Source organism: Aquila chrysaetos, chromosome 8 (assembly GCF_900496995.4).
Source record: "Aquila chrysaetos chrysaetos chromosome 8, bAquChr1.4, whole genome shotgun sequence".
Classification (NCBI taxonomy): Eukaryota; Metazoa; Chordata; class Aves; order Accipitriformes; family Accipitridae; genus Aquila; species Aquila chrysaetos.
This window is the reverse complement of record NC_044011.1, coordinates 43113737-43325904: the sequence shown is the minus strand read 5'-3', so window position 1 is coordinate 43325904 and position 212168 is coordinate 43113737. Positions and strand designations below refer to the sequence as shown.

Genomic DNA, 212168 nt, shown 5'->3' with positions numbered 1-212168 from the left:
TGCTGCTTTGCTGTACAGGACTGCTAGAAAATTCATGTCTGTTCTTAAATCCAACATACTGTGTTGCTCTGACTGGGCTGGTGGGATTTCTGCTTGAAATTCCTAGCAAAACACTACAAGGGTTTAGCAGCACCAAACCAGCTAAAGTTGATTCCAGCTGAGCCTTGCTTCCTAAATAGCGTGCTTTGTAATGTGAGCATTTAAATGATGCCAAATGAGCTTTGAAGATAGCATCTCGCAGGTAACAAATGGTAGCTCATGTTGCTGTGGGAATTATGGTTAGTCCAGAGAATCTGCTGGGTAGACAACTGCTGGGGGTAAATACCTTTGCATCTAGCATTTCTATGTTTATTTGGTTTTCATTTATGGCCTCAGATTTTGCACCTTCATATTAAAACTCTTTCTTCAGTTTAAAAATAAACTTCACAATGTGGGAGTGGAAGGAAACTCAATTACAGTCTGGGCAAGAAATTGAGTGTCATTATGAATGCAAACTACATTGTGCTTTCTGGTGCTGTTACCTGGAATTAGATGGATTGAGTGATTATGGGGTGTACAGTGCTGCCAAAAAATATCTGCTCCCAGGGCATCTTTCACACTGGTGGGTCTGGACTAGTTTTTCAGTCATTGCAAAATAATGTTTTGGAAAAAGTTCATGAACTGACCTGGTTAAAGCAAGCGTAATAGGGCGTGACTTAGGAGAGGGTGTTTTTCCTCTGTGAAAATCTCTAGTATCAGAAGAAATTAATGCAGCCAGCTTAACAATGTCTGAGAGTTTTTGTCAGAGGATGAGGCTGGAACAAATCACTGGGGCCTCTCTAAATCGGGATGCCCTAAACTGTGTAATGCTAAACAAATTTCTGAGACTGTGTCAAGGCCCAAGAGTGGCACCGTAATCATACTCTGTAAGCGTAATGTTGTCTTTCTCCTTGTGGCTTACATACGTGTTTACGTGAGTTTATTTTGCTACATGACACATCTGCAGTAAGGCCCTTGAGAATTTGTTACCCTCATGAGTAGCCAGCCCAGAGTTCTTTGTGTGGTGGTGCACCAGCAGTAATCTCTTGAAATACAAGAATAAAGGGACTGTGAGTTGGGTGTGTCTTTCTAGCATCACTGTGATCATTTCTATTTTCAGTAAGTGTTGACACTGTAGTGGGAACAGCAGTTGTCTGCAAATGTTTGCAGGAGAAGATTAATTTCTGCGTTTTCCTTCCTCTTCTAGTGGAGATACGCATGGGCCTGCAGTGTCATGCTGTCTGCTGAAGGGGTTCCTTGCACTAGAGGCGGTGCCGCCGGAAAAGGTAATAAGAACGGTTTTCACTGTATAATTTGGCTACAGTTTTTGTTTCAAAATGCAAACCCTGCCTAGGAGTTAATGACAGTGAACACACTCTCCCCGCCTCATAGGAATACAAGTCTTGACTGTGTATCCCTCCGGTCGTCACTGAAATGTCAACATCGCAAGCTCTCTCAAACAATTCTTCAGCTCTTGCATTGTATTATGTGGTTAAAAATGTAATACTGAGAATTTTCTAGTTGCTAGTCATTTTGAGAGGGGATGAGTATCCTATGAGGCCTACAAAACTGCTTTACAGAGAAGGGAATGTGCTCGACATATAGTCGTCACTGGAAAGTCTACATACTACACTTAGATATTACGTGTGTGTCTTCTGTTGCTGCCAAAATCAGTTTTGTGTTTGAGCATAAGGAAAAATTCAGACCTGCCACACATAAGAACTTTAGCTCTTACACAGTTATGGTAAGAGGTAGGTATTATTATTTGTTACCATCTTGAAGCTTGACTCACCCCAAGACAAATTGCTCATAACTCTGACTTGTTCGAAATCTGTGTGTTAGGAAGTATAATATAAAATCCCACTGTCTAACTCTAGTATGAAGACTTGTTATGAGTAAATTTTTGATCAACATACTAACAAGACCACGAGACAGACCTGACGGAGAAACTAGTACAATTTGCCTACCTAAATAGCTTTTTACATACTGCATTGCACAGCAGTTTTTGCCATCCTTAAATTCTCCCTTTCTCCTTTACTGCGGAGTAGCACTTTGCCTTAAGCCAGCTCTCCCTTTTCATCTTGCTTGCCTCTTGACCAGAATGCAGGAGTTGTCTAGTAACATAGCAGGTGAAAGGGGAAAGGTGTTTGGGTTTTTTGGAGGTAGGAGGGGGGGAGATGGCGAGAGCTAGTTTGAACTAGAGAAAACTGTGCAAAGAAGCTGTTGTTAAAAGAAGCAAAAGGAGGTAAAGGAAAGCTGTGAAGTTTAGCGTAATCAGTAGGGACATCTGACCTGTCTAGTCTGGCTGAGGCTGGAGCAAGAAAGCAGAGTTTTGTGTTAAAGAAAGATTTCTCAGTTTATGAGCTAGTAAATTAACTCTTGGCATGCTTGCAACATAGTTGTAGGCACAAAAGAAACAGCCTGCTTTGAAGGTGTATTAACTTACAGTTCAAAATATGCTTCTCTCCTTCGCGTTATTGCTACTTACTTGACTGAGGCACAGCAATGTTCATTCCTGTTGAGGCTGCAGAACTCACTAAAGGAATTTACAAGAAAGAACTGAGTGGAGGAATTAAATTTTCTTTTTGTTTTAGTATTTAGCACAGGAGCATTTCTCATGGTCCATGCCTATGGTTCCTACATGTTTTCTCACCCCTCAAATGATGATAATAATAATAATAATAATAATATTAACGATGGTGTGCATGTAGTAGTAAGAAACCTACACAAGGCTGAAGGCTCCTTAAGTTAAAGACCGTGCAAGACTAAATGAAAAAGCAGTACATAGACCTGATGAGGAAAGTAAATTATTTTCCTTCCCAGCCTGCCAGCTCAGTTTTTTAGATTGCGGATTACAGTGTGTGTATTCTGCCCAGGTTTGGAATGTAACTGAACCTCTATAACACTTTTGATTTGGGAGGCACTAGAACATGAAGATGCCATGCCATGCTGTGGTGAGTATCTTTAACCTGCTCACAAATGGGTTACAAGACAGATTAAATGGAATAAATGATGCAGCAGTAAGTGTAAGAATTGATGTGTGATATTGCCACTTAATAGCCTATTATGAGATTGGAGGGGGATGCCTGTGTGTGTATTTGAGTAGCTTCAGCTTGCAACTGGATTGTACCACCTTCTTTGCACTTTTCCTTGTGAATAGTCTTAACTTTGTTTGATGGGTACAGCAACGTTCTCTGAGTTTGTTGGGTTAAATGAGGCCTGTGTTTGAGGACAGTTCCACATTCGCTTGCATCAGATACCATAACCTCATGCCTTAGTTAGATGTCAACAAAGGATGGTCATACTGGACCGGGAGGTCCTACCCGCTGTTTCCCGCATGTGCTGTTATGCAATGACCTGTCTTGTCCTATGCAGTAATTCCCAGACTTACTAGTTCTAACAGACATTATGCATGCCAGTGAGCAAATGTAGGATTCATTCCTTCCACGCCTATGGCCTGTTTGTCCATTTTGCCTTAATGGTTTTGAGATCTTTTGTAATACTGGAAAATCTCTTCGATTTAGAAACAGTGAATCTGTTTTTAGGTGTTCATGGGCTTTGCCCTTCTTGGAAATGATGCTAATCTTCTGATTTCTTAACTTGTCTTTTCAGTTGCTTTACACACCTCTGATTTGGACTTTCTGCTCAGGCATTGATACAGTAAAACAGATGGCAAAGTACATCTTGTCCTCTCAAAGAAAATGTTGGTGCAATGGAGTCACAGGCAGCCAAACTATGGAGCTGTTAGGTTGCATACTGCTCTTAGCCTCTGAAGAGGGCTTTGAACTAAAGCAACATTTGAAATGCAAAGGAGCGTTTGTTGGCAACTCATGTTAAAAGCAAAACTGACCCTAGAGGTACCAGAGCAGACTATTTCAGAGTCATTGCTGGTTTTCAGGTTTTTGCTCCAGACCATCCACTGCCTTTTTCCCCACCCCCCCACCCCCCCCCCGTTACTGATCATCTAGGTGGCTTTTTTTCCCTAAAATGATTATACATGTGGGAAATGTGATGCCGCAATTCCTCCCCACTCACTTTTACACAGAGGGGACAGGGAGACATACATTTGCTAGTTTTCCAGATATTACTATACTATGACAGAATTCTTTTGCTCTTCTCTCAGGAGCATATGTTGATGCTAAAATGGATGCATCGCATCCATCTTAAATTTTCTTCTCAAAACTTTTTTTTTTTTCTGTCTACTGTTGAGTTTTTTCCAGCTTGCATTACTTCGTTTCCTCCTGATTTCTTCGTTTGACTCTTCTTCAAGCCAAGGACATCTATGTGTCAAAGTTCTCTCTGGTACTGGGGAGGATACATTTGTCACACAAAGCCTGAATGGTTTGTGATACGGCAAAAGAATAATGTTCCTAGAAAAATAATGAAGAAGCTGGATTAGCTTCCAGTGTTACAGTTATCACACTGTCACTTGGCTCTGAAATCCTGGAAAATTCCTCTTCTGTAGCTCTGTGGTTTTGTCAGTCTCTTTTGCTGTGTTGCAAGATTCTGAGATTCTGTGTATACAATTTCATAAGTATGTTTTTGTTTTGCATTAGCAGCAAAATGATATGTTGACTGTGAACGTAGTCAGAGGTGCTGAGGTACTCCAAGTGACAAAGGGAGGGCCAGAAACAAAACTGCAGTCAGGCTGGCAGTGTTTAGAGATAGTACTCTCCTATTCTTCCAGACTGATGTGTTTATGAGGTGGTAAGTATCAGGAGTTAGAGCACAACAAGAGAAATTTCTTTTTGTACAAATTTCTTGTAGATCTGGTCTTTGACCAGTGGGAGAAAACAGACTCTTTAGATGGTTTTACAGAGCAGCCATTGCATTTCTCAGTGCTTTTAGAATTTTGTATATTCTGTGAGTGAACAGCCTCTCCAGTTATCTTTCCCACAAGTTTTTTCAAGAAAATGTATTTTGTTTTCGAAGTAAACCAAACACAGCTGTATTCTTTCCTGGTTCTGTGCAGTAACCGCCCCCACATTGTGCAAAAACTGCCCCCACCCCCCCCACCCCTTCTTCCCTCTTCTGTCTATGTTTGAACATGTCGTTTTGGTTAAGGACTGCCAATCTATAGACAATTGAAAGTGGGTTATGTTGCTCACCTATATAGCTTCTCCTCATATTTTTCCTGTCTTTTAAGCAGAGGACCAATCAGTCCTGACTACTGACAGATGACAAGGTGTTGAAACAAGTCAGCTTGGCACCTCACGTACTTGTTGGTGTGTTACAGGGTTGCATTACCAAGTTATAAGCAGCACATATATCTGGAATTTGGACTCACCCATTGTTTACGTGCTTATTCTTTGTTGCTCTTCCTCCTTCCTTTATACCTTTATAATTCCTCTCCTTCATGTCTATATGTGAAAAACACTGATATCCGGTGTAATTGATACTCAGTATAATACCCATCCAGGTATTAAGGAGAGGAGTTATGAGAAGGAAGGCTCACAAAATGCAAAGTAGTTTCTAGTACATAAGAGTGTGGACTTTTGGGAACAGGCGGTCTTTAGGCTGGAGAACGCTCTTCTTTTTCCCCTCCCTCAGTTCTTCTCTTGATTTTTTTTCTTGCTGGCAATCCTTCTCGCCATTTGCTGCAACAGGAGTTCTCTTTCTGCCCCTGTTCTCTAAAGCTTGTCTAGACTTGCATTTAAATGTGAAATAATAACATACATTATTTATCATTTGCTTTAAAATTCGTAAAGCCTTTGTCTAAACAAGATGTGGTAGCTACTGGTTCTTGCTGAAACGACCATATTAAAGACCTGGTTTCAAATAGAACTTTAACTGCACCTATCTAATGCATACTGAGGTCTATTTTGCCATAGAAATTGTGGCCTTTGGAAAGTGAGTATTGGATTTGGTATCTCAAAGTGTTCAAATCGACTGGTTGTGTCTTGGTTTTCAAGATGTGTTTATCAAAACTGAACAGGTATTTGAAATATGTTAGTCTGTTAATGGGGGCAGAAAAAGCAGGTGTGCACTTCTTTCCTCTTTGACCTGGCACAAGTTAGGTCCTTTCCTGTTCCACTCAGTTTCTCTAAGTCTTTATAAGAAAATAAGATGGAGAACTGTTTTCTGGAAAAAGTTTTATTATCAAATTATTCCTATACAGCATTTCTACCCTTGGTAAGGTAATACAGATCTATGCGTGTACTCGCTTGGAATTCAGTTCCACCAAAAAAAGAAAATCGGCAAAACCAACACTTTCAGTGCAAATTAATGCCTTAGATTATATGGATTTTCTGTCCTCATTTTTTTTTTTCCTTTATACGTGTTTTCCTCTTGGAGTGCTCTCCAAGTTCATCTTTGAATGAGGGACGATTGTGCTTGTTACAAAAATAGGTAGCATTTCAATTTCTAGACAAGTGTCAGCTTTACAGTACAGTGGGAGGTAACTTATCAACCTCTAAAGTCCTTATTTCTTCATTAAATTCATGAAATTTCTTCACCCCCTCTTGAGGCGAACCCATGCTTGATATTGCACAGACAGGACATCAAAGCAGCAGCAGAGGCTGTGTCAGGTGGGGAAGAAGCTCTCCACAAGGAGGAAGGCGACCAGTGATAATGATTGTTTCAATAATACATGTTCTTGTCCCACCAGCCTGCAGTAGGAGAGAGGCGGGGAAGTCAGTTATTTTTTCCTCAGAAAGGAAAAGTAATCATTGGGAACAAATGGTCCATTTTTAAGCAGTCCACCTGTCGGCAGCAGCTAAGGTAGGTGTATGAGTGAAAGGGTAGGAAAGGACACCTTATGTTAAAACACTGAACTAGAAAAATCTACTTACTTCCTGGGTATCTCCTGATAAACAGCTTGCGGACTTCATCATAGACCCATATCAATATGGCGAATGGTACAGCCACAAACCAATACTGAAACCTGGGAGTGGGAGAAGAGGTTCTCATTCAGAAGCATCTAACCACTCAGCTGAATTTCGGGGGTCTCTGTCTATGCTATTTGGCGTCACTAAAAGAGAATCTGGCTGCTTTTTTTTTTTTTTTTTTTTTTTTTTCCCCTTAATTTAAGCACTCAGTTAGAAATAAGATGATGTGCATGTAAGCCTCCCAATCTTAAGTAGTTACTGAATTCATTTATTCCAGATACTATTCAGAAGGAAATGTTGCCTGGTGGTATTACAGTCTCTGAAGATGGTAGAAAAATGGAACGTTTCTGACAGTGATCTATTTAAAATAAAAGTTGCTTGCATAAAATTAAGTAAAGTGCTATCTAATCTCACCAAAATATTGGGGATCCTGGAAAAATTATTAAAATGTTTGTTCTACACAAGTAGGATTCTGGATTCTCAGTAGTAAATCTAGTAGAAAAAGTAGTGCTTTTTTTTTTTGCAGAAACTATGAAAATAATGCCCTTTTTGGTCAAGAAGTTGTCCACCCTGTTCTTCACAATGAATATTGTTAAATATTTATCCTTGAATTGTGCTGCATGGGCATCCTGCTCCCATTTGTCTGTTTCTGGCAGAATGGTAAGTCCATGTCTGTTTATACATGGAGGGCAAGAGAAGTAAGCTAGCATCAAAACTCACCTCAGCGGTGTGAAGTTCAGGGCTGTAACATGTCCAAGACCATAGGTAAGAATCAGAGCAATTCCTATCTGGGAAAATATACCTACCCAGATGACTTTGTTCCTACAAGAAAACCAAAGAGAAAGGGTTACGTGCCTCTGTCCATGTATAAAAACCTGATGCCACAGCATAATGCAAAGGCTGTGCCACTTTCAGAGTTGTGGTTGTGCTCTGGTAGCTGGCTTGAATGATCTGCCTCAGCTGATGAGCACTGCAGAGACAGTAGCATGAGACGAGTGGTAGACTCCGTAGCACTGTCTTGCATTGCATATGCCTGTGTCTTTCCTGGTAGCATTCCTGATCTACCTAGATTAAAGCAAGCTTTAGGTAGACATGCAGCGCGCATTAGTCATGTTTTCTAGTTGCACTGTGAATGTGCGCATTGTGACTCAAATGTAAACGTAAGAAGGAAATATACGTAAGTGTAGGCTCTGTACCTGCAGATAAAGAAAGGAAAACAGTTTGCTTTCCTATCAGAAATACTCTAAATGCCAGCATTTAAGTGTGGCCGCCATCCCAATAGATACTTTTAACTCCCTGGCTTCCATGGGATTGAAGGGTGCAGAGGGGAGCCAGCACTATCTTAGAGAGTTTGACCAGCTCATACCTCCTCAGTGGCTAGAGTTATCTCTGATAAGTCCAAATGCACTATCTATTGATAACTACATAAAGAATTGAAGAAAATAATCTAGAGAGGAAACTCCCTCTTTTTTGTGGTAAACACTTTGATGAAGGGAGAGTTAGTTTTAAGCTGATGCGTTTTCAGAGTAACAAATACAACGTCTTTCTTGAAAGAAAACACGTATCATGAAGTAGGAAAGGGGGTGGGGGGAGGTGTAATAAAATGTTGGAGATTTGTGATTGCTTGAAGCCAGATTTAGTCTTTGTTCAAAGACTGAATGTGAGTGGGCTAAATCACTGAGCTAACCTTTTTCTAAAATTAGGAGTAGGCGAACTTATCCTCTTATATGTCAGGTGAAGAATCTGCAAAATTTACCTGAAAAGACCCTGCTGGAAAATGGAATTTCTTCGTGTTTTCCTGATGATCAAATCAGCAACTTGCTGAATTGTGATGCTGACAAAGAAGGCAGTGTAGCCAGTCCACTGTAGGTACATCCTCTGGTATTTAGTCTGCAAAGCGAAGGAAAAATCCAATAGTGTTATATCAGACTCTCATATCTTGTGCAAGCGACTGCAAACCTTGATAGCAGGATTTCAGTTACTAAGGTGTAAATGCAGACTTATTCCAGATTTAGATACATAATGATCAGAGTTTGGCCACTTGTTCTAGTCCGCTAGTTACTGTGGATGAGTCATGAGACTGAGGCACGAGCCTGGTGTAAGGAGGTATTTATATTGATTTATTAATGGTTTCTGTGTCTTGTGATTTCTGCAGAATGAATGAGGGGGAATGAAGAGTGAAAGGGGGAGGGAGAGTCTGCGAAGTACTTCACAGTAGTGCTGTTCAGAAGCAGGCAGGGCTGAGAGATTATGATGGGTCTAAACATGAAGTCCAGAGAAGAAGGTGCATCTCTAGAGGCTTTGAATCAGAAGGCGGCAAACTGTAGAAGAATGAATGAAAGAATGGACTCTGAGTGAAAGAGTTAGGTGGCAGGAAGCTCTAAAGAGTCTATCCTGAGGAACCGTTAGATGAAAATGAATCATTTTTGTGTTTAAATCTCTCTCTCATTCCCTAATCCTTTATTTTGGAGGAGAGTATAGAATTTTTAAGAAACTGTTGGGTGAGAGACAGTGCAAGGATGTTTCAGTGCTTTTTTACCCATTCCTGTCCATATGAATCCTCAAAGTCATTAATGGCATTGTTTTCCCAGTCCACTCGCACACCAAGCAGTGTGGAAGGTAAGAAACCTTGTTCAGCATACACAGTAAAATAGGTTACAAAGGCTCCCACTGACTGCATGATACCTGCAAAATCAAAGAGGTAGGAATGAGGAATAAGCAAAATTTAGGAGCACTGGGGAATGTGCTGGATATCAATGTTGATCTCTCTCATATGGCATGGAACTTGCCATGAGTCTAAAGGTAGTTCTAGAGCTCTTAGTGCTCTAAGGTTCTTGACCTCTGTAGATTAAAAGCCTGTTGTATTGTTGAATGATGAGCAACAGAAGGGAGTTAGTAAGTTTGCCTAGGAAGGCAGAGGAAGGAGTTGAGTTTCAGCTCCCCCTTTTCTAAAAAATGAATCAACTTGACTCTGTCTTGGTTTGCTGATACAAGATAGCGTTTCAGAGAACAGGCCAACCTACCAATCTGCAGATAGGAGTATACAGCGAGCTGCTCATTCACCAGCCTGTCTTTCCTTTTGTTACGAGGTCTCCTGTTCATAATGTCGCTTTCAGCTTTTTCGTAGGCTAATGCGACAGAGGGGATCTACAACAGAAATAAACCATTAGAGCCTTGGTGGCAACATTTGTCTGCTTTTCAGATGCTTCTCAGAAAAGTTCCGGTTCTCAAGTGGTTCTATTGATATACCCTGCCTTTTCAGTATACACAGAGCAAATGAAAGAAGGATCTGTGTAGCATTCTCTTGACATGTATAAAAGATTTGAGGGAAGTCTGAAACTGTTTCATAGGTCTGATGATTATATGACAATCCAAAGGGCTAGAGAATACTGAAAACTTTAAAGGGTCTTTCAGATCCCTTGGACTGGGCTCTGATGAAATGTCTGGTATTCATCCCTGTAGTAACTGCAGCAATCTGTATGATCTCGTGATTGAAACACACTGTTGTTTTGCACACTGCTGAGTTTTGCTTGTCAGCGTGGATCAGAAGTCTTTTCTTTCTGCTCCCCCTCTGCAGGTTTTTTTTTCTACTCTTCTTTCTCTATACCTGGCTGCTTTTAATCTAGCCCTCTACTCTTTTGCTAGCTTGCTATTCAGCTGCAGGGTAAGGCAACTAAATCTTCCAGTGTCCTGAGTGTCCCTTTGCACCCAGCCCCTCTCACTTGTGATGATATTTCAGCAGAAAATAACTCAGAAGATGCCAACTTACAATGTCTGTGCCCAGGTCAATGAACAGAATGGTGATAGTGCCAATGGGCATTGGAATGCTGGCAATAATGTAGATGAGGAAGGGACAGAGCTCAGCGATATTCTTAGTCAGGGTGTAGGCAATGGTTTTCTTTAGGTTGTCAAAGATCAGGCGGCCTGGGGGAAAAAGAAGGAAACACTTCTGTAAAAGCTAATTGTCGACAGTGTTTTCCAGAAGAAAGTTCAATTTTTAACTAAATGAAGTGAAAACATTTACTGCTTATGTCTGCTTTTCTCATCTGTTTCCTCATGCGTTTGGGGCTTTTTTTTTTAAACTAACCTACCTTCCCTTAGAGCCTTCTGAAAATTCAAGTGAAAATAAAAGGAAAATTCAAGGGAAAATAAAAGATCTCTTTCAATGAGAAAGATTGAGGAAAAAGTCCCGTTCCACAATACACTGTAGTTTTAATGGAAACCACAAGCTCTTTATGGTGAAAGAAGAGTGGAATGTGTGTTACTGTCATAGGTGGAGTACAGCGACGGTGATGTGTGAGCAAGTAATAGAGTGAAAATGCAGAGAAAACAGTTTGTATCTTTGTGGGCTCAGAACTGCATAGGAAAAAGATGGGAATTACTTTTGCCTAGAGCTCGAACAAGCAGCAATAGCAGACCGATGCTATGTGTGAGAGAGGGGGATGATTTTCTTATTGTCTGTTTGTCACGTGTATATAAATGGAACTGATTCCTATTTTTTCCAAATAGCAAAATCACATTTTCAAATCCAGAAAGAAAAAAGGAGGGAAAGGATCAGGAGAACACACCAGTGCTGTGTGGCTGTCAGCAGCTTTCAGCTAAGAAAGTGGATAGCAACATTACTTTTACCTTCCTCCACTCCTGTGACAATAGAAGCAAAGTTATCGTCCAGCAGTACCATATCAGCTGCGTTTTTAGCTGCGTCAGAACCAGCAATACCCATAGCAATTCCAATATCCGCTTTTTTAAGAGCGGGGGAGTCATTGACTCCATCTCCAGTCACGGCAACAACTGCTCCCTGGAACACACAAAAGATTCAGATGTGGGTTTTTTGAGGAGATGGTGCTATCTTCCTCTAAGGACAGTCTGCTCTCGGCACACTCCCTGTGTTTAAATCTCTAGAAGAAAGATGCTGATACAACGTTCTGAATCGTCTTTGTACCCGCATAAAACACGGCTAGTGATTAGAAAGACGCTAGGTAGGATTAATGCAGCAACCTCACACTTTTGTGATAGATGTCTGTATCCGAGCTTTGTCATCTAGACTCCCTTCATAGTAGAGAGAAACAGGAAATTCAGGGATACGATTTACTACATTCTAAAGAGTAGGCATCTAAATTAGATGCACTTAAAATGCTATTAATCTGATCATTTCTTTCTGTGGAATAGAAGGGGGCTTAAAAATTTAGACATCTGTCTACATGTGTATGGTCTATCCCTGTCTGAGCAGACCCAGGCTCATCTCTGGCACAACATGTTCTGTCCTTGTCTTTTTCTTCTTCTTCTTCTTCTTCTTTCTTCTTCTTCTTTCTTCTTCTTTCTTTTTTTTCCTTTTTTTTTTTTTCTGAGGTGCTTGTAGAATCAGTCAGTTCTCATTTTAATTGTAAATTATGTAAGTCTTCAGTTAGAGATCATTCTTACCCTTATCCCAACAACTTCTGGTCATTGCCAGTCTATGCTAGAATTGAGCTAATTATCCAAAAGATGGAAAACTCTGATTATTCAACTCAGTTTCTTTATTATCTTCCAGTGAAACCATCTACTGCAGCTAAAGGTCCTGTTCTAGTTGATGCAAAAGTTCATGGCTTGATAGCAATACAGAGTGTTCCGAGTGGGAAAAAGCCTGACAAACTGATTAATACAAATACTGAATGTCCTGTCCCTGTGGGGATTTAGCATAGTGTCACTACCTATAAATAATGTCATGTACAGAAGGGCTTATAAGCTCTAAGTACTAAACATAGCATGTAGACTGACTGGCTTGAGTTGAGGCAGGGAGGGTGTTCCTTTTCATCCTCTAAAGAGCCAAATCTACTGGGAGTGTGGGTGTCTAAGCAGTGCAGAACACATTTACCCCCCGTCTACCAAAGGCCATTCAGAAAGAAAATGAGAGAGATGAAACTGAAAGATTTTATCTTTGCCCCTCCCCCCCCCCCCCTTTTTTTTTTCACTCTCCTGAAAGCATTTCAGGCTTAAACCCAAAGAGCTGATAATGCTGATTGGAAAGCTTAGCTCTGGCGTAATTACAAAAATAAAATAATGTCTTGTGCCACATCACCTCTGCAAAGTTCAGGCACAGCAGTAGTGTGGCTTTCAATTCACAGCATCTACTTGGAAGATGTCAAGGCTGAAGGGAGATTCTTTTGATGACAATCTGCATCTTTTTTGAGAGCTCTATACATGTCACTTATTTCTCTTCTGCCTCTTGTGCTGGCTGTACTCCATGCTCCTTTACATAATATTGCCCATGGATGGGACAAACTCTCTTTAAATCCTGCTTTCTGTGGGTTGTTTTACAGTCTTTGAAAGTAATACAGATAAGGCTTGCTCCTACATAAATCATGCTATGACGTTTTGTGGGATTCATACCTTCACTTCTAAACATTCCTGTGGGCGGGAAGTGCATAGGTCTAAATGGCCACAAGAGATAAGATGAGAGGATGTGGTAACATGTTGCTTTTATCTGGGTTTAAAGAATTCCTGAGGGAAGGCTCCTTCCCAAACAGTGTACAGTCTTTGCCCAGGAGGCTTTATGTGCAGCACAGCAGCAGCATCTCAGAGTTATATGCAAAAGACAGACCCTCGGTACAGCTCCAAGTTAATCAAACTTAGGAAAAGCTCATTTTTTCAATATGAGTTCAGAGTCTGTAACAGGAATTTGAGTAGCTTGGATGCTGTCCTGACAGTGTTTGTGGCAACCTGTTAGATAATGTTCTTGCACAGTGGAAAGAGCACAAACAGAGCTTAGAGAGCATTGGAAACTGGCTCCCACCCTCTCACCTCGAGGACGATATCTGTGGAAAGCTACTGCCTCGTGAATGCCCTATAGCCATATCTGCGTGTAACTTTTTACACCTCTTACTCACCTGCCTTTGGCAGCCTTCAACTATGATCAGTTTCTGTTGGGGTGATGTCCGAGCAAAGACTATCTCTGAGTGGTTACACAAGATTTCATCCAGCTGCTGCAAGCTCATATCCTTCAGCTCCATCCCATTAACTACTGCTGCTGTAGCTTCTCTGTAAGAGCCATAGGAAAGCTGGGTAAATTTTCAAATCAAAAGGCTTAGATAAAAATAGTGCACTCGTAGAATGTATGTGGCTTGATAGTAAGGAAAGCAGCAAATTGAGTTAATTTCAGAAGCATTAGTTGTTAATCAGCAGGTGTTGAATGAAAGCCACTGTACAAATCCAGAGTGAATTACAGTTACCTAGATACAGAGGGGAGTAATTGAAGCTTCCTCCTGAGCAGACATAACAGCAGAAAATGCATTTTAAAGAGGACTCTGAGTGGGAGGGTGGGACAGTGGAGGAGGAAGACCTCTTTTCTGTAAAGAGCTTTTATCTTTGTCTTACGAGGTTTTTCTTTTTGCATTTAATGGGTGAAAGAGGAATTTGGACTGATGGTCCTTAGGTCGTGCGATTCTGAATTTTGCTTTTCGTATATCTGTGTTTTGTCAAATGGGCAGTGACAGCAAAGTCCAACATGATCTGCAAAGTATAATTTGCTAGGACTTTTTTCAAGGGCCAGTGAAGATGAGAGCCACTGATCTAGACGTATAGTTATTGAGGTAGAGATGATATGTCGAATGGATGCAATGGCTGGGAACGTATCAAGAAACAGAAAAGCAAAAAGCACCCATGACGTAGAAACGGGCTATAAAAGCATTGTGGAGGGAGAAGGTATAGCTTTCAGAAAATGAACTCATAGGTATCCCCTGTATTCTGTTTGCTCTTACCGTCTATTGACTTGCTCAACAGGAACGTTGAGGCGCTTAGCAATATCTTCCACAGTCTCGCTGGTGGCTGAAATGATGCCTACGCTCTTGGCAATGGCCTTAGCTGTGATTGGATGATCGCCAGTGACCATGATAACCTGAGGAAGGGACAAGCACTCAGTGTGACAAATGTATATGCAATGGCTGGAGTGAGATAAGGTGAAATATGTATTGTTGTAGACCAGGAAGCAGTTTAGAATCTGAACTTGGAAAGCTGTGCTATGTACATAACAATGACAGATAATTACTATTGATTACTTAGTTCTATATTGACATCTGATCTCTACCTCTTGTTATTGGCCCTATTTTATCAGGGCTGTAAAGGAAGAACTTGGCACAGGCAGCAAGGTTAGAATAATGCAGAATAAAGAAGCCTTTATGTAAGAATTTATATTATGTATACTCAAAGGAGAGAGTTTGTTAGATTATTGCATCTTAAAATGGATCTTTGTGACTGAGGTGTCCTGACAGATAAGACACAGTTGTTTCTTGTTTTTCTGGAAGAAGAGTTGCCAGTTGCCAGATCTGTCTTCAGACTACAGAAAATTTCATCAGGGTTGGGACTTGGGATTCATCTCATCTGAGATCGTTAATTCCAAATACCATTTTTCCTTTATTTAGCTAGATTGCCCCTCTGCCTAAGCTGAAGGTTTACTTGTGGGTCCCCGGGAGTGAAATTAGGAGAATTACTGCTTCAGATTCAACTTGAACAGTTTTGAGATTAGCAATGCCTATGCATAAAAGTTTGTAACAGGTGTAGCCCTGTGTCCTAATGCCTTTTCAAGAATTGTTTCTGTTACCTTACTCTGTTTACAAGCAAGTAATTCTAGCTGGCATGGTTTCTATATTCTAGAAACGGATCTGATAAGACAGTGTCTGAGTTTCTCCAAATTTGGATTTCCAGTTTAGGGGTTCCATGTGCTTCCTATAGTCTGATACCCACTTAAATTAAACTGTTTTGCCTCTCAGGGCCTTCAAGTAGTTTCTTTAAGTTACACTTGTAGAATGGTATTAAGGAGCGTTTAGGGTTTTGGTAGCTGTTGCTAGAAAGATACTTAATGACAGTGTGGTGGAAGATCTTAAAAGCTGTATCATCATGAGTATTTCTGTAGAATCACTGTTTTTTTCATTGTAAAATCCCTACCTTGATCCCAGCACTGCGGCATTTTGAGACGGCATCTGGCACTGTGGACCGAGGTGGGTCAATCATAGATAAGAGCCCAACAAAGCACAGGTTGGAGGTTGGGAAGTTCATGGAATCTGTGTCAAATGGGTAGGTGTCTGGAAACTCATTTTCAGGCAGGTACAAATGACAGAAACCTGGAAAGAAACTTAGGTTGATGTGACATACAGGAAGTAGTGGGAGAAAGAGGAGAGCTTGCTGTGTAGCATCAGGCTTTGCTCTTGTCCATAGAACTCCAGTGCACTAAGCATTAGCTTTTTATGGAGGTTTTTTTAACCTGCCATTGTAACCTTCACATCAAAGTTCATGTAGAGTTGGTGCTTCACGTGGCAAAGCTAGCGATACTGCCAGCAGGGAAGAGTGTTTTCCTTTGTGGACTACTTAAAGGTTTTTTTGGCTGCTCAGTGTGGCAGATCAACATCAGTATAGAGCAGTAAGGGCATCCCTGTCACAGGGAGCTTACAGCACATCAGTGTGGTTTTAACACTCTGCTTAGGTGCCTGTACACTTTCCTTTTTTAACTCTACTGCAAGAGGAATGAAGTCCATCCGCAGTGGATTGTACCAAGATTTAAACCCCCATTTTAAACCACAGTTGTCTGATAGTCCCTCTAGTTGGACTCACCCAGCACTCTCTCTCCCATGCCCCCCAGCTCCATGTATGCTGTTTGGAAAGCTTCTGCCTTTTCGCTGTCCAGTGGTTCTTCCTTGCCGTTGATCATGATGGTGCTACATCTCTCTAAAATCCTCTCTGGGGCACCTTTCATCACCAGCAGAAAGCGTTTGTCCTTGGGATCGTCAGTCTCATGAATGGAAAGCTGTGTGCCACAAATATGAATACGTGATCTTCGCTTGCGTCTAGTTTTGGTCACTTTGCATAGAAGTAACGTTTCCTCTTTTCCACGAGGGTATCGTACATTCCATCAAACAGAATGAACCCTACTTATTATAGCTTAAATTTCCTCTGTCATTGAATTACCCCATTAAGACTTCCAGGTCACCGATAGTTGCGTTAGACCCAGTGATAGAAACGGTTTAAGCTGGAAACAATCTGGCATAATTACCAAAAATGAAACACACCTGGAATTTGTTGGTAGAGTTGAAAGGAATTTCAGCTACTTTTTTGTTCCGCGCTCTAATATTCATGACGTCGCCCAAAATGACTTCTGCAAATTTCAGCAGAGCTGTTTCAGAGGCATCACCTACCACAACTCTCTGTATGCACAAAAGAACAAACAGCTTATAGCACGTATACTTCTGCACTTCCATCAGGAGAGCTTGCGTGATTCTATAACATGTTGTAGGATTAAGCAGCAATGAATCTACGTTGCTCTGTTCAAGTTGTCAAGGGAAATTATTACAGTAAAAACTTGGGACAACTGTTTTGCACTTGCTGCTACAACTAAGCTGCAGCACAGAGATGAAATTAGGGTTTGATTCTGCGAAAGTGCAAGATTTGTGATCGCTTTCAGGTTTGTGTGGCAGCTTTATAATGCAGTTCTAGGGTAGCAGCAGGCATGTACAGGTGAGCGAACTGATGCACAAAATCCAATGACTTTGAGGAAGGCGCTGATGGAGTAAACAGTAGAAATCAGGGGTTTGTTCTGGTAGTCTAGTCACCAGAATTTACTACCTTCAGCGGTTGTGTGTAAAGACATTAATTAAGGTATGTTTACCTTTTCTGTTTTGCTATATTAAATTAATAGTCTAGTAATTACTAGTGTAGCAATTCTTGCTACTTGAATTGCCTTTTTCCTTATAGGGACAGTTGCTCTTGGCTGTGTGGGTTTTCTTCCCCGTCTTAAACTTTTTGCGAGCGTATAGCAGTAATACTACTGTAAATAGTAACTTAGAAGATTGGCATGGTAAAGTGGAGGCGATCACTAACCCAAACAGAACAGCGCGTATGTATTGTTCTTTCAGAGGAAGAGAAATAAGCTGATGCGTAATAGGCAGTACCTTCATTATTGGGAGATTCTCCTGTCCTGGTCTGAATTCCGCCCGGTTGCAGAGAGTTACAATTTTTGATAACGCTGTCCAGGATGGAGAACTTTGATCAAAAGGCTGGGCTGAGAGGAAGCAAAATACACATTGCATCCTTTAGCATATTACGTGACAGAAATAGAAGCTTAAGTTTGAAACAACAGGATTGAATTACTTGCGGAAGAAAACTGTTCTTTTGAGAGGTTATGTTACGGAAAAACAATTTGATGCAAACCTTTAAATCTGTCAGTCAGCAGTTCTGGCAAAGTTGCTTAGATTATGTTTCTTTGTTTATTTCCCTACTAAATTTACAGACAGCAAAAGGATTTGGATTAGAACCTCCTCCAGACTTCCTTTCTGTGAGTGGAGTTCAAATATTAATTCTTTTTTTCACATCTCTACATGACTAAGAAGGGACTTTGCTGTTGCACACTGCACTTCCGTGTGGAAGGAAGACATGTCTGTTTTAGCTATCAAAAGACGTTCCCATTGACATCAGTTTGACAGCTGGTGGGTATGAAATGTCACAGGTTTGATCCAAGTAGTTGCCCCTTCCCAGATCCCCCCATTGCCGTATTTACTTGTTTGATCTTCACTGGTGTCAGCTGAGTAGATCTGATTATCAAACCAGAGGTGAGCAACAGTCATCCTGTTTTGTGTGAGGGTCCCTGTCTTGTCAGAACAGATGATGGAGGTAGAACCAAGTGTTTCTACAGCTTCCAAGTTCTTCACCAAGCAGTTCTTCTTTGCCATCCGCTTGGCTGTCAGAGACAGACTCACCTGGCAGAAGTAAAGAAGTTCAGCTCACTGTTAGTGAGGTAGAGTTACAGAATGATGCAATGAGGCACTTTGTGTCAATTTTTTTTGTTTGGGGGGGGGGGGGGGTTGGAAGAGAACATTTTTTTAAACATTATCTTTAGGTTGACTGCAGTGCTTTTTTTTTTTTTTTCTTTTTTAATAACATTATTAAGGTCAGAGGTTTGGCTGTAACTAGCACAAGTACATTTGCCGCTGAGAGGAACCTGCTTGCCTGCTGATAAAAATAAGAATGTCATATCAGTTAAGAGGCTGGTTTAGATGGAAGAACCTACAGTGCGGGGGGGAGCGCCTAATCACCAGCTTAATGAATCCTGAAATTATTCTTTTCATTATTGCAGTACTGCTGTTTGTTCGTTTTTGGTGTACTTCAGAGCTAACAGTGTTTAGCAGGTATGCTGCTTCCCAGCCAGAGATTTTAGTGATGCCTTCTTTGTGTGAGTTAGTGGAATTTTCATGTGACTTTTAGAGTACAATATCCTCATTTCCATATAGGAACAGGTTGTGGGGAAATGAGTCACATCATTCTACTGGTTAGCAAATGAGGGAGAACGGTACTTGAAGAACATTATTTCAAACTGGTTTGTTGTGCTGCAGCCTTTAAGACTAATGGCTCAGTTATGCCAGAATTCTCAAACGAAAATGTTTATCCTTTCAGTTTCATGGAAAAAACCACCCTTATTTCAAACTCAGCTCAGCCAAGTTACTTAAAAGATAATCTGTTCTTCACTGCTTAGTGTTGCACTGTAATGAACTTAGGAGTGATGAATAGTGGTAATGACCGAAGAGCTACAGTGGCAACCAGTGAATTCAAACGTAGACTTACCGTTACTGTGGCTAGCAGTCCCTCTGGCACATTTGCCACAATGATACCAATTAGAAAGATGATGGAGTCCAGAATCTTGTATCGCATAGAAACAGATATAATGAAGAAGAGAACACCAATGGAAATGGCCACTCCTGCCACCAGGTAGACGAAATGTTCTATCTCAATAGCAATGGGTGTTTTCTCGTTTCCTACTCCCGATGCGAGAGAGGCAATCCGCCCGATGACAGTGCGATCCCCAGTGTTGATTACAATGCCAGTAGCAGTGCCTGCAAAGAAGTAAAAGACTATCAGCTCTAGGAGAGACTAGTCCTGTCTTCTGTGCCCAGTACTGATTGACGAAGACCCTTCTCAGCCTTAATGTGACTGAGATTTCACACCAGAATGCAATTCTTCCCCTTAGAAATCTTACAGCTCTGTTGGTGAAGAGAAAGAAACATGTAAGTGATTTTCACTAATTAGTCTTTTTTTGCTTGTATTGCAGTAGGAATGAGATGTTATCCTGGGCATTGTACAGTCTTGTAGCTGATAGTCTGTCAGGTATGACAGACATAACCTTTAGTGCTGAGAGTAAGAACAACACCTTTATGTGTGCAGAGCCCTTACACAGAAGCATCCACAAGTACTCAGAGGCATCTGCAACTTGACATTCCTGAAGATAATGATGGAAAGACCACAAGGAAACCGCAGTTAATTGATTGTTGCACCCATAACCAGGCTAGGTGTTAAAACAAATGTCTCATTGGTTGATACTAAGTATGACCAGCCCAGTGCTTAAGGCTTTATTTTGGTGTGCTTGGGACAATAATTTCCTGTGAGCAATTAAACCTTTCCGGAATTCCTTGAAGCAGAATTGCTTAAAATGAGTTAGCAGTATTATGCAGCACACTGTAGAGGTGCCATTTCTGGAGGCCCTTTGCTCTGCCTGTACGCACCTTCCACACAGGTGGTGGAGTAGAACGCAATGTTCCTGGTCTCCAAGGGGTTCTCATGGGTGAAGTCACAGGAACGAGGCTGTGGTTCTGATTCCCCTGTGAGTGAAGAATTGTCCACCTTTAATGAAATGGAGACATGCCCATATTAAAGTTAGTAATATGCAGTTATGTCTAGCCCAGAAGGCAAGGTGGCAGCACGTTTAATAATTGGTGACAGGGCCATAATCTCTCGGTGCCTTTTCTCTGAGAGAGTTGCTGTTGTCACTGAGAGAATCTCTAATGTTGAGTTTGGTCAACGTTGTGTGTGTGTCTATCGGTGGGATTTTAGGTAGCAGCCTGAAAGAAAACATGGTTTGAAGATCTGCCTCCAGGTCTTTGGAAACACTTAATACTGTATTGGTATTTCTGCCTCTGTCCTGGCAAAGAGCATTGCTAGAACATGGTATGGACCTAATGGCTTCTTTTGATGTTCAGGGAGTGGAGATGTTAGTCCTGGGTGAGCTGAGCATCATAGTGTAGCTTCTGCACTCTATGATTTAATTAGATCATGTCTAATTAAAGCTCTAATAACTTGGGTGAGCAGAAATTCTTTATATGCAATAAAAGTCTCTAAACCATGTTTTTCCGCTTTCCCCGCTTCAAAGTACTGTTTACCTTACAACCCTGAGCAAAGATCAGACGAATGTCTGCTGGGATCCTGTCTCCACCCTTTATTTCCACGATGTCTCCAACCACCAGCTGGTCTGCTGGCAGTTCCTTCTTCTCTGCGTCTCTGATGACAAGAGCTTGCTGAAAGACGTAAGTGTGACAAAAATTAGCTTTGTGCCATCCTCTAAACCTCGTACCAAGAGGTACGTTCAAGTTGGGCTTGTTGTGCTTTTGTCATTTCAAGGTGCGGTATTAAAATTAACTTTTACCTCAAGTGAAATGCATTGGTTATTCTCACCTGTGGAATCATTTTACTGAAGCTGGCCATGATGTTTGTGCTTTTAGCTTCTTGATAGTAAGCGAAGATACCAGTGAGGATGACAACCAGTGCCAGGACTACTCCAAGGTAGAGCTAATCAATAAAAGATATAATTCAGTTAATTTAAGACAAGTGTTCAGCAATTTCTCTGCTAGAATAAATCACAGTTCTATATTGTTTCAGGAGACTCTTAAAATGAGGTATTGGTCAGGTTAAAAGACAGTTTAAGAAAAGAACTTTCAAGTTTTGCCCTGCTAATGATCAAGTAAAGCTTTTTGAGTATGAAAAGGGCTTTTAATAGCAAGTTTCCCATCTCTCTAAAAGCCTTCTCCAAACTATACCTGACACAAACCTGAACAAATTATATTCCTAGCAGAGTGTAACTCATAAGGGAATCGGAGTCAAAGACTCCGGAGTCCTTTGTGGACTTTAGTATTGCTCTTACGAGTACTCGAGTATTATAATTATGGAGTGGTTATAAAACTTTTGGATAGACACTCTTGGACAGAAGTGGTATGTCAGGTATTTGAGCATTTATCAGAAATGTTCAGTAGTAGAGGGAGAGTCCTGAAAGAATAAAAAGCCTCCTTGTAGTTACTGAGTAACTGTGAAGTAGTATTTAAATTACTTAGATTGTCAAAAGGTCAAATACTTAATTTGTGGTTATTCAACTACTTACATTGTCAAAGGGTGATTCAGATCCCTGGGCAAGCTGAATGCCAAATGAAATCCAGGAGAAGACAGCTCCTATCCATAAGAGGATGGAAAACCCTCCCACCATCTGTTTGAGGAACTTAACAATTTCAGGGGTGGCTTTGGGAGGAGTGAGTGAGTTGGGACCATCCCGAGCCAAAATCTCTGCTGCTCTTGCACTAGAGAGACCCTGCAAAAGTAAATGACATGTTTAAAATGAAGTCACAGAAAAACAGATTTTTATCTCAACTCGGAACAAAATTCACACACTGTTTTTTCCTTAAATGTTGTTTGTGTCACCGATCAGCTGCAGTAACCTGCATCCTTGATTTCCAAACTTTCTGATTTCAGAGTGGATACTATTAGTTATCTGCTATGAAGAAACAGGTATTTTGTTACTGGAGCATTGAATTTGGGGCCGTGTCCATTGGGAGTTTTCATTCTGTCGGTTATCTGTCAAGTATACCTGTACTAAGTGTTGGGAAAGCTGGGGAAAAACAGACATCAGTTCTTTTGCTGCTGTTTCTGCATTTCCACAAGACGTTTGTAGTTTATGGGTTTCCTGAAATTCTAGTCTATACTCTGGCCACGTTGCAATGCTTTGATATTCGAATGTTAGGTGTCAAAGGGACTTGGGTGTAAAGTTTCTCAAAGCTAGTGTTTCCTTCAAGATAAAATCATTTCCAGCACACTTTCTTGCTCTAAATTGTTACAGACACTGCTGGTGAAAAATGAATTGTAGTGAAATCAAAATACCAGGTAAAAACCTTAGAAAAACTGGGGTCTTGGTACGAACTTTGAGGTCACATTTTGTGCAGGCGTTTTGATTTCAAAACAGATCAGACTTCTTCAGACTTGAGAGAAACTCCAGTTTAAAGCCAGGTCAGGGCTGCACGTTAACTTGCTGGCTTAGGCTTTATTGGGAGTTAGTGCATCATACTCGTGCATGCATGCATCACATACATCTATGTATGAGTCTGTTGATTTGAATGCTTTCCTACTGCTTCTAGGAAGCTTTGGGTAAGCCAGAGGCAAAGTAAGGCAACTGATTCCGGCAGTTTTTTAATGATGCCCTACGGACTTACTTTGTTGATGCTTGTACCATACTTTTCCTCCAGTTCTGAAGTGCTGAGTTTGTGGTCCTCCTGGATTCCAAAAGAGAAAATGATAGTGAGCAGAATGTCAGACTGTTGGAATTCTTATTTCGGGATCTAGAGAATGTTCAAAATGCCTGGATCTCGGACCATGGATCCAGTTGCTAGTATGACATCCCACTTTCATGAATAGACAATATGCAATTTGCATATTGATAAGCAAAATATCTTCCACTGGAAGATGGTATTTTCTTTTGATTTTGAGAGTACTTTTGTAAATAGCTCCCTCCTCCAGCAAATCTGTCACAAGAACAGAGTGGTCTTTTCATGTTAATACTGTTTGCCACAAAAGCCTGTGCTGCTTTTAAAGAGTTCCTCTTTATGTGCTGCAGGACTCAGGCATTCAGTACCATAGGCGATATGTTAATAGAAGAAAGCGTGGTGTCAGAATATGTGTGACAACAATCTTTACACTTGATTGACAAGGTAGGGTATGTGAAATTATTTGCCCCGGTCTTGTAGGAAGAAGCAGCAGGTTCTAACCACAGTTAAAAAGGGTATGGGAGAGGGAAATCTGAAAGCTCTTCTCCTTTCCCTACAGTAACACCTCTGTGATATCTTTGACCTAATTATATCTTGTGCCGAACTGAGATTTAGAAGCCAAGAATTTGAGAGATCTCACAATTGTTTTCGCAGAATGATTCATTGGTACTTGGATGAGTCAATTAACTTGTCTGTGCTTTGGTTTCTCTTTAGAAACATGAGAGTAATGTTACATCCCCTGGTGGCAAAGATCAGATACACTGAGAATTATTTAGCTAGTACTGGGTAGATCTTGGAAACACGATGGGTAAGCTGATGGCTCATTTTGGGGTTTCCTTACCTTTGAAATACCATCTAGCCCATAAACAGCCTCTCCTTTGAGCTGCTCTCAAAGCAATTGAGAAAAGAGGTCAGTATAATTAGCTTCATTTTTCAGATTGGGAAACTGAAACATGTAGAGAGGAAGCAACTTTTCCAAGATCAGCCAGCAGGTCACTAGCAAGCTAGAAGTAAAATACAGGTTTCTTGAGCTTAGTGCACTGTCCTTGAAGTACAGTGCAGTTAGTTTGGGGAAGAAAACCTGTGCTTAAAGCTGAGGCATTCTTTTAGATCTACTAGAAATCTCTGGAGCAAAATGTTGTGCTTCTACCTTTCCCTCTGTTTCCTGGCTGACTGTGCAAGTGGCGGTTCACAGGAAATACTGATTACGGTTATTCCATCTGGGGAATAACTCCTCTTGGGGTAGATAACGTTCTGTATCATTGGTGGCTTAATTAAGCCAGAATCATTCTTTCATTATAGGTACGAATCCTGCACAACTTTTTTCTGGCACACTTCAGGAGCGTGAGGAAGCAAATCCTTCCCTGTGTTAGGATTTTCAGTGCAGCATGTCTTCTGTTAAAATGATAGTGCATCGGCATTTCACTCCCCTTCACCGGACTTCATTCAGACAGTGGGTAGAGGCTGTCCTGCTGGCTGTAATGGGAGCTTAGCAGCACTCACCAGGTCCAGTTCTTTCTTAAGGTCTTCTGCCTTCTTTTTTTTATTGTTGCCTTTTAAGTCTTTGTACTTCTCCTCTTCATCTCCAATCTCTGTTTTTTCCAGATCTTTTGTCCCATAGATCTCAACCGAGTAAACATCGGACTTTTTCTGTAAAAGAAATAAGGTTTTGGCATTGCTGTGAACATCTGCTGGGACTTGAAGGAAGCAGTAAAAAAATGCCACAAACAAGTCAAACTCTGACAAATCTACTTTTTTTAGACAAGATACAAATTGTTACTGTCTCTTTCTCCTGGCATCTTAGAGTGCTAGTTCCTGTCTTACCCTGAGATCTCTCCAGCGTGTGTTACAGTAATCATGGTCAGGTCTTCAGCAGATGTAAATTATAGTGATTCCTTTAGAGATGTGCAACGCTTTTAGTAGTTGGTCTAATACAAAGTGTAGGAATACTGCCCTGGATCTCAGCACTGCTAGTGAAAAACATTAAGTCATTTATCATCTCCAAGAAGAGATCGGTGTAAAAGCAAAAGATTTTTAAAAGGAAAGGGGAGGGGAAAAAATATTAATTGATAGCTTGGCTGTTCCTGGAGCTTTTTAGATACATGACTTCAAGATTTTTTTTTCTTTTTTAATTAAAATTGACATTTACACATTTATATTTATGCATTTACACTTGATCACGTAGCGAGAAATGGAGGCAAACACCATACTGGCAGCCAAGGAGAAGCAAGTCTGTCTTTCCACATAGAGCTCAGAACTGGCAGGGAGTTAGCAAACTCTTCACTCTTTTTTGCCTGTCTAGTGTCAGGTACAGGAAACTGTTAATGTAGGGAAGCTGCCAAACCTCCGACAATGTTTTGCTTTTATTGATAACTTGGGGGTTCTGCTGTTTCCTAACTTTAAGTTAATACTGTAGTCTGAAGGGCAAACTTCCTGTGTTGCTAATTTACCAGCTTCTATAATCATAACGTTCCAGATACTAATTATCTTGTAAACTACGTGCCATGCCTTGGAAGAGCTATTGGTTGACCCCATTTCACAGGCTTCCTTACAGATTAACCATCAGAGCTTTATGAGAGTCATACTGGATCTTATCTGATGGTGTGCTTTACTAGTGGGCCAGATGAACTTGTTGGCTGCTGCTGCTGTCTGTCTGATGAGTACATACATGCTCTGCAGGGCATTTGTCAGTGTTTGGCCTCCTGCAGAGGTAATATTTCAGATGAGTTGAGAGTAGAGATCTTAATTACATACAGACTAAACCAGAGAGCTCAAGTAATGGAAACAAGGGGAAAAAAAAAAGGAAAAAAAAAAAAAAAAAAAGGATTGGGACATTTTATTACTTAATACTTTTCTGAACTCCAAAGTGGCATCTTATCCTCAGATGCCCTTTAATTAGAGGAATGTTGAAGTCTTGACATTGTATCTTGACGAAGGGAAAAGCTAAGAGCTGGCGAGTAGTTTGGGGGGAGCTAAAAGTCTGAAATCCTTTTCCTAAAGCACTTGAATTTCCTTGGTGATACATATCCCAGATAAAGGACATGTCTGTTACAAGAAGTTCTATTTTTTTCTACCTTGCCAAAGATGCACAATCTGGTTTATTGGGATTTTTCCTTCACTTCCCTCCTTCTCCTCCTCCTCCTGTCTTTAACTATCCCACCCAAAAATCTGTTCAGCTTTTCAAATCCCCAAAAAGTAGAGAGACAAGGAGAGAAAGAAAACTGCTATCTGTTGTGAGAACTTAGCAGATGGAGGAGAATAATGAAGAAGATTAATGAAGTTAGTAAAATCTATTGGTCACTTCTATGATCATCTATGTTTACCCTTTAACCTGCAAATTTTCATAAAATCTCAGATTTTGGTATTTGCAAAAGGCATAGTGTTCATGAAAGTGTTGATTATGAAGCTGGCCAGTCCTAGAAGTCTTCCCTATCCAACCTGATCTCTTTACTTTTTAGGATTAGAGGTGCGTACCTATCTACATAGTGAAAATTTTAGTGATTACACTGGATGCCCAACAGTGTCTAGTATTAGTTCCATTTTTCACTTAGCTCGTATTTATAATCTATATATGCATATTAAAACTTAAATTAATGCTTGATCTTAAGAAGAAACACGTACATCAGCAATTCCACGAACGGTGTACTCACCTTTACCATCTTGGTGAGTTTATTCTTTTCCTGATGGAGTGAAACAGCCAAGCTAAAGTCTCTGGACAAAAAGCAAAAGCCCAACTGGAGAATGAAGTGGCTCAGAGCAGTTTTGGCTGTTGGAGTGCCAAAGCTCACAGAGGTAGTTCCCTCTCGGCTGGCAAGCAGACATTAGCTGGAACCCTGCTTGCACTTCGGCATCCTTCAGGCAGGATGAGTTTGTTGTCCAAAGCCTGTGGAGAAAGAGGACTGTTTGCTAGTGCTTTATAAATCAGCATCTTGTGCTGCTACTCCACCCCTCCCCTTCCAGGTCCAGCCCATCTTCTGTTTCACCTGTAGTAGGTGGAAAAATACCACAGTAATGGGCATGTGGGTTTCAGGTCAGATAGTTTCTAATTATTCCTTTGTAGTGTTTGCTCACAACTAGGGAACAGGTGTATTACTCATCTTGCTGGAAGCAAAGAGTTTCCTTCAGAGACTTTCCAGCACTCAACTCCCCTTACGATTTCTAGCTGTTGTGGGGCAACGTACAGTGGGGTAGAGGAAGTCTGTGCACATTTTGTCTTGCCCGTTTACATGATGTTCTGTTTGCCTGCCTAGGGTCCCTAAAAGTCAGATTCCTGCCCTGTTAGCTTGGACTTCACTTTCAATTCTTGCATTGCATTTGTTGTGTTTCTAACCTTCAATTCCTGGTGCATTTTCAGCAAAAGCACTTAGCTGAACATCCAAAAAACTAAGTCAAATGTGGTGAAAGATTTTTCTAAACTTTAACATTATTGGGGGGAAGACCATATTTCATCTGTCTGACAGAACTGGTCTCACTGAACAATATAGCATTTCAGCAGTTGGTCTTCTACATTATATAATTCGTGAGCTTCAAATTGCATCATTTGAGGTGCTGTGAGGTACCAGAGTCACTAGCAGATGACTCAAATTGTGGTGAGAGATACAACATGTTAAAGGAGATAACTAATGTTGAGCGTTTCAAGCCATATGTATAAGCTCTTACTGTAGGGGAGACAACCAAGAAACATCCTTTACTACTTCAACAGGAGCACGAATAAATTCATGTTCAAATCACAGACAGATTTTGAGCGATTCAAGTATCATAGCTCTTAAACTACCCCTATATTAAAAAGCGAAGCTGTTTCCACTTCTCATTTTATGTGTATTGGTCTTTTTCCGTGACATTCTTTAATCTTAGAATGGTATGCAAGATACAGAAGTGTATCTGGAAAGGTTTCACGTTCAGTTTCTGCTCTTGGTTGTATTGAGAACTGCCTTGTGTCCTGGGGCTTGAATTTAAACCTTTTTGTATGTATATAAGTATTGGAGATTTCACACTATGTGTCATATGCAAGAGCAGTAATATATTGACTGTATGTTTCCAGTGAATCTGCCTGTGTCACGTGTTACCCATTACTTTCTGTTGCTGGAAAGGATACTAGAGCAAGACGATCAAGAGGTACAGTGAGCTGTACTCGACATGAAACTAGACTGCTGAGGCTGGAAGTGGGGGGATATGTGAAAGGAAACATGGACTTGGAAATAGGGAAATGCCTTCCAGGAACGCAGTTGCATTGTCCATCAGATCTGTTGGTAGAGACAGTGGGCTGCAAAATGTGAAAACAGGGCTGGCGTACCTTATCTTGTTCATTTACAGTTTTTAACTGAGAACTGAGATTTCTAATCCAGTGGCAAGGAATAGCTGGTAGATGGAAAACAGGAATGTGTATCCTTGTATCCTGCTATTCACAGATTTGTAAAAACAACTACCTGTACTTTTTAGTTATGGTTTGTGATTTAGAATGTTAGCTGGGTCATTTGGGCAGTTCTTGCGTTTGTCTTCTATAAATCATGGCTACTATTGCCTGGGGAGAAATGTTAGAAATGCAAATTAGAAAGTGTTTGGCAACAAAGTACCCCATACACCTTGGTTTACATGCAATATTTACACTGACGCATCTGTCTTCTTAGGGGTATGTTTTGTAGCAAATTAATTAAACTGGGAAAGCCCTATAGACAGTAACATAGCTTAATATTTACAAAGTATTGAGCCGGGTTCACTGCTGACAAACAATGTGTATTGAGCTGCCAAGTTCAAAGTGCAAAATTGATGGTTAAAAAGTTCTGTGGCAGAAATTTCATTAATTTTGTCCACTGGACAGATTGTTTTCCTGTGACTTACAAGGTAAAGATAAGCTGCAGTTCTGGACAAGTGCTTGTACACAACTGAATCCTGCCCACAAGTGAAGCACTTGTGCCTTGGTTTGGCAAGACACGGCGTGTATAGAGAGGAATATACTTGAGTCTGTGCCAGAGAGCTGTAATTGTCACATGTGTTTCCAGTGTGTCTCAACATCTATAGCTGAGCCCTGTTTAGAAGGTAACATGAATGAATATTGTTCTGATTTCTTAATATCAGTCTAGAAAAATAATGTGCCCCTTCTGAATCCTATTCTAAGTTCCTATGTCTGTATGCAAGGCCTGTAAAAAGACAGCCAGGAGAATGCTTTGCTGTTATTTAACACACAGAGACCACATTTCTTAACTTGTAGTGCGTGAAGACTGCAGGTTGCTGATACGTGTGCTTGGATTCTCCAATTCATTCAGGTTGTGGAGCAAAGGTGTAAATTTTTGTAAGGGCTTTTGGAGTAAGGAGAACATAATGCATTTGCCTGCAATTTGCCTGTTGAACTTTGCTGTAGTTATTTACAGGCCTCCTGTCTTGTATGAAGTGGGGCCTGCATTAGCAAAAATGGCAGCATGCAGCTTTAGAAGTACCTGAAGACACAGGAGTGGGTGGTAGGTCTATACTTAAATTTGCTTTTACAAGGCATGGTGCAGGCTTGCTGTCTTTCCTCGGGGAGAGCCCAGCAGAGGGAGCACAGCAGCCTCTGTGCTCAGCACTTTCCTTGTTCATTCATTGCTTTCACACCAGCAAAAATAAGATTCCAGAGAACAGAGTGTGTGTCTGTCCTGGTGTCCTAGCACAGGCCTGCCTCCAGTGACAGAGAAGTGTTTTGGTTTTTTTTCCTTCAAGGCCGAGAGTAAAACAAAACCTGAACTTCAATTGGTAGTTTTGTGGTGCTGAAATCATCTTTCAAAGGTGGGATAGAACTGCGGATGAGCTAGGCATCTACTGGCAGGTATGTACATAAGCTGTGTGATTTCCTTGTCCTTTAAGTAGCCTTTAAAACACGGCTTTGCAGCCAGCTATTGCCAGTAGCAGGTAACCTGTTAGGAAGGCAAGTACAAGGGGCTGAGAATGTACTCTGGGTCCATCCATTAGCAAAGGTAGGAAGTTTTGAGGATTCCTTGTTTCCTTATTCAGTGGAGAGGAGAAACTCCTCTCTCAGCAGAGGGAAAAGCTAGTGCTAAGTCTTACCTATTTTTCCTTCTTAATTTAACCCAAAGATGTTAAACTGCAATTCACAGGCCATAAGTGATGAACTTGTATAGAGCTCTCAGGAGCCAAATTAAAACAAAAGCTTAGGCGGTATTTTGACGCTGATAATTTAGACATTGGTTGTAAACCTCTCCTTGTCTGAGTGCCTACAGCATTCATCTTCCTGTGATGGGGAATTGCACATTCTGTTTTACATAGTACTGTACAGAGTTCATGGAAAGGTATATTTCTGTGCTTTTTTTCTAATTTTCCTTTCTTGTTAATCAAAGATGAGTAGGAAATTGTGAGGAGCAATAGGCTTAATTCCCAGCTTTTAAGATGGCATTTTAAATAGTGAACTATAGTGTGCCTCACTATAAATACTATGCTGACTTGATATCCCTAGGGACTTGGCACAGCCACCACAGCTGTGGTCTGTTTCAGGGAAAGTTTTATCTCAATTTTACAACAGGATTTGGCCTACCCTCACCCTTTTGAAGCTAATATACTGCTGAGGTGAGTTTTGTATATCCACAAAGAGATAGCACAGATGAAATGTATCATTTCATATATATATTTCAATATATCATTTATTTCTTCACATCAGCTGAAGAAGAGCTAGTTAGGCGTGGGGAAGTGACTGGTCTTTTCATCTCTGGTCCATGTTTACAGAGTTTCTACTTAGATTTCTACAACAGTACAGTCATTTGTGTTCTGTCACTTTCTGATATGGAGAACTGCTCATTCAAAACATTTTAACATGGGTCATCAAGAAGCTGTGTTTGTCTCTCATATATCTAAAGTAATCCTGGGTTACTTGAAGTAGCGAGCTACAGAAGTGTGTCTGTCAGAGCATACTATCAACTGCTGTGCTAGCTGCTCCCTGCCTAAAGAAAGTTCAAGAAGATAAGTAGTAAAAATTGCACGTTTCTTGTGAAAGTGAGGGGATGAGGGGGGTGAGGGGATAGTACTTAAAAGCAATTTTCTGTTGAAATTTTCTGTCTCTGAGAAAGAAGATAGAAGCCACAAGTGAGTCACAGTATCTAGGACTTTCTTATCCTTCTTGATATTTTATCTTCCTGCTTCCTAGTGCTATTAATATGAACCATTACTGAATTCATATTGAATGTGGTATAAAAACAGTAGGGAAAATTGATCTTCTTCCTCTTTGCAACTTCCTGGGGCTGTGCAAAGGTCTGGAAGTTGGTGTGGATACACAGTATAACTTTCTTCTTCGAACGTGGTGATATTTTCAACATTTCATTTGCAGTCATAAATGATTTATAGGAATTTGTAAATTCTAGTCTTTCTTTCAAAAACCTGCTGTCTTGATACTTTCATCATTCTCAGGCAAAACAATATATTTTTCTTTTTAAAATGTTATCTGATGTGCTTGTTAATGTGCCAAACCTTGCATCTAAACTTGCAGAGCCCACCTGTAGTTTGCAGTCTGAATCTATTCCTCTAGAACAACACACCCAACCTCATTCCTGACAGATACAACAGCCTGTCAAGTGGCAGAGGCAAGCTAACTCTTCAGGATGAAGATGGGATGAAAAAGGGACAGTTAAAAGAGGGATGCGAGTATGGGCCGACGTGTAGCTAAAGCTGGACACATGGGAAGAGAAAATGGATAGTAATGTAGAGGTATGTTTACCCCAAAGCACCTATGCAAATGTAGGCAAGGAAGCTTTGGAGTAGACTCGCTTGTAAAATACATGGTATGTATACTGTATGTTTGTAAGTAATGCTCTCTAGAAACAGCAGTCTGTGGTCACCAAAGGTTTCCATATACAGCCTCTGGAAGGGTGTTCTCCATTATTTGTCAAAAGTCACTTTGAATGGGCAAGAATTGTTTCCTAATTTCATGTGGAAACAAAGTAAGTGTTATTTGGCAAGGATGCCCTTTTGCTTAGAAAATTTTGGTCCTATGGCTTTCGGGTGGTTTTTTTTTTTTTAAGATGAAAAGCAGGTCATTGCACTAATGTGACTGCACAAGTAATTGATAACTGATACAACGGGACAAGATGTTGACTGGCAAGATAATTCTCATTGGAAGATGGCTGAGGTGCCACAGCCAGATGTTTACTGTCTGGATGACCTCTATTGGAAAGTGATTAAAAATGAGTCAGTTGGTTGAATGTGGGTCGTTCAAACAGATGATCCTTTTTTTTACCTTGTGATGTCCTTGCATTGCTGCCATGTCACCCGAGAGTTCTGCTAACTGAAAATGACAGTTTGTGAGCACAGAAGTGGTGAGTGTTTCAGCTGAGAATGCCAAGATGCTGGCTCACAGCTTGCAACAGCTGCTAGCAGAGCAAGTCAGGATCTTTAGTCACAGCTTGCAAAGCCGAAGGCTGAGACTGACAAAGTGATGGCTCATGGCTTACAAGAGCTGACAGCCAGCAACCATTGCTCTGATACAGATTGACCTCTCTGTTTGGTATTCCCATCTGTAACAATGCTAGCAGATTTGCAGGCAGGAAGAGAAGTTTAAATGGCCAACAGTTGAAAAGGATATTGAAAACTGTGGGCTTCAGTGGCTTAGTGGACGAAAAGAATAAACCATGTTTAAAAATGACTGGTTTTAAACTATTTTTTCATTTTGCCTTTGTGTTTTTGCATTCCCAGAAAAGTGGGTGGATTGTATAGAGCTGCTACCAGAGCAGGCAAGGTGGTAAACATCTGTTGAAGCGTTTAATAGAGAATGCTGTGTCCCCCTCTTCCTCCATTTTTCTTTTATTTCACTTACATGCAATATCGTTGTGGTGGAATTCTGTTGGCTGCTTTAAAAGGTGGGGAGGGAGGGAGAGCATTCTCTACTCAATTCGTCATACCTTCTGAGATATTTCAGATAATCTGTATGTATTTTGTTTTTCATTTGTATTTCCTTCTGAAACTCTGTCCTCTACCAATAATGGTCACGTTTGTGTCCTTGAGTAAAATTCAGAGAAGGCTTTCTGGGGTGAGAGAGAGAAAATGGTCTTGAAATAGTTCAGGGTGTTACACAACTGGGATGCTTGAGCTGTGATATGAAGTTGCAAACAGCATTTTACCTGTGGAATTTGAAAATCACATGGGTTTGTACGCAGCCCAGAGCAGTGTGAAATCTTACCCGTACAGTCCTTGCACTCAGCCTTGTACGGAAAATATTTAGGGTCAAGAAAAACTTGTTTCATATTTGTCAAAGTCACGTGAAGGGGCTTGGCCCAGTCTCCGTGCCCTTACCACCAGTGCCTCTGCTTTGGTCCCACAGCATCCTTTGTACGTGTAACCCAGTGTCTGACTTCAGGGTCACACAGGCAGTCTGAGGTGTTGCAGGTGGGAGATGAGCAACTTGAAAGGTAAAGTGCAGAACTAGAGAAAGTGCCGGTGCCGTGATGTAGGGCCTTTGCGTGACAAGCGTAAGAAATTCAGTGCCAATTCTCACCAGTTTCTAAAAGGCCAGCTATTTTGGTTGCGCACTGCTAACGTAAGTTACTTGCGCTTCTGTTGTGATACAGAAAATCTCGATGAAAAAATTCCCTGCCACTTAGCTCCGTCTAGAGAAAGAGGAAGTTTTACGTGCTGTAGGTCTGTACGTGTGGAGTGGTGGCCTTGAAGGGAGCAATGGCCGTAAAGAGAGGAAGGAGCCTTTGCGCTCTCTTCAGAGCCTTCCACGAAGCTGGCCTGAGTGAGGCACTCTGCCTCTGCCTGCACCGTTGCCGTCACCTCCCCATACACCAACGCTGAGCGTGTCCCTGTACGTGGGCAGAGTTTCACCTTGCGCTTTCAGTCTTGGGGCACTTAATGCTGTAGGAAAATCCAGCCTTACCTTTCACCTACTTTCCTCTTGGGAAAATGCCCTTGACTTTGATTTACACTGGATATTGTTTGACTGCTGCTGAGAACCAGTCCAACCGCTCGTTCAATGCAAATTAGAATAAAATCAGTTAAGAAAGAAATATAGGAAGTTATAGGATTGGGGCTTGGCTAGCAATGAATTCACTCGTTTTCACAGTCTGTTTGACTTTGGAAGTGGCTCGGGATAGCATGGTTAATGTTTTGAAAAGCTATTCTATCCACAAAGAATGCAAAGTTTTGTTAGACGCTAGATGCACTTAAGTGTTTTGTAGTCTTTTTTTAGTGAGGCATTTGTATTTAACAGTTCTGAAATGTTATCTCAAATAGAAAATGTTAGTTGAGTATAGATTTTTCCCTGTATATTTTTCCCTGTTTCCTCTATAAGTTTTATAAGTTGTGTCTGTGGTATCTGTTTTTGCTGTGCTTAGCTTGAGGAAGGTCTCAGGGCTGGGTCTTTTTAGTATCATACTTAAGAGCATTTGTGAAAATGCCCCTAGTTAGTGAGTAGTAACACCTATGTGCTAGGGTTGAAATTTTTCATCAGTAGATCTACTAATAATTGGCCAAGGAGGTCAGGAGCATCACCTCCACTTTACAGATGGAGAAACTGAGTCATGGAGAGGCGGTGACTTGTACAAGATCAACCAGTGAATCTGGGGTCCTAGCTGAGTATCGTGTCAACTTGGTATGGTGTCACAGCCCCCTGCTAAGTGTTTTTGCCTAGTCTGTTTTCTGGCTGCCACCTCAAGCACTGATGGAATAGGGTGGACTCACAGCATTATTATGTGGAGTAGAGAGGACCACTGATTGCTGGGAGTATCGGGGCTTTTACAGCTGGCAGTCCCCACAATCGGAATGCTTCCATAGTAAAATCAATAGCAGTAGTAGGGTCCCATTGAAAGGATGAGACCTGAGTTTTCTGCTCACTTGATTCGTGTGTGTTTCCCTTCCCCAATATATAATTTCCTTGATAGCTGCAAAACGTAATAAGATCTCGTAGTACAAAATTGCCTGGGATGGGATACAGCTCATCTAATTTAACTCTGAGGCTACACTAGTCACTCGGGTTGTCTTCATAGCCAAAAGGAAGAAAGAAGCACCTCCAGACAGCAGTTCGTCTCATTTGTGTTAGGCGTATACGAGATAATAATTACCCTGTAGAGGCATGCTGTTCTCTGCCTGAATAAAGGAGCAGCGTTGAAGAATACTTCAGATGAAATACCTAGCTTTTAGGGGAGATTAATTCTGTCCTTAGGAACAAATGCATATAGATGAGTCCAGATGACATGGTTTAAATATTAAAACAAGCATTTCCTAAGCTTGCACTGCTTGGATTTGGCTTTTGTGTACAGATATGTCTGAACTAGTCACAGATGTGAGTGTGCATAGTCCTTGGGCTCCCTTTTAACACATTTTGCTAGGAGTTGAGCTTCAGTCAGTTACATGGATTTGCCACGGAGAAATATTTGCTGTTAATGCTGATTTTTTACCAAAAGAGGATCTTGCAAGTCCCATCAAGTTTTGCTTTAAGAGTCAATTTTCAACATGTCTGGGGGTGAGATGATGTGCAAAAAAGCTAACTATGAACGAAAGGCTCCCTATGTCACCAAGTCCGTGTTCGCTTATCCAAATTTTTGTGATGAGTAAGTAGGTGGTGACTGAGGTCTGTCGTGAATTACAAGCAGGTAAGCACAATTTTAGCGCAAGCAAGCAAATGAGCCAAAATAGAACACAGTTACAGGAGATGCTCTGAATTTAATAAAGCAAAGGACTGTGAAGTGCAACATATGCTTATGTTCTTGATAAGCCTGTGAAAAGATGGACAAAGCAGGGGATAACTGGGACATCCTGTCAAATGAGCTTTATTACTTCTTCCTTGCTGCCGTGTGGCCTGCCTGCAGAGCTGTCCTTGCAGCACAAGTATCCCGGGCATGCGAACTGTTGAACCTGAGCTTCATGCTTTGGAAGTCAATTTTGATTTATTGTGGTACTCTTATTCCAGGCACTTTCCAGGACAGTGTGAGGGAGATGGGGGTGTCAGAGCATAACTATACCCTGTAACAGGAGGCAGGCAGGGCAGAGATCGCTGGACTGCTGGCAAATGAGCTAACTCCAGAGCTGGAAGCAGCATAATCACATCAGCACCGTGCTTGTGTTAATAAGCTCTGCTGCATCATGGCAGTAATTGGTATTTGCATAGCGCTTTGCAAATACGAAAGCATTGCTTAAATGCAAATGATAAATAGGTTGGCTTCCAGCCTGCCTGTACAGCTTGCCCTCTCAGCTAATTAGGCAGTTAGGCACTTGATATGAATGTAAAAGAAAGGATTGAATCAAATATGGTTTTTACAGTTTGGTTCTGACTAGACGGGCTTATTTCTCTTCAAATGTGTAGATGGGCTATGAAACCATCTGAGCTTAGAGAACTGTTAGTGAAGGAATGTGCAGCATTTTGGGATTTTGATTCCACGAGGTGCCCTAAAAGCCATGGAAACAGCCACACTCTGGTTTATTTAGTGTGAGCCGTTGTGTGATGAGATTTACTGCGCTTAGCGCCATAATGTTAACTTTACTTGGAAGTTTTCATCCTTCTTGGTGTCGATGTGAATTTAAATTTGGGATTGTGTGTAGTTTAGTTACTGGCTCGGGGTTTTATTGGACGCTAGCCATGTGCTTTTTAGCAATAGTAAACTCCATCTTTGTCTTTTCGCTTTAATTGTTTTAAATTGTAGTGCAATTTGGGCAGGCAGCACAGTATACACAGATAATGTATTCAGGATGACTAGAAAAGTTCCAAAACGTGTATTCTTCCTCTCTCCTATGGAAACTGTAATCATGGCAACTTAAAATACATTAATTAGTATTTTCTTCCTTGGCAGTGAAGTCGGATACTTTGATATTTCACATGCACGTGATAATACTTCCTTTTTAGATATTTCAGAACCCTGAAAATGTACACCGCTTGGCAAAACGGGGCTTTGTATTCATAGCGTGTAGGAGTTTAAGCTACTGCATCATTTGGCAATAGCTTACTCTAACATAATGTATTTTAAGATTAATAATTTCAGAAGTTTCTGAGCATCCGTTCAAGAGAGCAGCTCCTTGAAACAATGTCTATTTTTATTGGGTTGTTGCACAAAATCAGCATTGTATTCAAATATTACTGTCTTGCAGTATCGCCATAAAGTGTATTATTCAGCTGCTGAAGTGATACTGCAAAGTGAGTATCATTTTATCACAAAGTGAATGCATGTGAAACCAAACATCAGAAGGGAGGAATTATACGCTATGCTAGTAGGAAGCAAAGACTAAAATACAATAGTGAAACAGTTTTGTAAAGGCCACCAAAGTTCAGAAGGGGAAAATAGCATCATAAAGAAAATCAGTTTTAATAAATTACCAGTCCTGTGGGAATTGTCTTGTACTCTGAAAAGTAGTTCCTTCTCACCAGAATGATTAATGGACTGATTCTGCCAAAGATAGCATGTTTAAGCAAAACGTAAGCACTAAAAATGAAAGCTTAGTATTTTTGCAGATGCCCGTTGTGAAATTGGGTTCTCTAAGGAAGAGGCAAAAATTAGAATACTTGCAAAGGAAGCTGGACCAATGAAATAAAGGAGTTTAATTTTGATCCATCAGAGGAAACTGAAAGCACATCAGAAATATATACTACCCCCAGGTAAGTTCCTTGCTTATGCCCTCTCCCCCCAAATCATCTCGGCTGCCTTAGTCACTTGACTGTGGAATTAAAATTAGGAGCCTTAGCCACTGTAGGTTTTCCCTCTAAGCAGAGATTTGACCTACTGGACTCAGTCTCCTGCTCTGAATTGCCCTGTCAGTTTTTGTCTTTCTCCATGGGCTCTATGAAACCTAGTACACCAACAAGAAAAGTTTCTCTCTCATGGTGGCTTGAAGGTGCTGCTGGTCAGTACCCATTTCCCATTCCTTCTGACAAAAATACTGTCTTTGGACACATCCCTGTTTGCTATCAGCTGCCTCACGTGCTTCCATGACAACTTGCTGTATGATTGTGCACATTGCAAAAAAAACTTTAATCTAGTATAACATCTAGTTTGCCAGCTGGAAATTATTTGCCTTACCCAATATTTGGACATACTGTTTGCCAGTTAAAAATTCTGAAGGCCAGTTCCCCTTCGGCATATGTTGGAGCAGCACTGCTAAAACGTTCAGTGTATGAGAGAGGAAAGCCAGGCGTGTGTCCAGAGTTTCTGGGTGAAGCAACCCAATTCCCATTAGCTTTGCTGTAGGTAGTGCTTTTAAGTCACAGAGATGCTTTTCAGCACTCCAGCCTCCTGCAGGATGTGTCAGTGATGGCCTTTTGATTTACGCAAGCCCTACTACCCAGGAAGAGAAAGTTGTAAATCAGTACTTGAGAAGTATGAAATGAATTAATCCCTTTTCTGTTGAAGCAGGTGGCACGTAAAGGTCTATCAGTTATATTGTTCTGGATAAACATGCGACTTACATATGCTTGTCTTCCTCACGGAGATGAGTTAGAGGCTAAAGAGTTTCAGTCCAGTGAGGAACTGAGTATCTATTTTAAGTTGCTATACATTCTTGATTTCTCCTGAGAGGGAGAGAGCAGGGACTGAACATCTTACCTGATATTACTGATATCTCAAATGATGATCTGTGGGATGGAGAGCATCAGGAGAGTAAAAATCACAAGCCTAGACTGCAGCAAGCCAACCGGATAACGGCTAAACATTGCCCAGTTGCTGGGGGTAGATAGGCTCCGCTTCCACTGCGGCTGGCACTGTTCCCATCCCTTTGGCGTTCTCTGTACTGCACTCCTGATGTCGTTGCTCTTTCCATATTTCTAGCCTATTAAACACTCTTTAGCTGGAGGCTTTGCTTTGTAAAGTGCTCTGTTCATTTAATGCAATATATATTGGTCTAGCAGTAGTTATTTACAATCTGAAGGTAGGTTCTGAATCTTTGAAACTGCCCATCGTGTGATTTGTTTGTCAAAACCGTGGAAGTACTGGCTGTGTAAAACGTGTTGCTTGTATATCTGCCTTGGACATGTGAGTGCTGTGACCATACAGAGTCTATTAGGTGGACAGAGATCCTTTTGCAGTCATAGTAAGCATGAGATCCATTTTTCCTGGATTTTTCCTTTAAGAAAAAACCTGGCTGTAATACTAGCATATTGGGCAGGAGAAGGAGCTTTCACTTTGGGACGTCACATCATTGGTTGCGATTTAATTCCTTTGGTTTTGTGAGAGTGTGGGGTGTTGTTGCATTAGAAAGCATGTTTATGGAGATAATCCACTTATCAGGCCAAGAACACATTCTCTCTCTACTAGACAACAAATGAGTTCTTTCCTTACCGAGAGAGATAATAAGGGATATCCTAACCCAGAGGAACAGGGGAGGGCATGGCATGAAGCTGACAAGATCAGAAACAAAAGTTGAAGCCGAAGATGAAAAATACATTTATTGAAGAATGGCTGCAAAATACAAGTGATCTACTGCAGCAACTCATTCATCAAGGGAATTTGGCCTTGCCTCACTGTAATCTAAATTGAATCTAATTTAGATTCCAAGCAAGGGATGGGAATCCTTTCCTGAACCAAAACAAGCCTTGCCACCTCCTACCTTTTCATTACTCATTCCTTAATTTGTTTGGGTTTGTTATGTAGGACACTCAGGAAGAATAGCTTAAAGCTGTGTGTGCCTGTGCTAAATCTGATGTTATAATCAGTGCTTTGCTGTACATTGGGTTGATTTTTGATGCAGTTATAGCACCCAGAGCTGGTAATGTGCCTCTGCCTGGGGCCCCCAGGAACTTAGGCGTGAACATCTTTCTCTTCGTTCCCGACCGCTGAAACACTTGCACTGCTGTTTGACTTAGGCTGGGAGAGTCCACTACAGCCTTGGGCTGGGCTCAAGCAGTTTCTCTGTTTTTTTATTCTAAAAATCAGCTCTGCTCATGCCTACATACATGATCAAAACTGTCCTGGAACAAGAGACTGGAAGATAGTTTTCTTCATTTTTGAGATGTCATGCTTGCTGACCTACTTTTCGTTTTTGCATTCTAAGCTGATAAACAGCAAAGCTTGGCCTCCTAGTCTGTGCATGTCTGGGAAGACTAAATGGCATAATTCCTTCCCTGAGGCTTGTCAGGACTCCCAGCACCCGAACCGAGGTTCAGACTGTGCTCAGGGCCATGGCAGCAAACAGTCTTTATTCAGTACTCTATTGCTGATTCCCTCTTAAAATGTGCGCTGTATTTTTTCTGAGACTATTTCCTGAGGAGTGAAAGGAGATAAGATTTGGGCATTGATTCCAGCAGAGACTTCTGTAACATAGGGCATGTCAGGACGCTGCCTTGGAGTATGTCCCAAACCATCATGCTACCTCATAATTTTCGAACTCCCTGCCTGATTCTTTGACATGTGCTCCTCGGTGTCTCGCCTCCCTTGCTCCCGGAAACCCATCCCAGTTCTGAGGTGTTTGCTTCCCTATGAATACTCTGCTGCCTTACAGAAATCTCCTGTGATCCTGTGGGTGCGTGCTCCATAGTCTGGTGACTCTCTCGGTGCCATAAATCTTGTCATACCTACATATATAGTTCCTATACAACTCATTTGTCTCCTGCTGATTCTGAACAACATGCCTAGGTCTGAACAAAATGGTGGGTTGAGCAGCTTGTTACGCCCCAAGGGTAAAGAGGTTAGTTGCAAGTTCAGGACGTGGACAAAACCTGCCTGCAAGCAGGGGATTTGGGGAATGGGAAAATTGAGTGGCTAAACAGGGATGGTAAGGGTGGCTTTGAAGAACTTTGGAGGGAAAGAGAATCAAATGATGGACTGGGGAGGGTTATCAGGATGCCTCTTGAGAATTTGCTGGCAGAAAAAGCAAGTTATTAATTTCCCTGCAGAATTGAAGGTATGAAAAGGGTTAAACATTTACACTGAACCAGAGCATATGTAGTTTATATATCTGAGGTCCTAACTGACAGCAAGTTTTCTGCCATCTCTATCTTAATGCTTATCAGGACTGCGCACCCTATTTTAGTATTGTTTGTCAGTTTGTACTTTCCGGCCTCCTTATGGAAAGTATTCTAAGCCACGTGAGATAGGTGGGTGATAAAATGCTTAGTAGCAGCCAGCTGGTAATGGGAGTAAGGATTGTAGGAATGCTGCTTCCTTCCCACTTCCGAGAACTGCACCAAAAAACAAGAACCTCTATCCCATGCGAACTGCACTCTAGACCGCTTCAGGCAAGGGCTGGGAAGCTTTGTTCTGGTTGCAGTAGGAAATTCCAGTCGAAACCAAGACTGGGTTGGCCTCATTAGAGCAGGACACAGGTGGCAAAACATCTCCTTTCCCAAGATTCCTTTCTCGTTGCTGAGGTGAGTATTGGGATCTGCTATTTAATGCATCCAGCCGCTTTTTGTGATCCAATAATTGTGCTATCTTCTCCTACAACCTGCTTTACTGATGCCTTGTACTGTCTTCTGATTTTTCTCTCTGAAGTTTTCTCTCGGCTGCTGCTCAGCACTTATGATGCAGTTTAGCACATGCATATCTGATGATACTACCATTTGATTACATTCTGAGCTGAAAAGAATTTGCAGTTTGGTTTTCAGGGAGATTTTTTGGGAATGTAGAGACACCCTGTGAGATACTAGTTGGTGGAATCAAAACTGACTGATGTTTTTTCAAATTCTTAATAATTACATTGGGGGGAGACAGCATAAATTTTTATTATTTTTTTAAGAAAGTGTTTTAAAAAATAATTTTAAAGCAGCTGGAAATAAGAAATTAGCAACTGACAGTCTTAACATGCAGCTGATGAGCTTTTCTGCCTGCTCTGATAAATGGCAGGTAGTGCTTTCCATTGCTAAGCCGGGGTTCTGCTCGAGTAGACTGGGCCAGAGAAGGTTGCTGTCTGAGACTGTGCGGGCTCTTCGAAGTGTAAGCTCTTTCATTTTCTGTGATTGTGTTTCCATGTGACTAGGAAATGCCGCTACTCTTAGCGTAAGTAGATCCCTTTGGTGACAATGCCAATACTCAGATCAAAACTAGAACAAGTCAAGGAGATGGCTCTGTCTCGCAGTGGGGCGTTTGTCTGTGTTGTATTTTCCAAATGTAATCAGAAGACTTGAACCTTCCAAGCCAGTGTTTTGGCTTTGAGACTAAAATAACACACAAGAAAATCTATATGCTGCTGGAAATGTTCCTGACTGCATTAGATCTTCCCTATCAATCTAAGCCTGCGTTTGGAATTGTGCCACGGATTCCCAGACCTGTGTTCAGTGTTGCTCTGTTTCATGCTTGTTTTGAGTGTCGGGTAAGGGATGTCTATCAAGCTGGCTGATGACTATTTTCACCAGAAAACAGTAAATTAGAAGAACATGGAGTCAGTTTCTAGAGAACTGGAGCTATTTGCATAATTAATAATTGCAAATCATTAAATGCAAATGACTTAATGCCCTAAGAAGGAAACAAGTATGGGAAGAGGAAGAAAAAAACATGAAGCATTTCATTCTGAGACATCACCAAGAGGAAAGGTGATTTTTTATTTTTTTTTTTTTTACTGGATTTCAGTCAGTGAAGGACCATCTGAAGTTAAAAAGATAAAGGCAAAGGCTCGCAGTACTTTAAAGTACTAAAGCGCTTCCTGGTTGCGTGTTGGCACCCATATGTTCCAAGAGCGTGACACAAGATGGGGAAAAGAAGAGACTGTAAAGCTTTGCCAAGAAAGGGAAATGAGGTGAGAAGGTTTTGCTGAGCAAGATGCATAAGGGAAGGAGAAAGACTGCTGTTGCTAAACAAGCCCACGTGCGATCATGGGACAGCAATGAAGGTATGGGGGTCAGTGATGGGGCGGAGGCTCTGTAACCTGGTCATTAAAACAGGAAACAGGAAGTTAAGGGCCCTCACCTCAACCCCAGGTTTAATCCGTGGCCTTGAGCAAATCACTTCACCTTGATCTACCTCTGTTTCCACTCTTCCTCATGGGAGGAAGGATTTGACACCTCGTGGGTTCAGATGTTAAAAGACTTTATTGGTTTATGGATGGACATGTATGCAGCACCCACTGAAATCAGAAGTAGGTGCAGAACTGACCCTACTTGTCTATATTGTCTTTCAAATTCTACATTTACAGACCCCACAGTAGTTGGGCAAAGAAAATCATGCTTAACGCTCTGTTACAATTTAGGAGCACCCTGGCATTTTAGAGAAAGCACGTTTCTTTCTAAATTGAAATAAGCTTCCAGCTTTTGTTGAGGATGTGTGAAATTTCATTTCTGCCTCAGAAATAGCTTCGTGCTTGTGCCTTCAGTACATTGCACTGATGTGCTTTATTTCTTCATTTGTTAGAGAAACAACCAGTGTTGATACTTATTTGTGTGTTGTTGCTCTTAGATGCTGGGAAAGGGTGGTAATGTCTGTAGTATGTGAGAAAAAAACTATTTATAGAACAAACATCTCCTTTGTTAGGAAATGTCATGCCGTGTATGGTTTACATCAGGATGGGTGTAGGAGGAGGAAAGACTATTGTCAAAGCACGGGGAGTTGCCCTCTGTAGTGAGCAATCCAAACCCCACTGAGCACCTTGCACTGTGGCTGTCCAGGAGCTTGGAGTAGCTGCAGAGGGAGAACAGTTATATGCAGGAGATGAGAACATAATCCTTGCCAGGCAAATGGAGTACGTTTAAGTGCAGCTGACTGAGAACATCTGTCAGGGCTGTTTTATAGTGCACAGCTTGGTTTTTCATATAATGAAATTTCTGGCATAAAGCTTATGTATTTTATAGAAAAAGTTGATTTTGTCTCTCCCCAAAAGGCTTTGTTCAGAGACACTTTTGACAAAAAGTGGACACGCCGTCATTGCTTGCTCACTATGCGTGAGGGTTCAGAGTGATCTCTGCTTCCCTCAGCCTCCCAGCTGTTGCTCTCCTGATCCTGTACAGAAAAGCCCGTAAACAGACTTGGTAATATAAAACGTCTTGGGGTTTTAGAATGAAAACTGTACTTCCAAAAATGTTTTTAATCAAGGATTGTTTATGTTGCATGACAAAAGTATTAACTAGCTGCTCTAGATGTACTGTGAGCATCCTGAGTGCATGAGTGATCAGAATTTAGTAACTCGGGTACTGTTAGGGGCTAGTGGCTGTGTGTAGCGCCACTGGAATGGAAATGATCATGCCACTGCTTAGTGGGTCACACAAGTAGCCTTTCACCTCATTTTTACTGGGCATTTGTGACCACGCAGATGGCTTCCAACATAACTACTTTTATAGAGAGGAACATACATGCGTCTCTTTAAGTGGAATATATGTGCATAGTGTTCTTTCATATAGTGTTCTCTGTCTGATATGATCAGTGTGACTCCTTATCAAAAATCAGTTCCTATCGCTGGATAATTGTACCTCGACAAGGATCCCACGATGCCGAATCTATACAAATATGAAAGAAAAAGAAATTATAGTCTAAGTGGTTTCCTGTTTTGATTATTCGAATGTATGCATAAGAATAACAAGAAGGAAAATGTTATGTAAGTTGCAGATAAAACTTAGTTCTCTTCAGAACAGCAAGCTTCTCTCTCAAGTATGAGTAATAACAAATACTTTTTTTTTTTTTTTTAATAGGAAGTGGTACTCATAATAACGGCCTTCTGGAAGCATTGTGCCAACGTTCTGTATTTCTGCATGTGTGAGAGTGATCGGGGAGTGTACATCACTTGTTCTTGAGTTGGACAGCCCCATCTCCAGCACTAGAAGGAAACCGTTTCTGTTTCCAAAGTTAAGTACCGTCCAAAAAGTTGGGTTTGGTTTTGTGTAGTTTTGATGGTGGGCAGGTGATAATGGCACCTGACCCTTAGGACCAAGAATGCTCTAGAACTTGATTCATCCTCCATACGTTGCTGGCAGTTGGCACTAATTTTTAGTCCTTGTCAAAACAGAGACTGGAGCTGATGACCTAGTTTCAGCTGACCTTGAAATAAGCAACCTCTGTGACGTTCAAGCAATTACATCACTCAGGTAGCCGGCTATCCTGTCTGCTGGCTGCGGAGCTAAGGGTGCTTTTGTTATGCTCTGTTCAAGGGCTCCTGGTGGAATTGAATTATTCCCTGTGCCTTCTAGCTTATCCAATCTCACAGACTTTTTTTGATTTCTTATTTATCTTTAGATCTGTACCTGATATCAACATCTACAGATTCATTCTTCTCAAAGCACTGGGTTTTTTAATTTTGGCCAAAGCCAGTGTTTTATATAGTCTGTAGTTCCTTGTTAAAAGTAGTGACTTGCTGTAATTGGTTACTGCATGCAATACAGTCTATTTTTGTGTAGTGTCCTCTCTGCTCAATGTAAACCACCTGATCTTTAGAGGCACCATGGAGCAAAGACTAAGTCCCCATCAACTGGGCAGCGAGAGGGGACAAGGGCAGGTAAAGCTTGCAGGTAATGGTACACGAGTTGGCAAGGCAGAGGCAAAGCAGAATGTAAAGGCTTCTGTGGGAGGGGCAGGAGCTGGGCAGGGCAAAGTGGGCAGTAAGAGGTGAAGCAGGAGGAGTGAGGGAGAGGAGGAAGGCAAGGCAAGCATGTGGAGTGGAGCAGAGTCGCTACTGTATTCCAGGGTTCAGTCTGCAGAGGAATTTCTGCATCCCTCTTGCTTTTATCATGTCACAGAAATCTAGTTCTAAAGCCGGGATAGAGATTGTGCATCGCTTAAGTCCTTTATGGCCAAATGCTTTTAGAATTTGACAGGCACCAACAGAAGAGCTATTCTGTTGCAGGGATTTCGTGGTTTTGCTAAATCCAGAACTTCAGATCTTTGAGGTGAAAGGGGAGTATTTGCACTTGCACGCAAAGCGTTAAGTATTGCAGCTGATTCAGTTAGCATGTGTGACTTTTAATGTAGGTGTGTACCCCCATTTTTTTTAAGAGAATTGATGTACTTCTGGAGAGTTTCACAGTAACTGGGGAAAAGGTGTAAGCGATGCAGGCACATCACCTATTTGTGGATAAATTAAAGAGAGTTTTCATAGAGAAATTATTTTAATCAGTCACCAGTTGGGACGCTGAAGAACTCACGGTCATTAAATCATGGGACAGAAAGGCTACGCTGAGCTCTTAGTCCAGCATTTGTAAAGCATCTTGTCTGTGATGGGGGCTCTCTGAGGTGAATAATTAACAGTAATAACATCAGATGACAAGTGGATGCAGCTAGCAAGATAAGGAGAACGCAGAAACAGTGACACGGTTTCTCTAGCTGTAGGATCTGTATTGCCTGAAAAACGTCTCCGAATGGAGGAGCTTGGCTTTACCTCCGGCGCTGCAGAGGGCACAGCGCTATCTGCCGGATCGGCAGGAACGGTGCCGTTGGTCTCCAGGATTGCACAGCACAGGGCGTATTTTACCTCCTGCCCCCAGCATACGTACACACACACACACACACATCTGCGTGCACATATGTGTTTCTCTCTCTCCCCTTCCCGCCTGCCCGCCCCCCCCCCCCCCCCCCGCCCCGGGATTTCTCCATGTAATCTCTCCTTTCCTGTACAGTTTTCTGTCTCTGGATGGAAACCTACGATTACTCTAAATTTGTTTGGTTTTTTTCTGGTTGTTTCTTTGTTTAAAGTTCATAAAACAGCTATTAAAAGTAAGCAAACTGCAGCAGAATACCTAGCCAGGAGAAGGTGCCTGATTAGATGCTGAAGTGCTAGCAAGGAATTCCCTTTGAAAAATGGTGGGTTTGAAGGAGAAAGTGACATTTTACAGATTCAAAGCTCTGTGTAACTTCCGCTGTTTTACACAGCACCTTTGAACTTGACCGGGGAGATGTTCCTCACTGTCAGAAGACAAAAGACCTTTCAATTCTGTCACACTGAAGCTGGAAAAACTGCTTCTCCTTTCTTTTGTGTGATGTCTAATGCATTACATACGTGCTTGTCATTTTAGATGAAAGACAATGACAATTGTGCTACTATGAGGAGAAGGTTGGAAACCCACAGGTGGAAGGTGCAGAACATAGCCAAAGACCAAAAAAAAAATTATCTTTCACAATGGGAGACTTGATTCTGCAAGACGATAAGTATATCCGGCCAAACATCTCCAGTACAGAAAGAGTCTCTTGGAATCCTTCGTATTTCCTGGACTCTTGTGAAAACAAGCCACATTTGAGAAGTAGCCCAGAGCTGTCTTCTAGGGGACTTGGAAATGAACTTAAAGGTGTGTGCCTGTGTTTATTGACAGCTGGGAGGAGATTCAGCCTTGTTCACCGTTTAAGGAGAAAAGCAGCAGCTAGCACTTCAATCCAGCCAAGGTAAGACAGTAACACTTGCTGAATGAGCTTTTCTTTACAAAAACGCAACCATTGCATGGTGCTAAAATAATTGATGCGTTTGTGTATTTTACTAGCAGTAAGAATTCAGAAATTAAATGAGCAAATGTGAATGAATATGTGCGGCAATCTGACACGCTAATGGATTTTCATCCACTGCTAAAGTGAATGAGCTGAGGAGAGGCCTAAAAGCATATCTGTGAAAGGTGCCACCTCATTAGACTCCAGAGTGGTAAAACAGCACTTTAGTTACAGCACACAAAGGCTTGCCTGTATGCATATGCACTACTTGATTTTATTGGCATTGAGTCCCAGAAAACAATACCCCAAAAGTACCTGGACTGACACCAGGGCTTAGAATTTCCAGGATGTATACAATAACACACCTCTATATATGGCCTCTATTACAGGTCTGAAAAAATGTGTTTATTTAGTTGCTGACCACAAAGTGTTAGCAACGTGCAGGAATGTAGCTCAGTGCATTTCTTGGACACAGAGGGGAGACTTTTCAACCCAGCCTTCAGAGCGCACCTGCTGCTCAAAGGGATCCAAGTCCCCAGACCCTGCCAGTCCTCTGTGCATGCGCAGGCTTTGGCTTATGCAAGGCTGTTTTGCGTTTGAGGAAGTATTTCTCTGTCAGGGAGCACTGCTATCGAAAGCATTAAAGGCTCACAAACGGCTCGAGCAGTCTGCTTGCCAGGACAGTTACTTCTTGTTCACAGAAGGGAGGACTTTCTAATATCCAGTCCTTCTCTTTCTTAGTCCTGAAAGGAAAACAACTCTCAGAGCCAAGGATAAATAGAGGCATGTTGAATGGCCTGTTTTTTCTCTGGGAGATAAGGGTGGCAAAGGGACTGTGCCTTGCGGATTCTCAGCGAAAGCAGAAAGGGAGAGCAGCTGGCATTAAAGGGTCAGAATATTGCCCATCCAGAACAGAGGCCTTGGAAATCAGTAGGACTCCTCCACAGGCGTGAAGGAAGCTAAGCCAAGCTCAGGTAGCAGCAGTAAATGAAGAACATGCACTATCTGTATATAGCGGAAAGAGGTCCCGCAGCATGTATGTGACAGAAAACAGAGCAGTTGTTCAGTACGGAGTATAGCTTTCAGGAATCATCGGGGTATGCACGTGGGGCACCCCACTCCGTTACATTGCATGGGGAAATAGATCTGGCAGAAAATGATGCAGTGCAAATGCAGGCAGGTATTTGTTTAGAGAGAGCATGTAAGATAGCACAGTCGCTCTGGGTACCTGCATCTTAAGAGCATTAATGGGGGCCTACCTTCTCGAATATTGGGGGGAGTGAGAAGGGAAGGCAACTGGGGCCGGGGGCAGCTGAACGCTGCAAACCTAGTCCCCAGCACTGGGAACTGTGCATCAGCTGGAAATGTAGGTCTACAGATGGAAAGATGTGTCAAGAGTATAGCTGGAGTTGTCTGTAGCGTAGAGTATACGATGGGGATCCAGATGTTGGCAGGTACATGGAGAAGGCACTTTAAAACTTGAGTGTGAAAAAGAGAAAACTGAATGAGCTTTTATAACCCTTCAGGCACCCTGTAAAGGCAACTAGAGAAGTCTTCCCTTGCTACAGATTTCAGTAGAATGATTTTTAATGTGCGTGGGAAGGATGCCTACATCTATTAAATTCAATGTTTTTAAATTGGTATACATTATCCTGTAAGACTTTTCTGCAAACCGTTAGTGGTTTCATACCGGCTAGAGGCTGCTCTGTGGGAGCCAGCGTAAAGGGGGCTCTCTTCGGTTTTGTGCTGTTTCTCCCAGCAGTTGTGCATCAGGGGATTGCAGCACTGTTATTTGGTTGTTGCCCAGCTCTGGTGGCCTTGAGGTTGGGATGGTTGTCTAGGAGCGGTTGATCCCAGTGGTGTGTATGTGTTGGCTCCTGACAGTCAGGAGGGGCTGTGGAAGGAACAAGCTTTGCTGATGTTTAGCTGCACAATAAAGAGGACATTTGCACTGAAGCAAACTGATGTGATTGCGGATGGCAGAGGAAGCTGCCGAGATGGCTGTCACAGGGAGGCCAGACACACAGGTTTTGTGTTCGCACTCCCATAGCCTGGCTCAGGGACCATAAGAGTGAGGGATTAGTGGGGGCAGGGTGCTGAAATTATTTTTATCTTCTCATCTTGTTGTGCCTGTGCAAAAGTGTCAGTCTTTTTTCTTTTTTTCCTTTTTTTCCTTTTTTTTTTTCCCTCTGTGAAGCATTAACTGGGTGGGTTGCCATAGCAACCCCCGCATGATAAGTTGGGCTGCTTCTTGCAGCATTCAAGATTTCTCTCTTTCAACATTCAGTCCCCTTCACCATTTCCCCTGGAGTGCCAAAATGGCTGATGGCTTTGTGGTGCTGAGCATCCTGCGCCCGAAGGGTTATGCCTGTCCTCCAGCCTGTTTGCTGGAGGCATCAGGGCTCTGTTGGGGCAAGAAGGAGCCGCTGTGCATCCTTGTGTTGGGTGGGGTTTGAAGAATGTGTGCTCTCCATCTCTTTCGCAGCACACCAGGGCTGAAAATTGAAACAGGCTTCCAAGGTGGCATCCCGTTTATTTGCAAGTTTTCCTGAAAAGGGCTGGGTGGTGTTTGTTGCCTGTTCAAAACAGTCACATGGAGACATTGGAGTGGTTCCCAGCTAAGCCTAGAGTATAGCAAGAATAAAAGTATCTTATCATTTCATTCTAAAATCATACAGTATCCCTGAATAAGTCCAGAGAATATTTTCTTTAAAAAAAAAAAAAAAAAAATAAAAAAAACCACACAAAAAAACCCCCCACAGGTTCTGGCAGTTTAATAAACGGGACTGACTACAAGTACTTATTTCAAATCACCTTTGCTTTTGTCTGTAGTACATGAAGCATGCTCTAGGTGAAGAATAAACTTTTCCAGAGCTGGGGGAAGAGGGTGTGATCTCCATTTGCTTCCCTGGCCTGTGGCTTTTTGTGTTACCATCCAGCCAAATCCAAGCCCAGTTTCACCAGAGATTTTCTTCATCTCTGGACCCCATTTCCCTTCTTTAAATAGCAGCTAGAACACCAGTCTAGCATGAAATGCTTGAGGTCTGTACATGAGGGATTCTGAGGGACTACTCATTACTTTTTTAGGATGTTTGTTTGTCACTAATTTAAATTGGTTGGCAGGTGAGTTCTGGAGTGCCTGGGGTTAGAGGAGAAAAAGGCTTCTGTTTCTACCTGGGGGAGCACCAAGGCACCTGGCAGCAGGGCTGTGCTAAGGCAGGAGTAGAAAGGGTTGAAGGGTCAGTCAGTGGCTGCCGACTGAATCAGCATTGTAGAGCTGCTGCTGTTTCCTCTTAATCCTCTCAGACCCTCTCTCCCACGCCTGGCAGGATTCTCTATAATAGATGTAATTAGAGCAGCCATAGCACAAACAGTACAGCTCTGCTGATCCGTGTTCTGTGTTTTCTGGCAGTGCACCTGGCTTCCTGAGAACAGATGTGATTTCCACTGTACTTCATGAAACAGGTGGTTGTCAAATGAGATAGCCGGGGACATTGTCCAGTAGTTCCTGTATCTATAAAAAAACCCACCATCAGCACTCATCGGCCATGCACGGGCTGGATTGTAACAGAAGAGTTCGGAGCAAGTCCTGTGGCTTAGCACGCCCTTCCCTTTGTTGAGTTGTTGTGAATATAGCAAGGGGCAACGGGAGAAAAGCAAATGGCTTACTGTAGGAGGTTACATCCTTCCATCATCTCTGGGCATCGTGGCTGCCATTTTGCCTTCCGGTGGAGAAAAGTCAGATTTTAAGATTTGGATATTCATGATGGATGGCTTCAAAGGGGGAATCAGCAGCGTGTTGCTGGCATCTGCAGGCCACCGACTCGCAAGCTGTTGGTCTCCATAGTCACGCCCGGCTCCTGGAGATACGTACGTTAAACAGGTCTTTTCTTTGAGTAGTTTGCTGGTAGGAGCGCACAGTAACCCAAAGAAGCCCAGGAGTGGAGGGGGGCAGCGAGTGAAACCTGACGGCCAGCACGTAGGGACTGTTGTGGCTTTGGTCAGGTCCTGCCGTAGTACTTCAGGGCTGCAAAGGTTTCAGGGGTCGCAGCCAGACTTGGGCTGGAACAGGGCAGAGTAACCTGTCCAGTCAGTAAAATGAAGCAGAACAAGGAATTGGGAAGATTTCCTTAGCTAGGAATTACTCGGAGTTGTCACAGTAGGCTATAAAGGGTGACATGGAGGCAGTGGCTCTGCGTGTGGTTATTGGCAGATGATGAATGCAGCTTGATGATACAAACATGATCAGATGATGTCTAGGAAAAGTGTTGGCTGCCTTTGTTCTGTGCCTGCTTCGCTTAATCAGTGTGGACCAGACTGCGTGTGTGCCCCCTTAGCACCAAGCCCCCGGTGCCAGGCCGTGCCGGGAGGCCACAGAGCCATGGTAGTGACCACCGCCAGCAGCGTTGTGCCCAGCTGAGAGTCCGTGGGCAGCTGAAGGGCTCAAAGCTGATCCTTTCTGATGGCCGCAAATTTCCCTGTTCGGGTGGGTCTCGCCGTCTGCGCTCTGAGTTTTGGCACTGCACGTTGCTCACGTGCCGTTCTCCGATGGGGTCGGTCAGGTTTAATTCGGTAGATTGTGCCGTTTATTGAGCTGCCATCAGAGCAGATGCTTTAAAAAGAAGGAGCGCATTTAGCAAGCGCTTCATTTTTCCCTCTCTGTCCACTGTGACCTTCAAAGTTGGAGAAGCCCTTCGGGGCACAGTGGCCCCAGTCCAAGCAGAGAAAGCCCAGCGTGCTGCTGGCATTAAACTCCTGGGAATCGGACTAGAACACGAGGAGAGAGGATTTCCCAGCATTTCCAACCGTGACCTTCGGAGAGCTGTGCGAACGTTAGTATTAAACCGATCAGAGGCGGAGGCCTTTCCGTGACCCCGCATGGATAACTCTCCCCCCGCTCCCCCCCCTTCCCCGCCTCGGCTTTGTTTCAGGGGCCGGACGAAGGATGCCGACTCTCCGGCCCCTCCAGCCAAGCTGCCCCCTCCGGGAAGGAAGGATGCCCCGGAGCTTACCCCGAAGGGGCCGAGGAGCCCGGCTAGCCGCTGCCACGGCGGGGACAGCCGAGCCCCCGGGCTCCTTCGCCGCCACCGGGAGGGAGGGAGGGAGGGAGGGCCGGAGGGAGGGAGGAAGGAGCCCGGCGAGCCCGGGGCCGGGGCGGGGGGGAGGCGCCCGCGCATGCCTGCCGCCGGCCGTGCCCCCCGCCCGGGCTAGGCTGGGCTCCGCGCAGCCGTTGCCGGCCGCGGCGGGCAGGGAGGCTGCGCCCCCGCGCAGCGATGCGCTCTCCCCCCGGTCGGAGCGGAGAACAAAGGAGCGCCGCCCGCCGCCCGCCGCCAGCCCCGGGCCGAGCCGCGCCGTTCCCCGCGGCCACCTGCTGCTCCGCGCCCCGGCGGAGCCCGGCGCCTCCCTGCGCGGAGCGGCGGCCGCGGTAGCGGGGCGGGGGGGACCGGGGCGGCGGAGCTGTCCGGGGCGGCGGGGCCCTGTCCGTGGTGCTGCCGCCGGGAAGCCAGCCCAGCCCTCGCGTGGATCCCGTGCCGCGGGGGAAAGGGCACCCTCGGATCCGAGTCAGCCCCGCAGCTGCCGCGCCCGCCCCCGGCTCCGGAGCGACGGGCGCGGCGCGGCCCCGAGGCATCCTGTTGCGCCGGGTCCAAGGCGAGGAGGGGAGAAAAGCGCCGTCTTCCGACAGAGCCTCTTCCCCGGGCGGAGGTTCCCTCCTGGCTCGGAACAATGGCTGCGCTGCCAAGGCTGGTTTGTGCGTCTTCGGTCGCGTTGGTGGTCTGGGGTAGGTGCTTCCGTTCCGTCTTGCCTTCAGCCAGGTTCTCCGCCAAATCTGGTGCTCGCCTCTTTGCAGGGTGCTTCTTCAAAGCACCGCTTTTCCTAGCGAGGCTCCCTTAATGTTATTGTGAAGAACAGCCTTCGAAGTGGCTTTTTTTGTTTGCAAGAGGAGAAGGAAATGATATTCGCGCGGAGTTAGTATCGATGTAACGGAGTTAATACGAGCAGAGAAAATACATTACCGCTAAGTAGACTTACGGCACAAAGCGTGTGCTTTAATACGCATGCAAGTTTTTTGATGTTTCCTGTTCGCTGCTCTTCTGACATTTGCAATGTAATTTAACATTTAGGCGTCTCGGGGAGGATGTGCAAACCGTTGAGCAGCGCATGTTAGTGATAGTCTTCCGTTCAGTCTGTATAACCTGGAGTAAATCATTTTATTGCGATTACGGTTTTTCTTCTGCAACCAAGAAAAGGTTGGTTAGTTTTGCCAATACGGCTACGTTTCATGTGCACGTATACCTACAGCTCTGTGTGGGGATGCGTGTTGGCGTGTACGTATCTGACTTAACCGGAGTAAAGCATGATCCCATAGCTTCTTCCTTATTGCTCCCAAAAAGCTGGTGCTACCCATGGAGCCGGTAGTACGGGAGAATTGGAATCTGGCTATTTCCAGGATCGGTCCCGGGGTAATACAGTGCTCCAGAGAGTGGGTTAATGGTATCTCAGAGGCTGGGGAGGAGGGAGCAGCCAGCAAAGTCAGCATCTTCAGTGAGCTAAACTCTAGGCTTTTGAGACAGGTTTGGACAGACAGAACCCAGTATTGTTTAGCCCAGGGGACAAATGTCAGCAGCAATTTAGTCTGAGATGTCGTGCTGAAGCATTCCTGTTCTTATCGAGTATTTAGCTTCACAGACAATGATTTTTGTCTTATTTGGGAGAGCAGTATTTATAGTTGCCAGTGTTAGCACAAATCCGATTGGAAGCATTTTGAACAGGAACGCATGTAAAATCAATAATTCCTCCCGCTGCCAAATTTACTCGAGTCCGAGCCCCTTGGTTCCCAGTACTGCTTATGAAACCTAGAAATAGGAAGGCTGGTGAATCCTCCCAGTTTGTTCTGAACACGTTGCCGGATTAAAACATCCAGATCTTTTAACTTAGCACAAAGAGCAAGCTGTTCCTCCACGCTTGAATTCTGGGCTTTCTCCCATACCAGACTGTAACTGCTACTGTAACAGGAGCATGCTCAGCATGCATGGGAGAGAACAAACAATGCCTCTAAAGTGGCATTAATTACTACGGGAAAAATTAAAGTTGTGGCAAAGCAGATGCTGGAGAGGTGGATCTGCATGAAGTGATCACCCTCTGTTAATTATTATGAATTATTGATATCTCGGAGAAGAAAGCTTGGTAAAATATGACATTTGAGACTTATCTGTTGTCAGAGGGTGCTAGTAATGAATCAAACTGTTTTCCATTGGGGATGATGTGATGATGAATGCTGAGATGTGGATAACCGATGCCTCTCTAATGCCATCTTATGCTTCTTCTCTGCTGCTCCTTTTCCCTAGCTGGTTTTTGTTCTGCAGTATGTGTTGAAGTTCCATCAGAGACAGAGGCTGTCCAAGGAACGCACATGAAGCTACTCTGCATCTCCTGCATGAAGAGGGAAGAGGTCACAGCCAGCACGATGGTGGAATGGTTCTACAGGCCGGAGGGTGGAAAAGATGAACCTGTATGTATGTTTGGTCGCTGAGCCCTTGTTGTCATAGGTCTTTCTGTGAAACACAGTCCAGTGAACTCATATCGGGAGAAGCCAAAAGGTATTTATGAGAGCGTAAGTTTGTCCCGCAGTAGGATCCCTAAGGAAGACCGTATAAAGGAAGGAGAAAGACCCAAATATGAACCAAAGCTTTCTGCCGCACTCTTATTCAAAGTCTATAGAAATGCCCGGCAGGCTGCTTTCATATCATGGAGGAGAGACGAGCCTAGAGTTCAGCTCCAAGCTGCAGATCTTCACTATTTCTGCAGCGTTTCCACTCGGAGGTACCACAGCACCGATTTTAAGCAGTAACTAAAGTGTCTTTTCCTTACTTAGCTGATTTCCACACTTAGGCACAGCATGAACACGTGGCAGGAAAAGCTAGAATCTATTGCTGAGTTCAAACATTTGGGGTCGTACATACACGAATGTCAGTTTCTAGCTCCATTCCTTGAATACGTAAAGTTTAGTACGTAAGGAAATCAAGAAGGGAAACAGAAGTATGGAGTGACACCTGGTACCCTTGGCCAAGTCTCCCTTCTTAGGACACTTCTGAATCCCAAAGCTGTTCTTTGAAGGTTAAATTGGGCTCCAACAAATCTGCAGGATAGGATTTACTTCTTTTTGCCTCAGAGAAAGCAGTGGTATCCTGACTGTGGGAGGATCTCTGTGAGTTGTTTTGGATCGCTGTCAGGAAAAGGTAAAATTCATTTTCAGGGTGAATCAAAATGGGAATCGTACGGACGCAGGGCAACTGGAATTCAAGAAAGAATGGTAAAATGGAGAGTAAGATAAAGGCTGAGTGCACATGTTTCTAGCTATTTTATCTGAGTACGAAGCATTAGATCGGTAGTTGCATTTCATCGCAATTGAGCAGGGCCCGGCAAGACGACAAACATTCTCCTACTGTCTGAGAACTAAAGGGACCGCGCTAAGGAGTGAGATGGGAATTCACTTTCGGTGACCTGGGTGACACATTTGCCAGTGGCAACCCAAAGAATGCTAAATGCTAACCAAGTGAGCCGGGGCGGGCAGTTTAATGATGGGGACTGTGGTCAGCCAGAAACTTGCAAGAGATTAGGCCTGCGAGAACCACCCAAGCTCTGTTCTTTTGATGCGCCGTTTTCGCACTGTCATATTTATCCTGCAACACCTCCGTTTCAGCTGAATATCCCAGGGCTTGCCAAAAATGACTGTTTGTCTTTGCTGTATTTATTCTGTGGGTCCTTCTTAAGATGATCTTACGTGTAGTGACCGAAGGCTGCAGGATCCTGGTTTTTAGTACCATTGCTGTTCTTTTGTGTCGTTGTCCGCATGTGTGTCTGCTTTTCTGTGCCTTAGTTTTTCTACCTCTGTGATGGAGACAATTCTGTTTTCTGTCTTTTGTAAAGCAGTCTGAGATTTTGAGGTAAAGGATGATAGAATGTGAGTAGCTGCTGTTACTAAGGAAGCCATAGCCCAGAACATGCATGTGCGCAGCTAGAGGATGATGACGTTGTTCCTTGCATATGGCTGTGTTGTTGTCTGAGATACAAGTCAGTTATTAATCAGAATACCCTTTCACATTTCCTCACAGATCTACAAGTACGAGAAAAAGATCCATGAATTTCCAAGCCGCTTCAGTGGTCGGTTACAGTGGAATGGCAGTAAAGACATGCAGGATGTATCCATCACTGTGCTAAATGTGACCTTGAACGATTCGGGTGTCTACACCTGTAACATCACCCGGGAGTTTGAGTTTGAGATTCACCGACCTCTCTTCACAAGCTCCAGAGTGATCCACCTCACCGTGGTGGAGGAGGGTATGAAGGATTGGCAGAGCGCGTGTTGTGCCTTAACTCACCATGGGTGTCGTCATCCAGGGATATAGCTTTTCATTGCATTGCAGGAGAGGGGAGGCTGAGCTGCCAGATAATTGTGTCTGTCTTTGCCACCAACAAACACTACACAGGGTCCAGGAGGAAAGATCTGCATTTTGCTTGCCAGCTGCAGGCTCTTTTTAGGCTCAGAGTGGTTGTGTGTGAATGTGGGAAGGTATAATGAGCTGGGCAGGCACAAGAAGCAAGCAAAGGTTTCTAGTTTCTCCGCTCAGAACCCTCGATTCTCCCCTGGCGGCTCTAGGATGCTAGAGCACAGCCTGTGCCAGGCTACCCGTAGCGTCTGCTTCCTTGCTTCCGCCCCCTCCCTCTTGGAACGACTCATTCTCCATTTTGATATCAGTCTTTTGCTTCCACCCTCTCCCAATCCCTCCTTCCCTTTGCAGTGCTCCTGAGTCTTTCTGTTCCTCTTTGTTTTGCTCAGTTCAGTGCTGAAATCCTGGCTTCTTAGAAATCAGTGGGAATTCTGCTCTTCTCTCCAGAGAGGGACAAGAGCTTTTAGCCCTCATCTTGTTGTGCTGTGTCTTCCCTTCCCTTCTTCCCCACAAGCATCTCAGTGTTTTGATCTCTTTCAAATCACCGGCGGCACAATACAGTCAAGTAACACCAGCGAGTAGGATGAGCAAAGGAAACAGAGTGTGAAGATGAGATAGGCTAACGGTGAGCAATCCGTGTGAATGTGTGGGTGGCAGAGAATGCAAGACACATGCAAGCCTGTGCGGTGTTCGATTCCGCTGGAAACACGCAGTGGGATTGCTGCTGGCATATCCTGTTGGCAGCCTCGCCTGTTCCCTCTCTTTTGTCCCCTCGCAGTGTAGTAGCACCTGGGTATCTCTGGGAAGGGGGGTTAGGAAGGATTACAAGGGCGGAAAGTGTCAGTGGGGCTGTTCTGCTCCAATAGCTGCATATAAATGATCAGAGATTATATAATTTTCTTAACAGCTGGAGAAGACTTCACCTCGGTCATCTCTGAAATTATGATGTATATTCTGCTGGTCTTCCTCACCTTATGGCTACTGATAGAAATGGTCTATTGCTACAGGAAAGTCTCTAAGGCAGAGGAGGCTGCCCAGGAAAATGCGTAAGTGTGAAATCTCTCCAGATGCGAGCTGTTCTGCGAGGGTTCTTCGGATGTCTCAGTCCAGATCAGACTGCAGGAAGACTGAGCTTTGCTATTGCACGTTTCTAGCCGATGTTTGCTATGTCTGAAATCATTGCAGCGTCTAGGAGTACCAAAAGAGACGGTGCCCTTGCACAATGCACCAGGTAGGGAGCGTGGCCACAGTGCACGGTATTGTGAAGTGGCCCGGTTTGAACTGCGCAGAGATGCTCTCCTGCAAGGCCTGCTTTCAGAGATCTGACTCACAGATGGAGTTGACACAGCAGAGATGTTCCCATTTTTATGCTGGCCCATTCCCACCTTTCTACGTACTTGGCTTGGATAAGGGTGCTCTTTGTACGCTGTAGGAAGGCTGTGTGCGTAGGATTTTACAGTAGGGAAGACTCGGTGTCTGCTCCTGATTATGTCGAAGAGAGTTTCCCACCGCAAGTTATCGTCTACAGGTGACGTTTGTTACCTTAGAGATACTTATAGGCATTCAGTGTTTCTGTAAGGGTGAATGGACCCAAACTGGTTTTTGCGCTGTAGCACTTGAGGTTATGCTTTCCTCCTTCCCTCCAACTACAGGACAGACTATCTTGCGATTCCATCAGAAAACAAGGAAAACTGTGCCGTGCCTGTGGAGGAATAGCAGAGAGGAGTCAGCGGAACAAACGGCACCAAGGTAGGCGATGAGGAAACAGTCAATCACTGCTTGTGTCTGTCAACCTTTCAGCCTTGCTATAGTGGGTTAGGTGTGCGTGGGGCTGGAGAGAAGGCGGACGGGAGACTCCTGAAGTCTGGCTGTGTTCCTTCTCTGGAGCTTCCCCAGTGACCTTAGAAGCAATATAGGTATCTTTAGGTGGTGGGTGTACTAATACTATTTTAAACCCCTAACCAACACATAGGTTTGCTTTCAGGCCATGGTGTAATTACTCCTCCTTTGCCCGTTCCTGTGGATTTGGGAATAGTCACTGTCCCCTGCAGATGGGGAGCTGTGCTCGGGAGGAATATAAGGGCACGATTTCCAAAGGAACCATCTGCTAGGAAGGACTTTGCGCGCAAAAGACCAAAATCTAATCTTGGTTTAAAAGACCAAGATCTTTTAAAGTCTTGTTCACGTCCTGTCAGTTATCATGCTAATTATATCACGATCCTCACTTCAGTAAAGTCAAATGACTCGCGCTCCAAGAGGAATTCTCTCACTTGCAGGGGCTCTGAAGACAGAAGGACCGCGTCATGCCAGCCAGGTTTGAGGGGGAGCTCTGCGCCGTCGGGAGGAAATACGGGGAAGTGTAAATTCTCTTCCGTTTGCCTTGGACTCTGTACAGCCTTGACTTTGGCCTCATGACTCCATTCTGAGCTGCCAGCCCATTTGCTAAAGGACTCTTCTTTTGAAGCATGCTGAGCAAAGGGCACAGGGGTGCGGGCAGCACGGCTCCTTCCCAAGTTTCAGTCCCATCATCACGTTAATGGCTTTGTAAATGTTAAGTGTCATTTCTTAGCTGCTGTCACCACCTTTATTTGCTAAATATGCTAGTTCTCCATTGCAGAGGTAAAGGGTATGTATTTCATGTTACTCTGACCTGCAGGACTGGGAATGCTGTCATCTTAGGGTGGTGTTCCACCATATGTTACAGCCCAAGCAGTCTTATCAGTGTTAAAATGGGAAGAATTTAGTTGGTTGTTGCTCGGTAAGTTGCTCTGGACTTCGGGCTGCCCATGCACAGGCAGAGTAGGATGAGGACTGTGATGCAGTAGAATTGTTGAAAATGCGTAGTAGGAAGGACGAGTCCCTGTGCCATGTTCACACTTGCTTCTGAAGGAGGGAACTGAGAATATAGATCCTGAAGCACTCCTACTTTGGGAGGCGGTATGACGTAAGTATAAGAATCCCCTGTACCCCCCCCCCCCCCCCTTTCACTTAGCAAGTGTCAAAATTCTTAGTTCCTTCCATTTGCCTTGCATAGCAGGTTTACTCCTCAAGTATGCAGAGACACAGGGATAGGAATAACCTGCGGAGCCACGTTCTGCAACAACAGGCAAGCCAGTAGGACAAGGTATGCAGTTCACCTGTTTCTGGGGAAACCCCCGAAAGGAAGACAGTCTGATGCAAGTAGGCAAGGAAAGTAAATAGGATGCACAGCCCTCACAGGAAAAGGACAGACAGCTTTGTAAAATGGTAGTACTTTTTGTAACTGTGATAGTCTTCTCATACTACAGTGTAGCACCACCTAGAGGAATAGATAGAAAACGCTTATTTTTTCCTAGTTAATAGTAACTCTTTTCTTGTGATAATTAGTCACTGGTTTGAATAGTCAGCATTCGTTGTAAGTGATCTGCTGCTGCACAGGAATCACGCTGTAAATTCAGTGTTTCCCATGCAAACTTACCTTTTCAATTGTAGTGGATTAAGCGGAGTAAAATTTGTTTTCTGGCCTCAAGTGTAGATCAGTTGAGCTCAACAACTAGGATTACAAGGAGGAAAAAAAGGCAGAAACATTGGCCAGGGTGGAATTGTACCTTAAGACAAAATGGGGAAAGGTTTGTATTTTTCATATAACAGATGTTGTTACATCCCTGCTGCAATGGAGCCTGTACTGCTTGCAAGACTTGACAAATTTTGCTACACTGACCGCTTTTAAATAGTTACAAAGTGCTTGTGAATCAAGGCATGCTTCCCACCTATGGAATTTCCTCTGCTTTGTTCTGCTGCTTTTTATGTGTTGCTAAAATCACAGAAATTACTCCATTTGTAAGTCAGTCCCAGGCCAGATTTCAAACTGGCAGTTGTTCAAAATTCCTTTTTTAGAGTGGGTGTCAACTTTAGTAAACTACTACAATCCAGAGCTGAGTCTGGCAACTTGAGTGCATTTTCCAGATGAAGCACACTGGTAGTCTGGGCATTGGTTCCTTAAAACTTAATACCCAAAAGGGGAAAAAGCAGCTCCTCTTCTAATTCAGCTGGATGTCTTCATTTTCCCTAGGCCAACTTGCCTGGCCTCGGGACAATTTTGGGCATAATCCTAACTCTAAACCCACAGCAACAGAGGAGGGACTAGACTGTGACTCCAGTGTTTCCGTCACTGACTGTGGCATTGATGATGCCCACAGTGATTTTTAGGTAAGGTCACGTAACCTCTCTCCCACCTCAGTCCCTGTGAAGCATTGATAACCGTCTGGTGTCATAATGTTAAGTCAAAAAAGGAGTAAACTGAGAAATTCTCAAGAGCTACCTCAGGTGGTAGAGAAGGGCCATCCTCTAGTCCTGCACCTTCTGGTATCTTACGCGCATCTTCTTAAGATGCTTTTTTTGGACATAATCTTTCACTTTTCCAGTTCCTGCAGACAGATATGACTATTGCCCTCTGTTGTTCTAGGCAGGAGAAAATGGTGTCTGAATTTTGCTCGAGATTCTCACAGAAAAAAAACCCAAAAATAACCAAAAAAGAAAGGGGGATTTTTCAAGGGTGGTCTTAAAGGCAGGCTGTGTCCTGGAAGAGATGGTCCTGGTTGGTCTCTGAAAAGACTCTCTCTGTATTTGGAAATGACAGAAGAGACTTTAGAATAGGCAGGATAATAAAAAGAACAAAGCACTCACGAGTCACGCTGTTTGTTTGATAATTTTTTTTTAATTTATACCGTACTTCCATTGTACTAGCTACTTTACATTAAGTTTTGGCTGCATAGCCTTTACAATTCCTAGGTTCTAGCAGGTAAGTTTCATTATCGTTTTATCGCATTTTGCGCACAGCGCAAAGTTTGTGACAGTTAGACAACTCCTAAAACAAAACCACGGTTCCTCCCCCACCCTAGAGTTCACGTTAGCGCTACCGGCGCAGCGGCCTTGGCCAACAGCCACCTGCTTCCCGGGATCCGGGGTGAAATCCAGAAGGGAAGCGCACGCCTACGGGTGATTGTACGACCCACTCCCATTCCTTGCTGACGCGAGGCGATCCTCGTTAATTTGCAGTTACGCACAGTAATGGGGGTTTGCAGGATCCAGGGCCTCAGGTGGGGAGAATACGCTCCAGGTTTTTAGCAGCTTTATCCAGCCCTGGAGCATGTGGTGGGAGACGAACTGCTCTGAGAAGGGTAACGTCCCAGAGGTGCCGCAGCCACACGACGCCAGTCCTGGCGGCTCTAACACTGCAACGGTTCTGCTGCTTCTCCCTCCCCCTGACCTCGTCAGGCCAAGAGCCAGGTTAGTGCTTCCGTATCTGTTAAGTGCTATTACAAGGGAGGTGGGTTTGCGAAGGTGGGGAACGACAGGCGTGTGGCACAGGCTCCACCTTTTTGCTGGATAAAGTTGCCATTTTGCAACAGCCGCTCTCCCAAATCCTAATGCCGTTGGGGCGGATTGGGCCGAAACTGAGACACGACCGAATGGCTCTAGAACCTGAGCTGCACGTTGCTTATTCCCTAACTATTCTCGGAGTTTGGGTTGGGGAAGGTGGCCGTTTAATGTTAGCAATGGAATTGGCCTAAATGAGTGAGGTAACAGAAACGGCCAGAGGAGGTACCTCCCTGAGCCATGTGCAAATATAATTCCTTCAGCAGAAGGAAGTCCTTTTCCCTACTGAAAAAAATAAAACACATTCACTTAAAGAGCATACAGACTGCGGCAAGGAAAGGCGAGCAGGGACAGCACCAGGTCAGTCCATCTATGACACAGGGAGTGATTGTCCAGCAGTGAAGGTGTGAGGGGAGAGGGAAAAGCCGTAGCAAGCACTGCAAAACGTGGGTGTGAGAGGAGGCCGTGGCACGCCACGGATCCATGCTAAGAGATAAGCCCATGCTGTCTGGCTAGATGGGGAAATAATCAGCAGTCGATCAAGACACGAGGAGCTTATTTGGCCAGTGTGCACATCTAGAAAAAGAAAGGTATTATGGCACAGAGAGACTTGAGCTGGAGAGACTGCAAAGCATAGAGATCAGAGCATGCCAGGCAGGGGGAATGGGCCAGGAAGTCAGCACGGTGGGGTCTCGGAAACTACGCTGACGCAGATGTTCTGTGAGCCACTTACCTCAGATGCTTTAGTTTAAGAGCCTCTGTTTCGAGTATTGTTTTAAGCAAGCCCCTGCCAGATATTTTAACGAGTGCCGAGACTGTCTGAAAAGACTTAAGCTAGAGTCCACATGACTGCGCCATGAAACGTATCGGTGGCAGCAAGCCTGGCAGAGATCCTGCTGGAAAGATCACTTTGGAGTTCAGCAGGTAGCGCAGAAAGCCACTGGTCTGTCAAGAGCTGTAGGAGGGCAGCAGCTGCCTTGACACACATGACAGAACTGCCTCCCCTGAGCCAGGCACCGTTGCTCTGAAGCGTTTGTTACTAACTGTGCTTTTCCGCAGACTGCGGAACCAGAAAGTCCCACCTCTAAATTAGGAAGTGGTTTGCTTCTATCCTCGTTGGGAAAAGCAGATGCTGACTGACAGAGCGCTGCCTGGTTAAAATGGCTGGTTAGTACGCATCACAGACACGCTGTAAGAACATTCTGTGCAGAAGTCCTCTCGGGAGCGCAGCATCTCCGCACCGATGCAGAGGAGTACTCGTACGTGTTTGCCACATACTATGACTGAGCCCCACTGCGGACAGAGCCTCTTCCTAGATCTGCACTAGGCTAGAGACCGGGTACACCTGGGTACTACCTTTCACAGATTGTTTTTTCATAGACACTAACTCCCATGCTGGCTTTATGCTAACTGTGCTCGTGTAAATAAACCCAAGAGGAAAGACGAGTCCTAAATGTCTTCCCACTCCTAGTAGCACAGAAAGACCCATCTAACTAGCCAGGAGCCATTCACTCCCCCAAAACGTCTGCCACTAACCTCTGTTTTGCAGCTCATTCTGCGCAAGCAGTGCTGGTCTTTTTAGGGTTGGAGACTATCATCTCCACCACTCTGTCCTAGTGCTGGATGGTGTGAAAGTTGCAGGCTGCCCTCCGTCCCCTCTATTTAGGTGCCCTGGGATTGCTCAAAGATGGTGAAAGGCAAAGCTGCCAGGAAAGGGAGAGGTATTAAGGCCACATGACCATACAAGCACTGTATTCACCAAAACCTGCATGTACGCACATCCTTCTGGTTAGCACTTCTGACATGTGGAAAGCCAAAGCGTGAGGTTTGCAAGTGTGTCTTTCACTCAGCCTTGGTGTATCGCAGGCGCCTTCCCATCGCCTTTGTATCTGCACAGAAATGACTGTAGCACATATTCAGAAGGTCTCGTTTCAAGTACCCAGACCAAAAGTGTCTCTAGCTACTATTTGGAAAACAAATTTCTACCTTCTTGTATAAAGGTAGGAAAAAGCATTGACATAGGCTACATGGTTTAGTGCTGAGGAGACAAGCAGGCTAAAAAGTCTGTCCCTATCTACATCCAGGTGAGCTTCTGAAAACTAACGGTGTCTGTCTGATAAGAACACAGATTAAGCATGCTAGGCTCTCTGAGAGGGGATATGGCAACACAGGCATCATTGTTTCACAGGTGGTTTTGCTTCAGGGCTTTAAATCCAGCAAAGCATTGTGCTTTGAAACCTTGCCTCTTTCAATACAGGGTTATATTTATAATAAAGGCATGCTGCATATCTCTTAGGTTTCCCTTTATTAGATCTAAAGCAGACAAGTGGGATCAGGTGGTCAAATGGCAGACTGCTGCTCTGGACTGGTACAGCACTCTATAAGCTGTAAGTGCATACTCTATGTCAGCAGCGTAACTGAGCTATGGTAGGGGAGATCAAAGTTATGTGACCTTTTTTCTCTTTTCCCAAAGGACTTCAGGGAGCCAGAAAGGATTTATGCAAAGTTAGTTTCAGTTCATATCAATTAATATCAATGTTTTCTGACTGAAGTGTGTCTTGGATTTCGGTTAATTGTCGAGCACCCAAAAAGCATGGTTATCCAGTTAACTTATAGCTAACTCCTATTCTTACCATTGCAGGTACCTTTCTCTCTTTCAAGTGGAATGTGCAGACCCAGCAGTGCCACTGTCTTGGGCACATGCTTCTGATCTTACCACCTGGAATAACCTGTGTCTTTTGGTCCTTTGTAGACTTTACGCACAGGTGCTGCACTAGATACGTTTGATATCTACTTTACGAATGCACAATTGCATAGCAATAGGATAGGATTGCATTGCATAGGATCCATGTCAAACACGTTAAACCCGGCTTAAAGTAATGGGTGGGCAGAATGAGTATTAGTGCTTGAGATTGTTATAGCTGCCTCTGCGTGGCCTTGCGTTAATTTAACAGAGTTTGTGCAATTCTGTCTCTAGCCCGAGGAAGCCGTGTCAGCAGGAACATCCAGAACCTAACACGACAGCAGTCTGGAAGAATGCTGCAGAGGAAGAAGGATGCACGGATGAGCAAATGGATTTCTTGCCTCCATCGCTAGCAAGAGAACGTGAAATTGGTAAGAAACCAACTTTGATTGCTAGCATTTATTTCCAACCCTCTCGGACACGTGGGTTTCTCTGCCTCTCAATGGGTTACGTCCGTCTATGTACAAAAACCCTCACAGCCAGGTGCCAGAGACCCCACGTTCCAAGTTTCTCAGGATGCGGCCTTTTTCTTTTCTGGCATGGGCAAGGTGGCAATCACAGGGCTTCCTCTCTGTCGTCTTTCTTGGTGCTTGGAACGAAATTCTAGAAAAGGGGGAGATGGGCAGCAGGGTGTTTTTCTGTGCTTAGTAATTGTGGGAGTGACTAATGGGGAAATGGGACTCTTGGCCAGTGTGGCAAGTCACAGCAGGGAGTCAGGGCCCTCCTGTCCCAAGATGAGCCACAGAATGCCCCTCCCAGGCACTAGCACCTCAGTTTCATTGTACAGTAGCCGTTTCAGCAGACTCCCTGGAAAAAAGTCAGGGAGCAGTACAGTAGTCAGCAGCATTAAATTAAATAAATAGTCATAAATACACATTATTCTGTAGTTGCTGAGGCATGTTTTTTCCAATTGTACCTTGCTTTCACACTCTTAAATGTCTTTTTGAAAACCCGTCTTCATCTACGCTCCTTCAAATGTGAGTCTTCTTCCTCGGGACATGTTGTGTTTAGCACTTGGTCATGAAAATTGTAGGTAGGTTGGAAGATATCAGCGGGTTACTTCTACATACATTACCTTTCTCTAATTAGAATGCATGAGCGGGAGCTTGTGAGGGTTTTCCTTAGACTCCACTTTGTCACCCAGCTGTGCAGATGAACGTTTCTGGTACAGAGATACAAAGACCAGTTACTCACCCTTACGTCCCCTGCTCTTTCAGCACCCATTGGAGCCAGAGACAACGGATGAGCTAGAACTGCACCGCTTGCTTACGGGGAATATACAGCTGGCTCCCTCCTGCCATTCAGAAGGTGGAAAAATCCTCCTGTTGAACAAGGTGGAGATTGAGGGCCTCACATATCACCTAATCTACCTGGCTAGGTAAGATGAGAAAGCATTTATTAAACATTCAGACAAGCATCCTGCATCCCAACCAGTCACAGAGGCGTTCGGTACACCACACAGCACAGCCTCGCTGCCCCTCTTCCTCATTTGGCTGCTCATGGGAGTCCGGAATTATCCCCCAGCACAAGCAAAAATGCATTATTGTCTTTATAATGCAGCTCTACTGCCTGACTTTCTTACAGAGCAAATGCTTCGCTATCCAGCTTATGAGAGAGACCAGTCAGATGCCTCACACCATGGATGCCTCTCCAGATCTATCCTGCCACCCACTGACGGTCCCTTTTTTATTTTAATTTCTTTCCTTTTTCAGTCCTTGTGACCCTTCCTAACTTCTCCTGGACTTTCAGAGATCTTGTTGCTATATAGTATAGATGCAGTCATGTAAATATCCAGAGTGATGGCTGTTGCTATGTAGATGCAGTCATGTAAATATCCCAGTGAAGGAAAGGAAGTTGTTCTTTTTCTCCCTAATGTTTTCCTGCAGTGTTTGTAAGACAAGGTAAGGGCTAGGTGGTACGAGCAAAATGGTCTCGCAGACCAGGGGCAGGAGCAAAATTTGCTGAGCAGGGTAGCGGGAGCCTTTGCAAATAAATACAATTTTGGTTTTCTTTTTAAGTTGGGGTACTCCCCCTGTTGCAGGAAGTCGCATAGGTAGTCGCCCTTTCAGCACTGATGTAGCTCTTCAGCACAGGGATGGCTTAATGGCAGGGGCCCAAGCACATAGAAAGCAGAGAACTACAGAAAATGTAAAGGGGACACTGTCAAAGGGAATGAAAGTGTGCTTTCTGCAGTGTGGCTCTCTTCCATCCATGTACCTTGTAGGCAGCAACTCCCCTCCCCACCAGCTCCTTGGCTATTAACACAGTATCACTAAGAGGAGGCGGCAAACTAGTGTTTGGAGAAAGCATTTCAGCTCGTCTACATTCTGTGCTTTGCTCTCTGACCCAGGCTGGCCAGCGTGACAGCAAATTGTATTTCTGCTCCAAGTAGTATAGAAGGTGACTGCCAGTGAGATCTGCTCTCTACAGACCTACAGCAATTCCTCTAGAGGCCTCCTCTCCAAATGCAGAATAATTTTCTAAGGGATTGATGGCGATTGCCAAAACCTCTCTGCCCTGAAGCCAGCAAGGTAAGAAAGGTTGACAGTGTCCCCTTTGTACGTATAGATAAATATAGTCAATCGGGGACCTTCATGCGCAGGGAGGGATGGCGGGGGGGACACTCACTCTGATGCTTCCCTTTGAAACAACAAAACCAAAACAGACAGACAGACAAACAAACAGCCAGGAATATTACAGAATAGTGGTGCACAGGCCCAGGGGAGCATGCTTAGGCATGCCCCTAAGCGCACCTCAGTGCTGGGAGAGCACAGCCCTCCCACACACGCACACACCACGCTACCACCGAGACGCTCCATTTCAGCCAGTGTTGGAGGTCAATCCTTCTCTCAATACATAGGCTTTTTTTTTCTCTTAAAATCTGTATATAATATATATATTTATATTCTGTGTATATATATATTTATATATATATATTTATATATCCTATTTACACATATTGCACACCGTCCTCTGGCCTCCTGCATTCCTGCCTGTTAGTGGAAACGTTTCCGTTTCTCCTCTGGATCTGACCCGAAGTCCCGGGACCCGATGCCATTCTGAAGATTTATTAGTGAATCCTTCATCTGCAAGACAAGAAATTTCTCCACTGTGATGCTACCCTACAGGTGAGAGCGCTTCAGGGTTTCCTTCCTCATTGGTGCCTCCTCCGTCCATGTAAAGTACCAATACCAGAATCATCTGGTTTTTGGGAACGGCGCGTCAGGGCTTGGATGTACAAATGGGGACTGAGGAGACGGGAGCCCGTGAGAGACCATTCCCCAAGATAACAGAGAAGGGGCGAGCAGAATGAGGTACAGGGTGCGTGGCTCTCTCCATAGGGGAGGACGGCTTTCATTTATGAACCCTGTTCCTAGCAGCCTGGTGTACAAGCAGCTCTTCAGGCAGCGGATACTGAAACCCCTGGCTTTGTGCTATTAAGGGCCCAGGCAGAGCATGTCCCCCGCTTCATCCGTGCAAGCTACGTATGAATCCAGGGTTGAGGTAAAAAAAGTTTGTTTTTCCAAAGTGGGATGCTAGAGACTAGACATAAGATGTGCTAATATAAGGTTTTTGGCCCTGTAGAATTCTATCCTTGACATGTGCAGACCCCTGTGAGGTGACGGAGAAGCTGCGGTATCCTGCAAATAACCCTTGGGACCTGCTGCTCACCGCTACGTCAGAAGACGGATCTAGAGGGAGGCAGCAGCGGAGGTGACGCACTTGAGGGACTACAGTGGAACCAGGTAAGGCTGATGGATGGCAAGTGGGTGGCTGGGAGGACATGGTGACCCTCTAGTCATGGCGCTAATTGGCTGTGCAGTCTCACCTGGTCTAGAAGCATCACCGAGGATTTGATGATCTCACGCCATTTTTGTAGCTCTGAGTCGTGATACTTCTGCTGAGATTCTAGTAACTGGGCCCACTCTGTCTGAGATTGGGGTAACCTGTCAGGCAGAATATGAGCAAGAGTGAATATAGGGAAACTGAAGTCAAGGGGGAGCAAAGTGGATCGGGGAGCATGTAGATTCTATCAGTTTCTGTCTAATCTTTCCACCCTAAAGGGGCAGGTTTTCTTGAGCAAAAGTGCATTTAACTGTGCTTAGTATTTTCCTAAATTGGATACCAATGTTACTCTGTCCTTAACCATGGTAATTAATTAATTAACAGCAAAGGTGCACCTTTTGCAGAAGTTGTAGTGTGGGTGGAACTGAAGGCCCATTTGCCAGGATAATTTGAGGACAGAAGCCAGCTTGCTCTCATTGCTTGGAAGACATGTATACTGTAAGATGGCACCGTGGCCGTTGATGAGGAATAATGCAATGCAACGCAATGTAATGTTGTGGGACAGGTAGCCCTGTACAGTTTCTGTGTTTTGTTTTTTCTAGACATGCTGTGTCAGTCTTTATTTAATGCAAGGCTTTCTCTTTATTGTAATAGCAGTACTGGCTCTCTTTTTAGGGCCAGGGAAGTGTAGCTATCAAGCCCCTCCAGAACAGGCTCGAGGGTGCTGAGTGGAGCAGAACCAGGGCAGATGCAAGCACTCAAGGCCCTGATGGGAGGATCCCCAGCCCTGGCTGTCCAGAGCTGCCACTCAGGGCCATGTGGTGGGCCCTGGGCAGGTGCCAGTGGTGAGCCTGGCGAGGAGGTGGAGCTTGGCTGGCCCAAGGCAAGGATAAACCTCAGTCGAGGAGAGCAGTGCAAGGAGCTTAGCGATGAGGAGCAGAGTCAAGGCAGTTAGCACTGGTGGGAAGGCACAGCAGCAGCACCCCGCTCTGCCCATTTCTCTTGAAAGGTATGGCTGTTTACTTTTGCATGCCCCCATTAAGATAGCTAAGTCATGTTACCTTCTAACATAGCTTCCCACTTACCTTTTTGGACTCGGCTGGTTTCTAACACAACTGAAAGTCTTTCCTACTTTGTCTTCTGCTTACCTCTTTAGGCTTTGCTACTTTCTAACATAGCTGAATCCCTCCTCTCAGGCTACAGTAGAGATTTTCAAGCCTCCATGTTAGTGAGAGCTCCTCTGCAGCCACAACTTCCTTCTTGTGTAAGTAAGTTCCTCCTTTCTCCTCCCTGGCAATAGTCTAACTTGTTCCCCTCTTACCTTAGCAAACAGGCAGAGTAGGGTGCTGCGCCTTCCTGCTGATGCCAACTGCTGCACTAACTGCCTTGACTCTGCTCCTTGTGTCACTCTCCTGGACTGAGGTTTATCCTTGCCTTGGGCCAGCCAAGCTCCACCTCCTCGCCAGGCTCACCACTGGCACCTGCCCAGGGCCCACCACATGGCCCTGAGTGGCAGCTCTGGACAGCCAGGGCTGGGGATCCTCCCATCAGGGCCTTGAGTGCTTGCATTGGCCCTGCTCAGCTGGCTCCACACCTGGAGATAAAACAAAGAAATGTTAATTAAGCATGACAATTGAAAAAGCAACACAGGTAAAAACATAGACCCACTCCCCATGGTCAATAACTTTCGTCTCTAACAAGTAACACTCTGCTTTCCTTGTCTGAGTGGAGAGGCTACAGCCTTGGGATTGGTACACTTAGTTTGGGGGACTGCTGACCGCCCCTGCCCACGGCAAACTTAAGCCAGAGTAGAACTAGATTATGGAAAAAAATGTCTTTGGAGCCTCAAACTGAATGCTTCTGAGCACGCCTGGCCTTTGACCCAGCAGATGGGTTGTCCACTTCCACAGCAATCATGGTTCCAACACAATGAAGTTACCTGTGCAGGGGGGTGGGGAATAGAGCTACCCATGTAATTCCAGTACATGCACATTACAAGAAGCGTACAAACAGCCTCTAAGTCCTATACTTAAATACTATAGTGCAGTGCTCCAAATAAATACCAAGACTGCCCGAGGAAGGTAAAAGCAGGCAAAATCACTTAATTTATCTATCCCTGGGAAAGTAGCAGGGCTATTACAGGGAAGATAATAATTCCCTTCCTGAATGAGGAGAAATGAGAAAGCCCATACCATGAGACAAATCATGAAAAAAAAAAAGTCATCACGACAGTAGCACATGGCTAGGCATGCTTAAAGTCAAACCCAACTTAGCAAGGGAACAACTGTAACCGCACAAAAGTACAGCCAGAAGGGGGGACATAAGGGGACGACACCACCTTAGCGAAGCGGACCCGGGCTGTTCTCAACCTCTGAAAATGGAGAAAAGACTAATGAGGCAGAACACCTAGCACACACTTACTTATGTGTGTATATAAAAAAAAAAAGCATTCACCTAAAAACGCCAGGAGGAGTTCAAAACACAAAATTGTTGTCTATGGTTATAAACAAACAACTATGGTACACTAGGTCAGCACTGTAAACGCCATCTACAAAAAGGTGCTCTGAGCACATCCTGGGAAATGCAGACTGGCAGCTCTGCCTTTGACCCTAGACAAGATGGGGGAGTCCATATAATAAAGACTGATGCCAACAATAAATTCAGTCTGGTTGGAGGCCATCACACCCTGCTTTCTGCAAAAGGAAATGGGGAAATGCTGCCATAGAGCCTAGAGCTCTATGCATCTCAGCACACACCAAGTGGACAGCATACAGAAACAGGACGTCCACAAAGCCTTGGACAAGGTTCCACACTACCTATTATTCCAGAAACTAAAAGTCAATCTGCAATCACTCTTCACTGCTCACCATCTAGTACTGCCAGGGAACGCTTAGTTCGTTAAGCAGCATGCTGTGTCCTCCTCGGGATCTCTCTCTTCCTCCCATGGTCTAACAACTTGCTGATATCTGGACCCGCACCTTTCAAAACACTTACCTAACAGTTGATTGTGTGTCACAGGCCCAAATTCTCCTCTGAGTACAAAGGGTTCTTTCTAAGACACTGCTTTTCATACAGAGGGAAGTTTAGCCATTAAAGGAGGGGAGGTGACAACCTTGGCCCAAGATTGCAAAACATTTATTAGTAGAGCATCCTCCGCTACACGGGATGCTGGGAAGAAGCAGTGGTTGCCTTAACTCGCTGTCTTCTGCTGCAACTGTTCAGCAGTTCCAGATTTGGAAATGCTGATGGCCCCACAGCTTCAGCTAACTACCTGCTTCATCTGGTTTACACAAAAGGGAAGCAATCTACATGAGAGCCCAGAGCTTTGGTGTTCTGGGAAAGCCTCTAACGTCCACAGGAAGCATGCAAGGAGAGGCAAAGACAGCAGCTGTGACGGTACCTTTCCTGTAGCCGCAAGCCCTGCCATGCTGTGAGCGTCTGCGTAGTATATTCCAACATCCAGAGTTTGTAGAACAGCATCATATTGAGAATGACCAGCAGCACCAGACTGGAAATAAAGAAAACAGTCTTCTAGGAGCGCTTCATAGCCCACTGCTTGCCAATCACACCTGGGAAAATGCCCAAGGCTTTAAGAAGGTGTCTGGGACCCAGGTCCACGCTGCATGTGAGTGGGAATTTAATCTGAGGAAGGGCCAGGTGATCAGAACCCAAAACTTCACCTCGTGGTAGAAATGTGTGAGCAAGGAGGACAGGCAGACAGAAAGACAGGATGACGGATCAGACAGAACAGGTTGGATGAGTGGATGGGCTGGATGCAGAGAAAGGGAGGGAAATGGGAGAGTAAAGAGGTAAAAAAAGAGAGAGACAGTACCTGAAACAGATCCTAATGGGAGCAGGGAAGAGAAAAGACGGAGTAGCTGCAGGTTAGAAACGGACTGACACAGAACAGGAGAAACTGGGCTGAGCAGAGAAGGCTCAACAGACAGTGCAGAAGATATACGGGAGGAGAGGAGGGAAGAAAGGAACAGTGGGAAGAGAGGCAAGAAGGACAGACAAATAACCATGTGCCTGCAATTAATGGTGAAATTCGCTCGGCAAAAGATGAGCTGTGTGCGGCTCCTGCGGACAAGCCCAAAGCGTGCCCATGCAGGGCACTGTCTGATGCAGAAATGCATGTTGCAGCCTGGGTGCATCCAGCCTTACCCACTCCCACCGCACCCAGCGATGGGAATGCCACTACAGGCCAGTGCTTTGAGCAGATACTGTACCACTCCTCCCGTCAGCCACACTCGGGGAACAGATTCCAAAATAACACACTCGTGCCTGTCTCTGAATAGTGCAGCTATTTTGCTGGAAGAATAGCCCACTATCACCCAATTCAGTCAGGCGGATGGCAACTGGCCAGAAGAGTATTCTGAAAACATTATGGAGGGCTCTCTGACCACTCTAAGATAAGCTAGTAGCCTGTAAAGAGAGACTGTCATAAAGCTTCTGTACCTTCCTACCCAAAGTTTTAATTGCATCTCACCCATCTAGACACAGAAGGTAGCACGAGACTCTCCTCTCACCGTTACGTTACTTGACGTTACCTTACTTATTTTTACAGCAACTAGCTGGGTTGCCGCTGCAAACCTCTGCAGTCTTTATCCCCCCAGGAAAAGGAAATGCAGAAAGGAGCTCAGTTTGAAAAGTAACCTCAGTCTGCAAATCTCAGCTTCTTCCCACCTGACTGAAAGGTGGGTGGAGCTTAAGAAAAGAATGAGCCCAAGTTCTGCTGTTCCTCCGGGGCTTAACAGTATGCTTCCATTTCATAGAATCACAGAATCATTTAGGTTGGAAAAGACCTTCAAGATCATCGAGTCCAACCATCAACCATGCCCACTAAACCATGTCCTGAAGTACCCTGTCCACTCGCTTTTTGAATACCTCCAGGGATGGTGACTCAACAACTTCCCTGGGCAGCCTATTCCAATATCCGGCAACCCTCTCAGTAAAAAATTTTTTCCTAATATCTAACCTAAATCTCCCTTGCCTCAACTTGAGGCCATTTCCTCTCGTCCTATCTCCAGCCACCTGACTTCCCTAAGTAATGAAAGAACGCACCGTATCTAGATTGCTCCTTTAGACCATACTGCTTCACAGCACCTGCCCAGCAACCACTGCAGCACTAACTCGTGAAAGCTACCGTCAGCCCGAGAGGCAGAGAAACAGTAAATACACCTGGGTTTAGGCATAAAGGCTGAGCCAGAGGGATACGAGGGGCCCATACCTAGCTCACTTTGAGCACACATCCAGCCAAGTCCAAGCAACTGTGAAAGGTGGTGACAGAAAAGGGACCCAAACCAAACGTAATCCTTGCTGCTGAACTAGTGAAATCGTGCTAATCTCTCTCACTTTATGTGTTTCTACCCTTATTTTGCAGAAATCGTCTCTCAACGGTCCAGCTTCTTCCTGAGATGGTATCTCTCATCAAAATCGCCACCCAGGACCAGACGTGAATAGGTTTTGCCAGACCAAAGAAGTGACAGACTTCTCACATACACTGAGCCCTGTTGTGATAGCACAGTAATTCCCAGAGAGCTTTGCGTGGTCATCTTTCATGATAACAGCTAGTTTGTTGGCAGATTACATTAAATGACTTATTTTAAATTAAAAGACCCCCCACAGTTCCTAGAAACCTCTAAACTGAGTCCCTGAAATAAAAAAGACTCTCTCTACTTGTTGGATTTCTTCTCTTTTAGGTATTGACTCCCTCTCCTTGCACACCTGCCCCTTGCCCTGCTTGCCACTGCCAAGGTTGCCTGTGTCCCAGACAGCATAGCTGACCTGCATTTAGAACTCCCAGAAACACGCAGGTCTGCAAAGCCCCTGTTTGGTTAAAACAAGGTCAAAACTGAGGGGAAAGGAGAGACTTTGATAAAATAAGATCCAGAACCTACAGAGCCAGATCAGTGGGGCCAGCTAAGTACTGGCAAAAGCTGGGATCAAGCCAGACAAAACAAGCGATGGGGCATTTGGGGGAAATTTTAATTAATTCTTTTCTGCCTGTCATTGCTTTTCTCTCCTCTGTACCGCACGAAGTTTGGGACCAGAGAGGGAAAAAGGAAAAACTGGTGTAGGGGAGCACAGAACACCAGAAACACGAAAGGACCAAAGTTGTTAAAGGCCAACTGTGAAGGAAAGCAAAAAACTCACTTACACAAAACTGATGACAAGGAGCAGCTTGGAGACACTCTGCAGGTGGAAGCCACTGGGGCTGTCCTCAGGGATGTGCCGTGTCTGAGTGGAACCTGAGGAGACAGATGTGTTTAGGCTAGGAAGTGCTGTCCAAGGGGGAGGGCAACCCTCTTCCCTCTACCTACCCCTCCATCTCACTCAAACAAGCATAACACATCCTCCCTGCCCTGGCCCCTCTTCCCTTTAACCCTCCGCGAGCAAAGCTCCGGTTTTCCTCCAGAGGTATCCAGCAATCCATCCCCAAGCGCGAGGGGTCTGCAGTTCCTTACCTGCCACATGCTTGATTCGATGTGCAACCTCCTCATCCGTGGGGGTGGTGACGGGACTCAGCACCTCCTCCAAGTGTGGCACCCGCAGATGGGCGTGCGCCCGTTTCCTCCGGCGCACGGTCGATTGCTTGCTCACTTTCTCTTTGGGGGATTGTCTGTGGACCTCAGCCAGGTACGTGCTCTCCGTTTTGGTCAGTTCACTCTCTGCAGAGACAACACAGGAAAGCATTTAATAGAAGCAGCACTGGCCTTGCAGAGATACAGACTTAAGCCCTCTAATGTCACACAGCTGCTGGGCAAAGAAGTTGGCAGAGTCTCAGAGGCCCATGCCAGAAGACACGCTACACATCCCCTACACCTTTTACCAAACTCTGACCCCAAACTGCTTGCGCTCCTGCCAGAGAGCAGGATTTGATGACCTCATTAATTCCAGCAAGTGCTATCAACGCTGTGGCGATAACTTTGTCTGGCCCCTTTTACAAGCCACTCTGAGGTCTGATCCCCAGTAGGCTGGCAGCAGGTATCACGCTGGCATGCTGCCCGCTTGCAGGGAGGCGTGCGTAAACTACGGAAGGTGCCACTGTTTTTGTGGGTCATTACCGCGGCTCCGGTCATTGCCACTCTTACCCAAATGACGGAAATAATCTTCTAGGCCGCTCCAAAAATTCTTCTCAATGAAGGATTTCACCAGCCCCCAAGGCTGTTTCCTGTAACGTAACTCTGTGGAAACCCTATGTGAAGAAAGGGAAGTCATTCTCCCCATTTTGCTTCCTGGAAGCAATATCAATTCGCAATCCTTTGTCAATGTAAATATGAGACATAATCACGCACACACTGTCTGTTATTTCTGGAATGGTCTCAGCCCTTTGTGTTTCTCAAGGAGAAACACTGCATGAAATGTCCTTCCAAAGGCAGTAGCAGGAAGGCCTCAAGTGAGTCTCCCCCAGGAGGACTCCCGAGACCTTCAGCCATGTGGCAGGCAGACATTCGGGTTACTCATTGAAGTCAAACACAAAAGCCTATAGCTTTCCTCTGCTTGTCCCCGCAAGCGCGTCTCAGAGGCACAGTCCCTGGAAGTATGTCCTGTTGCTTATCGCATGTAGTTGATTGTGTGTGGCAACTGGCCCCGTTAACCACTGCTTCCAAGAAGGGGGCAAGAGAAGTCTGTAAATCCTCTCCCTGACTCGGCTGTAACCCCTCTGCATTGGGTCTATTGTCTGCTCAATGTCACCACAGTAGGCAGCTGCCCCTACGGTAACTCCTCGTGATAGGAGTGTTCCGGCAACAGGACAAAGCAATAAGGCTAAGTTTTCCCCAACCCCTTCTAACACACCGAACAGCAGAACTCCTACCCAAAGGCGACTTTTGGTCATCAGTAAAGCTCTTTATCCCACAAGAAGTGTACCTGAGTCGGCTTTTGTTTCTGGCAACACGAGTCAACGTGTAGCGGTTAATGGTGTAGAAATAATCATGGTAGGGGACGTCGTGAGTTAGCACCTCTGCATCTATGACATAGCACTCGCTTTCTTGGCTGGCTTTGTACATTGTCTGCATAAAAGACAGCATGCAAGGCAACTATTAGTCTGGTTAGAACACGGCTTTGATAGATTGGCACCTTCACGAGCACTTTACAAAAACAGCTCTACCACAAATAGGAGACCACACCCATGCCAAAGCCCCATCTCTGCATTTTTTCCGTGAACAGCTCGCCTTTAAGGGAAGGCAATACTCGAGGAAACCAAGTGTTTCACTCAGATATTTCCCAAGGGCACATTTCAAAACGGGCGTTCAGTTCCAGCAGCTCAACCTCCAGCATTTTGTGTCAGAGATGTAATTACATCTACCGCCACGTGAGGACCAGTTCTTTGGGACCTTTGCAAGTGCTACCTCTTCTCATTAAAAGGATGTCTGTCTTGTCAGGGAGCAACCTGATCTAAAATCAGAGGTGGCCCTGCTTTGAGCAGAGGTTCTTCCTAGTGTAAATTATTCTGTGATTCTAAACACCATAAAACCATGTCAATTGCTACTTTTAAACGCTTCTGATCTGCTTCTTTCTTTGCCCCAGAACAAACCTCACAAAGGGGACAGACACAGTTAACTGCAGATCCATACGCAAAAGTGGGCCTTTTCTTACAGACTATTTCCACTTACCTCTGCAGCAAGGACACAAAAAAGTGTGCCTCGGTGACTGACCCCAAAATCAGAATAAAATAGGCCACGTCCTTGCTTGCCTGAAAGCATACTGTTCCCTTTGCCCATAATTTTGCTCACCCCTTTTCTTTCTCTTATCTTCCCTGCACACAGTCTTTGCTTCTGAAGAGCACGCCTTGCCACTGGGATTCTCCTCTCCCTGAAATGTCGTGCTCAGACACTCATCTTTTCTTGGCTCCCTCTTAGTATTCCCTCAAGCTAACCCTCAGTATTTACCTTTGGCCACTTGAACATACATACCTCTGGACATGGAAGGAGGCTTTTCCTCCCCCTCTAACTGCAGCCCCTACTAGATACAGCTAGCCTGGCTCTTCCCAGTGCATTGCAGATGCTCCCTTTTTTCACCTTTTTGAACAGGTGATCTAATTGTCCTCACCAGTAATAAAAAAGCCTGGACATCTCTATGCAGAGCTGTGAGAAGGACTGGCCAGACAGTGTATGACTTTCTTGTGCCCTGCTCATGAATAACATCTGCTGGACTGACCACAGCTCAAAAAACACCAGCACAGGTGACAAACACAGTAGTTAGAATGTGCTGGCTTGTTTACAAACTCATCTGCTTTTGCTGGAAAATTTATGGTCCTTTCCTTGCAATGCAATCCAGTGCGAGTGTCAGATTAGCTATTCACATTCGCAGTGATACTGGGTAGCAAGTTAATACAAGAAAAACGTGTAAAGGAAAATGGATAGGGAGAATGAAAACATGCAAAGCAGCATGCCCAAGACAAGAAAATAAATCACAGATCTGTTTCTACAAAGCATAACACCCCTGCTTCCCCTTTCACGTACCTGCGTCTCAGTGACAGTGGCAGTTTTGGGGGCCAGAGGGTTGGTGAGGGTAATGGTATACAGGATCACTCTGGTCTGATTGCCATTTTCTTCCTTCTTCCAGGGATGAAAGATAATATCTGAGAGGACAAAACAATATTCCATTCAAGTAATTGGAGAGGGATTGTGGGTCAGTTCCCTAAAGGCATAAGCATATAACCAAGCTCAGGACGGTATTTCCTTCCTCTTGGAGAGCTTGGCTGCAGAAGCACTACAGCTCAACTGAGTGTGAAAGAAAGGCCTCCTGTACGAAATGCGAATATTTTCCCCTCTTTCAAGTGCAGGGAAAAGGGAGAGGCTGGAGACATACCTCCTTCAGCAAAACTACAGTTACAGGAAAAGGAGGACTACAGCATGCCACGGGACACTCTCTTTGCCCTGTGAACTGCACAGTCCATCCCAGTGTCTGGTGTGGAAGCTTTTTCCCCACACTGTTAAGCCTTCACCACAGGATCAGGCCTTAGCTGATGTTAAAAAATGAAAGAGCCTGCTTCTTCCATAAACTGAGACCTGGCTCTTAGAAAATAAAACTAGATAGCCAAACAAGTCTGATTCTACCTGCTTTTGATTACTGTCAGTACAGACTACAGCTATCCCAAGGTCTGCTCAGAACATTACCCAATCCTTCTATCACCAGGCAAAGTTACACCTCCAAGGCATGTGCCGAGACCTTCCTTCTGTACAGGCTTCTGCACCTCGCACCGTCCATCAGTGACCGGGCTTTGCTACAGGCAGCTTACCAGAGAACCGGCGCTGTTCCATGAAGTCCCTCTGGAACTGGGAGTCCGTGAAAAGCAAGTCGTACAGTTTGTCCACGCTGAAGTTGAACACTTCATTCACATACTGACGGCCGTTCAGATCCTCGTAAAAGGCTTGGACTTCCCCTGTGGGGAAACAGGCCCGCGAGCCCCAGCCATGATCCTTCGTGCCAATATCAGAGGCTGTGCTTTCACAGTACCAGGACCTTAACATTTTACTTTGCAAAGAAGGAACCCAAAGGAGGTACTTCTAACCCTTTTCCTCAACTGATCCCAGGACAATAGTTGGAACGTTGGAAGGGGTAATTAACTACATAGGTAATTTTAGGGACAGCCTTCCAAACACCCCAACACGTTTGCCTTCTGTGGCCCAGGATGGGAATTCTTTCCATCTTCTGAACACTTAGGGTCCAGAAAAGGAATTCAGTATTTGCCGCTCCAGTCCCTCACTGGAAAGGACAGGAGAAGGCTGAAAACATCACCAATGGAACAGCCCTTCCCAGCATACCTTCATCATGGGTCTCTGACGAGTCACTGAGCTCAGTGGGAATGTCTTCGTTGTCGTTGAAGTCTAGGGAAGGGGAGTTCACAGGGCTGATGATCTCTATCTTCTCTCCCATGATATTTGCAATGCCAAGGTCTTTTTCCACAGGACTCTCCGCCACTGCCTCCTCCTCTTCTGGTAGCACTCCATCAAACTGCAGCAAGGAGAGAGCACAATGAGGGCAAGATCAGCACCTGGAAATTGGGGGTTATTTCTGAAAACTTTACATCTGTGGGCCAATGTTCATACCTTTGAACATTTGGCCTCGACACATCTGGAAATTAAATAATAGAGAGAGGAGGAAGGTTACCATACGGTGTTTGTAAAACACATGGACGTATTAGATCACCTCCTCTCAAAGAACCACATACAGTTCAACCTTGAGACATACACAAGGCTTTCTGTTTGTTCAGACAAGCACACAAACAATACCAGTTTTGCTCCCAAACAAGCCCTGTACAGCTAGGAAAGCCTGAGGTTATATCTAAACAAGGTCTCCTCTGCCGTAACGCTAAGAGGGCACACACTGTTTTCTAGGGAACAACCCAAGGCAGAGAAGAAATCATAACCCTTTTATCTCTAACACTCCACTTCTTTTCATCTAAAAGCATAGAAAGGAAAATGCACTTGCTGCCGAGAGTCCCCATCTACTGGCTTTTAGGACAGGCACGCTTTGCTCACTTTTTCTTGGCCAAATGCCATGCTCGCAGATATCACTGACTCGAGGACTGAGGTCAGCTGCAGTGGAAGAGGAGCTGCAGGGTTAACAGTTACCTCATACATTCAAGGACTACCAGCTGGATCCCAGAGAAAAGGATTACTGCTCCCACCGCAACAGAGGAAGAACTCTTACCGAGGCTGGCGCTTCACTGCTTCCCGTAGATGTCAATGTGCTGGCAGTGACAGATTTCTTTGGCAGCTGAGGGCTAGCTTCTGGCTTGGCCTCCATGCTGCTTTTTGAGGAGCTGTCGTTGACTTCATTCTCTTCCACGGGGATTTCTTCACAGTAGCTGAGACGCCACAGAGAACACAGGTTTTTATGTTTACCCCTCTCAGTACAGCTACAACTGGACACACAGAGCAAGTAAGAATACTTCATAGAAGTTTCCAGTCTGACCGGAAGCAGCAACGGCTCAGCGCAGGGAAGATCAAGCCCAAACTTTTCCAGTGTTTATAACAGACTGACAAGCATCAGCACTTTCTGGCCATGTAACACGCTGACTGGCCTTGTGACTGGGATGCTTTGGCATTTACAAAATTGCTCATCTAGCTCAGCAAGTAGAGAGGCAGGCATTTCAGTCCCTACCGACTTCCCTGAGGAAATGGTACGCTTTCAGGTTTTTAGACATTGCGCATTTAAGGGCAAACGTTTGGTCAGAACCCAGAATCTCTCACCAGGGACAATCAGCAGTTTGAGGTATGCAACATATCAGGACTCCTGCTCTCCTGAGGCCATCTTTTCTTCATGACAGGCAGATTTTACTCCTCCTCACTCACCCCATTGTGTTGAAGTCATCATCGGGAGGCACGTAGTCTTCATCGTCACTGGTCAGACCCAGCTCATTCCCATAACACTGGTGGACAAAGTGCCAGAGCTCCTTTGGACAGAGAGGCTAAAAGAGGGAACAGAGAACAGCATACATTTTCATCTGAGAATACTAAAATATAATGAATTTTTGGAACTACCATTGTCAGGAGTATTACATTCCTTGCCCTGAAAGAAGTGAGAGATTCTGACACAGCCCCTGGTGGGAGGCGAGAGCCTTCCGGCAGGCTTACCTCTTCTGAATTCCAGTGATGCTGCAAGGTGGATTGTTTGTGTTACTAGCAGGCTGGCCCAGCTCCACACTGGTTAAGGGCTGCGGGAGTACGAATCCCTATATTGTCAGGCCAAGCCGGCTTAGAGATTGCACCCATCAAGCAATAAGAGGCCCTTTCGCCAAGTAAGCCTTCACCGTCAGCCCAGGTTCTGCCCTAAAATCTGACTTGGGTTATTTTTCCATGCCACAGTCTCATGTTAGTTAAGACTATCAGAAAGCCAACATGAGGCTACACCCAGAGCAGCACACAAAATGAGATTTCCCGCTACTACAATGCTATGCATGTAATAATGTAAGCACAGTAAACCTGCACTTCCCTTCACACACGTTTTCCCCGCCTCTTCTGCTGCACCTCCATTTAATGTAACCCCAATGCCTTATGGGGTTTTTTTCCCCCTCCAAGTTTGTTTAAATTAAAGCTGCCTAAAGAATTACAGCTGCAGGAAAAACAATCTCAAACAGCAACTAAGAAAACATTTCCTGTTGCAGTTTAAAATCAAAAAGAGTTTGTCTCACCAGATACTATTGTGAAAAGCTTGTATGTACCTCCAGTTAGAAAGAGAAAATGAATTATCAAGACCATTCACAAAAGCCCGGCTTTTTAGGGATGCAGGTCAGTTGATCACCATATGACTGCGTTCTGAGGTTCTTAAAAAATGGGGCAGGAGAACTTGTGATTTAAGTATGTGGTAAGCAGGGATGAAAGAGGATGGATTTTTACCCATGAGAAATTTATGACCGATGACAAAGATTTCTTGGTAATGAGGGAAAACAAATCTAGTGAACTTTTTCTGAGTTGCTGGCTTGAACTTTTTCCTATAGTTACTGCACAGGATAATGCAGGAAATTTTTAATCTAGCTCTCAACAGTAGCAATCAAAAGCATGGGAAAAATACCTCTAATGAGAAACTTTTATCCAGAAAAATGTCTAACTCTGTTTCACCTTCTTCCCACGTGCACTCCAATTCACATGTCTTATCAGGAAAAATGGACTAGGTTCTTTCTCCCTCTCTCTTGCCAGGCATGGATCCTACCTACATTTGGAAAAAGAGCTCTGGAAGTGTTTTCTGTCTTTATCACTCCACCCCTCAGTTCCAATTTGCTTTGACCTTGAAACCAAGGGCACTGAATTTTGTTAGGAACTTCAAAAGGCTGATCCAATTACAGCATATGGTAGCAACACAAGCTGCCCAATGCAAAGTGATCCTTTTGCATGCTAAATACTACCCCGGTTTTCAGGAGAGGGTATTCTGGGTGCTTGATTACTTAAGCCTTCCAGTATGGTACGAACTCAAGCCAGAACATCTCAAAATGCTGGTAGCACTGTAACATCAGTTCATGAGTCTTACTCCTGCAGCGAGGCCAGAAATACTCAATGGACTGTGGAACAGATCAAATATAAGATATATGGGGCCTCTGGCGGAGCAGGTGCACATCCCTGCTTTATTTTAGAATCCAACCCACTGAGCCCTTACCCAGTGCACCCCACACCCACCATTGTTCTTGTTTGGTTTTGGGATGCCCCGAACACATGCTCTTTTTCTGTCCTTATCTTGAAATCTATGCTTCCGAAGCACAGAGTTACTAAAAGCTTTGCCTGTGCAATGAGCTATTTCTGTTGCATTTGGAACTGCTTTCTTCTGGGCTGTTTCACTTGAATTACAGACCTCAAAAAAAACTCCTTCCTGAGACGCACGCTTCCACACCTCAGCAAAGGCGAAGTGGCATCTACTGTGCGTGCAAGACATGTCTGTACATAGACAGAATTCCACGCCAAAAGAGAGAACTGCACCTGCAGTTATGTACCTGCTCTGACTAAACACATGTGCTTACTGTCCCTATGTCTTTTTATGCATATACATTAGTCACAGGTATTACGCTTCTGCATATATGCATCACCTCCCTTTCATCCCACCCCAACACTGAGGTGCTGGTCTCTGTACCTTGTCAAGGAGAGCATTCTGCCAGAGTCTGAACATCATCATGTACGTCCTGTCTCGAGCCCCAAAGGAAGTAAAAAAGTGCTGAATGGGAAGAGATGGAGACAAAAATCAGCTCAGAAAAGGCCCCCAAAAAGGGACGAAGAAGAGACAAGGCTGTTTGGATCACTTTCTAGCTACAGTTCACAGAAGGACTGAGCAAGCCATTACAGCACAGCTGCTCAGTTCTTGGGCACAGACTGAAGCTCACGGAGAGGCCGAGTGCCTCCCACCCAGGGAACGAATCTGAGCACAGAAACAGTTCTGTTAGAGATATGCTACTATATAAGCCGGATATTCTACCTGGCCCCACACCCCACATACAAGCTACGCGTGTTCCAGGCTTGGCCCAAGGTCTGCAGAAGCTCTGCACCCTGCCCTTTTCCCTTGGTGCTTCCTCCCAGGCCCCAGGTAGCACAAGCAGTCAGTTTGGAAAAATCCCGCAAAACACATATTCCCCTGCTCCTGCCAGCCATAAGGGGTGGCCCCAGAGGCAGAGGCTTCAAGGATGTACCTTTTCAGTGTCAGTGCAAACTTGGATGGCATTAGGAATGAGCCGTGCTGTTTTTTCCTTGGTCATCGAGCAGATATCCTTCAAGCGAACTGTCAGCTACAGTCAGAGCCATGCAGAAAGGGGAAGGCAGAAAAAGAACACAGGTAAAGAGAGACACTGATGAGAAAGACAACGGAAAGAGTGCTTTTAAAGCAGTGTCAGCAAATATGCTGACATAAAACACATGCTCAGTGCAGCAGTCTGACAGCCTTACCAGTGTCTCCCAACGGAAGATGTTGCTGTAAAAGCAGATCCAGTTTTCAGAGAGGTAGAGGCGGCCCTGCAGGAGAATGTCTCTTTGTAGCGCACATGAGTAATCTGTGGGTGGACAACAGATGATAATTTAGGAGCACCAACACCAGAAGACAGGACAGCCTAAAGGTGAGGATAAGCAGCAGCATCAAGAGAAGAAGCTACTCGACACAATCCTGCAGAAAGTCAAAGGCAGAGCCAGAAGGAACTGAGCCACAGCTGCTGCTCTGTCCACTAGGTTATGATTCCTCCCAAGGGCACGTCACAGACAGTCTCTCTTACTGACTGACGATCTTGCCTTATTAGCCGGTCATTCTGCAGCACCCTACGTACCATTTCCAGATTTTAATCTGTCTCTTCCTTTTCGCCTTCCAGTGCCATTGTTCATTTCTCTCCCAGTTTAAGCACCCTAAACAATTTCTATTCCTCTGCTAGGATGTGCATCTTTCAACAGGATGAGACATGGCATGAGATGACCAGTTACGTAAGATAAAAGAACAGATGCAGCACTAGGCAGTCACTAATCAGCTGCAAGGCCAAAGCCTAAATGGATATGGGAAGGGCAGTCATGCGTAAATAGGGAGCATCGGGGACGTTAGAAAAAAGGGAAGCTCAGTATGCATGTTGAGACATGCAACCCTGCCCAAATGAGGAAAGAGCTCAACCACTAACACACCGTCAGGTTTGGGGGAGCACTGCGGACGAAAACATGCTCCTCAAATCACGAGCGAACAGAGCCATAGCTGATGCAAGTCAGCATTGCTCTCCCTGAAGCAAAACAAATGAAACCCATTAGAAATGGTGAGAAGGGGTTCCGTCTGTGCACGAGAAAGACACAATGGGCTCGTTCCTTGGTGGCAATCTCTTTGAAGAAGAAAAAAGCTGCATGCACACATGCTGGATTTCCTCCCTAAACCACAGGCCAGCACAACAGAGCACTGCACCAAGGGGCTGACCTTACCTACGATGAGGCGCTCCGTGTCAGGAAGCTGTTTGAAGAGTTTCCTGAAATCTTCATTCCGCTGTTTGTATGTTGGACTCAACACCTGCAAATAACAGAGTGCCTGTTAAAGAGAGGGGCGGGCATGAGTACAGAGAAATGGGAGTGGGAAAACAGGAACACCTTGGTAAGGAGAAGGGGGATCAGATGCACTTACAAAGCATGAGGCTAGGAGCTCCCATCACAGCAGACACACAGACGGGAGGATTTGGGATTTAGTGCATTAAGTGAGAAGAAGAGGAGACTTGGAAGAGCAAGTACAGAGTAGAAGGGCTACACCCATATCTGCTAGGCAGCAAAACAGAACTGCATGGAAGCTGGGGCTGCAGGAGAAAATGCTTTTCCTGGAATCCTAGACTGTACAAGGCATGACACATGCTCTGTTTGCAACGCATCAGTTAGCCGCCAATCCCCAACTCTCCCAGGAACAGCGCAGCAACCCCAGAAAATAGGCACTTTAGTACAGCTGCAGCCTTGCCAGAGGAACTTGAATGATTGCTGTCATGAAGAGCTCAGGAATAATGCAGTCATCCCCGTTCCTCTCCCCATCGAGTGCTCCACCTGGCAGTCAGCGAACACACAACTGCCCGCTGGTATAGCGAGAACGCTTTATGTGGGCCTCAGAGGAGGCTCTCGCAGGGACTCAGCCATGTTTTGCACTTATTCTGCAGACACTTGGCCTCATGGAAGGCCTCAGAGAAAACAGTGCTATTAGCTAGAGGGAGACCAGGAGCTGGCTTCTCTCTCGTGTTTACTAAACCATAACATGACTCTGTCAGTGTTAAGACCACCTCCTACACACCATGCCCATGCTGACAGCTGCTTCCAATAGCCAGAACATCTTTTGAAGGCATAGTTGACCAAAATAGAGGCAGGTACAAATTCAGGAGGCCCGCATCTCCCATTAAATCTATCACATTCTTTCTCCCACAAATGTAGGGAAGGCAAAGCAACTTGGAATACAACCTCTTCCTATCTCCGATTCCTCTCAACAGCCCTCTCCTACCTCTTCCAGCTGCGCAATACAAATCTCCCAAAGCAGAAAGGTGGGCACACCCCAGAGCCTCCCAGCAAGGGCCCCAAAAATCAAAGCGATTACAGAAGGTAGCTCCTGTTTGAGAATGGCGTTGGTGGGGTTGCAGGGGTGGGAGGAATATGAAGTTTATTTAGCATTAGCCTTACAAAACTGTCAAGTGCTGTCAAATCCAAGCGGGAAACACAGACAACCCCCCATCCTCCAAAAGCATTCCCTCTTCCTCACACCAATTCAATGAATTAGAAACAGTATTTTTTAACATCAACTCAGCACTTCAGATATTCGCTCTAGTCCTGTGGGCCCAAAGGAAAATATATTTCTTCTGAATAAAATCTCCTAACCAGCAGATGACAGAAATACAAATTTTACTTACCAAACTTCTAGCCTGAACATCTGGAAAAGATCTTGGTCAGAGATGGGCTCCAGCAAGAGCGCAAGCCCAAGATATCCTGGGACAAGCAGACAGGATGGGAAAGGAGGGGGACTAGAGATTACAATCAGCTCTGAGCTTTGGGTTCAATGTATTACAGCAACCCAACTTAGCAGTAGAGTTTCCACGTGGAGGGGTGCTCCCTTCCCTTCCCCACAGTAAGGGATGTTCTGACCTGTCTAAAACCTGTACTACAACAGACACTTCTGCTTAGCACCAGAACTTCTGTTAGAGTAACACAGAGTTCAGTTTAGAGACACTCACAGCTGGAATTTCATCTGATCCACAGCTGACATTTTCTTGCGATAAGTCGACAAGCCCCTCCAGGTCCCACAGCAGACATGGCAGTTCTTGATCCAGCACAAGATCCCAGAGAGCCCCACACTCCAGCAAGGAATCCATAGCGTTCCCTCAACACTTGCACAGCTCCCCGTGTTCTCAGTCAAACTCCGCTTTTCCTGTTCCTGCTGTCACCGCTTCTTGTTTAGATTCAAAGTCGAAAGAGATACAGCAGCTTGGCAGAAGTTTACGTACCTTCCCCTACTTTCCTGCTTACATTCAGGTTGTCTGCCCTAGCAGTCTCTGTAGATCGGAGAGAGGATTTGTCCTCCAGAGGACTTTGAAAAAGTGGCTCATTAGGGTAAGTGTGCTGGCTGGCAACCTTTGTGCTCTTCTGCTCCGGTCTCACCAGCTTCTTGCTGTGGACATCCCTTAAAGAAGCACTGCAAAAGTGCCGACAGCCTGAGCAGTCCCAGGCAGGTCTGTGCGAGGCATCTGCAAGTCCCGACTGAGGCCTGATGCCCAGGACTGCCAGAGCCAGCAACTGAAATAGCTCCGACCGACAGGACCCCACCGGACCAGCTGTAATTCACAGATCTAGCTGCGGTTTCCAGGACTGAACAGGATGGTAAACAGCTCAGAGACTTCAGCTGCTTTTTTTTTTTTTCCTCCCCTTTGAAACCAGAAAAGCAGTTGTTCTTATTCCTTCAGTGTCTGCCTCAGGCTCTCCTTTCTGGTCCTTCTCTGCTCTGAAAGGCAGCTTCAGTCTTTGCTAACGTTTCTCATGGAAGGAGCGGGTGGGGAAGATACCAAAATGACTCGCACATGCTTTAAGTTACTGTGGCTGGGTAATTCCGCCGGCCAATGCCCTGCAGTAACCCAGGCTCAGCCCTGCCTCCCAGCAGATGTTTCCTGTAATGGAAAGTTGCTGGACAGAGCGTGCTGGGGGAGGCGTGAGGGGCGTAAGGAGAGACCAGTCTAAAGCGTATAGCTATGAGAAATCAGCCATGTGAGACCCACATAGTTAGAAATCTTAAGGGCTCCGCTACTCCTCTACATATCTCTGAGCCCTGCCAAAAAGCATGTCTTTCTAGGTTTCATTCATCACTCAGGTCATTTTGGAAATAAAGGGCAGGGGCTTCCTTCAGGCTCCAGCAAATGAACTCCCCTGCAGGTCCCAGGAAGACTGCCCGGAGCGCTGGAACTCCCTGTATTGCTCTGCCCTTAGTCCCCAGCCTCTCCATCTCTCTGCTCAAGTGTAGAAATGCACAGGTAAGCGTTCACACCACGACACCAGTGCTGCTCAGCCATGATGCTGAGTCTGTGGAAACAAGTACACTGAAGTAAAATCCTCATTCTTCCTAACAAACCGGGCACACAGATCTCAAAAAAACCAAAACCAAAAAAACACCAACCAAGCAATCAACAAAGCCTCTGCAAAGCCACTGTTTCATTCCAGGGCCAGTGACTGCAGCTTGCTCACTGACAGGAAGAACCAACAAGCGCTCTGTCTGCTCAGATGCACCACAAAAGCACTGCTGGTGCTAGACAGCACACAGGTCTCTCTCCGTTTAGCCCTGTCAGAAGGAAGCAGTACATCCATCTGCCACCCCAAGATGAGGGAATAATAAACAAAACTTCTATAGCCTGGGAAGGACAAAGAATTAGGATTACAGACAGCTGCGAGGTACCTGCATTGCTTTACTGAAATGGCCTTCTTTGCTGGAAACTGCTTATGGGATTATTTAAAAAAAAACAAAACAAAACAAAACAAAACAACCCACCAAGATGCTTCTGTCTACATACCCACCCACCTCCCTTTGCAGACATGAATGGCACAAGTGATCAGAAGAGCTAACCTGGAGGTGGAGACAGCAAACATTAACTCTACCGCAAACAGAGAGAGACAGGACAGGATGGCACTGCGAAGGGTGGAGAGAAGAGGCTCTGTGGGGGAAAATGGGGAGGAAAAGGGTGACTCCCCATGGTAAGATCTCCCTGTTAATACACAAACAAATCCTCCAACAGGAAATTCAAAGCAACTGTTGCTGGGGGACGGGACAGGGAAGTCTGACAACAGAAGAACCAAGAAAGATATAGTCCTGTACAGCACACGTCACAGAAAACAGGTAAGGAGGAGAGAAGGCAAGAGGCAGAGAGAAAAGGGGGAAGGAAAATCCTATCCAATTTGCATGACTGATGGAATTGCTCAACTCTTCAGGGAAGATTTACATTGCTTCTGGACAGAACAGGAAAACTACTGGAAAAGAACAGAACACATTCCCTGCTTGTGTGGGAGAGTTTAGACCCCACTGACAGCAGGACTGCTCTGCTGATTTATGCCAGCGAAGAAACTGGCCACCTGTCGCACAGCACTTCTTCCAAACCCAGTCTGGTCCTGGGTATTTTTCCTTTCTTTTTTTTTCCCCCCTTTAAAAGTGAATGAATAGCAGAGGAAGAAGCTTCAGAGCAATCACTGGCCATTTGGGGTGGAAAGTGGATTTGAGTTCATCATCACACGAGCTTGCACCGAAAGCTCGCTTCTAATTTAGTGCCTCTGCACAACAGTAACTGTGCCAGCCCTGGCAATCCGTATACCTAAAATCATGGAAAGTCTGAAGGGATGAAAAATACCTGAAAGACAATGAGTTAACGTTGCTCCAGAAATAGTTTGACAAAATGGTTACTGCAACTTAAAAGATGATTGCACTGATTTACAGAGAAAAAGGCTCTTTGTTCAACACCTTGCTAACTCATCATCGGGCCTGGATTTTTGCAATAAAGCCCGTTTACATGATTGCTGTTGCTGAGTCAGACTCAGGCTGCTACCCATCGGAAAGCTATTTCTGATGTTTGCCCTAAAATGATGCATGATATCTCTCTCTTTGTTTCTACAGGGAACACTTTACGCTTTCCAACAGCTGAGTTTCCCCCTCCACTCTGGCATCTATGAGGTCTCCAAGAGAGTACTGCAAGAAAAAAAAGACAGCACACCGAGACCAGGAAAGGCTGATTTCTTAGGGTATTTAGTCTTGGGATCACTTGACATTGTTCTTAAGAAGCTGCAAGCATTGCTCAAAGGTCTCTACAAAGAAAGGCCCTTCACAGCATCACAGCCCACCACGGATTCTCAACCACCTCCCAACTCCTACTGCACAGGCTTTTGCCGCAGTTTTCCCAAAGGAAAACCTAAGGCTCTCTCCTTTACGTGGCTACCTATTTGCATTTGACTGGATTTATTTTTGAGACTTTCACCTCTGGTGAGCCAAGCTGAAAGTTGCCCTGTGTGCACAGCATTTGTTTGCAGAACTGCAGGTGCAGGGCTCCTGTCCCACTCTGTGCAATCCTCAGTGCAGACTTTGCTCTCCAAAGACAAGTGGGTAGCATTGCGCTCCTGTTGATCTTTCCAGACTTACTACAAGAGCAAATGTTTCTAGCAGTATTTCAGAACACCTGAAAGAGACAATTAGTGTCTTTTCACTGTAATTTTTTTTCCCCCCACTAACCACTCTGGGGCTATGCTACACATAGGTGGAGAGGGGGTGGTTCAGGTCAGTTATAGGGAGAAACTATGGGAAGAAAAAAATTCAAGCATGGTTGCAAAAGAGAAGGCAGGTGAAAGGAACGTGCATAGATAAACACAAAGGAAAGGAGTAAGAGAGTAGGGCAGACCTTGGGATCTAAATAGTAAAATGAAAACCTCATGGACAGATATAAATCTCACCTCTTCCCTGGTGTCAACTGTGTTTGCTCTAACTTTTCAAGATCATCTTACTCTCTTTTCTGGGAGTATGCTCTGTAGATTCTCCTAATGCCTGGTGTTTACCAGCACAGGGACTACAGGAGGCAATTTACAGAAGCAAGCCTTGCTATAGAGTAGCAGCTAGAAATGCTGCAGAAAATTGGAGACGTACACCCTAATTTTAGGAACAGTCAGGGAAGTAGAAGGATCGACAGTCCAATTGAGAGAGAAGTAGGCAGAAAAAAACATGGCAGACTTGCTAGGCTCAGTGCCTCAGCTGTACACTGACCTCACGACACAAAAACCGAGAGCTCCTCCCTGCTCGGAAACAGGGCCCAAAGGAGATAGCTTCTACCCTTGGCAGCAAAATATCTCCAGTTTGTCTCTAGTTTTGATGACGTCTGCTGGGTGACAAATTTCTTCTACCAACTTGTGGAGTTCCTGCCACCCCCACAGCCAGTGCGACCTCCTGCTTCATGTCATCAGGGAAGCAAAACACCAATTTCCCACCTCTCTGAGCACATCAGGTCTACAGAGTAAGTCACATCTCTGTTTCAATAAACAAAATTACGGAGACAGTTTGGTTTTGAGGGGTTTTTTTTAATATATATATATTTTAAATTATTTTAAAAATAATAAATCAATTAACAATAATTCAACACGCAGACACGTTAAGTCCAAAGCAGACACACGCAACTGCATCCTGATGGCTAAGCATAGATGGGTGGGGCCTAAACCACAGCTGACCAACAAACTGAGTTTTACTCCGTAAGAATAACAGTTCTTCTAAACCAGAGTCTCCATATCTGCGGTTCCTCAGTAAAGGCATGAGAAACATCTCGGGGACTGCTAGTGAACTCAGCGAGCCCACTGATGGTCTGGTCTTCCACCACGAGGACAGGAACACAAAGCAAACCCCGTAAGGTTGAATATATTTATTCTCAAACTGGTGTTCTTTTCTAAATCTCATAGTGCACCTGGACCAGTTTGCATTTGTCCTCTGGAAAGCAAAGTGGAGAAAGCACACCAAGACCAAGAAAGGGCAGGTCTGACAAAGCAATCCATGACCTTGGTTCACCCCTTTTCTCCCACTTCTCAATCTGGTAGGGATGTCAATCTCAAAAAGCACTGGTAGGATCGAAAGGAGAGCACACAAGGCAAGACAAGTTGGTAACATCTTAAGGAAAAAGTAGAGAAAAAGGAATCCAGGAAAGGGAAAAGGAAGGGTTCCAACTGGCAAAGAGGGATACAGTGCTACAAGGACAAAAAGACCAGTTAAAAGCAGCAAAAACTGAAGCCATGTTAGAAAACTGGCATTCTGACCACCGATGCTCTGGGGATCTTTGAGGACCGTGTGCTCTTTGAGGCAAGGACTGTATTTTTGGTTTGTGTTTGTACAGTGCCTGGCACCCAGGGCTGCTGAACTGGCACAAAGAACAATGTGGAGGGTGTTTGCTCCGAGCATAGTGAAATTTATGTAAAATGAAAGTGGGGGAAAGCGAGTAAAGGAAATCGTAAGGCTTCGTGAACGGGTAGCCTCCACAAATTCATTTCTAGAGCTGCTCTCAGTGGGGAAAGGAACAGAATAATCAGAATGGTCCAAATGCCAGAAAAATCCTGCCTGGAAGGAGTTGGCAAAGAAGGGAAACTATATCAAGGAGATGCATTAGCAAATTTTGAATGGTAATAATACTGCCAAGCAGGATTGACTGCCTTCCTGGAGTTTGTGGCCCATCTGTATTTCCACACTGCTGCTTTTATCTGGCCAGAATGTCTCTACTAACTAGAATATGGTTTGGTTTTGTTTTGTTTTCTAAAGGAAAATAGTTGGGGGGGGGGGGGGGAACCACAAAAAATGCAGCCAGTGCTTACTCTCCGGATGTACTGTCTCTCATGCTGAAAATATATGGAGGAAAAACAAGAGAACAGAAAGATAAGATAGAGAGGACATGAAAACACAGGAGACCCACACAAGCAGACCACAGCAAAGCATCATGCAGCAGGGTATGGATCTCAGCAGCTACAGTCAGAAGCAGCTCTTGCGTAATAGCAAAAGTCACCTTTAGCCATGGCCACAGATCCACATTTTTACAGCAGCCTGATTGGGCCTATACATCTGCCCAAACTGCCTCACTCCACGTTCCTTTATCTGCCAGTTCTCCACCAGTTTGGCCTGCCGTGGTTTGTACTTCATTCTTAATGTCATTGCCTCTATGCTTCTCTCTGCTTCCGAGATCACGTCTTTTCCCATCCTTGCTACTCTCCTGGTGCTGATTATATACAGCAAGTAAGTAAATCTGCCTCTCATGCCTGTGTCAAATCTGACCGCACTGTATCGGCCAAAATCACTGGTTCTAACATCTTAGGCTGCAAGAAGGTAGGAACTGTTGCTGAACATGGAATGGCTGCTGCATTTGCCTACAAAATCATGGTACTGCTGGTATCTACTTCAGAGCGCTCAAGGGGTGGGGGTTCAACCGTGCAAAAGTGATACCGACTGCGGAAATTTGCACACCACTAGCTTTGTACCGAAAACGCTGCCACTCGTGCTTGCAGAACGAAAATAAGATCAAGGCAGAAGCAAAGGATGATTGTGTTTCTGTGAGGTCAAAAGAAAATAATTCCTCTCTCGCCCCGCACCACCCTGAGAGATGCAAAGGGTTTGCGCAGCGGCAGCTCTGTTTGTCACCACATCGAGACCAGCTCTGCTGGGAAACCTGAAGGTACAGGATGTGGAGATCATCAGAAGAGTGACTGAAAAGACAAAGCTTTTGCTCTCTCTCTCTGGCATCCCTTCCCTCAGGATGTCAGTCCTCCTTTGCCAGTTCTGAGCCATTTCCACCTCCTCTTTTTGGAAATGGTCAGTATGCCCCAGTGCCACTGCAAAGCCCCTTTGCACCTTCCCCCCCACCCAGGCACCCAGCCCATATTCACCCAGGGACAAGAGAAACTGGAGTACTTACATTATACCAACTCTGGCTTTTCTGTAAGGACAAAATAAAAGAGAAGCATTAGTTAGCACAGAGATCTTAGGATCAAAAAGAAAGATGGACAGAGAAACTAGGTCCAATCTGGTTTGTATAATTAGTGAAGTGAAAGGGGGATTAAACGGAAGATTTCAATGGATTTCACAGTGTGGTCTAAGACAGTTATTTCCAGTTACAGGAACAAAGAACAAATCCAAAAGCACGAGTCCATAATAGGAAACAATTCAGGCTAATGTGTGCATGTCCGCATGCACGCACACACACACAAACTCGCACACGCATGCTGTAATCATTTTTGCAGAACAGCAGCGCCCACTAGCAACAGAAGAGCTAATCATAATCATTGCCAGCCATTTCTTTTAGAGGCTTCATTCTTCCACGTCTGCAGGCTAGGTTGCAAAAATCACATTGCGTTGAACGGACCCTGTGCAAATAAGCCCTCAAAGAACTACAAGGAGGCAGGGACGCAATTGTACTCACAAAAGCCATTCAGGCAACACTTTCAATAGAGGGAATAGGGGTGAAGGGAGAGAAAGAGAAAGAGAAAGAAAAAGGAAGAAAAGGAAGAGAAAAGCGAGAAAAAAAAAAAAAAAAAAAAGAGGGGGAAAAAAAAAAAAAAAGAAAAAAAAAAAAAAAAAAAAAAAAAAAAAAAAAAAAAAAAAAAAAAAAACAAAAAAAAAAAAAAAAAAAAAAAAAAAAAAAAAAAAAAAAAAAAACCCCCCCCCCCCCCCCCCCCCCCCACCCCCCCCCCCCCCCCCCCCCCCCCCCCCCCCCCCCGAATTTCAGTGCACAGTGTTTTGCATCATCTGCACATGTGATTTTTTTTGTCCTTATCATGGCATTTCAGATGGTTTGAGAGGACAGGCCACATGTCACACTGGAGCGTATGAAAAAGCTAGCTCAGCTTGGAAAGTCACACTTGGCAATTTTCAGATGGAGGTGAGATTTATCTGCACAGAGGGAGGAAGAAATAAGCTTCACACTCCCACTCCAGTCAGGCTGGCTTTCCAATGTCAGGACGCTGAGCAGAACTGACAGAAAGTATAGGCATCCCCCTTTTGAGGGTGGATTTACCTCAGGGCAATGAAGCTTGGGGGCACTGTGGCCTTTCACCACTAACGGTGGTCAGCTACAGTGCATATTGCTGGCACGTTGTGTGCCAGCAGCCACACAGCCGTGCCCGTCCCCCTCTCCCAACGAGCAATGGCATGTCTACATTACACCTGGGGGAGCTGAGTCTAATAGACAAGGACAGAAGCAGTATTTCACTGCATTTCTTTCTTTGAAGTCATCTTGCTTCTGACCTTGGACTGGGAGTATTTTTCACAGCTTTATACTCAGTCTGGAATATGAAGGAAAACATCCTGGCCTCCGACTTGTGACAGAGCCTGTGGAAGTTTCACTCAGAGAGTTAAGTTCATATTCACAGAAGCACAGAAACCACCTGCACTGGGATAGTCCACAACAGGACCGGTGACGTACAGGACGTTTACCATAGGAAAGTAAGCGCAAAGGGTTAATGAGATCAGATTGGACCAGAGATTTCTATGAAGACATGGGGTTGCTTACACTGTGCTTTCCCTAGACCTCCCTGCTTTCAGTTTCCTATGCTGCCTATATGCCACTCCAGCAAACAACCTCGCTGGCATCTGGATCTCATTCACGGAGCCAACATTTACCAAAGGATCCCTTGCAACCTTGGGCCTGTTTCACTGCCCTGATCTCTAATGAAAAACCCCACAGTAACATAGTATATGTCACAGGCCAAAATACAAAAGTTGGACGTTAAAAAGTGAACGCCCCTAAGGCCTTTCCCCAAATCCTGGGGAAAGGATATGAACTGAAGAACTGAATACACAGTATGGCTCATCAACTAACCAGAGGAATTTCCTCTTACTTCCTACGCTTTTCCATACTTGGCCATACCCTCCATTCATAAAAGGTCTGGTTGAAGTCAACCTTTTCTGCAAGTAGGACATGGAAAAAGGTCTTATGCAATTCAGCCTATACTAAAAAAAAAAATCAGGGGAATTAATCTTAAACCATGTACACACCACCTCGCCCTCCCTCAGGAGCACAGCATCTAAGATGGAGCGATTTTCCTGCAGGTTTGTTTTGCCATCTGTCTGCCTTAATGAGCAAAAGGCATAACTCAGAAATTTCTGGGGAAAAAAATTCATAATCAAACTATAATTGGCATAGACAAAACAGAGACACTGCTGTCACTGTGTCTTCTAAATCAGGGTGCACGTGTTGTGGTGTCAGCACACTGCAACAGGATTTCATTCCCCTCTTCTGCGTTAACCACAGTAACTCTTTCTTTGCCCTCACATTTGAATTTCCCTAAACTGTGGCTCCTCTATAAAGAAGCTCTCCAGCTCTTCCTTTCTTAAGCTCTTCCGCACAATTATACTGACATCCAAGCCTCATCTTTTGCCTCCACCAAGTGTACTAAACATGAGGAGATTCCTTCCCCTGACCACTGTTTTGCAGGTAGAACGAACTACAGGAAGTCCAAAGAGAAGGGAGACTATCCGAGTCCTTAAATCTAGACTGAGTCCTTAAATCTATCTTCAATTTTATTTACCTTTTTTTTTTTAATTCACTGAGAGTCAGAATATAGGGGGATTTGAACTGTGAAAATCAAGAGACAGTATAATGGAGGGGAAAAAGAAAGAAAAAGGAAAAACATATTCTTACTTTGAGCAGGTTAAGTCTGTCATACTGGAAAAAGAAACCATAAGCATTAGAACTGAAAAGAGAAAATAAGTAAGTAACAGAGGAATGGAGTTGCACACAGAAGTGGAAAAGATGTAACTGATTTGCAGAGACGATGCTACAGGAGCAGCTGATACCAGAGTTCATAGTTACATGGTGGCTGTAACCAGGAAGAACTTAGGAGAACTTGAGGAAGGCAAAAAATTGGGTGTTTTCTCTAAGCCTTTAATTAATACAGTGTTGCCTCTAAATCTTCATGGGTTAATGATCTCATATTTGCATACACTGCTATGGAAGATTACAGCATTACAGTGCAGATGGGAAGCAGTGGATCACGCGTAAGAATTTCAGGCTGCTAACTTGATGCCAACAGAAGTTTCCACCTTTCAGCATCACTGGGAGCAGGATCACAACACACTCCTACACGCCGTTGCTTCCAGGGGAATGGAAACCTTTTGCCAAGTGAATGTCATGCCATATTGCTCTAGAAGTATCCTTAAGTCCATTTTACAACTGGGGAAACAGAGGCACAGAACCAGGGTGAGGGCAGAGCTCAGAACGGATTCCAGAACCCTTTCTCCTGACCTGTGTACTTCCAAAACCTAAGCTAGTCACCTGTCTTCTAAATGCCCATGGCCAAGTAACTCAAAGAAACTGATGAAATATATTCCCAAATCTCTCACCCCAGCCCAAAACGACCAGAATTTCATGACCTACTATCTAAAGGGGTATTAGACCACCCGATGGGAGAGGTAAATGAGAAGACACAGCCAAACTCTTCTCATAATCGCACACTGAAAGGACAAGGTGCAACAGTCATAAGCTGCAGTAAAGGAAATTCTGTTCAGATCGAAGGAAAAAGCCTGTTCACAACAAGAGCGGTTAAGCACTGGAGCAGGGGCCCGACGAGGCTGTGGGATCTCCAGTCTTGGAGGTTTGCAAAACGTGGCTGGCCAAGACTTTAGACCAACCTGATCTAACCACATCAGCCCTGCTTTGAGCAGGGGCTTGGACTAGAGACCTTCTGAGATCCCTTCCAACCTAAACTGTTCTACAATCTCCAGGGCCTACATCAAAATTCATGTTTTCCCCTAACCTGATATTTATCCTCAGCATTCATTATTAGCTATAGACAGTGGGAAGAATCTGAAGGATTTGCAATGGAGAGGAAATCACTTTTATCCTTGGGCAAGAGCAAAAGAGTTAAAAATATGTATTTCATTGCTGGCTGCTAGCAAAAAGGGCTTTTTGCTGAGTTCAGAAAGCAGTTACAGAAGCAGCAGTGTTTGCCAGTAAAAGCCTAAGGCTAACACAGACCTATGGGTGGTTTGGTCCATGGCACACCGGTGGACAGCATGGAAAAGCAAGCTCCAGGAAAAATTTCCTACAGATGTAGTCCAGTGCTTAAAAACTCCCGGTGAAGCGCTCCCTCTGATGGCAACACTGCAGCACGACAATTAACACAACAGACAAAAGAGGGCAAGGGACTTCAAGCAGATCTGTCAGCAACTGTATAAACACAGCATCAAACTCATGGGCTCAAGCTGTTTCATTTCATTAGCGAGACAGGTTGGAAAATCAGACCATTCTTCTTGTAGAAGACGGGTGGGGAGAGGAGAAGAGGCTGAGAAAGGAGATTTTAAAATCTTTGTCCTTAAGTTCTTTGTTTCTAACCTCTTCCTATCTTGAACAGATACCACCATCATCTGTGTGGGGAGAATCAGGGGGCTTATTACGCCTGAGATTCCTCACTTGTACCAGAGAAAGCCACCTTGTGAAGCACAGAAAAGAGATTCAGCCTTCACGGTGCTTTAGGCTCACCCTGTGCACAGACCATGCGTGAGCAGGGCAGGAGGCTGTCACGCAGGCTGGTGGAGGTCATGCCGGGATCCCCTTCTCTCTGTGCATCAGCTTCCTCGCACTGGAACTCATCTGAGGTCCGCCTCCCTCTTGTTTCTCTAATTGTCTTAAAGTTGTTGGGTTTTTTCTCTCAGAAAAGCAAGGGGCTGGCTGCAAGCACATCACAGTACCACTACGCGTACTTTTTACGCGTACATCGCTCTCTACCAATGTTCTTCCCACCAGTCCCTCTCCTAACAAACCTCTCCATAGCTTAGGCAAAGTGCCTCCAGCCTCCCATAGCCTAGCCATGACCTGTCCTGACCCACACACCTCTACTCACCAGCAATCCTTTCAGGACTCTCTGCTACTCCAGATCTGCTTTTTCCACAGAACTTCCTTCACACCTCACCTGAGACACTAGTCCCACAGTCCTCCTTTGTAGTTACCCAAGCTACAGTTACCAAGCACAAGCCAATCTGTCTAAAAAAAGACATAAAGAAGCTTCCAGCAGACACCAGCAATCACGCAAGGTCAGGCTGGCTACGAGAGGCATTATGACCAAGGAAAAACAGTAAGCCAGCACTGTAGACTCCACTAGTCTCTAAGAACTTGCCTAGAATTAAATCTATGGCATCAGCTGGGGAAAGGCCAAGGCATTGGTCTTGTGGATTATGAAGCCATCCAAGCCATTCTGGTTTTAACTTTACTTGTATACACATGGAAATGCCAACAGCCTGGCACTTTGTCCAATAAGCATCCCATCTGCGTTTCTGATTTTTACACTCTTCTGAGGGTAGCATAGAGATGTGAGATCAAATCTCAAACGAGCTTATCTCCAATTCAAGCACCCACAGAGGGATGGATCTTCCACTTATTACCTTTCAGAGCAAGCCCATGAATTCTCACAATTCATTTGGGACAGGTCTGTTCTAACAGGTTTAAGCTGGGTTCATTTGAAATCACTGATCTTTAATATTTACATCACACAGGAAAGCATGCAAGGGCAGTAAGCTGAGATCACTGGCCACAAAACTACTATTCCTCATAAAAAGCAGGCAAGAAGTTACGGAGATCAACTCTTGTTTCTGAAAGGCATAAAGTAAGAAGAGAGGAAAGAGAAGGGATTATAGTACTGTTCAGCCTACCAAAGCCAGCGGATTTCTCCCCGGCAAAGACAGCAGTTCACTTCAAGGGAGAGGGAAAGCAAACCTTAAAACAAAGGCTAAAATTACTTGGAAGTAATTGAAGGAGTGTGATGAACAGGCCAGTTCTCACACCATGTGAGCAAATATTAATGAGATCCCAGTGATATAAGTGAAACCAGCTTCTCAGCTACAGGCATCGGGCTGAGCTCTTGCTGACATTCTCACAGCCGCACCAGGAGAATGCCTTACTGGGGTCACCGCTCAGTACCACGGGGAGGGTTTCTGAGTGATAAGACAATTCTACAGCAGGGGACAGGAGAGAAAAAAGAAGGCTTACTTTGGAGAGGCGCTTGTGTGACTTAATCGGAGAGAAAGCATGCAGGAATGAAAAGAGAGAAATTATGAAAAGAAGGAAAATTACCTCGCAAATCAAGAGAAGGAAAACCCACAAACCCAACAGAAAGCATTATATCCCCCCTGCTTCCTTGTGAAAAGCACCACAAATTAAAAGTCAAGCTTTAGTAGTCACCGTGTTGGTAAAAATTGCACTCCCATGGCCTTAAATCACAGCACTTTATGGGCCAGGGCAATGAAACTCATCTCTGTAATTCCCCCTTACCAAGGACGCCATTTCCCTGACAAAGCATCCCCCAGTGTGGCTATAAACATAGCATGCCCCGCATCCTGCCTGCCTCCCATCTGCATGGCTTTCTTTTGGGGACAGACTGCTGGCACCATAATGCACGAGGGTGTCACTCGGTCCTGCCGCCCTGGCGTCATGTTTGTAGGTCACTGTGTGCACAGGAAGCAAGCCTGACCTCAAGGGCAACCTCAGAACTGACAGGTCTCAAATGATTCATCTTGAAAAAACCCTTTGCCCCCTCTTTTGAATTCACATACTCCCCCCTTAGTGGCGAGCGATCAGTTCAGGCCAGTGAATGTGGGCCAGTGAATCCTGTTTCCTCTGCTGACAGTGACCGCAAAGGGGAGTAGATGAAGACTTTTTGTGTGCGTGACACAATCCAGCAATAAATCGGGCAAAGATCTGACAACGCATTTCACACAAGCCATCAGAGTTATGGCTGTGACACCGTGAAGTTATTCAGGCTGAAATACTTTACTTCAAAAATCTGGAAAAAGAAAAGACAAGTGCTCCTGACAGCTATCTATCTTATAATACGCCATTGACATTGGGCTTATAATCAAAGGTTGTGTTTGGCTCCCAAGGCCCTTGTGTGTGTTTCACCAGGTCCCGCTGCTCACAGAAAAACCACGAGTCACCAAACCTGAAACCCTCTTCCTCAGTACAGCAAATGCAAGGTTGTTTCTAACATGGTCAAAAGACACAATACCTTTCTAGGGAGAATATCGTCTACCCTGGCCAAGACAGTCATAACACTGCACCAACAGTAGGCAATGTGCAGAGGATTGGCAAACTGATTCTGTGCAACTTGAACCTCATCTCAACACAGGGCTTAGACAGGACTGGAGAAATGCATGGGCCCTTCACAGGCTGTCTGCACAGAGGAACCTTCATTTGTTCCATGACCCTTCATGACCCAGATGATAAAAAGTAATTGCAACAGCTGGTTTTCAAGGTCTTTCTCAAAACCACAGAGCCTTGCAAGGAAACAGGGCCTTGACTGCAAAAACGTTAGCCTACATCAGCCGTTATGGAACCGCAGCATAAGCCATCAGCAACTCATGGACTCGGGTCGCTGAAAGGATGACAGAGTTGTGCTGAAGTCCGACCTACACAAATGGCTCCCAGTTAGGAGAATTTTCAGAAGTATGATGGGGGAAGAAGGAGGAAAGTTAGCCAGAGGAAAAAAGGCACAGGACAAAGCCAGTGTACCACATGAGAGAGTTCAGAACTGGGGACACGTGCACATCTGGGCCAAAGTCATTTGCTCGCTTCTCACCTTGGAGTTCTTGGCCCCACTGCGGCCTGACTGAGAGGAACAGCTACGCTGTACACCCTGCTCCGGCGTGGAAGGGGATTTATCTGACGAGTGGTCTGAGCCTTTTTCCACCATGGCGTCTCCTTGGGAGTCCTGCGGTGTCGGGGACCGGGAGCGTTTGCGCAGGATTGGGGAGCAGGCAGGCGTGCTGCGGTTTGAGTTACTGGCAGTACTGCAGAAAGAAAGAAAGAGCAGGGTTAATCTTCAGCTCAAACAGAAAGCAACTGCACGCATGCCTTGAGGTGAAGCATTACCCGCAGATTTCTCCGCTAGCACAGCGGACAAATCTGGCTTCCTGAAGCGATGCACCCAATGCCATACTTAGGACTTACGTCCCCAGTAAAATTAGGCTGTACACAGTTATCATTTACCGGTGGCAGAGGGAACTGCAACGGCCTGCCAGTGTCTTTCTCCACCCACTGTTCAATTCATCTGACCACAGGTGAATGCCTGTGAGAATGAACTCATTCTCTCCTGTTGGCTCTGAGAGTTTAAAATGATGATCTGAGCTTAGAAAACTTAAACTTGCACTCAAGAACGAGGGAGACATCAGTGTGTTCTCGATAGTCCCACTCTGTCCCTCCTTTCTTTTATTTCAGCAGGTGTAACTATTCTCAACAGGATGCACAAAAATGGAATCCTATCTTTTAGAAAACACTCCATTAAAGATCATAAAAAACAATTGGGCACTGGGAGGGGAGTCATGATGACAGACAATGCAGTCATGATTTCCTGTATCACATCATCCTTTCCCACACCAGTTAGAGTTGGGCATGAAAATGTTTTGCTACGATATAAAAGCTTTCATGATTCTTAACAAAAAAAAAAAAAAAAAAAATCCCATCTCATAACAGGGAAAAGCAAGACCTTTCAGAGTAGTTTCACGGAAATTATGAAACATTTAGGGGAAAGGAACTTCTCATCCGATATCTTCAGCAAATACCCTAACACGTAAATCAGAAAGCCAGTTACATATTTATACAGAACAGGAAAACTCAGATTTCCGCACTGTTCCTTCTCTTTTGATGCCTCTTCTTCCTGCCAGACTCTTCAAAATACCACACGCTACATCCATTTTTCCCTACGTAACTCGTTTCCTTCGGCAGTCAAATCTATTTATGACCGGCCCAAACATCTCTGAGGCCTTTCCAGCTGGTACTGTTCAACTCGGCAGCCTGCAGGTTACGGCGGAACCTGGGCTGATCCAAGGATGAACTTTGTGCTAACTCTGCCATGCTGAGTTGTTATGGTACCCTGTTATCTTCTGAGCATTAGAGAGCAGGCCACGTCTGAGCGACAGAAGAGCAGGCAACAGAAAAAAGGATGAGAGAATTAAAACTGTAAGGGACTGAATTAAAGAAGCTAGTGCAATCAAACTCTTAAGGGCTATAATTTAAGCCCAATTATATATAGCAAACCAAAGTTTGCTTCTCACAATGGGATGTACAGTGAGGTAGTTACAATGGATCCTTTCCTTTCTGAGAATCTAGAAAAGTTGAATACATGCTGTAGGTTTCATTAATTCTCAGATAAAAATCGTATCTACCTCTTACGTCTGAAGATGCCAAAAACATTTTACAAACGTTAGTCAGCAGATACAGGTAGATAATTTAATACACTCCTCCAGTGGTTACCAGTTTTAGTTTGGTTTGGTTTAGTACTAGATGAACTGGTCTCATAAATTATCCTCTATTTGTTCACCGCTTGTGTTAACACAGGAGTGATGACACTTTCCCTAAACAATTTGCAGAAAGCATGCAACAAAGTTGCTTATGCAAACATTAACAGAATCAAATTTCACACTCGTACACACAAGGAGCTTGCAATTGGCAAGAACAGGAGCACGGCACTTCACAGAAAACCCTTAGAAGATATTTTCAAGAATATAAAGTGTGAAAGTTCACATAGATAATGAACAGGCTAGAGAAAATGGGTTTGCAAAATGTTCTGTAAATAGGAAGAAAGATGGATTAAATTACAGACTCCGCTCTGTTACCTGTTTCTACCTATTAGACTGAGCGTCATATAGATATAGAATTATAAAAAGCTGCTTGTTCAAATGCCACCTGAACCCTGAGTTAGCTCCAGCGCGAATACCGGCAGAGTAATTCCCCCCCTCGGCTTGTTTCTTCACAGTTCACACCTGACAATGGCATGCGTCATCAGTGAAATACGCCAACAGCATACCATGTCCTCCCTTTCCCTGGTCAAGACACAGGAATACTGAATACTAACTACACGTACAGCACAACTGTAGCAATATTCAAGCTTTAATCCCTCCAAATCATATTTGAAACAAAACAAAAGACTGAGCAAAAGATGATCTGGACCATTCTCCCAGCAGCATTGCCTGCAACAGTTTTGGTATATCACGAAGTAAAATTATCAGGGTTCTTTCATCTTATTGAAATGTACAAAAGTACCAGGTTTCTTCACAGGCTTTCAGCTGATCCAGTTAAAATGGGCATTTCACCTTTTCTGTCTTCCTGCTAATTCTCCCGGCTAAACTCAAGATGTACACACTTTTTTAACAACCCAGCATAATTGCATCTAGTGTACCAATTGCAATCAGCAACTATGTGTACGTGCAGAAGGTGCTGTGCAAATGGTACTAAGACTTGAAGTTCATCAGCAATGCTTCCAGAGATGGAAATGGTTTCGAATTGCCATTCCTATGGTTAAGAACTCTAAATTCTAAGGCTGTATTGCTCATGCTGTGTTATTGCTTATCTGGCATTACACCAAATTTCCTAAATTTTGCCCCCAGCATGCTTGATTCAACGTAAACTGCTTTATGTGAGAGGTCCCGAGAAATACAAGGCAAGAATTTGAAGCCAATGTTCCCGAGTCACATATCACTGCACTACATCTGTTTGAACAGACATACTCCTTTTTCTTCTACAGCTCTACGAAACCCGAGTTTATCATGCACAACCTCCTTCTCATTTTCAGTTCAAGTTCATACTCACAAGTTTCACTTTGAGTTTCAGCTTCAAGCAACTCTATAAAGGCCAAGCCAAATTCAGTCAAGGTTCTGCTCGCTTTCAGGTTACAGTTATGAAGGAGCACTGCGTTTTTACTGCTTCTAAAGTAAAGCACAAAATAACCAGTTCAAAACCAGGGTACAGCTGCACCACGTGCATGTGAAACTCAGACAAAACCTGCTAAAAACTTCAGTACTCTTTTACTCAAATTGTAGTGAAATGAGAAATGAGACAAATTTTGTCTTTTGTGGACTGCAATAAATACATTAATGCTAGCTCCAGTACACACTTACTCACACACAGGCATGGAGGACACATTCTCAGCTTTCTCCACTCTTAAGCACAGGCATGCTCCAAAACTGGCTTACACCTAGCCCAGATACAGCTAAGCAGTCTGCAGCTATGGAGGCCAATTCAAGCTAATCACCCATGGTCTGACAAAGCTCCTCAGGTGGGTTTTTCAGTCATGGCTGAGTAACCCACACTGCCGCAGCTACACAGGAGCAGCAGCATCACTAACTGCCTTAAAGCTAGCGTATATACGTCTGTCCAGGCTCAGTTCACGCTACCGTAGCCATATGTTTTGGTGCCAGCTCTGCCAAGCACAACCTCAGGCAGACTCTGGCCTCCATGTTCGTTTTCCAGTCACTTAGCATCTCTGGCATGCTTTAAAAAACTAAATCCACGCGTACATTTTGTGTCAGGTATGTATGGATTACCGCCTTTGCAGAGATAGGGGAAAAAAGATAGCTTCAAGGGCACCTTCTCAGGCTGTCCCATAAGTCAGTGGCGGAGAGCTGATCAAACTCAGGAGGTCTGAATCCACCTCATACTATCTGATGACTGGGCAATGCAGAATATTTCTCACATGAAGGACTCCAGGAGTGTGCACACAACGAAGAGCACGAAGAGCCTGTTAATTCAGCCTTTCGTCTTTACCGCAGCGAGGATGGGCACAAAAACCACAACCCTGCAGCTCCGTCCCACTCGCCTCCCCCTGCCCTGAGCCCCTCAACACTCTCGCTGCTCCTGCTCAGTCCCTGAAGTTTGAATCCAACCCAAGGCACAGCCATGACGAACGCTTTCTGCAGTTGCCATAGTGACCAAGGCCTGCAATTGAACCAGGAATCAACGCCTGAAATGCCAAAACGGCTTGACCCACTTTGAAAAAAAATAATAGTAATAAATAATGCTTTACAGACCTAATTGACCAGAGCGCATTCAGGGCCTCACATACCCCTGCAGTGTAGCCTTTAGTAGATGCAACAGATTAAGTCAGGGACAGAACACAAACAAGCCCACCTAAGCAGCAGCCCCTTGCTCCTAGGTGAAACCTCTGCACGGGGTATATGAAAGCACAGAAGGCAGAGTACATCTTCTTGGTTTACGTTCATACTGTGCCTAAGAGAAACACCTCATCTTATGATTAGAGCTGCAGTAAAAACACCACGAGCAAGTAAGACACGGCTAGGAAGAGGCCAAACTCTGTTCAGTCACATGCAGGACAAGCCTCGATATCTGGAGCAGCGTAGCGAAGAACTGAGCTTTTCTTTAAGTGGTGGGAAAAGAACGAACATTTGGCAATGCACGAACAAGCTACCTGGTCACGCCCTATCCTGGACGCTCCGCAAAGCAAGGACACAAGGCAAGACGCAAAAAGGCCAAACTTCCTCCTCCAACAGCGTATTTCCTGTAAAGATCTGGACCAGCCGGTGAATAGAGACTTCAGCCAGGAGTAGCTTTTGGGAAAGGCTACAGTCTGTACTCCACAAGCTAAGCTTGGGATTCTCACAGCTATAAAGGAACCCTGAGGACTCTTTGCAATGTTCTAATGGAATATTCAGCAAGAAACCTGACTTTGTTCAAGTCTGTTAAATAAATTCTGCAAGAATGACATTCAACCAGTCCTGAATTGACATGAAAGTCTGTCCAGCCTACCAGATCTTCTGAAATAAATCACGCTGCCTGCCACTACAACACAGCCATCCCTGGGCTTCAGACAAGCACCCTGCAATGGTTCTTTCCCAAATCACGCGTGCCCAAATAGCCAGCAGCCACCCTCCAGACACAACAGCTTGCAGAAGAGCACTGTCGCAGCATCTGCGGCTGCACTGTACAATAGGGGCTTGTTGTTCTCCCCTCAGGTAGTGAGCGATACATACCGATTAAGAAGACACACCCCAAATCTATTTGAATCTGCCAGTTGCAGGATGTGAATTAGAATTTAGCCAGAAGTAATCACTGTGTTACGAAGAGTACCAAAGGGTTTGTAACAACAAGGGCAGCTCATCTGAACAAGTGGCAGCTTCAGGCACGCAGTGCTCCCCCTACCTTCGTTGTGATCACCAGCTTCTCAGACAGCAGAAACAGATCATCGACACCATTTCCTGCAGTATATTTCTAACCCCCTTGGACTTCCTCAAGAAAGTCCGGATCTGGAAAGCTAACCGGCAGCCTCCAAGTCTGCGACAGTTCTCAAAAGAACTTGCTTTACAAGAGTAAAGATGAGCTGAAGATGCTCACATCTCCCTGCGGTCCGTAGCACATACTTCCTAATAGTAAGCTCTTCAAGGCCCAAAACTGGGGTTACCGACCACATTGCAAATGTTGGGCTTAATTCTGGAAAGTGCTGAGCGCTATGTCCCCAAACCAGCAAAGAACTTAAGCACATATTTAACTCTGTATGTCTGAAGTCTATGGGCTGTGCAAACAAAGTCAAGCCTGTGCTTACATGCTTTCCTAAACAAGAGCGAAGGAGATCTCAAGCATAAAACAGAACTCTACTGATGAAGTCTTGAAAAGAGCAGAAAAAGCTACAAGGTCAAGAAGGCACCTCAAGCCCGGCTGTAGTACAAAAAGAGTTAATTCTCCTCAGAAACAGCTAGTAAGGGGGTTAATTAGACGCCCACAAAGATACTTTTCTGTGATACAGTCTGACATCAGTGGAAAAAGATGAGATTCAGAAACTCATTATGCAGTCTACCAAACAGCAAGCAGATGGTAACAACTTTTGATCATCACCAACCTACACTCACTTCAAATTGATAATCCAAGAACGAAAACCTCCATATATCCTCCAGCAATTCCCCGGGCCTACCATTGCTCTACAAGCAATAACAAAACGCTATACTTATATTGCATCTCCCCGTAAAAAAGACAAAAAAGAAAGCATTAAATTAATGCAATTACTATGCTTCAGGGGATTAGCAAATCACTGCAAGCATTAGGAGGGAATTCGCCTTCTGCCCATCTACAGCACTGCAAGGTTGGTCAAATGTATTATTAACGATGTCATTGTCTTTCTCTGAATCATCTGATACCGGTTACCACTAGAGACAGACTATCAACTCTGATAGACAAACGGTCTGACATCTTACAGAAACTCCCACTGTGCTGTGCTCGAAACAATCCCTCCACCACTCCCTTCCTACTTGGAGTTATTGCAAAAATCTCAAGAAAAAGTTGGAAAATGTTTTCGAAATAGAACAAGACAGATCTTAATAATACTGTCCAGTAATTTAGAGAGGATCGTTAATCTGCAGAGAACCCACATGTATTATAAATCATACACTAAACCCTTCCATCACTCACAAATTAATATAATTCCATTTGCTCCAAAGGAAGACAAACCACATGGAACAAAGTATGATGGAAAATACAATGAAATCTGGGAAACAATAAAGGGGAAATAATGTAAAATAAGAATTTCACATCCCTCAGAAGTCGACGGCATGTCTGTTTCAGACACAGCCCCAACATGGTCACCTGCAGGTCACTCAGTCTACGGCTGTACTTCCCAAAGAGGAACAGATAAGGGCTTTGTTTCCTCTCCTCCCCACCATAATGCCAACGGATCTTGTAATTAAAAGCAAGCACTGCAATACCTGATGCTGCCTTCAAAATCTCGGAGCCCGGATCTTGGCACAGAACAGAGCTCGCAAGTTTTGCTTAAAAAATAAATATAATAATGAACACCGTTAAGCCACCCCTGATGTGAAGAAAGGTTTGAAAACTTGACAGCTCAAAGAATAAAAAATGAAATTAAAATAAATCCAAGCACGCTTATTTTAAACCTCGTTATTTCCAAGCTAACATCAAAATCTTTCCATGGTTTGGAGACGCAATGTCGCTGTCATACATCAATCCACGTGTCTTGTTTCAAGGGAGACTGAGAAAAATGCAATATAAAACTAAAAAGCTAGCGGTAAGAGCCACGCTCATCTTTGGATGAGGACGTAAGTGTGGTACAACTTTTAGATTACGTCAAGAAGAGCACAAGCACTCTTCCTTTCTGCCCATCTCCTGCTATAACTTCAGCAAGGCTATGAGCATCCCAGGACTTTGTCCCCAGCACAGGTACCGTCCACCTGAACACATTCTAATCCTGTGGCAGGGGTTTTATAAACCACAGATTAAACGTCTAATGAAGCCTCACACCATATCTTATCAGCGACAAAGCAGGGGTGGAGAGGGATATTGTATATGCCACGAGTAGAAGACAAAGCTCGAGCTTTACATCTTCCCACTCACTCCTGCTGCTCATCAGCTTTTGTAAGTTAATGGAAGACGCTATGATCTTCAAAGCTGGGATCAAATCAGTTTCTTTTGCTCACCCCTTCACGTTTCATCCCTTTACCGTTCTGAAAACAACGACGCAACAATTTCGCATCCCCTCACCCTGATATCCTCCATGCAATCTCTCCCCTTTGCTCTAACCATGCAGCAGCACTGCCCAGCTGAAAGTTAAAAATAGAGAGGGTCAAGGGCTGCAGCCGATACTGGGAAGAGTCAGACGCCCTCGGTGCAAAAGTCACGCACAGTCCTTTGTCCTGAGGACCCGGTTTGGGCTTGCTCCCCCACATGACATATTCTCGCTTGCCTTATCCAGGTTTCTGGTTTTCAGTGGCACAAGCAGTTGGGGGCCTCCCTTGGCAGAATGTTGGGCATCCAAAGTTATTGCACTGATGTGAAGTATCTCTCTGAGATTCAGCTTGAAATTCTCTTCCATCCTACTGAGCCAAAATCACAAGCTCCATCCTAAATCTACCAGCTTCAGAAGGAGTTCTCCTGCAGATGCATGTGACTTAATGGAGCAAGGCAACAGGAACATATCCTCTTTACGGAATCAGTGATTTCCGTGATGGACAGGACAATGCTAGTCACCAGTAATCTAAGAAAAAGCAATTTTTTAGCGAATGGGGATTCATCAGGTTCTCACTGCCTATAAACACACACAGTGCAACGAGCCCTCGCTTCCTACTGCTCTCCCCTGCCAAAAAGAAAAAAAAAAAAAAAAAAAGCCACCTGTATAGACTCTGGAGGACAGCCTGAAAAAGCAGACCAAAACAAATTCTGTCCCTCCCCATCACTGCAAATACATAAACACAGAGAGGAATGCAAAGCAGAACCAAGACATCAGTGTGCATGCTCCGAGCCCTTTTAGGAGCGAGGGAGCACATGGGCAAACAAATACACCATATTTCTGCAGCAGCTCCAGCTGCCCTCCTGTGACGCATCGCCAGTTCATCCAACTTCAACCCCCTTCTGCCTCTCTCCATAGCCCCAGATGTTATGAGAGTAATAAGTGCCCCTTCGGGGGTGGGGGATGGGGGAGACAGTAGGCGTAAAGGGAAAAGGAGGAGGGGTGAGGGGAACGAAAGCTGAAAAAAAAAAAAACAATCAGATTTGCTCATCGGTTGTTTCAAACAATCGAAAAGGCTGCTTTAGCAATTCCACTGCAGGAGAGGCAGGGCGCGTGCATGGGGGAGAATAAGGAAAAAAGGAATCAGCCCGTGGAAGGGAAAAGAAACGAAGCATCTCTGCAACATGATGTCACGCTGTCTGCTTTCAAGTCCCCCAAACAGAAAGGAGCAGCAGCAGCAGCAACCAACATGGACTCCAGATTTAATCTGCCTCGAAAGCGTATGTCTCAGGCGGTAGATTTGCTCGGCGGACCTGCGCTGAGCACAGCACACGCAGCCCTTCGCCTCCGTCTTCCACACGCATCCACGCACACGCGTGCACACGCTTACAGAGACCGCAGACGGCACGTACGCGGACACACACACACACACCCCGAGGGGAGAGGAAGAGAGGCATCAGCAGAAGGAACAGGAGAGCAGCACTAACCTGGTAGCCATTAGGGACCGTAGCGCGGCGCGGAGCAGCTAGGAATTCATTCATTCATGCACTTGTGCGTGGTGGGGGGAGAGCGCGGGTGGGCCGGCGGTGAGGTGGGAGGGTGCTCACCTCCCGCACCATCTCCGAGCCCTCCCCGAGGGGAAAGAGGGAGCACGGGGGTGCTCGGGGCTCCTCACGGGCCCCCAGAGCCCCCTCTCTCAGCTCCCTCGCATGCTGCTCGGGCTCCTGCCATGGCTCTGCCTCTCTTCCCGCCCCCCCCCCCCCCCCCCCCGCTTTGTGATTACGATCGAGGTCTGCGCGCGCCTCTCCCCCACCCCACCCCCCCCCGCGCTTTCACACACGCACACGCACACACACACACACGCACACGCAGGCAGGCAGCCTGTGGGCTGCCGGCTTTCCGTAACGCAACCCCCTTAACGCCTTCGTGATTCGTGTCTGCCGGGGGGGAAAGGGGGAGCTCCTGCCTTCCCCCCCCGAGGTCCCCCCGGATTATTCCTGTCGCTTTTAGATGCTGTTTGTAAAGTTTGGGCAAAGCCTCCAGGTTAAGATCCTGCAGGTTGAAAAAAAAGTCAACATTCGTCTTCCCTGTGTAGACACTAGACCATTCACGCGTGTGGGAGAAAGTTTTGAAACCCGTAAGCTTGTCAATGCAAGAACAGTCAGGAAAATTAAACCCTAATTAACCGGTAGCGTGCATAATCTAAACTGAATTAAACACTGTGAGGACACACTCATTTAGAATTAAGGTGACCTCAACTCAATTTAGCTTACTTCATCTAGGAAGCTACGTTGGTTTCATTTTTCATGCCCATCCATGTGTAAACTGGCCCGGGATTTTTAAAGAAATGTTATCAAGCGAAGTTTACAACTCTACAGCAGCATTAGTACATGGCATTTCTTTGGGGGAAGTACACAGCGCTGTATCCCTACACACCCGCTCATGGACATCTTCACGCCAGAATAAGGAGAAGGGTTTCAGTCCCTCCACGACATAAATTACATAGGCTGAAGGATGAAAAAGAAGAGAGCAAAACAACCAACTAGCTTGCACTTCTCCTTCCAGTATTGAAACCAGACCTTGTCTGTGCAAGGAAATCATGTAGAACTGATCTGGAACAGCTTTCTGTACTCACACCCTCGATTTGAAGCACTAGTGACCACGTGTGAAAGTACTCTGGGTTATTTTAGGGCTTTAAATGTGAAATAACTTTCCAGCATAGACGAGCCTTAAAGAGTACCCAGAGAAGGTCCTGCACCGGTGTGGCTACAGTACTTTAAAAATTTACACCTTATATCACTCACTTCTGTTCCTCACCAGTCTCCTCCAGTCTACATTCACATCGCCCACCTTAGATGTTTATTTTCAGAGTTCCCTGTGTTATCAGCTGAGCCAGGCAAGCAAGTCCAGAGTATAATTTAGAGTACCTTAGTCAGGAGTCTGACTACAGCCAAATTTAGATGCTGCGAATGAGCCCCTCGGGGACTTACTGCTCCCCACTGTTAACAGAAGGAGCTGTGCATTGAATGATGTAAATACTCATCGCTCTGCCCTTTGCTTTCTTTTGTTGCATTCTACCCATTCCATACACGGGGTTGACCATTTTCTCTTCCCTTTAGAATCAGTCAGCTTTCAGTACTAACGTCCCAAAAGAGCATCCTTCCAAAAGGCTGATTATCCATCCTTCCACTGTAATCAAAATCAGTGGGAGCAGGAGGTGCTCTGCTCTTAAAAATCAATGTTCCAGCAGACTCATGCCACTACGCAATTCAAATGCTGCACGTGATTTTAAATTGAAAACGCTACCACCATACACGTCTTTTTCTGGATAGTACGACAGCGCCATCGATTTTTCCGTATTACTCAAAGAACACACATAGATGCACATGGGTTCACTGTGTATATGCCACCATTTTAACAAATGCTTTGCCCCATTAAGAGATCCCCCAGCTTGATGTCAATTTTGTGACATCCTTTTTTGTGACCAAGCTTCTTCACCTCCTCCGTTTACTGTGCTGCCATCACAAGCATCTAAAACACATCAACTTTCACTCCAAACATTAACTTGGCGCACAAAATCTACTTTCATAAAAGCAATCCCCGTTTTTATTCCTCTAATTCCATTAGCACACATTTGTTCAGGTTGTGTTCTTGAGGTTTTCTCTGCAGTCATGGGAGAAACTTTGGTTAAAATGAGAAAGCTTCTCATATCGTTACACATTCACAAGTGTTGGCGATATACAAAGAAGACCAAACAAAATGAATCGATAACACAATCACAAGAGCTGACAACAGTATTTGTCACTTCACCCAGTAACATCTGAATTTAGGCTTTAGATCTGCAAGTCCCCATAAGGATGGAGCTTTCTACCTATGTGGAAACGCACCGTCTCCAACAGGAGAAGTTGGTAAAGCTAAGTAACAACTGGCAATGAAGAGTTAGGGCCAAATCCCACACCATCTTGTCCTCACACACACTGACCTTCTGCCAACACAGAACTCTCTCTCAATTTTGCAATGCCTTCTTCTCAAGACTTTAGTCTTCAATTCATTTGACCATGTTTCACAGTGTTTATGGGTAAACCTGGTGTGTTTTGCCACTGGAGAAATCCACACGCAGTAGTCTTGTGGTCCTCACCAAAAACATTAAAGTATTTCTCCAATACAAACCTAAGCACGAACCAGAGCACAACAAAATCTCATTATCCCGTCCGAAAAACCAAGGAGATCAGCAGAGCCGCTATAACTTGCACCTTGACTTTTCATTTTCATACGTGACCATTACAAGTTTCACATGCTTACAAAAGTTTGTGAATTGGTCAATTTACAAACACGTTTAAAGAAAACGGCATGTAACATACGAACTTTCCTATTCCCTGTGTCCAATGCAACGGTACCTCCATATCCAAGGACGGTATAATTCCCACTGAAGCACTACATCTAGGACTGTATCTAGTTTCAACAGGTGAACAATGTGGATAAACTGGACAGGGTTCAGATAAGAGCAACGAACAATACAGGCAGTAGCAGTGAATCCATTCAACGCAGACTGGAGGTCTCGGAAATGACAAGCTTTAAACGATCACCTGGAACACAAGTCTGATAAATACTGCGTAACAGATGAAAGTGCAACAGTACCAAGTGCTGAAAGCTGAAGCTAGACAAATTCTGACTAGAGAGATGTATTTTTGGAAATAAACAAAACTAACCACTGTAACTAATTCCAGGCTCGATTATCCATCTGTGGCAAACAACATTACGCAAGGTTTTGTGTTTTCCTAAATACTGTTCTGTACCTCAAGCCAGAATCAATTCAGGCAAGCCTTATACCTTGCATTCGACATGACTTAGGAGAGATATCTGAATGGTCCCATTTCATTTTACAGTCTATGAATCTTTCAGTGTTTTTTTTTTTTTTTTCTCATGGCTTTCAAAGATGTATGAAAATGGTTGGAAGTGTGATTCTCAGCCTCTACAAATTTTAGCACGTTTTTTCTGAATGACTGTTAAGGTTTGAACAAGATACCATTTTTCAAGAGTCACACAAGAGCTACACTGACCCAAAGGCTCTGATGAAATTCAGTATAACGGCTACTTCAGATGTGGAACCATGGAAAACACACAAAGGCTCAAAGAGCAGGTCACGAAGTGGTAGGATAGATTCAATACAGGAGTTTAAGACCTACCCACTCTTCAGACAGTCAGGAGAGAAGATGAATCAAACGAAGTTCTGCATTCAAAAGCTCTGTAAGAGCAGTAGTAAAAATGCAAGACTTACTTAGAGAGAAAAGCTTCTTAGGCTTATCTGGGATGGCGTGCAAAAGGCAAAGTTATGGGCAATTTGAAAAATCACGCGACACCTCAAATGCTTTACAAACTTTATCAGATCTGCAAAATTCAATCCAGAACTCTCGGAAGGACAAATACTCTTGTACGTTTCTGGGTCTTTGCAGCACCATTCGTGTCACTATGAAGACAGCTTATTTCATGGTGATAATACTTCGATAATACTGCACTGAGAACAGGATCTTCAGGGGCCTTTTAAGGAAGCTCTTCTGAACCTAAAGCTACCGGTTCCTGTTTTGTTCAAGAGCTGCAGAACCCATTTTATGTCGCCTGGGTTTACTTGCACGTATGTCTCTCAGCCCTTGCCCTGGTACTGGTGTTAAAGAATCAAGACAAGCGCTAGGGCATTATTTCATGTGCAAAGGACAGCTTTAGGAGGGCTTGACTGCTGAGCTATTCATGGCATGACATGGTCACACACCACAGCCCAAATACTGTGGGACAAGTAGGACTACCAAGCCCTAGAGAAAGGTGAAAAGTCATACATTGGGAGCGCTCCCTCCAAGGATGCTCTAATTCAGAGCATGCCTATCTGTGGCAGGTTCTTCAGTGTTCATGCAGACAGCATGAGCTGTACCTTTACTGCCTGCTGGACTGAATGGCAGGGCTGGTTTCTGCTCTACTGTCTCAGACCCAGCTGTAACACAAGCAGGTTCATACATATTGCATCTCTCAGGTGAGAGGAAATGATGCACTGTCCAAGTAATTAAAGCCCGGGGCTGAGGATACATACATGGGAGACAGTCCGGTGCCTGAACATCCAGGCCTACAGAGCAACGAGGGGGTTTGAGATAAACTCTATATCCAGCTAGAGCAATCTTACCCTCCCTGTAAGCCACACCAGCAATACGGAAACAAACAGCAGCCTTTAAAAGTCTGTCTGCAAAATGTCTGGGAACAACGAGCACCTGGATTTGAGAACACGTAACGTTTCTTTCTCATTTCCCCTTCCCCAATAATTCTTTGCCCGCTTTTAATACGATCTATTTTGAAAACTTAAAGCTATTGAGACGGTTATTCCCCAACATCTCTACTTTTCTGCTGAGTTCAGAACAGAACCAGGGGACGCTTACACCCTCATAGTACTTCTGGCCTTGTCTTCAAAAAGAGCTAACAGAAATGTCAAGGAAGCGTGTCCTCAGGGAAAACTCAGTGTAGTGCTACAACCTCAAGATCTGCAAGTAGGATTAACATTAGTGGGTAACCGACGCATCTGGGTGGTAATGAATATTTTGCACATTTAATTTTTTTGCTCATACCACTGTTGGAACACAGAAGCTGCTTTTCTCCCAGACACCCTCTTTAACTATGAATGTATGGACTCTGCTTTTGAATGCACAGCATGGTACGGGGTGAGTTCTCTGACTAGGACATGCGGTCCTGTTTGCTAGCTCCTGCTCAGAGCACGGAACATTCTTCCAGGCTCCAGCATGTAAAATTGGTGCTACTCTTCAAACCCCACAGTATTCCCACCCTATTAAGCAATAAGGAGCATTGCCAAAACTCTTCCTTCTCCCTTGCAGAAAATGGGCTCCTAGACAGGTACAAGATCAAGCAAAAATCTTTTTAGAGTACACTGAACCGACAATGGCATTTTCATGAAGCAAGACACAGTGGCTGCTAAGAGCGCATGGATTCCTACAGTAGTGGGGGATGGAGGAGGCAGGCAATCATGTGCTCAAAGGCATGGGGAGGAAGAGGGGGAGGAGGAGAACAAGGAGAGAGAGAGAGAACAAAGTGTCAACGTCTTAACTGGGACACACAAAGAGCCAGTTCTTAGTAAGAACTTAATCCAGGATTAACAAGAGGTCAGCTACCTCTGCAAGGAGACTGCACTAAAAGGAGCTAATTAGCTCTCCTTAATTGCACAAAAGGAACCACACAGAATTAAAGACATTCACAAGTAGCAGATCCCACCTCACCTAGGAAACAGAGCCCTACCTGTTGTCCTCAACACCATGCTCAAACAATCAGCACATGGAAAGCCAAAAGCAGGAAAGGTGAAATGATGTTAGGAAAGAAGCTGCAGGGAGTTAGGCTCAGCATCAACAAGCGAAGTGTTGGAGTGGGAGCTGGAGCCTACATCGCACAGGACAAGCATTTTTAGCATGGCCAGTATCTTTATCTAGACAGTTTCTTCAGCAACAACTGCCATCACGTGTGGAACTGCCCAAGATCCCTACAGTAACTACAGCTATGACTTTCATAAACAGTATTATCCATGAGGATATTTAACACAGTTTTAGCCCTCTTTAATTCAATGTGATCTCCGAAAATGATGAGGAAGGACAGCACAAGGGCAACCAGTCAATTTTGCTGTGTAGGCCCAGCTCTGCCCTGCAGGTTGAGACTGACAGAATCACATCCCAACATGGGTAGGCATTGCATCCCGGTCAGGATAAATGGAGAGCACAAAGCAAATGCATCACAGATCATGGACAGGTAATAGCTCCGGCCTGGAAACCACCAGTTCGGGATGATGCAGTAGAAAAGGCTGGCTGAGCTCCCCTCCCACAAATTCTCTGTCTTGAATTTCTAATCATATATTACAAAGACACTTACATATCCTTAAGTCCCCTGCCAACTTCCACTCGCTACTAAATCCATCTCTTTTTTCCTCTGAAACCATTATATGTTCTGTTGTAGCGCACTGATGATAAGCTGGTGCATATTTCACCCCAGAAGCACTTGCGCTCCACTGACATATAATTTATACAACAGTCGGTGTACTTGAAAATGAAGATTAACAAGCACATCAATAACACTAACAGATGTCTCTGAGATCGAGCACTAATAAAAGTAACTCCCGTATTTATTTGTTTATAGCACCGTGCTGAGAGCTGGGCAGCTTGCATACAAAAAGGGCCCTCACCCTGAGGAGCTCATGGTGCAAGACTTCAACCGTGCAGTGAAAGGCATGAAGACGAGAGGCCGCACTGATTTCAAATCCTACTGCAATCAAGGGAGCCACCTTAGACCACCAGGGTCTGAGTGCATCCCAGCTGCAAGATCAGTGCCCAGGTTAAGAGAGGATGAAGAGAAAAAAGCAAAACAACAGGTTGACCAGGGGAAGACTATCATACACACAAAGAAAAATAACAACAGAAATAGGAGATCACCCATTAATTACAGGTCCCTATGGAATCATTAGAGTACTGCCTCCATTATCTATGTATCCTTCTTTGCTTATCCCTTCAGAGCAGAGTTAAATATCATGCCATTGTACTTTCAGTTCCATTGTGACAGTAGCCACCAGGGGACAAGCAGCAGCAAAATTTCACCTCAAACCCAACCCAAACAAATCACGTTCTTTGGATACCACTCCAAATATGAGAAAGCCACATCCCCCCCTGCTCCCAGTAACTGGGCAGCAATGCTCATATATGCTGTTCCTACGCAAGCTCAGCACAAAGAGAGAATTCCCTAACATCTGGATAAAGCTTCAATAGCTGCCATTGGAGAGAGCAAAATGCACGTCGGCTGTTCTGTGCCAGGGGCTGGGCTACACCCGGTCTCCTGGTACAGACATGCCCCACTCCTTCAATCCTCTCCACCACCATCGCTCCTCCGCTCCCTATTCCACACGGAACAGCTCAGACCCGTGAGTACGTTTATGAAGAGAAGGAAGAGGAAAAGGGCACTAATAGGCTCCAATCTCTTTCTTCAGCACTGGCTGGCGCAGTGTGTGCTTCTACGTCGTATAATTCAGTTACAGTTATGCCAGCTTCTCCATTGCTCCACGCTGTTCCAATCTGTTTCTCCCAACCAAAATCAGCCTCCCAAAGCCTTCCCCCAGAGCACTACCCCAATCTCTACCTTCAGACTCCTCCTGAGCCACCTCTGATTTTCAATCCCAACACCCATTCACACACATGGGATTCATCCCCACTCTCACCGATTGACTTTCTTAACCTTGCTTGACCCTTTCTTCCAGGATGGTCTCAGATTTCTGTAACCTTCCGCTGGGCTCACCCAGAAACTCACGTAACAACACTAAACAGCTACTCAGTCCAGCCCCCACTCCCAAGAAGACAGAACGTTGCTCTGTAAGAGTCTTGCTTGGCGTCTCTCCCCACACCCCCATCCCTTCCACCCCGACTTAGATTTCTCAGTCAAACCCTCCGTATCTCCGTCCCAGCCCTGCACTGCGTCAGGGCATCCTTTTTCCTGAGGAACTGCCTGACCTCACAACACACGCACAAACACAAAGGAACCTGCATCCACAGGAAGGAGTCCTCCTGCCTGCCTGGGAGATGAAAAAGGACGAGCTAAATGATTGCATCGCCACCTGTTACCACATCGCATTTCCCGGGGCGCAGCTGCGTGTCTTCCCTGCTCCTCTGCTCTCCGATTCTGAAACCACCATTTAAGCTGCGGACAGAAGCAATTCTGCTGGGGGAGAGATCATTAAACCATTCAGGAATCTTACTGCTCCGATGCATTTTATGCTCTCAAAAGTAGTTGACAAAAAGATTCCCCACTCTGATAACGGCTTGGCATGGCTGAAACAAAGCCTTCTTTGCAACTTGCTGCCCAGCTCTGGCATCTGAACTGGCTGCTGCCCACTAGAAAGAAAAGCACCCACTGTCTCTTTAAGAATGCCCTGCAGCCCACATCACTAGAGCTCGGTTAACCCTGGCTGCTCCTCGCTCCATTCACTGATGACAGCTATGAAATTTCAGGACTTCCTCTCTTCTCCGGCTCTTACCTACCTGTTCTGCTGCCTTGGTACAGCTTCTCCATGTTGTCGCACATCCCTGGCATCCCAAACATTTTTGCAGGGGCACTTAAGCAGAGCTTTATTAAATATCCCTGTACTCCCCGCTATAAAAACAACCAGGGAGTACTTCTGTGACAACAAAGGAGCAGAGCAGTCAGTGTGGACCTAAGCATCCCAATTACCTCTAAAGTCAACTTCCTTACTCCCACAAAGCACTCTTCTCTGACTACTTCGTCATTGCTACAGACATACCGACTCTTCGTCTTGCTCAGCTAGAGGGACTACGCACACTTCTCTAAACCTCATCGGACACAACACAAACCATCTACTTCCCCGACAGAACAGCAGGCAGCACAGCCAGCAACAGGCGAAATATTTGTCTTCAACACATGGGTATTTCCAAATATAAACTCTTTGAAAGGCCATCTTCTACAGAGAGGTTATAAAATGCAGAAGGTAACAATGTGACTCATACTGGAAGTGTATATAAACACACATACAAAAACCTGTGTCGCAAGAAAAACAAGAGACTGTGACTGATTCTCTTCCGGGCAAAGCATGAAGAACGCTACCCTACCCCTTTGTCCTTGATTTTGTACCTACTCCAAACAGGCTAATGGAGGAAATAGAAGGTCATGTCCAGCAATTAAAAGAATTGAGAAAGCAAGAAAGCAGCGCAGCTCAACAGTGCGCAGGGTGAACACAAAGCAAATTAGACCCGTTCTTGCAACACGATACAGGAGCAGGAAAGACTAATGTCATTCAGATTTGCATGGTGTGATCAATCATATCTCATAGAAGCTGATGAAATATTTGCTCTGTATGATCAGTTAATCTCTACCAGGAACTTTATTATAAGGGTGCCATATAACTAGAAAGATATTCTTATAGAACACAGAGTTCAAAGGAAAGCAACAAAAACATCACAATATTCATGAGGCTCACTTATGAAAAGAAACTTGAAGGGTAAACAAAGTGAAGTGGTCAACAAATATTTGAAGAACATAAAAACCAAAAAGAAAGAGAAGCCCTATTGAAAGGTTTTATAACAACTAGCAATAGGATTATATTGAGGGAAAAAACTAGGCTGAAGTCAAATCCTTGCAGTCAAGAGCATGAGAGAAGTGGTATAAACCCATTCACTTGCCATGTTTGTAAACAGCATTAGGTAACCGTTAATAAAGACAAAGCAGGGAACTGTCCCACATTGGCAGGAGCATGGATCAATGCCTCAATTCCATCAAGTTTTTTTCTGTCTCTAGTTCTGCTTTCCATAATTTTCTTAATAAGCAGCAGCCCAGCCCAAGGACTTCTTGGTTACTGCTGTTTGCTAGCAATGCAAGACTCTTCAAAAGGTTTGCATTTGGTTGGTGTTACAGGTGTTTGAGCGTTACAATCTAAAGAATTGTTGTGACTTGCTGTGGTTTTGTTCCCAAAACCTCCAAGTGAAACATATCCATGTGATTTTGAGTTCCACGTGGGAAATCCTGCAAAGCGATACCTAAATCATCTGAAGTTCTTAATCTGGGCTGTGATCCTTGAAAGAACAATTGTCCTTACGACAATTACAGCATTTCCAAATACGAGCAAGACTTAGGTTGCTTTGGGGCAATTATATGGATTCAGTTTGTGACTTTGGACAAGTCACCTATGAGAAGTGCAGGGGATATGGCTGGCCGGTTTGCATTTCTGACACTAGCTCTTACATCAATATAGTTTGCTCTCTTTAAAGAACTGTTTTAAACAACAAGAATGATTTTTTGCTCACCTAAGCCAAGCTTCCAGTAGGGAAGTTTTCTAGTACACCTCTATTAATAAACATGTTAAAAGTAAAAACGCCTTTAATCTCTGTGTGCCTCATCTGCAAACCAAGGTTAATACCACTTCCTTTCTTCTACCCTTTGTCCATCTTGACTTTTTAGGATGTAAGCTCTTCAGGACACAAACTGCCTCTGGAGGTGTGCATGAAAATCTCCTAGCACAGCAAGGCCCTTCTTTTAAGGGCCTCTCTCACTGTTAAACAACACAACCTTAGAAACAGATCCATTTCCAAAATCAGTTGTGCCATCACCTGTCTTTGAAACAGAAACTCGAAAGAATCAATGGGGAACCTATTGTTCCTGTTGGAAAGGTTGGAAAAATAATAACACGGGCATTTGAAGCAATGATGTGATTTTACTGCCTTGAACCAGCTGCTGAATTTTGCTCTGATTCTCTAAGCTCCAGCCCCTAGACACAGACCTTCTTTCATGGCCTACAGCTAAGCAACAGTTCGCCTCCCAAACCTCACTCCTAAAACGTACATCAGATTGAAGGCCACCACATGAGTACACCATTTCTTAATAGTTGACAGCTCTGAAACAAATATATTCCAGTTTTGAGGCCTGCGCAGCCACAACCCAATCTCCTCATGAGCAGAGGGCACTTCTTTCAGACCTCTATAGCTGCTTTATTTCTACTCCTACAGGGTCAGAAATACACCAAAATTATAGCTTTAACTTTCCACCAACTTTCTAAAATGCCTCTGTCTCCAGTGCAAACCCTTTAATTCACAGCACTTCATGTGTCATCGCTACACAAGTAAGAGATGAGACCTTCCAAACGATTTCTCTGGAATCCTCAGACCTTGCCATCTCTTCCTCCTGTCATTTAAACACAGGCTTGCTTGCTTAGTATTTCATTAAAGGAACGATTCTGGTTTGGGAGCGCTGTTCTTACACTAAAGTTATACAAGTCATCCTCCCTCCCTGCCCCGCGCCCTGCTAATTTGGTGTCTTATATTATGTGCATATATGGCCTTTTTTTTTCTGTTACCAAATCCTTGCTACTCCTGAATATATACCTCCTTCTTCCCCACCGAGTCTTTTTCATTCAACTAATTTTCTCCTCCATTTTCCTCCTTCCAGTTCCAAGGCCTGAAATTAGGTGTGGTCAAGCCACATTCTTCCAAACCTGGTATTCCAAGTGGTTTGAAAATGATTCAAAATATATCCCCCAAATATATATCTCCCCCTCCCACCAAAAAAAATCCCAAATTCCTCTTTCTCTGCTCCTTTGCCATACGCATAGAGCAGCTGTGACATTGTCAAATGAGAATGGTAGCGTTTTACTTCTTGTGTTAGTTGAAAAAAAAGCCAGAGCATCTATCCCCACGTCACTTGGCTGTGACCACAGAGAACATTCTGTCCAGGAAAAATGGTTACAGAGAATAAACCACTGGAAAATGTAAAGTATAATCAACAGTACAGACCTAAAGCTGGCCAAACGGAAAACTTTAGTAAAGGAGAAGCTCAGACGACATTCCACCATCTTGTATTCAGCATATGGCTCTGCAAGAGCATACAGAAGTTACAAAAGGAAAAGCTACTGATTTATGTGCAACATTTGTTTTGGTCTCTCCATTTCCTGAACTTAGGTATTTTATACTTGGATACTTTTATTGCTATTATATCTCAATTTATATAATTTACTTTCACCAGACTCAAAGTACTGAAATTAGCAGTTGCCATTCATTGCAAGTATCAGTTATAATAGTAATGACAGTCTGCCATTAAGATGCACTTTCTAACCAGGACTGAAATCAGAGGCACGCAAGAGAAGATTCATGCATAAACACAGAAGCTGCTTAATCAACCAAAGGAATACCACTAACTAGTTTAGAACAGAGAGCGAAGAAGAGTCCTGTTCCCAAGGGGAATTTCAGTTGGCAAATATGATTAAGCAAAAGAGATCCTGACCAGGACACAGCGATTCTTGCAGAATGTGCCACAAGAGCTTCGATGGCTCTTTCGGACCTTGAGCATGCCCGCTTGCTGAGCAGAGCAGCCCTGATCAAGCAGAAATTTTAAGCATGCGAGTGTTTCCATTTAGTTCAACAGAACATACACAGGGCAAATCATATGATTACAAATTATGGAACGCTATTCAACATACCCCTTCTAGCACTTGTCACATGTAAATATCAAACTGCTTCAGTGAGAGGGAGCACAAGGGGGGACGGAAGAGACAAATGGTGTGCCTCATTTTGCCGACAGGGAAACTGGAGCAGAGGCAAGATCATGATCCGACTGGTCAACGACAGATCCAGGTATAAAACTGGCCTCTTATGAATTCCAGCTCCAACAGCCAGAACCTCGCTTCTCATTTGAAGGGACCGAGCAGTTAAACAGCACACAATGGTCTCAGCTCCGCACTTCGGCTTTGAGAGAGAAAAACACTATCTGCTTAATTTTATCTACAGCCTCTTCTTGGCTGAATTTGGCTCCTTCCATGCTTTTTCCTCCTGCATATGTGAGGAAAAGAATCTCTGGAGAAGCCTCACTGCTTTCTCATTCATCTCATCTTAAGGCCCTGAGCAAGCAATGGCTGCAGAATTCCAGAACGGTTCCAAGCAGTTTGCCCTTCAGTTGACATTTATGAGGCTGCTGAAGGACGAGAGAGAGAGAGAGAGAGAGAGCGCGCAAGGTGATTTTACCATCTGATAAGCAGGAAAGGCAATTTTAGAGCAAAACAAATGATTAGGATTCAATTAGCCAAAATAACTGGCAGCCCAAGGAGAGATCTGAAGGAGAGATTCTGGGGGTTGGCAGCAAACTCTGCAAAGCGCAGCATCTTCATGGTGCAAGTCAAAGAACTCTTCTGTCTAGTTGCCCTCAGAGGGGTTTCAATAAGCACATATATATATATATTAGATAATAAAATGATGGACGTTTACCCAACTTTAAATCAAAAATTGATGCCAGAAACATACCACGTAACAAACAAAAAACACAAAGGGGTACTTGTGCCAGTCTATCATCACACAGAGCTACAGCAAACCAAATCTCAGATCAAGGGCTTCATAATGACTCAGTCAGTTTTTCTTCAAATAGTCTCCTTCCAATGTAATTTTTGGGTTTTTTTGGTCTGGGGTTGGTTTTTTTTTGTTGTTTTTTTTTTTTTGTTACTAAAATAGTCACTTCACTTGTACTTTATACCATATTACCACTGAAGGTATTAATTCAGTGTGGCAGTGTGCAGTCCAGGACAAAAACTGGTAATGAGCTGATCTTGGTTCTATTTCTGGCTCAGTTAGTGACTACAAGTACTGTGTGGCCAAGCGAACTGCATGCAAGATTTTTCCTTGACATTAGTGCACTTGGGTTAGGCTCCTAACTGCTTACTATCACTTCCCACTACTGAAAAGCTCAGATAAATTAGCACAGAACCTGCTACTAACCACTTTGTTGTACTATGAAACCATTTACAAAATAAATCTACCAATACTGCTCAAAGTTGTTCTTCAGGTCATCTTACTCAACACCATAACGTTTCTTCCTGTTCAAAGAGAAAGGTTAGAAACTGTACTTTATGGACAGAGGTTCAGTCAAAACGTTCAGAATATTCTGGATGCAGGGAGAGACGAGCGACCTATTAATACGGTTTCCTCTTCCTACCGCATCGACAGCAAATGGGAACATTCTGATTCGTAAGATCCATTTGCAGAATTTTTAAGGAGTGAAAGCCTCTTCCTTCTAAAATGTTAGAACCATATTTATATGTATGTGGGTCATCTTTGATGGTTTTTAGCGGAGGATTATCAGCACCTATTTCCTCCTTTTGAATAAAAAGCACAAAGAAGAAAGAGGTAGACGCAGAAGAATCGATGAAGACAGAGAAGAAAAGAACACTGAAATGTAACATTTTAACCTGTAACAGGAAGGTCGAACAGCACGATATGCACAACAGCACAATTATGTAACTTCAACAGAACTACTTTGCTAGCCTTTTCCAAAACATTGAGGAATAATTGATTTGGAAACTTATCTTTCATTTGCAGTGCATTAGAACAAAATTCATTTTCACTGCACACATTAGCTCTTTAAGTCTCTGCAGTATCTATATAAAATTGAAAACTATTGAAATGGCTTCATTGTTTCACTATGTAATTAAGGAGGCAAGAATCCCAAACACCCACATTTGTCACCTTTCTGTATTACAGCAAGTGCTAATTCTCTACAACTGAGGGCAGAACGCATCCCTTCTGTCCCTTTTTCACTAACCTGTTATTTTAGACTTCAAAGAAGTTGCAAGACTAGACTACAAGGACAGAGCTATGTAGGACTAGTGTGATAACTTATGAACCCCCCTCCCTCCCCTCCTACATACTGGTGGCCCTGAGACACTGACAAATCAATTAAAAGGGCAGGTGTCATTAGCCTGGTCTAGATACAAAGAACTCCTGAAGTCGCAGCCCTACAGCATGCATAACTGAAACTGTCTAATGTTAATCTTCGCTGCTCCCTGACATCAAACAACTAATTTTAGCTCTGCTGTTCTGTAACCCTACCTAGTTCCCATCCCACCCCCACAACTATATAATAGATCCTTCCTTCAGATAAGTAGGGTGTTGGAACATTGAGAGTTTTTTTTCTCACCCACAGGCACTAGCAAAAAAATGAATTACAGATTTATTTTAGGTAGAGCCTTTGGGCCTCATTTTCTCTGCAGGTTCTATATAGCAGGTTCTGTGGCTCAGAAACATTCCAGTCAACAAATCAGCATAAGCAATGCAGAAGGAACCACAAAAGGAAGGAAAATCGGATGAGCAGAGTTTTGTTCAGTATCCCATTTACGGGACATTAAGGTCAGCTACCCACTTGCTTTTGTGCCTGCAAGACTCTTCAGTCATTTGATTCTCATTTTTAATAAAAGGTCCAAATTAGTATCCATCTAGGCTGGATTATGAGCTCCCCACAACTCCTAACAAGGAAGAACGCCAACGGCAAGCAGCACTACCCAAGATTTGAGGGGAGGGAAAGCCTGCCTGCCCTGCTGTTGTAGTTTCTAGCTTTCTGCAATTTAAAGCTCAGGGCCTGGCTCATTACAGTCCCTAAGGATCTCTGAGATAACGGTGATGTAAGACTGGAAGCAAAAGTTCTCTCTCGTAATACCGTGTCACAACATGAAGACGTGTACGACGGTATTAAAATATTACACTGTGACATGAAGATGACCTATTAAACCAAGATACTAGGCCCTGTGATGAGACAAACGTATGCTGTCATATGACAGTAACAACATAGTAGGGGACTGCAGTATCATTTCTGATACCAGAATGTTGTACCAGAACAGTATGATGCTGCACTAGTACATCAGGACCTTGCATCATGATACAATACAGTTAACTTTTGATGTCATAAAGCTATGATGGTTATACATCAGCATTCTGCTTTACTGCAGCGTACTGTGACCACCTAATGACTCCACGGTATGCAGCTATGCTGTGATACGACACCAGATGGTGATGAGATCATTTTGGGCAGAATTAGGTGGCGTACTGCAAAAACGCATGACATCGTATTAGAGATCAGCACGTTGCCTTGTGCCAAAACAAGCTTGCACCGAGACTCAGAGATGGCCAGAGTTCCCCAATAAAACGCGCTACGTTATTTTGTGCAATCTAACAGCACGAAATGAACGGGTGGTCTAAAAACAGGCGAGAGCAAGTCCCCTTCCTAACAGTCAGAGTGGGCTTCTCCTGCTGACAGCATTCTGTCCCTGTACTACTGCCCTTCCTGGTACAGAAAGAAATCATGTGTCTTTCTGAGAACAGCTCCATAAGGAAATCTCCATTAACCCCAGCAGTGCCATCTAGAACTGGAATCACCAATTCTACAGCAAGAACCAAAAGATCTGTTTGTATGCCATACATTTGACATGGTTTTTTTCTTTAGACAAATACTAACCCTGTAAAGCCATTTCACTGCAAATATTGGAGGCTGCACAACCCACATTAAAGTACCCTTTAATGTTTGACAAACAGCAAAGAGCAGGGAACTCTGTATTCCATACTTAGATCTATGCTCCTCTAGAACCATGCCAATCAGTGCAGTAGTGACAAACACATAGACTTAGGTGAAACGGGACTTGAAATAACATCCTTAACTCACCCTTCTGTGCCTGGATGTTGCAGCGCAATCAAATAAATAAAACCACCTGTAAACATCCTAGAGGGAGAACAGAGTAACTACTGCAAAGATCCAAAATACTATATATTTTTATTAAATAAGACAAGTGATCAGAATATTTGACTTGTTTCTCTTTGGGATTCAGAGAAAGATGAAGGGGGGATGCTGAAGAGGTAGCTCAAGCAGGGCTTAGTTAGCACTCTTCAAGTGTTTCGGGGAGAGCCAGGGGAACCGATCAGGACCTTAACTGCACTCCCCACCAGAACACACGCACCCAGGACAGCACAGTGCCCCTAGGACCCTGCCAAGGAGCCTGAGACGGAGAAAACTCAGAGGGAAGAGCGTCACCTACTGAAACACCGCTAGCATTTCATCCAGCACATGAGTAATCTTCTTATGTCCCCCATCCAGCTCCTGTATCTAGCAGCATCGCTCGCTTAGCTCTGAAGTCTGACAAAATTAACAGACTGGCTTCAACCTTCATTGTTATAAATGCTGCGATAGGACTGGGCACGCAAAAGCTCTCCAATTACACGATTAACAAAAACGTCCGGTGTTGCTCATCGATAGGTACAGAAACGAATGCAGTGGGGTGCCATGTTATTGCAGATACACATGATCACGGCATTTATAACACATGCTTCGCTCTCCTGGTAGTACGCTAAGCTATTATGCAATTCATCAGCCCAATAGCATACCACATAAAGCAGCAAATCAGTACAAGAGTTGGGCTTTTTTTTTATTTAAAAAAAAAAGGGGGGGGGGAGAGAGAGAAAAAAATTGTGTAAGATTTTCAAATGCTAATAGCTATACCGTTTGTACAGTCTATGTTACACATGGCCGTGTACACATTGGAAAATTTCAAAGGCTCACAGTATAATTAAAGGAAAGACAAAATTAGAGAAATTAGAAAAAGAGATGACCTATTGAGTCATCCCTGGCTCTAGTCCGTCCCCTGGGGCCCAGTACAAGATGCTTCCTAGTGCTGTGCTACAGTGCATTTATTTTTTTACACAGGAAAAAAAAAAATAGCGATAATAAATAAAACAACCAATGAAAAATAACTTCACTGTTTTCTCACACTTTACAGGCAAGGATCTCAAAGCACTAAATTCATACTGATGCAAAACAGAAGACTTAAGAGAAAAGCTGTTATTTCTATGATTACTTCCTTTTTCATTACAGAGAAAAAGGATTAAAAAAAAGAAACAGGCCTGCACATTGCTCGTCATCCACTTTGCAATTTCGATCCAAAGTCACATTCCACTATTAACTATGGACCTGTTCCCATCTGATAAAGTTCCGATTAAATCAATTTCATCACAATAATTCAAAGACTATTTACTCCAACTAAGTAGTTTTAACATAGTAGAGATTTAAAATAGTTTTGATACACTCAAGACTTTATATAAATCATTGCTGGCCAAGTTTATATTAGAGCTACATATATATATATATATATATATATATATAACTGCATCCCTGTATGTTACGTACATACGCATTTACCTACCCATATAAAATGCAAACTTAACCAACAAAAATATTTACGTGCAAACATTTTAGATACCCACACAGCTTTGTTGACCGACTTTTCACCCACACAACATTTTCTTTCACTGCCCGCTTGTCCAAACCTGGAGAGTTTTCCCCTCAAACACCCAGGCACGATCAAAAAATTAAGGAGCACTTCAGTACCTTCCAGGAAGCTGTTAGTTCCCTCAACTCCCAACTCTAACACATTATTACAGAAACACGCCAGTAAGGTGCATCCCCAAAAGCAGCTACTTAAAGGACAAGCTGAGCAGGAACCACTCCACGCACATAGGATTCAAAACATTTTCTCCACCTTTCTTCGGAAAAAACCGCACATACTGATTTTCTCTGTACGCAAATAGGTACCGAGTCCAGACGCTCAGGTGTGCGGGTGCTATGTGCGTGCATACACAGATGCAAATTCATGCACAGCCATAGCGAAAGCTGGGAAGAGGAGGAGGAGGAGGAGAAGGGGTGGCGGCAGCACGGAGGAAGATGCAGCCAGACCAGAGGGAGGCTCACGGCAGCACACAGTCCTGATGCAGAGATGCCCGGACAGGAACGGCCCGTCGTCGCATCTATTCCCGCTGACTCCCCCGGCGGCTCCCTCCTCCCAGCCGCAGTCTGGCTCTGCCCCCGGCGGCCAGCACAGAGAGATGTCCCCTCGGCGGCGGTGCTGCAGCGGCCCGAGCTTTGCGGCGCAGGCACCGGCCAACTTAGCGGAGCGAATCCCTTTCCTTCGCCGGCCCCGCCGCCTCCCCCCGCCGCTGCGGCGCGCCGCGGGGCTGGGAAGGAAGAAGATTTCGGGGGTGGAGGGGGGGGGGGTGACCGCATCGCCCCCCTTCCCCAGCGCTCTGCTTACCAGGCGAGCTTGAACCCTTTCATTAGTACAGTCACGATAATCCGATGCCCGTGTCCTTGTCTACCCACTGACAGCTCCAGAGGTCCCAGGACATATTGGAGGAGACCCGGCCGGCGAGCGTCCCCCGGGGAGCGCCGAGCCCCATGCGCAGAGCCCCCCGCGCAGGGGCACGGCCGCCTCCCGCCCTCGGCCCCCCCCCAGACCCCCGCCGAGAGGCAGAGGGCTCCCCGCACTAGCAGCGCCAGGGGCTGAGCCGCCCCGCTCTCTGCTGAGCATGTGCAGCACCGGCAGGACAGCGCGTCGCGCAGCATGCCATGGCAGCCGGGCGGCCCCGCCGCGCCGCCCCCCCCGGGGCGGGGGGAGGCGGCACTCGCTCCCCGCCCGGCCTGCGGCGGGGCTCCCAGCCGCGGCCGCGGCTCCCTTCGGTGGGGAGCTCGGAAAAGGGGAGCGCGCCTTCCCGGCCTCTCGGCCCTCCCAGTGGACGGGCAGGCAGAGTACCCCCCCCCCGCCCCCGCGCTCCCTCTCGTTCTTTGCGTGGGGATTAACTAACCCGCCGCTCCGACTGCAGGCTGCGTAACAACCGCTCCAGAAAGCGAAGGGAGTGCTTAATTGAAAGGGAAATTTTCAGAGAAGCAGGAGACAAGTTCCTGCGCTGAAATGGAAGGGGGGGGGGGGGGTGTGAAGTATCTTACCCTCACGCCACCCACCGCCAGCATTCGCCCAAACAACAACAGTCAGTGGCACAGCATCACTTCTCGCAGTAGAGTCAACACCTCTTCCCCCACACCATAAAATAAAGATCTTTAGCACCACAGCACACAGAGTGCTGGGCACCCTGGGCAAGGCCTGACCAAAAGGGGGAAGAAGGGCCAGTTATTACATCACCCCCTCGTTTCCTGCAATACACTACACTTTCCCTGGGAATTCTTCTGTTTATCTTGCAGGATCTAAACATAGCCTACTGCTCCACTGCCCAGGCACACAAATTGTTAGGGAAAATGGCAGTATCTCTCAAATAACCTATAGTTTAACTATTGCTTAGTAAAGGATCACATGAAGAACTTCAAAGAGTGAAGCTTGGGAGTGTCTGAGGGTGAACACACACCCGTACTCCCCCCACCACACATCTTTGGTCTAGGGAAAGAAACAGACTCTTGCTTATGAACCTAGGAATTCAGCAACTTCAGGGGTGGTAAAGGAAAGACAGCAGTCAGTTATGTGAAAATAAAGAGATTCTACTATCCTGAAAGAGTTTTTTTATGCTATTAGTCATTCTTTTGCACCCAAACTCAAGGTCTGCACCTACCCACACCCCCCCCCCCATGCCAATAAGTGCAGCTGATGTCTCCATAGGGAATGATACAAAAATCTTGACCTTTAAAATCACCATCTCCATTCTGTTCACCTTACAGTGGAGAGGGGAGTACCAGGGGTACTAGTTCAAAGTCTTTGTTCTGGTTCACAAAGCTTTCTGTGAAATTTGCCCTTATTGCCTGAGGAAACATTGAGACCGCGATGCCTATGTCCCCTTTGAGAAGTAACAAACACATGCTTCTCCACTTGCATATTTTGCTTAATAAAGGCACCCGATCTTTTTACTCATTTGCCCAAGTCCTGAACAGATGGACAAAAGCAAAGTTCCAGTTCTGAATACAGCAGAAAGTCACTTCTGTAGGGCTTTGGTCATTCCAGGGCAAGTGAAGGGAAACAGGATCATGGCAGTGGAGGTGAAGTTTCAGAAACTGTGCAAGTAACATTGAAAAGTCTTTCTGGGGAGGTGAGTCGCAAAGGGAAAGCTCAACTCAGTGCTAACTCCCTCCAAATAGCTTCCCAAACACTTGTGATGTTCCACTGTTTGCTTCATTATTAAATACCATCATGCTTGGTGTGACTGCTGCAGAAGGAAGCAACTAGTGTGAAACTGCATCTTGCATAAAACTGTCTTCCAGTCTGTTCGTGGAGGAAAGTGATGGACAGTACCCTGCAGGAGAGCCCCCCACAAGGCCGAGAGACTTGAAACACCTGCTTTGAGAATTACTTCCAACATGAACTTTATGACATGCCTTTGTGTTTATTTCTAGACAAAAAGCATTAACTTAGCCTGAAAGCTGGGCACATGCATTTCCACATGACAAACAGCACGGGAAAAAAAACACATTCAAATCTCACCCCACATAATCCCAGATTCAGCCCTCATTAGGTCCAACCTATGTTGGATGCCTGGCTTGGACTCTGCTTTTCTCCATGAGATGCTTTGCATCTGTGGCCTGCAGGTTGTCAAGGAGGGAAGCAAATCACAATGCTGTAAAATGGGTCAGGAGACCTGCAAGCTCGGCAAATCTGGGACAGACTAATGCTGCAGAGTCACATGTTTAGAAATCAAAGCTCAGGCAAGAAAGGTATTAAGAGATAAGCAGTCACGTACTTTTTTTTTTTTTTTTTTAAATAACATGAGAGTTTGGAAACTATCAAAGGAGACAGACCACTTAGAAGAAAGTATCTGTTTAAGCATCTGGCTTGCAGGTACAGCCACCTCTGCCACAATCCAGCTGGGATCTGCTCTCTCAAATCCTCGCAGCAGGAGCCTTGGTGAAGGGACCGTGGATCACCCACCATCTTCAGAGAACCCCAAGCAGATGACCCCGCTTGTCACTGCTATTTACAGTCTCAATTCCATTCCACATTCACTTGACTGGTCCACCTGTGTCAACTAATGCTGCATGGGCAAGCCCTTTCCTTTTTCTCCATCCTTCGCACATAACCACTCCGGGGGGGGCAGGGGGGGAGATATTAAAATTTAAGTAAGGTAACAAAAGAGCATATGTAGGTATCAAGAGAGATAGGCTATGCACAGCCACCCTGTCCACCTCCGCAGTGCTAAGAATACTTAGAAGGCAAGTTGAATTCCAGATAAATTATCTACCTACTCCATCCCGAGCATCCATCCCACAAAACAGGAAAATGGGAAAACAGAAAAAAGCATAGTCAGAACCGTGGCTTGAAAGATCCAAACCCATTTCCAGCTCTGCTACAGAACTCTATTTTGAAAATGGGTAAATCCTATAATCCATGTCTTTTCACCCACCTGTGGAACTACAAGTTGTAAGGAGACATTCCTTACACGGTTGTAATAAGCATCAATGATACATCGTTTTGGATTGTATAAATGTCAATATAAGTGACAAATCTTTGATGACTACGTTTTGCATGCAAAAGACCTTTCCCAAGCCTTTGTTATTTTGGTAAAAATTCTTTATTTTTCCATAAGAAGAGTAAAAAATAGCAAAAATAGTAATAAAAGCATAAACATTGTTTTTCCTTTTAGTTTGTTTTCATGTTTCATGAAAACAAGCATAGTGATTGAAAACAGCGAAAGATTTCTGAAAGCGGGTGTCTTTTTGGCCAACATTAGCTATGACAAAATCCTGAAAACACCACAACAATATTGTCTCCTTTATGTCTCACCTACCATGGCCTCTCCTCCCTCGCCTAAGCAAAATCTCTGAATTCAACAGCAGCTCTGAAACACACAGAGGTGCCCTTCACTTCTGCCGAGAAAGGCAGTAGTCCCCAAAGTACAAACGCTTAACTAGAGCGCCAGGATCATCAAACAAGTTGAGCGCCTACAGCTTCTGTAACCCACCTCTCATCAGCCCCGGTCCTTCCTCCCTCACCCACACCTCTCCCTCTCTACAGGATGCTGCAGTTGTGCCTCTCATGGCCCTCTGTTGACTGCCACCTCTGTGCCCGTATCAAAACTGCATCTTTTGCCTCTTGCTAAACACCACCCTTCTCTACACCTGCTCCTACTTCCTTCTCCTCTCATTTCCTTCTTTATTTTCTATCCCTCCTCCATCAGCTATTTCATAACATTTTTGACTGCCTTCACATCTTTGTGTTGTGTTCTCTTCTCAGCTCCCTTTCATATCTAAAGTCATCAGATCACCTTCTTCCCTCGCCTCAACCCAAGTTTTTCATGATTTCTTCCCATACCAATCTCCTTCTTTGTACTCGTTCGTATTTGACCTATTTACAAAGCCACATGTATATTTTCACCAGTGACCGCCCTTCATACGGGATGTTAGATTAAATGTTCATAATTTTCCCTTCTAGCCATAAAATCTGTAAGTCAAAGAATTTGCTTATTGCAATAGAATTTTGATTGTTTGGGAAAGGGGTCTCCTTTTTTAATTGCAAAATATTAGCTACATCATTTGCTAAGCACAAACAGTAAATAAGAGTAAGACAAGTTTACATGGTGTCTGTTGTCCTGCCTCATCCCCTGTCCCTTCCCCCAGGCAAAATTCTCAAACTTCAAAAAGGATTAAACAAAATAATTTGGATCCTGGCCTACTGCCAGTAACATTTTGAGTACTTCTGGTCCAGAGCAAGAATACCATGAATACAGCCTCCCTTGTGGCTTCTGGTTGCTTCCACCGTCAGTCAGGATGAGGAAGTCAAACAGCACACACAAACACTAAAAACAGCAACAGAGTAAAAACCATGCAGAACTTTCTCAAACTGAAGACAGACTTGGATGTTATGAGTAGCAGAAAAAAGGAATTAGAAAAAAGAATGGATGCTTTCCTGACCTGTAACTGTCAAGGTGCCGTGAACGAAAAAAAAAAAAGTTAGGACTGTAATACACAAAACCAGAGTTACTTTTTTTCCTGACCTCCAGCTTGGAGGAAAGAAATACTAAATGGTACTGTCCGGATGAGACAGTGCTTTACATGCCCTCTGCACAGGCAAGAACATCTGTACAAAGTGACAGACAGTAATGAATTAGGTCTTGGGTGTTCTCTTGCATTCTGGTCAGATGGCAAGAAACAGGCAATTTGTACGCAGCATTTATGTTGCCTCCCTTGTCAGGGCCTGGATGAAAGCTGGAAGCACAGAGGCAACTACAGAAATTAAAAGTCATACAACAATATTTAACAATTAGCACTTTTATTCACATACCAGCTGTTTTGCATTACGCTATCATCCTTTTCCCCTTACACATACTTCTCCGAGCAATTCCAGCCTGAGCAACTGCTATCTAATAAAAGCCAAGGAAATAATCTCTAAGCAAAAGCTTTGCAGTACTGTAAAATAGGCATCTTGTCTAGCTTCACTCATCATTCCCATTACAGCTCATAAGAGGAACACATTTCCTTCAAGATGGAACAAGTAAACCAGGTGCTTAAATATCTCCCCCCACCGCACCCAAAAAGGTCTGAGGACTTCCCATGTATGTACTTGCAGTACAAGGAACAAGAACCTTTCAGGATCAGGGCAATGAAAGGCAGCTCACTGATTTATGTTCCTCACTTCCACTAGCTGATTACCTGGAAAGTGATTCATGCTTTCCCAGGAAGCATTCTAGCTTCACATTGGCCTGATTTCCACCCCCCCCCCACCCCCCCCCTTTAACAGGTTAACTACTTTTCCCATTGGCACTCAGCAGGGAGCAGGGACAAAACAATCAGGGTTAATCAGGGTTCCTACTTTTAGCAGGGCACCATATAAGCAAAGCTGCGAGGTGACAGGACACCATGTGACAATCCCAAAGCAAGGTGCCCCATAGCATACAAGGGACAAAGTTTTCTGATTCCACTAACAGTTCTGAAAAGGCTCAAGATGAGGATGAATGATTGATTACCCTGGGATTAAAACCACAGGCTACAAAATAGTATAAGCTGCAGTCCTCTATTTTTAATTCACTAAATATGGTACCATTCTTCAGCATGTCAGGAAATGCCAGTTCTTGAGATACCCTGAAAGGTGCCCCAGCAGAAAAGGAAGTGACAGTGCAACACAATGGAGAGCAGCCGTGGAAGTAACATCCTGATATTACATCCCATGGCCGCTTTTGGCATCATGTCAGACTGAGAAAACAAATCTGTTAAACCTTCTCAGTTCTTTGCTAGCCCAGGGCCCAGGCTAACCCCAGCAGAAATTAAGCAAAATGAATAGCACCCCTTGGAGGCACCAAACCAACTGTAACAGAGGTAACAGACACAAACTCAGAAAAGAAAACAGACCATGGAAAAACATTTGGGTTTCAACACAGAATAGGGGACTAAACATTAGCACTTGCCATAGTGTAAGTCCAAATAAACCTGTACACATTCCAGTAATATTTCCATCATCACTAATTTCCAAGACATATCTGGTTTAGAAGGTTCAAACTAGATTCAGTTTTTCGCTCAAGATACATTTTCCCAAAAACATATTATTTCAGGGCTTTTGATTTTTTTTTTTTTTTCAGTTTTCAGTACATTCACACTAAGATGGTGCTTTAACACTGTAGATCATGTTTTCCTTTAATTAAAACCAAGAAACTATAAAAAAACCCCAGGTACAGACAAAAAGAATTTTAAAGTGACTTTGTTGGTTTTGTCTTTGAAAATGTCTGGTTTTCAACATAGAAAAGCTGGAGTCCCTCAAAATGCCACAACAGCTGCAATTGAAATGGAGTGTCATTTTCAATTGGCTCCAATGCCACTGGCCCTTCAGCATTCTCAGTGGTAATTTTTTTTCAAGTACTACAACTGTAAGTGGGTTTGCAGTGACAAGCCGTTGAAGCTTGAGCAAACATGATAGTGAGGATGATTTCACCTTTATAAAGCAACATTTATCCAGAAGTACTTCACACCATTTATTGACAGACACTAAAAACCTCAAAACCTGCACTGACATGCAACCCAGTCCCAGGGCAAAACAGGGCAGCTGTTCACCAGTGTCACCCAGGCTTCTGGAAAACAGAATTGAAAAGTCTACAGTATTTAGAGAAGTCTATATTATTTAGCAGAAAGAAACGTGAAAAAGGAAAACTCAAACTCAACTTGAATTCTAGCCAAGACATAAGAATAAGCCCTACCATCTGTTAACACCACCACGGGGGGGGGGGGGGGGGGAGGCAGGGATAACCATGGACTTCTACCCCCAGGTAGAGCAGTCGCCTCCTGGAACACAGCATGCTATAGTGCCACGCTAGAGCATCCAGTTCAGTGCAAGCTCAAAAGAAGGAGTTTTATAACTAGTAATGCCATTTCCCACTCTTTCCAAGCTACAGCTCTTTTCAACCATGCTTAATTTCAGACCCTGCTGAGATAAAAGCACAAGATACATTTTGCAGACACATTCCCTGCACTTTAACCTTGTTCTGATGCCAAGGGAAGTCACATTAGTGGCAGGCTCATACTAGAAAACAAACCATTTGCTATGAAGACATAACCAGTGGTCCCTGCTGCGAGATACAACCAGTCAATGGTGAGGCAGCCTTGTGCTTCCCAGGTCTCACGTGGGCTTCATGCTGAAGCCATGCATGGTATACATCTCCCATTTCCACCTCACAAGCCCATCTCAATCCATCCAGTTCCATTCCTACAGATTTCCAGTCTGCCAGCCCACAGGAAAGGAAAACCTACAACCTGGTAAAAAGCAAGCAGCACAGGCAACAGAGAAACCTCACAGAAAAGGGCGGATGCATCTATAAGCTCGAATTACTTTCTCACTCGGCACTCCGCCGAGATCCTTTAAAAAAAAAAAAAAAAAAAAAAAGAAAGCAAAGAAAGAAGGCTGCCAAAAGGCATTTCTAGTCACACAACATCCCGGGGAGTGGGAATCCTGCCCCTAAAGCACCCTCTAGTGTCCCTTTCTCATACAGCAGCAAAGCAGGCTTCTGCCAGCATCCCCACTCCCTTCTTGGCTTCACGGACAAACTGCCACTGACAGTAATGCAGACTCCTGTATTTCTCTCCCACCCACGACCTTCGCCTAGAACATAAACATTTCAAGATTTTCTCAAATCTTACAAGAAAAGCAACAAACAGAGACTGTGACCACAATGTAACTTCCTCCCAGAACCTGAATCCCATCATCAACCCCTGCACTAGTACTACTCCCAGCATCAGGGAAAAGGATCAGGAGAAAGTAAATATGTTGATAGACAAAGTAAGAAGTTGCCAAGCGAAACCACTTACGCACAGTGAGGCCGGCAGCATTTCCATCCTACCTTTGCTGTCGCCATATCAGACGTCTCCATGTTTTCTGCTTGGCCTATTAGTAAACAAGAGCATTGAAGGAGAAGGGAGGGGAGAGAAAGGGAAAGTCAAAAGAGGATGAAGAACAGAAGACAAACAACTTGACAGGAGGATGAGAACAATAAGAAAATTACTTAAGAGCTAGTCCCAAGTTTTCCCTCCTGCCCCCAAAGATGGGCAGAAAAAGCATCTCAAGCAGATGGTCCCGATTTAGATACTTGACTGGAGTCTGGCACATGACCTCAGTCATTGCCACCCTCCCCCCTGCCCCAACTCCTCCCCCCCGCCACCACCCAAAGGTCTAGTAGGATGCTGAGTAACAGAGAGGACCCTCCTCCCAGCTTCCTTTTGAAGCCTGAACTTCTGCAGGGAGCAGGCAAGTCACCCATCTTCCAGACGTGCTGCTCTTTCTCCCTCTCGCTCTATGGGAAGGGAGAGTGACACAACCAACCCCCCAAATGGGTACTTAAGGAATCAGGAGAAAGGAAGAAAGCAAGTGGGTTCTGGGCAGTGCACAGGTAAAGGAGGAGTGATCAGACATGAGGAAGATGGAAGTAGGGAAGGAAGAGGCAGCTTCTGAAAGGAAAGAGTGAAAGGGGTCAGCCAGACAGGTAGAGAAGCAATGGGGCAAAATAAGCATACCAGAGACAGACCATTTAAAGAGAGAGATTTGCACGTGCAGAGAAAAAAAACGCAAGGTGGAGGCTAGTCATCTGCACCCTACTGAGAACACTCACCTCAGAGTAACACTCAGAAATGATTGGGCCTAAACTAGGAACTCTTTGGTGCACACTCTCAGCTCAGACTGAAAAATATCAAATCATCATCTAAGGTAAAATTTGTCCCAGCATCCAGAGGCATCCGTAGCTGCCGGGGCCCTGCCTGGCCGAGGCGGGCCCGGATTGGCGGAGTAGAGTGACTTCACGCCGCCCCGTTCATCACCGAGCTTCTCCCTCCCCGGTCCTGCAGGCTCCTCCTGGCCTACTTTACTACAGTAAATCAGTCTGGAGCCTATTAGCTAGCCAGCCCAGGAACCGTTGCACGCAGCTCCTCAGAGCTCTCTGGCACTAGCAAACCAGACAGACGTGAGCAATCCTGGCTGGGAGGGAGGTAGAAAAAACACTGCAGAGCTCAGTCAAATTAAGAGCCTCTGAGGGCTCGAAACATCACTGCTTGAAAGTGCTTATTCATACAACACTGCAGCACGCTGTGCTCAGGCACACAGCAGGCACCACAGTATAGTACACAAAGACAAGGGGCACCGGCAAATGATTTACAACACGCTAAACTGTTTACACACGTTGAAGGGCAGCTATGTAGTCTCTGCAAAACCATACCACTACTATTCCCTTGCGCACAGGCATACACACATGCACACACATCCCCAGAGCAGACCCACTGCGTTTTATTATACTAAGTATTTTGCAGTCCTGCCATTAGTATGCACTGGAATCTATGTAACAGATGTCACTATCATGCAGATGTGCAACGTAAACAGTAAAGAGGGCCCAGCAATCCACAGAGAAACAACATTACTTAGCACTTAAACCACCTCTAACAAGGGCCATCAGTATACAACATACACAGAGAACACTCCCACCGAGTCCTGTCTTGGCATACAGGAAACGTGTAATTCTGGTATGTGTTTCTGTCGTGATGCATTCATGCAGTCACCTGCTTATACAAGTCAAGGGTGGCACACTTCACCCTTTTACTCAGTATATTCAAAATACACCAACCTCATGCTTGTCAGGGACATAAAGCCCGTCTTATGAGCATATACATATTTCTCTATCTCCATCCCAAGCATTGCTGTGGATATAATGCAGCTTCAACATACCCGATCCAATGCCACGTAGGAAAAATACCACCACAGCACCAGAGTTAGTTACACGCACTAGGATAAGGATTGTCATCCTTATTGTGCACTAGGTGAATTTCCAAATACCTCCTATGCTATAACATTGATGACAGTAGTCCAAAAAGTAACCATAAGACATTCAGTGGTTACAGAGATAAACAAACACCAAATGCACACACTGTGGACAATCTACTCCCCAACCCCTCTTTTATGGGGCCACTGAAGTCCCTTAATGGCAGCCTACTCATTTGTGTGCATTTTGCTACAAGTATTCCCAGCAGCAGGGGGGGGGACGGGGCGGGGACCGGGACAACCCAAATCCATGAAGGACCTTCTGCAAATCCTAAGCTAGAGAACCAGTAAAGCCTGACTTAGCAATTCAGAAAAAGCTGAATTTCCATGTTGCAGTCTTTTTACATCAGAGGCTATCTGTAGTTCCAGCAGGGTGCAATAGCTCACGAACTTAAGAGCAAACAGGAAACATCTCCTGAGGAAGTCCACTTCTCGGAAGGGTACAACCCACTATGACACACTTGAGGTCTGGGTAAGAATTCAAAGCTCTATAAATAGCTACAGCAATAGTCATGTTAGCTCTGGGTTTGAGCTCATAATTACTTCCAAAAAGGTATCTTACAAATAAGAAAACATTGCTTGTTATAAGCACTACCTGCAAGTGTCACTGTCCCTTCAAACAGTCAAAAACTATCACAACTTGCAGCCGTTAGGGCATCCTCTGTATAGATGCATCATTGTGGGTTTACTAGTGCCCATCATTACAGTTCTAGCTTTCCTCTAACCAGAGTCACCTCTGAAAGATTCATGGTAACAGAAAAAATTACTTTAAGTACCCACACAGTGGAAACAAGGGGCTTAGAAGGCTCAGACAGATTAGTTCCCTAGAAAAGGTGCATGACCTGCAGGCACAGAATGCAACATGCTACCTGTGAAGCACCACTTCAGCTACAATTTGATTCTCCCATATGGCAAGAAAGGAAAGTCTGCAGGATTTGAGGGAGCAGTTAAAAAAAAAAAAAACCAAAAAAACACACCACCAAAAAAAACCCCAAACAACCAACCCTGTGCCTCTGTGAAACATGCATGCAAAACTTGTTAGTAACAGAACTAGCAGGAGGGAAACCTAGAAGCAGGTCAGGAGACATTATGGGGAGAGAAAAAGAGCTGCTACAAAGAATGCCAGAACGCAAGGAAGACATAGTTTAACTGTTATGCACCTTAGTGTACAGGTGTACAGATCCCCAGGAAAATGTGCCAGATGGATAAACTCCTGAATCCTTTCCGAAGTCAATGTTCTGCAGCTCTACAGCCTCTGCTGTCAGAGAAAATCATATGCTATCACAGCATCTGCAAGCTAGGGCACACCTCCATTTCCCGGGGTGGGGGGGGGGGGGGGGGGGAAGGGGGGGGCAGGAAAAAAAAAAAATCTCAGAAGGGACTCCCTCTTTGCTGCAGCAGCTCGGAAGTCACATGAGACTTCATTTCCAGAGAGAAAATATGCATTTCACACTCTTGGCATCATGGGAGCTGTAGTCAAACTGTACACAGAACAGAAAGTGCCCGTTAGCCATTTCTTTCTAAGCTATGTGAATACAGTGTTTGTCATGGCATGCAAGTTAGAACTTAGGGTCTTGGAAAGGACAGCAATGTAGAACAGCACCACAGCAGAAGCACTGTACCTTCAGCTACCCTGGAAGAAGAGAATGGAGAAAAGATCCCCTCCATCAAAAGGTGAAGAAAAATAATTCCCTACAGAGACTTTGGAGAAGGAAGAATACTATTGTGTAAGGAAAAAGAGGGTCAGTATCAGGAGGGTAGAAACTGGGATGATTCAGATTGCTACTGCTGCTTTCTTGAGCAAGAGGGCTGCTGCTTTCACACAGAGTCTTTTGGCTCTTTTTCCCTTCATTGTCTTGCATGTTTTGAACTCTCAGCCTTCCATTTGCTTGAGATGGCGCAATAACCTCTCCCACCCCAGAAGAGACTCATTCACTCTGAAAGGGGCAGGCTAACAACAGAATACTTCATGACTCATGGCATGCTTCATAGAGAAATTCCTCCTTGATGTGAACTTGACAGGAAATGAAAAGCCATCTTCTAGTTTTTACTTGCCTTTGCAAATAACTTGCAGCCACTGGTGAAAAGGCAGTAAGACTTCCTTACCTTGGGCAGAAGTATTATGGCTTGATCATCTCCCTTTTCATTTAGGTCAAGTTATTCTGAAATAACTCATGGCATGAAAGAAGTCACATCACACCATAGCCCAAGTCCTTAACAGAACATGATTTTCACTCAGAATAATGCTGAACATCTTGTCTTTACAAATCAGAGTACTTTACAGTGCACAACAGCCAAGACACTTTGGATCCTTTGTAACTTAGGTCTTTCAAAAGTACATCAAGCTAAATCTTTATATGGAGTCCAACAACCTTCAGTCTTTGGGCTGACACTGCCCAAGGGATAATCCATAGACACACATAGGTAGCACACCAAAGAAACAAAGCCTTCTGTAGTCATCTGGACCCATGGGGCATCTAATATAATATCCTATCCTGGGCAAAAAACTAACCTCATGTGTTTCAGATAAATGGGTGAAAACCTTGTAGCAAGAACATACAACACAATATTTTGGCTTTACAAAGAAAAACCCTAGAGAAATGGCTGCAAATTCTTATGAGGAAGAGAAAGGTCCTGGATCCTTCATTTTTGAAACCTGAGACAGAAGAAAGTAACTAAAGCAGAGGCTCCAGACCCAGGTCTTAAATACAAGCTTCCAGTTGGCAGACAGAGAAGTATTCCACATCAGCATTGAAAGCCTCCTACAGCCCAAGACACTCACTACCCCTTGCATGTTCGAGGGGTCTTCCAGTAGCAGTGGCATCAGCAACAGGGCAGAACAAAGGATGCCAGGCTGCAAATACAGAAGATGCCTGTTTTCCCACAGTGTCACATACCACAAAGCTACACTCCATTGGGGAGCCCAGAATAAAGATCCCTAGTTTCTGAGGGGACTGATGCATGGCAGGTGCTGCACAAAGCAACAGCCTGCTCAAACTCACATAAAGAAGTCAGAGTGCTTACATCTCTAAGCCTGAAGCAAAGATTCTTTTTCAGAGTAAAGAAATAACAAAATCTTACAATGCTGGAAACTTTGTTAGACTCATATCCCTCAAGCAGGCCCATATTACATATGGCCTACCATTTAAACAAGAGGAAGGGGTTAGGAAAAGAAAGCACATAACAGAGCATACTACAACCAAGGATTTGGCAGAAGGTACTTCAGAAGGAAAGGAAAACAAGCAGCAGAAAAGGCTTAAGAAAAATTATTAGGTCAAACTTGCAGGAGAACAGGGGAAAAAAAAAAAAAGCAGAGGGGCTCAAGGACTGACCTTGGCTAGTACCATTACAATGCCTGACCTTGTTATGATGCATGGTGCAGTGGGGAGACGCATGCTGCCATCTTATCACCAAAACGCACAACAAATACTCTGCAAAGGCCAAGAAAGAAATGGGTGGGAGGAAAAACAAGGAAAGAGGAGAAGGAAAAGAAATGCGGAGGTCAGTGAGCACTCACACGGTTACAGTCATCTGCAGAAATGGGGAAGTCTGTCCAAGTGCCAATGTGCTCCCCAGCACCCTGAGGAAGCGTCACTTCAGCAGCAAGGGAGCAAAACACTGTTGAATTGAAAGAGGATAGAATCCCAGCTTGTTTACACACGCACAGTAGTTTTGGGGGAAAAGTGGCACAGAGCAGTGACCTCAGAATCCACCGTGGAAAGATGTAATTCCACCACTGAGACAGTTCTAGGACCGCTTTTGCTGATATTATTGTAGCCACCGCAGTTGGCCTCAGAGGAAAGGAGCAGTGACTAGGCTGATGAGAAGGCAGAGCTATGGAGAGATCTCCAAAGAGCTTGATCTGCGCAAGAGGCACTGGTCTTCCTCTGCTCTCAGATTTCTTCCATCACAGGCAATTCAATTTTAAAGGCACAGCTGCCTTTAAGTCTCTGCCAGATATGCTGCTGCTATGAGATAAGACACAATTAAGAATCCTCTGTAGAAACAAAAAGAATTTGAGGTTAATTACCAGAATGAAATTCTCAAGGCCAGAATTAACCAGCTACCATTTTCCTTGAACTAGGCTGTCCATTACCAGGTGGAAGCTAACACAGCTTTTCCCAAGTCTCCTGAAACAGGGGGAGAATAACTGGTTGGAGCATCAACACCACCACCAGTTTTCTTCTTGGTAAAAAGCATGAGTGTTTAGCTCAGAAGGAAGCCAGAGTATGGCTTGCAGAGAGAGAGTCCATAAAAAGCATGTTCCAAGCCCAGCTTGACCCATTACAAGGAACTTTTTCTTCTCTTTGCCTTTTCTGCCAGGACTCTCTGATCCACTAGTAAATAGAGCAGCCTGTGCAGCTCAGTCTGAGCTATCAGGTCACTACAGGGGAACCTGTGTACTTTATGCTTGATGATTCAGGTGCCCCCCGTGTCTCCCACCAACAAACCTGCACCAATTAATGCTTCTTTCCAGGGACACACAGATGAGCACTTCTTACTGTGTCCAATGCTCTGCTAAATGGGGTTCATCTCAGTGTGGAAAGAAGTATGTAGAGACAGGCAAAATACAAAGTTACAGGGATCTCTTTGTAAAGTATGTAACATTTAACTACCTCTTACTTTAAGGAGCTCCTCTTTGTGGAGTGGGTTTCCAAATAGCATCTCATTTCCTATGGTCATGGAATGGAGCAAGAATTAAGAACATACTTACCATCACCACATAATTCCCCTCCTCCCCACCCCATATTGTTTGTTTATTTTGTATTACAACTCATTTTGAATGCTTGCTATTTCCCCATTTAGACAGCCAACTATAAAATGTAAAGACGCACGTATTTTCCAAGATAACCATTGCAAATACTTGCACACACCAAAGATACGTAGCACTAAAAGCATGGAAGAGGCTATGATAAAGTGTTTATGTACTGACTGTAAAGTTAGGAAAAAGCTGATTTGTCCAGGGACTCGCATTGAGAGCAATCTGTACAACGAATAGCAGCTATCTTACAAGAGTAAGAGGATGTTTCACCAAGCAGATCCAAAATAATTTGATTTCCCAGTTCAGACAAGTGCCCTTAGATTTTGGGGAAATTTTTCTGTCCCTACAGAAAAGTAAGAAGAAATATCCTGCACTCAGCAGCTGGGTTTCAGAAACAGCTGATGACTGCACTGTAAACAAGGGCCTGTAAAGGTCTCTGTAAGGGCAGAAGCACATGCATTCAAGCTGAAAAAAGCTATTCCCAGATCCCCTTCCACCACTCATATAACCTGCCAGAGTCTCAGGGGAAGCTGAGGCAGCAGCAGCATGGGTCAACAGCATTTTCTCCTCCGGCTGCAGTCTGAAGCTTAGGCAGAATGATCAGCCTCCCTCTGGGCATTCAGCTTCCCTAAGCAATCAGCTAGAAAGCCAGGGCTGTAAACAGCAATGCCAGTTCTGATTTAGACATATACTATGGTCCCAGATTCTCAAAAAATTGAAGTAGGAGAGCTTAAAAAAAAAAAAAAAAAAAGCCTTCAGTTTCTGCCCTTCAACATAGGCCAGTCCTGTCTATCAATTTATTGGCTCAACAAGTACGTTTTAACTTGCTTATCCCTGCAATACTCCTCCCTACCTAGTCACTTCAGCATTTATCTTCTTTTCTGTGCCTACTGTGTGTCAAAAAAGTCACTATAAATTAGGAGATTTTGCTCCGTCTCATCTCCAGGATTGTTAGGTAAAGCTTGAAAGCTTTGAGCTCTTATTAACAATCGAGGCAGATTAAAGCCATAGCAACTCAAGCAGATACTGCCTTGAGACACCCTTCTCACTCCACTGCCTGGTATTACAAACCCCTGTACTAAGGATGGCAAAAGAGATGCTAGGTACTCCTCACAGACACCGCCATCAGCATCTCAGTCTGCTAACTTGAGTAGTCAACAGCAGCACAAGCTGAGACACTGTATGATCCCCTCTTCAGCTGGGATGTCTGTTTGGCATCACATTTTAGTCTTTTATTGGTGATTACTAAGTGGATACACAGGCCTCATTTCTGCCTCCCAGGCAGTATTCTGAAGAGAGAAACGCCCCTTTCAGACCGGCTTTTTGGCTTCATAGGCCACAGAGAAGCTAAAGGACAAGTTCTGTTATCTGCATTCTCCCATACTATTTGTCTGCTCCATCAACTGACTGTTGGCTTAGATTTACAGTTTGAGTTCTGTGCAGATAAGGTCACCTTTTGCTTCCACTTAAATAGCACACCAGGTCCCAGACTACAAGCAGGGATCCTAGGCATTGCTGTATGCAAATAATATTAACAAAACATTTCAGTAACACATGGCAAACTAGATCTGCAGCTATTCTATCTGGGGGGAAAAGAGAGGAAGAGACCTGATTAAAGACCAAAGAAGAAACTACAGAACTCCAGAATGATATTTTGAGATGTGCTTTTTTGCTGTTCGCCCAGTGGCTTCCCTAAACATCCCCGTCCCTTCACATGGAAAAGGGATTAAAAAAAGGGGACTTGAAGAGCTGTACACCGTCCCATCACATTTTCTCTTAATATCACCTTTGTTTTACTGCACTGCATTAATCAGTCACATCACATAAGATGGAAGCAACAAACAACGTACTTCCAGAGCTTTTCTTTGCAGTGGAAGTGCCAGGCACATTCACGACATGACTCATAGGTACATCTTGGTTTCTGATGACATCTCGGTTAAAATGTTCCCAGTATGAAGAAAGGTGGGTTTCTCTGACAGGGAGACAAAGAGGTATTGCCTACATGATGCTCTTTTTGAGGAAACCCTGCACTGATTTCTAGCATCCATTCATTTCTACAAGTGTTATCAAGAAGGGGAGAGATCACTGGTACAGTTAAAATTCTCAGACCCTTCGGTTTGGGCACATGCAATAAAATTGGAAGGACAATTATAGCCCCTGGATGTGTCCCAGGACACACCCCAGCTTAAAAAGGCATCCCCATCAAAAGGGATGTGTTCCACACCTTGGGAAACTCTGGCCTAGAGATTTAAAGTAGAAGTCTGCAATACAGGTTCTATAGCAGTCACTCCCTGCATCACTGCATAAACCTGACCACGCACTAACAGAATTAAGCATCAGGCTCCCTAGAAACCCCCTCACTTCTCTGCATCTTTGAAGCCCCTAACCCTGGCTGCAAGAGGCTGAAATCAGTTAAGTTCTGAGACTCTCTGATGGCTAATTTTACAGCAGGATTGAAGTTTTAGTGCTGCAACAGAAGCCCACAATGGCCTTGTCTGTCTTGATTGATCTTGCCCTTTATCTGAAAACGGTCCAATTGTTGACCAAATAATCTCAAAAGGCCCTAAAACAGGCTTAATGCCAACACTTTTCCTCTCAGAATGCCCTCCTTCTCCACATCTGGTTTAAAATGGAAGGAGGTGCAAGCAGAACAAATCTAAGTTAGTCTTCTGAACAACCAGCCTCGCTCTCAACAGCCAGTTGGCATCTCACAGCAATGACTACTTAAAAAGAAGTCCTGGGTAGAACATGCAAGTAGGAAAACAAAGCTGGAAGTGCAATACATTCTGCACCACAGCCACGGCTTGACTGTAACGCTCATTGGTAGAGTTGAGGCAGCAAAACCTGGGTACTTCGAAGCATGTTATTTACACCAAGAAACCCCATCCAAGGAGTACAGGGAAATATCTTTGAGTAGCTCACACTAAGCTGTAGATACCAGCATGCTCTTCCGCATCCCGCTGGTAGCCTTACTCCCTCAGACCTGCTGTTAGCAACACAGGGAAGGCTCCGAGACAAAAGTGAATGCTTTGTTGCAAGGTGAAACCATGCTAACTGCTCAGCAGCTGACAGCACACTTCACAAAAAAGCCTGCTAACAAGGGCCAAGGAGGCTTACATACAGAACTGGAGACCAATGAAAGGGGATGGTTAATTATAATGCATCCCTTCTCTGCCACTTCTCCACATGCTTCAAGACAGCTGCCATAATATTCTGAGAATCACAGTACTCCCAGAGGATACAGAGCTGATGGGGTGACCGTTACTTAAGGTCTGCAAGTGAAGTACACTTACACAACTGAAACTTCTGCTCTTGGGAACAGGAAGGAAGGGTAAGGAGTCTGCCCAGTGTCTCAGGGAAAAAGAAGGACATTAAAACGCCTCTTCACCACCTCCTCATGTTCCTGAGCATCACGAGCTAGTGACGCAGCCATGTGAGGTCTGTCAGACCTCCTCTGCATTCAGTGATATGCAAGGCACATTAGGGTTTATCTAATCTTAAATAACACTAGTCCAATAGAGTCAGAACTGATCAGGAAATGGGGGAGCAAGATCCAAATCCTGGGTTGTCCTACTGTTATATCTAGTGTAAGATCATGCTTTTTCTTGTGAAGTTACATTACTGATCTGTATATGCAGCTTCTCACACTACAAGCTCTGTCTGAGAGCTAACTGGTTTTAGAAGGGAAATAGGCAGGTATCATTTTGCCATGACAGCTTGGAACAGAAGGCCAAATTTTAATAGTTATTTCTTTTTAGTGATGGTGAGGATTCACACAATCTATTTTACCTACTGTCTGCACAAAACCTATCCATGATATCAATAAAACTGTCTCAAGAGTGGCAATCAGCTAATACCCAGAGGTATGATATTTGACTACGTTACTCTAGATAGCATAAAACTACCCAGTTCTCAAGTTTGCTCTGAACTCTTCAAAGCTCCAGGCTCCTATGCACTGAGCAACAACCACCACCAGTACAGGAAAAGGCACAAGGAAGCCAATTAATCCTGCAAGGTCTCCTCCTCATCTGTGGCCCCAATAAGACACACAAAGGAGGGATATCTGTCCTTCCATACCCCTCACAGTCACGGAGGAGGGAACAACAGGAACTATCCCCAATTTGCTTCAAATCAAAGTGTTCTCAATTCAGTCTCCTTAAAATAAAAGGAGAACAGGAATGAAAGAGTGCAAGCGTAGCACAATTTGATGAATTAAATCCAATACTGATTTTCTACAAAAAGAACAGCCTTACCTCCACTGACAGCAGACCATAGACATACTCTGCCATTAACAACAGTCCATCTTTAAAAGAAAAAACAATGTCGGCATATGAGGAACAGAGCGCAGGTGATACTTCCATTCAGGCTAACTCTGCTGACAGTAGCCAATCTTGCGATCCAAGTGTAAGAGAGCTGATCTTAAGCTGCTCTTGACTTCTACAGCAGAGAATCAATGCTAGGGCTCAGGAAGCAGCAGCAACCAGAAGGTGAAAAGGGAAAAAGGGTACTAGCTCTGAACCTAAATATTAACCATCTTTCCTACATGACAGAGGAGACTTGTGCCATTCTGGTTAAACTTTCTATTTAATATTAAGTCCAACTGACTTGGAGTTTGGAGCTAGATCTAAATCCAAAGTCACCCTAAAGTTATTGCAAAAGCATCAGGGTTCTGGTCTGGGACCCTCTGAGAGCTCATTAACTTGCAAGTCTTCTCCACAAAGTCCTTAGCACCACTTTTGAAAACCTCCCTAAAGGCATCCATCCATGATGGTTAAAAGTTACTCAGGGATTTAACTAGCATTAGGATCCTTCCTATCAAGGACTTGAAATTCAGGCATCCCTTACAGCTAGCATGGTTGGAAAGACCAGTGAGCTAGTCCCCCCATATTTTACACTCTTACTAGAAAGCAGCAGCTGGCTTCTACTTAATCCTCACCTTTAAAACAGCATCCATTCCCTTTTACTCCAGTAAGCTCTTCTCCTTAATAATGCAGGAGGCCCGCACCATGCTGCATGGGTTGGCGTAGCCCAGGTGACAGAGAGCTCCTGCACTCTGTTCCTTGCAAAATCATCACATCCAGACACGCAAACAAGGCTCTGTTAGACCCTGCCCCCCCCTTTCAAGAACAGACCCAGCATGCATGGGCACCTTTTGCTCTCAGTTCTCACCTGTCTATCTGCGGCTACCCCAACCAATAGAAAAAACCTTCTACTATCCCTGAAGCTACAGAGGTAGCAATCTTTGCTGTGCCTCCACTTGCAGGCACACAGGAGCATGGTATGTTAGTGCCAACTTCTTTGTATCAAGGGGAAAGGGACACAGGCTAGGAACATGCAGCATAAGCAAGCCCTGGGTACATAAATAAAATATGGAATTTATCCTGACCTCTTACACACCCCCCAAGGATGTCATTTTGGCACATTTTCTAAGTTTGACCTCTCTTCTGATCTTTACAGAACTTCCTGGGAATCCAAGCAACCGACAGAATTTCTTAAGCTGTCATAAGTCTATGACATAAGTCTATAATGTAAGTCTTAAGACATAAGCTTATGTCTTAAGCTGTTCCCTAATCTCCTTGCAAGCTCTCTTTTGTGAATTTTGATCCATTATTTGAGAAACCCTTACTAGCTTACACAAAGGAAAAACAAGCCCCACAGCCCTGGAACTAGCAGAATAAGGTACTGCACAGTTTAGAGGGCTAATTAAGCTGCAGCCAAGATGCAGGACATATCAAACTGAGACATCTTAAAAACTAACTGCTCTTCCCCATCTCCTGCATTTTGATATGACCTCTAATGTAAATCATTTTGATTTACATTTAGTTTTTCATGTAAATCATTTTTATATGATCTCATGTAAACTGCCACTCGCTTCTCTCCTCCATTTCTCCATTGCCTACTGCTTTCCATCCTTGTACTTTCCATGCTCTCTTCTCTTCAACAGTTTGCCTCCTCCTTAGACTGAGTATGAGTCTAAGGACGGATTCTTCCTCTGGTTCAGTAGCCTAACTTTTACTCTTAATTAAAACACAGTCTGCATCCTAAACCTGATGGGTGTCTCTTCTGTCGTATCATGACAAAGAACAAATCCTTGGATCAAGCAGAAGCAGGCTCATGAACTTGGACTTAATCTAGATGAAAGCTCAAGGTAATTCACACATACTCTTGTCCTGTTATAGTGATTATGGAGTTTGTTGTGCGCACACATCTCATCCAAGTCTCTGGCTGTCTCCATCCCAACCTCACCCACCCTTTGAATTACTTTAAGGAAAGCCGCTATTGCGAGCACAATTACTTGGACACTCAGTAACTCAGCTCTGCCTATCTTTGTACTTATACAGTTGTGGTGTTTCAGCATCTGAGCAACTCATACTTAATTCACCACCTCTATTTTCCTGTGAGGTAAAAAAAAAAGGAGTTATCCTTATTTCATTAATAGCAACATGAAATGACTCACCCAGGCAGAGAGCAAGGAACTGAGCCCTAAATTCATACAAAACCTGGCTCTTTCTAGCCTGTCCGACTAACCTCTCCATTCTGAGGGTCTAAAAATACTCATAAAACACATAGTTACCCCAAAACAAAATAAAATCTGTATAGGCTCCCTCTCAGCATAGAGCAGGCATGACAGACACTTGACAACTTACATGACTTTGCAGAAGGAAAGCTTTTTCCTCAGCGAAGATACATGCAGATGGCACATCTGCTTCACTGCTGTCCTGCAGGATGCCTTTTCAGGGTATGGGTTCTGGACCATGGCAGTACTTCACAATGCACAAGCCAACAGCGGCACTCACACCTCAAGAAAAAGAATTCCTAGAGAACACAGAATGCATCTGCCAGCAGCAGGACAAAATTCTCAGTCTTCTCTGAAAAGACCTGAGGGTTGGATCATGGTCCTTGGAAATCCATCACTGAGAAGCTTAACCCCACTAGCAGCACCCCCTGGTACCATCTTGTACAGTAAGAGCAGGCATGCAGTTAAAACCTTTGCTATACCTAGTCCAGATTTCAGCCATCCTCAGTTATGTATTCTGCTCCATTTTTTTTTATCCCAGAGTCAACTTAGCAACTCAGCATCCCTTTACTTTTGGCTGGAGTAGCTTCTTTCAGCACTTTGCCAGATGTACTGAGGTTGGTACAGATTCTCACTTGCTCTCTCCTCTAATCCTTCAAGCGCAGCAGAGGCTCCTTCTGCCTGTGATAGCACAGGCAGCATGCCAAGACAAGGTGCACCTTCCAGTACATACCACATGGTTTCTTGCTCTCCCCTCTTCTGTCCTACTCCGCTCAGCTTTTGTCACAATTTACAGGCCTGCTGAAACCCTGGGTGGTTGCAGTTTTGTTTGGGTTTTGGGGGGATTTAAGAGCTGCTGTACAATAGTCAATTGATCAAGTGAACAGAACTGCCTGTAGTTCTTTGCAACAGAAGCAGAGAGCTCCATAACTGTGGGTGGAGGACTTTTTGTTAGCGGGCAAAAATACCACCTTAAGATCAGCAAGAAAGACCCTCCTCATTCAATTTTCAAGAGTCTAGCAGATTCAAGATGCCTCAGAAACAACCTTCAACTTTGTTAATAGGAATAGTAAATAGCAAGTTCTCAAACGTTTTGTTAGCCTTCTCACTAATTCCTGTCCAGCTTCACAGCTTACATGAAACTCAAAATGTGTTTGAGTTGCTTTTTTGGTTAAGTTTCACGAGCACAAGCCACTGGTATCCAAAGGAAGACTATACCAGTGGAGCCTCATGCAATTACATTAGCAAAGAAGGGAAAAAAACCCAAAGTGGCAAAGGCAATTTACTAGCCCTTGTATGGATTATTTAAGGATCAGTATCCTCCATGAAAACAGAACTTTTGTAATTCGTAATTAAGTCTAGGCAGCAGGAATATTGCAGGTCCCCAATAAGGGAGGTCAGAAGGTTCACCATCACCCCAGCTCTGCATAAATAGGCCTGAGATCTGATTGTGCTGTACCTATAACACGTCAGTTCCAGACAGGAAGATATTCTTAGCACCAGTCTAGAGGCTCCAGTTTAACCTAGATCTGAAAGAGGCAGCCCTTCCAAATGACTCCCCTTCTCACTATGCCCAGAAATCCCCCATCTGAGTATTAACAAAGCCTAACCCTGTTTAACCTATGAAATCCCAGACCAAATGGTATAACAGCATACATGAAATAGAGGAAGCCCAGGTATCCCCTAAGTACCCATCTGCTTTGCTGTCAGATTCTTTATTTCCTGGTTGGAAACACCGATCCCCACTAGTCAATTACGCCAGGCTCCGCAGCACCAGAGACTGGTAATTGGAGCGAAACATATGGAGGAAAAGGTTAGCTACAACTACCAAGTGCTAATTCTGAGCCAAACTCTGTTGGGATATTAATTAGCTCTTCAGGGTCAGGATGTTCTCTCAAGTGAGTCAATTCCTCAGATGCCTACTCAGCTGCTACTCAGTTCTTACTCAATCCATTGGCCTTTGACATCACAGTGGGGAGTCTGAGTTCGGTAAGCATTTGCCCTACGAAAGACCTCTGACCTCAGAGACAGCTTATGTGGAGTAACTGAGGAACAGACCTGAAACAATGCTCTTGTGAGGGACCATGCCCAGATACAAGCATGTAGTGTGGAAGACACCACATTCAGATGCTTCTTGTAACCCACTACGCAGCAGCACAAAGCAAGCCGTTCCCAAATCTCAGCATATGCCCTCCTGTGGGCTCACCATAACCCCCACTCACAAGATCAGCCAAGTAAAATGCAACATAACTCCACTGTGCAATGCAGTAACAAAACAATGGGAATTTCAGAAACCAAAGTCCCAATGTAACACTGGTCCCGAGGATGTTAGTAGGGAAACAGGCCTGCAGGAGCTTGCCTGGGGTAGAAAGGTGGTAGTAGCTCAGGACTCATAGTTCATGCACAGCAGAAGAAGTAAAGTAGATTCAAGCTCAAAAGATGAACTACAAAATACAGCAAAACTCTTAATCATACGGCTCTGAGCAAAGCAACAATAAATCACGCACAAAAATAAGCATTCATATTTCAACAGCTTTTGTGCCAATGCTGCAATTTGAAGCAGTCATTAATCAACCTAAAGAACAAGAAACTTAAGCTTCTTCTGGAACTGCACAGCAGTTCTCACCCAGCTGCTACACATGAGCTTTAGATACCTTAGGACTGTCACAACACATCAAAAGTAAAATACAGCAGCCAAGCTCAATATCATCTTTGCTGAGGACAAGAACCACATACAAAATTTCACTTCTGTATTTTTAAAGATCAGAGCTGCTAATCAATACACAGCAAGTTTGATGAAGCTATCTGCACCAGCTACAGTTTTGGGGAATGTGCCTCAAAAGAAAATGCAGGGTACTTGAGGAGTTGGATGCATTTGTCCCACAAGTTCTACTTTTAAGGAGGCAAAAAATGCATCTTTTTAGACATAGGTAAGACCAATGTAAATCGCATTTCTTGTTAAATAACTCTGCGAAATACAGGGAAAATAAATAAGGACCTCAACCAGCCCAGCCCATGTTATTTCACTGAGCAGTTCCAGGCATTCCCCCAATTCAGCCATGAACAGACTTACCTGTCCTCACACATATGAGGGCTCAAGAACCGGGACAATTCATCATCGTGGCTGCTTTGCTGGCTGCTCTGCTGGCTGCTGCAGTATGAGACAGGAAAACAGAAGCAATTAGACAGATTTGTATAAGTCCCTACAAAACACCCTGGTTTAAAGCCAGAACAAGAAAAAACACAAGGTTCATATTTGGGAGTGCAAATTGAAAATAACAGAATACATTAAATTCATATCTGATTTACAACAGGCATGACTGGTTTGAAGCCTCTTAGTCTCACTTAGTGACACTTAAGAACTTTCTTAAATACAAAAGTGACCTTGCACATTGCCTATACGCAGTTTCATCATGCCATCCCAGAACAGCTTCTTACAGCTTAACATTCAAATACCAAACTGCTGCGTGTTCATATACCCCTCACTTCTCTGCAGCAGGACAAAACAGTTAAAATGAACTCTTACTAAGGACGAAGCGGCCAACACAATTTCTGGTGGAGAGTTGCATGCTGAGCCCACAAGATGTCACTCTGCCCCTTTAAATAGGTGTTTTGGGGGCGATTTTTTTCGTGTACATCTACTGTATAGATTTCACCTTATTCCCTTCTAGCAGCCTCCATCTGCTCCAGGAACTCAGAGTTCCTGCATCTCATTTCTGTAGCTTCATTTCTTTGCAAGAGCTTTCCTTCTGACCTGTAGGTAGCTCTGATTCTGCCTTCAGGTAACAGACTGCAGCGCAAAGAGCAGATGTTCCTGGGCTAGCTTCAATCTACTTTGCCAGGGTACCACTGACTATGGAGTCATGGCAACACAGCTTTAACACAAACTGCACAGTCCCACCTGGGGCACTCAGTTACACTTGCCTGCGCACACAGGCTGTGCTAAAAATGCTGTGGCTTCACTGTTGGTAGGACCTAAACCATTCAAATAAAGCTAGTTCAGGTATGCATACGCATGCTTGCAATCACAGCTTCTACTGCACTGTCAACAGATCTGCACAGCACATTGCCCAAAAGGCACAGAAATGCAACTACCATATCAAAATGGACTAAATTGTACCTTTTCTTTCTTAAGAGCAATAATTCTCAGCTAGTTATATCTATTTTGGGGGGAAAACATAGTACCCAAAACACTGCAATAGGATTTTTCCATGAAGTCTACTTGTCAAGGCCAGGTAAAAAAAAAAACCAATGGACCTTTTTAACCACTATAAGGAGGATCCTATCCCTTGGAAGAAAACACTTGCTTCTGCTGTGCAAGAACCATTCCCTAACTTCTCTTTCCATTTCAGCAATACTCCCTGTCCCTCTTTAAACCAATTTCTCAAAAAAAAAAAAAAACAAACACAAAACAAAAATTTTTTTTCTTCTCTAGATGTACTCTATGCTTACATAAAGAAATTATGGCTATTCTTACTGACACCTACTTATGCTTTACAACTCAACTACAGAAAGGATGCTTCAAAAGGTAACAAGTATATTGACTTGAATAAATTAAGTCCCATGCAAAAAAAGGATTACTTTTACCATTGCAGAATATTAACAGAGAAAATACTTGAAAAGGTTAGGAGTTTATCAATAATCTTGTCTTCATACTTCCAAGGAATGACAAAATACAGCCAAGCAGGCAGGGGAGGAACTAGAACCATCAAGTTCCTCAGTGACACGATGCGAACTACACACTCTGGTACTAAACAGCATTTCTTCAGCAAATCTGTATAAATAAATGGCTCTAATAAGCCTCCATGTTCACTTTTTAGGGATCCAAACTCCTAAAATGCCTGTCCTCCCCACAAAGTATTCTTCTAATTAGTTTGTTTTCCCGGATGACTGTTCACAAGTTTTAAGGTGAGCATATCGCAGTCCTTTAACATGACCATTTTTCTTTTTTACTCTTTAAAAAAAAAAAAAAAAAAAAAAAAGAGAGAGAGAAGGGCAGGGACTTTCTCTTCCCCCTTGAGATCAGAGTTTTTGCCAAAGAGGTTTGCCTTTTCCTCTGAAAAGAAAAAAGCCAGCGAGTCATTTTCATTTATTTAATATTTTCATCAGCCACCTTGATTTTAACCAGCTGCTTCTCTGAGATCTTCAAGGACTCCATCTTATTGAACACGACCTTTCTGAAAAACACAATAGCTGTCTTGGGGACCCACTTAGCATTTGAGACACCACACACACCTGGCACTGTCCACTATTTTTGCTGCCTGTTCAGAACATGAGGCAGAAATCTGTTCCTTACTGTTAAGATAAAAAGGGGAGCAGCCTGAAGCTTTCAGAAGAAACTAATTAGTGATTGATATTTACAAAATCCTCAAATAATATAGAAACTCGCCTTTGAGGTTAGCATACAAAACCACAAGAATCACATAATATTTATGACTTTCAGCTACAGATTTAAAGTACACGCGTTGCACAGAAGTCATAGGCATGCATCTTGCGCAGGCACATACACGCAATCCCATAGAGCATACTTTGTTTGTTTTCCCCATTGCACAGTATAGAGTTTCACCATCAGAGCCAAGACAGGTAAATATTTTTGCAAAAGCCTCTCAGCAAAGGGACAGATTCAATTTTCTGCTCCCACACCCACATCGTCATTCTTGAGTGTCTCATTGTAGAAAGGACAATCAGAGAATAAGAATTCTATATTGGCTTCAAGCTATAAATCAACAGCTAGGTAAGAGCAATATACCCCAAAAAGCAAATAAACATCTTTCCTGTACTGCTGAGCTTAATTAAGGCCCAGTGAACTGGTTTGGAAAGAGCTCAAGAGGAACCACATTTTCCCTCCTAATTCAAAGTAATTATATCACCCTTCCGATAGGAGAAAGCATGGCAGGAACTATTTCTATAACTACTTGTTTCTTCATGAAAAACCCTCCCACAAAACTTTGCCATATCAATTCAGATCAAGCAGACATATCAAAACTTCCCAAAGGAGAAATCCCAATATATTACAACCTAATAATAGCACCTGCAATGCTGGTAACCCCATGTGAAAGTTTACTTTTGGACAGCTATACAAGACGAACCTTAGACCTTTTCACGCTCACCCACCCATCATTAAAACTCTCATTCAGGAAGTCCTCCAAATCAAGGTTTAAAATTTAAAGGAATCCAGATATTGCAACACAACACCTTACCCCCTTGTCACATATGAACACCAGATTACAAGCAGCGAAAACAAACTCAGACCAGGAGAGAGAAATTAGTTTTTACCCACTTATGTTGAATACCATCAAATAGACGAGCTATGTTTCACTACAACAGTGTTTTGCATGGAAGCTTTGCAAAAGTTTGTGAGCTTTTCACACAAAGAAAATCATTGCAACATTCTGAATATTAGACAGTGCAGCTGTTCAATTCCCTAAAACGTACAGAGCAGTTGAAATGCAAAGCCTATTGTTTTATTACGCTTTTCAGTCCATTTTAAGTTGACCCGCTTTTAAGATGACAGTGTTCCTTTGAGATGGCGTAACAAGAAGTTACTGTTGTTATACTGGAGATAATAATATAAGGAGGTAAGAAAGGTATGATTTGTACTGAAGAGTAACGGAAGGAAGATTTTAGATACGGTCATGTCAGTTTTGTATCTATAGAGAAGGCCAAAAGCTGGTTAAAAAAAATAATCTCAGGAAATCAGCAAAACAAGCTTATCTCATTCCAAATCTCAGCAATAATAAACTTGATTTTGGACAAGGCTTAAATCTTAGGGTACAGAAGCCCAGTGTGTCCCTTTCTCCCTTATAATTTCAAAGACACCAAACATAACTTTAAGGCTTATACCCTGTAGTTTTCCCTCAATTCTCACGCAAACACTCAGACTCATAACATTACTTACTACGTCAGAAACTAATGAAGAGTTTTAAATACAGATTAACCATGCCTTTTAACGATTACATCTTTGAAGAGTTTACTTCCACCGCTCCTCCATCTCACTGCTCCCAAATACAAAAGAAACATTTTTCTACTGCCTGAAAAACAGGTGTTCTGATCACACACCACTTTGTTCGAATCTGGAGATGAAAAACAAAAATCAATTTTGCACTATTTGCAAGACTTCTGTATACTGAAGAAAAATAAGAGTCAATTTTGCAGTGGAAGAAGCTCTATACAGTGTGAACAGCAGCAGTGTATCTTGATAGGTGTATAAAGGAAAACAGATCCTCAAACATCTTCAAAATCGAATTTGTGTTCTATTTCTTATTTTCTTAACGATATCAGCTCAGTTGCCAGTTCATCTTTCCACCACATCAGAAGACCCAACCACCACTCTTCTACAGAAAAAATACATTCCTAAGAACGCTTCTTCTGTTACCTTTCTTTTCCACCAGCTGTAATTTGTTACAAGTCTTAAACAGTTTTTATTGACTTCATGACCCACATACACACACATACTTAGATGAACAGTCACAAAACAGTTACACAAAAGAATCATCTTTTCCAAATCTTGCCAGAAGTGAATGTGAACAGACTGCTGGCACTTAAAAAAAAAATTCAAAACCTGCTTTTGTGTCTTAAATATTTAAAGATTTCTCTCGCACTTGTTCTTGAGGAGTTATGAGCTATAAACTAGATTTTGTACTATTCTTATCCTCCTGCCTTTTTTTTTTTTAAATAAGTCTCATTTTATTCTGAGATTTCACAGACTCTGAATGATAAGGCTGAGCCAAGATCTCTTATTTTATGCATGAACAGGCTTTTCAAGCTAAGCAGGTAGAAGATATTTGTCCAGATTTCACAAAGTTCAGACACTTGGGCCAATGTTTGCACACTAGGAGCCTTCTGGGACTTCTATACCCTCCAGATGTGGGTGATAAGTCCACCATACTTTTCTTTCTGCAGGTGTGCTTGGCAGATCTTTATTCAGAGAAATTTTTTTCAACAATGGGACAAGCAAAGAAATGGGAAAGAAATGGTTGTATCCTCGAAGATAGAATCAGTTAATGAGTTTGGAGAATTATTCATAAAACACTGTGGCCTTCAGAAGACTATTGTTATCCACAGCTATTAGCGGAACTTTCAGGTCTGAACCCAGATGAATATTTTGTATTCATTTTGCTTAATTAATAGCTGTATTCATAAGGCTTTGGGTTCAAGTATTAACCATTTCAAAAAGGAGAATAATAGACATTGACAATCAGGTATACGTATATTCTTCAATTGCTCTCAGCAACTGTGGCGACAGTTTTTGGAACTAAAAGCTACTACTTACGAAATCTCACGATACGTGAATGTTGTCATCAACATAGATTTGGGAACTAAAAGATATGCAGATAATCAATAGAACAGTGGACTTGCATAAAGGTTTCTGTTCAAATTTACAAAGCTTTTCAATTATTCGAACTAAAAAGGTTCTTTTCATTCTCGCAGATACAAACATAAAGACTTGAATCTACCTGCCTTAAAATATATCACAAAATAATTAGGATGTCTGAAGAACTGCCACCAGAAAGAGTATAGCAGTACCAATATCTGGTGTGAGTTATGACTACTTCCAAGCTGGCAAAGAAATTAAATACATTATACCTCTTAAGGTATTGTTATATTGTCAAAAACCATATTATTTTAAGCCCAAGCTCTTTTAATTAAGTCTAAAAGATTCGTGATGAAAATGGAGTATTTTAGACAGTGAATTCCATGATGTGCAGTCTTCAATTGAAAACTCTTCTGATATGTGTGCTTGCCCATCCTTCCTTGGCAACATAAACACAGGATAATAAAACTAGATTGAACTTCAAGCCTCAAGTGTCAGAAGAAGAGGTCCCTTTGAGTGTTTTCCCACAGGGGGCATTAGCAACCTGCCAAAGACAAAACAACAATTTTATCTTTTGATTTCACCTTCCTGCTCTGTCCATCCTTCCAGAATGTAGCCCCCCTCACACTTCTCATGAAACAGCAGAAACAGACATCCCAGTTGCCTAACAACACCTCACTGTCCTTGGCAAATTAAATTCCTGTCATCAAAAGCACTGTGTTACTATGGTTGCATAGATACGTAAATGACTGTGCCATTACAAATGTCAAGGAACTGCCAGGTGGAGGGGAAGGAGAAAGGAGCATAAGGGACATACATCGGAAATCACTGACCTAAGTTCCAAGGGATAGTAGTCTCCCTCATCAAGAAGGGCTGTCCTTTGATAGATCTAAAGCTTTCAGTCTGTGAATTAAAAGCCAAAGCACCCTCAGTGATACAGTTTTCCCACAGGTGCTCCAAGTTCCCACTCTCAGCATACAACTGTAAACAACTGTAAAGTTTTCAGGGGAAACATATCCTTAACACTGAAGGCAGCAAGCTAACATCAGGCTTTTTTAATAAAGTAAGGAAGATCCATGCTCAGCAAACTAACTGCTGAACTGATACCAAGCCCTGTGGGAGGCAGGTACCACAACATTTCTAAATCACAGCACCCTTTCAGTTTACACAGCCCTGCTCCAACTAAGGACCGACTCTGAAGGAGTTTCTTCAAAGAAATAGGAGGCAAGCACCCTATTTCTGTGCACATTTCACTGAAGTTGAAACATGGATATGCAGAGGCAAGAGGAAAATCAGTACCCAAGCTCAAGCAGCAAATCAGTGCAACAAATGGAAGGCAGAGCTGGAAGGTGAAATTTCAAGTGCCTTTTTTGATCTAAACTTAACGGTATGCACTACCTGGAGCCTAACATATTGCCAGCATTCCCAAGAACCAAAGGGGCACTTACTACTCCAGACATTCATATCTTTTAAATAACTCGGTTTCATTGATGGGAGGGATGTAAAGCAATGTTTACAGTCTAAACCCATTATTAATGATCAAAAAAGGTAAGGGACAGTTGCATATATCATATAGACCATCATCAAATTAGTAATAATTGTGTCCTTTTCAGTCACATTCAGAGTTGGAGAGGCAGAGTGTGAATCTGTAGCAGAATCATCTTCTCTCCTTGCTGGAAAGGGTTACAAGGGGCAGGATGGGCAAGTTTCTTCTTCTCACTGCATTCATTTCATCAACATCATGTTCAACACGAACAACGGACATCTTGAATTTCAAAATACAATCCAGTGGAACACAACTGTGTTAATGAACACGATGATTAATTGTTTAATACCATCAACAGGCACAGTGCTGTGTAAGACATGAAATTCAGTCGGTACAATGGTAAATATTTGCTGACTAGATAAGATCAACAGCATTTAAGTTCCAGGCTGTTTGTAAACCAGTTCATTTTGACACTCTTGTGTGACTGGTCATCCTAAACCACACAAATGCTGAAAGGCAAATATTTAAAAAGAAAACCACAAACTGCACAAAGGCAGTAAGATTCAGCCAAAAACAAACAAAAAAAAAACAAACAAAAAAAAAGCTGGTGGGATTCACAGCCACTTAGCACACATTATCATAAACAAATGACAAAAACCTGCAGTCACAGAAAACAGTACATCAGTACTCTTCATAAGAAATATGCATGCATCAGTTTAAAAAAAAAATCAGTTCACTGGAAGCATAAATTAGGTCTCATATGAACTTGCAGGTTCAAAAAGGAAAGAGACTACATTAACAGCTGAGTTGCACATTACATTAATAGCCATCATTCGTGCACTCTCACATTTCAGATTAGAAGAGATGCCACATAAATGGAAGTTTGTGCTTACGGACTTTCCAAAGCTACCAAAGGTGGAGAAGATGGGCTGTTTACTACAGAGATCTAAGTCCAAAAAACCCCACAACTTGTGCCATTTTTGCTTTGAAGATGCAAAGGTACCAATACCAGCTAAATACTCAACTATGCATTCAAGTCCCAAATTCAATCCATAGGATATTCACACGTCACTCACATGGTTTTCTGGAGAAAAAAGAAGCAAAGTTTTACATATAGTTTAAAGCATTAACAAGGAGAGATGTATTCCAAAAACTTGGGACAATATTAAAACATGTTAAAAAATAATTTGTCAACACCTCTCTACACTTCAAAACACACCACGGCTGACATTTGTCATCCCTCAATTAATGAACTCCAGCTACAAGCAGAACATGAAAAAAGGCAACCCATTTGCCTGTTCCGTTAGGAAATCCCTACGGAGCTGTCAGTTCCTCACACTAATCAGATTTCAACAAGAATTTTGTCAAAACTTGAAAAAGCAAAAGTGCGCTCATAACCCCAGTACACACACATCTACCACTTCCTGCAGCAGCTTGCTGTATTTCTACCAAAGGAGAAGCCCCACTTCTCCTTTGACTTAAAACTGAAAAATGGAAGCTCACGAAAGCCAGAGAAACTGAGAACTACAGAATTTACAGTTACTCATTTTGCATCGTCTTGGAATTGCATGGCATGAAGTGAACAAAACCTTAGTCCACCAAGCCTTTCTAGTCCTCTCTAATCATCAGCCGCACAGGACTTTAACAGTTTTCTCTTCATCAAGTACTTTTTCCGAGGTTAGTAAATACTGCCACTAATATTATCTAAAGACAGTAGTCTTCTTGGATTGCATTTCCATAATGTGAGAGGGTCTATAGCCTTGAATCTTGCAGGTTTTTGGTTGGGTTTTTTTTGTTTTGTTTTTGTTTTGTTTTGGTTTTTTTTGTTTTTTTTTTTTTTTTTTTTGTTTGTTTTTTTTTTCCTTCTCACATGTAGCAGTTACTTAGGATGGAAAAATCATGTCACTGTCTCAGGCTTTCGTGAGAGCTTTTTCCTCTAGAACACACCGCAATATTTTTCCTAGGTGTGGAAGGAAGAAAAAGGTGAATGAAGCATTAATGTATTCCCAGAAACATTCAGAATTAATTTCTATTCTATTAAGGAAAGCGAAAGCATTATGAACTACTTGAAATCAAAGATTCATTTATTTTTATAAGAAAATTCAAAACAAGACACTTGTGCTAAAAATATTTACACATACATTCCAACAAATCAACAGTTCACTGATGTATCTCACAAGGGTGACCAAGAGACTTCAGAAATGAACTTTTTTCTTAAGAAAAAAAAAAAAAAAAAAAAGACATTTTACCTCTTTCTGCCACAGAATGTGAAGAGTAGCAGCCACAGAGCACATAATTGAACAGTGCTAAAGATTTTCCTAATGTCATTTGTTTCATACTATCAGATAAGATATGAAGATTTTTCTATGGTTATGTGTCCAGCAGCTCAAGAAACCTCTGTCTCCTGAGCACGTACCCTTTTCTAAGATGAGATGAGATGAGATGGAATGCTTCCAATAATATACTTCATTTTTAACCTCTTGCGTTAGAGGCATTTTAGGACATAGGCGAGTCTTTCCCTTTAGCTGAACCTGTCATTTAGGACTTCAGTAAGTGTTAGTTTCCAGCAGAAGACCAAAGTGAGAACATTTGTCTTTTGAAATGTCAAGAGCTACAGCACAATCTTTTCCCCACTGACCCAACAAAATCCACAGCAAGTTTTACATTCTTTGGAGCACCAACATTTTGCACTTCTTTGTTAACTAGTCTGGACACTGTGATTGACCACATTTATCTTTAGGACAAACATTAACACAAGACAAACCGAGTGATCTTGGAGAGCTCAAGGGAAAGGGAGCTCTGGGAAAGGACTGCAGGCATCAGGACACCACAGCTTCCAGGACCTCCTGCAAAAGCAAATTCAGCAAGGAATAACAACGAGTAAAAGACGATTCAAACCTTTTACCATCCTTGGCATTCTGGCTTATTTCTTCTCACAGTAGGGGAGCGCATTCAGATTACCACTAGTATGATATTTGCCCAGCATGAATGCCTCGCAGGAAACTGTTCAAGAACAAAAGAGTTACCATACTTCAACTATTGCCTAATGTACTGTTGTTGAGCATTCACACAGGAGCCTATGTCAGGCAACAATAGTGCAGGGCCCACCTATTTACTCTCAGCTTCTGCCAGTAGCAAGGTGGAGGTACAGGACCTCAGTCCAATACTGATCTTAGGCCAAAAGGAGAGCAGTACTGTAAGCCCAAGTGATCTACCCTCTCAGCAGTTCTCGCCTTACACATCAAGAATCACATGCAGTTCTGGAGATTACTAGCAAGGGTGGCTTTAAGAAATAAATAATAAATTAAAGCAGATACACTCTCACATCCCCGCATGAATAATGCATGTTCATTACATGCATAGCAAAATGCCAACAGATTGCATTGACTAGCCTGGGAGGAAAGGAACATCATCATGCCTTAATAAAAAATTTGTGCACTTGTGTGCAGGGTTCATACTTTATAAAGCTGTATGCAGGTAAATAATGTCTATCATTACCTGAGTAGCAAATGATGGATGAGGAGTATAGGTAAGAAGCTACCTGCATCCCTTATAAAAATCATCCTATTTATCATCTGTATAGGCCCTCAGAGCACCAAACTTGTAGTTTGGGTCATCATGATTTTGTACAAGTTACAGGTAAACTCCTACCCCCGAGAAATGGCTTTTCCCCACTTTTTCAACCTTGAACAAAACTGTGTCATAGGCAAGCAAAGCTCTTACGTGCCATCTCTGCTGTTTAATGAAAAGAAATAAACAGTCTCTTCTGCTCTCACTACAAGCCATATAACAGCTTTTAGAGCACCAGCAGGTAAAAAAACCCTTAAAATTACCCAGGCTGTTAAAAACTAACCAGTGATATAGAACACTTTGTAGGCTGGAGTTTCCAGATGAAAAAAGCAGCCAGACTTCACCAGATCTGGAGCATTACAGACAGCATTTCGAGTCCTAAAAGCATTTGTTTATTCACTTGGATGCTTACTGTATGCTAATGGTCACAGAGCTATTGCTCTTGCTCAGGGGCATGTGGAAAACACATGCATCGTTGGAGTAAGTCAGCTGGTGCACAGTTTGCTCTCAACTACCAGCTTTCCTGGGAAAACCCTGCCATACAAACAGGCAGATATCACGCCACATGAAGGGGGTAGAGGTTACTGGACTCTAAAATAAAGTTCCAACTGCTTGATAACAATTTAACTAGAAAGAGGAAGTGACTGGAAGCAAACTGCATTCTCTCTCTGGTGGGAACCTCATGCTCATGGCTGCCTCCTTTACCAGATGAAATTTGGGAACCTGCATACTTAATAGGCACCTGCACTCCTAGCAGATGTATGGCACACTGACCACATTGGGAATCCCTGTCACAATTAACCAGCTGGATGGTTCAAGCATCATCACTGTAGCTCAAACCCCAAGACAAGGCTTGGTGGAGAAACCGCTGGACAAAATGTTTCAGCCTTTACTCTAGTATGGTAGTCCCTGTTGCATTTAAACAAGTGACTAGTACAGTAAATAACATTACTAGCATCTGTTACAAACAGCAACAACATAATAAAACAGCAGCAAGAAAGAGCCAGTGCTCTAGATGACCCAGTCTAAAGTAGAGGAAGGTAAACAGGCAGTATCTACCTGCTTTCAGAAAGCCAGCTTCCTGCCCTGCTATTTTAGAACAGGGTTTCACATACAACAGCTTTGGGGCACAGGAAGGTTTACCCCACAGCACTAGCTGCTACTCTCTTGCAAATTAACGCCACAAAATCCTTTAGGGTTCATCACTCTTTCTATGACTAACTCCCCACAGATACTGCTTTCTCTGTGTTGTTTCCATGCCTGCTGAGTTTTGAAAGCCCAGCGATGATCTTTGCATTCTGCAAGCCCAGAGGCTCAGCGCAAAGTGACTGGCAAAATGTTTTGTTCCCCCCCCGGACTAAAAAGGAAAAATTCCATTGGAAAACATCATGTTTCCCATTGCAAAAGGGATAAGATTTGGAATCTGCTACATATGAAGAAAGGAGGTGCCATGCTGGCTTTGGTATGCTAATGCCACTTAATCCATCAACCACATCAACTTGTTTCCACTCACTGCTTCAAAAACATTACCAGGGTTAAGGCAGAAATGTCTTAGTGATGAATAAGCACAAAGCTATCAGCACAGCCATGGAGATATCACATGTACAAGAATGAACCAAGTTCTCTTACACGTTTTCGGCTGAAAAGCCATCCTCTGTTGAACTTCATACACGAACGTTGTGATTCTGACACTTCAGCATATGCCCTGTGCATTATCTTTCTCCTGTTTTCTATAACTGAATCACTACTTGTATCACCACAGTTAAGTGAAAATCAGTAATATTTCTCAACCAGAGATGTTGTTCAATGGTAACTTTTTAAGAGAGGGATTATCAAATCCTTGATGGCATGCATTTATTGATGAAACTTCCTCAAAACTTAAAATCACAGACTGACCTTGCTAAAGGGACCTCATGTGAGAAGAGTTACCACATAATCAGAGTGAATATTAGTAGAAAAAAAAGCTCTGTCCTATAAACACTCAAGCAACACAGCAGTCAGTGAGTCAATCTAGTATGTTGGGTGCAGAAACATATGGAAGTACAGTACATACTTTCAGGCATAAACCCACACAGAAGGCTGCATGGGAATCGCAAAGCAACATAAGAAAAATTGGCCCACACTAAGCTAGTATAAGGATTTCTAATGCACTAATTTCTCAGAGAAACCTTTGAAGTGTCTTGTGTATTTTGGGCCTTCAGGAAAGGTAGATTATTCCACTCTCCCATTAAAGGTAAACTACACTGCCTGTTGTAGACCCTGATTACATAAGGTATAGCTTTTTCTTGACGTGGCCACACAATAACTCCCTGGGCATTAATTTTCCTGTGTTGACAAGCTCTTGGGGGTCTTTATGAATTATTTGTCCCCTTTTGAGCCAAAGGACTGAGTGACTCCCAAGTCTGTAAAGCAGCCAAGAGCTGAACCCAGACATCTTGAACATGCAGACCCACGTACTAGCCACAAGGCTACCTTGTTTCTCTATTGTCCTCACATTCTCCTAATATCAGCTAATGAAGGAAGGATTTCGGAAAACATCTCAGTGGTAGGAATGAACATCACCAAAAAAGCCACTGACAAAGATTTGGCATCATCACTCCCTGTCCTGGTAATCCCAGCAGAGAAGTCACCTCCTCTCTCTCAAGGGTCTCTGCAGGACATCTTAATGAAGTTAAGTCTGATCACCCACTCTTTCAGGACAGCCTCCCTCACTCAGAAGCAAGTTCTTTTCACTGGCTCTGTATTACCTGTAGAAGGTACGCAGAGAACCATGAGCAAGGACAGATCCCAGCGCTGCCGTTTCTAACATGCCTACTGTTTGCACGTAAGGATTAGGCCATTTGGTCTGGCATCAGCAAGTCCAATCAACTTACATTACCCCTTCCAGCCAATAGGCGAGGACAAAGGCCCAGGGAAAAGCACGCCAAGATTACTAGGGGAACAACAGACCCTACCTACCTATTGTGAACAGGCTCTTCTTGGAAGCAGGGGAGGGCGAGTGGCCAAAAAAACATACCTGCTCTCACTGTATTCCTTCTTCTCTCTCACACGCAGCCACTTCCGAAGGAGGAAGCGCTTGCGCCGCGGGGAGGCACTGGGTGTGGAGCAGTTGGACCAGGGAGTGTCCTCATCACTGGAAGGGGTGATTTCAATGGATGGGAGCTGCAGGTATTCCTTGCTGGAGGAAGGAGAATCCTGATACCTGCTGGCCTCCAGGCTCTGCTCCTGCACTTTCTTCATCCGCCTCATCTTGAAGCGCTTCCTGCGCAGGGTTGGGGTGGACGAACTGGACCAGGCACGGCCACCTTCCACCACCTGCTGCTCTGGGACTTGCAGTGCTGGGAGCTGCAGGGTTTCTGTCATATTGGCAGCTGGCATCAGATGCCCTTTCTCTTTCTGCTCCCACCCCCAGGCACACTAGCTCTGATCTCGGTGTAAACCACACCACAAAACCACAACTTGCCTTCCTCCTTCCTTACCCAGCCCAGTACTGCCCTCCCTCTCAAGCAGGCAACCTCATGTTCTTCACGTGCTTTCATTTAACAAACAGCAGGGTGGGGAGGGGATGTTCAGGACACAGACATGCCACAAGGGAAGCCAGTTTCAAGTTTCTTTTCTCCTTCTCCTCTCAACAAAACAAAGTCCCTCCCCTGCCCGGTCTCTCTCAAAGCAGTAGGTTTAGCACCGAGACAAGGGATGCCAGCAACAGCTTGGCTCGCTTTCAGCTTCCTCCCCACCTCCCCTTTGCCTTCTGTCCTTTTTGCCTAATGTTGGCTCAGGAAAGAAAAATCTCCTGGGGCTGTGCTAGGAAACTCAGCCGTGGTCTTCTCAAGAGACGAAGCAAGTATGGAGTGGAGCGGCGTGGAGCTGTGAGGAGGTCAGAGAGAGAAACAAAGAGAGGGAGGGAAGCAACAATACTAGATAAAAATCAGGAGAAAGAGTAGGAGGAGCAGCATGTTCTTTTTCTGTAGCGGGTAAGACATACGCAGGCAGCTGTTGCAAGTGTAACTGCACTCTTAATCCCAAGAGACAGGGTTTATATTACCAAATATGCTGCCGCTACAAATCAACTGAATGAAAAAAGGTAAGAAGGGGTAATAGCCTTCTGCAGAAGCCAATTGGACAGGCTTTCCCCTTGTCCCACCTTCCTGCTCAGCCAGCCCGCCCCATGGAGGGAGGGAGAACACAAACTTGGACTTACAGCGTTCTTTCACAAATAGATTTTTTTTTTTTTTTTTTTGTCCCCATTGACTGCTCACAGAGAAGGCAAAGAAGGAGAGGGACTGAGGAATAGCGAAAAAGGCAGTAGCAGCAGGTGGCATCAGAACTGGGAGGCTGGTTGGTTTTTTAGCTCAGGTTCACATGAGTGAAAGCCAATAAAAGTTCTTGGAGGGCAGCACTGCTTCCAAAATGACAGTGGATGATGGATGGTCTCAAGTCCAGGAACCGACAAACACACCACATAAAGACAATTAGACATGCAGAACAGATTTTAGACCAGGAAAGACACATACTACATGGAAGATTGCCAGGCATTTAACATGCTAAGAAAGCTCTACCAATGGTCAAGCACTGGGAGGAACAGCAGCCTCGGGACAAACGTTGCAAAATTCTGGCAATGAAACCAAACGAGGAAAAACAGTGTGACAGATTCTCTATCAAGATGCCCTGAATTTCACTGAATGCTCCTGAATGAAGCTGTATTTTCAGGTGGAAAAGTGACAGAAAACTTAAAGAATTTAAGGGAGTAACTACAATTCAGCTGTGCAAATTTGAAGTGTGCTGTAAAAATAAAACAAAACCAAAAACACCACCCAAAAAACCCCACCTTACACAGCTTTAGTTTTCATTGTTCAACAGCCTGAACCTTTAAAAATATTTGTTTCAAGTTCGAAAATATTTGTCAACCCAAATCAAAGTAGTTTCTTGCATGGACTGCCTCTGTTTTGTTTGAAAATAAACTTCACAAGAACTTTGAACATCAAAAAACTGTCATCTAGGACACAGATAACTAAACATGTCAGAAAAGGAAGATTTATAACAGCAGGAACAAAGGGGAAGGAAACATTTTCATATGTTGTGTTTTGTTTTGGTTTTAAATCCTCAGTTGCTATATTCTACTTTGTTGTAGTGTCCTTTTTGCTCTGCTCATCCTGTAAGTTAATAGCTTGAGCAACTCTTCAAATCAATTTCTGGAGCTCCTGTTCACCTTGGTATCTATGCATCAGGTGCGCACACACAATCAGAATGCCTTCTACAAACATACAATTAAATGAAAAAGTCAAATAAAACAGGTTTTTTTCAAGTCCAAGAAATAAAAACCTACACATTAGCCAAAACACCAATATTCCATATTTGAAGACTTGCACAGGTAGCTGTGCATCCTCTCTGCCTCTCAAGGTCTGATACCTTTTCTTCCTCCTCCACAATATGGAGAAACCTGAACCTAAGTACTTCAGCCACCTGTTGCCATGATTTCTATCACATCACCACACATTCTGAAGCCACCTGTACATAACATTACTAGCTACCTGTTAACACAGAAAATTAACTTTCATCTTCTTCCCACAGCATCTGGGAATCAAAACCCCACAATATCATTCCTAAATTTTAACCGAGGGTAGGTATGTGCAACTTCAGGGGAAGGGATTAGTAGCCCTTTGGAGGCTATCATAAAGAAGTTTTGCTCCATGTATTAATGAGCTTGATCTCCTGTGGAATCTTTTATCAACTACACAAGAGTCTCATTTAATTGTAGAAATAAGTACAAATAAGAAGGGTCAAAGTTTGCACTTTTGCATGCTTTCTTCAGTAGTAAGTTGCACAGTGGACATTGCAAACCCTCAAAATCCCCACAGATGTTATCTAATTAATCAACAAGAGACTCATACCACACTGCTCTGGGCAATAGTAGCATTTGGTAATTACTTTCTTTGGCAAGGAAGAACTGGCCCTTTCACCGGTCTGCTTTTTGTTGCCATGGCCATGCCAGTACAATTTCTTCACCCTCAGCCACATTGAACACTAGTGGAATTCACTTCAGCAAGACAAGGGACCCCTTCACACATACAAAACTGAAAATTATTCTCTCAGGCTGTGCCATGAGACTCCTTCCACTTAGGCCAGGGTACACATGCATGGGGACTATCCCTTTAATTCCAAGTACTTCACTGATTAGTAAGCGACACTTATTTGCACTCCAACATTCTCAGCACATTTTTATTTTGGAGAGAGGATGCTGGCCACCTGTCTGATGCTCTTAGAAAAAAGAGAAGCTATGTAATGAGACACAGCTCAAACACCTGACCCACAAAGTGAAAAATACCAGCCACATTCAAGCACTATTTCTGTGCAATGCACAACAGCACAATTTGACTGCTTCTATGAGAGCCTCTATGTTGCTAGATCCTTGTTTAATGACTACTCCTGTAGTTTAATGATCCATCTAAAGATGTATTCATTAGAGCAGCAAATGGTTGTCAATGCTTCAGGTTGATCAACAATCTCTGTGCTTTTCTCCTGCTCAAACATTCTGGGTCTTCCAGTGTCCTTAGAAAAGGACTTATGAATTAAGCAAAGAGGAAAGAAAAATCCTCTGAAAAACTAAAAATCCCTTCCCTGAATGAACACCATGAACTAATGCCAGCCCAGATTCCTTGGCAGTCCTTTCCATAATAGCTTTCACATGCGTTTAAGGGACAACAAAATGTCATCCCTGGTAGATGAATACAGAGTAGGAGATAGCACTGAGAGTACACTGTAAGAACACAATTTATCAATTCAAAGCAGTTATTTTAAAATACAGGAAATACATACAACTTATTCAGAAGACTAACAAAGTCACTCAGACACACAATGTCGGGCTACAGAAGCTCTGTCAGGTCAGGCAGGGAGATGACTGCACTTACAGACTTGGAAAAATTGAAGTCTTATCTTCCCAAACTCACCTTTTCCTACAGTTCAACAGCATATTTAACTTATTTTCCCTTCTGTGCACACAGGTCAAAGTGGCAGCTTCTGCATGAGAAACCTGCCATGCCTACAGAGCAATCCCTGCTAAGTCAAAACTCTGATTTTCAAATTCCAAAACTCAACTCACATGTTTCTTTTTTCTGTGAAAATTCTAGAGCAATTTTGTGAGTTTAAATGAAAACCCAATATGTCTATCTGCATTTACTTTTGTATTCCAACAGTCTTCTGCAAGAACAGTCATGTTATCTTTGAAACTGGAACACTTCCTTACACTAGGACTTCAGCCATCCCTTCATCTTTGCATATTAAATTAGAATGAGGCCTATTACAATTTGACATATGACAACTTGTGGATACATGCAAGGAGCACATATTGGCTAGCTGTTCTTACTTTACTTTAGTGCCCTACAGATCTGTCCCTTTAAATCATGCACTACCAACCAGCAGTTGCTATCATTTGAACATACACAGTCAATTTTATTTTGGATATGTGATACCGGATACCTGCATGTGTTGTTCTCTGAATCCCAAGGACTATGTTACAAGACAGATGACACAAATTTCACAGGCTGCAGGGCAAGAAATACCAGCAACAGGCTGATACCTCAGTGTATTACAAAGCAAGACGGAAGCACTCCTGTGGCCCATGCATTCCCCAGTTCTTCCCTGCTCAGTACAATATTTACTGAGGACTTGCCATGACCTCTTCCACAAGCAGCCAAATTCAGAAAACAGCCTTGCACATTGTTTAGTGACCACAAATCCTGATTATTTGGGTTAAACGCTGTCTCAGCACCTCTTCCTTCATCTCCCAAAAAACATGGGGTGCTGGAACATAAATGCATTTTTACCCCAAAGGACTCAGGATGTCCCTTCCATGCCACCTGACCAAAGAACAGAACAGTTTTCATTGTAGTTTGACCAAAAATAATAGAAGTGCTTTCAATCAAGTCTCAAGTCAGTGAGAAATCAGCTTTTGGATAAATTGCATAAACCGGCCTCTGGCCTAAAATTTTAATATGTCTATCACTTTGGTCAATAATAATTGGCCTCTGAATTAAAATACACGTGTACACATACTTGTAGTCACAGTGCAAAGCACAGCCTACACATGCGCTAAGTGCATTACAGAAGTTACCTGTTCCAAAAACTAGGAGCAGTAACTCTCAACTCCTACCAGAATCACGTCATTGTCATCACCAACAATGTGGGTAACATCATGGGACAGAAAGGAGTTGCAATAGGCTTAGCCACACTGTATGTAATCTCTCCTACGAAAGCCAAACAAAACTTATATGTCATACAACGTATGTTCCACAAGTTACTGGCCATTTTAACAATACTTGAAGAAGCTGAAAAGAATGCTGATCCCAACAGGGCTTTGTGCTTAGAGGTTAACCTATATCTGTTCGTGCATTCCCTTCCAAAAGAAATAATTCTAACGTCAGCAATAACCATTAAAGACTTCAGTCCGTGAATTCTTACTAAGAGTACCACGCGTAACTAGGCATTTAAATTTTGACCTTGTACACAGTAGCAAACCACAGATTCTTCAGATACCATCCAGAATTCCAGAAGTTATCAAACACGATTCAAATAGCACAGCACATGATCTATTTTTTCAGCATTAGGTCAACACTTTCACAAGTTAGTTTCTTCAGGTAGTGCTCTTCCTCCAGATTAAAGGGGACATTTGAGCCAAAGATAGCAAGCAAAACAAATTAAACCAGTGTCATGACTTTGCAATAATAATTCATCAGAAGATGGCAACAGGGGAAAGGTTCCAGGACTTATTTCTCAGTTTGAGTTTTCTTTGCAATTTAGAACTGAAGTGAATTATTTGGCACTGCCTATTGACACTGCTCAAGGCTTCTCACTTGAACATCCAAAAGGGAAGCTCATGTCTTCTCACAAATTTAATAGAGGGGATCTAGGCTAGATCAATTAAATTCTAGTCCCTCCTAAAACACAGGGCAACCTATTAGAATAAATTTCCATAGGTGCTTGGTATTTGGTTTGCACTATATACATTGTATATTAAGGAAGCAAGGGGACTCTGTCCAAATTCCTTGGAATTCCTCTACCTGTACAGCACTTACCTAATGGCTCACAGCACACACCATTAACCACAGGAGAACAAGCCTGTAAGTACAAAAGGTCTCTGAACAGTACATTCTTCCCTAACCAGCTAAAACACCTGCTTCACTAGCTCAGGTCAGTCAAGTTTGCTGTATTTAACCCAGACCTGCACACAGAAACATGCACACCAGCTCAAGGACCCCAAGCACACTGAAAAACTCCATTCAACTATTTGGGAAGATAAAACCCATGGCCTACACAGGTGTGACAAACTCTAACAGTTCTCATTAAAAATTTGAATATGCCTGAATTTTATTTGCCCCATGAGCAGCAAAGTTAAGATAAAAATAAATCCTTGCTTCCCTCTGCTGAACCACATGCAAGAAACACCAAAAAGCTGGATTCCAAATCACACCCTAACAAGTGTTGAGCATAGCAGTAATTAGGCCTTGTAGCATTTGTGAGCAACTCAGCCAATACTCACAAACACAAGCAACAGAAGTTAGACTCTCAACTGAAAGCAGGGGTGAACAAACATGTACAGCTAAGCAGCATACTGCATTGCTCACCACAGGATTCAGTGTTCTCCCAGGTTTTACACATACATATTCACCTGAATATTGCAATGTAAACCCCTACTCTCTAAAAAAACCAAACATTTTACTTTACTGTGATATGTTCACAAAACAGTTTCAGTAAGAACTTAACTCTTTCCCCTCTTCAGTTTAGCCACCAAAAATTAGGCAAGTGACTTAAGTCCTAGCACAATGCTCTTGTAATTTTTACCACTTGTGGGTTTTGGACAAGTAACTGAAACAGCCCCTTTCTTCCAACACTGAAAATCAGCACCCAGCAGACAGTTCTGAAAAGCACACTATTTGCATGAAAGCATGAAGAAACTTCCACAGATAAAAAGCCCCTCTGATCAAGCAAGCACAGACTGCAAAGTACAAGGTGTTACTAGTTGGAAGGAGAAAAAAATTCAGTGTTCATAAGAAATAGGACAAGCCAAAATACAAGAACGCTAGATTTTGGTATTTGCTTCCATTCTGCACCTGGACGAAATGAAAAACTTCTAAACAAAACTAAAAAAGAAGGAACAATGTTTTGTTACAGAAATCCCTACCATCTGGTGACTGAGACTCTCACAAGATCAGTCATTTTTCTTCTCATTCAAGGAAGATGCAGCTAGTTACTTGTACAAAAAGCATTCTGGAAAAGGATAGCTTTAATCAGAACTCAGAGACTTGAATCTCAAACTCCTACAATACATGCAGTGCCCTTCCTGTAAGTAGGGGTTACGTAGATCTGCTTCCCACCTGGGCCTTTGTTTTAGCTCAGAAAGAAAAACACCAAATGCTTTAGCGAGTACTGTATTGTCCTTTCTAGGATGGCCTGACTCCAATTAAAACTTGTATTTGGCTAAGAGCAGTGGTTCCCAGCTCACGACCTGCATGCTGTTTGCATGACTGATACAGGAAATAGAGGAATCTAAAACTTGAGTCTAAAGAGAATAAGTAACATTACCTGTAGACCATTATTTTCTAACAGCATGGTTGGAAGTGGAAGAGTCTTAAGTATTTCTGCTTTCTGTCTTATATTTAGGACAACTAAAAACAATCCTGAAACAACTGTCATCTCCCTCCTTTTTTTCTTTATGGTATAGGAAAAGGTACAACATTTTTGTCCTGCAAAAATACTGTGGAAAGGAATGCCTACTGGAAAAAAAAGACTTTCTTGAGTCTTATTCTGCACAAGGCCAAATGGAAACCCCCAAAACTAGCTCTGAACTCCCAAGAGCCACCAAAATGACAGAAGGACAGAAAAGGTTCTTTCCTGTAATCGGTAAACTCATTTTATAATAAGCATATAGAAATTGCTTTTTCAATACCATTCTTGTCCATCACCTCAATTATTCACAACTGCAGCAGCAAGGCTGATAGAGCCCATTCCTTCAATTAGACAAATGCCAGAGGACAACTGTCATTTTTCTTCATGATCTCTGAAAGAGAGATCTTTAGAAAACACTTCATGGACAGTTGAAAAATGTCTCCTCCAGCTGGCTTTGTCATTCACACTTACAATCCTGCACTTGCTGTTATGGAAACAACGCCAGCCACATGCGTTTCTTCCTCCCCAGCACATATTCGACATGCATATATCATAGGATACAGAAACAAATCTCTCCATTGAGACACAAATCTCTCCATTGATGTTTATTACATGCCATAAACATGTCTGATGCATGAAATATGCACAGACTGTAAAACTCATACCCATGTTTCTTGTTTGCATAACAGAGCACATGTACACGTACCACATCTGCAGCATCAGTAGGTAGAGAATACAGTAAATGAGTAGAGAAGAGTTCTATACATTGAGATCACAAAGCACTGTCACATGCATTCTCAAAGTAGATGCCACGTTTATCATCTATAAGCAAGAATGCATTGAATGTGCCCCTCGGGCAGAAGTTTTACCTGAGTATGAAGGTACAGGTGTAAAACAACTGATAAAGGCCTCCACAATACACTAAGGAATGTAGCAGACCCTGTATTATCTTAGAAAGTCATTACAGCTATTGCTCAAACATGACAGACACCACCCTCCTGGTTACATCTTCCCAGCAGCAATCTGTTACTACATTTTCATTTGTTAAGGCTAGCGATGCCTTTGCTGCAACAGAGCAGGCTACACTGCTAATATAGGTTGTAAATAAGCTAAATATACACACGCCATTTCGAGTGCCACAGAGTCTCTCACTGACCTAGTTCCAAACAGTTGCTGAGGATCATCAGCCTAATGGTCATCTTTTAATGAAATCGCTTTGAACTGTCAGGTTATGTCGCAATCACCAGAAGTCTGCTTCCTATATTTTCCCTCTAACTTATCATTATTACGCTTTTGTGAGACTATTGGGGATAGCAAGGTCAAACTTTGCATAGGCACTCAATAAAGGTCAGAGTCAAGTGCTTTGGGGGGAAGCTTACACTAACAATGCCCAGACTGTGCTCTATCTATTTCATCTATCCCCAGAGCTACAAACACCAGTGATGACCATAAACTAAAAGAAATTCTTTCCTTTGTTTGCCTTTTCATATAAAAGTAGCAACAGAAGCAAAGAGGTGAGACTTCTGCAGCTGTTTGGGTTTTTAAGTAATGTTGAACAATCATAATTTCTCTTTTTATATACCAAGATTTTTACCCAGCAAGCATGTTAGATTTGAGTAGCACTAGGTTTTATCTATGATCACAGAGGGAAGGGTTTGCACCACACATCACCTTTTCTACCCTGTAAATAGCCTCTCAGCAATTCTCACAGGGTTGCAAACAGTATAAAGCTTCTGTAAGCAGAACTATTGGAAAAGGCTTTATTTTTCCTTAAAGCCAGGGAGATGAGGCATGAGCTATTTAGATTGTTGCTGAGACTGCATATTAAAGTTCCTGGGATACAATCCTACTTTTCTCTTTTGTCCTTCAGAGAAAGCCACTTCACGTTTTGTCTCAATTTCCTTGCAAATAAAATTGAGGTTAAAAGAGCTGCCTGATGTGGTAGACCCATCTAAGTTTCATTTAAGAAAGCACATAAGTCATGTGACTTGTTCAGAAGACAAAATGTACAGTCCAGGAGACTTGAAGAGTTCATCTGAGCTATGAGAGCTGGAAATTCCATGTCCTGTCACCAACAAGATCAACTGCATTACAAAACAAGCATCCATTTCAAGGTGGTGAATAGAAAATTAAGTAGTTTGTTACTATTTCTCTCTTCTGATCAGAGCTAAAGCATGCATTGGAATCCAACTGCTTGTGAACTAGAAAATCTGTTCTGCTGAAAATGAGTAATTTGTAAGGATGACAGTCTTACCATCCTGTGGTTTTTTCTGTATGAAATTTGGGCGGGGGGGCGCCACTATTTGCTGAGCTTTGCTCCTCAGTCAACACCTCTAGTTATATTACGTGTGATGCCAATTTCTCTCCTACTGTGTCTGAACTATAGATCAGAAGTTGTGAACAACAGGAAAATAGTCTCAAGTTAAACATAATGCCAACTACTTCAATAATGTATCCTCTGCTGTTTGTCTCTGCTTTTTGTTTCCAGCTCCTACCAAGTTTCATGACTACTGCCACATGCTTACTATAATCTCCAGTCACAGGTGACTTCCAAAATGCAAGGACACAAATTTATGTTTAAAGTCCTTCTTAAACCAAGGACCAAGATGATTGCAATGTGACACTACTATGTGCAATACCGTCTACATGAAGAGAAGAAAAACAGATAACCTAAAAAAATATTAAAATTAACTACACATAACAGCACCAAAAGATACAAGCTACTTGGTACAGGGGCTACGCACTTTCTCCTTCATCGAACTAAATGTGGCTTTTATTTGTCATGTAATTAAATTTTAGAAAAGATAGCATCTCAAATTCACATTACAAGTCTGTGTCTCACCATCTTAACTAAGTGGAACATCCACGACAGATCACTGCTTCATCCCGAGATTCCTTGGATGTGTCATGAATCCCTAAAACGAGATGCATTTCACATTTGGTCCGGGTTCCTATTCCTGCCTTCCAAGGTCCACAGCCCCACAGATTTCTCTGAAGACTAAATATGGCAGAAACCAAAGAGCTGCTAGAGGACCCTTTACCAACGGGAGCGTGCTGCTCTCTAGTGGTTGAGAAGCTGCAGGCTGTATAACAGCCTAGTTTGTACTACACAATCAGCATGAGCTTGCTTTTAAAATGGTTCCTTGCCTCCAAGATGCTGTTCAATACATGCACACAGGATTGACTTTTAACACAATATTGCAAGTGTTTGAAGTCGTTAGCCACCACTAAATGTTGCCGGACTCTTTCATGCTTAACAGTGTTATTCTCTTGTGAAGAGCCCATAAATTCATAAGCCACCTGCAAAAACATCTCTAATCCCAAGAAATCTGTCAACCATTTCACTGGGGTGCAGAAGAGTCTTAAGGCAAGCCAGACATGTTACCCATAAGCCACAGAATGTCTTTCTCCAAGAGCTGAGAACTCTGATTACCTATTGATCCTCTTTACCGACTTTGGGAACTGCATTTGAGATCCTCAGCACTAGAGTTTCTTCATAAGCTAAAAGGTATTTCTTCCAACGTGCCAGTTGCTCATCTTACATCCTTCAATCATCATGAGTCTCAATGCTTATACAGAAACTAAGGCTTTTTGCATGCTTCTCGCCTCAGAGTACAAGATGTTCTGAAGTTACGTCAGATGTGCTTAAAAAGGAAAACGTTATGAGGAGGCACTAGCAGATCAAGGACCAAATTGGCATAGGAGAATGAGACACAATCAGCCAAGTATCTGAGTTGGGACCTTTGTTTTTCTTTCTGGTTCAGAGGATTATTCCAAGAAAATCTTTGGGTTGGGGGGGTGGGGGGGGGTGGTGTAAGTGCCTCTTCCTGGGCAGACATTCTAAAGAAAAGCTGAAAGACCTAGCTAGGTACAGATAGGTTTTTGCTAGTCAGATGTGGAAAATGTGGTACATAGCATTTGCTGACAAACAATTTAATCCCTGGTACAAATCAACGAAGTCGAAGAAATTACACCAGGAAAGATTCAATTTCAGATTTTATCCTCTTCTCCCATTACCTTTTACAGAGTGAATACTATTTCTTCTTTTTGCCAAAAATTGAATTCTACAGAGATCAAACAGCAGGCTTGATTATACTTTTTTCTCCCCTCAGTAACAACTTCTGTTTCAAAAAATAGAAACAAAAAAACCCCAAAAAGGATGTCAGTTTTAACCCCTGAAGCGGGGGCAGGGGGCAGGGGATGTCAAAAAACTTTTAAAGGTAAAGTTGCTCCTTCTTTCATAGCTCTGCTAGGCAAGTAAGAAAATATAAGCATGTTGTAAAATGGGACAACAATTACTAAAACAAAGGAAAGCACATCAGGACTTCAGCCCTTAACTTCAGAATCTGCTACAGACTAGCTGAATCATCTGTGGCTAATCACTAACTGAATCAAATCTTTCAAAAGTATCTGCATCTCCCATTTTGCCCAATCTATCGAATTTAGAAATCAAGGGCTCCTTTCTCAGAGCGGACTGTTTCTGGATGTTAAAATATTAACCGCTGCTAATTTTAGAAGTGTATATAAAGTAGGAAGGATAGAGGACACAGGGAAGGTGTGTGGATGCATGTGTGGAAACAGTGTCATTCTGAGACATTTCTCATTTGAACTATTTTTCTGTCTTAAAAAGTTTTTTTGGTTTGGGGGGATTTTTTTTTTTTTTTAATTTCTACATAAAGCTATGCAGTACATTTTAAAGACTGAACTAATAATTTACAAGCAAAACAACATCTTATTCTCAGGGTCAAATTCCAGCTGTAGTGAGGGATGGGTGGAAAAACCAATTGCAGCAAACCATGTCACTGCATTTGGAACAGAACTGGAAAGCAGTCAGAGATGACATCTTTGAACCATGGATTCAGTTTCCAAAGTTCTGACTCTTAGTTACAAAATTATTCAGCCCAGACTCAGCATCTGAGTCAATAACCTCTGCAGGAATGAATACTTAGTTTCTCAGAGAATCTTTTCAGTAGTTATAAATATATCTGCCATTCATTCTTGCCTGCGTGCAATTTTACTCCCACTTCTTCCCAGCCAACCAATATTAGATACAAGCAAACAATGACACTTATTAGATTATTTTTAAATTATATTTCTGGGCCTTTCATTAGTTTGCCTATGGCTAAACTGCACAATGACACCTTTATAAAGTTGTAATAAAAAAGCCCAGATGAAATGGAAAAGAAAAAGCTGCAGTAAGCGGAACCTCAGTGAGGCACAAGATAAATCTCTGTCTTTAATACACTGGAATCTGGCAATTACCTACATTGGATGAATGAGTGTCCCTGATGTGAATAACATCTCGTAATTAAATCCAAGGCACAGAGCTTATTTAAGTGCTTGATTTGGATCTAAAATAACCAAAGGGCTTTATAATTAGGCATAGTTAGAAAGGTAGTGATAGCAGTAGGACAGCTGCCAATTGCCCAACGCAATTCCCAAAGAGTTCTCAGAGCAAAGTTATTTATTTAAATACTAAGAGTGTACCAAGAAAGCAGCAAACCTCTTTCCATCTTTTTGGGACAGAGCCGGGGAACCTGTTGCTCCTCCTCCTCTTCCACTACAACTTAGTCTGCCTCCAAAGAGAACGGTCAGAAGTTTCATCCCTGACCTAAAAGATTGGACCTGTTGCATCTCTGATCTTTACATAATGATGTGAAATTATCTCAAGTCACATCAGTATGTTTAAGTTATCCCTTGGTTTAAGCATGTTGGAAAGCAGCTCGTGAGCTTCAAGCATTTGCTTAGACACTATATAGAATTACCATTAGAATCCCAGAGAAAGTTTGGAGATAGCAAATTTGGCTTTCATCTCCACTACAACACAGGTAATTAATACTTCTACCAATTTTTACCTAATAAAACTAAGGCATAGAGGGAAGAGTCATTTGTCTGTATTCTTATACTTTGTTTCTGCAGTCATAGTTCAGTAGGATTTTCAGATAATCCTTGAGTGTTATAGCACTAACTTTCACCAACTTTCAGTGAAATTTTTGCTCCCATACCAAGCAGGTTTTTAGAATAACAGTAATTGCTAATACCCCTTTTATAAGGTACTTGTGCTCAGTGGCATAAAGTACTATGCAAGAGTTGTTATTCCATTCTTCCAAACTTGGACAGAAAAATCAGGTATACAAATACCTACACAAAGAGCTGTATGCCCGAGACATGAAAATACATCTCAGATGAAAACAATCTGGCCACTTTGTCTAAAATATAAAGCACTTAATAATGAGGCAGAAGCCCAGACAGATGGATGAGCAGGCTGAGTCTCTCCCCCTCAAGAAGTGAGGATTCAACAGCATCTGCTCAAGACATCCAGAAGGTTTCTGTCACACAAATAAAAATAATCATCTGTCAGTCTCAAATCACTTAAGCAAACTCACATGCATAAAAAAATTGAGATTCTCAGCTCTAGGGAAACCAGTCCTTCTCCAGAGGACTTGCACCAAACCTGTGAACATAAAAGTCAGCACTGCCCTGGGAGCAGGGAATCTAAATGGCATGTCACCGCTGGCTGGTGTTTCCCACATAAAACTCAAAGGCGACTGCAGGAATTAGGTGTTTACTGAAGTGAGCATGGTAGGAACGCATTTCCTCAGCAGGTGCTTACACAAGCCATTTTCTCAAAGGAACCTATGCCAAAAAATTAAGACCAAAACAAGGAAAAACCACAAATCACTTGTCTGCAGACTTTTTTTAAAACCCACTCTTTTAAGAAGGGCATCAAGAGAAAGGGGAAACAAATGAAGATGTAAAATCAGAACACAATGTTGCAGCGTTCCCTCTCAGCCTGGAACAAAATGCCCAGAAACAGCATTGCAGCTGTTTACAGGTTAACACAAACTGAGTCAGCATATCTCAGTCTCCTTCCCACCACCACAGTTGACCTCAGTGTTGCAAAGAGGCCAGGAAGCAGCACAGGCTTCTTTTCAGATAGAGTTGTTAACTGTGACAGCAGTGGATGTGACACTAATCTGACTCATTTACTGTGGAGAATTTGGATGCCACAAATTTAAGTTTGTCATTGAAGTGTGGTGCTCAGGGCTGCCAACAGAAATTGCAGGAAGACTGTGGAAGTCCAACACTGACTGCAGCAGAGGGATCAGCAGTAAAAACTATCAGCAAAATATGCCGAGCGTCCCTTGCTGCACTCCAGGAAAGAGCTGAGTATTTCCTCTCAAAGTTACACATAAGTGTTCCACACAGCATCCTAAACTTAGGAGTCAGGTGAGAAAGTTAATTCTCTTTAGCCATCACCCTATTGACAAATACGTGATCATTCCTGTTTCAAGAGCATACAATAGTTCCATTTGGCTAAATATTCTTTGGTCTCCACCTCCCTCAAAAGCAATGTACAACAGAAACCAGAAAGCATTCAGCTACACATTTTTAATGGGTTTTATCATAAGCTTCTCCTAGACACGAGCAAAACTTATATTTCTTGTGCTCTAGCCATGTAAAGGTAGCAAACTTTCAAAGAAGTTCATTTACTGGAGTTTGAACATGTTCATCCATCTCAGATTTTGCCAACTTATCAAGTAGAACTTATCAAGTTCAAGGGATCAGAAATAACACATTTCAAGCAAACATCAACTGTTAAGACCAAATAGAAAGTTTAAGCAGTTACCCAGCCCTCTAGGAATCAGCTGACAATTGCATTTTATGTTTTTAATACTGTGAAGAGTAAGTCAGCTGTTCACACAATACCTAGAAAACATAAGCATAATACAAATTATTCACTTAATATTGTTTATGTACCTCACAAATCAGATAAATTATTTAGGAATGCTGAATGTACATCTGCTATATTATTATAAGAGAATCCCATGTCCATACATAATAGCGTATTAAACTGAAAACAGTGTCCAGGGTTAGGTTTTATAAACACACAGCAGCATTTCCTTCAGCAGTTATTTTACCTTTCATTTGCACTACTGCAGCCCACAACAACTACTTCTTAGGTGGCAGATTTACACCCATACAATACCTTGAAACCTGTAGGATGCTATTCTTAAAGATTTCATTTCTACTTCAACACCTCTTCTGTGGTTTCATCTTGTAAAGGAGCTGGATCAAGGGTGGGGATTTTTATCCAAAAATTGATCAGAGCCAAAGAAATACCCATGCTTCTGCAAGAAGTGGCAATGAAGACTCAGTACCTGGCCGCCTTCCTTCTGAATCACTAAGCACAAGCCTTGGAATGTGTGCTTAAGACTGTGCTGCTTGCAGATACTTACATTCAAAGCACTATTTCACACTTAAAACCATCTCAAAACAATCCTTAAAGCAAAGCTCAGTTTGGCTTTGGTGCAGCTGAAACAACAAATGCTTAATCATTTTTCTTGCTCAGCCTAGAAAGAGATGTAGAACTAAGCGATGACCGTTTGTGGCTGGTGATTCACATTTTGGACTTCCCACTCGAGCCTTGCTAGTGTTAAACATGTCAGCATAGGTATATTATCTTCTGCCCACCTCGGTGCGCTCTTCCTTACCCTATCCTAAGCTTTCACATGAAATATTTTGGTGCTGTTGCACTGTATTTTCTAGAACAGCTCATATCTTAGTGACAGGATATTCCTACCCTCACTCTCCCCCTTTCAATTTCCCCATAGTCCAATATTTGTCCAGTAAAACCTTTCAATAAGACATACTGACAAAATATATAGCCACTATCAAATTTAGCTTTTTTTAAAAGCTGCTCCCAAGTATAAGTCTTATCATTACCATCATCTTCTACCAGAAAGTTGGATTATTTTTTTTTTTTTTCTAAAATCTTTTCTAAAAATTTTGTCTGAGCCAGACATTTGAACTGAGTCTTTTCAACCCTTTGATTTACACAGTTCCAGTCAAGGGAGCTTAGATTCAGATACTAAACAGTGGAGCACTGTTCATGATTGAACTTGAAAAAAAGATGGACCCCAAAATGTGAAGGCAAAATGGATCTCTAGATTAGCTTGATACTGGTTATTCTGTGTAGTACCTTGACATTTCAACTTTACTAGCAGACAACTCTCCCATTTATATTGCACTTTGACAAATATACGAAGCATTCAGTGATGTATTTGTCCTTTGCATATGTGATACATTCCAGCCAAGGCTGATCAATTCAGTTAGGACAAAATGACAACAAAAATCATAGTTCTCTAAAGATTGCCACACCAAGACCATTTCTGATACCTGATGAGATAAGCATCCTCTTACAATCAACGTGATCTGCTTATTAAGCACCAACAAGAACCACTGACAGCATAAGTTTTATGCATAGCTCTTTCTCTGCTTACAGTATATTGTTGGTCAAATCTTTGCCGTACGTCTCTATACAATGTAGAACATGATACTTACCTGCCAGGTAAATAACTTCAGGGATCCAGCACAAAACTAAACCTAAGCTAGGTATAATAGAAAGGAGACCAAGATCCATTATTTCACTCATATTGGCCACTGATGAGCCAAAAGATGTGAACATCAATTTAAGTAACAACCAAAGGCTTGTATGAACTCACATGCTTAAGATCTCTTCACGCTTTTCTGACCAATTCCATCTCTCTCAAAGTACTCTCACCACTTATCTTATTTGCGGATAACAAAGCATCTAATATTCATGTAAATACAATTCTACTACAGACTAATATCTATAGTATGCACAATGGTATTTAAATAATTTCATCTGTATATCTCTGGTCAAGAATCGGTATTTTACAAAATTGATCCAAGTAACATCTTTATGCTTTTTCTGTATAGCACTTTGACAATCCAATTCCACTACCAAACTCCTTCACATTTTTTGCAGTTTCCTTCACAAACATATGAAGGAAGCTGTTATTGTTCCTTACAGCCTCACATAAAAAAAACACTTAAGCTAGAATCAACAAGCCTGTTTAATACCCACTGTTGCACATCCTCTATCACACTTTTCTCCCTTCTGGTAGCTGAAACTTTTTTCAACTAGAATTGCCTAAGTTTAAATAGTTAAATGCTCAGTAGAGTATACATTTCAAATAGTCAGTATGAAGTGCACATGGTAGTGCAGCACTTACGGGGTTAAACAAACAGCAGAGCGCATAGGCAGTCTTCTATGGTTATCTTCATTAGGGAAACCTCTAAAACACAGCACTGGATTCGTTTCATCACCTTTGGGAGCTGCAGTGGTGTTGAAGTGAAGGCACACTCTGTATGGATTTGTATGTGGACAGCAAAGAGGGAGAGGGGAAAGTGGAGTAGGGAGGATCACCAGATCATAGGAAATCCTGCTGAATAAAGTGTGAGAATCAGGCAAGATCTTCCATGGGTCTCTTCCCACTGCTATCCTAAGAGCAGTTTCAAAGCCTGAGGCAGCAAACAACAGGACTATGGCTAACGAAGTTCGTTCACATTTGTAACACTGGCCCTAATCTGTCTGAAAGTGCGGTAAATTAACAGCTTGCTCTGGCATTTCAGCAAGCACAGAAAGCAACTGCAAGCAGCAACTGCTACTACAGCAGCTGCCACAAGGACCAGAAGAAAAGTGAGCAGCTGTCAGGTGGGCCTTAGGCCTGCAAGCATACGCTGATGATGAGATTCTGTCCCTCACATGGTGCTTACTCTAAGAAGCAACTTTTGTGCAGCATCTGTTTTTAGGACAGAAGGCAGCAAGAGATGTGAGATTGTCTTACATAATCAATGTTAAAGATAAAACTTTTCAGAAGCAACTAGTAATTCCACACATCCTTTTTCACTCTAGAAGGGGTCAGTAGTCTGACTGGATGTGTAGAAACTGGAATATGCCTGAAGGGGTTTCTCCGCCCCCCCCCAGGAATTATCAGCTGACTGCAGCAGGAGTTTGGCTCATACGCAAGTTCCTTCACTCTTAAGTGCTGTTTATGAAAATACACACAAAACAGGAGCAAAAAGCGAACCAAAGGTCTATGTGAAACAACAGCTGTCGGTAATCCAAGTAGCAAAGATGCACATGAATGTTAAACTGATCCCTTACTAAGAGTTACTCCATATTAGTCATTTTCAATACAAGAAAAGGCAAGCAACAAGAATACAAAGAGCTATAGTTTTCTAACAGAAGACTCAAGGCCCATGTTTTCCAAGGTTCACATCATTTTTCTGCAGGCATTTCTTTAATGCAATGCTTGCTAATCCACCTCCAGACACTCAAAGCACTTCACTCAAATTCAAAGCTTGCCACAGTCTACCCTTTCTTTATGAGTCATTAGCAGAGCCTTCCCATCTTACTCGATCAGACCAAGTAAAACATCTCTAGAAGTACAGTGGAATGCAGGCATATGAAGGACATGCCTATTCTTGACTACTTGTCTTCAGTGACACAATTAAGAGATCAGTAGTTATTGTTAAGCACACTATATTTTTCTCACTTCCAATCAGTTTGAACTGATGTTCAAATAGCTAGCTGGGGAGCAGGGGTGTTGTAGGAGAGAATGTGGCATAACTCTGTTTCAGGTAGCTTAAGACCTGCCTTCATGTTTTCCCCCAAAAATGTCTAGTAGCTTTTTCTAACCAGCTCCTGTCTAGACTCTTTGTATCAATCCCACCATACCACAGACCCTCAGATCAGACTCCGATATTTCAACTACAGTCATTTCCTGATCTCTGCTCTGCTTCCAACACAAATTAACTCTGCTTCCTGATTCTCCTGAAATTACACAATGCTGTTGGTGTTGGCATCCGCATAATTTACAGTGAATATTTTACTTCCTCCCCCAAATAAATATTAGAAGTTTAAAGGAAAAACTATTTTTTCTCTAGATAATCAGTTTATTTTTAAATAATTCATTTAAATATATTATTTTAGAACTTCTTTAAATATTAAAACACAAAAGCTTATGGATTTACAGGACTTATTACTATCCTTCTAGAAGATTTGCTGACATTGAATGAAGTTACATTGCACCATTCATTTTTGATCTCAAATGTCTTTACTGCTATACACAGCATGACACAGTTAAGTTTAACTGCTCAATTTTTTTTTATTTTTTTTTTTTTTTAACTGTAACTTTCAGAGTTTGAGCTTTATTAAGTCAGGCAGTCCCTCAGGCTTTTTTTTTTTTTTTTTTTTTTTTATGATATTTGACATAAGCTAGAATAACTAATAGGGCAGTGAACACTGCCATCATGTGTGTTATGAGCAAACAATCATACATGGGGTTTACCAAGAATCAGTTCTTACTTGCTTAAGATATCATGGGCCTTCCCTCCTCCGATGTTGCCATAGAAACTTCAAATTATGTCTATAGGGGAACAGAAAAAAGGTTTCCTAAGGTATGGATGAAGTAGCTCCATGGAAACAAGCCCTGACTATCAGAGGAAATGAACGGAGGGGGGTTGTGTGGGAAGACATCAAGATGATCATCATCTAAATATGTAAAACAAAAGCCATGCAAACTAGGCAAGCTGTCATTCAAGTACCTGCCTACTTCATGACTGACATTGAGACCTAATGGTGTAAGAACTCCTGGCATACTTGAGATCCGGTGTCAGCCAGTGATTCCAGTGCCCACAGGCACTGGAGGTGCACAAATATCTGTCTATATGCTTATTATCCAAGCTAAGAAAGGTTAGGAGAGGTCCATAAATTCACACACACACACACAACTTCTCAACCTCACAAATCTGCAAGCCTGCTCTGAAAGAAAAATACAGAGAGGTTTCTGGTAAATTTCCATCCCGCTTGTCTACAAATATCACCAGATGAGACACTTTCGAAAAAGATGGTATTTGTTCATTGAGGGGACAGTGGAGTGCAGACTCTGAATCAGGCACCATCTCATGTAAAAAACAGCAAGAAGCCTTCTGGAAATACCCACTTTCTTCACAAGACAGAAAACTAAACCATAGCAATGCATATTATTGTTGGATTGTGCTCTAGTCACTGAGGCTAAGTGTCTGTTACCCTAAACATCTAAAAGTCTGATGCAGTTACCTTGAGCTCCCTCTGTAGTACTCTGAGGTAAACACATGCTGTTATTTCATGGTGAAATGAGCTTTTAAAATAGTTCAGAAGCCTAGAGCAAAATGATTCTTAATCAGCACATGCTAGTCCACTAACCTCAAATTATTTAATGCTGGTTATTTGAAACTATCTGAGCAGCTTGTTATCTGCACCTCCACTCCCTAGCTGCAAAATAAGAACATTATCTCAGCCAATACCCAATTCATTCATTAAGCATTGATGAGGGTAAGTAAAGCATAGGAAACATTCAAACAGATATGGTAGTGTCTCAAATTGTTCCGGGGGGGGAAATCAGTTTTTCCAGCATCTGGCTGCTTTGTCACTGATTAGAGAAGAAACATTTTGTGCAAGGTTACAAAAGGTACAGAGTTACAGTCTCAGCCTTTTTCTCAGTTTTTTTTCCCCATTCCGTTTCCCTTCTCCATTCTCTCTCAGATTATATTTACCTGAAAAGAACTTTGTCTTCAAACGCTGTTTTAGAAACATCCAGCTATAGTTCACAACACTGAACTTGTGAAATATTGTGAAACCACACACAATCACAGCTCATGGCTGGACAGGCTACACACACAGCACTCTCAGAAGCTATTCCATTTTTCATGAAGTTAATGCGATGCAAGACTTTTCTCTAATAAGACCAGAATTCAAAGCCACTCACAATGCCCTGCCCTGTCCTTGGCTTTCCAAACACTCCGATTTCATGTTTTTGCAACCTTACACCACAACTCTCAAGCTTCTTCCTGTCCTGCTCAATTTCACATTCCCCCCACTGTTTGCCAAAACCTAACTCGCATAACACTTCCCTTATAAAATTCCCCTCTCTTAAAGGCTCAGGAATAGCCTTACTTGTCTATCTTTCACCAAATCCAGTTGAAGCCATCTCTCCAGCCCTTATAATGGGAATGCTATTTACAGCTGGAAAATTCTGCTTTCTCCACTGCAGAATGTTAAATCAAACCTATGGGAAAAAAGGCATCACAAAAGGCAAATTGCAGTTCACTGGAACAGAACCATCAAAACTCAAATATTATTTTAAACGGGTCTCTTTGGAGCTCAGAATTGGTTTTCACCATATGCTTATGAAGAGGGTCAAAGCTGAGCGTTGGGCAAAAGGCTAGCATTATTACAGCAAGAACTAGACTCAAAGTAAATTTACAACTTTAAGTCATTAATTTCTGGGGCCTTCTGTTTCATTCAGACAAACATTTTTAATAAGGAGTTGGTGAAATGAACAGGAACAGATACATAAACCAAGAAAATAAATTTTAAGTAAACACCTTCCAAATAAAACTATGCTATGTACAGCTTCAATAGACACCTGTACTCCTCTAATAACCACTCACATCTCAAAAGCACAAACAAACCTTGCTTATCTTGGACTGCCAATCATACAGCTACACGGGTTGTATAAACAAGCATAAGACATATCAGTGTTGTACAGACTGAAGCTGAAAAACATTCTCAGTTCTTGTGGCAAGGAGAGAAGCACAATTGCCAATTAACAGAAGTTAAAGAAACATTTTCTACAACTTTTAAGTTGTGAGCATCTCCCAAATTCATCTCATCAGAGCTGCTTTTTCCCAGCACAAGCAGCATCATCAAGCAGTTCTTCTACAAAGTTTAAGTCAGAAACACTAGGAAAACAGATGCAATTTGTTAATTTGTTTACCTAACAGTTTTCTTTCCAGCAAGACACTGAGATGCATCTAAATATTAGAACTGACATTTTACACCTAGACCAACTGCATATCCACAGTCATGAAAATTAATGAGTTGACCAATATTTCAAGTAAGCATTTTCACCCAGCATCATTAACAAGATATGTGCCATACAAATAGATTTTTGGGGGAAGGAGTCCTACTTTGAACCAGCTCAATCTGTTGAATAGATGCTTAACTGCAACCTACTGACAGTTGCCCTACAGAATGACAAAAGGAAGGAGGACCGATGGGAACTGTACTGGCTACCATACTAGTTTGAAAGTGTTTCAAAGACAGCTTGGTTTTATAAGGATATGCACTTCAGTAGCGCTGTCCAGAACATAGCAGAGTCACGTATCTGGAAATAAGCTGCAAAGCATGGAAGATAAGAGCTTCTGCCTCACACACAAACACATTTCTGGTGGGGAAGTAGGACAGCAGAAAAGCCAGAAAAAAGTAAGGGCATGGCATGAACAGCCTGCCTGAAATCCAGGAACTTAACAGAACAGGAAGAGTGAGGTAACTCTTTTGTCTGTTTTTGTAAAGACAAAGTAGGAAGATTAGATTCTAGCTAATTTAAGGTTTCGGAATACAACTTACAGGATTGGAAAGCGTTGAACATAAAAGTGCTACAGCAATGGTAAAGGCTTCACAGGTCATTCATTCGTTCCAGTGCCTATCATCACTAGAATTTCTCAGAGTTTTGCCCCTACAGCAGCCTTTTTATTCCTTTATCAGGGAAGACCTTAAGAATACCAGCACACATTTGCTAATTTATACAGCTTTAATGCACATGTTTGCAAGAAGACTTGGGTCTGACTTCATGGAATACAAGCTGCCCCTCAGCTCCAAATGGACTTCATGCAAGACTCTGTGTTTTCTTTGGATCACAAATTAAATGGTTTTCTTCTATGGAAATGTTTTACTTCTCTTGGCAAAGAAAAATTGTAGTAAAGTAATCAGTGAGACACCAACGAGAGAACAAGACAGATACATACCTGCAGAAGCGCCTCACACAGACTACATTACACAGGTTATTTCACTGGCTGCATCCACTCTAGTAAGCAGCACAGGTGAAAAGAGCTCTGAAAACAGTTGGTACTGAGGACCTGACAACATTCCAAATGCAAATTTTTTTTTTCCCTCAATCTGTTTTTGTGGATTGAATGCACTTCAATGGTAAGGAGTACATCTTACAATTTAGCTTCATCTGAAAGCAATCCAGGCTATGTAAATAGCATGCTCTGTGATGCACACCGAGTCAGATTGGAAGTTTGGATTCAAAAATATATTTCTGATCCACACTAAAATACTCATGTAGAAGCATCCATTTACTGGGGTGCAATAAGTGGATTGGGATATCTGCCTGGGTGCTGCTTTAATTCAGAAGCAAGCCACCCACATGGACAACACGTGGTCAAAATATCCCAAGTAGCAATGACTAAAAATACCAGTAGGATGTCACAGGGGTGTTTCATTTTGTTGTCTTTTAAATTTGGTTTGCATTGAAGACCTGATGAAGCTGTCCAGCCCGTGTCATAAAGCTAATGCTCCATTTTATTCACAAGGAGGTATAAGTTTTTTTTTTTTTTAACATGTGTCACAGCCTCAGTTACACCTGAGAAAACTGTGCACACACCTGTAGTCCTAAACTTACAGGGAATTTACATTGCAGATCTCCCTGGTGAAACATTTCAGGTTCTTTGGCTTGTCTGAACTTTACCTACCAATTCCTTTCCATTTTTCCCAGAACTTACAATACTCAAGCCATTAAGTGGCTTTAAACAGCCAAGAATAAGACAACAGCTAAAGAAGTACTGCTTACTCTGCCCCAATCCTCAGCATAGAATATTCTTCTCCCAAGTATTTATGCCTAGCCCGTTCTGAAAATTTAAGATATTAAGAAGGTGCTTATGTTGTCTATGTAGAAGTAAATCTTCACAAATGTAAAATTCAGTATATAGTGCAACACTCAGGGGCTAAGCATTGGAGGGGGCCTCGGGCAAGATGCTATCTTCAAATAACATCTACCAGTATTTTCTATGGAAAGAAATATATACACAAAATTTTTTTCCTCCCAGTCTCAAAAGTACAGAATTTGTATCCCTTAACTGCATCTTCCAGCCAATACTATGACAGCTGAAACCCACCCAAGTGCCCAATGGTAAATTCCCTATTTTCTTCCAAATTCATAATTTTGTTACTCATATTCCTTGCTAGCATTACAATTCAAGTGTTCCCATAATGGGAGAATATGACTTTATAGCCTGTTTGTAGCATCTCAGTTGCAGAATTATATCCGTTATCATGATGAAGATAGCAGTTTAGAACTACAGGCAGTTGGACATTGTCCACAGTTTTGCAGTAACTTAAGCAAAATTCAAACCAAAAAAGCAGCCATCGTTCAGGGGTGCCTTTCTAACAGATTTACTACTACCACTGAACAGAATTACCTTGACGGACTACTTGAGTGTTTATTTGTTCTACTCTTAAGTAATCTTCTCTAAACTGCCTACATTATGTTCTCTCCCTCTTTCCCTCCTCAAATCACTTCATTACTTCTATTTTAGTCTGATACTGATGCATTAACTTGGATCTTTTGTTGCTCAGCATATAGAAGCTGAGCTCTGCCCCTTTTAGTGGGGGCCTTTTGCTTTTTTTAATGGGATCCCTCCTTAATCCAAAACACTCAAGTAGGTGTAGGAGTTCCTGACTTCATTTCCTCCTCAGATAAGAGTTCCAGTAAAACAGAAAAATCAGCTGAATTAAACCCTTAAGAAAAAAAATACCATCTCAGGAATTCTGCTTATGATCCAAAGGTGCTAAAGAAAGGAACAACATACAGTAACAATTAACAAGTTATTCAGAGCTTTACTAGCAAACACACAGATGGCACACAGACAGTCAAATGCTACACATACATTTTATGACATTTTGGAAGCAGCACATTAGGATTTGAATACACCAAGCTGTTACTCAGAGCAGCCATCAACAAAACTCTACCCCATTTATTTTCATATTTAAACACATATGCAGCACATATCTTTGAGCATGCTCATAGTAAAACTATTAACATGGATTTGCTATGTTGCTGTGATTTGTTTTCTTCTCCCTCTTGAGTCTGGAGGGAGCCAGAAGCCAATGGAAAAAGAAAAGCAATACATAAACCCATGAAAAGGATACCTAAAGGAACAGACCCCTTCAGAAGCTTTTCTTAGTCCCAGCTCATGGAAGCAGTCACTGAAGTGACCTTTAGCTGCCTCTGCCAACTTGTCAAAGTTCTTATGGACACAAGCCCAAGCATCTTGTACTTTATCCACCACAGAGGTTAAAGACAAGATGTTCTTTGCTGTTATCATGCTTACCAGCCCATGCAGCAAATGAACATGCCCAATTCCCATTTTTAAAACAGCTTCAAATAATTTCTGGCAGTTTTGCAATCAGCTAAACTACTTCATCAGAATCCTGCTCCATTGCATCAATACGCCATAAGATTCATGAGTACTGTTACACAAGATACTAAAATATGCTTATTAAGTGAAAGCCATTTCACAGGTTTTATAAATAGCGGGGTTTTTTTTTAAAACTGAGGAAGCAGAGCTGGTAGTCTTACAGCTGCCACAGCAGCAAGGGATAGGACAGACATACGAATTTGTGAATTTTCTTAAGCAATCTTGTGTTGCAAAAAAAAACCCCCAGAAGCATCTGCTCTGAACACAGTGCAGAACTGTGCAGAATCATCCAGCCACTCACCAACATCCATCTTCAGAAGGGCATAACCCAGGAGATGGTGACTCCCAGATTGCTGCTATAAACCCTAGCCTACACTGAGCTAACTTCAGCTCTCTTTCAGAGTTACACCAGAGATCAGAGAGACTCAGTTACTCCTAATAGTCCCTTTAATCATAAATTACATGTTCTTATATAAAAGTTCCATCACATTGCAAAGAGGGCAAGAGAAAACGCTCTCTTGCCGACAGGACTTACAGGTTTTGGCCTCAAGCAATCTCATTTTCTGTTTACCCTTCAGGATGAAGAGATGTCTCCAGAGAGTGAAGGGCATTAGTAAGCAGATCATTTCAGCAATAATTACACTTGACATTTAAATTATAGCCCAGGATAATTTCATTTAAGCCTTCACTGAGTACCGGGGGGGGGGGGGGGGGGGGGGGGGGGGGAATCAATAAACATCACAGAAGAACGACAGGCCTTAAACTCCTTAGATTCCTACACTTTGTAAGAGAGTCATCAATGGTGGAAAGGGAAGCTACAAAGCTAGCCTAAAACCCTTGCTTGCAGAACTCAATTGCCACTTAAAAACAGGCAGATTAAACCAGCCACTGCACAATCTCACAGTAACAAGTGGATAAAAACTAATCTGCAATTAGAAATAAACAGAGCAACAGTGAATGTGCCCTATTTGGGTGAGGAGTGGTTTTCAAGGGCCTGGAATTTGAGCCACAGTACTTAGTGACATCAGCTTTAGCAAAAGGGTCTTCACAACATGTTTTAAACATCCAAGAAGTTTCTTCTGTTGCCCTTATAGTGCTGAGGTCCACAGCCACTTTAACCCTTCTACTCCATAGTATTTAAACTCAGAGTATTCAATAGTGTTTAGAGATATCTCAAGCCATCTCCCTTTTGACATCCAAATTTAAAAAGCTTTGTTTAGTGTTGATTGACATTTCAACAAGCCAAGTAAAAGGAGATAGCCAGCTTGGGAACAGCACTAGACCTGTTTAAAAAAGAATTTTGCCCTCAATGGCAATGCCAGCAGAAAGTAAAACCAAAGAACTTATTCTCTGGAAGGCTCCTCTTACATGCATTTTGTTCTTCACACCCAGTGAAATACTGTCAAGTAATGCCACCTGGCCTACTCTGTTCAGTCTCAGTTTCTGCCATTACCAGCCAAAGGAAACGAATGAATGAAAAGATGTGGCCACATAAAAGCACAGACTTGCAGTGACATGGACAGCCCTGCAGGACCACGTTAAAAAGCAAATCACTCCAGGCAAAAGTTCTTAGCTGGCATAAAGTGGAGCAGCTCTATTGATTTCCATAGAGCTGCATCAGCTAGTATTGAGCAGTGGGGAGCTTGGCTTTGTGTCCCCCAGCTGCAATCCATATCATCTGTGCTCTGGCACCAAACATACTTCACTGAAAAAGACAACAGTTTGGCATATAAACTAATATTGAGATTAGAATGCTAATTTTTTATTTCCTGCTCCAGTTAAGTTTCCTGTTCCCCAGAAAATTTCTCATGTCTGTTTCCCCATCACATATACAGGGATAAAATCTACACGTGAACAACGCTGTTATTTGTGCAGCATTAGAGCCAAGGAGCTCCTGTAGATGCTAGGGGCCCACATCTTTAAATTTGAACTACTCAAAGATAGGCCCTTCCTTAAAGATACATTAAGAGATAAAAAGCTTACCTACACAAATAGTAAACATACAGCTGGCCTGATCTGCTTACTCTAGCCATAATATTGCAAGGGCTTGGAAAGGGAGCACAAACATCCCTGAGCTAAGCTCTTGTTAGCTCAGGGGCAGCACTTAAGTGCAGATGGAGATAGAGCATTTCCAGATCTGAGACGCCCATATAGCACTGCACACAGAGCTCAGAAGCAGCCAAGAAACATGAGTATCAAGTGATCTCCTAGCAGGGCAGAGGCTGAAACATTGCCGGTCCGGAAGAGCAGACTGCCTCACAGAAGTTCAAAGTTAAAAGCTTTAGGGACACTGACCCATTTTGCTCTCTTCCAGCTTTGATAAGTGACGGATCCAATAGAGTTGCCTTTGTACCCCAAAGTCTCATTAAAATAAAATCAGGAGCTTCTCTCAGACTACCAAGGTAGCCCAGAGCCTCTGTATACACCAGTCACATTTTTTTCCCTTTCTCTCCCTTGTCACAAAAGGGGAAAGTAAGTCTTTCAACAATAATTAGATTCTCCCCCCCTCTATCTAGCCTGGATCCCCAAAGCTTTCTCTGGCAAAGGGAAGGAAGAGCAGATGTTCAGTTCAGATGAGATTAAAGACAAATGTTACCTATTGGTTTCCCTATCCTGTAAAAGAAAGCAGAGAGATTAAAATGAAAGTCAAGGAAAAAGATCTCACAAATTTGGTAACTGATTCTATAGTTTAAAACAAAACAAACCAAAACAAAACCCCCACAATCATAGGTAACTGGCCAACTTTGCCACCAAGTGGAAAATGTGGCAGAACCAAGCAACTTGGCTACAAAAATTCCCTTGGCCTAAGGAACTTGGGTTTCCAGCGCACTGATTTTATCTTGCCAACCACTCATAAGACACTGAAACCAAAGTGTAAAATACTGGTTAATTATTGGGTACCCCAGAGCCAGGAAAAGCTAAATATTAGAAGGGAGAACAACACTGGCAGAAGAAAGAAAAGTCAGGAAGAATAGAGGAGAAATTGATAAACTAGGCTAGAATAAAAAGTTTATATGTATACCTCTTGGCTGGATGACAGCTGCAGTGACTCATGATAAAACATCACACAGCCAACAGAGTTGTTTAAAGAGGTCTCCAGAGTGTGAAGCATGGAATAACAGGATAAAAATGAACCAAGACAATTATGTGCATGTTTCTTTCCATCATAACACAGCTGAACTTGAGGGTGAAAAGGTAGGCAAGGGGTGTGGGTTGAGGCACAAAGAAGGATTAGGGCCATTTCGTAAAAACCAAAAAAACCCCAAATAAACAAACAAAAAAAAACCTAAAAAAAAACCCCAAAACCACCACCAACAACCCAAAAACCAGTTTGTGATTTCCAGCCCGGTGATCAGAAACAGATTATTCTGTAATCATTTCCCAGCACAAAGGGTGGAACCGATTACGGAAAGAAGCCATCTTTCCCATGCCTTTTATTAGGGCTACACTAGTCATAACCATGGAAAACATCACAGCAAACAATCACATAGACATAATGAACAAGCCACTGATTTTCTCCATCCTGCTGACCCACTTTTCCAGGTGTCCTGTTTCAAGACCATTTTTTAGCAGAGCATCTGTAAGTCCTAAGCATGATCACTGACGTGGCATTATCAGGAATCCGTCTTAAAACCTTCTCTACAGCAAGACTGCTGGTAAACCTGCCTGGGTTGGCTTGGGGTTTTGAGCACACTACTGTCACCAGGCTATTCATTTTTATCTCTACTAATCCAATTAACCTCTTGCTCTTCAGTCAAGAAGTTAGGCCCTTCTAGTATTTATGCTCTGAAGACTCAGGATGGCATTACAGCATACCCAAGTTCTGTTCCCATTTTACTGAAAGTTCAGAATTCACAATAAGACAGGTAAGAATTACTAAACTGACTTTTTTGTGAGCATGTCACAGCAAGTTTATGAAAATCACCTATAGGCATTTTTAACATTTTAAATGCTTAAGAACCCTACAAGGGAAGTGACCCAAGAGAGTCCACAAACAAAAGTGCACATACTGCAAAGAGAATGTAGTTCTGGACACCTTAATGTGAAGCTACAAGGAGTTACAAGTCATTTATGAGCAATGGCCACAAAGTTCTATCAAAAAAAGGAGAATCCCCAAGTTATTTTCAAAACTTGACCTTTATACATGCCTGACATTATACAAATTACTTGCTCTCTCTTTCCACCCATTTCCTCACCTGTAGAGGAGAGAAAGTATAAAAAACATTGAGGCCATAAGATGTAAGAAGTGCTAGGGCAAAGCATCATCACTGAAAGGCAATAGCTAATCCAGGCCAAGCCTAACAGAGCTCTCATTTCTCTGCCTGGAATTTAAGGTTGCAAGATTAAAACTAGCAACACAAAATGGGTTTGCATCTAGCAGGCAAATACAGACCAAACAGATTGAAAATGTGAGAAAAGGTGTGCCTGACTTCAGAGAAAGGACAGCTGAAGAGACAGGAACTAAAATTGAGCAAAGGAAGAGAACACACAACAGGCAGACAGGGGCCAGGCGATAGAAGTAGCATTTCTCATTTCTGTTTGCCATAAATACATCACTTAAGTCTCTCAGCAGAAGAGGAGGAAATCTGCATGAGGCTTGCCTTCCTTGGATGAATTTGTCAGTATGTCTTATTCCCTTAGAGTTGCATTTAACAATAAAAGTTTTCAGAGCAACCTAGGACTTGCTTCTGATTGTTTCTCTGCTTGCAGTAATTACTGGGCACAGAGCTATGTTTAGAATCACAGATACTCTGTGCATCTCATCACACCAACTTTACAGTGCCAGGTCTCACCCTGCCTAAGCTCTACCAAAAACACACTAGTAAGCACACCTCATCACATGTAGCTTAGACGTTGTGGGTTGTATGACAAAATGCTAGCTGGACGCAACTTTCCCAGAATCATACCATACAAAATGTCATGCAAACTTGGGGTGCAAGGCACTGGTATTCAAAGTATGCATCCAAGAATACCCTTAATAGTATCATGCAAGTAAAAAAGTGGATTGTGCTCTTTGATATGTACATATCAACATCAGACTTGATCAAGCTGTTTTCATAGCCAGACAACGTTTACAGTGGTGCATCCACAGATGCCATAGGAGCAGTACTCACTTTGTGTACCTTGAAATGCAAATCCTCCTTTAAAACTTGAAAACGCTCGACCAACAGATCTGCATCTGTAAATCACAACATAGTAATACCTGTATCCTGATCAGCAACCTCAAGGCTTAAATAATAATTCAGATTGAGAAGGTGTGAATTTAAGATAGAGGATCACTGTCTCTAACTCTCCACAAGAACATTTTAAAATACATGATAAATTCATGTCTTGTTCCATGCGTGACTAGTCACTGATGTAAAGCCAGTTCTCTATTTTCTTGAGGGTAGTGGCATGTTTTAAGGAAATCTACTATACTACAAACATAACAGTAGTTAAGCAGATGTTTCCAACAGGAACTGTTTTCAGGACACAGCACATCTCCCTGCATTTTAAAAAGCTTATGACAAATACATGCATATTTGCACATGATGCTTTGAGATATCTTTGAAGGCCATCTTCCTAGCCCTTTGTCATGCTAGATGCTGTTATGTGGGCTGTTTCACATATAGTCTAGAAGAAGCTGCCTTTTTGCAAAGTCATTTATTTGAACTTGCACTCTCCCTTATAATAGTTAGTTGTACTGTGGTAGTTTCTAGAAACTGCAATCCAAGGTCACAGCTGGGTGCCTTGCATATAGATAATTGCAGGTATAGAAGTAACTGCTCCAAGGAACTTCAGATGGAATAAATACACTTTGCCCATCTTCCTTCCTTTCTAGTACTTAAAAACATTCTGCCAGCAAACACTGCAAGCTGAAAGATCACAAATAATTTTGGTAAAAAAAAAACAATAACAACCAACCAAACAAACAAACAAAAAAACCCCAAAAAACCAACATTAACCCAACAGTGCTCTCTCCTGGGACTCAGGCCTCAGCCAACTAGTAAGTCATTAGCTGGACTCTGCAGTTTCACCTCAATCTCAGCAGTGCACCAGAGCTGCCCCTTGATTAATCTTCTATTTCAACACAGATTATCTGTTAATGTTTGAGGTTGGTTGTCCTCTTCCCCTGCCACAGAGTTAATTAAAAATGTAAGAAAGAGTAACACAGTTCCAAGAGTGAGTTTCTCCTGTGGTATCATCAAATAACCTAATTTATACATTGGGACCCGCAAGCATGCCAATTCTGTTCTTCCTGACCCCCCACTGCAGATTTTCACGAGAGCTGCTTAGAATAAATACCTTATTCCTTAAGTAAGAATTGGAATAGAGAAAACATGTGGCTATACTGCAGTTGTCAGGCCTGCCAGCTAGGCACGGTTACTGTAAATGACCTAGTTAGAAATGGAAATGCAAGAGAAATCTGCAGAAATCTCACACTCAATCAGCACTACAGCCTGCAACAGCACACTGACCCTTTAGTTCCATTTCCTTATCCAGCTGTACTCTGTCCTACCAAAAGCAAACATCCCTCTGAATGGCACAAACAGTTTCAGGACCTGAACTACCTGGTTAGTTTAGCATTAGACAAGCAAGGCACAGGGGGATTTGCATCCTCCTTCCCTGTACATGCTCTGTTCCACATTTTATACAATTAACTTGAAAACCAAGCCTGTCAGATCAGGTAAACCGTTCTTTTTTGGATGGGTTCCCTCCTTGCTTAAGGGGGCAGGAGGGCAGCAAGGTTCTACAGCTTGCGGGTCTCTGCCCTTTCTACTGCATCACGTGTCACAGCAATAAGCGTCACACCACAGGCAGAGACAACAGCTTGTTCTTTCACATTAGCTTCTCTTATAAGACATAAGGGCTGAAGACAGTCATAGTTATCTCCAAATAGCATTTCCAATCCCTCCTCCTTCCAATGTAGTACACATAGGACACAAGCAGCACTACGATCCATTCATCTCACAAGGAAGAGGTGGTGAAAAAATGCAGGGCAACTGTTCAGAATTTGGGTTTATGTTGTAGAAAAGCCTAACACACCACAGCACAAAACACGGGAGCTACAAGGCTAGAACACAGCATGGTCATTCTCCTCTATTACTCCTGCCTCATCTGCAAAAAAGGCAAGATGTGCTACAGCCAGATCTGAAACACCTCTATCCCCACCCCCACATTTTTTCTTGTCAGCAGCAGATACAGACACATGGCCAGAAACATGACATTTTCAATCCCTCACAGGAATCACTCCATTTTAAACTATTTTAGAAAGCAAAGTATCATCATCCTTATAAAAGCCCAATTCCTTGCTGTCCATCTTGCCAAACACCCAAGGGAAGAGGAGAGGGTAGAAAAAGGATGCAGAAAGATGTAGGCATGTGTGAGAAGTGCTGGAAATAGCATAAAGCTGATAACAGAAATAAGACTGTGGATCAACAGGAACTGGATAGGCTGCAGAACAGCACAGCTGAAAAGCATGACACCTATTCTTGGTTTAGAGACAGGAGGCACTACATAGGACACCACCCATATTTTGGCAATCTTATAGTGGTAGAATGCCACATTTTGATTATACAGCATACATCTTCAGTGGCTCAAGAAACCCCACAGCAACATTAGTGTAGCACCCCACAGCAGCAGGGAAATGTTTACAAATCCACAGCACTGCTGTGCAAGGCTGACAAGCAACAGAAACAATAACAGAGTGATTCTCTGAAATTGAACAACATCAGCAGGCTCTGCCACAGGCAACAGGGCTACCATTTTGTTTCACATCAAGTTTTCAAACCAAACCCCATAACCAGACATGGGAATGGCATACCAAGTGCTCTCAAAGTATTCAAAGCTAAGTAAAAGGGTCCAGGACATGTGAGGTCACGGAGGCAGTCATTAGTATAGTTACCACAAGCAAGAGAAGAGACTGTGTCTGAAAGAAGCAAACCTAAGCAGTCTGGAGGACAGCAGAGGAAAGGAAAAACTGTAGTGTTAGTCTAGAAGCAATAACAACTCTAGTCTACTGCTTAAGTTGTTCATCTGGTTCCCATTACAGCTATAGAACATTTTTCTATTTCTTCTGTATTTATCATTTTACAACATCCTCTAGGGTGATGCTGGCATCCTCCTTGCCAGAGGCTGAGGGCCAGCACAGCTCACACTCATTCAACAGTATTTCAACACTCAGATACCAACAAAATCAACACCAGCATACCCATAAAATGGCTGACCTTAAATGACCTACTTACTGTCCCCTCCAGAAGTCTACAGTGGAGCAGGGACAGAACTCATGCCTCCAAGCGTCCTATGCTAGCTCTCTAACCAACCTGTCATTATATCTTTAAATAGAAGTTTAAAAATATAGAACTTACTGCTCATCTGCCATCCAAGAACAGCAGGCTTGATCCTGCCTTTCATGAATAGCTAGACTGCAGACAAACCCAAGGCCTTCAAAAGACCAGGGACAGTTAGTTTCACACTTGTTAATTTGTACATATGAAATGCAATGAAATTCACCATATGCACACCTGATCCAGTTGAACTTGCATATTGTCTGACTTAATCTCCTATAAGGAAGTAAGATATTTCAGAGACTAGAAAACTGAAACTATGCCTTTAACTTCACCCTGCACCTGTATCCCCAATAAACACTTATCAGAGCATGGAAGCACAGGAGAGTGATTTGCATTTCATTACCATAGAAACTTATTGCAGTATGCAACTCTGTTCTGAGACCTGAGATCTCTGTATTTCCAGAATAGACTACTAATAAACTTGCCTACCACAGCCCTTTGCATTAAGTAGCTTGGGACAGACATGAAGTGCATAGGGCAAGTGAGCATCAATATGTAGTATCAGGAGAACATATACATAGCTCACAGGTTGACACAACTGCAGCATGCATGACAAATGTGACAATAGGAAAAGTGGGGCAGCACCTTGCTCTGCAACACACAAGAGCAATGCATATAGAAGCATTTACTAAGCACGATGCACTAAAAGAACATGCTAACCACAGGCATGCCAGACAAACACATTGCCAAAGATACAGTGTTATAATCGGCAATTTCATTTTTTGGATCAAAAAATAAAACATGCCATGAAAGCACATCAAAATATGACTGTGTTCCTTAGGTCAGGTAAGACTATGCTTTGTCCCTTCTCTTGTCCTACAGTGCCTTTTACTATTGATGTTTCAAGTCACTGCTCATCCCCAAATCAATTTAAGATTCTTCCTTAACCAAGAGCCCAGAACTCCAGGACCTCATCCTTTATGGTATAAATCAAATTTGGTTCAAGAGAAAAGCTTGGCTTTAGAAGTCTGTTTGCAAAAAAAAAACCCAAACAAACAAAGAGTTGAGTGTGAATAGTCATAGTTACATGAAATAAGACATTTAGAAGGCATTCATGTAATTAAAGAGCAACAGATGCTTTAGAAATAGTAAACAGTAGTTCTATGTAGAATTGAACAAGTTCTCAAACTCACTGCTCAAATTCATCTCTGATACAGGCACATTACAGTCTAACTACAAGCATAGTATTTCCCAGACAGCCAACTATAAATTCTTTGTCTTTTATAAATGGAAACTTCATCGAAAGTTTAGCCAAATGCACAATAAGATTATTCCCTGTCAGGTGTTGCGCTTTACTTGCTTCATTTTCTTCCTGGGAATGATAGTCTCCTCCAAGATTCAGAATATTTTCAAGATGCAAGGTAATCAGAATCATGCGTATTCTGCCCTTTGGCAGCATGCACGGCCTTTCCATAAATACCTCTTCACTCTAGAAATCATTTGTTATACATGGTACGTATTCCAGCTTGTACTGATCATCGAGGTCAAAAAAACACTCTTGCTTCTCAACTGAATAAGCAGAATCCTTTTTCCTTTGTGAAATTTAAATAAGAGACACTTTAAGCCAACAGTAAGGCATGGTGTTTGAAGGGGGGGAGGGGTGACTTAAAGCCCGTACACTCCCAAGAAGTTTACCATTTCCCACCTCTCTTCAAGGTTCTTCTCCCCACTGCTGTCACATACAGACATTTCTATGCCATTGCACAGGCCTCCCTTTTCCTCTTAGCCCAATAATTTATGCCACCATCTCTCCCAAGACTTCACCAGCACTCCGTTTCACAGCTGGGACACGGGCTAGGTCCAATGGCAGATGCAATTGACTGTTGTTGCCCCAGGGTAACAGTACTAATGGCTGACAACAGGATTCTCCCTTTTCCATAGCAAGGGCCATGTCAAAAATGGAGAAACTCTACCAGACATTTCTTCAGGACACATGGATTATTCCAAGGTAGCCAGGGAATGTTACCTACAGCAATATTTTGTACTTAAGTAGTGCACATTCTTAGCTGCTGCTGACCCTCAAGAGCATCGTTAAGGCAAAGTTCTAATTGTGTTCCCTCCTAAGATTCTTTTGCCTAGGACCCCTTGATCTTTGGCTTCCTAGCAAGTAATTGATAAATTGCCAGATGAATTTGAGTAATAAACACCTACATTCACAAAAGAAAACTGATGCTATAAAGTGCTAAGAGACCACGTTCTTTCCAGGAGAGGCCAAAGATTGAAGTATTCACTCCCCTGCTTCCATGCTTAAGGAGTAAAAAGGCAACAGGAGCTTCAAGCCTTAAGCTTTTGGTTTTCCAAGACCTGAGCTCCAGTCTTGTCACTAGTATTCACTGAATATGGTTTGCAAAGGAAAAGAAACAAGAACGATTCAGAGGTCATCTAATCCAGATAAAGCAAGATCCAAATCACAGTCATTCTTTAATATAAGAAAAGTCATAATTCTGTAACAAATCTCTTATTTAACATTTACCCAATTGTTTCAGGCTTCTTATATGGGCAAGGTCAAAAGCAGACAATGGTAACAGCACCTGATCTCTCCATATGGACCTTAAACTTCTTTTCCCCTATTTGCTTCAGGACATTTTCATGAAACATGCACACAAGCACAATGAATTTTATATCACATGATACAACATTTTGTTATTAGATAAATGAAAGACAAGCAGATCAGCTCTGGTCACAAACCATAGTATTCTTTCATTCTGGTTTACATGCTTGCAATTGCTATAAGCAACAGGACACGAAGTAGCTGTGAAGACTAAACAAAAACAAAAAAAAGGGGGAATGCTTCCGAGACCTTAAGTCAGACTTTCACCTGCTTTTTTCTTTCTGTTTGACATTTGTATCAGAATTCCAGTGGCTTATGAAGTTTGCCATATCTGCATTCACTCTATACATGTAAACATACAGGGCCAACAGTTTATAAATGTTCTCTGTCAAACATTCAGAGGATCACAACCAGCTAACAACCAAGATTAACAGTGTCATCTTTTATTTAAGGCCTAATGCCTGCTTCTGAGAAGGATCACTATTAATAAGATTAGGTGCGTATACATTTTATGAGCTGAGTGTATTCACAGAATAATCAATGTGTGGTCAAAATCCTCGCCTAGCTCAGCCCACGCTCCAGCCAAGGATTTCTGGCAACTCTGTTCTTTTACTGCACTAAGTAATGCCTCCTGCCATATGTATAGGTGTATATATATGAATTATATAAGACATTCAAGGAGCCTTGTTTAAGTTCATTCTAAAGGCACATAGACAACTAGCTATGAAAAGTGTGGTCAGACTGATATTAATTTGTTGCAATAGTTTTTCTGACAACTCAAATGAGAAGGCTAGACTAACATGCTGTGCTCACTAGCCTACTAACTCACATTTAGCATGCTATTTCCAAGGCAATCGCTTAAGTGTGCAAGCCAGGAATGCGTTGACAGAGCTAAAAGCTCTTTTTCAAAAGGAAAAAAAAAAAAAAAGAAAAAAAGGAACTAAGAAATTAGAGGAAAAAACCCCACTGAATTACGAGCTATGAGAACAGAGCAAAAAGCTTGCTTTTAAAATTGAAGCACTGTCTGCACAAGTGTTTTGCAATATCCAGGAGGTCCACAAAATACTATGTTATTATGTATACAGTTATTTGAACACAGCATCCTTCCTGCGTGAAAAGACACATGCCTTCTATTCTTGCATGGTGTGTAGTATTTTAATACTGTGACTCTAAAAGACCTGTCTCGAAGACATTTAAATCTTGTGAAATCAAACAAGTGAAGAGTAACGGAATTTCTTATCGCTCCAAAAATACAAGCTGATCTTTCCCATCACAGCCTTTTCAACAGTCCATGTTAATAGCTTTACTATTGACTTGCAGTAACTTCAGTGCTTCAAATAGGGAACATAGCTGACAAGACGATGAAAGTCCCCTCATAGACACCTCCAGAGAGGACAGTACAACCGTGTCCTCAAAGACTTGTACTTTTTATTCCATGCTAAGAGACAAGCACCATCATGTACCTGCCTGGCTTCCCACCGACCATCAAAACCCAGTGCCTACAGTATTGCCACCGACTCCCGGCTGGAAGGGGAACAAGAGTAAGGCTGTCTTACCTGGCTCTGCTTGGAGGGACACTCATTCATCAGCCAGCCAGCGCCTCACAGCAGCATGCCCGGGTCAGACGCCGCCGTGCCAAGAGGGGAAGATCCCATTCCGGAGAGGCGGGATGCAGGCTTGGGAGGCGGGGACCCTTCAATGCGAGCCGGACACCAGCTCCGGAGATGGAAGGTCAGTCTGACAGCCGGCAAAGCGAAGAGAGAGCTGCTCCACTCCTCTCATACTGTAGCACATCTCTCGCTGCCAAGTGCACACACTGCCTGCACAGGAGCTGTGCGCCGTGTTAACCCTCTTCTGGCTGCAGGGCAGGAAGCAGGAGCTCTCTTAAGGCATCTTTCCTTTCCCTGTGCTTTCCAATCCATCCCCTCAGAGCCACTCCTGGAGAAACCACTCTTCCACATCAGGTGGAATTTTGCAACGTAATCTAAAAGAGAGATTTAAAGGAATGACAAGAAGCTGCCAAACCAACAACCCCCCCAAAAAAGAGCTGCAGACGTGGAAGGTACAAACAAAACCCATTATCAGCAGAGCAAGGGTCTGCTATGGAAAGAGGGTGCCTACTGAATCCCACATTGTTACCAAACACACAGTGCTGGAGGTGGAAAGAAAGCCGCCTCAATCCTACAGTGGAGTGGTCCAAATATTTATACTTCCTCCATTTACAGACGGATTTAGAGAGGGTCAGAGGTTTTGTGCATCTGTCCCCACCATCTGCAGCAATACAGTTCTTGGGGAGTTTAAGTATTTATTTGTTCCCAGAGTCAGAGAGGTTAGGGCACTAGGGTTATATATACCAGACAAGAGTGATATACAGAAGACACACGTACTGAGCTAGAGCAGGTTAATGGGTAATCAGGTTTGTTCAGCATTAAGCCACTTTGAGTAGAGAATACCACTCCTCTCTGTCAAAACAAGCTCACAGCTTTGATGTGATCCTCTCTTCCTGACCATGATTACACTGCTTTTGCACATTGTCTTAATTCAGTGACCACAGACTAAGTTTTCCTTCCTTAAAAACATGCCCTAGGGATTTGGACACCAAGATTGCATTAACAGCAATCAAGTCAAAATCCATCATGTAGCCTGAGACCGATATCTGGGCCTACTTTTTACCACAGTTCAGTACGGCACCTAAGACTTCCAGTTCTGACAGAAACACTAGATACCATTCTGCGGTTGACAAGTCTCAGGGGACAGACTGACTTGTACAATGCATGTCAGAGAAAGCTGGTGGACTGGTTTTTAGCAGGTTGACGTGACCCACCCTAATCAGAGAAAGAAAAAACTGAAAGGAGCAGCACATTTCACCAAAGACGTTTAGTCAGAACCAAACACACACTGCAAATAGACCGTGGTCAGAGAAACAAGATGTAGCTTCGAGCACATGGTGTAGGCAGCAGATTACCAAAAAACCTCCACAAAACAAACCCCAGCCATCTCCAACACCCTTCCCCCACCCAAGACAGTCTAATTCAGGGCTTCTTCTATACCATTTGTTCTCAACACAAACCTCAGCCTTCCTATCGTAGTTTTAAGTCAGACATTGGCAAACTTGTGTTTGTTCTTTAATTCCTGTGAGGGCATGTGACTGGGTGCAATCACATTTTGCAAGGATGTGAAAGACTGTAGCCAAAGAGCAAGTAGTCTTGTAGAGAACAACCTTATCAAGCATAAAGGAGCATCGCAGCAGCCAGACAAAACCACAGTCAGGGACTAAAGGTTTGTCTACACTGCAGTACAGATATCCAGGTTATCTTGGATAGCAGATGCAATCTAAACAGAGACAGAGCAGCAGGGTGCATTAGCCTATTCAGCATGACCCACACTGTGCTGCTAGAGTACTTGGCTCATGTACACAGTAGCATGTACAGAGCAAGTAAAAGCAAAAACTGACATCTCCCAATTCCTTCAAGTGGAAAAGGCAGTCTTCCCTAATTCCCAGTAGGAAAGTCTCCCTTCACAGAGGGTACAACTTACACATTGTTCTGATCTAATACAGAATAGCAGCATTATACGTGCTAAGATGCACCACTGCTATGATTACCACTGGGTTGTAGCAACATTTATATACGTGGTAGCAGTTAACAAGCAACACAGCCACCTCACAACGACTTCAGTTAACTGCTTTTCTCTAGATGTTAAGCAAGAAGATTTGCTCAAAGAACTTCTTCCTGCAAGTTTGCCTTCTCTTGGGAGCACAGCCAGCGTTTAAGCCCATCACAGCATAAAGTACTAGCAGTCCACAAAATATCACCCCATCCCTTGACCTTTTACTGAGGAAACTGTTTTGCCTACATTCCTTGCTACATACAAGTGAGCACAGAGCCAAAAGCCACTGCTCGTCAGCTAACCAGGTATCCCCAAGTAAAGCACTGTTCACTGTGCTCTGTAGGCTGACAGCACAAGTAAAATGAGCACTGGTCTGTCTGCAAGAGACCATGCAGACATACTGCAAACTTCACATTGTAATCAGTGTCTTGGGTTAGTCTACCCAGAGTGGAAGAAAAAAAATTCTGTGCCCAGAAGCCAAAATTTACAGAGATACAGCCATTATTCAAAATACAGCCCTTACTCAAACAAGTTTTGATATGTTAAGGTTATCTTCATCTCTCTTGTTTTGAGTGCTCATCTATAAAAAGCAAAGCTGACCCTTTCTAAAAGCCTACTCCTTCATGCATCCCCTGATGGCTCAGCAAAGCATCCTTGAAGACAGACCTGTCAAGGCACAACTTAAAATATTCTTAGAATGACAAAAGTGACACAGGGATTTGCATAGGAGCTGAGATGGTGAGTTTTTGAAAGGTAAAAAAATACGGTAATACTACCAAAAAGCATGCTTCCTGTGCTTACAGTAATTGTGCAATAGGACATCAGGTTTCCACCTGCCTATTTTCAGATCTAAATCTGTTCCCTTGGGAAGAGAAAAGATTTGTGACCCTGCAGCCAACTCTACCATTTTACCTCCCACAGGCTCTAATCTCCCTTCTGCAAGCAGGGAGTCAGCACAAAGCTAACCCAGTGCTTCTGAGAATGGAATTTGACCTCAAAGACTTGTGGATATTGATAAGCGGCAAAAGAAAAGCAGTTTTACAAACAAGAAATAAAACACTTAAAATAGCCCACCTAGACATGGGATTAAGTCTGACTGCACAACAGGTTTCTATTTATTCCCCCAAATATGAAGTCTTCTGCTAAGACTTTACTCAAGGTAACATACAATGAAATGTATTTCATTTTTGCCAAACATTCGGTTTCTGACAAAAATCAGTCAAATGCTGCTTTTTTACTACACAAATACAGTTCTTGTTCCACCCCACTCCCCCCCGCCCCCTGAGTGGGCACAGACAGCACCTCTCCTAGAGAAATCAACCACAGAACTAGACTTTGCACTTATGTGCAAAAGTCTAAGCACTTCCCTGCTTTCAAAACATTACAGTAGTACCCCTTCAAAGCAGAAGTACACCATCCCATAAAGAGAAAGAAAAGAAAAAGATGGGCAGACATGGGATTAGAACTTAGGACCAAAACCCTATCCACACTAGAGAACTCCTTCAGTTATCCCATTGCTTTGCTTTTGAAGACAGCATTAGTTTAGGACCACATGTTCATTTCTGTCCTGAACCAAGTAGAGAAAGCAGCTGGAAGCTCAGCACTGCAAGTACAACTCCTAAATCATTCACAACTCCAATTGGCTCCATCCAGCTAGGAACTGCTGTGACTAGCTTTTACTTTTTCAGCTGCCAATGAGAAAGAAAAGCCAAAAAAAGACCTCATTCTTCATTTGCAAGTCCTTAGGGGAGACCTGAAGGAAAGTGAAATTTGGCCCTTCCGTTCCAACATAAAATACAACAGTGGAATTTATTGCCCCTCCCGCCACCCATAAATTTGAATGCAAACCAGTTCACCAGTGAACTGGAAGAAGGAGAAAGGAAAGCAGACTACTTAAATCATATGAAGTCACTCAGATCCCATGCTCCAGCTGCTTTATGCAACACCAGAAGCTGCTCAATTTCTTCTTGAATTTCCTGTCTTTAAGAGGTCACTAGACATCTATTCAGTTCCCTTGGGCATTCTGCAGGATTGTTCCCCACTGGAGATTGATAGAATATGTAATCCAGTGTTTGGGAGAGGCTAATGTGAAATGGCACAGCCAAAGATGGATTCACCTTCTCTCTTAGGAAACAACAGTGAACTCAGATACGTCTCTTAGAAAATGTTTCAGCAAAAAGCTCTCTGTTTGCTAGCCCACATTATGGAAGTTTAAACTATTCAAACACCCTTACCAGAAAAAAAAGATTGGTCAGCCGATCGCAAGGTTGCATTTACAATTTGTCAACTAATAAATACTATACAAACATAAAAGGAGTTCCTTCAGGAAATGGGTTCTTTTTCTGAGATACAGTGCTTCTATCAAAGAAGCAGGTCCTAGGCTTTGACCTAATTTCCTTCCTTTTTTTTTTTTTTTTTTCCAATATAACCAAATCTAGTTTCAAACAAAGACATCAAGCAATTCAGAAAATAAAAGCCATCTTAGTACCTGTGAGTGCTGAAGCAGAGAACTTAAAGCCCACATAGACTGCAGAGAACTTGAAAACACAAGTATTAAGTTACTCTGAACCATTTTCATGAGTTCTTGGTCTACATGCCATTTACACCAGAAGAACTAGACATTCCTCAGGTTATGGAGGTCAGGCCAGATTTGAAAAATACTTTTAACAGATGCATCTTTTCTCCAATTGAATACTCATGGTAGAAATGCTCAACTGTAGGTGGCTGAATTTCTTCAGTGAACCATCACATCCTACTCTTAACTTGTGTTTACTTCAGACCATCCACTTAAAATAACAAAAAAGCACAGATGAGTAATTGGATGCAAAAAAGGTATAGTCTCAAAAGCCCTAGCGCCCCAACAACAGGGGTGGGCAAAACAAACCTGGCAGCAAAGAATCCGATAGCTTTGAACTTCCTTTTCACAGGAAATAAACCTATTATCTAACTCTTGCATGCTGTAAAATGACTCCGTATCTTGTATTTGGCAGAATTCTAGCAGAACTACACATCAGCGAAACTTTTAAAATGTCAGTTTCTGTTGCAATCCATAACACTTCGATAAGGAAAAGAAACAAAGATATTAAGACAATCAAGTCCTTGACAGGCTGACACAGCCCTTTTTGAAATTGTTACATGGCTAACTTACCCACTTTCAGCCCCCGACACCATTCATGAACAGTAAAAAACCTTATAGAAGCTCATTGTGCATTTCAAGGAGAGCATAAATACCAGCTGCTAACCTTAGGGCAGAGTTAGGAGCTGCGCCCTCTTGGGCTAGAATCCAAGTCATTTGCCAGAGGAATGGCCACAACCAGTGACTTTTGCTTTAAAGGCCAGAAACCAGACACAGAAGAGTCATGACATCTTCCCTATACTCCTTTCCCCTCCCATCTGAGTGGTTATTGCCATCAAGGCTAAGATAAGCATAAAGCTGATAGATTACATTAGAGACAGACAGGCAGCAGCAGACAATAAATACCAGAGATATAAAAGTTCATGAGGAAAACTGGCCTCAAGGCTTCTTTCAAGGACAGGGTGTTTAATAATAAATGCAAGATTAATACAGCTCTCCACCACCAGGGCAGGCCTTCAGGGAAAAAGACAGGGCTTGAGGCTGTTTTATTAAAGTCATTTAGCATATTCACAATGTTTGTTCCATACCAAAAACATTCCACACAAACAGATGCATTGTCCAAATTTAGCTCTTCAATTTCCCCTTCTTTCTAGCACTTCCAGACACAAAACATTCTTTGAGAAGATCTTTAAAGCAGCAAAGAGAACAGCAAAGCAAGTAAAAATCACCACTATATCAAGGGTATCATTCCTGCTAAACAGCAAAACAGTTCCTCTTCAAAATAATCTAATGAGAAAGCTTCCAATGTGATACCAGAAAAGCAATTGCATTGAGCATATGGGGAGAGCATCTGCCTTCAAAACTCAAACTTTCCTAGTCTTTCTGGAACAGAACTAACTACAATAAACATTCCCCAGACTGACCCTGGGAGCACAGAATACTATTGATTGTCACTGGTTTACATAGAGATGCCAAACCCCAAGCCACCATACTTGAAAACTCATTATGCCTTAAACTCCAAGATATGTGTTTAGGCAACAAGAACAATCAGGTTCCTAGAGCTTCAGCATGACCACCCTAAAAACAGGGGGGTTGATACCTACACAAACCAAGGGAGTTTCTTAACCTTATAGAGAAGGTACTAAACTTTCACTTCACACAGTGAAGTTGAAAGAATGCAGCAACAGTCACAGCTGCTCCCACCTCTTCAATCTAGTCACTGAAACAGCTGATTATAATATTTTTTCAAGTTATTTAAGCATGCCTACTCCAGATATTCACAAATCTAACTTAAAAATTTTTGCACCTTAAAATAACTAGAAAGCAAAGGGTTGTTTGTATTTGTTGACTGTGGCATCTATTTTTATTACCCAAATTATAAACCAAGAGCACCAACTAAGGTACTATAACTGAGATTCTAGCAGAGTCACCAGAAGATTGATTACTTTAGCACCAGTAACATTTGGGGATTTGCAATATTGTAACAACGGCTCATCATTTTCACATCCCTCTACTATACTGTTTCAGTAAAAAAAAAAACTTTTTAAACATGCAGATATGTACAGAGCATGTGATAAAGAAAAACCCCTTTCTTTCAAGGCTAATCCATTCTTCCTTCAGAAGAACCTCTTTAAGTCACTTACTGCAAGTACTTGCCTTTATCTGCCCAGAAGGAACTCTGCAGCTGTCAAGCAAATTCAAGTTCCACAGATTAACAAAAAAGCCCAGTTATTGCTATTAAATCCACCAATAACCATGAGTTTAGGAAAGGAGAAAAATCATGTAACAAATTAATACAATTCAAAACCTGGAATGAAATATTTGGCTCAGATTATAACATTTGTACTCAGAACACTTAAAGTCAGATTTACAGCATCTGCTCTAGGTTTTGTATCAGCATCTAGA

General features: G+C 43.3%; 3 protein-coding genes and 1 long non-coding RNA gene across 29 annotated transcripts; 2 read left to right on the top strand and 2 right to left on the bottom strand.

Annotated features, from left to right (window-relative positions):
• Window positions 1–6093: 6093 nt before the first annotated feature.
• On the bottom strand, window positions 6094–27049 carry ATP12A (ATPase H+/K+ transporting non-gastric alpha2 subunit). The gene is made up of 23 exons (XM_030023637.1): window positions 26809–27049; window positions 24662–24808; window positions 23108–23167; window positions 22009–22212; window positions 21309–21422; window positions 21017–21151; window positions 20363–20480; window positions 19428–19696; window positions 18367–18565; window positions 17762–17871; window positions 16883–17017; window positions 16428–16620; window positions 15765–15940; window positions 14582–14718; window positions 13712–13862; window positions 11475–11643; window positions 10615–10769; window positions 9869–9992; window positions 9385–9530; window positions 8602–8735; window positions 7566–7667; window positions 6810–6901; window positions 6094–6626 (listed from the first exon to the last, which is right to left on the bottom strand). Exons 1-23 carry the CDS (start codon window positions 26815–26817, stop codon window positions 6598–6600), a joined length of 3108 nt encoding a protein of 1035 aa, XP_029879497.1. The 5' UTR covers window positions 26818–27049; the 3' UTR covers window positions 6094–6597.
• Window positions 27050–52245: 25196 nt separating this feature from the next.
• On the top strand, window positions 52246–61498 carry SCN3B (sodium voltage-gated channel beta subunit 3). The gene is given in 7 exon segments (XM_041125560.1): window positions 52246–52466; window positions 52497–53161; window positions 54729–54892; window positions 56496–56721; window positions 57739–57877; window positions 58484–58580; window positions 59108–61498. Coding segments are annotated over 6 exon segments (1464 nt in total). The 5' UTR covers window positions 52246–52260; the 3' UTR covers window positions 58548–58580; window positions 59108–61498.
• Window positions 61499–61507: 9 nt separating this feature from the next.
• Window positions 61508–205663, bottom strand: GRAMD1B (GRAM domain containing 1B). 26 transcript variants are annotated; one of them, XM_030023639.2, is made up of 25 exons: window positions 166938–167783; window positions 153625–153702; window positions 101232–101442; window positions 99647–99667; window positions 96305–96328; window positions 93581–93601; window positions 92490–92513; window positions 85092–85176; window positions 84093–84196; window positions 83840–83935; window positions 83290–83370; window positions 81024–81139; window positions 80380–80536; window positions 79491–79680; window positions 78965–79108; window positions 78186–78304; window positions 76591–76733; window positions 75813–75916; window positions 75186–75389; window positions 74879–74969; window positions 72551–72562; window positions 72119–72226; window positions 68762–68879; window positions 67887–68018; window positions 61508–66254 (listed from the first exon to the last, which is right to left on the bottom strand). In XM_030023639.2, exons 1-24 carry the CDS (start codon window positions 167297–167299, stop codon window positions 67929–67931), a joined length of 2703 nt encoding a protein of 900 aa, XP_029879499.1. In that variant the 5' UTR covers window positions 167300–167783; the 3' UTR covers window positions 61508–66254; window positions 67887–67928. The 26 variants fall into 26 exon arrangements, 25 of the variants coding, with proteins under 25 accessions (XP_029879499.1, XP_029879500.1, XP_029879514.1 ...); XM_030023640.2 differs by having other exon boundaries at window positions 67900–68018; XM_030023654.1 differs by lacking the exon at window positions 166938–167783 and adding an exon at window positions 205135–205175 and having other exon boundaries at window positions 61508–68018.
• Window positions 67360–74413, top strand: LOC115345211. The gene is made up of 4 exons (XR_003924755.2): window positions 67360–67463; window positions 67933–68436; window positions 68518–68678; window positions 74102–74413. It is a non-coding gene; the product is annotated as an uncharacterized LOC115345211 (long non-coding RNA).
• Window positions 205664–212168: the final 6505 nt, after the last annotated feature.

Bases quoted from the DNA above. Each gene is read 5' to 3' on its own strand.
- ATP12A (XM_030023637.1), bottom strand. The intron at 16,621-16,882 runs GTGTGTTTCATT...TGTGGCACACAG, and splicing joins ACTCTACCAACAAATTCCAG to CTTTCCATTCATGAGACTGA. The intron at 14,719-15,764 runs GTAGGGATTTTA...TCCCTTCCTCAG, and splicing joins GCCGCAGTGCTGGGATCAAG to GTTATCATGGTCACTGGCGA.
- GRAMD1B (XM_030023638.2), bottom strand. From the start codon at position 167,299: ATGCCAGCTGCCAATATGACAGAAACCCTGCAGCTCCCAGCACTGCAA. The intron at 96,329-99,646 runs GTAAGCCTTCTT...TTCTTTTTCCAG, and splicing joins CACACAAGCGCCTCTCCAAA to TATGACAGACTTAACCTGCT. The intron at 81,140-83,289 runs GTACAGAGACCA...TCCCTCTTTTAG, and splicing joins AGAATGCTCTCCTTGACAAG to CCTCTCTGTCCAAAGGAGCT.